This window comes from Monodelphis domestica, chromosome 1, assembly GCF_027887165.1.
Source record: "Monodelphis domestica isolate mMonDom1 chromosome 1, mMonDom1.pri, whole genome shotgun sequence".
Classification (NCBI taxonomy): Eukaryota; Metazoa; Chordata; class Mammalia; order Didelphimorphia; family Didelphidae; genus Monodelphis; species Monodelphis domestica.
In genome coordinates, this window is record NC_077227.1 from 279,856,266 (window position 1) to 280,097,576 (window position 241,311).

A 241,311-nucleotide genomic window follows, 5' to 3' on the forward strand; every position below is an offset into this window, starting at 1 on the left:
TCCTCCTCTGTAAAATGAGCTGGAGAAGGAAATGGCAGACCATTCCAGTATCTTTGCCAAGAAAACCCCAAATGTGATCAGGAAGAGTCAGACAAGGCTAATTGACAAAAAAATGAAAAAAAAATTATTCTATAACCTGAGGAGTGGGGAAGGGTAGACTGTGTTTCTGTAGTAAAAGTTGACATTTATATAGTTTTTCAAGACTTTTCTAGACATTATTTCATTGGACTCTCACAACAAGCCAGTGTTATCTACTACTATCCCCCTTTTACAGAAGGGGAAACTGAGAGTCATTGATTTGATTTGCCAGTGGTCACAGGGAAGTGTCAGAGGCAGGGTTTGAACCCAAGTCTTCTGACTCAAAGTTCTTTCCACTATACCATACAAATTCTCCATTGTATGTAAAAAACAATTTGTTTCTTGCGTGGAACAATATTGAATTCAATCTTTATTTCATTCAAAGTCAGAAAACCCAAGATGAAGTTGGATTGAGTGTAATTTCTAGCGATTTGTACATTAAAAATTTTCCATTGTTTTGTTATTGTTCTTTAATTTCAAATCAATAACATTCATTAAGTGCCTTTGTTGGATATACAAAATAAGGCAAAAGGACTTTACCTACCCTCTTTATCTACCTTTATCTACCCTCAGGGACTTTACAAACTAATTGGCCTGATACCCACTAACTATTCTTTTGTCATAATAGTAATAATAATAATGCCTTACATTTGTAGCACTCCTGAGAACTTTCACTTATCTCATCTGATCCCCTCAACAATCCGATATACAAAATCATCAGACTTTTTAAGGGCATACTTGTTCTATGTAGTCAGCATTTTGTTTTTCTTTTTGATACTTTTCAAACCTAAATTGAAGAAAAATTAGTGTTGTTTTTTTTTTTAATTCTTACCATCTGGCTTAGAGTCAATGCTGTGTGTTGGTTCTAAGGCAGAATAGTGGTAAGGGTTAAGCAATGGAGGTAAGTGACTTGCCCAGGGCCACACAGCTAAGAAGTGTCTAAAGTCACATTTGAAGTCAGGTCCTCCCATCTCTAGGTCTAAATCTCAATCCACTGAGCCACCTAGCTGCCCTCAATAAAGTTTTTTTTTTATTTAAATTAATTTATTTAGTAATTTAGAACATTATTCCTTGGTTACAAGAATCATATTCTTTCCCTACCTCCCCTCCCCCCACCCTTCCCATAGCTGATGTGCAGTTTCACTGGGTATTATATGTGTCCTTGTTCAAAAACTATTTCCATGTTGTTGGTGTTTGCATTAGGATGCTCATTTAGAGTCTACATCCTCAACCATATCCCCTCGACCCATGTATTCAAGTGGTGGTTTTTCTTCAGTGTTTTTATTCCCACAGTGTTTCCTCTGAATGTGGATAGTGTTCTTTCTCCTAGATCCCTCCAAGTTGTTCAGGGTCACTGCATTGCCACTAATAGAGAACTCCATTACATTCAATTGTACCACAGTGTATCAGTTTCTGTGTACAATGTTGTCCTGGTTCTCCTCCTTTTGCTCTTCATAAATTCCTGGAGGTTGTTCCAGTCCCCATGAAATTCCTCCAGTTTATTATTCCTTTGAGCAGAATAGTATTCCATCACCAACAGATACCACAATTTGTCCAGCCATTCCCCAATTGATGGGCATCCCCTCATTTTCCAATTTTTTGCCACCACAAAGAGCGCAGCTATGAATATTCTTGCACAAGTCTTTTTCCTTATTATCTCTTTGGGGTACAAACCCAGCAGTGCTATGGCTGGATCAAAGGGCAGACAGTCTTTTAGTGCCCTTTGGGCATAGTTACAAATTGCCTTCCAGAATGATTAGATCAGTTCACAACTCCACCAACAATTCATTAATGTCCCAACTTTGCCACATCCCCTCCAGCATTCATTACTTTCCTTTACTGTCATGTTAGCCAATCTGCTAGGTGTGAGATGGTATCTCATAGTTGTTTTGATTTGCATTTCTCTGATTATAAGAGATTTAGAACACTTTTTCATGTGCTTATTAATAGTTTTGATTTCTTTGGCTGAGAACAGCCTGTTCATGTCCCTTGCCCATTTATCAGTTGGAGAACGGCTTGATTTTTTTGTACAATTGGTTTAGCTCTTTATAAATTTGAGTAATTAGACCTTTGTCAGAGGTTTTTGTAATGAAGATTGTTTCCCAATTTGTTGCTTCCCTTCTGATTTTAGTTACATTGGTTTTGTTTATACAAAACCTTTTTAATTTGGTGTAGTCAAAATTATTGATTTTATATTTTGTGTTTTTTTTTTCTAGCTCTTGCTTGGTTTTAAAGTCTTTCCTTTCCCAAAGATCTGACATGTATACTATTCTGTGTTCACCTAATTTGCTTATAGTTTCCTTCTTATATTCAAGTCATTCACCACTTCTGAGTCTATTTTGATGTAGGGTGTGAGATGTTGATCCAAACCTAATCTCTCCCATACTGTCTTCCAATTTCCCCAGCAGTTTTTTATCAAATAGTGGGTTTTGGTCCCAAAAGCTGGGATCTTTGGGTTTATCATAGACTGTCTTGCTGAGATCATTTACCCCAAGTCTATTCCACTGGTCCTCTTTTCTGTCTCTTAGCCAGTACCAAATTGTTTTGATAACCACAGCTTTATAGTATAGATTGAGATCTGGAACTGCAAGGCCTCCATTCTTTGCATTTTTTTTTCATTACTTCCCTGGATATCCTTGATCTTTTGTTCTTCCAAATGAACTTTGTTATGGTTTTTTCTAATTCAGTAAAAAAAGATTTTTGTTATTTCAATGGGTATGGCACTAAATAAGTAAATTAATTTGGGTAGGATTGTCATTTTTATTATGTTATGTTATGTTATGACCCATGAGCAGTCGATGTTTTTCCAGTTGTAAAGATCTAGTTTTAATTGTGTGGAGAGTGTTTTGTAGTTGTGTTCATATAGTTCCTGTATTTGTCTTGGTAGATAGATTCCTAAGTATTTTCTATTGTTCTAGGGTGATTTTAAATGGAATTTCTCTTTCTAATTCTTACTGATGATATGTGTTGGAGATATATATAGAAATGCTGATGACTTATGTGGGTTTCTTTTGTAACCTGCAACTTTGCTAAAGTTGTTGATTTTTTCAACTAGCTTTTTGGTTGATTGTCTAGGATTCTTTAAGTAGAACATCATATCATCCACAAAGAGTGATAGCTTGGTCTCCTCATTGCATATTTTAAAAACTTCAATTTCTTTTTCTTCTCTAATTGCTACTGCTAGTGTTTCTAATACAATGTTAAATAATAGAGGTGAAAATTGGCATTCTTGTTTCATTCCTGATCTTATTGGGAAGGCTTCTAGTTTATCCCCATTGCAGATGATGTTTGCTGATGGTTTTAGATATATACTGTTTATTATTTTTAGGAAAGGCCCTTCTATTCCTATACTCTCTAGTGTTTTCAATAGGAATGGGTGTTGTATTTTGTCAAAGGCTTTTTCTGCATCTATTGAGATAATCATGTGATTTTTGTTGGTTTGCTTGTTAATATGGTCAGTGTAAAAAATGGAGACTTGAATCCAGAAGTTCTTGCTCCACTTCCCCAGAATGCTTTGTAATATCACTGAATTCTCACCTGGGCCGAGATTGAGATGGGGTATTTAACCTGATTGGAAAAGCTTTGGGGTCTCTTTTCTTTCCTGTTTCCTCTTGCAAGCAGACATGGCTCTTTTCATAATGTAGGTGAGGTTGTCTAGGCCAGAGGCATAGACACATGTTTTCTTACTTGTATTTTCTTTAAATTCTCAATCTTTAATAAAACTTATAAAAATAATACTCCTTGCAGAGAGAAACTAATTTCTACCTCTATCAGTCTCCCCCCAAAATTTTAATCTTAACACAGTTATGTGAATGGTTTTCCTAATATTGAACCATCCTTGCATTCCTGGTATGAATCCTACCTGGTCATAGTGAATAACCCTCGTGATCTCTTGCTGGAGTCTTTTGCTAGTATCCTATTTAAGAATTTTGCATCTCTATTCATTAAGGAGATTGGTCTATAGTTTTCTTTCTCTGTTTTTGACCTGCCTGGCTTTGGATACAGTACCATATTTGTGTCATAAAAGGAATTTGGTAGAACTCCTTCTTTGCTTATTCTGTCAAATAGTTTGTATAATATTAGGATTAGTTGTTCTTTGAATATTTGATAGAATTCATTTGTGAATCCATCTGGACCTGGGGATTTTTTCTTAGGGAGTACTTTGATGGCTTGTTCAATTTCTTTTTCTGATATGGGGTTGTTTAGGTAGTCTATTTCTTCCTCTGTTAGTCTAGGCAATTTATATTTTTGTAAATATTCATCCATATCACCTAGATTGCCATATTTATTGCCATTTAATTGGGTACAATAAGTTTTAATGATTGCCTTAATTTCCTCTTCATTAGAGGTGAGGTCTCCCTTTTCATCTTGGATAATGTCAATTTGATTTTCTTCTTTACTTTTTTTATTAGATTGACTTGTACTTTGTCTATTTTATTTGTTTTTATTTCAAAGTACCAGCTTCTATTCTTATTTATTAAATCAATAGTTCTTTGACTTTCAATTTTATTAATTTGTCCTTTGATTTTTAGGATCTCTAATTTAGTCTTCATCTGAGGGTTTTTAATTTGTTCACTTTCTAGTTTTTTAATTTGCATGCCCAATTCATTGACCTCTGCCCTCTCTAGTTTGTTAAGATATGAATTCAAGGATAAAAATTTTCCCCTAAGTACTGCTTTGATTGCATCCCATAGATTTTGAAAGAATGTCTCATCATTGTCATTTTCTTCAATGAAATTATTAATTGTTTCTATGATCTGTTCTTTAACTAACTGATTTTGGAGAATTGTATTGTTTATTTTCCAATTATTTTTTGATTTGCCTCTCCATGTACCCCTACTAATTATTATTTTCATTGCATTGTGATCTGAGAAGGTTGAATTTATTATTTCTGCTCTTTTGCACTTGTTTGCAATGTTTTTATGCCCTACTACATGGCCAATCTTTGTGAATGTACCATGTGCAGCTGAAAAGGTGTATTCCTTTTTGTCACTATTTATTTTTCTCCACATATCTACTAACTCTAATTTTTCTAAGATTTCATTCACTTCTTTTACCTCTTTCTTATTTATTTTTTGGTTTGATTTGTCTAGTTCTGATAGGGGAAGGTTCAGGTCCCCCACTAGTATAGTTTTTCTAACTATTGCATCCTTGAGTTCTTCTAGTTTCTCCTTTAGAAATTTGGATGCTATGCCATTTGGTGCATACATGTTGAGTACTGATATTTCCTCATTGTCGATACTGCCTTTTATCAGGATGTAATTACCTTCCCTATCTCTTTTAACTAGATCTATTTTTACTTTGGCTCTGTCAGATATCATGATTGCAATTTCTGCCTTCTTTTTATCAGTAGATGTCCAATAGATTTGGCTCCATCCTCTTACTTTTACCCTATTGGTGTCTACCTTCCTCATGTGTGTTTCTTATAGACAGCATATGGTAGGGTTTTGGTTTCTAATCCACTCTGCTATTCACTTGCATTTTATGGGTAAGTTCATTCCATTCACATTCAGAGTTATGATTACCAGCTGTGTATTCCTCAGCACTTTAATTTCCACTCCTCGTCCTGCCCTTTCTTCTTTCACAATTTCCTTCTACACCAATGTTTTGTTTTTAATCAGTCCCCCTAATTCCCACCCTTATTTTACTTCCCTTTCTAACCCCCCTCCCTTCTTATTTGCCTCTTATTTTCTTAACAGTCTTTTTATAAAACCCCCTACTCTCTCCCTCCCTTGTACTGTTTCCTTCCCCACCAGTCCATTTGTTACCCTTCTACTTTCCTATGGGAACAAATCAATTGTCTGCCCCTATGATTCTGATTGTTCTTCCCTATTTGAGTCAATTTCAATGCCTGTAAGAGTTGAGTATTTCCTATCTCCAACCTCTTTACCCTTCCAGTGTATTGATGTTCTCCCCCCTCCCATCATTAGCTTCTTTGTGACATATAAATTTATCCCCTTTTGTTTCTTTCCCCATTTCTTTAGTATTCTTTAGTATTAACCTCTTTTTTAAAAACTCTAGTTGTGTACATATATATACACACATATATATGTATTTATGCATACATATATCTATATACATGTTTATGTCTTGGCATGTCATCCTATACAGTTTGTCAGTGTTCCCTCTAAGTGTAATTCTTCTAGCTGCCCAGATGATAATAACAATTTTTAAGAGTTACCAATGACCTCTTTTCTTATAGAGCTACATATCATTTTAACTTATTGGATCTCTTAAAAAAAAGTTGTGTTTTTTTTTTTCTTTTTACCCCCTTTCTTAATTACCTTTTGATGATTCTTTTGAATTCTGTCCTTGGGCATCAAATTTTCTGTTCACGTCTGGTCTTTTCTTTACAAATTCTTGGAATTCTTCTATTTTTGTTAAATGACCATACTTTCACCTGTAAAAATATAGTCAGTTTTGCTGGGTAATTGATTATTGGTTGTAAACTTAGTTCCCTTGCTTTCTGGAATATCATATTCCATGCCTTTTGGTCCTTCAGTGTAGATGCAGCTAGATCCTGTTTTATCCTCATTGTGGTTCCATGGTATCTGAATGACTTCTTACCAGGTTGTAATATTTTTTCCTTGGTCTGATAGTTCTTGAATTTGACTATAACATTCCTGGGTGTTGTCAGTTGGGGATTAAGTACAGTGGTGATCTGTGGATTCTTTTAATCTCCACTTTTCCCTCTTGTTCTAGAATAACGTGGCAGTTTTCTTGGATAATTTCCTGTTGTATGATGTCCAGGCTTTTTCTTTTGTCATTGTCTTCCGGTAGACCAATGATTCTTAAGTTGTCTCTCCTGGAAAGATTTTCTAAATCTTCTGTTTTGTGAGTGATTGTGTGAGTATTTTCCTCAATTTTTTCATTCTTTTGATTTTGTTTTATAGTTTCCTGCTGCCTTGTGAAGTTGCTTGCTTCTAGTTGTTGTATTCAGGATTTTAAAGACTGAATTTTATCCCTGGATTTTTGGTCATCCTTCTCCTTTTGATCTTTCATCTTCTTTGTCTCATTTTTAAGCTGAGTAATTTTGGCTTTCAAGACATTGTTTTCTATTTCCACATGACTTATCTTACTTTTTAAGTTTTTTTCCCAGTTGTCTTTTGTCTCTCTTAATTGTGTTTTGAATTGTATTTTGAGTTCTTCCAAAGTGTGTATCCAGTTCACTGGGGTTTCTGTTTTTTTGCTTGGTGTTCTCTCCTCCTTCTCTGTTCTGTTTGCTCTTTGTTCATTGCCTGTATAGAAGCTGTCAATTGTAATTTCTTTTTTCTTTTTCTGTTGTTTGCTCATATTTACTCCTTCTTTACTCCCTACAGTTGCCTGTGCTTTTGCTCTTCTCATTTTTTTTTTGTGGTTTTGGGCTTTTCTGTCAGCCTTCCCCCTTGGAGCTTAGTCAGCAAATCTCTCAGTGCAGTCTGGGGGAGGGGTGTTTGAGCTTGAGCTTCCCTGCCCTCTGAAGACTTTGATGTGATTAAGTCCACCTGAGTTGGGCTGGATGTGCCCTGAAGCCAAAACCTCCTGGAAGGGGTGGGGGGCGGCAATATGGTGGGTCTCCACTGCTTCAACTAGGCTGCCTGCTCTGAGCTCCTTCTCTACCTGCTTCCTCACCACCTGTGTTCAACACTCTTAGCCTGGCACAGCTTTGCTCACAAGGTATTCCCTCCAGACCAATACTCTTGTCTGATCAGAGGTTCCAGCTGCCGCTGGAGGCTTAGCGCTCTAGGTGGGGGAGGTGTCCTGGGACCTTCCTTCTTCCTTTTCCTTAAACTCGAGTATTCTCAAATTCCGACTTTTGAGGGTGTACCTTTTAAGTTGAGTCCAGCAGTAAGATTCCTTGGCTCTGTCTTATTGTTAGGTTTGATTTTCAGTCCCCTAAGAGCATTTAGTTTGTAATCGTTGAGGAAGGGTTTTCAGAGGTCTGAACTTTCACTGTCTCTACACTGCCATCTTGACTCTGCTTCCCTCAATAAAGTTTGTTTGGTTTTTTAAACCCTTACCTTCTGACTTGGAGTCAATACACAGTATTGTGTATTCCAGGACTCCAAGGCAGAAGAGTGGTAAGGCTAGGCAATGGGGGTCAAGTGACTTGCCCAGGGTCACACAGCTGGGAAGTGTCTGAGGAAGTGTCTGAGACCTCCCATCTCTAGACCTGACTCTCAATCCACTGAGCCACCCAGCTGCCCTCCCTCAATAAGGTTTTAAAATGTGAAAGTGACAATTGCTTGAAAGGCTGCGATAAAATAGGTAGTCAATGTTATTAAGCCCTACTATATGCCAAGCATTGTTCTAGGTGCTAGGGATAAAGATTTTAAAAACAAACAACTAAACAATCTATACTCTCAAGGAATTTACACATTTTTGAACACTGATAGTGGAGCTGATCCAGCCGTATGGGAAAACATTTAGTATTATGGTCCCCCCAGTCACTCAACTTGGACCTAGCAATAATGCCAAAGCATATCCAACCTCCCCTCTCTCCCCAAATAGGTAAAAACATGGGGAGAGGTCCCACATGTATAAATATACTTAAAATAACATGTTTTATGGTAGCATAGAACTAGAAATAAAGTAGGTCCCCCAAATTGGGTAATGTCTAAACAAATTGTGGTATTTAAATGCAATGGAATATTATTGCACCATAAGAAAAGGTGACTATGGAACTCCTTTTTAAGACTGAGACCTGAAAAGTTCTACAGGAGTCCAACTCTGTCTGAAAAGGGCACTGGGGAAGAAGGAACAGTTAGAGACAGGAGGCCCTGCATTCAAATCTGACCTCAGACACTGCCTAGCTGTCACTTAACCCCAGTTGCCTAACCCAAACTGCTCTTCTGCCTTGGAACCAATACTTAGTCATGATTTTAAAATGGAAAATAAAAGTTTAAAAAAGGGAGAGGGGACCAGATTAAATGATTAAAGAAATCTAAAGGAAGATAAAAAGCAAAGACATTTATTAAGTCTAGGACTGCACAAAAAAGAGAGCCAAAAATCTGGTACCTTTTAGAGAAGGAACCTACTTGGGAAGCCAGCATGTACTCAGATAAGTAAATCAGAAGCCTACTAAGTGCTTTAACCAGAAGCACAGGAAACCAGCAGTGCCCTCTTTCTTGAAACTGGGTATTCTGCTGAAGAAGATCCTAAGAGGTTGGATAACTGAAGCACTCTGACTTAAGATGCTCTGAATGGGCCTGGTATCTGCCAGCACTTTGCGCACTGACATACCAGCAGAGGTGAAAACCAGAGGAAAGAGTCCAGGTAATCAAGATGAGGGCAAAATAGTACTTGACATCCTATTTAGGAATATAGAAAGAGTTAGTCTGGCTCAGGCACAAATTCCCAGAATAGGAACAGAGGAGTAAACTGGAGACACTGAACATGATGAAGAAAATATTCTGGACTGAGAGATGCCCAAGAAGTAAACCCAAATGTGGCAAAATTGGGACATTAATGTATTGCTGGTGGTGGTGTGAATTGATGCAACCATTTGGATGGCAATTTGGAACTATGCCCAAAGGACTTTAAAAGACTGTCTGCCTTTTGATTCAGCCATACCACTACTGGGTTTGTACCCCAAAGAGATCATAAAGAAAAATACTTGTACAAAAATATTTATAGCTGCACTCTTTGTGATGGCAAAAAATTGGATGAAGAAATTATGGCATCTGTTGGTGATGGAATATTATTGTGCCCAAAGGAATAATGAACTGGAGGAATTCCATGTGAATTGGAATGACCTCCAGGAAGTGATACAGAGTGAGAGGAACAGGACCAGGAGGACACTGTACACAGAGACTGATAAATTGTGGCACAATCGAATGAAACAGGCACCAGTAATGCAATGTTAGCTACTAGCAGCAATGCAATGTACCAGGACAACACTGAGGGACCTATGAGAAAGAACACTATCCACATCCAGAGTAAGAACTGTGGGAGTAGAAACAGTAGAAAAACAAATGCTTTATCACATGGTTTGATGGGGATATGATTAGGGATGTAAACTTTAAATGATTGCTCTATTGCAAATATTAATAGTATGGAAATAGGTCTTGATCAATGACACATGTAAAACCCAGTGGAATTGCTCCTTGGCTGGGGGATGGGGGAAGGAGGGGAAGGAAAGAACATGAATCATGTAACCATGGGAAAATAGTCTAAATTAATTAATTAAATAAAAGTTTTCATATTTAAAAAAAAACACACACAATGCTCTCATCCTGAGGGAAAAAAAAAAGAAGTGAACCCAAAAGGATAGGGTAAATTCTACAATAACAACTAGAGGCTCAGGGGAAGAAAAATAATGATCCAGTCACAAAGAATATATAGAAGGAGTTTAGATGAAATGAAACAAGAGATTAAAAAATGAAATGAGTCCTGAAGGAAAAAATTGGAAAAATAGTATAGAAGGGAATTGGAAAACCTTACCCAAGTATCAGACTCCCAGAAAATTAGGATAAAGTAAGGAGAACTCAATGATCTCAGAAGACAATAAAATGTTAGGAGATAGTTAAAAGATTGTAAAAATGTAGAAGAAAATGTAAAGGATTTACTATTAAAAACAACTAAACTGCTAGAAATTGAGAAGATGCCTAACAACTAGAGAATGTCTAAACAAATTGTGGTATATGATTATGGTTAAATATTACTGCTCCATATGAAATGAAGGGCAAGCTAATTTTTAAAAACTTGGAAAGAACTTTATGGAATAATGAACAGCAAAATCCATAAAACCAAGAGAACATCATACACAGCTACAGATTTAATATTTGAAGAATAAATTGTGAATGTTCCCTCCAGAGAATGAACTTAAAAATCAAAACAATAAAGACAATCTGTCTATGAATCTGTCTAGTTATCTGTTGTGTGACCTTGGACAAGTCACTTTACTCCCATTGAGTAGCTAGCCCTTGCCTCTCTTCTGCCTTGGAACTAATACACAGCATTGATTCAAATGTGGAAGGTAGAGGTTTAAAAAAAATAACCTACCTTTCAAAACTATGAAAAAAATGGATTTTGATTAGAATAGAAGAATTTTTTTTTTAAACCCTTACCTTCTGTCTTGGAGTCAATACTGTGTATTGGCTCCAAGGCAGAAGAGTGGTAAGGGCTAGGCAATGGGGGTCAAGTGACTTGCCCAGGGTCACACAGCTAGGAAGTGGCTGAGGCCGGATTTGAACCTAGGACCTCCCGTCTCTAGGCCTGGTTCTCAATCCACTGAGCTACCCAGCTGCCCCCTAGAATAGAAGAATTTAAAGCATTTTTTTTGTTGCTTTTTAAAATCTTCACCTTCCATCTTAGAATCAGTACTGCATTTTGGTTCCAAGGCAGAAGAACAGCAAAGGCTAGGCAATGGGGTTTTAGTGCACAGGGTCTCACAAGCTAAGAAGTATCTGAGGACAATTTGAACCTAGGACCTCCAGTCTCCAGATCTGGCTCTCAATCCAGTGAGCCACCTAGCTTCTCTCAGTTTTAAGCATTCTTAATGAAAAGACTAGTACTAAGAAAAAAATTTTGATGTGGATACACAGGAATCAAAAGAAAACAAGAAAAGTAAACGATCCATTGAAAGATCTAAACTAAGATGAAGTACTTCCTTCTAAAAGGAGGGAAAAGACCACTGCCCCATTCATGAGTCAAAGAAGGATTTAAATAAGACAAGTATATGGCTTGGAGAGGTTCTGTTCTATTTTGATGATCTTGGAAGAGGAAAGAAAAGGGAAGGAAAAAGTAATTTCCTAGAGAAGAAATAAGTAAGAAGAGGGAGCAATCACTTCTTATGATTGCAATAGAGGGGGAGAACATTAAAATGTGGTGGAAGGGGCTAGAGAGTGGACATCACCCTGAATTGCTGAGCAAGAGCTGGCTACCCAATAGACTTAATTTTTTTCTTTTCTTTTTTTTTTAAACCCTTACCTTCCATCTTGTCAGAAGAGTGGTAAGGGCTAGGCAATGGGGGTCAAGTGACTTGCCCAGGGTCACACAGCTGGGAAATATCTGAGGCCAGATTTGAACCCAGGATCTCCCGCCTCTAGGCTGACTCTCAATCCACTGAGCCACCCAGCTACCCCCCCAATAGACTTAATTTTTTAAATTTGATTTAATTTGATTTTTCAGTTCCTTATCTATGGCTCCAAGAAGCTGCAGCATGCGCTGGAGACAGACATCAGTAAAACCATCTTGGCAGAGGGACTAAACCAGGTTAAGGGTAACCAACAGGCCCCTAGTCCATTCATGAGTTAGGAGCTCGCCTACCCATTGATTGTGAAGATTTTCTCCAGGTGGAATGGTTGGATGAGAACAGTTTATTACAACAGCCATGAAGTCAGCTTGAAGCAGGTGCTGTCCTTAGAGCACTTAAAGCTTGATCAGATATCGAAGATGTCAGATCATCCTCTGCATCTGGGCCATCGCCAGTCATCTTGAATTCTGTCCTGCCACTGGACTTTAATGACTTTGGAAGAGAGATTGAGGTTGATGACTCTGAAACTGGATCACTTAAATCCAGGATATCACCCCATGATATCATTAGCTCTCTATGAAAATGAAGGCCAAGGCAGCCAGGTGGCTCAATGAATTGAGAGCCAGGCCTAGAGATGAGAGATCCTGGGTTCAAACCTGGCTTCAGACACTTTCTAGAGGTGTGACCCTGAGCAAGTCACTTAACCTCCATTTGCTAAGCCCTTGCCACTTTTCTGCATTGGGCATTGATTCTAAGACAGAAGGTAAAGGAGAAAGAAAAAGAAAGAGCAAAAAGAAAAAGAAAAAAGAAAAAAGAAAGAAAGAAAAGAAAAGAGAAAGGAAAGAAGGAAGGACAAAACAATTTTCAGTTCCAAATTCTTTCTCTCTTTCCAACCCCCAAATTAATCAACTTTAAGGGGAAAGACAGTTTTTATACTCTTGCTGTCATCTTCCTTTTCTAAATACTTGGTTTTGGACCTCAGCATTTTTCCTTGGACTTCCCATAAAGGGAGAAAAGGATTTCTTTTCTCTACACCCTTTCTCCTGCAGACAAAATAGGAAAACTATAGACATATGGCAGCAAGAACATGTATGTTCTTGTATGGGTATCCATGAGATTGGACCTCAAATTTCTGGTTATCTTTTATGCTTTGGATTTCTTTCCCTGAGCATGGGTGATCAAGGAGCAACCCTGGTGACTACCTCAATAGATCAGAAGCTCCTAGTTCTGGGTGCTGACTATTCTCTGAAACAACTTCATGATGGAGAAGATGACCAACTCCCAGGAGACTTAGCTCAAACACAGAATATGGACCTTGAGCTAACTGCCCAGACATTTCTCATGGTGCAATAGTATCCCACAATGTGTTTAGCCATTTCTTAATTGATGGGCCTATAAACAATATAACTTGAGTCCCTGATGGAGATGACTAAATACCCCACATACAGGTGCACTAACAATCCTCAGGATTTCCAATAGTAAAAATAAATTGCGTTAGTCTTTGAACTATTGTTCTAGTTTTGTCTTTAATTTTCCTTCTGTTTTTTAATCACATCCTAAAGAGAAAAAATTTTCCAAACTGTGGGTCAAGTTCACAAAGCAAATGCTACACATTATTGGATATTTTTTAGGTCAGCTCCTACATAAATATATTCACTTTTAAAAATATTATTTATTAACAATTTACTTATTAACAATAATATTGTTAAAAACAAAATTTTAATATTTTTTTTTATTTTGAGTTTTAAGTTCTCTCCCTCCTTTCCATGTTCCCACTCCTCATCCCTCCCTGAGATGGTAAGCAATCTAATACAGATTTTACATGTATAATTAAGTACATTCACTTTTAAAAGAGGAAAACAAAAAAAATCAACCAAAGGTAAAACTCTTTCAAGGTAGACAGAGGGGAATGTGAGGAAGAAAGAGGCAGCAGGCCATAGACATAGTTGCCAACAGCCTGAGATGGTTCATTGAACCTCACTTCCTGCCTGCACCCTCACCCCCAACCCCTTCAGCCTGGACCAGGGAAGGAAGCCTGTGGGGAAATCAGTGGGCAGTTTTCTGGCAGATAGTCTGCCCTTCAGCAATGTCCATGTTATCTATCCTTATGAATATGAAAACCTGCAGAGGTTTCCCAATGGTCAGATCCCTATCAGTGCTTGCCTCAAGTGTCTTAGGCCTCTCATTGTCCCTGAAGATAAAGAAGTTTCCTAGGGCCAGATTAGGGAGCCCCCAAAATGAGGCAGCAACCCTCTGCTTGGTCCCAGATCCAAGAGATTTAAAGATTTGGGGAGACCTGTTTCTCTCATGATTTTTTCTTCACCTTTTTGAGTCTCAATGGTATATAGAAAAGTCTACTGGAATCAGGGGCCATGGGTTGTAGCATGAAGATTGGATTTAGCTATCTCCTGATTGTAACAATGAAGATACTTAGTCTAACAAAATCAGGGATATATCGGGAACTTTACATCACTCCACCCTACTTTGTCTAACAAAAATAGGAATGTCTATAACCATATTTAAGGATTAAGTATTTAGGAGGATGGCCTTTGATAGAGAAAAATGACAAATTAGAAACAGCTGACAGATCCCTGGGCTGTCCTAAGTCAAGCTTAAGCTATCATTGGTACAGATGAGACGCAGGAAAGTGATGTAAAATTGTCTATATATTTCACGTCACTTCTTCTCATCACTCTCTTTCCCCAGAGATGTGGCTCTGGCTGGCAGCGTGCTAAGCGTTCCGACATCTTGGCGTGGTGGCAGCTATTTGTCTGGGTTTTGGTGGTGAGTTTGCCCTTGAGCTAATTCAGGTTCAGGCATCTTAGCTGAACCCTCTTGGAGTTCAGGCTGACTCTTTCCTTCTTTACTCTCCAAACTTTATCTTCCTAGAAGCCTCTAATCTTACCTCCTGTTACAGGCCAGGTGAGAGAAATCCTACACATTTTCCCTCTCCTTTCTCCTTAATTTCTTTCCTCTATATTAATTAAAATCACCATAAATTTCTAGCTGTCTTGGGTTTTTTATTTGGGATATCCCATAGCGACCAATAATTAATATAGTTTAGGTCACAATGCTAAAATTATCCTTTACAGTTTTTGGCTGACCATGTCAGTTGTGATGAAATACCCTCAGTCTTCTTAACTTTCCTAAACTTTTTCTCTACTGTGACTATCCCCAAGTTCAGCTTTTAATAGCTTATTTTGATCAGCTGTAGAGGTAAGTAAATTTAGATTTTTCCCCTTCTCTCCTTAAATTAGATAGAATACAGCTGTTTTTCTTTAAAAAAAAAAAAGCTGCAGGACTGGGAAAGCTGTTTAGCTACTAATTCCCTTTCCCTCAGGGAACAACTGCTCAGATTACTCTTAATTAGGAGTGAGGGAGACCTAGAGAGAGTTTTGGCCTTGTCCTGCTCCCCATGTGTTTTGTGAAGCCTGCTAGGAAAATAATTACAAAACATATATAAAAATGAATACTACATTCTTCAACATTTATATGGCGGTTGAAGAATTAGGGACATTGAGGAATACAGCATACCTCCAATTCTTTATATTATTAGGTAATGTCATTTTTGTACTCCTCAGTACTGTGTTTAGAAATGCTAACATGAAAAAATTATTTGAAGCTAAAGTACGAGAAATTATGCAAGAATCTAGAGCTAAAATTTAGAAAATTATGCAAAAATCTGAAGATAAAACACTGGAAAACATAAAGAACATACAATACAAAACACAGGAAAATATAAAAAATTTGAGGCTAAAATGCAGGAGAACATGCAAGCCCAATTGGACAATTTAAAATGTCTTTTACAGGATCAATTGGCAAATATCTACCCCACCAAAAACAGGTCTGAACCTGACAGACAGGTTCAGTGTTTCTGAACCTCTAAATGAGGACATTTCCTTCCCCAAAATAGAGATGGAAAACACCTTCCCTATAGCTCAGCTAACAGACTGGTTTCCTCATGGTCTGCAAATCTTGGCTGAACTTAATCCCCAAGACCCTTCTCCTGAAATCCCAGTTTCTCATGATCCGTCTCCTACACAAAACCCAGTTCCAGACCAAAGGAAATCTTGTCCTTCTAAAGAAACTTGTCTTAGTCAAACTGACCCACAGGTACCAAATTCAATTAGAGGCCTGTTTCCTCTAAGAGAAGTATCTGAAATAGGATGGAACGGGGATGTGGTGACTTTAAGGCACAATATACTGTTTACTCCCCAAGAAGTAAATGAATTTATATGAAATATTCCCACATATGAACAAGATCCCTTTCTAGTAACAAAAAAGATGACACATTTTTTCAGTATAATCCATCTTACAAGGATGTAGAAAACTCGCTACAGGTTTTTTTAACTGATTGTGAGAAAAATAAAATAATTGCTCATGTCAACAAAACTGGGGGAGGGGGAGACAATGCAGCACACTGGCCATCTTAGGATCCCAAATGAGACTATAACAACTCTGAGGATTATTTACAACTATACTGTTGTAGAGAGGCCATCTTAACAGCAATGAGAGAGTGTGCAGACAGTACAGATAAACAGACAGAATTTGAAAGAATTAAGCAAAATGAGGAAGAGACACCCTCCAGATTCATGGAAAGAATAATTGAGTTTGGGGGTAGATACCTGGATTTTGACCTATCTAAAGAAAATTGCATAAGACAAGTTAGAAGGCACTTTGTCAATAACTCTTGCAAAGTGATTAGGAATTATTTTAGAACACATTGCCCAAGATGGCTGGAGATGGACTTTGAAGAATTTTGGAAAACAGCTCTATATGTTTCAAAGGGAAAAAAAGAAAAGGAGGAAGAAAATAATGATCTCATGGAGGAAGTAAAGAAAGAACTGAGATGTTTAAAAGATACGATGGCTAAACTGGAAAGTGGGCATGATACTCACCCAATGGCACTTGCCCCTCTCCAGGAATCTTAATTATTGATCCATTACCTGTCAATTCTGTGAGAAGAAGGGCCACAGAATGGTAGAGTGTAGAACTTTACTCAAGGCACTCAGAAGGAATCTGTAGTTTAATAACAACTACAGAAGTGATAATTATAGGAATAACTATAATAATGGTAATGGAAACCACAGCTTTAGGAATGATAACTATAGGAATAGATATTGGGGAAATGATAACTCAAACTAAATGACTCCACAACAATATAACATAAGTGGTGCTCATCCAAAAAATACTGAGGGTGCTAATGCCCTTTAGGAGGGTGCCCAAGGAACTTCCCAAATATTATGAAGGTGTCTGGGGGGGCTGGGGAACAGGAATCAGAGGATACAACCTTTGATATTTTGGACCCTGATGTCCTACTACCCATTGTCCCTATCCACTGCTCCCCTATACTAATGAACCCCATGTTACTTTAAAGGTGGGTAACACTTATTATGATTGTCTTTTAGACACTGGAGCTTCCAGGTCTGTATTAAAGAGTACACCTGATTTACATTGTTATTCTGTTGGCTCAGATAATGTAATTGGAGTGTCAGGAATACCCCAAAGGGTTAAAAAACTTCCCCCTAAAATGGTGTCTGTAGGACCCCTGGAGGTATAACATTCCTTCCTTTTGATACCTGACTCCCCTTTAAATTTGCTGGGGAGGGACCTTCTATGCAAACTCAGAGCCACAATAACTTGCTCCCCAGATGGTTTCTTATCATTGGAAATACCTGAGGAATCTTTAAATTTACTCCCTGTAATTCTCTCAGAGAATCAGGAGGAAAAAGAGCATCTCACCTTTGTAATACCTGCAGATATACTGGAATCTCTTTGGGCCACATCTTCTTCTGATGTTGGCATACATCAGCTATTCCTGTGCAGATTAAAACTAAATCTAGCCCACCTCCTTCCATTCCTCAGTATCCCCTCTCAAAAGAGGCAATAGAGGGTATTACCCCAGTAATAAACGCATTAATTGACAAGGGAATAATAATCCCTTGTAAATCTGAGTACAACATGCCCATCCTGCCCATTAAAAACAAAAAGGGGGCCTGATGGCAAGCACTTCTATAGATTCGTACAGGATCTGAGGGCTGTGAACAATCACGTTATAAAGAGGCACTCCGTAGTTTCCAACATAAATACTATTATTTCCTCTATTCATAGCACAGCTACATACTTTATATGAGTGGACTTGTGCTTAGCCTTATTTTCCATTCCCATACATGAGAACTCCAAGCATATCTTTGCTTTTACCTGGAAGGGCTCCAAAGATACATGGAGTCATCTGCCCCAGGGTTACATGGAAAGCCCGAGTTTATTTGCACATATTTTGAGCCAAGACACAGATAATATAACATTTAAAAATTGCAAATTAATCAAATACATAGATGATCTACTCTTGGCTTCAACAGATGCAGAAGCATGTCAAGAAGATAGTAAACACCTTCTTTGGGAATTGCACAAAAGAGGGCATAAGATCTTGAAGGATAAGGTTCAGTGGTGCCTCCCTAAAGTAGAATATTTGGGATTCATCCTGACTGCGGGTGCTCATTATATTTCTCCAAAACGAATTGAAAATATTCAAAATTTAAGCACTCCAACCACTAAGAAATGAGAGCAATTTTAGGAGCAACAGGGTTTTATAGACAATGGATTCCTTGCTATGGGGAAATTACTAAACTCCTTATATCACTAACAAGGGATTTGGTTCCTGAACCCTTCAAATTAGAGCCAGAACACTTGTCAGTTCTGTCAGATCTAAAACAGGCTATCCTGTCTGCCCCTGCTCTAGGCATCCCAGATTATAACAAGCCATTTAATTTGTATGTACATGAGCGAAGAGGGGTAGTTTCAGGTGTTTTAACTCAGACTTTGGGACCTTCTCAGCACCCAAATGCTTATTATTCTGCCCAACTGGACCCAGTAGCATCAGGAGCACCACCATGTCTTAGAGGAGTAGCTGATACAGCCTTACTAGTAACAAAAACTGTTGATCTACTATTAGGATGCCCATTAACAATTATGTGCCCACATGAGGTAGAAGCATTGTTGCTAAGGCATAGAACACAGGCATTCTCGGATCAGCGAATTACAAGGTATGAAATAACCTTGTTAAATAGCAAAAACATTACATTGAAATGCTGTACAACCCTTAACCCTACCACTTTGCTTCCAGATTTACCAACTTCAGGAGAACCATTACACAGTTGTGAGACACTAGTATCCATGGCAGAAAAACCTCGAGATAATCTCTTGGACTCTCCCTTAGACAATCCAGATCTGGTCTTGTTTACTGATGGTTCCTCTTTTATGAGAGATGGCATATGCTACACTGGAGCTACTGTAGTCACAGAATTTGCCACTGAGTGGTCAGCTTCACAGACCTTTAATATTATCGCTTAAGGAGCAGAACTCATAGTTCTGAAGCATGCCTGTATAATTGCCAAGGATAAAGAGGGAACAATTTATAAAGAGTCTAGATATACTTTTGGCATTTGTCACTCAGTTGGGATGCTATGGCTCCAGAGAGGATTTCTAACCTAGCTGGGAAATCTATAGCTAATGCAGAAATTATTAATGAAGTTCTTTCTTCTCTCCAGCTGCCTGAAGCCCTAGCTGTAGTTCATTGCTCTGCCCATACAGGTGGCACTGACTCTGTCTCTAGGGGAAATGACTGAGCAGATGCTGCTGCAAAGCTAGCAGCCATAGAAGGGCCTGAATTAATTTTAACATTAACAACCATTGATGGCTTAAATTTATCACTTTCCTATAATGAAAAGCAAGTGGAGAAATGGAAGCAAAAATTCAAAGCAAAACAGATTAATGAAGTATGGGTGTCATTTGAAGGAAAACCCCTGCTCCCTAGAAATTTCTATCACCAAATTTGCCAATCTATTCACAGAAATGGTCACTTTGGCACCCAGGGCATCATGGACTCTGTTAAGAGAGTATGGATAATCCCTGGTATAACTACTATAACCTCTAAAGTGTGTTCAGTCTGCTCTACCTGCCAAGCATATAACCAATATGCATTTCGTGGCAAAGCCTTTGGTGGGCATCCTCTGGCTTACACACCTTTTGAGCATCTACAGATAGATTTCACAACAATGCCAAAGGCCGGACATTATAAATTTTGTCTAGTCATAGTAGATCAAGTGACCAGATGGCCGGAAGCATTTCCTGCGACCCAAGCCACAGAGGCTTTTGTTGCTAAGGTGCTTTTAAAAGAAATTATTCCTCGCTTTGGCCTGCCAGCACATATTGATTCAGATAGAGGAAGTCATTTTACTGATTCTATCCTAAATCAGATATATTCTTGCTTGGGGATAACTCCCAAATTCCATGTTCCATATCATCCCCAGAGCTCAGGTCAAGTTGAGAGGATGAACAAAGAACTTAAAACTATGATTGGAAAATTATGCACTGAGACACATTTAAAATGGCCTGAAATTCTCCCTCTGGCCCTATTTTATCTTAGAAGCAGGCCTAGAGGAGACCTACACATTTGAGATGCTTTTTGGACATCTGCCTATACAGGCTAAACCTTTATCCCCTGCATATACATCACTATTAGGGGGAGATATTACTATTGCTTCTGACATACAGGAATTACAGCACAAACTGCATGAACTTCATGAATCCGGAGCTGCAGTACAAGCTAGACCACTAGACTTTTCTTTTCATGACCTGAACCCAGGAGATAAAGTGTATATTAAGAATTTCCAGCATACTGGAGTAAATCAGCCTTCCTGGGAAGGGCCATTCCAAATATTGTTAACTGCTCCAACATTGGATTGGATCTCCAACAAAGATTGGAGAGAAGGACTCTTGGATTCATTGTTCACACGTAAAGAAAGCATCTTCTGTTTGTGACCACGAAAATATGGTTTTCAAGATTTAAATTGCAAAAACTGTAAAGATAAATTTTAGCATCTTGATTTTATATAAAAAATAAGTGGTCACCATGGGAAAAATTCCCAAATATGCAATACCCAAGTCAGCTGGGTTTTATGGAGATTTTAATTAATACAATTGAAGGCATTAAGGAAAGGGAAAGAGACAGAGTAAGAGGAAATAGTAGGAAAAGGCTAGAGCCTAGGCCAATGGCCTAGGCCTTTCTCTTTAAGAGAGAAACTAAGTCAGTCTTTAATCACTCACCACAAGATCTTTCCAAGCAAAACTAGTGTTCAGAGACCCAGCAGCCTCTTCTAATTCCTGACCTCCAATTCAGCTACCAAAGCTGAATTAAATTGAACTACCTTGAACTGGTTCAGACAGCTCCTTTTAAAGAGAAATTTCTCTTGTGTCACCTCCCCTAAATTTTTATGTCTACCAATAATAGTAGATGCTTTTCCTAGGACAGCCCATTCTTAGTTTTTAGTTCTTATCTTCTCTGGGTAGATTATATAGTCTGAGTACTTCTCACCTCTTTGCTAAGCTTGCCCCTTGCAAGTTGCCTGATCTTTTAGTGATTAATTTGACCTTCATAGGTACTTAGCACCCTTTTGTATTAGATCTAAAAATAGACCTAGCTTAAGGGCTTTTGGCCTCACTATAAGTGTGAGTTAAGTACCTTCATTGTTCACTAAGGAGTTTTACAACTTTATCTTCCCCTAAAGTATGCCTAAGTATGGGTGGAGTAATTTTAAAGTTCCCAATACATTCCTGATCAAGTACCTCCATTGTTTAAATGGGGAATAACCTTAACCAAATGTTCTAAGATAGAGTCTGAGAAATTTTAAGATTCACATGTTGAGACTGATTGACTGCATCCTATCACATGCATTGGAGATAATAATCCATAGACAAGTGGATACTGTTGGCAGGAACACATTGAATTCCTTACCCCCCCTTATTTTTATTATTGCTTTCCTTTTATTTAGATGAGAATATTTTATTTCCCCCCTTATTTTTCTCATTTCTTGTACTAAAGGTACATACAATTAATGTTATTTTTCTGCAGTAATATAAGTTTATATATATATATATATATATATATATATATATATATATATATATATATATACTTGCTATAATATCAATGCATACCCATAAAGCTTTAAACTGTGGGAACCTGCCATTAATTGATAAAATGTTATGGGACTGTGATTAATGTTTGTGTCTGATTCTAGAAAAAGGGATAAAAACAAGGAGCACAGATAACCTGAATAGTGCCAAAAAGAGCACACAGGAAAAACTAGTGTGAGACTTGAGGTTGCGATGCTTGACATATGTTAAGTTGTAGGACTTCTTTGTATCTATACTCTTTGTGAAGTACTCAGACAAGTACCAAAGTTTGATTATCATCCTGGCTCCCTATATCCCTGAGAATGACAAAAATCAGACCAGGGAATGACATTTCCCTATCAAAATAAAATTCTTGGGTTTTTTTCTTTCTTTTATTATGGCAGCTTCCTGTAGTCTTGGCTGCAAATGGGTAAGTGAAATATTACTGCATTCTGTCCTACAGACTTGTGGAATAGAAACTACTTTAAACTGGACCTATACAAGGGCTGGTTAGAAATTTATTAAACCCAAATAAGGGCCCATTTTGAATTTTTTTCTTTCCATTTTTTTCTTTTCCTTAGGTTTTTGGTTGTTTTTCTCTTCTTTTGATATTTGACTCATACACTGCCATAACTGAACCATGCATCCTGAGCTGAACTGGATGTTTTTTAACACCCACTTTGGGGGGGGATTGTATTTTAATAAAAATCCAAGATTTTAATTTTTTGTTCGAGAAAAGATCTTCAAGGAAGAAGCTTGCTAATTCCTAAATCCAGAGAATGAACTTTTGCAGAAAGATGCCAGAAAACCTATACTACATCAAGAAGATCAAGAATGAACTTTGGATGTGGTTGATTGAACTGAAGTTTGATTGAACATTTATTGTAAATGTACACTTTTATGCCAAAGGGGACAGCCCCTAATTTGGCTTTTTGTCAGTGCGCCTAGCAAAACATTGGTTTTGCTTTCTCTCTTTTCTTTTTCTCCCTAACTATTGTAATTTCCTCTTAGAAATTGAATATTGTATACATCTGTAGTTAGAAGTGCTTTAGGACTAAAAGATGATTATGTTAAATGATCAATGGGGAGATTAGTCTCCCAATGATCATCAGGAGGGATTATAAACTTTAAATTACTCCACCCTAATTAGACCCTACTTTAGGGGAAGATAAAGTTGTAATCTCCTGATTGAACAATGCAGGTACTTAGTTCTCACCTTATAGTAAAGCTAGAACTGTTAAGCTAAGTCTATTTTTAGATCTAATACAAAAAGATTTTAAGTACCTAAAAAGATTAAATTAATCACAAGAAGGTCAAGTAACTAACAAAACGTGAACTTAACAAAGAAGTGTGAAGTAGCTCAAAAGATATAATCTAACCAGAGAAGATGAGAGCTAAAGAGGGGACAGTCCTGGAGAAAATCTAACCACAGAAGGTGAGAACTAAAGAATGGGCAGTCCAGGAGAAAAGCATCAGCTGTGATTGGCAGATGTGAAAATTTAGAGGAGGAGACACAAGGGTGAAAGGTCTATAAAAGAGGATGAAACGTTGAGATTCAGAGATTTGGACATATGGTTGAGTTCAGGTGAGGAACTCAGCCTGGAGGAGCTCCCTCAGGCACCTTCACTGAGACAGTCTCGTGGTGACTTGGGTAAGACTGACTTCCTTTCCCTTGGGCTCAGGGAGGCTACTTTGGCCAACTCCTGCCTTGTGTGAATCTTGAAATTTCTCAGATTTGTGAATGTTAAAAGATTCTCAGACTCTACCTTAGAACATTTGGTTAAGACCATTCCCCATTTTAAACAATGAAGCTACTTAGATCTAAAATGTGAGAACTCTACTTAGATCAGAAATGGGAAGACCTCTACTCCACCCATACTTAAGACTGCTTTAGGGAAGAAAACTCCTTGCAGAACAATGAAAAGTACTTAAACTCATACTTAAGCCATGCTTATTTTTAGAATTATTACAAAAGGGTGCTAAGTACCTATAAAGGTTAGGCAACTTGTGAACTTAAAAGGAGCAAAGAGGAAAAAACTTACACAGAGATTCTAACATACTCAGGTGTGGATTACTAAAAGAATTAATCTACTCAGGTGTGAATTCAGAATGGGCTGTCCTTTGGAAAATGTCTACTATGATTAGTAGATGGAAAAACTTAGGGGAGGTAACATAGGAGAAAACCCACTATATAATGTTAGATTTAAAATGGTTGAGGTCTTAAACTGTAGTGTTTAAAATAATGGAAGATATAAATTGTGATAGATATAAGAGAGGGTGAGTAAATTTGACCGCAGAAAATATGTTTCACTACAGTGTCTTGGTTTTTAAATCAAATATAAGGTAGTTGCCAGGGAAATATTCCCAATTATTCAAATACCCAAGTCAACTGGGTTTATAGAGATTTTAATTAATACAAATGTGGAATTAAAGAAAAGAGAGAAAGAGAGAAAAAGGAATTAAGTATGAAGGGCCTTAAGCCAACATGGCTTAGACCTGAGTCTTAAGAGAGAGAGATCAGTCAGTCAGTCTTTTAACACTCACCACAAGGTCTGCCTAAGCAAGGATTCTAGTGACACCAGGCCAGCTCCATCTCAGCTGACTTCACCAGCGAGAGTTCCAGCCAGAGTCCTCCTTAAAGAGCCTTCCAGCCAGAGACTGTTCTAAAGGGCCTCTCTCCAGAGCCTCCAGAGGGACAGAGTCCCTCAGAGGAGCTCCAGCGAGACCTCCTTAGAGATTGTCCTCCAAGAGCTTCCCTTCTCCAGAGCCTCTTTCAAGAGATTCTTCCCAAGTAATCCTCATCAGAGATCCTCCAAAAGGATCTTTTCCTCAAGAGATTTTGCTTCTTATATAGGAGGTATTTCTCCTATGTCACCTCCCCTAAGACCTTACATCAACCAGTCACTGTAGACGTTTTCCAAAGGACTGCCCATCTGAATTCTTGCTAAGTCGATAAATCTCCTCAGTAAGTCTGAACCAGTGAAAACACAGCTGAGTCAACTAATCTCATTAAGAGAAAATTTGCCCGACCCTTTTAGGTACCTAGCCTCTCATTGTATCAATTCTAAAAAACAGGCATGGCTCAAAGAACTCCTTGCCTTATTATAAGCATGGGTCCAAGTACTTTCTTTGTTTATCAAGGAGTTTTCTCCCCTAAAGCAGTCTTAAGTATGGGTGGAGTAGAGGTCCTCCCATAGCAAGGAGTTTTCTCATCAAAATGGGGAATGTCCCCAGTCCAATGGGAAAATTTTTAACATTCACAAGTCTGAGAAATTTCAAGGTTTACAATAAGAAAAAGGATAGACTGTTGAGAAAAGCTCTTGAGATATACAGGCTCTTGAGAGACAATCTCTAAGGAGGTCTTTCAAGGGAGGCTGACTCTGGCTGGAACTCCCTCTGGGGAGACTCTGTTCCCCTGAATCCTCGCTTGAACAGATCTTATGGTGAGTGATTAGGACTGACTGATCTTTTTTTTAGGGCTTAGGCCTGGGTTGGCCAGGGCTGCCTGGGCCAGCCTATTCTTTTCTCATTTTCTCATTTCTCATTATCCCTTTCTCTCTTTCTCTCTCTCTTTAATTCCTCATTGTATTATTAATTAAAATCTCTATAAAACCCAGTTGACTTGGGTATTTGAATAATTGGGAATATTTCCCTGGTGACCACCTTATATTTGATTTAAAACAAGACACTGTAGTGAAAACATATTTTCTGCGGTCACAATTTACTCACCCACTCTTATATCTATCACAATTTATATCTTCAACTATTTTAAACTCACTACAGTTTATGACCTCAACCATTTTAACTATTACAGTTTATGGCAACCACTCTTTTAAATGCCACACTTGCTCAGCCAGAGCAGTTTAAATTAACTTTCCTCTCTCTCTCTCTCTCTCTCTCTCTCTCTCTCTCTCTCTCTCTCTCTCTCTCTCTCTCTCTCTCTCTCTCTCTCTCTCTCTCTTCTCTCTCTCTCTCTCTCTCTCTCTCTCTCTCTCTCTCTCTCTCTCTCTCTCTCTCTCTCTCTCTCTCTCTCTCTCTCTCTCTCTCTCTCTCTCTCTCTCTCTCTCTCTCTCTTCCTTAATTCCTTCTCTCTATATTAATTAAAATCACCATAACTACCAGCTGCCTTGGGTGTTTTATTATTTGGGATTTTACCTGGTGGCCAAATTAATTTAGATTTAAGTCACAACTATAAAATTATCCTTACGGTACCCAGCCTAGGGTCAGACGCTTACTAGCAATGTGACCTGGGCAAGTCATAGGCCAGTTGTGAAGGCTTTTTATTTTTTTAATTTTAAGTTGTAAATATTTTTCCTTGTTTCCATGATTCATTTTATTTCCCTCACCTCTTCCCTTCCCCTCCCAGAGCTGACAAAGCAATTCCACTGGACTGTACAATTATTATCACTAGATACTGATTTCCATATTATTCATTTTTGCTATAGAGCAAACTTTTTAAAGCTAGACCCCAAAATGTGAAGGCTTTTGAAAGATAAACAGAAGGCAGCTAGGATGGTTTAGTGGATAGATAGCCAAACCTGGAAGTCTTGAATTCAAATCTGACCTCAGACACTTCCCAACTGTATGACCCTGGGCAAGTCACTTAAAACCAATTATTTAGCACTCTCTCTGCCTTGGAAATGATACTTAGAATCAATACAAATACTAAACTATAATCACCAATGCAGAAAGTTAAAAAAATGAGATTTCTAGTTTTATTGGAAAGGTACTAGATTTTATTGATTAGGAGAATGATATAATCAGAATTCTGCTTTAGGAAGACCATTATGGCAGGTGAATGGAGAATGGATTGGAGCAAGGAAGGATCTGAGAAAAAGAAACTCATTGTAATAGTCCAGACAGATAGAAGGTGATGGGCCAGCTACATACACCAGGCTGTGTGAGTGTAAAGAAGGGGACAGAGAGATTTTGCCGAGGTAGAAATGAGAACACTTGGCAACAAATTGGATATGTGAGATGAGTGCAAGTGAGAAAATGAGGAAGACACTGAAGTTGTGAGCCTGGATGTCTGGGAGAACGAAGATGCACTTGACAGTATTAGGGGAGTTAGAAAGAGGAAAGGTTTGGAGGTAAAGTTAATGAGTTCTATAGAAACATGTTGAGTTTGAGATGGCTATGGGACATCCAGTTCAAGGCATCTCATAGACCGTTTATGATGTGAAATGCCACAAACTTCTCAGGAGAAAGGTTAGGGTCAGATAAATATATTTAAGAATTATCTGTATAGAAATAATAATTGAACCCACAAGCACTGATGGCATCACCAAGCAAGATAGTATAGAGAGAGAAGAGAAGAAAACCCAAGAAAGACCATAGGGGATATCCTCTTTTTAGGGGAAAGGGTTGGGGAAGATCTAGCAAAGAAGATTGAGAAGGAGCCATCATACACTTAACTGGAGAATCAAGTGAGAATAGTTTCATGAAAACTAGAGAGGAGAGATATCCAGGAAAGAAGTCATCAGTAAAATCAAAGGCTGCAGAGAGGACAAGAAAGATGAAAAGGAAGAAGAGATCATTAGATTTGGAAATTAAGAAATTATTGATAACTTTTAGAAAGAATAGTTTCAGTTTAATAGTGAGGTTGGCATTCTGGAGGGCAATTTGGAACTATGCCCAAAGGGCAACAAAAGAATGTCTACCCTTTGATCCAGCCATAGCACTGCTGGGTCTGTACCCCAAAGAGATAATAAGGAAAAAGACTTGTACAAGAATATTCATAGCCATGCTCTTTGTGGTGGCCAAAAACTGGAAAACAAGGGGATGTCCATCAATTGGGGAATGGCTGAACAAATTGTGGTATATGTTGGTGATGGAATACTATTGTGCTAAAAGGAATAATAAAGTGGAGGAGTTCCATGGAGACTGGAACAACCTCCAGGAAGTGATGCAGAGCGAGAGGAGCAGAACCAGGAGAACATTGTACACAGAGACTAATACACTGTGGTATAATCGAACGTAATGGACGTCTCCATTAGTGGTGTAATGTCCCTGAACAATTTGCAGGGATCCAGGAGAAAAAAACACCATTCATAAGCAAAGGATAAACTATGGGAGTGGAAACACCGAGGAAAAGCAACTGCCTGAATACAGCGGTTGAGGGGACATGACAGAGGAGAGACTCTAAATGAACACTCTAATGCAAATACTATCAACAAAGCAATGGGTTCAAATCAAGAAAACATCTAATGCCCAGTGGACTTACGCGTCGGCTATGGGGGGTGGGGGGGGAGGAAAAGAAAATGATCTATGTCTTTAACGAATAATGCTTGGAAATGATAAAATAAAATATATTTTTTAAAAAATAGTGAGGTTGGAAGCCAGAGGGTTTAAAGGAGGGTGAGGAAAAGGGGAGCCATAATTTACAAATAGCTTTCTCATGGAGTTTGGACATGAAAAAGAGGAAAGAAATAGAATGATAATTTGAGGGGAGGGTAGAATTGAATGAGAGTTTTAAGGATGGGCAATAATATACGAGAGTACTTATAGTCAATAGGGAGAGATCGAAGATTAGAGAGAATGGCAATAATAGAAGAGTCAATGAATTTGATGGAGACAGCCTAGAACTCTGAACCCCAGAGTGTTGCAAATAGCAGTGTCCCCCAGGCCACCAGATTTGCTTCCAGCCCAGCCCTTGTCCTATCATTGAGGGAATAAATCATAATGGAAAGGCGGGCCTCTTCTCAATCACCATCACCAACTATGACCAACAAAAAGATAGGACAGTATCCCTGAGAATGGCAGTATCACACCCTGGACACCCCAGTCCTGCTTTCAGCAAAGCCCTCACAACTATCATCTGGTAAAGCAACTCTTGTGGACAGAGGGCCAGACATCCCCACCAAATTCTAAACAACTGCCACTCACAAAGGAGTGGAGCAGCAAGGCTCCCTGAGAGAGAGAAAGGAGGTAGCATATGCCAAATAGGTCAAATCAACACCACTACTACTTGGACCTCACCAAGCAAGATAATACAGGGTCCAGTAGAGAAGAGGACCCAGGACAGACCATTAGGGGGATATCCTCTTTGTTTTAGTGGGTGTAGGAGGGAGAAAGATTTAGCAAAGAAGAATGAGGAGTTGTCCTACACGCTACAGGAGAACCAGGTGAGAGCAGTTTCATGAAAACCAGAGAGAAGAGATATCCAGAAGAAGAGAGTGACCAACAATATCAAAAGTCATATCCCTCTGAATAATGGAGATAGCTCAGAACCCTAAACTCTCAAGAGCCTTGGGAATAGCCATGCATCTACCCCAGTATCTGTAGTCATTATCCTGAGAAGTGACTTCAGTTGAGATTCAGCCTAGCAACTCTTCTGTTATAATATAATAAATATTATAGCTACTGACAGTACCCCAGAAAAGAAAGTTCTTGTTGCTGTTGATGGAGCCATCATTTACTCCAACCATTTTGGAAAGCAATTTGGATCTATCTTCCAACAGTCACTAAAGAAATTGAAACAAGCTACTTGATCATCATTCCGCAAGCATTTAAGTTCCTACTATGTGCCAGGCACTGTATTGGGTACTGGAGAGAGAAATGCAATGAATGAAACAATTCCTACTGGGTGGGAGCTTACAAAGGGGATACATTGAGGAATTGAGAAAAATTTGAACAAATGATGAACTATGATTTAAGGGACTATAATGAGGGAAGGGTCTAATTCAAAGACATCTGGGAAGACTTGTATGAAATGGTGTTGAACAAAGTAAGTTCAAGCAGTAAAACTATTTTTGTGATTAACTGTAATCTTATGAAAGAATACAACTTGGAAAGATTTAAGAACTCTGATTGATGCAATGAACTAAATTTCCAAAAGAACAATGAATCATGCTTTCCACACAAGAATGTCACATGAAACTTCAGACACAGCTGAGTCTGGACAGTTACATGATCTTTCTGGATCTCAGTTTGCTCATGCAATGGAAATTGCAATAAATACAGCTAATGTGTGGGTCTGTTTTGTTTTGTAATGATTAAAATTTATGGAATATGGGGAGACTGAGGCAGGTAGAAATTAGTTTCTCTCTGCAAGGAGTATTATATTTTTTAGAGGTTTATTAAAGGTTAAAGATTAAGAATATACAAGTAAGAAACATGTGCCTAGGCCAGAAGCCTAGACAAAATAACCTCACATCATGGAAGAGACGCCTCTGCTCCAAAACGGAAGTCCAAAAGACCCCTGAGCCTTCAAAAGCCTTTGCTTAAATATCTTCTCGATCTCGGCCCAGGTGAGATTACAAGGCATTCTGGGGAAGTGGAGCAAAGGCTCGTGGGGATTGTAGTCCTGTATTCGAGTCTATTTTTTACATACCCCCCTTTGATCATTTGCAAAAAAATTAATTTTTTTCCAAAGGATCATGAAAACATAATCAATTTAAAGATTACAATAATTGAGGATAAGAGAAAGAAAAGAATAAAACCAATAATTACTGGATGCGTTGACAGAAAGCCAGTTAGGGGGAAGTCCCCTTTGGCATGAAAGTATGCATGCAAATAAATGTTCATTAACCACACCCAAAGTTCATTTTGTGCAGTTCGTGGTCTGGAGGCTTCTTCATGATGGCTTCTCCAACAGTTCAGTTTCTGGATTCAGGGAAGTAGCATCTTCTTTACCTAAAATTCTTCTCAAAAGGAATTTAAACTTTGCAATTTAAATAATGATATTTTTTTTACATTCCCCCTGTTAAGAGGGTGATTTAAAAACTGGGATCACTTAGGGATGCATGGCTGAGGTATATGAATCAATTGGCAAGAGATATTAAAAAGGTATCAGAAAAATCAAAAAGAAAAGAAAAAATTCTGGATGAAAATATAGACTATCAAAGTCTTATGTGTAAAAATTCCAAGTAGAAGAAAAATAAATCTATAACAGGTCCTTCAATCAGGGCCCACTCAAAATGATCTAAGTAATGATGCATTTACCCAGTCAGTGCCAGGACTACAGAAAGGTACCACACTATGAGAGGCAGAAAAGAAAGGGACCAGATTATAGAAGCCAAGTAGGAGCCAAGGTTTTGGGGATACTCATCTGTGAGTATCTTCAGAGTGAGTGTGGATACAAGGAAAGCCTATGTCTTAACACATGTTAAACATAGTAACCTCGAGTCTTCACACTAGGTTCAAGACCTTTGTATTGGCCTAGAAGTGCATCAATCCATCCTAGATTGGCCTTTCTTTGGCCCTGTGAAATGGCTCTTGTGTGTATCTCTTGTCCTGGAATCAGACAGAATCATTAAGCAAAGTCCCATAATTTATTTAAATAATTAGTGGCATCATTTTTATAGTCACAAGCTTTTTAGGGCATGCATTAGCAAATGTATCTTAAACTTAAAAATCAAAAGGTTAAAGAAAATCTTAATACTGGTGACATGTGCTTCAAATATAAAAAGGAGAGAAAAAATAATAAAAAAACCTGAAAAAGTATATTGCACATGCAAGAAAAATATAATAATAAAAGAGCTTTAAAAAATTCAAAAATATAGCTTATAATCATTGACACTCTGTGTCAGTTAAGAAAATATAAAATACAAGGCTTTCTCACCAAAAAATGAGATCCATTTCCTCTTTGTATCTGGCCATGATCACTGTGAGTAGAAGGCAAATGAATTGAACAAGGTTAACAATTTTTTTCATCTTTAAAAATACAGTAGTACAAATATGTAGATATCAAAATCCCCAAAATTCTCAATAGCCCAATTAATTACAATAGCAAACAAACACACTTTCATATTTCACATAAGTTGCTGTATGACATTTTTAAAACCTATGAATTGATGGACATTTGTCACAATTTTTACAAACATAGCAATCTTTCAACCTTGGTAATAAACATATATTTTTTAAACAAAGTAAAACTCATCTAGGGTTAAGAACATAATCAAGAAATCTACATATCATTCTGGTGCAAGTAAAGTAGTGAGCTGAAGAGTACAAATAAAGGGGTGCTCCTTTTGGAGGCTTTTTAAGGGTACAAATGCCCTGAAATTAACTGCCCAACTTCCATTCACATGTGGGAAGGTTGGGATTTATAAAATACATTTCACTTCAGCTACTAGAATGGGCCTTACCTCGTGGTAGGGGCAGGCAAAATAACCAGATTGTTAAAAAAAAAAATTCCAACAATCATATTTAAAAAACCCTTAAAATCAAATCATTTGAGGTATTTAGCACATTAAATTTTCCAAGGTTGTTAATACAATTATAACCAGTTCTGAAGTCCATCCATCCTCTGTGCCAATTTTACAAAGGCAAAATAGAAAAAGCTGTTTTTTCATATATGGGCTTATTCACAATAATATTTGTTCAACACAGTTATAGGGGAAAACAACAGAATTTTAAAACTCAGTACATTCAAAATAAATTCAATCAACCTTCAGTTCACAGAATAATATTGAATCCAGTAATATATGAACTTAAAATCACAAAGTTAAACCATAACAAAACAATGCAATAGAATACAGAGATGTTTATAAACCATTGGAGTCTGAAATGCCTTAGAATGTAGCCTTTAGTCTCTTCAAAGTTCCTTGGGGTTTTTTGTTTGTTTGTTTGTTTGTTTTTAATTATCCATTTAAATGTCTATTGTCCGAAGGTAGAGTAGTAAAGGCTAGGCTAAGGGGTTCAAGGGATCCGTCCAGGGCCCCACAGCTGGGAAGCATCGGAGGCCAGATTTTAGCTAGAGACCTCCCGTCTCTGGGCCTGGCTTCCAGTTCGCTGGGCCACCCATTTTCCTCCCCAAAGTTAAAGTTGAATCTTTGGGCTGAGTCTGCTCCCAGACAGGCAGGCAAAATCAATGAAATTGCCAGAAGAGTCAAAAATCCTTTTAAACAGCCCATTGCTATTAAGTTTCTGTTTGAAAAGATCTGTTTCTTCTCTCTAGTCTTTTCTCTCTTTCCCCTCTCTGATACCCCTGCGGCCAATATCCCCAGCCACGTGGAGGCTTAGCCTAAGGGAAAATTGCCCTTTCTCCTTTCCCTCTCGTCTCTCCCCTCCGCCCACGTGGCCAATACTGTTACCAGCTGGTCGCAATGAGTCCTGAGTGATCTGCTCCAAGGATCTGGGTGATGAGCCGGCTGGGGTCACGCTCGAGGGTCTGGGGCGCAGAAATAGGCAGGCAGCAGCCGGTGAGAGGCCAGGAGCAGGAGCGGCTGCGGGGGTGGGCAAGGCCGGGACCAGGTACCAGGTGAGGATGATCAGGGCTGCAGGCTGCAGGCAGGAAGCGGTGGGGCCGACCCAGGTGGGGTGGGCAGCAGGTCCCGAGCCTGTAGCAGCTTTGCAAGGGTAGAAAACCTTGGCCAGAGAGATATGGCTCAAAAAAAAATTTTTTTTTCTAGGTACTAGATATTAAAACTGAATTTAAGATCAGAAAAGAAATCAGAAGATTGAAAGTTCTTTTTTTCCATTAGGTCGCCAACTGTAATGATTAAAATTTATGGAATATGGGGAGACTGAGGCAGGTAGAAATTAGTTTCTCTCTGCAAGGAGTATTATATTTTTTAGAGGTTTATTAAAGGTTAAAGATTAAGAATATACAAGTAAGAAACATGTGCCTAGGCCAGAGGCCTAGACAAAATAACCTCACATCACAACAAGAGACGCCTCTGCTCCAAAACGGAAGTCCAAAAGACCCCTGAGCCTTCAAAAGCCTTTGCTTAAATATCTTCTCGATCTCGGCCCAGGTGAGATTACAAGGCATTCTGGGGAAGTGGAGCAAAGGCTCGTGGGGATTGTAGTCCTGTATTCGAGTCTATTTTTTACAGTTTGGCTCTAATTATTTGTTACAAGGTACAGTAAAAGACTACTAAGAGTTATGTAAGGGAGGATAGAAAAAGAGATGCAAAAAAAAAGAGCATCTGTAAAACAATTATAAAATAGAGAGAACAGAAGGAAATTCAGAGACACTCAGAAGGAGGAGCACAGCTAGGATGGTACATTTTGGTTATGTAGGAGAGGATAGCAGTAGTGATGCAAAAAAAAAAGAAAAGAGCAGCTGGAAAATAATTGTAAAACAGAGAGAACAGAAAGAAACTCAGATATACTTAGAAGCAGAAGCACAGCTAGGGGGTGGTACATTTAGATAGAGTGTAGGACATGGCATTAGAAAGGCCTAAGTTCAAATTCCACTTCAGACACTTATTAGCTGTGTGATCCCGATTAAAACACTTACTTGCTCCTACCCTCAGTTTCCTCATCTGTAAAATGTAGAGAATGATAGCATCTATTATTAGGATTCTTGTGAGAATGAATAAAATAATATATGTAAAACACTTGGCAAATCCTCAAAGAACTATATAAATCCAGCTATTATTGTTTTTATTATCATTAGGAGCAAGACAATATTACAATTATTGTGTTAGATTTATTATATATTTAAACAATCTATATGTAATAGAAATTCATATTCATATACATATATAGGATTCTATTTTCTAGTTTGTTAAATTTTTTTTGTATGTGGGAATGCTCAGGTTTATTGAGATCTGTCAGTCCACAATAAAAAGAAAGTCATAAAAGAAAAAAATCTGTGTTAGTAGAGAACTATTTCATTTGAGCTGAATATTAGCACAATTATGGAAATAGAATTTTTCCTGAACATTTTGGAAATGTATAACAAATAATGAAATCAACATAAGGCATAGTTTTTTAAAAAAAGAATCTGACCTCAGACACATCCTAGCCATGTGACCTTGAGCAAGTCACTTAACCCACATTGCCTATCCCTTACCACTCTCCTGTCTTGTAATCAATACACGGTATTGATTCTAAAATGGAAGGTAAGGCTTTTAAAAAAACAAAATAAAACTTTAAAAGTTTTTTTTTAAGAAAGAAAAGAGATTCTAAGTAGCAAATTCATTATGAATAGGGATTATAGAATTACAGAAACCAAGCATTGTGGCAAACATTGTTTTGTTGGCCCTATGACAATAGAGTACACAAAGTAGGCCAGTTTATTTGGAATATAGAGATGAGGTTGAGAAGGACGGTAGTAGATCAAGGGGAAGCAACTTGAGAACATCCTTCTCCTTTGCCTTAGTTTTGACTGACCTTTATTGTAAGCTGCTCTGGGGGCTGGAATCTGGTCAAGGGTCCTCAGGGCATCTAGCATGAGTAAATCTGCACAAATGCTTTTTAGGTGATGACGAAAGCGATCATGATTGTCTTACTTGTGTGGTAATACTAGCATGAGAATGTCTCAATCCTGGGTTGAAAAACATCTTCCTTTTGATATATTCTTTTCACTTAAAAAAAACAAAAGGAAGTCTACAAAAGCCATAGGGCACCTTGAGTTATGAATGTCACATTTAAGAACTATTTTGTCAAGTTATTTCTGGGTTTCCTCTTGAGACACCCTGATCACATAACCTAGTGCTAGATGACTGGGATGTTTTAGGCTCCCTTTCACCTATTACCTATTATGATACTACACAAATGCAAAGTGTTTTTCTTCTGCGACTTTCCTGTCCCTCAGCCAAACATGTTCCACTGACTCATGATCAAGAGATGTTGGGATTCAATACAGAAAGCTGTAAGAAACCACTGAAGATTTTAGTATGGGATATAATTTCTTTTTTTTTTCTTTTTTAATAATATTTTATTTGATCATTTCCAAGCATTATTCATTAAAGACAATGATAATTTTCTTTTCCTCCCCCCCACCCCCCATAGCCGACGCGTGATTCCACTGGGTGTCACATGTGTTCTTGGTTCAAACCCATTTCCATGTTGTCAATATTTGCATTAGAATTTCCTTTAGAGTCTCTCCTCTGTCATGTCCCCTCAACCGCTGTATTCAGGCAGTTGCTTTTCCTCGGTGTTTCCACTCCCATAGTTTATCCTTTGCTTATGAATAGTGTTTTTTCTCCTGGATCCCTGCAAATTGTTCAGGGACATTACACCACCAATAATGGAGAAGTCCATTACCTTCGATTATACCACAGAGTATTAGTCTCTGTGTACAATGTTCTCCTGGTTCTGCTCCTCTCGCTCTGCATCACTTCCTGGAGGTCATTCCAGTCTCCATGGAACTCCTCCACTTTATTATTCCTTTTAGCACAATAGTATTCCATCACCAACATGTACCACAATTTGTTCAGCCATTCCCCAATTGATGGACATCCCCTTGTTTTCCAGTTTTTGGCCACCACAAAGAGCATGGCTATGAATATTCTTGTACAAGTCTTTTTCCTTATTATCTCTTTGGGGTACAGACCCAGCAGTGCTATGGCTGGATCAAAGGGTAGACATTCTTTTGTTGCCCTTTGGGCATAGTTCCAAATTGCCCTCCAGAATGGTTGGATCAGTTCACAACCCCTCCAGCAATGAATTAATGTCCCTACTTTTCCACATCCCCTCCAGCATTCATTACTTTCCTTTGCTATCATGTTAGCCAATCTGGTAGGTGTGAGGTGATACCTCAGAGTTGTTTTGATTTGCATCTCTCTGATTATAAGAGATTTAGAACACTTCTTCATGTGCTTATTAATAGTTTTGATTTCTTTATCTGAGAATTGCCTATCCATGTCCCTTGCCCATTTATCAATTGGAGAATGGCTTGATTTTTTGTACAATTGATTTAGCTCTTTATAAATTTGAGTAATTAAACCTTTGTCAGAGGTTTCTATGAAGATTTTTTCCCAATTTGTTGTTTCCCTTCTGATTTTAGTTACATTGGTTTTGTTTGTACAAAAGCTTTTTAGTTTGATGTAGTCAAAATTATTTATTTTACATTTTGTGATTCTTTCTATGTCTTGCTTGGTTTTAAAGCCTTTTCCCTCCCAAAGGTCTGACATGTATACTATTCTGTGTTTACCCAATTTACTTATGGTTTCCTTCTTTATGTTTAAGTCATTCACCCATTTTGAATTTATCTTGGTGTAGGGTGTGAGGTGTTGATCTATTCCTAATCTCTCCCATACTGTCTTCCAATTTTCCCAGGAGTTTTTATCGAATAGTGGATTTTTGTCCCAAGACCTGGGATCTTTGGGTTTATCGTATACTGTCTTGCTGAGGTCACTTTCCCCCAGTCTATTCCACTGATCTCCCTTTCTGTTTCTTAGCCAGTACCAAATTGTTTTGATGACTGCTGCTTTGTAATATAGTTTAAGGTCTGGGACTGCAAGGCCCCCATCATATGTGGTTTTTTTTTTTCATTATTTCCCTGGATATCCTTGATCTTTTGTTATTCCAAATGAATTTTGTTATGGTTTTTTCTAATTCAGTAAAAAAAGATTTTTGTTATTTCAATGGGTATGGCAGTAAATAGATAAATAAGTTTGGGTAGGATGGTCATTTTTATTATATTGGCTCGTCCTATCCATGAGCAGTTAATGTTTTTCCAATTGCTCAAGTCTAGTTTTAGTTGTGTGGAGAGTGTTTTGTAGTTGTGTTCATATAGTTCCTGTGTTTGTCTCGGGAGATAGATTGCTAAGTATTTTATTTTGTCTAAGGTGATTTTGAATGGGATTTCTCTTTCTAGTTTTTGCTACTGAGCTGTGATGGAGATATATAGAAAAGCTGATGATTTATGTGTTTTTTTTTGTATCCTGCAACTTTGCTAAAGTTGTTGATTATTTCAATTAGCTTTTTGGTTGAATCTCTAGGATTCTTTAAGTAGACCATCATGTCATCTGCAAAGAGTGATAACTTGGTCTCCTCCTTGCCTATTTTGATGCCTTCAATTTCTTTTTCTTCTCTAATTGCTACTGCTAGTGTTTCTAGTACAATGTCAAATAGTAGAGGTGGTAATGGGCATCCTTGTTTCACTCCTGATCTTATTGGGAATGCATCTAGTTTATCCCCATTGCAGATGATATTAGCTGATGGTTTTAGATATATACTGTTTATTATTTTAAGGAATGACCCTTCTATTCCTATGCTTTCTAGTGTTTTTAATAGGAATGGGTGTTGTATTTTATCAAAGGCTTTTTCTGCATCTATTGAAATAATCATGTGATTCTTGTTGGTTTGTTTGTTGATGTGGTCAATTATGTGGATGGTTTTCCTAATATTGAACCAGCCCTGCATCCCTGGTATAAATCCTACTTGATCATGGTGGATGACCCTTGTGATCACTTGCTGGAGTCTTTTTGCTAATATCCTATTTAAGATTTTTGCATCTATATTCATTAGGGAGATTGGTCTATAGTTTTCTTTCTCTGTTTTTGACCTGCCTAGTTTTGGAATAAGTACCATGTTTGTGTCATAAAAGGAGTTTGGTAGAACTCCCTCTTTGCTTATTATGTCAAATAGTTTGTACAGTATTGGGATTAACTGTTCTCTGAATGTTTGATAGAATTCACTGGTGAATCCATCAGGCCCTGGGGATTTTTTCTTAGGAAGTTCTTTGATGGCTTGTTGGATTTCATTTTCTGATATGGGATTATTTAAGAATTCTATTTCCTCTTCTGTTAGTCTAGGCAGTTTGTATTTTTGTATATATTCATCCATATCACCTAAATTGGTGTATTCATTGCCATATAATTGGACAAAGTAATTTCTAATGATTGCTTTAATTTCCTCTTCATCGGAGGTGCTGTCCCACTTTTCATCTTTGATGCTGTGAAATTGCTTTTCTTCCTTCCTTTTTTTAATTAGATTGACCAGTACTTTGTCTATTTTGTTTGTTTTTTCAAAGTACCAGCTTCTTGTCTTATTTATTAAATCAATAGTTCTATCACTTTTGATTTTATTAATTTCTCCCTTAATTTTTAGAATTTCTAGTTTGGTTTTCTGCTGGGGGTTTTTAATTTGATCGCTTTCGAGTTTTTTTATTTGCATTTCCAATTGATTTATCTCTGCTCTCCCTAGTTTGTTGATATATGCACTCAGGGATATGAATTTACCTCTGATTACCGCTTTGGCTGCATCCCAAAAGGTTTGAAAGGATGTCTCGCCATTGTCATTTTCCTCGATAAAATTATTAATTGTTTCTATGATTTCTTCTCTAACTAAATGATTTTGGAGTATCATATTGTTTAATTTCCAATTAGTTTTTGATTTGGTTTTCCATGTACCTTTACTGATCACTATTTTTATTGCCTTGTGATCTGAGAAGGCTGCATTTATCATTTCTGCTTTTTTGCATTTGTGGGCTATGTTTCTGTGACCTAATGTATGGTCAATTTTGGTGAATGTGCCATGTGGTGCTGAGAAGAAGGTGTATTCCTTTTTATCCCTATTTATTTTTCTCCATATGTCTATTAATTCTAATTTTTCTAAGATTTCATTCACTTCTTTCACCTCTTTCTTATTTATTTTTTGGTTTGATTTATCTAAATTTGATAATGGTTGGTTTAATTCTCCCACTTATATAATTTTATTGTCTATTTCTTCCTTCAATTCTCCTAGTTTCTCCATTAGAAATTTGGGTGCTATATTATTTGGTGCATACATGTTGATTAGTGATATTTCCTCATTATCTAAAGTCCCTTTTAACAAAATATAATTACCTTCCCTATCCCTTTTGATCAGGTCTATTTTTGCTTTGGCTTTATCAGATATCATGATTACCACTCCTGACTTCTTTCTGTCAGTTGAGGCCCAGAAGGTCTTACTCCATCCTTTAATTCTGACCTTGTGGGTGTCAACCCGCCTCATGTGTGTTTCTTGAAGACAACATATGGTAGGGTTTTGGATTCTAATCCATTCTGCTATTCGTCTACGTTTTATGGGTGAGTTCATCCCATTCACGTTCAAAGTTATGACTGTCATTTGTGGACTCCCTGGCATTTTGATATCCTTCCCTGGTTCTAACCTTTTCTTCTTTGGCTCTACCTTTTAGTCCAGTGATTTACTTTAAATTGGTCCCCCTTGTCCCCTCCCTTGATATGTTTCCCTTTTTAGTCCCTCCCTTTTTGTTCCCTCCTCTTCCCCCCTCTCTTTCCCTCCCCTTTTGTTTTCCCTCTCCCCCTCCCCCCCCCTTGGTTTTCCCTTTTCCCTACCCTTGTTGGGTAAGATAGAATTCAAGATCCCAATGGATCTGGATGTTTTTCCCTCTCAGAGTTGATTTCCCTGAGAGTAAGGTTTAGGTAAAAACTCTCTTCCTCTCCTTCTTATAGGAGTTTTCTTCCGCTCCCCTTCCCATGTGAATCTTTGTGTGAGAATGATTATTCTATTTGGTCTTTCTTTTCCCCCTATTTACACATTACATTTTCCCCACATGTTAGTATACAAAGATTGATATAAATGTAGTCCTTATAGAAGAGAGTTTGAGTAAAAGAAGAAGATAACATTTTTCTCCTTTTCCCTTTACTTCATATTTACCTTTTCAGGTATTCCATGCTCTTTGATTTTTGATATCGAACTTTCCACAGAGCTCTGGTCTTTTCATTGCAAAAAGTTGGAAATCTTCTATTTTGTTGAATGCCCATACTTTCCCTTGGAAGTATATAGTCAGTTTTGCTGGATAGCTGATTCTTGGTTGAAGACCCAGCTCTCTTGCCTTTCTGAAGATCATGTTCCATGCCTTACGATCATTTAGAGTAGAACTTGCAAGGTCTTGTGTGACCCTGATTGGCATTCCTTTATATCTAAATTGTCTTTTTCTGGCTTCTTGTAGGATTTTTTCTTTTGTTTGAGAGTTTTGGAATTTGGCAATTACATTCCTGGGAGTTGTCTTTTAGGGGTTTAATGTAGAAGGTGTTCTGTGAGCTCTGTCAGTGGCTGTATTGCCCCCCTTGTTCTAGAATCTCTGGGCAATTTTCTTTGATTATCTCTTGTATTATGATGTCGAGTTTGCTGTTTATTTCTGGCTTTTCTGGAAGTCCAATTATTCTTAAATTATCTCTTCTCCCTCTATTTTCCAAATCTGTCACTTTGTCAGTGAGATATTTTATTTTCTCTTCTAATTTCTTGCTCTTTTGGCTTTGCTTTATTAGTTCTTGCTTTAAAGCCTGGTTTTCTTTTATAGTTTGGTCAAACTGGTTTTGTAGATGCATGAATATCTTTTGCGTTATTTCCCACTTTTCCTCCCAGAAGGCTTCCATCTTTTTGATCATTTCAGATTCAAATTCTTCATGGGTTTGTGGAGAGTTTCCATTTCCTTTGGAAGGTTTCGGAGCATTTGCTTGTGTTTCCTCTTCTATCTTCTCTGTGTTTTGTATTTTTGCTCCATAAAATGTGCCCAAAGTCGCCCCCTTCTTCTTGTTTTTTTTTTTTTTTAATTTTGGGACTTTTGTGCTTCTGTGGAGTTTGCCATCTCTGTCTGAGTGGGGGTGGGGGGGGAGTAGCTTTTCTTATCTCTGTCTGACGTTCAGAGGTTTTAGCCCTAGGCAGATTGTCCATTCTATGCAGTTGTTGTTCTGTCTTCCCGGGAAGCCAGGAATTGCTGGTGTCTCCCTGTTACTGCCCTCCTCTCCTCGGCACCCTCCTGATGCTTCTCCATTGCCTTACTTCCACGCTCTAAGCCTAGCTTGGCCCTTGTTCCTGTGCCTTAGCGGGCCAGAGCCTGCACTCTGTGGGGGGAGGGGCCATGGCTTCCTGGAGCTCTGAGGGCTCCTAATGAGATTAGCTTTCCCTGGGTTGAATTTAGTATGCCTTGAGGCAGGGACTTTTTTTGTGAGACTCCAATGGAAGGATCCAGCCAGGGGGTTACAAGCTCCCCCCCCACCCTGTTTCCCTGCTGTCTGGGTGCCCCTTCGACTGGGTTAGGTTGTTTTCAGGATGTGGCCTTCAGAATAGCTGGCTCCTGAGGCCCTTTTGCCAGCCCTGAGGGTTGCTGTTGTTTCAGAAGACCCTGCTCTCTGAGGGGGAGGGGCCGCGGCTTCCCTGAGCTCCAAGGGCTCTTCCCAGGGGTGGGATATCATTTAAATGAAGGTGATGTCCTCATTTTTCCAACCCCTTACAAGTATCTGAGCTCTTCTGGGGAGTAGTAGAGCTGTTGTAGTAGGGAGTAGCTAGGTGGATTAGTGGATAGAGTCAAGAAGACTCACCTAGAGTTCAAATTTTGCCTCAGACACTTACTAGCTATGTGGTCCTAGGCAAATCACTTAAACCTGTTTACCTCACTTTCCTCATCTCAAAAAAGATCTGGAGAAGGAAACAGCAAACCACTCCATTATCTTTGCCAAGAAAACCCCAAATAAGGTCATGAAGAGTCAGACTGAACAACAAGGACTAAATGCTTTTTAAGGTTCCTTTCAGGTTTAAATTCCAAGATCTTCTAACAACAGGGAAATGGGTTCGAGTCAAGAACACATGTGATAACCAGTGGAATCGTGCATCAGCTATGGGAGAGGGAAAGGTGGTGGGAGGGGGGGTGGGGAGGAAAAGAAAATGATCTTTGTTTCCAGTGAATAATGTTTGGAAATGACCAAATAAAATAATGTTTAAAATTAAAAAATAAAATAAAATAAAATAAAATGAGGATTAAATAAAAAAATTCCAAGATCTTTTAGTTATTCATTCATTGATTCAATTAGCATTTTTAAGTGCCTCTTATATGTCAGGCACTATACTACATGCTTTGGATTCAAAGACAAAAGGAAAACAGCCTCTACCCTTTAAAAGTTTACATTCTGTTAGGGGAAATAATATTCACCACCCAGAGGAGCAAAGACAAAGTAAACTTCTGTGTGTGTGTGTGTGTGTGTGTGTGTGTGTGTGTGTGTGTGTGTGTATGTATCTATACTAACAACTGCAAGATCCAATAGGAGACCACCTTTGAAGGAACATGGGCATTCTCTAAGACAGAGTTGAGAAGGAAGTAAATCCAGGTACAGAGGTGAAAGGGGAAGTACTATAAAATAGGAGTTATTATTTTTATTCCTTCATTTCTTTTGATTCACACACACAATGTTCTTAGGAGAACAAACACTATTTTTTAAAAATTTATCTTCTGTCTTAGGAAATTATAGATTTATACTTACAAAGTATAGATTCTAAGGCAGAAGAGTGGTAAGAGCTAGGCAAATGGGGTTAAGTGACTTGCCCAGGGTAACATAGCTAGGAAGCATCCAAAGCCAGATTTGAACCCAGGTTTACTTGACTTCAGGCCTGGCACTGTGCTATTTAGCTGCTCCAAGCATCATTATTTTAACTATGGTAGAAGAGATTTCTGTTCAGAAATTATTTGGAGCACCAAGAGGGGGAAGGGAAGGGAAGGGAGGGAGAAAGGGAGGGAGAAAGGGAGGGAGGGAGGGAGGGAGGGAAATAAGTCTGTTCATGTAATTTATTGAAAACATGTGTGGACATTTGTTATAACATGAATTAAAGAAACAACAAACAAACAGAAACAAAGGAAGAAATGAAGAATGTAAGGAAGAAAGAGAAAGAAAAGGAAGAAAGGAAAGAAAGAGAGAAATAAAAAGAAAGAATGAATGAAAGAGAAAGAAAGGGAGGGAGGGAGGGAGAGAGGAAGGAAGGAAGGAAGGAAGGAAGGAAGGAAGGAAGGAAGGAAGGAAGGAAGGAAGGAAGGAAGGAAGGAAGGAAGGAAGGAAGGAAGGAAGGAAGGAAGGAAGGAAGGAAGGAAGGAAGGAAGGAAGGAAGGAAGGAAGGAAGGAAGAAAAAGAAATTATTTCGACTACCTAATCCCTAAGGTCCCTTCCACCTCTAAGATCCTGGAAAGAAGAATTAATTCATAGTAGCAATATTTTCATTCTATTGTATATCCCCTTGTATGTGTGTCCATCCTCCATAAGCTCCTCGAGGAGAAGGATTCAATTTTTGTTTGTATTTGTATTCCCAATGATTAGCACAGAGCCTGGAATATAACAACGCCTTAATACAAGTTTTATCTATCTGGTGGTGCAGTGGATAGAGCACTAGACCTATAGTCAAGAAGAAATAAGTTCAAATCTTACATCAGACACTTACTAGCAGTTTGATTCTGGGCAAACAACCTCTGCTTCGCTCAGTTCCATCTGTAAAATGGGGATAATAAAAGCACCTACCTCCACAGGGTTGTTGAGATAAATATGAGAACAGCTGAGATAATAGTGCTTAGCACAGTCCTTGACAGATAGTATTATATAAATAAACATTAACAATCTATTGCTGAAGTTTAAAAAAAGTTACCTTTTCCATACAGGTCATGGAGAGAGAGAGAAGAAAAAAAAAAGAGCCGTCATTTCCTAGGGATGTCAAACAACATGATGGGATGATTGAGCTACAAAGATGTTTCTCCAGTTTCTCCGCATTCCCTTCCCTAGAGGTTTGGACACTCCCATTCCCATTGCCAAAGTTAGGAACTAAACTACATTTCCCAGCAGGCTGTGCTCCCACAGCTCACAAATTTAAATCCGATTCTGAGTCCGGCTCAGATACAGTCAGCTGGGAGTAGCAAAGAGAGCTGAAGTCCTGCAGCAACTTGAGAGAAGAGGGAGTTACCGCGGCGGCAGCTAGGTGGAAAGATGATAGGCATCATGGTGGGGCTCACCTCCTTCGTGTCCTTCTTATACATGGCAGGTCCCTACATCAGGTCTGTGTTTATCCATTAACTCATTAAAAAACTTGACTTTGTCTCGAATCAGGGACTTCTGCTGAGAGGCAAAAGGGATGGAGACAGACTGGTGGGGGAATGAGTGGGGGCAAGAACAGGAAGGCAGGGATTCTGGATACTCCGCTCAAAGATGAGAAAGGAGGTCAAGCCAGATTGCCTAGTGCATCATGCAAGGGGCAGATGGGTGATTTTGAATTCTTTGGGGACTTGTTAGAAGCAGGAATGACTTTCGCAGAGCACCTGCTGTTGGAATCTAACTGTATGGATTATCCCTAATGCAGGCATGCTTCCTTGTCTTCTCTTGGGCATCCCTAACCCAAATAGCACTGTTGAATGACATGGATCATTATTGCTGAGGGATTCATTAACGAATACTCAGGAACACTCTGGGACAGAAATAAATGGACTCTTTTTTTCTTTTGAAATTCCCATGGTTCAACAGATCCAGTTTCTCCTTCTGTTTTGTGGTTTCTCTGTTGTGGTTAGAGTTTTGTAAATGTTAGGGGCTGCTTGTTCTGAAGAGAAAAACTGGGGGTGGTCAATAATTGAAAAGTTTAAAGAGAAGGCTCAACCACATTCCAATTTGAGGTCAAAGCATCCCTTTAAGGACCTTGTTACTTCATTTGAAGGGTGAATAGGCAGCAGTGAGCAATAGGGAGGAGCTCTGGGCTCAAGTCAGTCAACAAGCAAATGCTGGAATTATATTCCCCTGTAGTAGAATAATAGCAATGTACCTTAGATGGCTGGCTTCCTAGACTAACAGAGAAGTAGGGAGGTAACCAGAGCTGATATTCCTGTAGAGGATGGCCAAAGACTGACCCCGATTGCTCAGAACTTGTCCAGTGGTCCTGGGCACAATAGTTTACTCGGTTAAGGTTTGTTGTGTATTATATTCGGTGTCATATTTGTTATTTACAAGTTGTCAATAAGATATAGTACCTACTTTTTTTTTTAAAAGCTCACATTCCATGTTAAAATCAATACTGTGTATTGGTTCCAAGGCAGAAGAGCAGTAAGAGCTAGGCAATGGGGGTTAAGTGACTTGCCCAGGGTCATATAGCTAAGAAGTGTCTGAGGTCCGATTTGAACCCAGGTCTCTCCTTCTCTATAGCTGGCTCTCAATCCACTGAGCCATCTCACTGTCCCCCAAGACCTACTTCTAAAGAACCATTAAAACAAACACATAAATATTTCAGGGATGTTACAGAGGAATTCCTGTTCAAATGTCCTTTAGGGACTTTTCTACTCTGCTACCTCATGGACTTGTATATGAGCTTTTCATGGTCTCTGCTTCTAGTGAGGAAACTTCCATCTGATTTGGCCTAGATTTTTTTAAAAATACATTTTGTTTTTTAATATCAACTAGTATGAGCATTCAAATACAAAAACAATAATGAAGGGGAAAAGCACAAGCAAAACAAATCAAATAAAATCAGCTTAGCTCTTTGCCCAGTTGATCTTCTCTTGCTCATAGGCAAACGCCACCTTCCAGCAGGGAATTCCAACGGATTGCCTTGTTGAGACTAAATCAATTGACCTCAAGAATTAAGGTTAAGGAGCATGCTTTCCATGTCTTGCTAGGTGCATAGAAGAAAAATGGAAGAAGTCTACAGAGATGTCTGGTTGCAGTGAGCCATTTCTTATGCAAGTTACATAGGGATTGGGAAAGAAAGTTGGTTTTAATAACTTTTCTTCTTTTGTCAATAGGAAGTTCTTTGCTGGTGGCGTTTGTACATCAACTGTGCAGCTTCCTGGAAAGGTAGTTGTGGTCACTGGAGCCAATACGGGCATTGGGAAGGAGACTGCCAAAGACCTTGCTCGTAGAGGCAAGTCCTATTCTCCTAGGCTTTATTTTTTTTTCTTGTTACTGTCCCACACTTCTTCCTACTCAACCTGGCTTTGCTGTTACCTATTCCCATTTAACAGTCCTAGAAATGGAAACATGTGACTAGGAGTTTAAGAATATGTTTAATACGTTTTCTCATTTGTAAGATAAAGGGTTGGATTAGGTTAGGGATTCTCAACATTTTTTTGTTCCATAAGCCACATTTACCCAAGTCCCAAAATGTGCTGTGAATCCCCAGGGGGTAATTTAATATACTATTCATAATATTCTTTATAATTATTTACTATTTATGGCATCATTAAAGAATTTTTAGCTCAAATTCCATAGACCAAAAGTATCAAACCCAGGACATAAGTCACACTGTGGCCAGCATAGTGAATGAGACTATAATTGGGAAATGTAAATAAGAGATATTTAATGAAATAAATTAAAATATAATAGAACATAGATAATGTTAAATAATAATAGATAATGTAGTTTTCTAAGTCAATTTGAGGCTTTCAGTGATGTTTATATATTATTTAGTGGTTCTAATTTCTATTTAAGTCTGACATCTCTGCCTTAGATGTTGGTCGAAAACCCTTCCTAGCTGTGTGACCCTGGGTAAGTCACTCAATCCCAATTGCCTAGCCTTTATCACTATTCTGCCTTGGAACCAATGCAGAGTATTGATTCTAAGACAGAAGGTCAGAGTTTTAAAAAAAGAAAAGAAAACCTTTGAATGTTTGGAGAACATCTAAATGGGAACCACTGGTCCAGGTGATCTTTAAAGTCTCTTCTAGGAATAGAATTTCATTGATCTATTGTAATAATATAGATCTGGGGGCATCTAGGTGGCTCAGTGGATTGAGAGCCAGGTCTAGAGATAGGAGGTCCTAAGTTCAAATCAGGTCTCAGATATTTCCTAGCTGTGTGACCCTGGACAAATCACTTAACCGTCATTGCCTAAGCCCTTATTGCTCTTCTGTCTTAGAGCTAATATATACAATATTGATTTGTGAGGGAAAGAGACAGAGAGAGACAGAGAAAGAGAGAGAGAGAGATAGAGACAGAGAGAGACAGAGAGAGAGAGAACACAAGGGAGGAAAGGAGAGAAAAAAGAAAGAAGAAGGAAATAGAAAGGAAGAAAGAAAGAAAAAGAGGAAGGAAGGAAGGAAGGAAGGAAGAATTTAGATCTGGGAGGTTTAAATTAAGTGGGACCACTGATTGTTTTGTGACTTTCTATAAATCTTCACAATGTGACAGGAATGATTACTAATAAATCTACAAAGTTTTACTATCTTTTATCAGAAAAGTTGCAAGCATCCATTAAATCTGTGTGTTTCTCCTCTCCATTCTCATCAACCCAACATACAATGGAGTAAACACAGCCTGGCACCATGTTTATGTTAACAGTTCTGAGTGAAAAGATTACTGAAAAACTCTAAGATGGTAAAATCATCCCCATTATGCTGAAGTAGCCTACTTATCCCCTATGGGAGTACTCATCTTTGACCGCCTCCTTGTGAGCCACCTTCTAAAAGCATTTGTCTCCAGAGATGGAATTAACTGGTTCCTTTGTCTTTTCTCTGCCTAGGAGCCAGAGTATATATTGCCTGTAGGAATATACTAAAGGGAGAGTCGGCAGCCAGCGAGATCCGGGCTGCCACAAAGAACCAGCAGGTGTTCGTTCGTAAGCTGGACCTGTCTGACACCAAGTCCATCCGGGCCTTTGCTGAGGGCTTCCTGGCAGGTGACAAGGGAGCAGGGGAGTTAGGGCAGAAAGAATACAGCTTGTAAGAGTGGCTCCTCCACCCAGAACTCTTCCCTTTTCCATCCTAGACCCCACCCAACTGGTTCTGCTACTAGAACCTGCAGGACAGAGATACAGAGGAAGGGCAGGTCCACAAACTAAGGTGGGGCCCCTTATTTTCCTGTAGTTTCAGCTTAGAAACTGTGGGAATATGGGAAGTGCTAGGTTGCTCCTTGCCTGGGCTTGAACCATAACATCAAGGTGTGGTTCCAGCCTTGCAGAGTCCTCACATTGTCTTCCATTGTTTGACCGGCAGTGAGCCAATGGCGTTTTGTGGTGGTTGGCACACTCTAGGGTGGATCAGAGGGCACTACACTTTGGGATCGGGGAAGATGGATAACCAGCTTCAGAAAGGTCTATGAGCAAGATTTAAGGGAGGAACATAATCCTAGAGGAAGGGTCATTTTGTGGCAGTTATTGATGGGGAAAGTTATACTCAGTCAATGAGCACTTTTTCCTTCTTTCTTATTGTGTGATGCTGTGCTCCCATTAGATGGCAGGCTGCTTGGGGGGTGTCTTTCTTTTTTATTAATTGCATTCCTAGCACTAGCTGGTGCTTAATGTTGATTGGGCTGGATTGAATGGATCCTCTGAGTAACTGACATTGTGCAGTCACAAATAAACGCCCAGGGCAGATGCCCAGTTAGAACCGTGGCAGACTGATATCGGTTTCATCTTACTCATGGCTCATTCCACTTTTATTGTGCTTTGTCAGAGGAAAAGCAACTCCACATACTAATTAACAATGCAGGAGTGATGATGTGTCCCAACTCCAAGACAGCGGATGGTTTTGAGACCCACCTTGGAGTCAACCACCTAGGTAAGTGGTTTTCTTCTGGGGAATTCTAACTCATTCATGCCTTTCCCTTTCTCCAACTCACATCCAGAGAAATGAAGCCATTTATTTATTTAACCTCCCTTTGGCCCAGGCATACCTAGAGCTTGGAGGCAGCTGTGCCTGGTACTCCTAAACTGCACTCTGGACATACTAGGGCTTCCAAGATATTACCTTCTCCTGTACAGAAGATGCCAAGGGCTCAGAACCATGACATCCAGACACAGTATCTGGCAGGACTCTTGTTACTATCTGCAAATGCTAGGATTGGGCTATAGAAGGTTTGATCTCTGATGTGTACTCAGTTGAACACACAAGCTGGGAGCATTGCCAACTCTTCCACCCTCTGACAGATCAAAATTCATCCTACGGGAAAACCTGAACCCAGACAAATCACACCCATCTACATGTCAACACACCCACAAATGCTCGTACTTTCCACACATTGATATCATTCTCTAAATCATCCTCCATCCCTTTCATTTTCAAACTAGTATTCTGCTCACACTTGTGGTTCTCATTCAATAACTGTTCCATACTTAATACAAATGCTTGGGGGCACCTACCCAATGTGTCCATTCCACTATTAACTACCAGAGTTAGGAAAACACTGGGATTATTTGGGTAGCCCCAGTTTTAATATCTGGGAACCCTGAGCCCTTTATCAGCTCTTGGCTTAACCTTCTCTGTCCTCTAAATGGGAACACCCCTAACCCAGCTCTATGAATTCCTGATGGCTCTGTGGCAGGGAAAAGACCATAGGAATATGGTAGATGAAATCAAGGTCACAGTAAACTAGACAAGCTACTAGTAAGCAGATCAGTTAATGTAAGTTAGTGCCTATTTCTTGACCTTTCTCTAAGATGGGGTTTTTTCCCATATGAACTAGAACTTTTAGGAGTTATTGGAGCAAATAACATCAATCACAACTAGGTGGCTAGAGCTGGAGTCAAGAAGACTCTTCTTGAGTTCATATCACTAGTTGTGTGTTTCTGGCTGAGTCATTTAACCCTACTAGCCTCACTCAGTTTCTTCATCTGTCAAATGAACTGGAGAAGAAAATGGCAAACACTCCAGGATCTTTGCAAAAAAACCCCAACTAGGTATATGTTTGGGGCTTTTGATCTTATAAGATTATCCACTTACAAACATAAATAATATGGAAATTTAAAACAAAATGTAACCTTTAAAAAAAAAAAGAAGGAAAACCCCAAAAGGGGTCACCAAGAGTTAGACATGACTCAACAACAACAACAACAACAACAGCAACAGTGACAATAAGGGGTTTAGGTAGGATCTATTGAGTAAGGTCAGGTCCAAGGAGATGGAGGAGACTTGATAACACTGGCAGCACTCACAGGCTGAAAATCCAGGTGGGAAGAGAGGTCAAGGTTAATGAGCAGTGTGGGAGTTTTTGTAGAGTTTTGGATTTAGAGGGAGGGCCCTTTGGTTTAAATACAGGTCCTGCCACTTTTGTGGCCTTAGGCTAGTCCCCTAAACCCTCTGGGCTGGTTTCCTCCCCTGTAAAATGAGAAGGTTGAACTGATTGACCTCACAGATCACTTCCAATTCTCAATCTAGGGACCAGTCATCCAACAAGGCTTAATCTGCCTTCTGCCCTCTTTTCTCCTTCTTATCTATGGCTTGGGCCACATATATGGAATCATAGTTGGAAAAAGAGAAGCAAAAGCTGTTGGTGTTCTCTATTCTTTATCAGGCAGGAGTCGAAGTGCTGGAATTATCAAGAGATTATTACAGAGAGGGACAAGATAAATTAAAAAAAAAAAACAACTGCCTGGCCTTATCCTTGACTTTGGGGCAGCTGCTAGGATTGCAGTCAAGAACACTCCTCTTCCTGTGTTCAAATCTGGCCTTAGACACTTACTCTGGGAAAGTCAGTTAACTATGTTTGCCTCAGTTTCCCCATCTAAAAAAAAGAGCCAGAGAAGGAAACAGCAAACCATTTCAGTATCTTTGCCAAGAAAACCCCAAATGAGGTCATGAAGAGTCAGACATGGCTGAAACAACTGAACAGCAACCCATATCCTTTGAAAAAGGAAAAGATAGTAAAAATATTTAAAAGATTATAGTAAAAATTCCCTCATGTACACATTCTCTGAACTCATCCTTTAACAACAGGGCAGAGTAGAATGATATTTGAATAGCATTTTAAGGTTCTTACAATAGTCCTGTGAGATAGGTATTGAGAGTTATATATCCCCATTTTATAGATGAGGAAGCTTAGCCTTGGGTTACAGGGACTTCAACCAATAAATCAATACACAAACATTTACTAAGTATTTATTATTTGCCAGATAGGAGCCATTAATAGGGACTTGAGTAACAAGATAAAAGTGAAACATTTCCTGCCAGCAAGGGGGCTTATATTCTGTTGGAGAAAACAATATACATTTATATAATTATATACAAAATAGATATAAAGGCATCAGTAGCTGGGGTTGGGGTGAGAATCAATAATGTCTTCCTTTAGAATGGAAAGAGACTGGAGATTCTAAGAGGTGGAGGTGAGGAGGGAGGGCAAGACAGGCATAGAGGACATCCAGAGCAAAGGCACACATCCATAGGAGTTTTTACTTTATCCTAGAAGTAACAGGGAGCCATTGAAATTCAGTAAGTAAGGGAGTAATGTGGCCAGATTTTCTTGTTTAAGGAAAATCCCTTTGGCAACAGTGTGGAGGATGGGTAAGAGTGAGGAGAGACTTGACTCAGTGGTATGCTGGTAAATGTTTAACAAGCAGCTCTCCAGGAAAACAAAAACAAAACACAGGCACAAAATAAGTGTATCCATTTAAGTTTAATCTGCATTATTAACATTTTCCTCCTTCCTATCTAAAATCTAGATGATCATTCAAAACAACAAATCAAGCTATGATGTGTGGCATTGGCTAATCTGAAGTTTAAGTGCTCACAGAGAAAATTTAATCACTGATTCAAGTGGGCTCCAGCCCACTCTTAGACTTGAGTCAGGGATATTGTACAACTAATAAATGTCAGAGTCAGAATTCAAACCTGGTTCTGTCCCAGCACAATGTCCAGCAGAGCCAGTCAGTTCAGACCCTCATTTCCCATTCTTGGATAGTTGCTGTTATCGTCAAAGCTTTCTCCATCCTTCCAACCTTCTCTTCTCCTCACAGGCCACTTCCTTCTGACTCACCTGCTCTTGGAGAGGCTAAAAGAGTCAGCCCCATCCCGGGTGGTGAACGTATCTTCTGTGGGTCACCATTTGGGCCGCATTTTCTTCCAGGACCTGCAAGGGGAAAAGTACTATAACCGAAGCTATGCGTATTGCAACAGCAAGCTAGCCAATGTGCTTTTTACCCGGGAACTGGCTTATCGGCTGAAAGGTAAGCCTGCTGCTCGCCGGGGGCCTGATGGGTTCAAGTGTGAGAAAAGAACTATGGGAGTGACCAGGATTCTCTGCAACAGGCAGTCTTTGTGCCGATGAAGCCAAAGGTCTGCAGGCTGCCCTCCCCTCCCAGAACTACCCCCTTGGGTCACCCTGACTGTCCCCCACCCCAGAAAGGAAGGAAAAATGGCAAAAACCATTTCTTTGAGTTTGGGTTGAAGAGTGGGCATAGGTAGTTATTGCTATTACTACTACTACTTCTATTTCTACTACAACTACTACTACTTCTGTTGCTGCTACTACTACTATTACTTCTATTGCTACTACTACTTCTATTGCTACTACTACTTCTATTGCTATTACTACTACTATTACTACTACTACCATACTACTACAACTACTACTACTACTGCTACAACTACTATTACTTCTGTTGCTGCTACTACTACTGTTACTTCTATTGCTACTACTACTTCTATTGCTACTACTACTACTATTGCTATTACTACTACTACCATACTACTACAACTACTACTACTACTGCTACAACTACTATTACTTCTGTTGCTGCTACTACTACTGTTACTTCTATTGCTACTAATACTTCTATTGCTACTACTACTACTATTACTACTACTACCATACTACTACAACTACTACTACTACTGCTGCAACTACTATTACTTTTGTTGCTGCTACTACTATTACTTCTATTGCTACTACTACTACTATCACTACTACTACTATCACTACTACAACTACTTCTACTGCTACAACTACTACTACTACTTCAATTGCTGCTACTACTACTACTACTATAACTATTACTTCTATTGCTACTACTACTACTATTGCTATTACTACTACTATTACTACTACTACCATACTACTACAACAACTACTACTACTGCTACAACTACTATTACTTCTGTTGCTGCTACTACTACTGTTACTTCTATTGCTACTACTACTTCTATTGCTACTACTACTACTATTGCTATTACTACTACTACCATACTACTACAACTACTACTACTACTGCTACAACTACTATTACTTCTGTTGCTGCTACTACTACTGTTACTTCTATTGCTACTAATACTTCTATTGCTACTACTACTACTATTACTACTACTACAACTACTACTACTACTGCTGCAACTACTATTACTTTTGTTGCTGCTACTACTATTACTTCTATTGCTACTACTACTACTATCACTACTACTACTATCACTACTACAACTACTTCTACTGCTACAACTACTACTACTACTTCAATTGCTGCTACTACTACTACTACTATAACTATTACTTCTATTGCTGCTGCTGCTACTACTACTACTTCTATTGTTGCTACTACTACTACTATAACTACTGCTGCAACTACTACTACTACTTCTGTTGCTGCTTCTACTACTACCACTACTTCTATTGCTGCTGTTGCTACTACAACTACCACTAGTACTTCTATTGCTGCTGCTGCTGCTGCTACTACTACTACTGCAATAGCTGCTGCTATTACTACTACTTCTATTGCTACTACTACTGTAATTACTACCACTACAACTACTACTTCTACTACTGTCACTATGACTACTGCTGCTTCAACTACTACCACTACTAGTACTACTGCTGCTAATGATGCTGCTATTGCAACTACTACTATAACTACTTTTGCAACAACTATTACTACTACTACTACTACTACTACTACTACTGGCACTGCTACTACTACTACTACTACTACTGCTGCTGCTGCTGCTACTACTACCATTGTTACTACTATTACTGTTATTGCTATTGTCGCTGATTTAAAAAATTAACTCTTAAGTCACTGTTAGCCACTCTTAATAATTTAGTTTAATAGAGATATAGTAAAAGAGAGAATTGTAGGAAGGAAGTAGAAAGTATTGCCTAGCTAGATACCCTATAATTTCTGTCTGAAGAAGTCTAGCTCACAACCCAGCAAGGGCTCTCAAGTCCCGATCTCCACGTGGAGTCATGGTAGTCTCTTAAGCCAGGATTTCCTCTGGTGTCTTCAGCAAGGGTTCCACCAATGCAGCCTCCTCCAGGAAAGGCAGGCCTCTCTGAAGCCAATCTCTCCAGAAGCCAGGAAAGGAAGGCCAGTTACTCATCCAGCAAGCTGATGCAGGATCCAGGGAGAGTCTCCTCCTTCAGTTTGGCTCACCAATGCAGTCTCCAAAGACAAACTCCAAAGGAGAAGTTCAAAGAAGACCCTTGGACAGGAAGTTCAGGACTTTTTATAGTCCTTTTCCCACATTACTGCCTGTCCTTTCCCTACTTTATGGGAACCAATTGCAGTCTTTCAAGTTGCCTAGCACTGCCCAGGGGGTGCTCAGTGGCCTCTGGAGTTGTCCCCCACTCTAACAAGTGATTTGTGAACTCTCCTACTTAGTGACTGGTAAGGTACTAAGTAGGGGTACTTAAATTTTTGATTGATTAACTTAAAAATAGGCAAGGGGAGAGTTAATCCTATCTTCATACTATTACGACTCTTACTCTTACTTCTATTATTATTACTACTATTACTGCTACTACTATTGCCAGTACTAACACTACTCCTTCTATTACTACTATAATTACTACAAATAACCTGACATTTTGTACAGCAAAAAAGCTTGAATATTTGGAAAATACTTTATATATGTTATCTCACTGGACCCTCAAAACGGTTTTGTGTTGGGGCACTGCTGGTACAGTATTTCTATTTTCCATATGAGGACATGGGACTGAGATGTTGGGTGAATTCCTAGAGTCCTGGGGGTAGCTAGGCAGTGACCTCAGGACACCAATAGAAGACAGTTTTCGCTCTCAGAGAGGTTAAACTCTAATAGGGTAATGGGGTCAGGAGAGCTTTAATCCTGGGGGGGGGGTCCCTAAGGAAAAATATACTGGAGAACCAAAATCAAGTCCTGCCTTGGCTACTTAAAAACTCTGTGATCCTCCACAAGCCAATTAAACCCTGTGGGTTTTTGTTTCCTTATTTGTAAAGTGAAGGGTCCAGATAATAGTAATGTCCAACTATAAAATTCTAAGATTCTTTGAAGCTTGAGAAAATGTAGACTCTGACTTTCTGTGGGTCTCAGGGAAGGGGACAAGTGTTTATTAAGCTAGGAGTTTTACAAATATATCATTTGATGCTTACAATAACCCTGGAAAGTGAGTGTTATTATTATCTGCATTGGGAAAACTTAAGACAGAGGTTAAGTGATCTATGCAAGATCACACAACTAGTAAATTTCTGAAGCTGAATTTGAACTGAAGTTTACCTGACTCCACCTATAATTTGGTCTGGTGGAAGAGAGATTATTCCTCAATTTATAGTTGATTTTCTGTATGCTTCAGGCTCTTATGTGTTGAATCCTCCTCCAGTGTAATCTCTGTTCTTTGTACCTTAGGGACTGGTGTCACCACATACGCAGTACACCCGGGGTTGGTCCAGTCAGAATTGGTACGCCACTCATTCCTCATGTGTCTGCTGTGGCGTCTGCTTACCCCCATTATGAAGACAACCTCTCAAGGGGCTCAGACCAGCCTGCATTGTGCCTTGGCTGAGGGCATTGAGTCTCAGAGTGGCAGATATTTCAGGTGGGTACATGAAGGAAATGAAGGCTATAGACCAGTGATGATGAGCTTATGGCACAGGTGCCAAAGATGGCACACAGAGCGCTCTCTGTGGGCATGTGCCAACCTGCTCTCCTCATCAGTTCATTACTAGAAAGACAGAGGGACTTGGGTGGAGCTGCTCCCCTTTCCCTCTCCACTATGCCTTTCCACTCCTCTGCCAACAGTCCAAAGGGAGCACACAGGGGGTGAGGTGGGTATCTCACAGGTGGCAGAACTAGAGGGGAGCAGAGCACTTGGGCCACTCCATTCTACCTCTCTATACTCGCTGAGAACATTCCTCATTTCACCTCCCCCTCCCCCCAGCAGCCTAAAGGGAATAATTTTTCTGGCCCTGTGTGGGGTAAGGGGGGGCACAGCACTTGGTCTCAGGGATGGGGCCCAGCACTCCATCTCTAAAAGGTTCACCATCACTGCCGTAGAGACTTTGAGGGGAGGAGTGATGACTGACTCTTTGGCCCCCTGGGAAGAATCTTGGATTTAGTGTCAGAGGCCCTGGGTTCAGGTCTTAGCCACGTTCTGTTTGAGTGACCTGAGACAAGTCTTTTCTAGGTCTCATTTTTCTCATTAGTAAAATGAAGGGAGACTAGGTAACCTTAAAGGCTCCTTCTAGTACTAAATCCATGAAAAGGAAGGGAGGTATTGAGCCTATAGCTAAGGATATAGGTTGGGATTGGGACAACCACTACACGGTTAGTCCAGAAAAATTGGAGAATAATATAGAAATATATTTTGCATGATAATACATGTAGAACCTGGATTAAATTGCTTGTCAGCTCCAGGAAGGGGGAGGGAAGGAGAAAAGGAGACAATATGGATCATATAATTTCAGAAAACTTATGTGGAAATTTGTTATTAAGTAAGTAAATAAAATTTTAAAAATTGGAGGAAATTTTAAAAATGTGAACAGTTCCCAGAAAGAAGTTCTTTTATGTATACTCAGCCTTGTGGCTTGCCTGTGTGTGCCACTTAGCTAGGCGACACAGTGGATAGAGTGTCAGGCCTGGAGTCAAGAAGAACCGAGTTCAAATTTGCCTTCAGATGCTTACTAGTTGTGTGATTCTGGGCAAGCAGCTTAACCCTGTGTGCCTCAATTTCTTCATCTGTCAAATGAGTTGGAGAAGGAAATGGCAAACCACTCCAGCATCTTTGCCAAGAGACTCCGGACAAGTTGCTTAACCTTTTTTTGCCTCAGTTTCCTCATCTGTCAAAAGAGCTGGAAAAGGACATGGAAAATACTACTGGATCTTTGCCAAGAGACTCTGGGCAAGTCACTTAACCCTGTTTGTATAAAAAAAAGCTGAGCTTCCTTAATCAAGCCTCAGTCAATATTGTGACATATTGGAAAAAAAACTTTACCACTTTCATTCAGAAACTATCTTACCAAAAAAACAAAATAAAACCATGTCTGCCTCAGTTTCCTCATCTGTCAAAAGATCTGGAGAAGGAAATGGCAAACTACTCTAGCATGTTGCCAAGAGACCCTGGGCAAGTCACTTAATCCTGTGTGCCTCAATTTCTTCATCTGTTAAAAGAGCTAGAGAAGGAAATGGCTAGGATCTTTGCCATGAAAACCCCAAATGGGGTTATGAAAAATCAGACACAACTGAAATGACACAACAATAACAAAAAAATCTAGGAAGTAGAGACTTTTTAAAAAAGATGGTCTATAGCTACTTTTTGCCTCTAATGGCTCTTTTGTCCCTCAATTCTTGTCATAAATGGTGAGGAGCCAAATCTAGATAGTATGGATATGAGGAAGGGTTTGCTGTTGTTGATGTTCAGTCATTTCAGTAATGTCCAACTCTTTGTGACCCCATTTGAGGTTTTCTTGGCAGAGATCCTGGAGTGGTTTGTCGTTTTCTTTTCCAGCTCATTTGATAGATGAAGAAACTGAGGCAAACAGGATTAAGTGACTTGCTAGAGGCCACATAGCTAATAAGCGTGCGAGGCCAGATGTGAACTCAGAAAATTGAGTCTTCCTGACTCCCGGCCAGGCAGTATATCCACTGCACTACCTCATTGTCCCATAAGTAAAGGCAAGTATGTAGAAATTGAAAATTCTATAAATTCAAAGTTATACTAGAATTCCAATAACTTTCTCCTTCTTTAGGATGGGTAGGCTTGCTCACTTAACTAATAATGATTTTTTTAATGTGATATAAGGGCCAGTTTGTACTGCTAAAAGCATATGATGTAAAGTAATTCCAGATCTGCTTCATCCTTCCCTTTCCTTCTTGTGATCCTCTGTTAGTTTCTTTCCTGATTTGTTTAATCCCATCTAATACAAAGCACTGTTCAGTCACAGCAGCCTAAATCCAGGGTTAAAACCTTTTAAATGCTGGTTCTCCAAGTCCATAATCAGTGTTCTTTCTGTTCTTATTAATTAGCCTTGCTAAGAAAAGCACTGTCTGGGCTAACTAGGTGGCTCAGAGGAAAGAGAAACATTTTTTAAAATTAAAAAATAAAAATAAAAGAAAGAAAGAGCCAGGCCTGCAGATGAGAGATCCTGTGTTCAAATGTGGCCTCAGACACTTCCTAGCTGTGTGATCCTAACCAAGTCACTTAACCCCCCACTATCCAGCCCTTACCACTTAGATACAATACAAAGTATTAATTCTAAGATGGAAGGTAAAGGTTTAAGAAGGGGGGAAAAAGGCACCATCTATTAGGGAAGTAGAAAATAGAAATCTCACAGGACATTTGTCTGGGTTGGGTACACATACTTGACCTCCACATTTCTTTCTCATCCTCTAAAAATCTTCCTCTCTCATCCAGTGATTGCCGGAAAGCATGGGTGTCACCAAAGGGTCGTAACAACAAGACAGCCAGGCGCCTATGGGATGTCAGCTGTGAACTCCTGGGCATTTAATGGGAATCCCTGGTGGCAGAAGAGAAGCTGACTACACTCTTCATCTGGACTAACTGAGCCTAAACACCCAGGAACGATTCCCCAAAGGAGATGACACATCAGCAATGGAGGGATCCACCCCTGCTTGGGACCCATTTCACCTCCATAATCTGCCTGAGGACCTTCGTCCCTTTTGCCCCCTTGCTAGCTTGGCCCATTTGGATAGATAGCCACGTTTCCATAGCCTTCCTTCCAAAGTGTGATATTTATTGGGAAAAGATGGGGAGGATGTGAAAAATGGGGGATAATGGGAGGTTTGTAGCAGGGTATGGAAGAGTTGAGGGGAGAGAGGGAATATTGCTCTGTGAGGCAAAGGAGAAAACACAAACAAAAAGCATTCTTGGGTTAGGCCTAAAGGTCAGGCCAGATGTGACAAATGATGCACACTGAAGGGAAGACTACAGTGGTTTTCCCCGTCGTCATACCTAGTTCCAGCTTCATTTTAGAAGCAGTCTTTACTTTGGCTCAGACAAACTGAAAGGGGCCTAGAGTTGAACCTTTCAAACTAGCAGGAGACCATGGTAGATCCTTCCTTGCTTTAAAAAACCAATTCTCATTGTGGATGTTGGGGCATAGCTGGAAAATCTCCCTCAGGTCTGGACTCTCCTTTGGCTGCTTCCTTTGAGCCATCTTGAACTGCTACTCTAAAGATAGCCTTTCCAGAAACCTCTCTAGCGATGGGGAAGGTTTCCTTTTATAAAAATATTTTGATTGTTTGGGGTTTGTTTTTTCCCTACCCAAGTTTTGAAGATAATAAAGGACAAGGAGGTTCTACCTCTCTGCTTTTTTCTGTTTCTGTTTCTCACAATAAGATCATGGAGGGAAGCTGTTATGGCAAATTCAGGCTTTCTGACTTCAATTAAAATAGCCTCATAGATAACCTACACTCTTTCTTTGTATTTTTCCCATTAAATCAGTGATTTAGTTATCTATCTATATTTATTAATTAATAAAATAAGTAATAAAAATCTAAAAATTAAGTTAATACAATTACAATTGTATTATATAAATAAAAATAAACTAAATTTTATAAAATTATAAATTAATAAGGATTAATTTATCCATCTAGAGAGCCACAAAGCAGACATAGCACTTGCTCTGCTATTTGTAGTCTTGGGAGTTGACTGTGGACACTGGGAAGTGACTCTCATGGGGTTAATTAGCATGTTTCAGAGTCAAGATTTGAACCCCCTCCTTTTTCTCCTCCTCCTTCTCCTCTTCTTCTTCTTTTAATGAAACTTACTTTCTGTCTTAGAATCCTTACTAAGTATTGGTTCCAAGGCAGGAAAGTGGTAAGAATTAGGCAATGGAGGATTTGCCCTGGGTCACACAGCTGGGAAGAGTCTGAGTCCCAGATTTGACCCCAGGACCTCCTGTCTCCAAATCTGGTGCTCTATTCCCTGGAACACTTAACTGCATACCCCACAAACCTGTTCTTAGCACCACTGAGATCTAGCTCTCAGGAGATCTAGCAGATGTCTAGATCTATACTTGATATTCATTTTGCATAGTCTTGGGACATTTCATTGGGAACATTAAGATAGAGGGCTCCTCTGTAAATGAGGATCTCTAAAGTTCCTTCAAGTCCTAATAATGGATGATTCAGCATCTGATCCATGTTGGCCATGGCCTAAATCTCATAGTTGTTGCCCTCTGCCACAGATTTAGACCAGAGACTTCTGGTAGATAGGCACAGATGTTGGTAGGACAGTCAGACTCAGATGCTTCCCTGATCTAGGTTATCTAAACTTCTATGATGACTTGAGCTCAAGCTTGACCAGATCATGTCTTAGCTTCATGTTTCTATAGACAAGGCATGGCCTTGCAGCCTAAAAGGAGTTCTTCCTAGGCGGATCAGATGTGAGAACATAGAGACCACAAACTTCCAAATGACTGCCCTTCTAGGCCTTCATAATAAGCCAAATGGCACTAGTGTCTAATCTTTCAGCCAAATAAGAGAAGGAAACCAAATTGTCTTTTCTCTAGTCTGGACATCTTTTAGTACCATGACCTCTTTCATGAAAGTGATTTAGTTCCTCTGCATTGTGAGGTTTTAAGGACTTTTGGTGCTAAAAGAGAAGATGAAGGACATTTTCAATAAGAAGGTGGGGAGTGATTTATCAGGATGATATGACTTTGCTCAGATATGACTTGCTCAGAGGGCAGCTAAGTGGCTTGGTGCATAGAAAGATCTGGATTCAAATCTGACCTCTGACACTTCCTAACTATGTGATCCTGGATGAATTACTTAAACCCCATTGCCTAGTCCTTTACTACTCTTCTGCTTTGTGTATGATTGAAAAATCTGTTACCCTAAAAAAAGAACTACATATCCCAAGAGCCCACTGACTTCCTGTCATTACATACTTCCTGTAGACAGAGGATAAAGGGTGTGTGCTTTGGAGGCTTCCTCCTCTCTCTGATGTGGAATCAGCATTGATGGTGGTGAGTAGGGATGGCTAAAAATGGCTAACCAGCCATGGGCACATGGTCTTATTTTGTGTCTTCTTTATTCCTTGATTTCTAATGATCATTAATAAATCCCTTAAATATAACATTTTCATTATTGAGATTTAATTTTAACTTTTATATTTGGAACCAACACACAGAATTGATTATAAGATGGATGGTAAGGATTAAAAAAAAAGAAAAACTACAAGATATTCAGATGAAGGGACCTCTGAGCTAGGATGGGTATGCTTGGGACACAGGTGTGTAGGGATAAGGGAAGACAGGAAAAAGGGAGAAGGGCCAAGCTGGTGAGAAGAGCTCATGACCAAAGCATGGGCAGACCTGGATGGAAGATATCAAGAGTGCTATAATCTAAAGGTTTGAGATTAGGGTAGAACCTGGGAATAAAGTCTAAAAGTAGAGAGAGCACAGAGAAAACATAAAGAGTATCCTCAGGAATGGTTCCAAAGAGATACTATTTGATGGCCTCTAAGTTTCCTTGATTCTCTGAAGTTATATCATGAGGCAGGTGGTTTTTCAGGGAAATAAAAATTTCCAGAAGCCAATATCATATGTGACTGGAATCCAAACAGAAAAGGACTTTAGATCAAAAGGCAACTAACTACTGGCAAATGTTTGTCCTAGGGCTCCTGAAGATGAATGCCAAATCTACCAGTGATAGGATAGGATGCTCAATTCTATATCAACATCTAGCTCCACCCTCTAGAAAACTAACATGGTCAGTAATTGCAATTTCTATATTGCAGTGGCTCCCATACTGCCCATCTGCTCCCCTGTTTTCTTCTGGAAAAGACTCAACTTGGAATTAAATTATATTGTTCCTGCAGATTTGTGGCAAGGCTTGATTAAGGCACAGCCTATTCTGTCAGAATGATGCTTGGGTGGGAGAGTAGAGGTTGTCTTCTTCCCACAAGATAGAGTGCCAGCCTTCAGCTCAAGGTAGTATTTCCAGAAGAGACTTGCCCAAAGTACTTTGAAGATTTTAAAGCTCTGAGTCATAGCCCAATCTGTTGATCTTTCTTCTCCAAATGCTTGTATGACCACAGATTTAAATTTAAATTCTTAGTCAGTCTTTGAGTGCCACAGGCAGGACTCTTAACATCATCACCATTCCTGGGAGCTAACAAGAAAAGTACCCAGATGGCAAGAGAACAACAATCACATGTCTTCCTTAAACATGGCTCCTATGCTCCACATCTTTTCCTTCTCTATCTGTTCTATACCACCATGTCTGCCCTCATGGGAGATGCCATTATGTCTAGCTATTCAAAATTAAAGATAAATATCCTTTTTTCGTAAGTTCAACTGAGACAAAAATGGGAATTTTCCTACTGGAAAACTGAAGGGAAAACAAAACTGAAGGGGAAAAAATGGAGAACCACAAAAGGGAAAGGAAGAAACATTTAGTATCTACTATGTGCCAGACACTGTACTAAATACTTTATAAATGTTATCTCATTTGATCTTCACGACAATCCTGGGTGAGAGATGTTGTTATGATTGTACTTATTCAAAAAGGATTTTTTTACAGTTGAGGAAACAGAGTTAGAGAGAGGTTAAATGATTTGGCCAGAGTCACACAGTAAGTGGCAAAGACAACATTTGAACTTAAGGCCCAGTGCTCTATCCACTGTGCCACTTAGCAAATAGATATTCAAAGTACACATTCCTTAACAAGGTTAACATTTTACTAAGGACTTACTAAGTCCAAAGTTCTGTGGGAGGTATTGTCTAACCATAGCTGGTATTGGCTGGCACATAGCTGTAAACCTTAAAATTCCTTAGACTTATAAATGTTGGAAATTTCACCATTGGGAAATTTCATACTTGGAAAATTTCTTACTGATAGTCTATTGGAATGTGAACCCCATTGGCATGGGAGGTTCCTCCTCCTCCCTTCTTAAGATTACTTTAGGACAGAAACCTTTTGCTGAACAATGGAAAGGACTTTGACCTATGCTTAAGCATAGAACAGGAATTTCTTTGAGTCATGATTGATTTTAGAATTGATACAATGGAGATACTTGGAATCAATCTCTACCCTACTCAGTCCTAACAGGATTGAGGAAGGGCTGCAGCATAGATCAAAATTTAATTATTCCAATCTCTACCCTACTCAGGTTAACAGGATTTAGGAAGGGCTGTAGCAAAGGATCAAAGATTTAATTATTTGAAAATATGACCTTCAACAGACATGTGCAAAGCCAGAGACCTCTGGGCGGTCCTGGGTTAAGCTAGAGCCTCCATTGGCACAGGGAAATTGATGGACAGGTGATTGATAGATGTGAGGACTGAGGGGAGGGAACTTGGATGGTTTCCTGAAGGATAGGGGGGTCTGAAGACTGGAGGTGTGGTTGAGGAGTTTGTCGGAGTGGTTGCGGTGTGCTCTGAGAAGCTTGCGCTGAAGGAAGCTGAAGGTGGGGGCCCGGAGACTGTTTCTCCATTTTTGGTCATGTGAGTAATAGGGACTGATCTCCTTTCATTGCCCCAGCTATCTAAGGGCTTGGGCCTTTTGGCCCAGCCTAAACAGAAGGGGTATTTAAGCCCTATTCCCTTCTCTCCCCTTTCTCTCTCCCTCTATCTCTCTATCTCTAATTCCTTTCTTTCCTCCTGTTTGTAATTAAAACTCCATAAAAGGTTGACGGCTGACTTGAGTTTTCATTAAGGAATTACATAGCTGAATTCCTTGGCGACCTTAAATTAATATATATCAGACTTTTAAAAGTGATTTCCTTGACACATAGCTTAGTCGGCTTAGTGGGAACACATCCTGTTTGTAAACCCTTTGGTGGGGGAGATTTCTATGGCATAAGATTTTTGGGATTGTCTACCTTTTAATGAAGCTCAGACCACATAATCTATTAGCAGAGATATAGCATCAATAAGCATTTATAGAGTGGGCCAATTGTTTATTCTTGTTCAGGAGAGAGAAGATTTGCATATTTAGGGTGTCCAAACTCAGGTCTCTATGGTTTTAAGGTATTAGGGAGAACTTTGACAACTTTCTCCCCTTATATACTTATTAAATATGTATTCCCCAGATCTGTTTTCAGGCAATTCCAGACTCATTAAGTTAATGGCCTAATCTCTAAGCAGTTTGATGATTTTTACCTGTTCATTAAGGAGTTTAGACTCCAAGGAGCCATGGAGATGTGGATCTTCATGCCCTTTTGCCTTATTGTATGGGGCTAACAGCTCCTGGCTAACACTCACAAAAACATCATCCAGAGCCTGCAGGCTATCTTGTCCAGCCTTCTACCTCTGATTCTAGGACATTTTCCAGAATGGGATGTCTTCCTCTTTTGACTGGGTACTGAATAATTTTCTCTATGTATGTTCCTTCTTTTTAGACTGCTCTTGGAAGAACTTTGAGAAATGTTTCAGGGCTGTATCATGATGGGGAAAATAATAAGCCATGAAGAAACAGATGTAGCTAGCATACAACTTCACATTCATTGTTTTATTGGTAGAAAACTCACAGTCTGGATGGAAATTCTGGGACACAAAGTATCAAAGTTACAAAGACATAAATATAATACCAGTCCCTGATCTCAAAGAGCTTACACTTGTAGTAAGGAATTTAGGATATTGATTAAGTATTAATTCTTTTAAATTCCCTAATAACCTGATTTGGTTCTTCCTAAAAATTTGGGACCCTTTTTTTTTATTGCTTTGAGATCTGCCTGAGTGAATCTCCTGTGAGCCCTTACATGCCAAATATCCATATCAGATGACACCATAGGGATTTCCTTTAAAAGAAATGTTGCTAGGTTTGATTGAAGTGCCTCAGTTTCTAATTCTTTTTGTATTGTGCTTCCATGTTGTCTAATTTCTTGGTCAGGTATTTTAGTTGTTCCCTAATATCATTGCCAATAGACTTATTCCATCTCCTTGCAATACCCAGTAAAACTTCAACCATTGTGTATAGACAGGCCAAGACCAAAAACAGGAGAGGTATATATGAGGTAGCCTGCTATATTGTCAGGGACAACACAGACTGTAAGCACTGAAAGCCAATTCGATCATGGATTGTTTCAGGCATAGCTATGAACAGGAAACAGTGGAGATACATTATTTCCACGATGTACTTCCACATTGTGTCAGTAAGTTAGTCTAGCAAGTTTCAGAAAGCTAACTTGCTTACTGAGTTGTAGCTGACTGGGAGAAGGGTTTGGGGGCTCCTGAGTTTCTCCTACAGGAACTGCAGCCTGTAGCTGCTGGAGTTCTATGACTGCCTGGATCCCCTGCTGTGAACGAGAATTCCAAACTGGCAGTTGGGGACCAAAAATGGAGTTTGTAGTCTTAAAATTCCTGTTTGATTTGCCAAACTGAAGTATTGAGATTATCTGTGTGGTTGTGAAGGGGAGGTTGTGGTAAGATACTTTGTTGTTGTTCATAAAGGTATCTTTCAGTTCTCCCCTCAGAAGGAAAGCCAGGAGTGACTTCCCTTCACCAGGACAGTATGTACTTTACTTGGGGACTATAAATTCATAAAAATCTATTTATTTATAATTAAAAGATATAAGTATAAGGATTAAGGACAAGGAAAGCCTTAACTCCAGCAGGGAACTAACTTTTCACCCACCATCTACATTTGCCTCATGGCAAACTCTTCTTTGTCTTCCTGCTACTCTGATCCTGCCTAGCACTTACTAAAAAACCCCAAAACTCTATCTGACTATAATCTAACGAAAATCCTTATTCAATTAACTTAATTTGATAAAGATATATCCAAGTACATATAGATTCATTCAGCCAAGATGGCAGCTGCTAACTGACAGTATGGGAACCCTGGTATAGCTCAGAGCCCAGACAAACAGCCTTCAGCCTTTCTTTCTCCAAAACTTCTCCATCAAAACCAGATCTACCAGCTTCTTCTTAGAGATGATGTCTCTCAGTCAGGAAAGTAGAAAACCCCTTCAGATGGTTTTCAGAGTTCTCTCTTCCCTCTCACCAGCACAGAGCAAGGTTTTAGATGTCTGCCTCCACCAGCAGCCAGAGAGAAAGTCAGTCAGTCAGTGAGTGCACCTCACCAACTGTCAGAACCTTTCCTGTGTTCCTTCTAAATTCAGGTCTCACACCCAACACTCTGCCTTGCCTGCACCCTCAGAGATCTCATATCAAATATCTCATTTGAATCAATCCTTAATAAGGGGGCAGCTGGGTGGCTCAGTGGATTGAGAGCCAGTCCCAGAGACTGGAGGTCCAGGTTAAAATCTGGCCTCAGACATTTCCCAGCTGTGTGACCTTGGGCAAGTCACTTGACCCCCATTGCCTAGCCTTTACCACTCTTCTGCCTTGGAGCTAATACACAGTATTGACTCCAAGATGGAAGGTAAGGGTTTTAAAAAAAAGAAACTTAATCAATATCCTAAATTCTTTACTATACATTCTATGAGGGGAGAGAACATATACATAAACTGTACATAAGCATATAACCATAAATAAACATATATAAAGTATACATAGGGTGATGTAGTAGATATAGCATCAGTTCTAGAGTCAAGAAGACTCATCTTTTTTAGTTCAAATTTAGCTCCTGACACCTATGAGCTGTGTGACCCTGGGCAAGTTACTTTACCCTGTTTGCCTCAGTTTCCTCATCCTAGAGAAGGAAATGGCAAACCACTCCAGTATTTTGGCCAAGAAAACCCCAGATGGAGTCCTGAAGAGTTGGGTGTGACTGAAACAACTGAACAATGATAACAACAAACTTTGTGTAGCCTTTATAGAAGTCAAAGAATCATTTTCATGATTCAGGTCTCAAATAGAAATGGGAACCACACATCTGTCTATAAGGATTGTGAATTTCAAAACTACTCCACCCTATTCAGACCATTCTTTAGAAGATTGGATTTAGCTATATCCTGATCAATAACAATAGAGATATTTGGAATAACAGAATTAGGTCTTAGAAACTACATTCTCCACCCTACTCAGTGTAACAAGATTAGGAAGGGCTGCAGCAAACTCAAGATTTAATTATTTGAGAATATGGCCTTCAACAGACATGTGCAAAAAAAAGGACAGACCTCTGGGTGGTCCTAGGTCAAGCTAGAGCCACCATTGGCACATGTGAAACACAGAAAGTGAGGTAGAGAACAGCCTCTGGAGTTCTTGGGACTTCCTGGGAGGAGGTCTAGAGTGCAGTTCGAGGCTGGTGCTTGGAGTTGGAGGAGCCCCGAGGACTGCTTTCCTTCAGATTGGTCACTGAGTGATAAGGATTGATCCCTTTCCCTGCCTTGGCTATCCAAGGCATTAAAGCCTGCTTTGGCTCAGCCTGAGCCAGAGTGGGTCTGAGATAAACTTCTTTCTCTCCCTTTTCCTTCTCTCTCTCTCTCCCTCTAATACTTTCTTCCTCCTGTTGTAATTAAAACACCATAAAAAATTTGGCAGCTGACTTGAGTGTTTCATTTAGGAATTACATAAGTGAATTCCTTGGCGACCTTAAATTAATATATATCAGTCTTTTAAAGTGATTTCAATATCACAGGATTCCTACAGGTGGCATATTGACTTACTTTTAAAATGTAATCTTTTTTTTTTTTGCATTTTACTTATTTTGTTAAACATTTTTAAATTACATTTTAATCTGGTTCTGACTATACTCAGAAGTATTTGCCACATCAACCCTGGTGGAAGATTTCTTTTTAAAAATAATTTTCTAATTAATTAATTTAGAAGATTTTCCCAGGGTTACATGATTCACGTCTTTCCCTCCCCTACCCCTCCCAGAGCAGATGAACAATTACACTGGATTTCACATATATAATTGTTCAAAACCTATTTCCATATTATATTTGTAATAGAGTGATCTTTTAAGGTCAACATCCCTAATCATATCCCCATTGAACCATGTGATCAATCATGTTTTACTTCTGTGTTTCTACTCCCACAGTTCTTCTTCTGAATGTGGATAAGTGTTCTTTCTCATAAGCCCCTCAGAATTGTCCTGGGTCATTGCATTGCTGCCAGTAGAGAAGTCCATTACATTTGATTGTACCACAGTGTATCAGTCTCTGTGTACAATGTTCTGGTTCTCCTCCTTTCCCTCTGAGTCAATTCCTGGAGGTCTTTCCAGTTCACATGGAATTCCTCCAGTTCATTATTCCTTTTAGCACAATAGTAGTCCATCCTGGTGCAAGATTTCTGTATCACCTCCTCTTCATTTTAAGGGTACCACTGAAGGCTTAACTGCTTAATTGGGGGTATTTTTCTCTAATTTTATTGGCTTGAATCTCCATCCTGGTGACACCAGACATTTTCTCCAGCAATCTCCCATTTCTATAATATTTTCCCTCTTCATTTCTACTCCTAGGTTCCTTGGCTTTCTTCAAATCTGATCTAAAATGTCACTTTCTACAATAAGCCTTTTTCAACCCTTCTTAATTCTAGTGCTTTTCCTCTAATTTATTTCCTATTTATCCAGATGTAGCCTGTTTGTACATATTTGCTTACTTGTTGTCTCCCTCCCCACTAGATTGTTAGCTCTTTGAAGGTGGAGATTGTCTTTTTCTTCTTTTTGCATCTCCAGAGCTTAACACAATGCTTTGCACATAGTCAGTGCTTAATAAATATTTATTGACTCACTAGTGTGTTCTCCATAGTTAATTGACAGTAATTAGTATTCTACTTTCATTTAACCAACTAGCATTAATTAGCCTTTATAAAGGAATATTTACTGAAATATTAAGTAATAGTAAGAACAGAAGTACTAACATATCCCCAGGGAATCTTGGGCATACCCTGGTTTATACTACCTTTTTCCCTGGGAGAGAGTGGACTCAAACCATTTGCCCATGAAATTCATCCTGAATGTGGTATGGCCAATGGATAAACCATCATAGCTACCTCCTTCCTAGTGGCTTTTGATCTACTATGTTGTGTCGAGGTGGTTCCAGGAACTTTGATTAACTGTTTATAAAATCCAGCATGTATTCCTAGCCCAGGAACTTCCAGCGACTTGTTCTCCTTACCTTTGAAACTCACTAGATCAAAGAATACTCTAATATTCATTCATCTAAGAGTAAGGAAGAATAGATCTAACAAGGAAAGAAGCAACAGCTTAGCCTTGATCTTATGGGCCATATGGTGGTGGACTCTAAGAGCTCAACAACTGAGGAATCTCTCCTTAATTGGGCATTTACAACATCCTTTTCTTCCTCATTCAAACACTCCTCCCAAAACAAAACAAAACAAAACAAAACAAAAACCCTTGCTCTGGTTGGTTAGTAATGGGGTTGGGTTTTTTGGCTTTGGTTTGGTTTTTAAATAAACTCTTGCCTTCTGCCTTAGAAGTATAGGTTTTAAAGCAGAAGAAAAAATAAAGGCTAGGCAATTGGGATTAAGTGATTTGTCCAGGGTCACACAACTAGGAAGTGACTGAGGCCAGATTTGAACCAATGTCTTTTTTAGTTCTGCCTCACAAACTAATCAAGACTCATCATTATGTGGAAAGAAAACGAGAAATACTATCTGCACATGCCCTAAGGGGATCTGGGTCAGATCCATAGAAAGTTGACTCATCAATCTGTTCTGCTCCCCTCTCTACCCAGTAAACTTGCCACCCATTTATGCCCTAAGTCCTTCACTTTGTCGAATCAGTCCTTTATTTAGAAAAGGAAGCAATAGTATCTTCACTCCATGTGCTAGCCACTAATTGTATTAAATGCACATTAGGTACAGGACATCTTTATTTCATTTCCAAAATCTCTAAAGTCTCTGAATAATAAATCTATATAATAATAATGAATCTCTAAAATAAAATCTCTAAAAGTTCAAAGAATTCAGGCAAGCCCAGAAGGCAGTATGGTAGAAAAGAAAAAGTACTAGTCCTGGAATCAGAGAATCCAACTTCAAATCCTGCCTCTGACACTATTAGGAGGCAGGTAGATCACCCCTTAGATAAAGAGCTGGGCTTGGGACTCAGGAAGATCTGAGTTCAAATTGGGCTTCAGATACTAGCTATATGACCCTGGGCAAGTCACTTAACTTCTGTTTGATTCCATTTCCTCCTCTGTAAAATGGAGATAATAATAGAGCTTACCTCCCAAGGCAGTTGTGAGGATCAGATGAGATAATATTCATAAAAAAGTACTTAGTGCAGTTCCTAGAACACAGAAGGCATTTCTTTTTTATTCCATTTCTTCCTTTGTAAAATGGAAATAATAATAGCATTTACCTCCTAAGGCAATTGTGAGGATCAGATGAGATAATACTCATAAAAAAGTATTTAGTGCAGTTCCTGGGACATAGTAGGTATTATATAAATGCTGATTCCCTCCCTCACTCCCCCTACTTGGGTTACCTTGAGCAGGTCACTAAAACATTATGGATCTCAGTTGGTCACCTATAAAATGAGGAGTTTAGAGGAGATAGCTTTTTTAGGTCTCATCCAGCTCTATGATCTTACTATGCCAATTACCCCCTCCTCCAAGATAAACACACTTTGAGATACTGTTAGACAAGCCTTCCTTGCCTAATGACCTGCATTGTTCAGGAAATTAGAAGCAAAGGCAGGGAGGGCTGGCAAACTCTAGATGGTCTGGGACCATCCATTCCATACCCCTAGTTGCCAGGGCCATATTGGCCTATCCAAGAAAATCACTGTTGAGGGAATCTTCCCTTACAAGGTTGGTGCCTGATTTTCAAATTGAAAAATCTCTGATATCTTTGGGAAGACATCAACAGGATCACCTCCCACCCCCACCACCCCCAACAAAAGAGGCCATCCCCAAGGCTGGGAAAGTCCTTGAAATCTTGCCTCTTAGACTTTGTGAACAGATATGTCTGGGGCTGCGAGTGGCCCAATGGATAGAATGCAGGGCTTGGAGTCAGGAGGACCCACATTCAAATTTGGTCTCAGACACTGTCCAGATGACTTGGGGCAAGCCACTTAACCCTGTTTGCCTCAATTCCTCATCTGTAAAATGAACTGGAGAAGGAAGTGGTAAACCATTAAAGTATCCTTTTTTTTTAACCATAACTTCTGTCTTGGAATCAAATCTAAGTATTGGTTCCAAAGCAGAATAGAAAGGGCTAGGCAATTAAGAGTAACTCACCCAGGGTAGCACAGCTAGGAAGTATCTGAGGCTAGATTTAAACACAGGACCTCCCATTCAGGCCTGGCTTTCTATCCACTGATTTACCTAATAGACAAGAAAACCCTAAATGGAGACATGAAAGAGTCAGACAGGACTAACTGACTCAATGGACGTGTCCACTACTTCTGTGTGGTGATCCAACTTCTGCCATATCTTGGGAAATGGAAAGGCCATTCTCAAGTATTCTAGTCTTTGACCTGTGCTCAAAAAAGGAAAAAGAACATGGCTGAGAACATGGCAGCTTGCCATGTATTTTCTCCTGCTTACCATCATTAACTATTTCTAGTCCTTTCTCTCCCTTTGTCCTTCTTTGTCCTTCCTCTCCCTTTTCTGCAAAGGTCTTTATTATACACCAGTCTGAAGGTCTAAGAGAAAGAAGGGAGGAAATTAAGCTTAATACATTTGTAGGATTACAGAAGAAATTGATCATATTGAAATGGTTATCCAACATTAATTTTTTAGAAAAACGAATTCAGTCTTCAGATTAAGAATATCTGGCTGAGTCAAAAGAAGTATATGATGACATATAATAAGTCATAAATATGATATATACATGTCTTTTATATACTTTATAGCTTGGACAGATGGAAGAGTCAAGGGAATTTTTTTTGAGAGGAGGGAGGTAGATAATAGTAATTTATTAAGTGCCTACTATGTGCTAGGCACTGTACTAAATGTTTTCCAAATATTTTACTTAATCCACACAATCCTGTGAGGCAGGCACTATTATCATTCTATTTTACAAGTGAGGAAAATGAGGCAGACAGAGGTTAAGTGACTTGTCCAGGATCACATAATAAGTATCTGAAGTCAAATTTGAACTTGGATCTCCCTGAATCTAGGCTCAGTTGATCTATCCACTATACTGTAGGGGAGACTTCAGCATGTTTAAAGGCAGTGGGGGTGAACCAGTAGATAAGAGAGACTGAAAATGAGAGCTGAGGGGATGATCCCTAAGCAAGTTTTTGGAAATATTGGAAAGCCATGGAATCAAGGTCACAGTGAAGAACTAGCCTTGTGCAAAAAGGGCAACCTCATTATCTGAGTGGAGCAATGGAAGCTAGAGGAATGAAGACATTGGAGAGGTTGGGAGATGTGGAGAATGGGAAAGGACGAAGCTCAAGTACTTGCTTCTAGCATTGTGCTAGAAGCTTTAAGGGATCTAGGAGAGGGAGAAGTACAATGCATAATTTTAACCCTCTGAGAAGTTTATAGTCTAGGTAAGAGATAGGAATAAGATACTTGAAACAATTGGAAAACAGGTAAGTGCTAAACTCTGTGGCACAGAGGTTAGAGAGATGTGGAGTCAAGAAGACTTGAATTTGAATCTTGTCTCAGATGCTTCCTAGCTGTATGATCCACATTAAGTCATTTGACATCTTTCTGGCTCAATTTCCTCATCTGCAAAATTAGCACAATAATAGTACCTACCTTCAGGGATTCTGAAGCTAAAATGAGATTTTATTTATTTACAAACCCTTACCTTCTCTCTTAAAATCAATACGAGAGAGAGAGAGAGAGAGAGAGAGAGAGAGAGAGAGAGAAAGAGAGAGAGAGAGAGAGAGAGAGAGAGAGAGAGAGAGAGAGAGAGAGAGAGAGAGAGAGAGAGAAGGGGCCAGGACTCTGGACAGATCCCTGGAATACATGCATTAATGGGGACATCATCAGTCTATCAAATGAAGTAGGTGGGTGACATTTGCACAGAGCTTCAAAGGGAATTTAGAGCTCCTAAGAGCATTCAAGCATGAAGGGACAGCCTGTATAAGGCATGAAGACAGAAAATAGAACATCCTGTACCAGGAATAGCAAGTAAATGAGCTTAGCTGGACCCTAGAGTAAGTGCAAAGAGTAACGTATCATAAATCCTGAATCACAGGCTGAAGGCAGATTGTGAATGGCTTTAAATGCTGAAGGAGTTTGCCCCTTGTACTAAGAGGCAATAGGGAAGAGAGGGTCAAGGTTGGACCTTTACTTTAGAAATGTGATTTTGGCAACTGCAAAGTAAATTGAAGATTTTTTATGTGATTGGAAAACCCTGCCTGAAGTGGCCTGGAGAGTCATAAGAAGTGATCACCTAGGTGGAGTGGAGCCTCTTGGGATGGAATTAAGGGCATAAGGAGGGGGCGTGGCATTGTTAAAGGGTATCTTCTTTCTCAGAGAATGAGCAAAGGAGGAGAGACTGGAGTTATTTGCAAGTTTAGAATTGGGGAAAAGTTTGCAATAGATGTAATTTTTCAGTTGTGTCTGACTCTTTGTGATCCCATTTTTTTTTCCTTAGGTGTTTTCTTAGGAAAGATACTGGAGTGGTTTGCTATTTCCTTCTCCAAGAAACTGAGGCAAATCAGACACACAGAGAATAAATGTTTGAGATCATATCTGAACTCAGGAAGATGAGTCTTTCTAACTCTAGGCCTGGTGCTCTATCCTCTGTACCACCTACCTTCCCAGTTGCAACATAAGAATCTCAAATTTTCCAGTGAATTGTGAGATAAGAGTTTTGCTGTAAGGAAGGAGAGATAGAGGGTGCTTGAGATGGTTTGGAATTGATCCTGTGAGGAGTGTGATAGACACCCAAACAAGATCTTAAGTTACCTCAAAGTTTCTCAGGTTTCTAAGCATCACAAGACAAAAGATGTCTGACCTAGATCCAGCTTTCATGACTCTATCTTTCTCTGCCCTGATGGATTTAAAAAAATTGATAGCTTTTGTTTTGACATGCCTTTATTTCCAAATATGTTTGACTCTTCTTCTTTTCTCTCTAGAATCATTCCTTGTAATGCATTTTAAAAAATTAAAATTTTTTTTTGAATTTTAATAACATTTCCATATGTTTTCTGAAGTTATATGATCCATATTGTCTCCCTTCCTTCTTTCCTCCCCCCTTCCCAGAGCTGGCAAGCAATTCAATATGGGTCATAATTGTATTATCATGCAAAACATTTCTACATTATTCGTTTTTGTAAGTGAATAGTTTTATACCACCATCCCAAATATACCCAAATAAACAGTGATAAATCATGTTTTCATCTGCATTCCTACTCCAACAGCTTTCTCAGGAGGTGGATAGCATTCTTCATCCTAAGTCCCTATGCTAATCTTCTCTATCATTCCAATTTTATTGGATATGCTGCTAAAGAGAGTATGATACATTTTTTTTTTAAGAGCAAAGGGAGAAACAATTGTGTCTTATTCTAGTCAGTCTTTTTCCTCTCCAAGGAAGACAGTATCTTTGGGACCAAGTTTAACTTCAATTTCATTTTGTATTATAATTTCATTTTGTTGTTCTCAGCATTCTTTCCAATTAAATTGCTGTGGTACTTGCATGTGGTGTTTCTCAACCCTTTTTTATCAGTATTTTCCATGATACTTCTCAAATTTTTTTTCATAGTGTTAGGGTCCGAGTGGAAGAACACCCCAAGGAGCATACAGAGACAATGCAATTCAGGCAAGGGGAAGTTTATTACTAGCAACGCTAGGGGAGCCCAATCAAGGGGTTCCAAAGAGGCAGAGTCAGAGTGGAGTTTATATTGGTTAAAGCAGTCATAGTTGAGTTACTTTATGGGGGACACCTGGAACATTCATTCAGTTAATGATGTTGGCTAGTGTAGCATAACAGGGGGGTGATGTTGGACAGACATGAAAGGTGGGCAGATCAGGTGGGCTCTTGGACAGACATGAAAGGTAGTGAAAGGTAGGTGACTACGTGACTACTGGCATACTTCAGGGGTCCTGTAATTCCTGGGACCTTGCCCAGAACATTCTGTTGAGGGACATTCTGTTGTCCCTTACAGAGTGAGGGTCAGTTGATTTTTACCACATAACAATAGGGTACCATGATATTTTGTTATTCATGGACTATTATTTGTTTAGTTATGCTCCAATCAAAGGGCATCTACTCCATTTTCCAGTTCTTTGCTACTACCAAAAAAAAATGCTGCAATGGCTATTTAGCAGCAGGATTTCTGGGTCAAAGGGTTTGGCATTTCATTTGCTTTCTTAGTATAATTTTAATTGCTGTCCAAAATAGTTAGATCAATTTCTAATGGATTAATTAGCATTCTTTATGAATTGTTTCTCAAGGTATTCCATAACTGTTGGGAATATATTGCTCACCACAATCTAGATGAGACACAACTCTCCCTGATAGCCTGTGTAATGAATGAAATTCTCTGGAAGCTATATTTTAAATTTTAAAATATTAATTTATTAATTAGCTGCTCAAGAAAATTTAACTAGCCAATGAACAGATGCCACAGAACTCAGACGGGCAGAAGGAGAGGGCCCAAGAGATAGAGCAGGATTTGAGTGCAAGCAGCCAGGCATCCAAACTGGTCCAGAGAGAGAGCAAAGGCTTAAGCTCGAGCAATTAAGCAGCTGGGCAAGAGAGAAGGGACAAAGAGCATGAAGTTAGACATTGAGATAGGAGAGCTAAGAGAGCCAAAAACATATTGATTTCCTCTCTTGCAATATATACCCTTCTGACATCATCACTCAGTTCTATCTGTTCATCCATCAATACTCCTCTTCCCTCCCCCCAGAAACCTTTGATTGGAGAACAGGAAATGAACCTGGACCTCAATCACAGAAGAAGTGGATCTTCAGGATACCAAGAGGCCCATCATGTAGTCCAAAAATGGAGGCTGGCTAGCACACTGATTTCATTACTTAATCAAGTTCTTATTGACAAACAGGGAGTCACTCTGCCTGTAAAAGATCTAGACAAAGGAAGGGAGGAGACTCAACCCAGTTTCATAGCCTTGGGGAGAGACTATCTGAGCTTTAAAATCAAATTGTTTTTTAGAAGGGCTAAAGGGAAAATTATTTTTTCAAGAAATATTCCAATTCAATATTAGTTTTCCATACATGTATGCCAATGGGCATTCCCAAGGATTTGGACTTCCATGAATGTATTGAATTAGATCTTCATGCTAAAGCAACTTGGCATAAAAAGCGGAAAAGGGTGATAGGAAACCTGTTCTGCTACAAACATTACAGTTTTTGGAAGCCTACAGCATACAACCTTCTGATATTGGCTTTGCATTCCCTTCATTCTCTATGGGCAGGATTCAATGGCACTGAAAGATGTTACCCAAAAATAGAATTGTAAATCTTTTTTAGTTTTTTTTTTTAAATAAAAACCATTACCTTCCATTTGAGAATCAATACTGTGCATTGGTTCCAAGGTAGAAGAGTGGTAAGGACTAGGCAATGGGGGTTAAGTGACTTGTCCAGGGTCACACAGCTAAGAAGTATCTAAGGACACATTTGAACCCAGGACTTCCCATCTCTAGGTCTGGCTTTCAATCCACTGAGTCATTTGGCTGCCTTTGACTGTAAATTTTTAAAAGAATAGATAAAGAATTTACAGAATTCTTTCTTTCCTACATGGAAGGCACAAAACATTGTTGCATGGCCTGTACCATTTTGACCTTTTGGGTCTTCTGATCCAAATGATCACAAATCCACATGGACAAAAAATGTCAGCATACATCTCTAAAAGCAATCTTCCTTTGAGGAAGAATGATAGGAGAGTGGCCTTGCTAAGATCCATTAAGTATGGAAGAGAGATGCATGATGAATCTAGAGGAACTAATCAAGTGCTTTAGAAAGGTGCTGCTTTGTGGATTTTGTTAGCATCATTAAGCAAATCTTTGCTGCTACACAACTGAGCATGTTCTGAAGGAAAGGCAGTCTGAGTAGCTAGTTGGTGGTTCATTGGCTTTGGGTTGCTATATTACATCTCCAGGGTTAATATTACCTATTATTCCATAAGTATGCTTCTCTTCATTACTCTAGTTTTTATAACAACACAATACAATGTGTGAATCTTAAAATTTCTCAGACTTGTGAATGTTAAAAATTCTCAGACTCTACCTTAGAACATTTGGTTAAGACCATTCCCCATTTTAAACAATGAAGGTACTTGATTAGGAATGTGAGAACTCTAACATTACTTAACCCATACTTAAAGTGAAGCTAAAACCCTTAAGATAAGTCTATTTTAGGGTGCTAAGTACCTATGAAGGTCAAATTAATCACTAAAAGGTCAGGCAACTTGCAAACTTGCAAGGGACAAGCTTAACAAAAGAGGTGTGAAGTTTTAGTTTACTCAGGTGTGAACTTACTCAGAAGTTTTAGTCTACCCAGAGAAGTTGAGAACTAAAGAAGATGTGAATTAAGAATGGTTAGTCCTGTGAAAATGTCTACTGTGATTGGTAGATGTGAGAACTTAGGGGAGGTGACATAGGAGAAAATTCTCTTTAAAAGGAGGTCAAAAAGGCCTCTGAGAGAGTGAGCTTGCCAAAGCTGAATTGGAGGGCTTGGTGGAGGAACTTAGTGGAGCTGAGAAGCTAAACTGGAGGGTCTCTCTGAACACTAGAATCTTGCTTGGGACAAATCTTGTGGTGAGTGGATTAAAGACTGACTGATCTCTCTCTTAAGGTTTAGGCCTAGGCTGGCCTAGCCTTTTCCCCATTATTTCCTCTTACTCTCTCTCTCTCCCTTTTCTTAATTCCTTAATTTACATTAATTAAAATCTTCATAAAACCCAGCTGACTTGGGTATTTCATATTTGGGAAATTTCCCCATGGCAACCACTTTATTTTTAATATAAAATCAAGACACAAAAAATTATCTTTACAGTTTTGGCAATTCAAAGTCTTGAAACCATATTTTCGGGGTCACAGTTTAAGGCAACCACTCTTTTATCTGTAACAAATGTTTAATTGATTCTGCAGTCATTTGCAACTTAAATCTGTTTTCTTTGTTCACCATCTTTGCAGTCTTGAAGTTTGTTACCAAAGAACTTCAGCTAATCTCTTAAGATCTGTAAGTATGCATCAGCCTCCATAAGCTCCTTATCAAAATTTGGGACACTGGAAACAAATCCAGAATCTACCACCACAGTAGGCAGCCTTCAGGAGGCTGGTGTCTGGTAGCTGAGGGTGGCAATGTGGACTCATAATGAAATTAGTATGGGAAGCACTATGATACAATGGAAAGAATATTGGCACAGAGGTCAGGAGACGAGGGTCCTTGATCTGATTGTATCAGTGACTCCTAGTGGATATTATTTCTTCACCTGCCCAACTTGAAGGAAGTGATGCCTAATTCTCCTTCTGGATCTACCATGCAGTAATAATTATTAAGAGCCCAATATATTTTCCTCCATTCACACATTTTCAGAGGGAAAGTGGGAAGCAGAAAGAACCAGAGGGCAGAAAGACATATCAGAGGCATGAGAGCTTAAAGGCCAACACTTTATTGTGATTTAATTTTTAAAAACATAACACATGAAAATGTACTTTCTCATTGATGATCCCAGCATCATGCTCAAAAATTTTTAGCCCTATAGTACACAGGGCCACCCACTGTCTGGTTTAATTAGTCTTAAGAAGAACAGTGTGAGTTTAAAACCCAGAATTGGGCTGTAAAATTTGTAACCCATTAGTGTAAAGTGCATATGGTTCAGTGCAAAGAGGGAAAAGTTTGAAGGGGACAGAAACATCTCTAGAGTGATATGCCACTGGTCCTATGGAAAGAGCTCATTGTTTGACAAAGTAGAGGAAAAGTCACTTAACTCTTTAAACATTCCCCAAAGAGGGTCCAATATTTCCTTGGGACCTCTAACTAGACAGAAGCAATTCATCTGAAAGACAACTAACACAGATGTTAGTTTACTTCTAAAAGGTGATTCAGAAGGAAACCACATAGACTCTTTATGTACTACATCCTGAGGGTGAAACATTCCCTGCACTCAGCTCTGCATCAAATGAGACGACCAGATTAAGTTCTGGTTGGCAAGAATCCTCTCTAGGAACTGGAGAAAGAAGGATGATCTTAATTGATGGGCCATTTTTAGACCCAAGTAAGTAAGTACCATGGGCTCTGTATAGTGGAGCCACATTCTTAGTTGGAATCTATTTTTTTTTTTTAGTCTTAGGGAAAACATTTAAAAAGAAAGAAAAAAAAAGCAGCTGCAGTTTTATATTGAGTGACTTCTCTCTATCTTAAAAAAAATTCCTTCTTCTTCTGACTTTTTCCTCATAGGTTCAAGAAGAAACAAGTTCTTTTGTCCTCTTGTCCTTGACTATTTTCTGTGTAAAAATATGGGGAAGAAACAGGCAAACTTACAAATGGCCTTTAAAAGAGATGCCAGGAAACAGGAGGTAAAAGGGAGACACCAGACCACATTGCTCTGCAACCCCCAACTTAAGGTACAAAACGGCATTCTCTGGCACCCAGAAGTGAAATGTTGCTCTATCTGGTCAAAGTAGATGATTAATCGTAGGCCATTGTTTTTCTTCTTCTATCCTAAGGGGGAGGGCAGTGTTCTCATAACTAATCATCTTTGCTGTCAAGATATTCTAATTACAGTTCCTAAGGACCTGTAAATTCCTTCTTCCCTCAGAATTGGTAATCTCTGATTGGTGAAAGGCAGTACTAACTTTCAGACTCAGCATGACATCTAGTCAAAAGGGTCTGTTTCCTGTCTAGTATGCAGGCCTAGAAGTGATATATATTTCCTGCCCACATCATAGACTGTCAGGCAGATGCGTGGCATGTCTGGATACTGACATTTATTGCTTCAATTCTCAGACCCAAGGATCATGAGAATTCTTCCTACTCCATCAACAACCAAAGCCTCATGTCAACAACTTGTGCTCATGAGAGAAGAGCAGCCTATTAAAAAAATCAATTTTATTTGGCCATAAACATGATCCTCAAAATAAAGTCTATGAATCTCACAGAAGGATTGGAGGGAAAAGAGTAAACTTTCTTGCAGAGCTTTGTAATTCTGTGTAAAATCATTCCAGCTGAGACAATACAAAAACATTTCTGCACCCAGGGGACTGTGTACAAACAGAACGTACTGGGTTAAGAACCAAAGCACACAAGGAAAGTTCCAAGATTGGCAAAAAAGGCAAAATTAAAGTGCTTCTTCTCAGTGGAAGAGAGTTGTTTGTTCGAAAAAGCGTGGCCTCCCCACGCGTGTACACACATACACACTCACACTCACACACGCGCGCACAAATACACACTCTTACAATGTGAGGTAGAAAGAAGTGGCCACCAGGACACACCCACTCACACCCACACCCACAGACACATGGCACTTGTGTGAAGAAGGTGAGCGGGCTTTCAACTCCGCTCATTTAAACCTGGGGACAGAGCCATGTAATAACCTTGCTCTGGAAGATGGATGAAGCATGTCTGCTGTTTTTCACTGCTGAGTTTCTTGGGGCTGTCCTGCTCAGTGGTCATTTCCTAGAACTGGAACCAAGGGGACACCTGGTGCGGGAGGTGAGAAGCCACTGGGCACAGATGTCCTGGACCACTTCATCTCCACTGCTCTGGGCTGCCTGCTGCACCTGCCGGACGAGGTCTGTGGCCCGGGACAGCTCCTGCTTCACAGCTATCAGGTAGGCAGAACGCAGCTTGCTGCACATCAGATAGGCTAGAACCTTGGAGTCATTTGAGCATGAGGAAGAAAAGGGAATCCATTAGTAAGAGTAGGGGCTCGGTGAAGAGTTTTATTTATTGTTTTTTAAAAATGAAAGAACCTGCAAACAGGAAGAGGTCCCAAACCTCTCTTTCCAAGGGCATTTACATGTCTAAAGCAGTGCCACAAAGCTGCCTTGGACTAGATTTGGGATGGTCCCATCCCTCCCCAATCACACTGTCCCCTTAGTCTGCACTCTTACCAGACTTACTGCTAAGAAGTCACTTCCTGGACCCTGAGGCCTGGCTGCTGGGGCACAATTATCTCCTCTCTATACTGTCTGACTTATGGGAAAAACCTACTTGGCCTATTTAGTCTACTTAAAAATAAATTAGATTTTCAAAAGGAATTTTTACTAAGAAACCAATGAAATAGAAAAGAATGAGTTACAAGTTTCTAATCCAAACTTAAAAGACAATCATGGACTAGTCTGGCTAACATAACTTAATAGTTCACCCAGTCTGGTTCTTTTTCTTTGTTTTTACCCATTTGGTTGGCAATGATCCAGCTCCCTAGTCATTCATCAATTAAGTTGACAGGACTGTCTTGCCAGCTCTAAGTTTAGCCCCTCTAATGGCCATACATTCTCAATGGGAGGAGCATCTTTACCCAGAGCCTTGCTGTGGCACAGTGCATTTTTTCATAATCAAAAGAAGACCCTTCTCTTTGTGAAAATGTCAAAAGCCCCAGTGTTCTCTTTTGTTCTGTCCATCAACGTCTTGTCTGAAGAATGCTTCTAATTTTCAGATGATTTGTACAACATGAATGACAGAGCAGTTTTGAACTTGAGAATTATCAAGCCCAACACCCCTGTCCATTTCCTTTGCAATGCTAATGACTCAATCCATCCCAGGGGATTGGTCTTCTAGAATCACATTAGTACATCTGATAATGCTGAAATACTTTAAAAATGTATTGAAAGCAATAGAAATAAAATTCCCAAGAGAAAGGGGGCATTTTTCTTCAAAGTCTGACTTCCTAATGCCTAGAGTCATTGCTATCTGAGTATATAGCATGTACTAATGATCACGCTACCCCATTTCATGAAGAATGCTATTCTAAGGGTTAATGGAAGAACAATGATTACGAACTATGAGTGTTGTCCACATTTACATTATAAATCTGTCATGGTGTATGCCCTTAATGGACCTATGAAAGTCTATGTAATACTATGCAATCCTACCTCCTCAACTTGGGGAAAATAAGGAAGAATACCACTTTTCTTTGTTTCATCTGGATGCTAATGGAATAAAATGAGGGACTATTAAGCATTCCTTGACAGGAAAATATTCTATACATTACTTATAATATCCACAGGTTGTGAGATCAGGAGGTAGTGCTTTGAACACTAGTTTTCTCACAAGGGACTCGCAGATAAACCAAGATAGTTGGCTGGGCTGCACTGGGCCAAGGCAGGATAAAACAAGGCTCCCTTCCTTAGCAGCCATGAAGGTTTCTGGAGTGTAATGGGCCTTGTGAGTAATGAGAGTTCTCTGTTACCTAGTCACATGGGCATCCACTCCAAGCTGACCAAGGCATTGAGAAAAAAATCCACTAATTTCTGACTTTTCCACACTCTTCCCCAGTGTCCTTAGGGGAGGAAACTTGCTTTAGGGAAAGAGGAGCAATCAGTAATCAGAATTTGTTGAGCAACAGAGGGAGGTAGGGGATTTTCTTTAGTAATCAAGGAAGTACTCTTGTACTCTTGTAAAGTATAAAGTTGAAAATAACTGAAGGAGATTTTCAATACAAAAATCAAGTTTAGGAACAGCCTGGAGAAGCTCCAGGTATATTTGTTTCAGGGATGAGGCAGAATAAAATAATCTCATATAGGGAAGTGGTCTCCCTCATCATTCCCTAGTACTAATGCCATCACTAACTAATAGAACTGAACAGGAGGGTGACGAGATACATACAGTAGAGATGGAAGAGTACCATGAGATCATCTGGAAAGGAGGACCTGAATTTAAATCCTGTCTCTTTTATGTACTACTTGGGTGACCTTGGGCAAGTCTCTGAGCCTCTGAATATCAGTTTCTTAAGGTATAAAAGACAGGGTTGGAATGGGTGGCTAAGATCCTTTCCAGGTCTAAGTTTAATGATCCTGTTATATGCTATGACCAGTGGTAAAGAAGACAACACTGGGCCTGAAGTGTTTCTAATTAGCTTAGGCCAGAAATGAGTAAATTCAGGTATAAAGATGAGTCCATCTACAGGGATTTGGGAAGTTAGGGAGTTTTTTCTCACCTTATTGTCATCACTGTGTATTGCCTGGATTAAGCCATCCAATTCCTGTGAAGAAGGGAAATACAGATATTATGAATGGGGGGAGGAAGAATAGTGTCTTTCCTTCTCAGGTAAGCAAATTGGGCAAGCCTTCTTATCTCTTCTTTCTTAACTCAGATTCAATTATGAGGAGTAGTAAACATGGTTGATAACATCAATTCTGAGAACTTGGGAAATAAAGGCAGATAGAATGGTTCTTAAGAAAACTGTTTTGTCTTAATGAATGGAGATAGGCAATGTTTGTTAATGAATTTTTTTAAAAAAGAAAGAAAAAAAGAACAGTCTTTAGGCAGATCTCCTGGTAGGCCATGACAATTTATAGATTAACAACCATGTCCCCAAAACTACTAAATACTAATTTAAGGCACAATGAAGGTACTATTTCTTCTCCAGAAAATGAAGTCCCAGTGGATGAGAAAGTACTAGAGCAGTTGGGTGGCTCAGTGGATAGAATGCCAGGCCTGGAGACAGTTCAAATCTATCCTCAGGCACTTCCTAGCTGTGTGACCCTGGGAAAGTCACTTAACCCCCAACTGCCTAGTCCTTACTGCTCTTCTGTCTTAGAACTGGTATGTAGTATCGATTCTAAGAGAGATGGTATGGGTTAAAAAAAAAAAGAGGGTACTGTCCTGATGCCTTGTCTTATGTAAGGTAAATTTGTCCCCAAAGACAAAATCTAAGCACTACTGAGACAGTTTAATTATGCTTCTCTGAACCAGAAAAGGCTGAGTCCATCCAGAAGTTTTGGGCTCTTGCTATAATGTATGACTAAGCTTTTAAAATAATTTAGCCCAGATCTATAATTTCATCAATGTAAGGAGCTCCCTAGTGTGAAAACTCTCTTCATTGATGCAGATTGGTAATTTGTTTGTATCCTAGATTTGCCTAGGACCATAGAGTAGGAAAGGGTCAGGAGCAGGTCTTGAGCTCAGAACTGACTACAATGTCTTATCTCTGAATTTCTCACAAAATAAATTCCTACTGGTTTTGAAAAGCAGACATTTATGGTTATAAAATCTATAACTTATAAGTAGCAACTTTCTTCATGAAGCAACTATTTCACTGAAGGGTCGCTGACCCCTCTGGGACCAAAAGGGAGACAGCAAAATTGGCTGCAAGAACATCTCCAGAGGTCATCCAAAGTAGGTACAAAGATTCTGAGGATTCCAGAGTGTAAAACCCAAACTACAACAGAAGATTGCCAATGTGTAAGACTGGCAGAATTTTATTTCCAACAGGAGACCAACTAATGGTATCCCAGTTCTATTTAGGTGCTACACAAACAGTTTTTCACATGGAAGGGTCCTATTATAGGAAGACCATAATTGTAAATGGATTAGGGAAATAAGGGCATCCTGAAGAGCATTAAGGGCATCCAAAGGAAGCAGAGAGTAAAGAATAAAACATTAAGACACTGTAGAGTGAAGAGAATGGAAAAGAACATTACCTGGGATGGAATGCTCCCAAATTTCTCTAGGCAACTAAGGAGGATAGTATCGCCATCACTCTTGGCTGCCACTCCAGATTCATTCACACACTTAAGTAGTTGGCGTATCTCACTGTATTTCTCTCTTTTCACTAGTTGCTGGGCGGCTTTACAATAAGTGGCAGGTGCATCTAGTTTGAAGTCCTAGGCCAGAAAAGGAGAGTGAAGGGGTTGGGAGGTCAGAGGACATGCAGAACAGGATGGGGAAAAGTTGATGCCAAGAAGTTTTGGAAACATCTGAGTCAGAACAAAGAGGCTCCCTACCTAGGATATGAAGAATCTTAACTACTACATATTGGATCTTAAGTTTTTTTCTAAACACTAGTTAAAATATGTGCACTCTGGGAGATAAGCAGGCACTTAGCATCTCCTTAAAAATCCGTATGCAGGGCAGCTGGGTAGCTCAATGGATTAAGAGCCAGGCTTAGAGACAGGAGGTTCAAATCCAGGTTAAAAATCTTGCCTCAGATACTTCCTAGCTATGTGACCCTGGTCAAATCACTTAACCCCATTTTCCTAGCCCTTACAACTCTTCTCCCTTGGGACCAATACATAGTACTGATTCTAAGAGAGTGAGGGTTTTAAAAAGAAAATCTATATACACTCCAAGCTTAGGGTCTCACCTTCCTCCCATATGGCCACTATTTAAGAGAATTCTCAAGCTAGGACCGCTTCATTTAGTCTAACAAGAATCACTATCTCTCCTCAGAGGATAGCATTTAGCTACTGTTCTCCCAGATAGATGACTCTCTGATATGAGGTGCTTATATAGTTTACTCCCCAAAAGGTATTTTTCTGCTTCTACCCAGAGAAGGCACTACAGACATAATTATGCTTCTCCTGTCATAGGAAGCTTTTGAAGAAAAGATGTTAACATAATTAGGTTAGATGACAGTATGATTGGGTGTATACTGAACTGGTTGAATGATTGGGCCTAAAGTGTAATCATTAATGGGTTGATGTCAAATTTGTGGGTGTCCTTTAGTAAGGTACCTCAAGGATCTGTTAAAAAAATTTATTGATATTTTGTTTTTATGCCTCCAGTTCATTTCTGTATCTCTCTCTTTCTTTTCTCCTACTCAGTTAAGTCATCCCTTATAACAAAGAATAAAAAATAAAAAATGCAATTCCACTAATAAGCCAACACTGAGTCTGACTGGTTATGTGTTAATATTCTACAATCAGAGATCTATTCTTGATCTATATTGGATGGATATATAACTGACATGCTTAATCAGATTTGGAGGTAACACAAAGCTGAGAAGGATATTTAACATGATGGGTAAGGACTGGGATCCAAGAAGATCTTTATAGGCTATATTGATTGGAAGAATGTAAGAAGATGAAATTTCAATATAGATAAATGAGGCTCAGTGGACGGAGCACTGGGCCTAGAGTCAGGAAGACCTGAGATAAAATCTAGCCTCAGATATTTCCTAGCTATGTGACCCTGGACAAGTCACTTAACCTCATTTGCCTCAGTTTCCTCATCTATAAAATGAACCGGGGAAAGAAATGATGAACCACTCTAGTATCTCTGCCAAGAAAACCCCAAATGGGGCCATGAAGAATTGAATACAGCTGAAAAACAACCAAACAACAACAAAACATAAAGCCCTAAGAGTAAGCTTAGAGAGTCAATCCCATAAGCATAGGGAGGAGGTATGCCTAGGCAACAGTCCCCATGAAAAAGATCTGAGATTTTTAGTGAGCTACAAAAATAAAAAAAAGTTATAGTGTTATAAGATAGCCTAAAAAGCTCATGTGATCTTAGGCTACATTAAGGAAGGAACACAATTTAGAAGGAAGAAGCCAATAGCTAGAGTTTTTGAACCTGTGCAAGCTACTTGCCATCTCTCTCTTATGTTCAGTTTGTTTATTTGGAAAATAGCAATAATAACAACACCAATTTAAGGGGACACTGTGGAATTAAACAAGATCACCTGTGTAAAGTGCTTTGCAAACCTGAATATGCCATATATATGTCAATCCTTTCTTCTTCCTCCTCTGTCTTCTATTATTACTATTGTTATTACAATGTTCAGACTATATTTGGAACACTTGATTCAGTCCCAGGCATTCAGCCATGTTTTTAGGATGGCCACTGACAAGGAAGAGCATAGCCAGAAAAGAGCAAATATAATGGGGATCATTGTCATTGCCTAGAGATCATGCCACAGGAGGTCTGGTTAGAGAAATTTGGGATTGTTTAGTGAGGACAGGGGATAGGTTTCTTCAAATATCTGAAGGAAGAAGCATTAGACTTACTCTGCAAAGAGGGTGGAACTAAGAATAATGAGTAGAAGTAGTACAGAGGTAGATTTAGGCTTAAGAAAAAATTTGCCCCCAGCGAGAGGTGGCCAGAATGAAATGGGGATGCTTTGTGTGGTAGTCAGAGAACAATTAGCCAACAAGCGTTGATTAAGTCCTTATAATGTGCCAGGAACTGTGCTAACTTTTATGGATACAAAGAAAGGCAAAAAAAGAGAAATCCTTAAAGAAAACTACAGACCAATCTCCCTAATGAACATAGATGCAAAAATCTTAAACAGGACACTAGCAAAAAGACTCCAGCAAGTGATCAGGAAGGTCATTCACTATGATCAAGTAGGATTTATACCAGGAATGCAAGGATGGTTCAATATTAGGAAAACCATCCACATAATTGACCATATCAACAAGCAATCCAACAAAAACCACATGATTATCTCAACAGATGCAGAAAAAGTCTATGATAAAATACAACACCCATTTCTATTAAAAACACTAGAAAGCATAGGAATAGAAGGGTCTTTCCTAAAAATAATAAACAGTATAAATCTAAAACTATCAGCAAACATCATCTGTAATGGGGATAAACCAGAAGCCTTCCCAATAAGATCAGGAGTGAAACAAGGATGCCTATTTTCACCTTTATTATTTAACATTGTACTAGAAACACTAGCAGTAGCAATTAGAGAGGAAAAAGAAATTGAAGGTATTAAAATTGACAACGAGGAGACCAAAGCTATCACTCTTTGCGGATGACATGATGGTCTACTTAAAGAGTCCTGGAGAATCAACCAAAAAGCTAGTGTAAATAATCAACAACTTTAGCCAAGTTGCAGGATACAAAATAAACCCACATAAGTCATCAGCATTTCTATATATCTCCAACACATCTCAGCAGCAAGAATTAGAAAGAGAAATTCCATTCAAAATCACTCTAGACAATATAAAATACTTAGGAATCTATCTGCCGAGACAAACACAGGAACTATATGAACACAACTACAAAACACTCTCCACACAATTAAAACTAGATCTAAACAATTGGAAAAACATTGATTGCTCATGGGCAGGAGGAGTTTACATAATAAAAATGACAATCCTACCCAAAATAATTTACTTATTTAGTGCCATAGCCATTGAACTACCAAAAAACTTTTTTTACTGAATTAGAAAAATACATAAAGTTCATTTGGAAGAACAAAAGATCAAAGATGTCCAGGGAAATAATGAAAAAAACAAACCACAAAGGAAGGTGGCCTTGCAATCCCAGATCTCAAACTATACTATAAAGCAGTGGTCATCAAAACAATATGGTACTAAGAGACAGAAAGGAGGATCAGTGGAATACACTTGGGGTAAATGACCTCAGCAAGACAGTCTATGACAAACCCAAAGACCCCAGCTTTTGGGACAAAAATGCACTATTTGATAAAAACTGCTGGGAAAATTGGAAGATATTGTGGGAGAGATTAGGTCTGGATCAACACCTTACACCCTACACCAAGATAAACTCAGAATGGGTGAATGACTTGAACATAAAGAAGGAAACTATAAGTAAATTAGGTAAACACAGAATAGTATACATGTCAGACCTTTGGGATGGGAAAGATTTTAAAACCAAGCAAGACTTAAAAAGAGTCACAAAATGTAAAATAAATAATTTTGACTACATCAAATTAAAAAGTTTTTGTACAAACAAAACCAATGTAACTAAAATCAGAAGGGAAGCAACAAATTGGGAAGCAATCTTCATAACAAAAACCTCTGACAAAGGTCTAATTACTCAAATTTACAAAGAGCTAAATCAATTGTACAAAAAATTAAGCCATTCTCCAATTGATAAATGGGCAAGGCACATGAATAGGCAATTTTCAGATAAAGAAATCAAAACTATTAATAAGCACATGAAAAAGTGTTCTAAATCTCTTATAATCAGAGAAATGCAAATCAAAACAACTCTGAGATACCATCTCACACCTAGCAGATTGGCTAACATGACAGCAAAGGAAAGTAACAAATGCTGGAGGGGATGTGGCAAAGTCAAGACATTAATGCATTGCTGGTGGAGTTGTGAATTGATCCAACTATTCTGGAGGGCAATTTGGAACTATGACCAAAGGGCGCTAAAAGACTGTCTGCCCTTTGATCCAGCTATAGCACTGCTGGGTTTGTACCCCAAAGAGATAATAAGGAAAAAGACCTGTACAAGAATATTCATAGCTGCACTCTTTGTGGTGGCCAAAAATTGGAAAATGAGGGGATGTCCTTCAATTGGGGAATGGCTAGACAAATTGTGGTATATGTTGGTGATGGAATACTATTGTGCTAAAAGTAATAATAAAGTGGAGGAATTCCATGGAGACTGGAACAACCTCCAGGAAGTGATGCAGAGCAAAAGGAGCAGAACCAGGAGAACATTGTACACAGAGACTGAGACACTGTGGTTTAATCGAACATAATGGACTTCTCCATTAGGGTCAATGCAATGTCCCTGAACAATCTGCAGGGATCTAGGAGAAAAAACACTACCCACAAGCGGAGGACAAATGATGGGAGTAAAAACAACGAGGAAAGGCAACTGCTTGACTACAGGGGTTGAGGGGATATGATTGAGGAGAGACTCTAAATGAACACCCCAATGCAAATACCAACAACATGGAAATGGGTTCAGATCAAGGACACATGTGATACCTAGAAGAATCACGCGCTGGCTATGGGAGAGGTGGGGGGGGGGGGAAGGGGGAGGAAGGGGAAAAAAAGATCTTTGTTTCCAATGAATAATGTTTGAAAATGACCTAATAAAATAATATTTAAAGGAAAAAAAAAGAGAAATCCTTGAACTCAGGGAACTTGTATCCCAGTGGGGGAAACAATATGTAAATATCTAGGGATAATTAAGTTATAAGCAGAGTAGATGGAAGGTAATCTAAAAGAGGAAGGCAAGGCTAGCTAAGAAAAGCCCTAGAAGATGGAGTTTGAGTTGAGTCTTGAGGGAAACCAGGGAAATCATGATGCAGAGAAGTGAGGAAGGAGAGCATTCCAGGGAAGGAGCACAGATATGGGAGATGGAATGTCCTGTTTAAGGAACCACAATTAGATCAGTCTAGCTAGCCTGTGGGATGAACGGAGCAGAGTAAGGTATAATAAGGCTATCAGACACTTTAAATGACAAATGGGTTTTTATTTGATTCTGGGGAAGAGCCATTGGGCCTTCTTGGGTAGGGAGTGATAAGGTCAGACCTACACTTTAGAAAAATCACGTTGGTAGATGAGTAGATGAGGACTGAGGGAAGGCTCAGTGACAACTTAGAAGCATATTGCAACAGTTCAGGAGAGATGAGGTGATGAATAATGGATCCTAAACTACTGTAATGGTTATGTTAGAGAACAGAAAGATGTTATGACAATAGAGAGGACAATATTTGGCAACAGACTGAATATGTGGAGTTAGAAGTCAAAGACGACATCGATGTGAGCCTGAGTAACTGGAAGGATGTTGGTGTCAAGGGTGATAGGGGCAGCTAGATAGCACAGTGGATAGAGTGCCAGGCTTAGAGACAGGAGAGGGGGTGGGAGAGAGATAGACAGAGACACAGAGAGGTAGAGGGGTTTTCCTTGACAAGAAGGTCAACTCTTCAACTAAGACTAAAGGAGGAAATGGTAGAGGAAGATATCTGAGAGATGTGAGATGAGGAAAAAGGGAGAAAAAAACTCTTGACGAATAGATTCAATTTTTTTCAGTGAAATATAAGGCAAGATTTTTGGCTAAGAGAGTGAGAAGGATGCTGTGGGATAAATGAGAAGGTATGGAAGGCATGTTCCCCTTCTCTGGTGTCTTCAAGTATAGACTGCTGAACATCTGCCAGACACTGTAGGATTCCTTATGAACAGGCAGTTTTCAGGCAAAGAAATCAAAGGTATCTATAATCATATAAAAAGGGTTCTAAATCACAACTGATTAGAGAAATGTACATTAAAACAATTCTGAAGTACTATCTCATACCTATCAGATTTGTCTACATGATAGAAAAGAAAAAAGATAAATATTGTGAGGGGATATAGGAAAATTGGGACACTAAAGCACTGTTGGTAGAGTTGTGAACTGAGCAATCACTTTGGAGAACAATTTGTAACTTTACCTAAAGAGTTATAAAACTGTGCATACCCTTTGATCCAGTAATACCACACTATTAGGTCTGAATCACAAAGAGACTTTAAAAAAAAGGACCTCTTTGTACAAAAATATTTATAGTAACTCTTTTTGTGATGATAAAGGATTGGAAATAGAGGGGATGTCTATCAATTGGAGAATGGTTGAATAAATTGTGGTATCTGATTGTAATGGAATACTATTGTGCCATAAGAAATGACAAGCAGCATGATTTGGGAAAAACTTGGAAAGGTTTATGTGAACTGATGCAAAGTGAAGTGAGTAGAACCAGAAGAACACTGTACACAGCAATACTCTACAGATGACCAACTGTGAATGATCCAAGACAATTCCAAAGGACTCAGGATGACAAATGCTGTCCACTTTCAGAGAAAGAAAGTATGGAGTCTTAATGCAGATGTAAGCATAATTTTTTCACTTTAATTTGTAGTGTGTGTGTGTGTGTGCACGCACACACATGTGCATGTTTTGTGTGCACATGCCTGTGTGTTTGGCCTATGTTATCCTTTACAATATGAATAACATGGAAATATGTTTTGTATGATTGCACATGTATAATCTATATCTAATTGCTTGCCTTCTCAATTGTAAAAAAAAATATTATTTAAATTGTAAAGTTTAAATTCCTTTTGAGAAGAATTTTAGGTAAAGAAGATGCTACCTCTCTGAATCCAGAAACCGAACTGTTGGAGAAGCCACCATGAAAAAGCCTCCAGACCAAAAGTTGCACAAAATTGAACTTTGGGTGTGGTTGATTGAATATTTATTTGTATGTATACTTTCATGCCAAAGGGGACTGCCCCCAATGGGTTTTTTGTCAATGCGTTCAGCAATTATTGGTTTTATTCTTTTTTTTTTCTCTCTTATCCTCACATTATTATAATCTTTTAAGTTGATTATGTTTTTATGATCCTTTTGGGGAAAATTAATTTTTCCAAAAATGATCACACGGGGAAATGTAAAAAATAGACTCGAATACAGGACTACAATCCCCACGAGCCTTTGCTCCACTTCCCCAGAATTCCTTGTAATCTCACCTGGGCCGAGATCGAGAAGGTATTTAAGCTGATTGAAAGGCTTTTGAAGGGCTCTTGGCTCTTTTTGGACTTCCGTTTTGGAGCAGGCGCGTCTCTTGCGTGATGTGAGGTTATTTTGTATAGGCCTCTGGCCTAGGCACATGTTTCTTACTTGTATATTCTTTAATCTTTAACCTTTAATAAACCTCTAAAAAATATAATACTCCTTGCAGAGAGAAACTAATTTCTACCTGCCTCAGATGCCTCAGTCTCCCCTAAATTTTAATCTTTACACAATGAGGGGAGAGGGAGAGAATTTGGAGCTCAAAATATAAAAACAAAAGTTAAAATTGTTTTTACATGTATTTGGAAAAAAATAAAATACAATAAATAAATGAATAAAAATGATTCTTGCTGGACTGGATTTAGGTACTGTGCTCCCTTGGTACAATCCCATTATAATCCAAGTCATACCTGTAGGACACGAAATGCTATCCCAAAGCCATCTTCCACATTCTTCCCTCCTAGCATTACCTAGAAGGGAAAAGAAATTAGTGACAAGTCTAGAAGTGCAAAATGTTCAAGCAAATCAGCATGCCACCATGGAAAATTGTTGAATTTGTAGTCAGAGGACCTGGATTCAGATCTCAGCTTTCTCACTATATGATCTTGAACAAGTCATTTCCTCTCCTCAGCCTCAGTCTCCTCATGTAGAAGATGATGGATGAAGAAGGGAAAAATTTAGGATCAAACAAGAGATAGAGAACATTACAAGATATAAAATGAATAATTTTGATTATATTAAATGGAAAGGTTCTTGTACAAACAAAACCAATGCAACCAAAATTAGAAAGGAAGCAACAAACTGGGAAAAGTTTTTATAACAAATTTCTCTGATAAAGGTCTAATTTCTCACATATGTGCAGAACTAAGTCAAATTTTTAAGAAATTAAATAATTCCCCCCAATTAACAAATAGGCAAGGGATATGAATAGTGTAAAGTAAGGGAAGAGAGATCCTGCATTTAGAAGAGAAACCAGTCTCATGGAGAGATCAGCTGAAGAGAGAGTGGAAGAGGGGCAAGGAGAAAGCTGAGGGTTCTGAGGAGGAATCAGAAAATGTAATGGAGGAGATGAGAAGAAGGAGGGAAAAGGGATGACAGAGAGTGAAAGGATTGTTTCTCTCCTGTGTTACTTATGGGGAGAGGTAAGCCAGATGCTGTCTCCTTGGAGGGGATGTGGCTCCTGTGAGAGATTGTCTTAAGAAATGGAGGGCAGGAGTCTAGCGTGGGATTGCTTCAATGAAGTGGCAAGGTGCCTCCCTCAGAGGAGCCTAAGGCTCCTGAGATCAAATCTGCCTTGGTGAGGTGAGGCAGATTTGTCCTTGTCCTAATCTCCTGTTATTATTATTATCTAGAGATAGGCTCAAACCCAAAGTCAAATGATTTACTGAGATCAAAGTAGGAAAGGAAATGGCAGAGGTATGAAGGAGAAAAATGGGAAATGGGTAAAAAGAAGCCCTAAAGATTTTCCGTCTTTTAGATTGGCCTTTCAGAGTCTGGAGGCCAAAGGTTTCTCAGTACTGGCCTCTCCTTTTGCCAACTGCTTTCTTGCCTCTACTCTTAAACTAGCTAAACCTTAAAAGTATGAGACAAGGGACAAGTAAGGGAGAGAGAGAGAGAACAGTCCCAGGGAAGGATCTGGATGGCTTTGGTTGAAAACCAAATCCACAATCCCTCTTGAGGATTTCGGATAGCTGTAGTTTAGAGTCTTAGTGGAGATATTTCAGGATCTTGGAAGGGAAAACAAGTCTCAAATGGATGGCCTCTGTCTCAGCTTTTAGGAGATCCACTTTCTCCTCCACCTCCCAGGCTGGAAGAAGACAGGTCCCATCAGTTGGCTCCCAGAGTTCTGATTCCTCCTCAGAACCCTCAGCTTTCTCCTTACCCCTCCTCCACTCTCTCTTCAGCTGATCTATCCATGAGACTGATTTCTCTTCTAAATGCAGGATCTCTCTTCCCTTACTTTACAATAGGCAGTTTTCAGACGAAGAAATCAAAACTATCAATAATTATAAGGAAAAAATGTTCTAAATTCCTCCTTATTAGAAAAATGCAAATCAAAACAACTCAGAGATACCAACTTATACTTAGCGGAGTGGCCGATATGACAATAAAAGAAAATAATAAATGTTGGAGGTTACATAACAAAATTGGGACACTAATTCATTGCTGATGGAGTTGTGAATTGATCCAGCCATTCTGAAAGGCAATTTGGAACTATGCCCAAAGGACAAAGAATGCATAGCCTTTGATCCAGCATTACCACTACTAGGTTTGTGTCTCAAAGAAATAAAAAAAAATTGGGGATGGACCTGTTTGTACAAAAATATTTACAGTTGTGCATTTTGTGGTGGCAAAGAATTGGAAAATGTTTCTCGATTGGGGAATGGCTGAACAAATTGTGGTATATGATGGTGATGGAATACTATTGTTCTACAAGGAATGATGAACCAGGTAATTTCTTTAAGAACTGGAAAGACCTACATGAATGATGCAGAGTGAAATGAGCAGAAGCAGGAGAACATTATACACAGTAACTGAAACATTGTGGGATAATCAAGTGTAACAGACTTTGCTTCAAATAGCAAAACAATGACCCAGGACAATTCTGAAGGACTTATGAGAAAGAATGCTATCCACAGCTAAAGAAAGAACTGTTGGGGTAGAAATGCAGAAGAAAACATGATTTATCACTTGTTTATATAGGTATAGGATTTAGGGGTTTGGTTTTAAAAGATTACTACAAAAATGAATAATATGAAAATTGGTTTGAGTGATAATACCTGTATAACCCAATGGAACTGCTTGTCAGTTTGAGGAGGGGGGAAGAAAGGGGGAGACAACATGAATCATATAACCATGGGAAAAATAAAAAAATTTTTAAAAATCTATAAAATGTTAAAGATGACAAAAAAAATGATGGGACTGGACTAGTTCCTCAATAAGGTCCCTTCCCTCTTTAAGTTTGTGATCATATGACATATGTGAATGGTTTATTCTCTCAGTCACAGACTGCAAAAACCAGCACGTACTTTACAAGCAACATCCATTTTCATGTGATTGTTTCCAAACAGGGTTGGCAGGGGCAAGGCTGTAATCTGGGAAGTCCCAGCACTCTCACACCGATGTAGAAACCTGGTAACTTCCAGCTGCAGGCCAACTGTATTCATGTGCCTGAAATTATGCAATGCAGAAGCAATAGTCAATCTCCACCTATTTTCTTAAGAGTAATTTAACTGGGGCTGAAGAGTGAAGCAGCGTCAATAGTGCAAGAGGAGAAAAGATTTTGTAGGATTTGGCTCTGGAGGTAAAAAAGAGATGTCTGTCTGTTTATTTTTTTTTTCAAAGGCTACAAGAGGACAAAAACAGACATCCCAGGACAGGACTCAAGGCAGGAATTATCTAATGACTGCAGGTTCCCTTTAGAACTGAAGAATTTTTTATCTTAATCCTCCCAATCCCCCTCTGCACTTTTTCTAGCCTTTGGGATAGAATTTACTATCCAAATCCTTCTACAGTGAGAACCACTGCGAGAGTTTCTCCCCAAATATCTGAAAAAAGGGGAGAAGCTGCTCAATATTGTTTTTCATGATCATTTCTCAGCCCTTTGGTTAAGATCAAGTGTAGTATTTTTCATGTCTTTCTTTAAGTATCAAGTACTAAAATCCAGTTAGTTCCCATCTTCCTGCTCTAGGTCAAAGCTTCCCTACATTCTGATACTACCTTGACACATCAGCTGCATTCATCTTTTTCCGGAAAAAAGTGAGTTTCTTCTTTCCTGTCCTCCGGGATGACTCCTGTAGGTAGATTTTGAGGTGATCCTTAGCCTTAAGCAGCCATGAAAGTTTTTCTCCCAGTTCTGCATAAGTCTTTGCCTTGTGACAAAAGAATCGAATGCAGGTCATGGCAGCACGGACTTGGTCCTAGGAAGAGGAGAGACAGGTAGATTCATAGAGATCAGGGATGTGGGAATGGTAGTGATGAGAATTCTTATCAAGCCCAGGTTCATGAAACCCTGTTAACAGTATTTAGATAGATATAAATAAAAAAAAACAAATTAATAGCTTTTCTAAGTTTTTTTTTTCCTTTATCAGCTGAATTGGATCAAATAATCCTAAAGGTAACTCAATTTTGTTTTCATTCGAGGGATGATGTACTTTAAAGTAGGGTTGGGGCATAGGAATTGTATATTTCATCGAAGTTTGTTTTTGATTATTTGGCCTAACACTTTGTAGCTAAATAATTCTATTCTTTTTGTCTTCTTCAGTATTGCGACCATTTAGATTTGTTTGTAATGGCAAGTTCCCAAGGACACAACCAATTAAATATTTTTTTTCTTTCTTAATTTCTTTTTTTTTAATCCTAAACATTAATTTCAAGGCAAAAAGAGCAGTAAGGACTAGGTAATTGGGGTTAAGTACACAGCTAGGAAGTATCTGAGGTCATATTTGAACTCAGGACTTCCCATCTCCAGGTCAAGCTCTCTATCCATTGGGCTACATAGCTGTCCCTCTTTCCTAGTTTCTTAAGTATGTCTATAATTTTTTTACTAACTATCCCATGTTTAGAAAAGAACTTTTTGGCTTTATAGTCAATAAACATTTGTCCACTAAAATGCCAGGCACTGTATTAAGAGCTGAGAATACAAATAAGAATAGGAAAGTCAGTCCTTTCTCTCAAGGAGTTTACAATTTAGTGGGGGAAGACAATATAAAGAAGAAAGTTGATGGATCTTATGATTTGACATAGGGTGATTCTGGTGAAAAAAGATTAGGATTATGAGAGGCTGAAGTGAATATACCAGAGATGAAGAATGGTCTAACACACAAAGGCAGGAATTGGACGGTCTTGCTCAGGGAACAGCCAGTAGACAAGCTTGGCTGGAACTCAGACTGTGTGAAAGGGAGGAATGGGAGCTAATGCTGGAGAGACAGGGTGGAGCTATACTAAAAGCCTGGAATGCCAGGCTAAGGAGCTGATAGTTTCTCCTGGAGGCACTGGGGAGTCAGTGAAGATTTCTTAGGAGAGGAGTGAAATGGTCAGACTTATGCTTTAGGAAATTTATTTAGAGTTCTGCCAAAGATGGATTGTAGAGTGTTGAGGCTAGACATAGGTAAACGAAATAGGAGAGAATTACAGTACTTCGGGTGAAATGTAATGAGGTCTTTTTTTTTTTAACAGGGTAGTCTTTTGAGTAGAAAAAAGAAAAAAAGGGCCCCTATGGAGATATTAACAAGATTTGGTAACTGTTTGAAAGTGGGAGGCTAAATGTGGGTTTTTAAATTAATAATTAATAACTAAATATTATATTTTATAAAGTTTTATTAATAATAACTAAAACAAAAGAACTGTCTGACTTCAGCCCAGTTGCAGGTCCAAGAGAGGAAGAGGGAGGAGTTACAGCCACTTAAATATAATCATGCAAAATGTGGGGACACAGGAAAAGGGAATTTTGAGAAAAATTAAGGGACTTCTGGGGGATGAAGTCCAAAGGCTCAAAAATCTCCATTTATATACAAGTAAAGTAAAGAATTAAGGTTAACTTGAGGGTAAGGACAGTCGGTGCCTTGGAGGGATGGTAGAGGATGGAAATCACAGAAGTTTGGATGAGAGATACAAGATGGCGAGTTTCATTTGGACATAATGAGTTTGAGATATGATTGAAGTACAGAAAGTCATTGGTAATACAGGCCTGGAAGTCAGGAAAGCTGTAGGGAACACATGGGATTGAATACAATTCTGGACCAGCTGAGCCAATAAAAAGTTAGAATGAGATGTTTATCTGGCCTAAGAAAAGTTAAGAGATAGGCAGGAGAAGTTGGTAGGAGGTCTGGTTAATGGAGGTCTGTCTGGAATCCACACATGTGGCGGTAGCAATAGGGACCACAGCAACAGCAGCAATAGCTTTGGGAACTCTCAGCTCAGAGTCAGGAAGGGGATTGGACAACCAGTTAGAAAGAGATTACAGGGGATCCTTTGCTGGCACTGGGTAGAGCTGGTACTGACTGACAACTCTATGGCCCATACACAGTTGTGGGTGGCAGATCCAGGGTAGAAAGGAAAAATCACAAGAGAGTGGGGGCCCCAGTTGCACTCTCAACACAGAGAGGAGCAAGAGGATGTGCAGCTGCAGGGAACCAGGGGTCTTTCCTGGGTAAAGACCAGAGCACAAACCAGGAAAGCAGTGACCATGATTCTTTCAGGATCATACCACCTTGGAAGTGCCCAAAACTTATAGATCCCCAGAACTAACCCTGAAAACAGCAGCAGGAAAAAGCCTAAAGCCTGGGACAATGCTTTCCCACCCCAGTTGAGCAGATTTCAACATTGACATAAAGTTCAAAGTCAAAAATGGGCTGGAAAAATGAATAAACAACATAAAAAAGAACCTGACCATAAATAAAAAGCTACTTGAATAGAAAGGAAAACAGGGGGCAGCTGGGTAGCTCAGTGGATTGAGAACCAGGCCTAGAGATGGGAGGTCCTAGGTTCAAATCTGGCCTCAGCCACTTCCTAGCTGTGTGACCCTGGGCAAGTCACTTGACCCCCCATTGCCTAGCCCAATACACAGTATTGACTCCAAGACAGAAGGTAAGGGTTTTTTTAAAAAAAAAAAAAGAAAGAAAGGAAAACTAAGACATAAACACAGAAGAAGCCAATAATTTGAAAACATCTACCCAAAAAAGCCTCAAAGGAACATCTAGGATGTATGTGTATGCATTGTATATATGTGTGTATGCATGTGTATATATGTATGTCTGTTTGTCTACATATGAATATGTATTTGTGAGTAATCTCTATGGAGATGATTACTGAATTCACGGTACCTGATGAAATCACCAAGGAAAGTAAAGAATAAGAAAAGAAGAGGGTCCTTACTTTATAAGACTAGTAAGATTTTTACCTATTACTGAACTGTTATGAAATTGGAAACTTTAAGGAAGCCACAGAGCAACCAAGCTCAACTCCAAAGTCACATAATGGCATACCCAGGAACCAAATTGAGGGACTCCAATTCCCAAGTGTAGACTTGGTTCACTCAAATTTGAAGTTTCAATAATATGTCTATAGCACTGGATGGGGCTACTGGTACCTTCATGAACTGCTGCAGTTCATAGAGAAGGTGGTAGTAGTTTTTCTTCTGTAAGTGCTGGCAGGCAGCAATCAAGTATTTTCCCCAGCTCTCCAAAGTTGAATCAATGTCTTCTAGCAAGTTTTCCAAAATGTGTAGCTTCCCACTTGTGTAGCTTGGTTGGAAGATCCCTTCAATAAAGACTTCTGGGGGACTCTCCTACAGAAGAAGAAAAGGCAGACATGGCAGTCACCTTTGGTCATGTGTATTCCTGGCAGCACCTTCAAGTCCACCCATCCATGGATGGTTCAAATTGGATGAACTGAGATGCTGCCTGCTGTCACTGGATCACCCACCTTCTTCTGCAGGTGCTCCAGGGCTTCTCTCATGCAATTGTGCCTCATGTAGAAGCTGATGATGGCCAGGTTGGTGCCATAGTGATGTAAATAGAAGAGGCACTCCTGGTAGTAGGTGTTGTGCATGGATTTCCCATCTGGAATGACTTCTAGAGAGAGGCTCTTAGTTCGAAGAATGGCTTCCAACTCCTTCAGAGTGGCAAAATAATCATCATCCTGCTATGAAAAGGAGGACAGTAGGAAAAGCGTTTTGTTCAATAAATAATATAGGCTCAACAATACTATGTGGTAGCCCCCAGCAGAGAAACAAAGTGTAGATAAGACTTGGACCTTGCCTATAGGAATTCATGGTTTAATAGGAGAATAAGACACATGCAGATATAACTGTAAAGTGCATGAGAGAGAACTGAAAGTCAAGTCCCACCACCCCACCCCACCCTTAATATATATTACAGTGTCTCCTTTGAACCAAGCATTTTGCTTACCACTGACAGGATAGGTTTTGCTGTGGACTCCAGGTACTCAATTACATCCTGGACCAACCTTGAGCCTTGGGTTAGCTGATTGAGGTCAAGAGGTGGCTTGAGACATCGACTGAACTTCTCACGTGCTGCCGTCAGGTTCCCAGCTTTGAGGCAGGCCATACCCCAGGCATGCCATGCACCAGTGGGATCTAGACCAGTTTTTGTGGAGACCTGGAGACAAAATTACTCACGTGAGGGGTATGGTAGCCAAGAAAGATAAAGCAACTCCGTTTTTTCTGCAGGTCCTCTATATCTTGCCCCTGACTGTATTGTAATCCTGACTGTCTTGTGACCCTACTTACTGCCCCAGCAACAAGGACAGTCCATCTATTAGGGTGAGGTTACAAGAGGTAGCTGATCTGAAGAAAAGTCTTTCCTGTCACTAGTCTAGCAACAGCCCTCTCCAATTCGAAGGTACCACATATCCAATTTACCTCCCAACTATTTGGTTCTTCTGGCGAGTCTATCTGTGCAATGGGGCTCTCTTGCAGGTGAACTCAATAAATCCTCATTGGTTGGTTCCTAAATTTATAAAATTGTGTTTGGGTTATGGTTTTGGAGTTTTGGTTCTAGTCTGCTGCAGTACCAACAATTTTACTCACAATGGGATGAATCTAAACTAAAAAAATATATTCCCTTACTACAACTTGGCTGTTAGCTCCACTCAGGATACTTCCTCATTCCCATAAAGAGCTGATAAGAATAAATTCTGAGACTAGCAAAAAGCAGTCCACTCAGAAATTAGATGCAGTATATGTTGCGCTTACCTCAACACCCAGCTGGTAGTATTCAGCTTCCAAAAGTTGGTTCCTTAGTCTTGTTACTGCAGCTGGCTGCAGGATCTGATCCAGAGATGGTACATGTCGATAGGCAGCAGCAACTAAAATATTCAGTACATCCACCTTGCTGATGTAGCTATTAGGAAGAAAGGGGCATGGAAATGAATCCACATAGAACTCCCCCTCCAGAGTAACTGTTGCTTGAGCTCCAGCTTTAATTCTTTACTGTGGTTGCTAGGAAGAAGAAGCAAAGCCTTTGTAGCTGTTAGTCTCAGGTTTTTTTCCTTTTTAGGTGAGATGTCAACTAGTATTTATTATTTATTTATTATTAACCTACTATGTGCCAGACACTGTTAGCGCTGGAGATACAAAGAAAGGGAAAAAACAGTGTCTGCCCCTGCAGAGCTCACAGTCTGAAGGAAGCCAACCCGTTTGTTTGCACACATATATACAGGGTAAGCTGGAGATCATCTTAGAGGGAAGGCACTAACATTAAGGAGCATTGGGAAAGGCTGTTTGTACATAGAAGGTGAGATTCCTGTGATCTCCCTTGGCCTATTTGCTTCAGTGATGTTCTCTCTTTAATCCCTGTCTGATACTTGGGTTCTGCTCCAGGTCAGTACCCAGATGACACCACCACTAATTTCCTAGTTGCTCTTCTCGGTCTCACTACCCCTTTACTCAGATTCTCACCTCCCTGCCTGGCCTAAGTAAAGCTCTTTCACAAGCCTCTAGGTTCTGCTGCCCTGATTGGCTGTAGGCATGTATTTGGGCCCACAATGATCTTTCACTTCAGGCCCATTTCTCACAGATAGGGATGGTTCAAACTTGAGAAGGAGGCAGAGCCCCAAAGTCTACCCTCTTCTGAATGGTATTGCTGGATGTGTCCTTTCAGGTCTGCCACTGGAGAACTTGACTCTAGATACTAGTTGAGTGAACCTATGATTCCTGGCAGCAGATCCTGTATTTAATACATGATCTTATTTGCTCACTCATTTCTCTGTAAGGGGCTTCTAAGCTACTGTGAGACTGGTCTTTATAAAAGTCTGGATATAAGGTGTGGCATGAGTACAAAGTATTTCACAATTACCAGTCTTTCACATATCTTTATTAAGTGAGACTATCAATTTATTCTAGAGGGACAGAGAACTATCTGTTCAAGAATTTTCAGTATTTTCACACCAGAATAGAACTTAAAAGATGATCTCGTCCAGCCCCCTTATGTAAAAGATGAGGAAACAGGCCTAAATAACTTTTCTAATATCACAAAGTGAGTTGAAGGTAGTAAGACAACAGTCAGCATCGTATTTGAAGCAAGAAATTCTTTTTTTTTTCCATTTTCAGTCTTGGATCATATTTCAGCTACCTATTGTCACTGTTAGATGGCTTTAGGTCTCTATGTATCTCCATTGCCCAATCCATAATCCATTGCTCTGGGGCAAGCAGGTGGAGCCATAAAATTAGTTTCTGGTTTACTTTTAGTTTCCAGATAGAGATTCTAACAATTGATGATATTCAGAAAGTAACTGGAAGTTTATAAAAATCCTTTTATATCTCTCTTGATCCTCATGATAACTATGTGAGGTAGGTGCTAATGGTATTATTACCCCCATTTTACAGATGAGTTATTGAGACACACGGTTAAGCGACTTGCCTGTGGCAAGTTAAGTATCAGAGGTAGAAGTTGTACTCAGGTTTATTCTTTCTACTATAACACATGGCCTTTATAACTTAAAGTCCAAAGCAGATTGTGGCAGAAGTAGGTCTAGAATCTGACACGAGATGACAGCACTCCACCAAAAGGGGACATAATTCATTGTTTATCCCACCTACTAACAAGATTAATGTTACTTACTTTTGGCAAGACTGAGTAAATTTTCCTTGGCACTTTTAGAAAGCATTAGATACTAGAACAGCTCTCTATATATCTGATCAAATCCACATCAAGGTTAGTATTTTCTTCCTATTCTAATCTCACTGATATAAATTTTATTCCTGGGTACTCAGTCTGGGAATGTAGATCCTGACATTAAAACAGAGAGAAGTGAAATCATGTAGGTTAGCAATTGAGCAGCTCATTAACATGAGTCTATTAGAGAGGCTGGACTTGCAGGAAGAGGTGGTTGGATAACTGGGAATGGAAGAGAGATTGAAGGAAACCCCCTGGCCCACGGGACACAGCTACCTGTCACACAGTGCTAAGTCTTGGCTCCGTCCAGCTTTGACAAACATCATCTTGGCACTGAAGAGCAGCTGCTTCATAATATCTGTGAGCAGCCCAGCATCTACCTCAGGGTTGGTCAGACCCCAGGACAGGCGGCAGCAATGATCAATCAACTGATGGCCACAGGCAATGCTGTCACGGTGCAAATTCAGGATGGCAATGCACAAGGAGGCACTGGGGGCCTAGTCAGGGAGGAGGAAGAAAGCAGAGCCCAACTAAAACATTTTCCAAGTACAGCCAAGAGAAAGGACTTATTTCCATTTTACAAATAGGCTAAATGACATAGAGAAGAAGGAACTTGGGGGAAAATTCTCTTATAAAGCAAAGGGTGGTGCTAAAATAAATCTAGGGGATCCAAGGCCCACTGTATAAAATTGTCTCTAATTGACCTTATTGTTTTTGGCACTAGTGGCTTTAGGGACAGCTGTTACCCCATACCTTGCTATTACCTGTTCATAGTAAAACTCGCTCCGCACCAGATTATTTTCTTCCTCATTCAGATCTAGAGTCCACTCCAGCTGATTTGCTTTGGGGACTCGTACCACAGCCAAGTATGGGGGACTCTCACTTGAAGGGCTGTCTGAGGCTGAGGACAGAAATGCCATTCATTCATTTATTCACTCATCAGCCAGGGTACCCCCAAGAGCAATGGTGGTGAGTCCTGACAGTGAGTAACAGTACAGACATCTGATTATGGTAATGGCCTCCTCCTTCCCTTTGGGATAACTCTGAAAGTACCAGCATCTCTTGTAAGACAGATTTACTGGGGAAAGATCTACAAAGCAGTATATACAATTTTGATGCTTGACAGAAAATAGTAAATAATAAGGAACTCAATCCTCTGCATCTGCTCAGAATGAAAGAAACAAACTGCTTAGTGCTGGGAATACAAAATGAGGCAAAAGACAGTGTCTGCCCTCACAGCTATTTAACTTTGGTCTGTGGGAGATGATCCCAAAAGACTAGAACTTAAAATTATACAACCCTAAATAGAATTTTGGTTCAGTTTCCAGCTCATTTGTTCTGTGGACTACACAACTAAGAATTGGCCTGCTATCCAGTGGAAGTCCACAGCAATTAAATGGCCTCGGAATGATCTGCTGAGTTGAGAACCAAATTCTGTGTGGTCTTTGGCTTTAAGAGCCTAGACAAATGCACACGGTCAGGGCTCTGAGTTTAAATAAATGACTGACAGCAGTTACTTGATAGATACTTGACAGAAAGGATTAGATGGGGTTGTCATTGCAATAAGCCCAAACATACAGTGAACTTGAGTTTCAAAATGAAGATAAGAATATCATTCAAGCTCACCTTCTGAATGTCCTAAACTCTCTTCTGGCAAACTAGAAACAGAAACAGAAAAATAAATAAATAAGTAAAAATATGCCCATCACATAGTTCAAGGGATCATAGGGTTACAGTTCTCAAGCTAGAAGGGATATGAGAGATCTAGTACAACTCTCTCATTTTACAGATGAGAAAACTGAGGCCTTGAGAAGCTAAGTGGCTTACTCAAGGTTACCTAGATAAGAAATATTAGAGGCAAGATTTGAACCTAAGCACTGACTCTAGACTCAGAGTTCTGTTGTACGCCTGCATTATCTCCCTGACAGTTGAGAATTATTCAATATCTGGATGGAGGAATCCTTAACTGTGGTCACTTCAAATCCTCCAGAGACTACCTATTATTGCCATAGAACTAAAGCCAGATGTGGTCCAGATACATGTGACTATGAAACTAGAATTCTGGAGATTTGCATGGGTTTTTGAGTCTGAAGCCAGGTGGAAGATTAATTAGGAAAGTGTAACTATCTTATCCGAGGGTCTACAAATTATGGCTTACTATTGTTATTGGTATGGGTAAGGTTACAATAATCTAAAAACCTGGCATCTGCACTAAGGCTTATCTAGTGATTTTTATATATTATCTAATTGGATTTTAAATGATAGATGGTATTTTATATGGTAGCTGGCCCTAGGATAGGAAACATTTAATTCAACTTAAGATTTTAATTAAGCCTCCATGAGCTAGTTATCTTTTTTCAGTCAAGTAGGATCCATGAAGCAGAGATGCTTCAGGTGGATAAGAAGAGAGTCAATTCCCTGAATGCAGGCATACTGGATACTGAACAGATTCTTGAAATAAATTCCGGGTATTGAGGAATCCATGACAGGAACCCTGAACACATATTTCATTTCACCATGCCTGGATAGGATTAGTCCTACCTATAGACAGTTTGTCCTGTTGAGTCCACAGACACCCTGCTCCAGAAGTCACTGCATACTTTTTGAAGAGGGTTGATTTCAGAATAGCAGGTTTTTGGGGCCCTGAAAGGCTCCAGGGAGGGAGCTGCCCTGACCCTTACTCACTGTTTGTTGTAGTGGCTGTAGCACTGGTCACACACCCGAGTTGGGTTCTCTCTGCTGCCCTCCACAACCATCTTCTTGGTAGAGCAAGAGCCACATACCAGCCTGCCACAGCGACGACAGTGATGACGCCGGTTAAACTAAAAAATAGAGAGAAGCAGAAAGGAAAGGAGAGATGGGTAGACTAATAAATGCTTCTATCAATGGGCTTCCCACCCTTCCCTCCCTTGTTTTCTTCAGTTATTTCTTATTATGTATTAAGAGGACATGGTGGTCTTGGTGTTAAAGCTAATATATGTAGTTTGATGCCTCTGCCTTACAAGAGCTTCTCTTTCAGCTGATGAGAAAAACTCCAAAGCTCAGGGCTGCTCATAAAATTGAGACCTAACTTCTGGAACGGACCACACAATGGGAAAAGAAGAGATACCCATATTTCTTTTTTCTTTTGACTAACAGTTTTCAATTAAACAATGATACAACATTTATTAAATCTTATGTGCCAGGCACTTTGTCAACCAGTTCAACAAACCTAATCAAATAACCTATATTTCTCAATAATAATACTTTATCATTTTGTGCATATATCACCTGGTTGCATCATTACAGCCAAAGGGTGACATAGATAGGGCAAGTTTTATTGTCCCCATTTTATACAGATGTGCTTGTTAGTGACAGGGTTGGGACTAGAGACCAGGTCTCTTGACTCTGAGTTGAAGCTGCCTCTAATTCAGTAACAAATAAGACAGGCAGCTGGCTTACCATGGTGAAATGTTCATTTCTGCATACCATACAGGTGTTTTCCATCTCATCTGGCACCCATTGCTGCCTATCTGGGGGTTTTTCAGGGGGTACAAATTCCAAGGGATCATTCTGTGAGAAGCTTCTCTTCTTTAAGCTTGGAGATCGTGCAATGGAGACTCCTAAAGATCAGAGGCAAAATGAGAGCCAGAATAACTTCTGAACCTGAATAGAGCTACTAAGAGTGAATCAGGCCATACCCATGTCAGTAGCCTAGAACTTCTACTTGGCTATCTGTTTTGAGATAGATATCAGTTATTATATGGTGGGAAATATCCAAGTCACTGCTTCTTGGTAACCAAGAAGCTTTTATGGCCCCATTTGGAGCAGTTTTCTGGGTATAGGAAAAAAAAAACTTTCTAAGACTCTCAGCATTCAGAGTAAAGTTTTCTGGGTGCTGTGAAGGAAAAAAAAAGTCTTTCTAAGATTCTTAAGATCAGCTTGGGGATGAAAAGCAGAAAATCTACTGAGCAGACTGTACCTTTGAATGCTGTAACACTGCTAATCTATAGCCTTCAAGTCCTTCTGTGGAAAGGCTCAGGCCACAAAAGGGGGCTCTGAGGTCAGAGGGGAGCAAAGCAAAGGTTCTTGTTACTGATTTCTACAATATATATGTACAATGAGAAAAATGTAGAACTCTGATTGGAGGGCTAAAAAACCAAGTTAGGCCTTAGATTTCCTCTGAATTCCCACTTCTACAATACTAATCTCTTGATAAAATTGAGAAATCATCCTAGGACAGGTTCCTATTGGAAGAATTAACTCCCTCAGAATGTTGAGACATAAAAAATAGCTCATAAGGGGCTTTCTCCTATCAGGAAGAATCACTCCTGTTATTTGGATGTCTAATCCAGATTAGGCAAATGGTTGAGATAAGAGACACTGTTTTTTGTTTTTTATTACCAAAAGTCTTTATTACAATGACAAGGCAGAAGTTTGAGAAGAGACCACTAGCTTAGTTTTATGGAATAGGAGTTTAAGATATTTTCTTGACCTTAATTTATCTGTTGTCTTTATAGAAAAAAAAAACCCCAACAAAGAAATGGTCGTTTTTGATTTACAGATGAGAAAACTGAAGTATAAGCAATAAACTGTACCAGGTTTAAAAGTAAGTCGGTGACAGATTCAAGATAAGAATTTAAGATTCTTGATTATAATAGCATTAGAATAAGTAATCTGCTCAAGGACACACTGTTAATAAGTGGTAGAACCACAGAAGTTCATGTGTACAAATTTCAAAATGCTTTCAGAGATCTCATCATTTGTTTCAGTTATTGACAACCATGAAATTGGTAGGGCATATATAATTATATTCACTTTTTACAGATGAAAAGAACAAGATCTGTAGGGCTTAAATGATTTACCCAAGGCCACATGATTATCAAGAATTGAGATCAGATAATAATAGCAGCACTTATTTATGTAACTTCTTAAGGTTTACAAAGTACTTTCTTTATGAAAATCCTGTGAGGTAGTTGAGTATTATCTTAATTTTTCAGATGATGAAATTGAAGCTAAGGGAGGTTATGGTTCCACAGCTAAGAAGTATAAGAACAGAGGCTAAAACTAAAGTGTTCTGATATATGTACATAAAGAGAGCATGGACAAATAGCAGTATGATGCTGTGACGAAAACATCTTGGGGCTCTCTGCAAGTGTGTGTGGCCTTTATTGACTCTATACATAAAGAGATATTTGTTGAGTAGTCGAAAAACAGTATCAAACTCAAATAGAAACCCTATGGTTGCATATGACTTAGAAAATCACAAATTAACATTATTTATGTTTTACTGTATTTTTGTTTATTTTGTTAAACATTTACTAATTACAACTGATAGCAGTGAATGCAACCTCTCTGTACTTCAGGATACTTTTTTGGGACTCCATTGGTTACAAAGAAGGATCAAATGTGGCCCTTCTCTTTAAGGTGCTGATATAGTTGGGAAGTTGTTGGATAAAGCATAAAACACTTAAAAAGATGACAATGTAAGGAGATTAAGCTTTAAGATCAAACTTGAAGAAAAGGTGGGAATCTTGAATGTGGAGGGGGAACGGCATTCCAGATGGGATAATTAAAGGATTAATTAAAAATCCAGAGGTTAGAACAGAGGATTTTACAGAGAATGGTAAGATATGAGTTTGGAAGGAAAAGAAAGGAGATCATAGCCTAATCTCTTATATTTACAGATAAAGGAATTAGGTGATTAAAGCCAGAATGTGGAAGGCTTTAAATTGATAATGAAGTTTAAGAGTTGGGCCCAAAGGCCATGGGAAATCTCTGAAGATTTTTAAGTAAGGGAATGACATTATAATAATGATGTTAATATCTGAAGAAATCCAGATCATCTCTTCTATGTAGGCCCCAAGAATATGACTGTCTCAGGAAACTCCTTCCCTTCTGGATTCCTGGTAACAGATAAGGAAGAGTTCAGCTTCCTTTGCAGAGATAAGTTATCTTTTTATCTTAGTTCAATAAATGAGGTACAGACCAAGATGAACTTAAGTCTCTATGGCTTATCCAATGCTTAGTCTTTCCATTGAACTTGAAGAAAACCTTGGTTTTCTGATTACATACCTGGTTAGCAAGAAATAGCCCTAAAGCATTCACTAAATCCACAACAAGGTCATAAATGACTATCTGGCATAAAAAGCTAACTCAAACCCAGAAAGAAGAGCTTGAAAGAATAATCTGAAGAATGTTAGATGTAGAGAATTTTTTAAAGAAAGAGATGAAAAAGGGAATATGGAGACAGTATAAGAAAACAAACCCAAAAGAACAGGGAACTTTCAGAAATTTTTCTTACCAGGAAAAGTAGCAGTGGAGAACTCAACTGATGTTGATCTAGGCAATGTTTCAGGTTCTGATACCTGATTAAGATTCTCTTGGAGATGAATTACAGAATCTAAAAGAGAAATAAAAAAAAAACAAAAAACAAAAAACCAGATAAATTATAGATGACATGCTGTTAAAAGCATGGATCCAAAAAATGTGTCCTAGTTCATTATAATGGGAAAAGTTAACCAAGACAAATTCAGCTTGGGTGATAAACATTTATTTCACCATTTTCCTTGGAATATAGAGAGTTAAAAGTCCCCCTAACCCAAGAGCATGAAGGTATGTATCACCTTCCATGGTAAAAACTTTTACTTTGGTAGCCCATTATAGAAAGAGCTAAACCTTTGATTAGAGGACAAAAATGAACATTGGGGTCTCCTAAATTATGTCTCAAGATACTCAAAGGAAGAGTCAAGATTTTGAAGAATTGCTACTCCTGGAGATTAAAATCAGATTGCTACGAGTTTTGGGTTCATTTTACGTTAGCATCCCTAGAGGCTGCTTATACTTTGGAAATGAACTGTGGTATAATGGAATGATTCTGGAAGCATCAGAACATATAGAATAACTATGCCTGTACCAACAGCAGACATGTTATTTCAGATAATTGCTACCCTGGCATCCCTGCTCTTTTAACCAGAGGCTCCCAAATCCAGGGTTTTTACTGCATAGTAGTTACCTTCCCATGACTGTCAGAAATTCAGGGAAACAAAGGAGATGGGAATTAAAAGTGCCGCACAGACTTATCAGTACTCCATCATCCCCACAGCAGAGAATGCTTTGTTGGTAGCCACTTACCTGATCGCTTTTCTTTCAATGAATATGGAAAGTCAAGTGCTTTCCCTGCATATTTGGAAAGCAGTGAGTCAATATCCTCCAAGGTGAAGCCAATTTCTTGCCCAGCCAAAAGGTGGTGTAGGGTTTGCACAGCCAGGGTGGCCCAGTCCACTTTCATGTTCATCAGCAGCTGCTCCAGCATGAGTAAGGGACTAGAAGATAAGTGGGTGTAGCTGGCCCGGTGTGGCTCAGGCAAAGTCAGCAGAACCTGTGTGGAAGTTTGAATATGGGAAGGTAGGTTCTACGTGCACTTTAGGGAGACACTGGAGGCCCATGGAGTCAACCAAAAGAACAACCAAATGGTTTCATCTGGGAGAAGAGAACCCAGATTCTGATCTAGACTCAGAGGCTCTCTAATCTTGCAGCAGAGTTTCTCCAGGCCTAGGAGGGAAGAATTCTGCTGAACTGGTTACCCAACCCCCTGTCTTGGCCATTCTCTTGATTGGAAGAGTTCAATCACATAAGACTATACATACTGCTTAGCTAGGGTTCTTGGAACTTTTAAAAAATCAAACCTAACCTTCTGTCTTGGAATTGACATATCAATTCCAAGACAGAAGAGTAGTAATTGGGGTTAAGTGACTTGCCTAGAATCATACAGAGAGGAAGTATCTCAGGCCAAATTTTGAACCCAAGTCCTCCCAATTCCAGACTTGGCGTTCTTTCCACTGTGCTGTCTAGCTGTACCTCTTGGAACTTTTACCCAATGGTCAACATAAACTTCCTATTGAGGTCATAAAGGAAGCCTTCAAAAAAATTATGCAGAAAAACTTTTTAGTACTACTGAAAGGCGAGTGATTATTGTACCTAAAGCTACAGAGACACACTGTGGAATAAAGGAGAGTCAGTCTTGGACTCAGGAAGACCTGGGTTCAAATCTTATATCTTGACACATACAGAGTGTTTGACTGTGAAAGTTATTTAATCATTAGTGTTCCAGGCAAATATCTTAAGAGTCCATTTTGCAAAGCAGGTGCCCATCTACATGAATATGAGTTTGCTCAACAAACTTTCTTCTACCAATGAAATCACAAATCTAGGCCAAAATATTATAGCTGAATCATATATTAATGGCATGGCCTAAAGCAGGGGTCCCAAAACTTTTTACACAGGGGGTCAATTCACTGTCCCTCAGACTGTTGGAGGGCCGGACTATAAAAAAACTATGAACAAATCTGTATTCCACTGTCTGGGATAGCCGAGGCTGCAGCGCTGACTGTGATGGGCCTCTCACATCTTGCACAGGCCCATCACCGCCACCACTATACTGGGCAGCAATATACACAGCGTGGAATCCCCTCCCCCAGATCACCGCTCACCATGCTGACATCTTCCATTGTGCAGCCACATAATACTTTGTGCAGCGCCTCGTCTTCGTTCAGTTACTCTCAGAACAAGGCGCCACACAAAGGATTATGTCACCGGAAGTAGTACTGTATGTGAGCAACGCCACTCTTTGTGGTGCGATCACAAATATGCTCCTCTCACTGACCACCAATGAAAGAGGTGTTCTTTCCAGAAGTGCAGTAGGGGTCATATAAATGGCCTCAGGGGGCCACATGTGGCCCATGGGCCTGGTCTAAAGGAATTCTCAAGATTTTTCTCAAAGGGCTCAAAATATGGTCTGTTTGAAAATTGTTCAATCTTTATATTATTCTAGTGATATATGGAATAGGCATTGGCATCATTTTAGCCATGGAAAAACCAAGGCATATGGAAGGTCATACAGAAAATAGTGGCTTCTCAGGATGGAAACAAAACAGTCTTTTAAGGCCTCTTCCTAAGGGGACATTAATCTGATGTGTAATACTCTAAGGTGTATTTTTGTTTGAGCCATCATATATTTCATAATTACAGCTTTTAGTATTCAGGGAAAACTGTTATACATATAAAATGTTATTTGTTGGGTTTTAGTGCATTGTGATATCTTCGTTTGCATCACAGAAACTACCTGCCAAAGTCTCAAACACCTTCACAATTAGATGCGACTCATTCAATCTCCCCAACATAAATTAAAAAAAAATCAAATAAATATTTTCATAATGTTAGGGCTCAAAATATTTGCACTGGCTCCACCCATGTGATCAACATCAATAATTCCTACTCCTAGGTATTACTTCTTCACATTACTAGGCTGAGAAAATAAATACTAATATATTTGCTATTTTCCCATATAGAGTATCATTAAGGCCAAAGGGTTAAAAAGAGGGGGGAGGAGTCAAGATGGTGGCCTAGAAGCAGTAGAAGTTCAGACCTCTGAACGCCCTTCCTTACTGATCACAAACTGAATGCTCCTAGGGGACTGAAAATCAAACCTAACAACAAGACAGAGCCAAGGAACCCTCCTGCTAGACTCAATTCAAAAGGTACCCCCCAACTCCCCAAGCTGGAATCCAAGAACACTCAGGTTTAAGGGGAAGGCAGAAGGAAGATTCCATGACCCCTCCCTCCCCACCTAGAGCACTAAGCCTCCAACCACAGCGGGAACCTCTGGGCGGGCAAAGGCGCTGGTATGGAGGGGGTACCTTGCGGGCAGGGCTGTGCAAGGCTCAGAGAGTCAAACACAGGTGGCGGGGAAGGAGCTGGAGAGGTAGCATAGAGCAGGCAGCCTGGTCAGAGCTGCTGAGACCCTCCATATTGCTCCAGCCTTCCAGGAGGTTTTGGCCTCAGAGCATACCCAGCCCAACCCAGCTGAACTTAATCCCATCAAAAGTCTTCAGAGGTCAGGGAAGCCCAAGCTCCAACACCTCTCCCCACATACTGCTAGACTTTAATCCAATCAAAAGCCTCCAGAGGACAGGGAAGCTCAAACTCCAACACCCATTCCCCACAGACTGCATGAAGAAATCTCCTGACAAAGCTCCAAGAGGGGAGACTGACAGAAAGCCCCAACACCAAAAAAAGGAGAGGAGGAAGAGCACAGACAAATACGGGGAGCAAAGAAGGTGTAAATATGAGCAAACAACAGAAAAACAAGAAATTACAATCGACAGCTTCTGTACAGGAAACAATCCAAGAGCAAACGGAACAGAGGAGGAGGCAAGCAATAAAATAGAAATCACAGCAAATTGGATATAGGCTTTGAAAGAACTCAAAATGCAATTCAAAACACAATTAAGAGAGGCTGAAGACAATTGGGAAAAGAATTTAAAAACTAAGATGTCATCTAGAAACAGAAAATAGTGTCTTGAAAGCCAAATTTAACCAGCTTGAAAATGAGGTAAAGGAGATGAAAGATGAGTCAAAGGAGATGAGAGATGAGGTAAAGAGAATGAAAGATGACCTCCAAAGAAAATCAGACCAGAAGGAGAAGGATGACCAAAAAGCCAGGGATGAAATCCAGTCTTTAAGACTTTCTTCTTCTTTTTTTTTTAGAAGAACCAGAATACAACAACTAAAATTAAGTGACCTCACAAGGCAGCAGGACACTATAAAACAAAACCAAAAGAATGAAAAAATTGAGGAAAATATGAAGCATCTCATTCACAAAACAGAAAATTTAGAAAATCGTTAGAGGAGAGACAATTTAAGAATCATTGGTCTACCAGAAGACCATGACAAAAGAAAAAGCCTGGACATAATACTACAGGAAATTATTCAAGAAAACTGCCCCAATATTTTAGAACAAGAGGGGAAAGTGGAGATTGAAAGAATCCATAGATCACCTTCTGTACTTAATCTCCAACTGACAACACCCAGGAATGTTATAGCCAAATTTAAGAACTATCAGACCAAAGAAAAGGTATTTCAAGGTGCCAAGAGGAAGTCATTCTGATACCATGGAACCACAGTGAGGATAACACAGGATCTGGCTGCATCCATACTGAAGGACCAAAAGGCATGGAATATGATATTCTGGAAAGCAAGGGAACTAGGTCTACAACCAAGAATCAACTACCCAGAAAAACTGACTATATTCTTATAGAGGTAAATATGGTCATTCAACAAAATAGAAGATTTCCAAGAATTTGTAAAGAAAAGACCAGATCTGGACAGAAAATTTGATGTCCAAGTACAGAACTCAAGAGAATGATCAAAAGGTAATTTAAAAAAGAGGGGGAAAAGAAAAACAAAACAAAAAAACCTACCTCTCCCCCTTTTTTAAAGAGACTCAATAAGTTAAAATGTTATGTATCCCTATAAGAAAAGAGGTCATTGGTAACTCTTAAAAACTGTTGTTATCATCTGGGCAGCTAGAAGAATTACACTTAGAGGGAATAGTGACAAACTGTATAGGATGAAATGATAAGACATAAATAGGTATATGTATGCATAAATGCATATAAATGTGTATATATATATACATATATATACATACATCTATATACAACTAGAGCTAAAAAAAGAGGTTAATACTAAAAGAAATGGGAAAAGAAACAAATGGGGGTAAATTTATATGTCACAAAGAAGCTCATGGTGGGAGGGGGTGAGAACATCAATACACTGGAAGGGTAAAGAGGTTGGAGATAGGAAATACTCAACTCTTATGTGCATTGAAATTGACCCAAAGAGGGAAGAATGATCCAATCCATTGGGGCAGAGAATAGATTTGTGCCTTATAGGGGAGTAGAAGGGTAACAAATGGACTGGTGGGGAGGGAAGCAGTACAAGGGAGGAAGAAGGTGGGGGGGTAGTTTTAGAAAGACTGCAGGGAAAATAAGGGGGGGAATAAGGAAGGGGGTTTAGAAAGGGAAGTAAAATAAGGGTTGGAACTAGGGGGACTGATTAAAAACAAACATTGGTGTAAAACGAAATAGTGAAAGAAGAAAAGGCAGGACCAGGAGTAGAAATCAAAATGCTAGGTAATACACAGCTAGTAATCATAACTCTGAATATGAATAGAATGAACTCACCCATAAAATGCAAGCGAATAGCAGAGTGGATTAGAATCCAAAACCCTACCATATGCTGTCTACAAGAAATACACATGAGGAAGGTAGATACACATAGGATGAAAGTAAGAGGATGAAGCCAAATTTATTGGGCATCAACTGATAAAAAGAAGGCTGGAGTCGCAATCATGATATCTGACAAAGCCAAAGTAAAAATAAATCTAGTTAAAAGAGATAGGGAAGGTAATTACATCCTGAAAAAAAGGCAGTATAGACAATGAGGAAATATCAGTACTCACCATGTATGCACCAAATGGCATAGCATCCAGATTTCTAAAGGAGAAAGTAGTGGAGCTCAAGGATGAAATAGATAGAAAAACTATACTATTGGGAGACCTTAACCCTTCCTCTCTCATAACTAGACAAATCAAACCAAAAAATAAATAAGAAAGAGGTAAGAGAAGTGAATGAAATCTTAGAAAAATTAGTTAGTAGGTATGTGGAGAAAAATAAATAGGGACAAAAAGGAATATACACCTTCTTTTCAGCAGCACATGGTACATTCACAAAGATTGACTATGTACTAGGGCATAAAAACATTGCAAACAAGTGCAAAAGAGCAGAAATAATAAACGCAACCTTCTCAGATCTACAAGAAAAACCACTATCCACATTCAGAGGAAACACTGTGGGAGTAGAAACACTGAAGAAAAACAACTGCTTGAATACATGGATCGAAGAGATATGGTTGATGATGTAAATTCTAAATGAATATTCTAGTGCAAACATCAACAACATGTAAATAAGTTCTGATTAAGGACACAAGTAATACCCAATGAAATTGCGCTTTGGCTGAGGGAAGAGTGGGCAGAGGGGAGGGAGGGAAATAATGTAATTATTGTAACCAAGGAATAATGTTCTAAATTGACTAAACTAATTCAAATGGGAAAAAAACAAAAACAAACAAACAAACAAAAAACAAAGGTTAAAAAGAAAGATAGGAAAAGAAGATTGATTATGTTAAATATCAGCCACACTCCTCCTGACTGAATGAATTTAGTGCTGACCAACAGGTCCAGCACAAAACAAATGTAGGTAACTGCCTACTCAGTAGAAGCTGAGAACCCAACTGACTTAAAATTAACCCCTCCCTATATTACCTCTTATCTGGCCTGAAATTCCTTTTCTATCATTTCTCTAAGCAAACACACAAAGATGGGTACAAAGCCTCCAGAAGACTACTCTTTAATTTGCATATACTGCCTAGGTCAGTGATGGCAAACCTTTGAGAGACCATGTGCTATGCCCTGCTCCTCCAACAAGTGCTAGGTGTACCCTGCACTCCACATAGGTGAGGGAGGAAGCACTGCCATTTGGGCGGCTGGGTGGAGGGGTGGGTGAAGTGAGGAATGTCTTCAGTTAGTATAGAGGAGGAAGGGAGTGGCCTGAGCACTCGGATCTGTAAAAAATAGACACAAATCCAGGACTTCGATCCCCAGAATGCCCTGTAATCTCACTGAATTCTCACATGGGCTGAGATCGAGAAGGTATTTAAACCTGGTTGTGAATAGGCTCGCACTCTTTTTGGACTTCTGTTTTGGAGCAGACATGGCTCTTTTCATAATGTAGGTGAGGTCTTGTCTAGGCTTCTCTGGCCTAGGCACATGTTTCTTATTCTGTATTTTCTTTAATCCTTAACCTTTAATCTCTAAAATATAATACTCCTTGCAGAGAGAAAGTAATTTCTACCTGCCTCAGTCTCCCCTAAATTTTAATCTTTACAGTTGGCGACCTAATGGGAGAAAAAACTCAATCTTCTGATTCTTTTCTGATCTTAAGTTCAGCTTTTAATAGCTAGTGCCTAGAAATATTTTTGATCCACGTTTCTCTGGCTGAGGTTTTTTTTACCCTTGTAAAGCTGCTGCTCGTTCCAGACATTAGATAGCTCACAGGCTTGCTCCGGACCTGTTGAGTTTGCCGCCCACCTGGTTCCTGGCGCTTCTCCCTGCTTTCGTGCGTTCCTGCCTGTAGCCCCAATCCAGACCTGTTGCGTTTGCCACCTATCTGGCCCCTGGCTGCTAAGTTCTGCCTGCCTGTTTCTCCTGCTGCTGCTCCTGATCTCTCTCTCACTCACTGGGTCCCTGTTTAACCCAGATCTCGACCACCTGGTGACCTTCCTGCCCAACAAACCCAGATCCTTGGAGCAGATCGCTCAGGACTTATTTCTACCAGCTAGTAACAAAATGGGGGTATTGGCTCCACATGGGCGGCCTGGGCTCCACAACTGGAGCAGGAGGAGGTATCAGAAGAGGGGAGAGAGAAAAAAAAAAGGGGAGAGAAGACTTTTTCAAGCAGGAACTTAAAAACATGGCTATTTTACAAGGATATCTTTTAATTGCATTGATCCTTTCATTGACTTCACCTGCGTGCCAGAAGAAAGATTCAGCCCAAAGATTCAACTTTGAAGGGGTACATGGGTGGCCCAGCGAACTGAGAGCCAGGCCTAAAGACATGCAGTCCTGGGTTAAAATCTGGCCTCAGATACTCCCCAGCTCCCCAGGCCCTGGACGGGTCCCTTAATCCCCATTGCCTAGCCCTTACTACTCTGCCTTTGGACAATAGACATTTAAATGGATAACTAATTAAAAAAAAACACACCTAAGGAACTTTAAAGACTAGAGGCTATATTCTAAGGCATTTCAAACTTCAATGGTTTATACAAATCTCTGTATTGCATTTTCCCAATTGTTTTGCTAAGATATCACTTTGTGATTTTAAATTCATATATTACTGCATTTAATATTATTCTGTTACACTGTTCATTTAATGTACTGAGTTTTAACTACTGTTAAATTCTGTTGTTTTCCCCCTATAACTGTGCTGAACAAATATTATTGTAATTAAGCCCATATTAAAAAAAAATAGCCTTTCTATTTTGACTTTGTAAATTGTCACATAGAGGATAGATGGACTTCAGGACTGGTTATAATTGGAATTTGGAATATAATTTGGAAATTTAATGTGCTAAATATCTCAAATGATTTTAAGGGTTTTTAAAATATGATTTTGGGATTTTTTTTTAATAATCTCTGGTTATTTTTGCCTGCCCCTACTATGAGGTAAGGCCCAGTAGCTGAAGTGAAATACATTTTATAACCCCCAACCTTCCCACATTTCTAAATATGTGAATGGAAGTTGGGGAAGTTAATCTCAGGGCATTTGTACTCCTAAAAAGCCTCCAAAAAAGGAGTATCCCTTTATTTATACTCTTCAGTTCACTATTTTACTTCCACCAGAATGATATATAGATTTCTTGATTATGTTCTAAACCCAAGATGAGTTTTACTTTGTTTAAAAATATGTTTATTACCAAGGTTGAAAGATTGCTATGTTTGTAAAAAAAATTGTGACAAATATCCATCAACTCATAGGCTTTTAAAAATGCCCTACAGCAACTTATGTGAAATGTGAAAGTGTGTTTGTTTGCTATTGTAATTAATTGGGCTATTGAGAATTTTGGGGATTTTGATAACTACATATTTGTACTACTGTATTTTTAAAATTACCTTGTTCAATTCATTTGCCTTCTACTCACAGTGATCATGGCCAGATATTAAGAGGAAATGGATCTCATTTTTGGTGAGAAAGCCCTGTATTCTATATTTTCTTTTGCTGACACAGAGTGTCAATGATTATAAGCTATATTTTTGAATTTTTAAAGCTCTTTTATTATACTTTTCTTGCATGTGCTTTTTCAGATTTTTTTATTTTTTCTCTCCTTTTTATATTTGAAGCATATGTCACCAACATTAAGGTTTTGACTTTTCAGTACTATAAGATTAAGATACATTTGCTAATGCATGCCCCAAAAGCTTGTGACTATAAAAAATGATGCCACTAATTATTTAAAAATTATGGGACTTTGCTTAATGATGCTGTCTGACTCCAGGACAAGATATACACACAAGAGCCATTTCAGAGCCAAAGAAAAGCCAATCCAGGATGGATTGATGCACTTCTAGGCCAATACAAAGGTTTTGAACCTAGTGTGAGACTTGGGGTTGCGACACTTGACTTATGTTAAGATGTAGGCCTTCCTTGTGTCCACACTCACTCTGAAAATATTCACAAATGAGTATCCCCAAAACCTTGGCTCCTATAATCTGGTCCCCTTTTCTGCCTCTCATAGTGTGGTACATTTCTGTAGTCCTGGCTACTGACTGGGTAAATGCATCATTGCTTAGATTATTTTGATTGGGCCCTGATTCAAGGACCTGTTATAGATTTATTTTTCTTTTACTTAGAATTTTTTCACATAAGACTTTGATAGTCTATATTTTCATCCAGGGTTTTTTCTTTTTTTCTTTGGATTTTTCTGATATCTTTTTAATATCACTTACCAATTGGTTCATATACATCATACCTCAGCCATGCATCCCTAAGTGATCCTGTATTTTTCAATCACCCACAACATGGGGAAATGTAAAAAATATTATTATTTTAAATTGCTAAGTTTAAATTCCTTTTGAGAAGAATTTTAGGTAAAGAAGATGCTACCTCTCTGAATCCAGAAACTGAACTGTTGGAGAAGCTACCATGAAGAAGCCTCCAGACCACAAGCTGCACAAGATCAAAATGAACTTGGGGTGTGGTTGATTGAACATTTATTTGTATGTATACTTTCATGCCAAAGGGGACTGCCCCCTAACTGGCTTTTTGTCAATGCGTTTAGCAATTATTGGTTTTATTCTTTTTTTTCTTTTTTCTCATCCTCAAATTATTGTAATCTTTAAATTGATTGTTTTCATGATCCTTTGGAAAAAAAATTATTTTTTTTTCAAATGATCACATGCTGAAATGTAAAAAATAGGCATGAATCCAGGACTTCAATCCCCAGAATGCCCTGTAATCTCACTGAATTCTCACGTGGGCCGAGATCGAGAAGGTATTTAAACCTGGTTGTGAATAGGCTCGCACTCTTTTTGGACTTCATTTTGGAGCAGACATGGCTCTTTTCATAATGTAGGTGAGGTCTTGTCTAGGCCTCTCTGGCCTAGGCACATGTTTCTTATTCTGTATTTTCTTTAATCCTTAACCATTAATAAACCTCTAAAATATAATACTCCTTGCAGAGAGAAACTAATTTCTACCTGCCTCAGTCTCCTCTAAATTTTAATCTTTACAGATCCCCGACAGCTCTACCGCCTGTGAGCTGCCCACCCTACCTCCTGTGAGCTCCCATTGGACTGCTGGGCAGAGGGGCAGGGGATGTGAAAAAATGTCACCAGGCATCGTGAAGAGGGGGAAGGGAGCAGCTCTGCCCAAGTCCCTCTTTCTTTCTAGTAAGGAATTCTGGTGAGGGGGGGGAGAAGAGTGGCTGCCATCTTTGGCACCCTTGTCATAGGTTCACCATCACAGACTGAAGTGAACCCCATATTTCTCAGTGGTAAAATTAGTTGTGACTAATTAGTGGTGACTAATTAGTTGAGGCTCTGGTAATCATAGCAATCTTGATTCCAAGGGAATTAAGTAGTTTTTTACTGAAGATGGTGAGGAAGTGGGACACTGGGAAGACCTAATGGCATAGTGAGGTCTCATCTAGGGAAGATAGGTCTAGATGGAGTGGCCCAGTAAGGACCACAAGTAGTAAAGGGAAGGTTTACAAAGAACATGCGTGTGTCAGGCCAGAGAGGACAAGCCCAGGGTAGGTATCTGGAAGGAGAGGGCATAATGCCTTAAATGACAGGATATCACAAAGATGATTTCTGAATTCTGGATAGGACTGGCCCTGCTGGGATCTATTTCCTTCACAGGGCTGTGGTTTTTCTTATATACATGAACAATACAATATTCTTCTTACCTTGGACCCCATGTATAAAGCCTGGATTTCAAAGTGTCGAGCAGCTGTCAGTTCCCTGTAGAAGTGAGTGGTGAGGTAGTTGGCTAAGAAGTGAGAGGTGGCCAGACTGGGATGCTGGTCAAGGGAATGCTCTGTGACATCAAGACGCATAGAGGGGTCAGAGATTCTTTGAAGCAGCTATAAGGAAGATGGATAAAAGAGGAAGATGAACCCTGGGGCCAAACACAACTATCTAGGTTAAATCTGCCGACAGGCCTTATATTTAGTAGAAACTTGAATCTAGTTGGCCAACTGTACCTTACACAGAAGGTTAGGTTGGGTAGTATCCTTTCAATATGTCTATGTGGCATGCTCTTTAATTATTACATGGAGATCTGGGATTGCTGATGCACTACTCTATTTCCACCCCCTTTTTTGGTCTGGACTTATGACCCACCCCTTCTTATCAATGGGGATATGGGGGAATTAGGGACTCCCAGGGTATAAATTCCTTTACTGAAGCAGATCAACAGCTTTTCTATAACTTATGATCATCTGGGAGTTGCTGGGGGCACTAAGAGGGAACTGATTTGTCGATGCTTTTTCAGCCAATACGTGTCAGAGGAAACACTTGATCCTGGGTCTCTTTAATGTGAAACCAGATCTGGCTCTCTCTCTTTTCCAACCAAATGGAAATGGATTTACCTGGAGGGCTTTTTCATGATCCCCGCTCTCTAGAAGGAAGAGAAGATGTTTTTGGTTCAAGCTGATTAAGTGTTCTCTTGGAATAGGATAGAGGCAGCCCCATTCTTCACATAGCTCATATTCCTAGTGGAGAAAGAGGAAATAAAACACATGCTTTTAATCCAATAAATCCTTATCACTAATCTAATTCCTGCCTGGTTTCCCCAGCACACATTTGGCTTGGTTCTGGGGCAAGACTTGGTGGATGACATTGAGACTGTTACTATAAGAATAAAGCTGCAGAAATCAGGACTGGACATGGATGAGCCCAGGATAGTGGCACTTGTCTATTGTACCAGGAGCTGGTGGATTGCTGGAGCTCAGGAGTTTAGAACTGCAGTTAGGATAAAGGTAGTTGGGTATCTGCATTAATTCTGGTACCAATATGATGAGGAGGAAGGGAACATCAGGCTGCTTAAGAAGGGGCAATCCAGCTTAGATTGGGGGGAAGGCGAAGAGCAGATTAAAGTTTCTATACCAAACAACATTAGAATCAGGCTCATGAGTGGCCACTGCACTTCCGGTCTGAGTAAGACAGGGAGACAGAGAATAAAAAAAAAAGAAAAAACCCTAAAGGAATGAAAAAATTATTAAAAAGAAAAATATCATAAGGAATTGGATGAGTATCACTGAAATACTATCCCATTCTTTTCAAATCTCACTTAATCCTCACATCTCTTGTAGTACAGAAGTGCTATCTCACAGAAGCAGAACCAGTGGCCACAAAGGCTGAGCCTTGGTCCCAGCCATATTGCCATATTGCCAAGACCAGAATGCATACTTCCTGATGCTTTCCCCAATAATCTCTCTAATCACAATAACAGGAGCACTCAGTGCAGTGTCATCAGCTAGTCCGATGATCCCCCCCACTCCCCCCCTCCCAGGATCCCAAAGATGAGAGCAAAGAGAGAGTTCTTTATTTGTTTTATTTATTCACCTAAGGAGCTATTCAGCTAAGGAGCACAGTAGATAAAAGTGCAGGGCCTGGAGTCAGAAAGACTTATATTCTTGAATTCAAATCCCTCAGATACTTACTGGCTGTGTGACCCTGGGAAAGTCACTTAACCCAATAGGGCCTCAGTTTTCTCATCTATAAAATTAACTGAAGAAGAAAATGGCAAACTACTCCAGTATCTTTGCCCAGAAAACCCCAAATGGTGTGACCAAGTTGGATGTAAATGGAAGGATTGAACAAAAAAGAACTCCTAGTGCAACCAGAGAATAGCCTCTGACTATTGCCTGCCTGGAAAAGAAGTCACTTGGCTATAGGCCATCATTTTTGAGGAAGGGTGGAATGGGAGAAAAATGCTAGATTAGGGTCTAAATACACCTCTAATACTAGTGTTAGCAAACCTTTTAGAACCTTTAGGAAACCACATGCCATGCCCCCTCAGACTCTGTGCAGTGCCCTGCCCACCCCAAGATGGCATGCCATGCCCTATTCCTACCACTTTACCACAGAAAGGGGAGGGAGAATGGGAGGTGAATGGCCTGAACACTCCTCTCATGGGAGGGAGTAAGCACAGAGGGGCAGGGAAATGTGGTGGAGAGGGGGAAGGGAACAGCTCCGTTGGAGTCCTCTGCCTTTCTAGTAACTAACTCTGCCAGGGTTGGCATATGTGCCCACAGAGAGGTCTCTGTGTGCCATCTTTGATATATGTGCCATAGGTTCACCATCACAGTCCCATACCCACTGTGTGAGCTCAGGAAAGCCATTTAGGGTCTATGTCTATTTCTTCATGGGCAAAATAATGATCACAGAACCTCTCCACAAGGCTGCTATGAGGACTAAATGAGATCATGCATTTTGTGACCTCTAAAATTCACAGGCTAGTGATTCTTATTGGCATCATGTTCTTATCAACAATCTTATTGTTGATAAATCTCCCTTGATTTACTATCCCAGAACTTCTCTGGTTCTTATCTCACCTCTCTTCCAATGACAAAATGACAAAAGGTCAAATAAGGGAGTGAAATGAATAGGTTAGTGGGTCCTGGGTTCTAAGTATTGCTTTTTTTTTTTTAAGTTGATTAATGGGTTCAGGCAAATGATCTGGGGAGTCTTTGCATTCATGCAAGAGTCTCCCAGTCTAAGGAAGCTGGAGACTGATATCACCTGAACATATTGAAGAGGGAAAGCTTTCTGAGGTGGGGATGAGGGAGGGGACAGTTTGGGAAAACTACACCTTTGCTTCCAGAATCAGGTCCATGACTACTGATGGATTCTCAGTACAACACTTCTTCAGTGTCTGCCAGCCAGACCACATTGGAGTGGGCTGCAAATCCAGAATCTAAGGGAAGAAAAGAAAACAAACACATCACTAATCCACATGGCAGGTTTCTGTTTCATAAGTAAGTCCCTTGACTTTTCTAGAAATGAGATATTTATAGATCCAGAAATACACTGTCTAATAAAAAGGAGGATTCAGACAGCAAAGAGGTTAAAAAGCTAAAAGATTTGAGAAGGCAAAGAGTACAGGCTTCTAGCATCTCAGGCTCCCTATTCTGGAAAAGGAAAAAGAAGGTATAAGCTTGAGCATAAAGAGAAGGGAAGAGAAAAAAGAGGGTGCTATTTAGTGGTTTTTAGAACTCCTAGAGGCCATGGTTCCATCTGAGATTATTAACTTTTTACAAGCCCCTTCATTTCAGAGTTGAATTTAAGGCTTTGCTGGAAAGAAGCTGGGGAGGAGGGAGAAAAGCCTTTGTGAGCTGACATCCTGAGTTTTCCAGGAAGAATTCTGGACTCTATTTTCATTGCAACCAAAGATTTTCCCAAAGAGCTCAGGAATTCCATGGATGGGATAAAATGCTATACTAAACATTTTTATGTGTTACATATATGTATTCTTTAAAAATTAGCTTCTAGATGCTTCTCAATCTTGAATTTATTATAAATCCAAGAGCCACATGTTCTTAAAAATGTTATTCAAACTGGGCCTTGAAATTTAGCTGTAGCTTTGACTAAAACAATAACAAGTATCTAATCTTCTCTGCATCTAACATATGTGGAACCTAGATGTTCTTTATTCTTGCCTAATGCACACTTATGCATGAAATTATAGTAACAAATGATCCTTATAAAAATAAAGCAACCTCAAGGCATGAAGAGCTGAATAAATAGCAAAGGTAAGTTCCCCCCTGCCCCATTTCTTTATTATCCTGATGTAAATAGTCAAGACAAAGATGGGATAAATAGTCTTTTTACTTTTTGACTGATGGTGTTTTACCTTCTGGTAAACTTGGAGCTCCTTCAGTCTTGTATTTAGCTCTGATATTAATCTTTCTGGGACAGATGGTTCCGAAATGCAGAAGGACAAAAGTTCTAGGCAAGGCTCTAGGGGCCACCTCTCCACAAACTTAAGGGCCATTTGGCTTCTTAGAGTTGCATCCTTTACAGAAAACAAATACTGCCAGCCATCCTTATCTGAGAAGAAAACAAGAAGCCAAGTGCTGAAGGAATTTTAACTCAGTGTCATGAAATAGCAGCTGGGTGATAAATTTAGCTCTATCACTTATAATAATGACAACTTTCTTCTCTACCCCCTTCCTCTAACCATCATTCAAGAACACACATTTATCTAATACTAAGTGAGGACAATATGGACCCCAAGCATAGGACTTACATACTGTAAGTACTGCAAGTATGCAAGCTCTCAAAGGTCTTCCATTCTTTACACAGAGGACTGTTTTAGGGATATCTGATCAATAGGAGTATTAGGAACATTCTCTGCCATCTCCAACTCAGTGACATCCCAAAGAGGATCACTGTAACTGAGATGCCTCAGAGAATCTGCTCCAACTCTGCTCTTTGCCATCACTATCACTACCATCACTAGCAAACTACATGCAAACACCTGCTTCCCAGTCCAACTTCACACATGTGACAAACCATAGGAATCAACTTTTCCTGAAGTGGGGGCAGAACCTATGAGCTCTAACTTCTCCATTTTCCTAAGAAGTGAATTTCCTTCCTTCCAACACAATTCTTTCTGTCTTTCACAGAGCCCTGTTTCCTTTCAAAAGAGAAGTACTGATCCTCCTTACCATTCACGGTGGCACAGCTGAGAACGACATCCTTTATGTTGCTCAGTTCCTCTATGTCTTGTCCATACAATTCCATGAGCTGAAGGGCCCGGGACCAATTTCTGGCTACTAATGCTTCCTCAAAGGCCTTTGTCAGCACATCCACAGCAACAGGAGAGTGTAAGCCCAGGAGAACAGTAGAGACACAAGTCTGGCCACACAAGCCCCCTGCCAAACTCTGTTCCTCCTCACTGGTACCCTGGAGAGGCCCCCAGGCAGCCATGAGGAAGGTTTCCAACATAGGGACTTGCTCCAGGAGGATCTCACATTCTCGGGCTATCTGTTCTGGGGTCAGAGGTGCCTCTCTCCGGCCACATAGTTCTTTCCATGATAGACTGGGCTTGGGGACTTGTGACCCCAGGGTAACCCCCAGGCAAGCCAGAGCTGTCAGCAGTTTTGAGTGGGACTTGAGGAAAGTTAAGGCTGAAGCTGTGAGGGCAGGGAGTGGTGAATCACTTGATAAGGAGGGAGAAGAGGGATCCAACATGGGTTTCTCGTTTGGTTCTGCTGGAGTAAGACTAGGAAGTGGAATGTCAGCCAGGTAATGGGAGGTATGCACCTGTGCCAATGTACCCAAACGGGTCAGAAGGGACCCAATCTGTTGGCTCTGCCGAGGAAGGCAAAGGGTAAGGGGCTGGCAGCAGCAGCTTATGATAATTTGTGGCACACTCAGGCTGAGGTCTTCTTGAGTCAGAAGGGATGCTAGCCTGTAGAAAAAGGAGTAAAAGAGAATCAAATATGAAAACTCATTTTGGTACAGGTAAGGGGAGGAAGGAAACTGAGAAATCATGAAGTATTAATGCAAGTAAAAGCTGAGTTAGTTTAGTAAAGAGATCTCAGGTCTAATTCCCTGTCTGATTCCAATTTCCATCCATCAAGAGTTTTCCTGATGGTGCAGAAATGGAAGGATCTGTATAAAGAAACAGATCAAAGTACTCACCTGTCAGGGGGAATCTGCCTTTCAAGGAGGAGATGAGACATCAGTTGGGAAGGGCTCTGTTGCAGAATGACAAAAGGGTTCCCCACTTTCACCTTCATTACATGATCTGTAATGGGAGGAGGAAAAAAGAGAAATGGATCAAGGGCAATTGTCTATCTCAGCAGGAGGACATAGGCTTCTTGGAGGCATCGAGGAATACGCATGGAAAGAAGCCAAAGATGTACTGGGAGCACCCTTAAATTCATCTCTTTGTTCTCTCTAGGCCAATTGCATTGGCAGCATTCCTTCTGACTTCAGTTTGTCTGATCCCTACCAGAACTCTATAGTTCCATTCAGACATACTTTTTCAGTGTGTAAGGAATGAGAATCTACAGGGAAGAGATGATATTTCTCACACTGAACCATTTGTAAAAGAGAGACAGACAAACCATTTTTCTGTTAACTAGCACTTTTGCCAAACACTCTTTATTCTGGGGCCTCAAAGTCACACATCTGTACTGAAAGTCTTTGAAGTCATATTTAGGGCACCTGGTTTGGGTTATCTCAGAACCCCTCCAACATATCAGAGTCCTTCCTTTTATATAATAACTCCTATTCTCAAAAGCAAGCACTTCCCTAAATCTGCTACTTACCAGGCTCAGAACTCAGGCTTCGAAGGAGCACAGAAGCCATGGTATTTGAATAGCTGAAGAAGGCACCTACATAGTCGGCTTGCTTGCTGTCTACTGGGATTTGGCTGCTTAAGTTCTTCATGAGAAGATGTGTCTGAATCTGCACAGGGTGGGCTCCTGTTTCAGGCAGTTTCTGAGATTTCTGTGCCACTAAAGAAGATAGTGGGTTGCCTTTAGGTTCTGCAGAGAATAAAAAGAAAGCAGTGAAGGACTGTTGTACTTTTTGATAAATTTTCATTACAACTCACAGATTAGGACTCAGTTCTAAATCTGGCTTCTGTTTGCAGACTGTTTGCAGCTATTTGCTTATAAGGCAGGAATAGACAAATAAATAATTCTCAATAGGGGGCAGCTGGGTAGCTCAGTGGATTGAGAACCAGGCCTAGAGACAGGAGGTCCTAGGTTCAAATCTGGCCTCAGCCACTTCCTAGCTGTGTGACCCTGGGCAAGTCACTTGACCCCCATTGCCTAGCCCTTACCACTCTTCTGCCTTGGAGCCAATACATAGTATTGACTCCAAGATGGAAGGTAAGGGTTTAAAAAAAAAATCTCAATATATCAATATACCAAATAATTTCTTAGTGTGAAGGATCTAAGATTTTATTCCTGACTTGAACTGAGGAAAAGCTTGTGTTTGAAGGAATCAGGTCAGACAATCCTAAACCTCTTTCCTGTCCCTTCCTCCACTTTATGGGGAATAATTACTGTCTATAACTTTGCTTAGGACTGCTCAGGGGGTGGTCAGTCATTTCTGAGTTGTCACCCACTTTAGGCATTACACAGGGTGTATGCACTTCTGGTGATTAAATTTAAAAGTAGGCAGGGGAGAGTTAATCCCGTCTTCACAGATCCAAGATCATGCTGCATGAGAGTGCCTTAATCCATGGCACAGAAGTGTTCAGGTGAAGGGTGCTGAAATTTAGTGACTACTATTTGGGTATAAGGCTGTATAACTAGAGGTGATAATGACATATTACCCTGAAGACCTTCATCACTCACCTTACAGATAGGAAAACATATACACAGGACTATGATATATATTACCTGGGGAAGTCTGATGGAACCATGCATAATTTGTATAATTCAATTCCTCAATTAATGATCAAACTCATCAATTCTGTCTCCAATGATTCTATTTGATTAATAAAAATGACCCCCTACTCCACAATTGAAACAAATACTTATTATTCTCTCAATTCATTTATGATAGTTAAAAAATATCTGGATCACTAATACTAGTGTGAAGTGTGGATCCAAACCACCCATAAAACCATCCAGTTTTTTCAGCAGTTTTTACTGAAAATTCTATTCCCCTTGAATCTAAGTTTATCAAACACTAATCTTTTATATTCATTGGATTCTACTACTGAGTTCTCTATTCTACTCTACTGATCATAATTCAATTCAATTAAACAATCATTTAGTAACCTCTCTAATCCTCGCTTCCAATAAGCTTATATTCTCTTAATGGGGATCTACTATGTACACATATTAGTAAAGATTTCAAAGAAAGCGTCATAGCTGAATGAAGCCTTGAAAGATTATAAAAAAGAATGAGAAATGGGAATGTTATAATCATTCCTCATTCCTGGAACACAAAGGCACAGAGTTGAGAGATAACATGGGAGTAATTTATTGGCAATATGGTTAGAATATAGAATATGTGAAGGTGCAATAATTCTATATCAGTGGGTTGAAGCCAGACTGTGAATAGCTTAAAATGCTGGGCAAATGGACCTTGTATTTTATCCCAGAGATAACAAGGAATCACAGATATTTTTGAGTAGGGGAATGACATGGTGAGATTTGTGCCCTAGGGAAGTTATTTTGGCTATTGAAGGATGGATTGGGGAAATGAGAGATTTGACACAAGGAGACCAATTAGGAAATGATTACAGGCAAGAGATGATATAGGCCTAACCAAGGAAAGTAACCATGTGGGTGGGAAAAAAGGAGACATTGTGGAATGAGGAAAAGAGGGAAGAATCCAGTATATACACCTGAGTGAACATAAGAATGATGGTGCCTTCAATAGAAAGAGGGATGTTTGGAGAAGGGGTGGGTGCTGAGCTCTGTTTTGGACATTCATGTCATTAGGTCTAGAAGGCAGTGGGTGATTTGGGCTGGAGATGAAAAGACATAATATATGGAAATAAGAATTTGGGAGTCAATCAAGTAATGAAGATAACTGAAACTATGTTAACCAAATTAAAGAGTGTAAAGGGTGATGAGGACCAAGGTCAGAGCCTTTCATAGAAATGGAAGCAGTAATTCCAGAAACACATAAGCCAAAGGATCTAACCCAAAATTGAATAAGAGCATATCTGACAGTCATTTAGTATGAAAACTTTCAATGAACCTGCTACCACCCAATGCACTTTTGGATAGATATAATTTTTCCTGACATGAAATCTAAAGTTCCCTCTCTGGATCTTCCTACTCCTATTCTTTGAGTCTAAGCAGGAAAAAGTAGCTGGTAGTACAATGGATAGAGCTCTGAGCCTGGAAATCAAGAAGACTTAAGTTCAAATCTGTCCTCTGGCACTTACTAGCTGTGTGACCCTGGAGAAGTTATTTAATCTCTGAGTCAGTTTCCTCATCTATAAAATGGGGATAATAATACACCTATCTTATAAGGCTATAGTGAGGATCAAAGGAGAGAAAATGTAGAAAGTGCTTGGTACATGGAGGATGCTCAATAATAACATGTTTCCTTCCTTCTTTCTTCTATATATCTTTCACATACCTGACAATGGCTACCATATTTTCCCTAAATCTTTTTCAGGCTAAATATTCCCAGGTCCTTCCACTCATCCTTATATGGAATGATCTTGAGGCCCTTTACCCTCTGAGTAGCCATTCTCTTAGAGATCTGTCACATTATCAGTATATTTTCTGAAATGTGGCATGTAGCATTGAACCTACATTCATAATGTGATCCAACTAGAGCAGAAGGCAGAAGGATGATTATTATATTCTGAGTTTTGGACCCTGTGCCTCTTGAAATGAATCCTAAATCTACATCTTTCTTGGATGACCTCTTATGACTTGACTTCTCCTAGTGAACTTGTAATTCACTAAAACCTCCAGGTTTTTTCCAAAAAGACTATATATGTTCTCATCTTATATTTATGAAATAAACCTGATTTTTTTTAAACCAGGTACAGGGGGCAGCTGGGTAGCTCAATGGATTAAGAGCCAGTCCTAGAGACGGGAGGTCCTAGGTTCAAATCTGGCCTCAGCCACTTCCTAGCTGTGTGACTCTGGGCAAATCACTTGACCCCCATTGCCTAGCCCTTACCACTCTTTTGCCTTGGAACCAACACACAGTATTGACTCCAAGATGGAAGGTAAGGGTTTAAAAAAAATAAAACCAAGTACAGAACTACATTGATCACTACTTAAATTTCACCATATTAGATTTAGCCCCATGCACCATTCTTTTTGAATCATGCTTTTTCATCCCACGTGTTAGCCATTTTTTGTAAAGTGAAGGCTGGGTGGGTAGGTACAATTTGGTTTAGATGGTCACTGAGGTCTCCCTCAAATGCTGATATTACCCTTCCTCTCTAATTCCCAGCTTTGTTTTTTCCCCCTATTTGAGCCCTTGTTTCTTTTTTTCCATTAGCAATCTTTAGGAGATTGCGAAAAACATGGCTGACCTGGCAGTTGCAGTGCCTGCAGGAGTGTCTGAAGAATCTGCTCTCGCTGTTGGCAGAGTGTGGCTTGGTTTGATGCACAGTCCTCTGTCAGGCTTGGGAGGCACATCTGAAGTAGCTCTGTAACACTGTACCGAGGGTGACTGCCAGTTTTCTCTTCTGTACTGTCTATGGAAAGCAAATGAGATTAAGGTTGAAGAGAGAACCTAATAGCAGACTCCTAATGCGTTAGTCAAGGAAAGAAAGGTGGGAAAATAACTTACCAGATTTAGCTTGCCCTGTTGGCACAAAAGGATAGTTGAGAAGTTTGCCAATTTGCTGAATAACAACTGGAAAGCCTCTAATGCCATCAGAGTTCAGGAGAACATAGTCAAGTTTTCGACCTGGGAAGAAATAACAGTGAGGGAATATGGTGAGGGTAGGTGCTTCTAGAAATTAAAATTTCAGTGCTCTATCTTTGTGATTTTCTCTCCTCTAGGAGATAGGAGGCTAAATATTTTTTCTTCTTTCTTTACTATGGGATGTGAACTGCTGGTCAACGTAATAACCTTACCATGTGGTCTGCAGTGACAGAATCGTGGCTTTGTATCTATAGCCTGGTATGACAGACTGCAGTAGACCTGGAAAATCTGAATTCCTTTGATTTATGGCCATTGGCTATTGTGGTGTTCTCCCAGCGGCAGTAATTCTGAAGGGTTTATTGGGCTAGGACTATCTTTGGACATTTCTTATCTTCCCAGGTGGAGAATAAGTCCTTATGGTGATATGTCTTATCTCTTTGGTACTCCCACCACCATACATGGTTAGGGACATAAGAGATGCTCAATAAATGACAAGGTTATCATTGCTAAAACTGCAGGAGCCAGGACTCAATTTTTCTTTACCCGTTACAAAATAAAATTCTGATGACCACGCAAGGTGGCTGGTGGGGAGGAAAGTACCTAAGAGTAATGAAATGAACACTTCTTAACAAAATGAAATGAAAATCAAATGGCATTTTAACCAAAAGGTCAGAAATGATTTGATGGATTAGAAGGGACAGTTTTGCTTTTAAGGAGCAGCTGTCCACTTCATGACTCAATTTTATTCCCCTCACTCTGCTCCTCTGAGAAGGATTAGATTTTTTTTTTCCACTACTTTTTTCACAGGGTTCTTCTAACATCTGGAGCATAATGATAAGATGGGACTGATTGGGTTGGGGCTTAGCTTAGTTTTCCTCTAACCTCAAGCTAATGTTTCATTAGCTCACCATGGAGCACCTTTCTCTCTTAGTTTTCTTTCCTTCCAACCTTCAAGATGAAGACCTTTTGGTTACAGAAACCTAATAAAACTTAAGGCAGTGCTTAACTACTATCTTTTACCCTGGGGAAAAAAAAATCACTTTTCATTAAACCTTCCCTAAATTAGAGAAGCTTCTACAAAGGTGAGTCAGAATTTTACTTGTTTAGCATCCCATAAATAAGTTTGCTTATTTAAACAGGTTTTTCAACGAGGCATGCTTGACCCTATATTTAGTTTGGACTAGAGATAAAGAAGAAATAAGAAGAGGGCTGAGTGACAACTCTTTCTCTTCTCACTTTCTTTTCTTAAAAAAAAAAACAACTGTAAAAAATTATTATTTAAAACAAAACAAAACATAACAAAAACCCTTTACCTTTTGAAGAATGGTAAGGGCTAGGCAATCCTGGGGTTAAGTGACTTGCCCAGAGATGCATAGCTAGGAAGTATCTGAGGCCAAATTTGAACCAAGGTCCTTCCAACTCCTGGCCTGGCACTCTATCCACTGTGCCACCTACATTCCCCACCCCTCTCACTTTCAGAAAATCCCATTTTTCTCCTTATGGGATAAAGGAGAGGAAATCCATCTCAATAGAAGCTAAAGGGACAAAGTACAAAGCATACTCACCTCGGCTCTCAAAGCTACTATGCAGACGTCGTTCAGCTGTTTCCAGAAGCTGCTTGCAAGTTTTCCATAGTTGGCACTGGGTGCAGGCTAGATCAAATGCAGCCATAGCTGGGGGACTGAGGTCTTCCAGAATGTCCCTCAAGGGAGCAGTGGGTTCCATATGCTTGCCGCTTATCCAGAAGTCCTCCTGAAGGATCGGGATGGGGTCTACAGAGATGCTAAGCAGTTTATCAGTTACATCAGAGATAGAGTAAAATACCATGCCTGGAAAAGGAGCAGTACAATAAAAACAGGAAATTGAAATGATCATTACCAACTAATCAAAAAAGCATTTTTATACACTATAGGTGAAGTACCATGCTAGGAATACAGACAAAAAAGGGATAGTTTTTTGTCTTTACTCTTTTAATTTTAATTTTTAAAAAAACCCTTACTTTCTATCTTAGAATTTATACTGTGTTTTGGCTCCAAGGTAGAAGAGCAGCAAGGGCTAGGCAATAGAAGTTAAGTGACTTGCCCAAGGTCACACAGCTAGGAAGTGTCTGAGGTCAAATTTGAACCCAGCACCTCCTATTTCTGGGTCTAGCTCTCAACCCACTGAGCTATTCCCAAGTCTTTGCCTTTACATTGTACTGGGGACAAACAATATGTACAGATTTAAGAATATATAGGTAATAAGTAAAAAGTAGGGTGTTTTTTTTTTTTGAGGGGAAAGGTACTAAGAATTGGGAAGGAAGGGGGGATATGGAAAGGACTCATGTAAGAGGCAGTGCTTGAGCTGAACCTGGAAGGGAACTGAGTTTTCTAAAAGGCAGAGGTGAGAAGAGAGAACATTCCAGGCATACAGATGTTCTCTTAGCATAATAAAACCAGTCATGCAAAGGCAGGGAAACAGTTGTTGAAATGTTGTGTGGGAGGAACAGCAAGTGGAAGTTTGATGGAACACAGAGTGTGTGAGGGAGAAAACTTGGGAATAAGTCTGGTAAGGCAGGTCAGAGACAGGTTGTGAATTCAAGGGAGTTTGTATTTTATCCCAAAGGAAAGAAGGAACTGCTTTATCAGGAAGGGAGTGACTTGGTCAGACCTGTGTATTAGGAATACTGCTTTGGTAGCTGTGTAGAAGGGACAGACTTGAGGAAGACAAACCAGTTAGAAGGCAATGGCAATCGTTCAGGTCAGAAGTGTCACACACTATGCAGCCCAAACTAATTAAAATGTAACTGGGAAATATTTAACAAAATAAAGTATATGCTAAAGTATAATAGGATATAGATAATGTTAATATATGGCTTTCTAAGTTAATATGTGAAGGTGAAGTGAGCACATCCAGGACAATACTCTACAGAAGAATGGCAATATTATATGATAAAAAATGGTGAATGATTCAGCTATCCTTAGCAATACAGTGATCCAAGATAATCCCCAAGGACTCATGATGAAAAGAGTCATCTGCCTTCAGAGAAAGAACTGAGGCAGTCTGACTTCAGGCAAAAGTATACTCTATTTTACTTTCTTTCTTCCTTGTTTTTTGTTCAAGTCATCTTACACAAAATAACTAATATGGAAAAATGTTTTACATTATTGTACATGTATAATCTATATCAGATTGCTTGCTGTCTCAGTAGGGAGAAGGGGAGAGATGGGGAGGGAGAATTTGGCTCAAAATACAAAATAAATAAATAGAAATCTCAATCACACACAAAAACAGAAAATCTGTTGTTGGATGATTGAGCAAATTCACATGTTATTTTGGGACAATGGTTAAATTGTGTAGTGCTTTTTATGAACTTGTTTGTGTTCATTAAAAAAAAGTTAATATGTGGTCCTTATGTATAGTTGGTGGCCCCATTACTATCTGAGTTTGACACCACTGGTCTAGGTGGGAGTTAATGAATGCCTGAATTAGGGTGGTGGGAGAGATGTGATGATTCCAATTGCAACTGTTGTTATTATTATTAACAAATAAAGATAAATCAAAATAATGGCAAATTCTTTGTAGGTTAGTAGATAAACACATTAATTCTCACCACAGATCTATTTCATCCATTAGCGTCAAGAGAAATTAAGATAGTATGCATGGTTATAATTAAGGGAAGCCAAGAGAAAACCTTAAAAGAGGTAAAAAAGAACTGTGTTTCTAGTTGGAAACAAAAAAGAAATGATTCAATCAAACAACAAACACAGGAGTTTACTATATGCCAGGAATTGTGCTAAGCTCTGGGGAATATAAAGAAAAGTAAAAAAGAAGCTAAAACAGTCCCAATCCTTGAAGACATTATACTAATGGGGGAGAGAGAATAAAAACAAATAGGTACATATGCAATACATAGAATAGGAGAGAGGTAACTATAGTTCAGGGCCATTTTTGTGGGCAATAGGGAAAGAATCCTTAGGAAGAGACTGAAGATACTTGAAGAAGTGAGGATAATATTGCAGGCAATCTGCTGGAGAAGGTGGGAGGAATGTGTGTATAATGTTCTGTGTATAGGGGCTGGCTGATGAAAGGAGTAGGGTAGCCCTCTTTGTCAAGTCAAATAAGGATGCTCTTGTAAGCTGGGACTTAACTCCATGGTACTTTTTACTTTACTGAACACTGGTAGTTGTGACAAGGTTAAAAAAATGTGTGAAGAGATGGGGGGGAGATTGAGTAGGGAGGGTTGAGTGTGTGTGTGTGGGAACAAAGGACAAACTTTTAAGAAATTAAAAGGTCCTTTAACACTGAAGTCAAGGTTCGAGTAGATAGCCGACTCCCAGTGTTTAGCATCAGCACTAGAAAATACTCTCTTCTCTAATAATGAAACAAAATAACTTTCTTTACAAAGCCTGAACAACTACACTGAGAAGGAAGCAAAATTCTCAGGCATATACAGAAACACTAGGGCTTATGCCAACAAAATAGAGGCAGCATGAAAGATTTCCCCTCTTTTTTTATTTTTTAAAACCCTTACCTTGTCTCAGAATCAATACTGTGAATTAGTTCCAAGGCAGAAGAGAGATAAGGGCTAGGCAATAGGGATTTAAGTGACTTGCCAAGAGTCACACTGCTAGGAAATATCTAAAGCCACATTTGAACCCAGGACCCTCATCTCTAGGCCTGGCTCTCAATCCACTGAGCCATCTAGCTGCCCCCAAGATTATCTCTCTTAACTCTAGACATAGTAGGTAACTTTAAGGGAGTGTTTAAAATGGTAGGAATCTGGAACATACTGTAGGGGAGGTGGAACAGATCTGGATTCCATATTTTGCTAAAGTTGTCCATGATATAGGGAAGATCAAGAACCCTGCATAGGTATCATGCAACACTGCCTATCTCCTCTAGTCAGAAAAAAACATGTTCTCACCTGCTGCAGCAGCACTGCCAATGGCCTGCAGAGTCGAGCGGCCACTGCCAGTCCGTCGGACAGTGGTACTACCCCCCTCTGAGATTGTGTTTTCAATCTTGTTCTCTACTTGGGCCAATTCTTGGATCACTTCTTGGTAGCGTTCCATAAACATGAGCTCACCATAGCTGGGAGAGGACTTCAGGTCAAACATGAACACCACCTGCCACAAGGGGATAATGGATGGATTATTTCTATGGCAGTGCCCAGGGGATTTATAAATTTCTACAGAATGTTTATCTTGTAAATATCATGCATGACAAGGTTTTGACAGATCAGGGTCATGAGGCAGCCCTGGATCTGAAAGCAGGTCAAAGGGTGTTGAAGCAGCTTAGAATTTTGGAGGACTCAGAAGAAACAGGCTTGAGTCTTGGCTCTGAGATTCACTACCTGTTTAACACTAACTTTGTGACTGTGGGTAAGTCATTTAACTTAAATGGGCTTCAGTTTCTTTATGAAAAATGGGGATAAAAACATTTGCACTAATTCTCTTGGATGGCGTTTCATAAGAAAAATGTTTTGTAAGCTATAAAAGTACTATACAAATGGGAACTATTATCTGCATACAATCAGCATACAAGGGGTAGGAAGAGTGGCTGAAAAATCTTCAAGGGGAAAGGGACAGATGGAAGAAAAATGGGACTTAAAGTGAGGGGTGGGAGGCTACATGGATTAGGATTGGTTATTACTAGAGAAAGGATGTAAAGACAAGTGGATGAAGGAGAGTAAGAACTGCTCCTGTCATCTGGGATTTTTCCCAGTGGTATTACTATTAGATGGCTAGTTGGCAATAGTTTATAGCCCTAAACAACCAGGTTGTTGCCTGAATTGAAGTAAGTAATTAAGAGGCAGCCCTGGAACTAGAATCCTGGACCTGTGATTGCTGGTCAGTATTCTCTTCCACTGTCCCTTGCTGCCTTGCTAGATACTATGGCCTTGGAATTGAGGGACAATGAAGAATATTACTAAGAAGAGCTTGATTATGTAGAAGGTAGGAGTTTGGAGCAATCTAGTGGTGGGAGCAACACCAACCTTCCAAATTTTCCAAAATGAAAGAGATCCCAAGTACTCTTTGTAATTTGGGGTAGATAAAGGCATAGAAATTAGATGAAGGGATAAAGACCCCAAGGGAAATGCAGCAGATACTTGGGACAAGGCCAGCAAATGGCACTTATTAGGTAAAGCTAGTAACAGCCCATAATAGTCACCCTGTATTCTGATCTCAGAATAGTTTTCTTACAAAAATAAGGCTGTGCTTCTTGATGTCATCAAGAAGCTACTATTACAATAAGTAATAAATTTAAGATAAGCTATATCCTGGAACTTGTGAAGGATCATCAGATGATATTGCAATGACAAAGACAAATAGGACAGTGGTTTGCATGGAGTCTATAAAACTGAGAATTTGAGAAGAAAAAATTCATTAGTGCTTCTTGTGCACTGTCCTAGGGAGAGAAGGAGGATGCCCTTATCAGAAGACAAGAATATTCTAATCTACTTGTCAATCCAGACTATCATAACTTGAAAACATACCTTCAGATTAACCAGTTCCTTTACTAGTAGCTAAGTGGCAAAAAGGAGAGAGCTCTGGGCCAGCAGGCAGGCAGACCAAAGTTTAAATCTAGCCTCAGACATTTTTTTAACTATGTGATCCTGGGCAAGTCATTTAAGCATTCTTAGCCTGTTTCCTCACTTGTAAAATGGGCATCACACTAACAAATATCTCCCAGGGTTGTTGAGAGGGGCAAATGAGATAATGTATGTAAAGTGCTTTGCATACCTTAAATGCACAATCTAAATGTTTATTTATTACTCTGACTCCATACTCGGCAATTGATCCTTTGACCATAATTTGATTTTTCAAATAGGCTCAGACAACTATGTGCTCCTTGGTTGACACAATAATAATATTATAATAGTATTGTCTTGCATTTATGTGTTTCTTTATAGTTCTCATAGTGTTTTAACCAGGGCCAGGATAATGGATTTGTGTCAACTTTTGGATCACCAGATCTAGTGCTGAGAAGAACCTTAGATATTCATTTAGTCCAGGGGTCAGAAAACTCTCCAAACAACAGCCTGTGAGCTAAATGATTTTCTACATTTTAAAATAACATTTTATTATATTTAAGTGATTTTTACTTTTTAAAATAAAGTTTTATTTTAAGAAATAGGAAAATTTAATGTAAAAACTTTTCTTAGTTCTTTTACAATAAGTGAGTGTTGTCCCCTGGGTAATAATTTGCTGACTCCTAATATAATCTATCCTTCATTTTACAAATGAGGAAACTGAGACTGAGAAAAATGAAGACTAGACCAAAGTGGTAGTGGTAATAAGTAGTAGAACCCAAATTCAAATCCATTTCCCCAATCCCAAATCCGGTGAATCTTCTATCATGTCATGTTGTCTTGTATGCCCTGAAAACCCGTCTTCATATATGGAGTTTGAAATCACAAAAAACCTCTCTGGTAATAGAAATATATCCCTTGTTGACTGTATTCCCAATGCATTGCGATCTATGTGGTTGTATACCTTACACATTCTGGTCAAGCTTTGGCTTTCCCATATATAGTATCATTCGATCCTCACAATGATCTATGAAGTAGGCAGAGCAAGAGTTGGGTCACCTCTGTAAAGAGGGGAAACTAAATGACTTTTCAAAGGTCACAAGAACTAAGGCACACACCTATATAGATATTCCGGTCCCTTGAAAATTACGGTCCTCTTTGCTTCAAAACAAAATAAGACAACATTGGTATTTTGGCAGTTGAGTTTTTTTGTAAGTTAAATCAAAGTTTGGGGGGGGGGGGGTGGGGAGAGTCTGATCACCCTTTGAAATTGGTTTAAGAAGGCTGCAAAGTTGAAGGACTGAAACTTAAACTATGGCATACTACCTTTCAAAAGATCAGCCACCTGTGGAGTACTGGCTTGAGACAGCCTTTTTGTCCTTCTGGAATGCCCAGAGATGCAGCCTTTCACCACTTAGGGGACACTGAGCTCCATCCTCTCACCTGATGAGCTTCCACAAAGTTCCCTCGGAGAATACAAGATGCAAGAAGTGACTCAGGCTGAGATAGCATCATGGGAATAAGTGGGTTTTGTGGTTGGGATTGTAGCTGGACCTCCAGCTCACTCCGTCCAGACATAGTACTCAGACTTCCCTCTATAAGAACATAGGATAAGGGGAAGATCAGGGAAGCACATCATTTGCATTGTAAAATATTCAAATCCCTTTCATCATAGTACCCCATGGAGAAGCCAGGAGGCAGAACCTGACCTCTCCTTGGGAGGAAGGACTATCTCTACATCCAGATGATTTTACCTAGTGACAGGTTCTGAGAAACCTCTGCTGATCTTGGCTAAAGGCAGGGAAGTGTAAATCTTGAAATCTCTCAGGTTTGTGAATGTTAAAAATTTCCCCATCAGGGAATTCTTAATTGGAACAAATTCCCTACTGAGAAACATTCTCCATTTTGATGTGAGAACTCGCCAGGATCAGAAACGGGAGGACCCCTACTCTACCCATACTTAAGACTGCTTTAGGGGAGAAAACTCCTTGCTAAACAATGAAAGTACTTGGACCCATGCTTATAATAAGGCAAGGAGTTCTTTGAGCCAGGCCTGTTTTTAGAATTGATACAATGGGATGCTAGGTACCTAAAAGGGTCGGGCAAGTTTTCTCTTGATGAGATTAGTTGACTCAGCTGTGTATTCTCTAGTTCAGACTTACTGAGGAGATTGGTCGACTTAGCAGGAATTTAGATGGTCAGTCCTTTGGAAAAGCATCTACAGTGATTGGTAGATGTAGGGACTTAGGGGAGGTGACATGGGAGAAAAACCCCTATATAAGAAAAAGCAGAATCTCTTGAGGATATATCCTTTTGGAGGAATTCCTTTTGGAGGATCTCTGATGAGGACTGCTTGGGAAGAATCTCTTGAGAGAGGCTCTGGAGAAGGGAAGCTCTTGGAGGACAATCTCTAAGGAGGTCTCGCTGGAGCTCCTCTAAGGGGACTCTGTCCCTCTGGAGGATCTGGAGAGAGGCATTTTGAAACAGTCTCTGGCTGGAAGGCTCTCTGGTGAAGTCAGCTGAGATGGAGCTGGCCTGGTGTCACTAGAATCCTTGTTTAGGCAGACCTTGTGGTGAGTGTTAAAAGACTGACTGACTGATTCTCTCTCTTAAGACTCAGGTCTAGGCCATATTGGCTTGAGGCCCTTCATAATTATTCCTTTCCTACTCTTTCTCTCATTCCTCATTATATTATTAATTAAAAATCTCTATAAAACCCAGTTGACTTGGGTATTTGAATAATTGGGAATATTTCCCTAGCAACCACCTTATATTTGATTTAAAAACCAAGACACTGTAGTGAAACATTTTCTGTGGTCAAATTTACTCACCCTCTCTTATATCTATCACAATTTATATCTTCCACCATTTTAACTCACTACAGTTTAAGACCTCAACCATTTTAAATCTCACAGAAGCCTCTGAAAGATTTCTTGTTGAGCCCATCCTCACCCTTCCTTCCCTCTCACTGCTGCCTGGGATACAGGCAGCTTTGTCTCTTAGCTCCTGAGCTAGTAATCACCCCACCCAGGCTGCAGTTGAAATTCTTGTGAATATTCTTGTGAAAGAATATTCATTCCCAGGGCAAAACTGGGGAACAGGACATATCCGATTAATACCTGAGGTGCTTGTGCTTAGTTCACTACTTGTACTTTCCAGCGACAGGTTGGAGGATCTGTCCCGACCATCTAAAGGCATTAGGAAAAAAGATAAATAAATCAACCATCAATTCTTTGAAACACAGAAAATGTCAAGTCCCCTTATTCACTAGGATTTGGGTAGTCTGAGTGGAATGTATATGTACAGCAGGCAACGAAGACTAACACTGGCCCTGGTAAGCTACAATACTTGTTCGAAGCCAGTTGATCCAAGTGACTCTCTCCTCAAGAGGAGTCTCATTCCTTCTCTCAGGCAATATCTGATATCAGACGGATGAGAGAAAATGAAAATCCATCCAGCAGAGACACAAACACATCAGGTTATGCAAGACAAGCCTCTATCACTTTCCATGGTGACCTGCTTCTTCCCATAGGTACAAGACTCTGAAAGAGAATGCTGTCCAGCTTGGTCAGTGCTGGTCCCTATCCTAGACACTGCCTTTCAGCTCCCCTCTGCTCACTGGAGAGCATGGTATGCTCATTCCTATCTGCCATCTTTATACCCAGAACTGAGGCAGTCTAGGTTCCTTATGGAGAACCCATGGAGCCCATCAGCTTCATGGTCCCATGTTCTCTTTGTCTAATCTGTAAGCCACACAGATTTCTCAGAAATTATTTTATTCCCTTCACCTCAATGGTCTCTCCTTTCTCATCCATTTATCCATACAGCTTTCAAGGCCTAGTTCAGAAACTACCTCTTTCAAGAAGCCTTCCTCTATGATGTTAGTCTCTGCTAATAATAATCTTTATCACTAAAAGTTGTTGTGAGGAAAAGATTATGTTTATGTAGGAAAAAGTTATTATGTGACTTTTTATATTTAGTTTATATTAGTTTTATTATATAAATTATATAAAATTAAATTACTTATTTTAAAATTTATTAATTTATACTTATAATTATATATAATAGCTATTTAATTTAAATTAAATGTAAGTGTTATGTAAATACAAGTTATTATTATTACTTTAACCCTTTGCACTCATAGTAGTAAACATTTATACAGCATTCCAAAATTTGCAAAATGCTTTATAAATATTATTTCTATTGATTCTCACAACAACTCTGGGAGGCAGGTGCTATTGTTATCCTCATTTTATAGATGAGGAAACTGAGGCAGAGGTTAAATGATTTACCCAGGTTGCATAATTAGTAAGTGTCTGAAGTTGGATTTGAACTCAGAACTTATTGACTCTTGTATCCTATTCACTGCACCAGTTAATTTAATACTTGTTTTTCAATTGTTTCTTGTCTAACTAGACTATAAGCTTCTTGATGGTAGAGACTACATACTGTCTCTCTCCCTCTTTTCTTAAAGTATCTGGCTTGATGCCAGGTACAAACAGTTGATTCACTACAGACACAAGAAGCAGCACACAATTTGATCAATATCTGGGGAAGGAACTTCTGAGCTCACCTGACTTATTCCTTCTTGCCCGGTGAGCCCGGCGTAGACTGGAGTGGCGTGTGGCCAGGGTATGGCATTTCTGGGAGGCTGTGAGCTGCTCCTCTGAAACGGTAACTAGCATAGGTCATACAAGGGGGGATCCAGGCTTTGTCCTGTCCTCTCCCTTGGGATAGCAGGTGGGGAAAGCCTGATTAAGAAGTGGAGCAATGTCCAAGTTTTACAATATAGGTTATCATGGCATAAAGCCTTCTGAATATCAACTGGACCAAAGTGATACAGGAATCTGAGACCCCTGCTTATGCTTCCCCTCTTTCTTCTCACCGTCCCAGTAATCCCTTCTCTTACCTGTGTTCTGGTTGCTGATTACCACCTTATATCTCCACTGTGCCTCAGAGAGGATTTTGGAGAACTGGTGTAGCCGACTCTGTAAGCCATCCTTGCTTCCTGAGAGGCACTGGCTTTCTACCAGTTTCAGGTTCTCAGAGGGCTCATAAGTGCTGATTTCCTCCAACTGCTCCTGGAGAAGCTTGAGAAAAGCCTCCATTGCTAGCTCATCAGCTAGAAACCCATTGCTACCACTAGTAAAGTGTTTCAGGTCCAGAAAGCCTTGTTCTGGGCTCCTGCCTCTTGCCTCTGCAATCAGACAGCTTGGGGAGGGGTGAGGAAGACCTCTGAGCACCTCAAGGGCAGCCCCTTCTGATTTCCTCTCAGGCTGGTGGATAATCTGGGGATTTTCAGAGGGAGACCATCCTAGATCTGGGGGACTTTTCCCATCGAGGTCATCATCATCAGCATAGTCCTCCGGCAGGGTAGGGTCTGAGTGAAGGTCACTAGAGGTGATGAGGAGCAAAGAGAAAATATTTTCCAGAAGTTCTAGCCGCAGAGAATTGGGAATACTGCGTAGGTAATGTTGACACTTGGCCAGGTAAATTGAGAAGAGATCCGAGGCACCTAAGGAGATGGGGAGTTTTAGAGAAGTAGCCAGAGAAAAAGAAAATAAGATCACTCACATGCATTCTCTCTCTCTCTCTCTCAAGTCAAAAACAAAAAAATAAAAGCAACTGCTAGCTTCATAAACATTTTCCCTTTGGGGGCACTGTTTTCTAAGCCAGGAAACTGGAGATTCTCAGAAGACTAGTACTAGGAGTAGTACACTATTTATTCCACAATACCATTGCAGTGCGCCATGGGAGGGTTTCAGAATCTCAGCAGAAAGTAGAGATACTGAACGTTACTGTTTTGGGGACAGACTCACTGTGTTAAAGGCAATGAGCTATTCTAGCCCCTTCACATGCTATCCTACCACTCTATTTTGCATGCTACTCTACACATGCTACATGCTACCCCTAACTCTTCTAGCCAACTCAGATCCAGATGTACCATTCAGGTGTCCATCTGGGCCATCTGCCTTCATGTACCCCTCATGTATGTAAACTTCCTCTCTCACTTTCTCTCCCTTCTCTTTTGCTCTGAAGATTATAATTCAATCAATATTACCATTGGTCTCTGGAAAGGTTATGTCATTCAATTTTCCTACTCAGTCCCCTTGTGACTTCTCAAACCAAAATTCCCTTCCCTGACAACCACTCCTAGGTATGTGTTATCTCCCCCTATTAGATAACCTCAAGGACAAGGACTGTTTCTTTCCAGTGCTTAGTGCAATTCCTGGAACCTACTAGTAAAGATTAAGTATCTAGCAGGTCCTTAGTAAATGTTTTATCTTTCATTCACAGGACACAAATAAATCTCCCATAGTAGTGGTTATTAAATGTTTTCAGCTAAGGCACTCAATCCTTAATTAAGAAGATCTTTTACTATCTTACTAACCCTCTCTCTTATAAATGCTTTATTTTTCATTTATTGGAATATAGGTAACATTTGTCTTCCATAATTATTAATTAGTCTTCCTCTATATTCTCCCCCAGAAAATAAACTCACAGGATATTTTAGGTTAGTCAACTAAGTGGAGGAGTGGATAGAATGCCAGTAAAAAAGTGGAGTAAAAAAGACTCATCTTCTTGAGGTCAAATCTGGCCTCAGACACTTCCTAGCTGTATGACCTTTGGCAAATCACCTAACCTTGCTTGCCTCAGTTTTCTCAGCTATAAAATGAACTGGAGAAGGAAATGGCAAATGACTCCTCTATCTCTGCCAAGAAAACCCCAAATGAAGTCACAAAGTATCAAGACATGATTGAAACGGTCATACAGCTATATATTTTGTCAACAACAACTGATCTTAGTTTTCTTGAGTACTAAGAGATCTACTCCCTAAAGTAAGACTTCTTATTCAAACACAATTTAGTGTGCTTGTGTTTAGTGGTGGTGGTATGATGTTAGATGTAATAATCTCTATGTACTTTATAGACATGATTATGCTGGAGACAACAGAGACTTCAAAGTATACTGATAAAAGGAAAGATAAGAAGAGGAAGTCTGACTCAATTAGATATATGACAAGTTATTTCTTTCATTTTCCTTGTGTTTTGGTTTTTCCCTTTACAACACTGAAGACAGTATTGATAACAATGAAATAATTCTTGTGAGTAATACAACCTCCAAGTTGAAAATTGTAGTGAAAATGAGTATTGGTACAAAGAATCTCTGTTGGATTTTTATTATTAAGTCCATGCAGAAGATGAGGCTGAAATACTGTACCTGGGGAAGAAGAGTTCTTTGTTGGCTCCTGGTTGGTGGCCAGGTTCTCAGAAAGTCCTTCCTTGCAGACCTGGCACTGAAATCGCTGGTGAGAATTCACACAGAGGGCATAAATGGCATACTTCATGGCACAGAACCCCTGGAAGAGGGTCAGGTTCTGACATTGATTCAGATGGTTCAGGACAGAGGCATCAGCTGAATATTAATTATAATGAAGAAGAAGAGAAAGAGGTTAACTCCTGAGGGTCAATTCATTCCTGTTCCCACTAAAGTGAAGAACTGGTGGGATTTTTTTTTTTAAACCCTTACCTTCTGTTGATACTAGGGATCAGTTCCAAGGTAGAAAAACAGTAAGGACTAGGCAATGAGGATTAAGTTTTCTGCCCAAGGTCACACAGTTAGGAATTATCTGAGGTCAGATTTGAACTCAGGTCCTCTAGGCCTTGATCAATTCACTGAGCCACCTAATTGCCCCAAGATGCTAAGATTTTGGGTCATTTAGATGCTTCCTCTTTCTATGCCATTTTTATTTCCTACTGGATCCTCTTCTTGGCTTTTTCCTTTATGCCAGGTGAGTTCAACCTTATGACTCTTTTCATTCCTTCTCTCATTTACCGCCTAACCATAGAATCACAAAACCTAAATACTGGAAGGGACCTCAGAAATTATGTGGTCCGTGTTCTGTCTACCTCCCAAACCTGTGTTCATACACAAGGCACTTTCTGACAATCCTTAGAAATCCTTTTTTACTTTTTAAGAAGTGTGGACTTCCCACCCTCACCCATGCCAGGGCCCCTGAAAATGAATTAAATGTTTGGGTTTTTTTTGTCCTACACCTCTGACATAGGCAAGGTACCATCACCCATCTTTACTTTTCTAAAGTACATGAATATATTCCTAATACATCAGTAGGGTTCAGAATGAAATTACTACACTGAAGAGTGTTTTATATTTCTATATAGAAGAATCAGAAAATCCTATCCCTTCCTCCCACTTTTTTTAAACCCTTACCTTCCTTCTTGGAGTCAATACTGTGTATTGGTTCCAAGGCAGAAGAGTGGTAAGGGCTAGGCAATGGGGGTTAAGTGACTTGCCCAGGGTCACACAGTTGGAAAGTGTCTGAGGCCAGATTTGAATCTAGGACCTCCTGTCTCTAGGCCTGGCTCTCAATCCACTGAGCTACCCAGCTGCCCCCTATAATTCAAATTTCTTTGATGGCGGGGTAGTGATGGGAAGTAGTTTTGTATCTTAATTTCCATAGATCACTATACTAATTTCCCAGTGCCCTTTTCTCAGTCTTTAGCCTCTATGACAATGTCAGGAATTCAAAATGAAGGATCTAATTTTGTTCAATTGGAAAAGAACAGTATAGGAAGTTTCAGGTTTCAGGTTGCTCAACTATAACCTAAACTGCTTCCCAAATGCCAGAGTCTCATATTTGGGATTCTGCTCCAGAGATTCCCAATTTCTCAGAGTTCCTAGGACAAATGAGGAAATTCCCACCTCCCTGGAGCGACTGACTCATAGTTGTTCTCTCAAGTTTAGACACATTCTAGGAGACTACTGCCAGGTTGATCACTTTGATAAGTCATGGCAATAAGCCTGGCTAGACCTCTAGTTTGGCAGAGGATGGACATGACCTGGATCACCTTTACTTCAACTTACAGTGATCCTGCTGTGGTTCCTTGATGAACATTTTCTGCAATAGCTCAAGAACATCTTCTTCCCGAAGAGCAGGAAGGTTTGTGAGGTGATAAAGGGAGTAGAGCACTGAATGGTTGTCTCCACTATACAAGTGATGCAGGATCTCTCTCTCTGGTATGGGAAGGCTGCAAGAAGAAAGTTGAGGAAGTGAGGGCTGGTTTCATAATACCATCATGGGAGAGCCTGACTTCCTTTCCTCCTTGGTCTTTCTGCTTCTCTCCTCAAGACCACAGGTCTCACCTCTCTTGTAGCAAAAAAGAGCCAGATCTAAGATGTGCCATAAATCAGTATCTACTACCACTGTGATTCCAGGAAGATCTTGAAGAATGGCTAGCTCCTTATCACTAAGCCTTCTAATTTCTGTGACCCTTCCCAGCACCGTTATCAGAAACTCCTTTGAAATGTAGCACTTCTGGCAAGTGCTAGGACAGTACCCAGAGATTATCATTCTCTTTTACCATCCCTCTAATTCTGGAAATCCTGATGGGGTGGGTAGGAGTTAGGAGGAAGCCCAGAACCACAGGTGAACTGAGGTTAGGGAAGACATGAACCAAGATGCTATAACCGATTATGTCCAAAGCCAAAACTAACAACCATATGTTTATGTTGAAGAAGTTTAGAAGAGTTGATTAGCAGTCTCATAAAAAAAAAAAGATTTACTAAAAACTCCCATTATAGGAAAGAGAAGTGGCTGAGAGATGGTATCACCTATTCTCACCTGCTATGCTGTAGACACCACTCTAGGACTTCTACATGTGCTGACAAACCATCACAGGCATCTCTGAGGAGCTTGTCACATTCTTGATTCTGTTTTCAAATAAGAAAAAGGAGAGATGTTGATTCAGACACTTTAGAGCTAGAGACTATGACTACCCACATTAAGCAAGCAAGAACTATAGTTCTAGATAACTCTCATCAAGGCTTCGGATTGGGAGACTTACCTGTGGCCTGTGGAGGGTCTGGAGCAGCAACTTGGCTGCCTCCAGGCTTTGACAATGAGTCCATCCCAGAAGCACAAGTAGTTGACTGAGAGGCCTGAATTCTTTATCCAGCAAGCAGCTCAGTCCTGAAAAGTCTTGTTCCTTCAATAGTGTTAGTGCTGTTGTCTACAAGTCAAGAAGAGGGTTTTGAGAGGTTGACAAAAAAATCAAAATAAACTTGGCTTGAACCACAAAGGTGAAAGCTTTTTAGTGGCAGTAGATCTGGATAATTTAAAAAGATGGAGAGTAGAATGAGTGAGGCCAATTTTTAGGTTCTACCAAAGGGAATTGCAGCCTTCAGGGACGTTCTACTTTTCCATGAATATAATGTCCTGAATTTCATTAACTCATCTGAAGAACAGGAAGAAATGAGACCAGCACTACTATACTCTACTAGGACCTTTGCTTTCTAGAGAAATCCCTAGACTTTGTAACATTCTGCTGACTTTGAGACATGTGCAATGTAATCACATATTATGCTGCCAGACCTCTGTATAAGTGGCCTATGTGTCAGGAATGTACTCCTCTTCATTCTTCAACCTCAGACAATCCCTAGCTTCCCTCAGAGCACCAATCTGATGCTCTCTTTTACATGAGGCTGTTTCTGATCCTCTCCCTGTCAACCCAGCCATTAATGCGATCTTCCTATTGAAAAGACTTTGTATTAAGATTATATATTTAGAGTGGAAAACTTGGGAGACAATCTAATCCAACTTTCTCATCTGAGATTAATAGATAGAGATAGGGTTTAGATTCAGATTTTTGGGACCTGAAATCAAGCATTCATTCCAGTATAGGACACATATCTCAAAGTTGTAATTATTTATTTGAATACAGAAGATTATAGATTCAGTGCTAGAAGATCATATGGTCTAATCCCTTCATCTGAAATATGAGGTTAAGTAACCTGCCCATGACCACATAAATAGTTAAAGGACTCAAATTCAGGCTTTGAAAATCTGATGCTCTCAAGGATGTAACTTCAATGGAATGGAAGCTTCTTGTCTATATGTTCTCAATACCTAGGCCAGTGCCTTGAATAAGACAGGCATTCAATAAATATTTGTTGGATGGGATTATTTATCACAATTGACCATACTTATAATGCCTAGCTCCTGTCAAGTGTATATGCAATGCAATAATAAATTTTTGCTGAATGAACCAAATTTAAAAATCAATAATGAAAGCTCTCTGGTAATCCTTGTTGAAGAAGAGACCTAATTGAACTGAAGGAGACGGACTAACAGAGGTTTGTATCTGAGGAGAAATCTGAGATAAACTGAAGAAAATCTGAAGAGGAACAAACTCTTGTTCCATATTCTACTTCTAGCTTGTGTGTGAGAAAGTTGAAAGAAAAGGAGCAAAGTCAAGGAGAATTAATGAGGATTAAATTATAAGGACTTCAAGATAGACTTAGGAGAAGGAAAAGGAGAAGGTTATTGCTAGGCAGAGTAAGAAAATATATGCTGGGAGCCATCAAAAACCATGTTGTTTGAAATGGTCACATGGGACTGCAAAGCAGCCCCAAGGAAGGATGGAAACACCCACTGAAACCCACCCTAAGTGATTTTCCTTATTAACTCCTCTTATTATTGGAATTGCTATGATTATTATTCTTACTTTGCCCCAGGAAAAATACATGAGAGCAACATGCTTGCAGGGTTAATACAGATGTCCCACTCTGTCCCCTCATGATATTACCAGGAGATCCCACTTACAAAATTAAACCTAAGGATTCTTATATACCCACTTAGATAGGACCCTCTTGTCTAGGCATGAAAATTTCTGGCAATGTCAGGTCAAGATGGCGGCTTAGAGAAATCGAAAGTTCAGACCTCTGGAAACCCTTCCTTACTGATCAAAACTAAATGCTCCTAGGGGACTGAAAATCAAACCTAACAACAAGACAGAGCAAAGGAACCCTCCTGCTAGACTGAACTTAAAAGGTACGCCTCCCCAAAAGTCTGAATTCAAGAACATTTGGGTTTAAGGGGAAGGAAGAAGGAAGGTCCCTGGACCCCTCCCCCACCTAGAGCACTGAGCCTCCAGCGGTAGCTAGAACCTCTGGGCAGATAACAGTGCTGGTCTGGAGGGAGTACCTACCGGGCAATGCTGTGCCAGGCTCAGAGCATCGAACACAGGTGGTGGGGAAGCAGTTGGAGAAGAAGCACAGAGTGGGTAGTGTAGTTGCAGCAGCAGAGACACTCCATATCCCACCCCCCCACCCCCCAAGGTTTTGGACTCAGTGCACATCCAGCTCTACAAGTTCAAACCAGCTGGACTTACTCTCATCAAAGCCTTGAGAGGGAAGGGAAGCTCAAGCTTCAACACCCCTCCCCCACTCACTGCACTGAGAGATTTGCTGACTAAACTCCAAGGGGGAAGGCTGACAGAAAAGCCCAAACCCACAGATCCAAAACATAATGAGAGGAGCAAGAGTGCAGGCAACAACAGAGGAAAAAGAAGGTGGCAAATATTAGCAAACAACAGAATAAGAAAAAAGAAATTACAATCGACAGCTTCTATACAGGTAATGAACAAAGAGCAAATGTAACAAAGAAGGATGAAGAAACACCAAGCAAAAACACAGAAACTCCAGTGAATTGGACACAGGCTTTGGAAGAACTCAAAATACAATTCAAGAGAGGCTGAAGACAACTGGGAAAAGAACTTAAAAAGCAAGATAAATCATCTGGAAACAGAGACACTTGAACTAAAATGAGAAAATAGTTTCTTGAAAGCCAAAATTAATCAGCTTGAAAATGAGACAAAGGAGATGAATGATCAGAAGGAGAAGGATAACCAAAAAGCCAGGGATGAAATCCAGTCTTTAAAAACCAGAATACAACAAATAGAAGCTAGCAACTTCACAAGGCAGCAGGAAACTATAAAACAAAATCAAAAGAATGAAAAAAATTGAGGAAAATATGAAGCACCACATTCACAAAACAGAAGATTTAGAGAATCATTCAAGGAGAGACAACTTAAGAATCATTGGAAGACCATGACAAAAGAAAAAGCCTTGATATCATCTTACAGGAAATTATCCAAGAAAACTGCCTCTATATACTATAACAAGAGAGGAAAAGTGGAGACTGAAAAAATCCACACATCTACTCCTGTACTTAATCCCCAACTGACAACACCCAGGAATATTATAGCCAAATGCAAGAACTATCAGAACAAGGAAAAAATATTAAAAGCTGATAAGAAGAAGTCATTCAGATACTAAGGAACTACAGTGAGGATAACACAGGAACTGGCTGCATCTATACCAAAGGACTGAAAGGCATGGAATATGAAGTTTTAAAAAAATTTAAAAGAAGGAAGGGATGGATGTACCCCAAAAGGGAGGTCTGGGATTTTGGTATGGAGAGAGGAAAAGAGAGAGAACCCCCCCTTCTCACAAAGAGGGGTTCAGGGGAGACAGCAGATATAACGGGTTGGCTCAGAGAGAAGAGAGGGGGTTTGAAGATTTCCCCCTTCTGCCTTCCCTCCTTACCTAAAACTGCTCTCCCAGATTCACTCTTGTCCCTTTGTCCCCCCTCCACTACTCGAGACCAAAAGGTCTCCCCTTAATTCGTTCACTCACACTCAGCTTGGGGAACAGATAACTTTTAATGTTAACTCAGCCAGGTAATATAAAAGGAAATAACGGGCAGGGAAGAATAGGAAAAGGAAAGTGGGAAAAGGGGGTCCCTGTCTCTATCTAAACCCTTTTCCTCCCTCCTCGAGTTTGGGGGGGAACTCAGGCCTTGGCAGCCTAAGCCCCCCTATAGAAAGTCAGGTGGATTCACCCCTGGGCAACAGGAGCTGAGGTAAAGTCTGCTCAGGTTTCTCTTCAGAAAGTTCCTTCAATAGAGATGCTCTGGGGGAAAGATTTCCATTCACCAGCAGGAAAAGTGAGTAACCCTCAGGAGAAAGTCTTTATCTACCTTCTCTCTTCCATGTCTCAAGATAGAGGGACCCTCACTGATCTCCCAGCCAGAGTTTTCTCTCCTCAGGATTCCCCTCTTGGGGCCCCCACCCCCATTGAGGTGATGAATTTCACATACTCTTCAGTCTGGCACTTTTTCTCTAGTGCTAGCCTCTATCACAATGATATCCCAGAAAGCAAGGGAACTAGGTCTACAACCAAGAATCAACTGCCCAGAACTGACTATATTCTTACAAGGGAAAGTATGGTCATTTAACAAAATAGAAGAATTCCAAGCATTTGTAAATAAAAGACCATACCTGAACAGAAAATTCGATGCCCAAACACAGAACTAAAGAGAATCATCAAATGGCAATTAAGAAAGGGGGGAAAACAAAACAATGTTTTTTTGTTTTTTTTAAGAGACCCAATGAGTTAAAATGATATGTATCCCTCTAAGAAAAGAGGTCATTGGTAACTCTTAAAAAAACTCTAAAAAATTGGGTATCTAGAAGAATTATACTTAGGGAACAGTAATAAACTATATAGGATGAAATGCCAAGATGTAAATGTGTCTATAGATATATGCATGCATATATCTATATACAACTAGAGCTAAAAAAAGAGGTTAATACTAAGAGAAATGGGAAAAGAAACAAAAGGGGATAATTTATATGTCACAAAGAAGTGCATGGCGGGAGGGGGTGAGAACATCAAGACACTGGAAGGGTAAAGAAGTTGGAGATAGGAAATACTCAACTCTTACGTGCATTGAAATTGACTCAAAGAGAGAAGAACAAATCAATCCATTGGGGGCAGAGAATTGATTTGCACCCTATAGGGAAGTAGAAGGGTAACAAATGGACTGATGGGGAGGGAAGCAATACAAGGGAGGGAGACGGCGGGAGGGTAGTTTGAAAAGACTGTAAAGAAAATAAGAGGGGAATAAGAAGGGGATGATAGAAAGGGAAATAAAATAAGGATAGGAATTAGGGGGACTGATTAAAAACAAAACATTCGTATAGAAGGAAATACTGAAAGAAGAAAAGGCAGGACTAGGAATAGAAATCAAAATGCTGGGAAATACACAGCTGGTAATTATAACTCTGAATGGAATGAACTTACCCATAAAATGCAAGCAAATAGCAGAGTAGATTAGAGACCAAAACCCTACCATATGCTGTCTACAAGAAACACACATGAGGAAGGTAGACATTCATAGGATAAAAGTAAGAGGATGAAGCCAAATCTACTGGACATCAACTGATAAAAAGAAGGTAGAAGTTGCAATCATGATATCTGACAAGGACAAAGAAAAAATAGATCTAGTCAAAAGAGATGGGGAAGGTAATTACATTCTGATAAAAGGCAGTGAGGATTCTGATAAAAGGCAGTAGACAATGAGGAAATACCAGTACTCATCATGTATGCACCAAATGGCATAGCACCCAGATTTCTAAAGGAGAAACTAGTGGAGCTCAAGGATGGAATAGACAGAAAAAATATAATAGTGGGAGACCTGAACCTTCCCCTATCAGAACTAGATAAATCAAACCAAAAAATGAATAAGAAAGAGGTAAGAGAAGTGAATGAAATCTTAGAAAAATTAGAGTTAGTAGACATGTGGAGAAAAATAAATAGGGACAAAAAAGAATACACCTTTTCAGGAGCACATGGTACATTCACAAAGATTGACTATGTACTAGGGCATAAAAACATGGCAAACAAATGCAGAAAAGCAGAAATAACAAATGTAACCTTCTGAGACCACAATGCAATGAAATTAATAATTAGTAAAGATATATGGAGAGGCAAATCAAAAATTAATTGGAAATTAAACAATACAATTCTACAAAATTGGTTAAAGAACAAATCATAGAAACATAATTTCATTGAAGAAAATGACAATGATGAGACATCCTTTCAAAATCTATGGGATGCAGATAAAGCAGTACTAGGGGGAAATTTATATCCTTGAGTTCATATATTAACAAATTAGGGAGGACAGAGGTCAATGAATTGGGCATGCAAATTAAAAAACTAGAGAGTGAACAAATTAAAAACCCTCAGATGAAGACTAAATTAGAGATCCTAAAAATCAAAGGACAAATTAATAAAATTGAAAGCAAAGAACTATTGATTTAATAAATAAGACTAGAAGCTGGTACTTTGAAAAATCAAATAACATAGACAAAGTACTGGTCAATCTATTTAAAGAAAGGAAAGAAGAAAACCAAATTGACAGTATCCAAGATGAAAAGGGAGACCTCACCTCTAATGAAGAGGAAATTAAGGCAATCATTAAAAATTATTATGCCCAATTATATGGCAATAAATATGGCAATCTAGGTGATATGGATGAATATTTACAAAAATATAAATTGCTGGGACTAACAGAGTAAGAAGTAGAATACCTAAACAACCCCACACCAGAAAAAGAAATTGAACAGCCATCAAAGAACTCCCTAAGAAAAAAATCCCCAGGATCAGATGCATTTGCAAATGAATTCTATCAAACACTCAAAGAACAACTAATCCCAATACTATACAAGCTACTTGGCAGAATAAGTAAAATTCTACCAAATTCCTTGTATGATACAAATATGGTACTGATTCCAAAGTCAGGCAGTTCAAAAACAGAGAAAGAAAACTACAGACCAATCTCCTTAATGAATATAGATGTGAAAATCTTAAACAGGATACTAGCAAACAGACTCCAGCAAGAGATCACGAGGGTTATTCACTATGACCAGGTAGGATTTATACCAGGAATGCAAGGATGGTTCAATATTAGGAAAACCATCCACATAACTGACCATATTAATAAGCAAACTGACAAAAACCACACGATTATCTCAATAGATGCAGAAAAAGCCTTTGACAAAATACAACACCAGTTCATATTGAAAACACTAGAAAGCATTGGACTAGAAGGGCCTTTCCTAAAATAATAAACAGTATAAATCTAAAACCATCAGCAAGCATCATCTGCAATGGGGATAAACTCAAAGCCTTCCCAATAAGATCAGGAATGTAACAAGGATACCCATTATCACCTTTATTATTTAACATTGTACTAGAAACACTAGCAGTAGCAATTAGAGAAGAAAAAGAAATTGAAGGTATTAAATAGGCAATGAGGAGACCAAGCTATCACTCTTTGCAGATGATATGATGGTCTACTTAATGAATCCTGGAGAATCAACTAAAAAGCTAGTCGAAATAATCAAAAACTTTAACAAAGTTCCAGGATACAAAATAAACCCACATAAATCATCAGCATTTCTATATATTTCCAACCTATTTCAGCAGCAAGAATTAGAAAGAGAAATTCCATTCAAAATCACTCTAGACAATATAAAATACTTAGGAATCTATCTGCCGAGACAAACACAGGAACTATATGAACACAACTACAAAACACTCTCCACACAATTAAAACTAGATCTAAACAATTGGAAAAACATTGATTGCTCATGGGCAGGAGGAGTTTACATAATAAAAATGACAATCCTACCCAAAATAATTTACTTATTTAGTGCCATATCCATTGAACTACCAAAAAACTTTTTTTATTGAATTAGAAAAATACATAAAGTTCATTTGGAAGAACAAAAGATCAAAGATGTCCAGGGAAATCATGAAAAAAAACAAACAAACCACAAAGGAAGGTGGCCTTGCAATCCCAGATCTCAAATTATACTATAAAGCAGTGGTCATCAAAACAATTTGGTACTAGCTAAGAGACAGAAAGGAGGATCAGTGGAATAGACTTGGAGTAAATGACCTCAGCAAGACAGTCTATGATAAGTTCAAAGATCCCAGCTTCTGGGACCAAAATCCAGTATTTGATAAAAACTGCTGGGAAAATTGGAAGACAGTATGGGGGAGATTGGGTTTGGATCAACATATCATACCCTATACCAGGATAAACTCAGAATGGGTGAATGACATGAATATAAAGAAGGAAACTATAAGTAAATTAAGTGAACACAGAATAGTATACATGTCAGAACTTTGGGAAAGGAAAGATTTAAAACCAAGTAAGAGTTAGAAAAAAAATCACAAAATGTAAAATAAATAATTTTTATTACATCAAATTAAAAAGTTTTTGTACAAACAAAATCAATGCAACCAAAATTAGAGGGGAAGCAACAAATTGGGAAACAATCTTCATAACAAAAACCTTTGACAAAGGTCTAATTACTCAAATTCATAAAGAGCTAAATCAATTGTACAAAAAATCAAGCCATTCTCCAATTGATAAATGGGCAAGGGACATGAATAGACAATTTTCAGTCAAAGAAATCAAAACTATTAATAGGCACATGAAAAAGTGCTCTACATCTCTCATAATCAGAGAGATGCAAATCAAAACAACTCAGGTATCACCTCACACCTAGCAGATTGGCTGACATGACAGCAATGGAAAGTAATGAATGCTGGAGGGGATGTGGCAAAGTTGGGACATTAATGCATTGCTGGTGGAGTTGTGAATTGATCCAGCCATTCTGAAGGGCAATTTAGAACTATGCCCAAAGGGCGCTAAAAGTCTGTCTTGCTTTTGAACCAGCCATTGCACTGTTGGGTTTGTAACCCAAAGAGATAATAAGGAAAAATACATGTACATGAAAATTCATAGTTGTGCTTTTTGTGGTGGCAAATAATTGGAAAATGAGGGGATGCCCTTCAATTGGGGAATGGCTGAACATATTGTGGTATATGTTGGTGATGGAATACTATTGTGCTTAAAGGAATAATGAACTGGTGTAATTCTATGTGAACTTGAATGACCTCCAGGAATTGATACAGAGTGAAAGGAGCAGAACCAGGAGAACATTGTTCACAGAGACCGATACACTGTGGTACAATTGAATGTAATGGACTTCTCTATTAGTGGCAATGCAGTGATCCTGAACAACCTCTAAGGATCTACGAGAAAGAACTGCTTGATTACATGGGTTGAGGGGATATGATTGGGGATATAGACTCTAAATGAACATCCTACTGCAAACATCAACAACATGGAAATAAGTTTTGATCAAGGACACTTGTAATACCCAGTGGAATTGAGTGTCAGTGACGGGAAGGATAAGGGAGGGAAGGAAGGGAAGGGATATGATTCTTGTAACCAAGGAATAATATTCTAAATTGACTAAATTAATTAATTAAAAAAACAAAAAACTTCTGGCAAATCTGTGCTCTGAATTCCCTAATCTATATTTGCATCATGTTGATCTACCCTCTGACCCTGCAACCTATCAACAATGTTTCGTTGACTATCTCCCTAGGCTTCCCATCTGTTGTTCGGTTCTATTGAAACATGTATATTGAGAATCAAACTGTGTGTCAAGTAGATGTGTGATCATGAGGGTATAAAATAAAGCCAGGCCTCAGTCAAAGCAGGGAGCAGTGTATCCTGTGAAATCTGTGCTGCAGGTTGAATGTGAAAGCTGTGTCCCATCCATCATTCTGCTGGCACCGTCCCACCTCTAAGACTCCATCCCCTTGTGGGAGGCTGGCCCACCCCACAGCAAATATAGACAGAATAAATTAGAGGGTAAAACAAGTTAGTAGAGTGGTTTGGTTGGTGGGATAAATTGGTAAAATAGGGATTTGGTGCAAGGGAATGGGGAAAGGTGTTTAGCTGTGGAATAGTTTTACTAGAGAAAGAAAAATTATTAAGAGGTGATAAGTAGCTGTAAAATCTTAAGGATGTCCTTAAGAGTGAGGTGTAAATACCCAAAAGTAAAACCCCACAAGGCTTAAAAATCATAACTGGTATGAAGAACAAGAGAGAATTCTGCACTGAATTGAGATATGTACCAGTGTTTTGCATGTTTGTCAGTCAAGTCCCTGATATACTCCAGGTATAGACTGGTTTTCCTCCTGGAAAAACAAGTGAAGGAATGTGATGAATTCTTCTCTATATTCTAGATCATTAGGGTCAATTAAGTTTTTCTAAAAGAAATGAAAAGAAGAGGGATCTGAGGTAGAGGAAGGGAGACTAGATCCTAGTCAGGAAGATGGTAGAATGCTAGACAGTATAGGAAATGAAGGAAAAAAATAGCTGTATACTTACAGCTAAATAACAGATTTAAGACTCTTCCTGAAGAGAAGGAAGCTCTGAGGAGAAAGCTGCTTGTCCTCCAAGGAATCACAGAAGAACCACTGAAGCTATCAGGGGATTAATCCTCCAGTAAGGGTCAGGGGAAGAAGTGAAGAGTGGCGGTGACTAGTAATTCCCTGCACAGGGGGATTGAGGCAGTTATTTGTTGACCTGATGATGATGATGATGATGATGATAATAATAATAATAGAAAAGTCTATTGTATTCAAGTGGCATATATGTAAGATTTATCTAAATGGATGTCTGCAATGCAATTCTGGTGATTCCCAAAGGCACAAATAATATTGTCAAAAGGACCTAAAAAGTATTACCAAAGATTGTGAGGTTTTGAGTAAGAAATTGAAGACAGATTGCTTTTTTCTCAGTGTCAACCAATGATAGCAAGGGGTACAAAAGGAAAACGAGATTTGGGAAGTAAACAGTTTGCTAACAGTAGCGTCTGAGAATGTGATCTGTATTTCTGAACCATGACTTAAATATGGTGATGTAACTAGTAACTCCTAGTTTGGGAATAGAGTAAATGTAACAAAGGCAGATTAGAGTGTTTTGCTAGGGATATGCAAATCAAAAGGCTTAAAACTAAAAATTGCCTAATGATAGGCAATTTCCAAACTAGATACAATGAAGAAAGAACAGCAGATGAGACATTCTTTTAGGAACCATAGGAAGCAAAATTCAAGAAAGAAGTAAGTAGTGAGACCTAATGGTCTTAAGTATCTATAAATATTCAAAGTTTAAACAAGAAGTGAGAAGGACAAATGGTCCTAACATAAGGAAGTAAATGTGATCTTGGGGGCATTACTGAGATTGACATGGTAAAATCTATGACTGCAATATGCTTTTAGATGGATGCACCTTATTTAATAGAAACAGCACAGATAAAGGAGAGGAAGAATTGGGGGAGAAAAGCACTATGTATTAATAAAAGCTCTACACACATGAGGAAATCCAGCAATGAATGTGTTTAAGAGTAGTAGAGAGAAAATGGGCAAAGGCTAATGAGTTCAGTAACCAGATCATAGACCTCACACAGAGAAATAATCTAGACATCCTTTAGAGTTCTTTCTTTGCCATTAATAACAATTTTATCCTTCAAAAGGTGGTAGAACTTTAATAAGAGGAATTTCTACATTGGATCTAACTCACTAACTGGAAGGAACTGGTTGCTGAGGTAGAAATAATAAAATCTTTGGAGGGAAGTAACCACTTTTCCTAAAGGTTGTGACTGAGTAAAAGAAAATTGGGTGTAGTTGTAATGTACCCTAGATTTTAGGAAGGCTTCAGGGAAAGGTGGGTAGGATTCCATTTTACAGGGAAAGTTAGCTCAGGAAGAATAAGCAACTCACAAGAATGACATTCTGAAGACCAAGGGAAATGATTCCAATGAGGAAGAAAAATGGGAATTGCTTGAAGACTACACTGAGGATACACAAAGAACTAACCAATCAACTTAACTTTTTAAAAGACACGAACAGAAGATGGAAGCAGAGGCAGGTGACACAAGATGAATAAAAGAAAGACGGAGTACTATAAAAATGGTGTCAGCAATGCTAAAGCTCAGAATAAACTGAGGTGATAAAGGGAGCTATGGACACCAAAAAAGGGATTTCAAAAAGGGATAGGACTGCTGTGCCACAGAGTATAGAGCAGCTCAACCCTTTGTTTGCTTCTGTCTCCTCAGTGGAGGAGAATGGCCTGTAAACTGGAAATGACAGGACAATGTAAGAGGGAGTTAAGATCAAGGTAAGTAAGATGAGGGTACCCCCCACTCCCCTAGCCTTTGATGGATTCAAGTCACCTGGCTCTGATAAATTTTAACCTTGGATACTAAGAGATGGTTAATTAAATGTGAGAGGCAAGCAAGCCACTGTTGGTAATAGCTAAAGAGATGTGGAGATATAATTCAGATGTGGACAAAAAAGGAAAATAATAAAGTACAGGTCAGGGGCAGTTAGGTGGCTCAGTGGACAGAGAGCCAAGCCTAGACATGTGAGGTCCTGGGTTCAAATAGGGTCCCAGACACTTCTTAGCTAGGTGACCCTGGGCAAGTCACTTGACCCCACCATTGCCTAGCCTTTAATTGATTTTTTTGCCTTAAAATGGATACTTAGTATGAATTCTAAGACAGAAGGAAGAGATTTTTAAAAAAGTACAGGTCACTAAATCTGAATTCTGGGGAAAAATCTAAAATGGATCATTTTTTAAAAAGTCAGTGTAGGGAGCAGCTGGGTGGCTCAGTGGATGGAGATCCAAGCCTAGAGACGAGAGGTCCGGGGTTCAAATCTGGCCTCAGACACTTTCCAGCTGTGTGACCCTGGGAAAGTCACTTGACCCCCATTGCCTAGCCCTTACCACTCTTCTGCCTTGGAGCCAATACATAGTATTGACTCCCAGACAGAAGGTAAGGGTCTTAGAAAAAAAAAATGAACAAATAAAAAAAATACAGTCAGTATATAGACAGAAAAAGAAGTGGCGATTACCAAGAGAAAGTATGACTTCATCAAGTCATGCTAGACTTAATCTTAATGTTTTCCACAGGATTACTAAACTTGTAGGAGAGGAATGCCTAAACATGATTTTCCTAGATGTTCATAAAACATTTGCTAGCAATATACTATTTTTGTGGAGAAGATAGAGGAATGTGGACCTACCTGGTCGAATGGACAAATTTAGAACAGTTATTACATTAATGGTTCAATTTCTCTATGGCAGGACATCTTCAGGGCTGATGTGCTCTAGGGATTTTTCCTTAGGCCTGTATTGTTTCACATTTTTTTTTATCAATACCTTGGATAAAGGCAGAGGGCATGCTCATACAATTTAATGACACAAAGCTAGGAAATACTGTAGTAAACATGCTGGATGACAGAATCAGCATCCTAAAAAAAGGCATGTTTTTCAGGACTGGTGCAGGGCCATATCTCAGTTTTGGTACACTCAAAGGGCAGACTGTTTTCAGGCACTATTTAATGCAGCTTCTACGGATCAGCAGCTCTTGAGCCAGAGCATTAGACTGAGTCCAGTTATATGAAATTTGATAAGGTTGGGAGACTTATTACCAGGGTTCAAAAAATCAACTTTAGAAGTATATGTTGGTGGAGGCATATGAGTTTTTGATAAGAGGTCTGGGGGTTTTAGTAGACAGGAAACTCAATCTACACTAATCAGCAGTATGGGTTGGGATGGTACTAAGAAAAGCTAGGGAAGAATTAAGAGAGGCATTTGTTTCCAGGATTAAGGAGATGAAAGTCCCTCTGGACTCTGTCCTTCTCAGTTACCATCTGGACGGCTGAGTTCATCCTGGAATGTTAGGCCAGAGGGTATCCAGAGAAAACCAAAGGTGTTGAATTCATGGCACATGGACTACTGCTAAATGAGATGGGCATGTTTTACCTGGACCAGAAAAAATTCTGGGGACACAGAATAGCTGTCTTCTATCTGAGGGCTATCATGGAGAAGAGAGATTAGACTTGTTCTATCTGGCACTAGAGGGCAGAAGCAAGCAGTAGGTGGGAAGCTGCAAAGATACAAATTCAGGATTTCTGTCATGGCAAACTTTCACACATCTAGATGTGCTAAAAGTAGAACTGCTGAATTGTGTAAGAAAATTGTGAGGAATTGAAGGGATTAGGACAGCTAGTGGTTAATTGTGGGAACTGAGTGAACCACACTGACTTTATCTTGTGACTCTGAGCTTGCTCAGTTCTCTTTCTATTCAATTATGAGAGTCCAAATTCTGTCTTGTGAGAAAAGTTTATTCAATTATGGGAATCTGGAAAAAACATTATTGCATTGTTTAAACTTCACCCTGAATGGCTAAGAAAACGGGCCATCTGTACCTGCTATTTAGAGACCCTTAAGCAAGGACCTGGGTTATGTTGACCTGAAATATAGTCAGATCTAAAGTTGATTTAGGGAGTTTTCTCCTTATTGTATATCTCAAGCAACCTCTATGTCTTATCTGAAAACTGGCCCCATACCAATCCGTCAGTTAGTTATTGTTTCCATGTTCCTTTGATTACTTACAGGTATTTGGGGAAGAGTATTGAATTCAGAGAATTGTACTTGCTCACTCTCCCCCTTTCAAGTTGGAAAGTCCCTAATCTTTCATTCAGTTACAAATCAGATTATCTAATGTTTTATTGTTTCCTTTGAATAAATTGGCCTTATTTGATTAATTGTTTTTAAACTATAAATCTGTATTCCCCTGTATCTAGGAGTCCAGCCCTACACTGAAAAAGGTTGGTCCCAATTTGTTTTGCAATTGGCATGCACCGTTTAATAAAATGATATGCTCAGATGAAACCTTTGTTTCCTCAGCCATTTCATCTTTTACTGGTTACAATGGAAGGTTGTAGTGGTTATTATTGAGTTTTCTCAGTTGTGTCCAACTCCTGGTGTCACCCTCAACCTCTGTCCATGGGCTTTTCTTGGCAAAGAGACTGGAGTGCTTTGACATTTGCTTCTCCAGAGGCAAAGAGAGGTTAAGTGATTTGCCCAATGTCACACAGCTAGGGAGTTTCTGGGGCTGGATCTGACCACAAGTCTTCCTGACTCCAACTCCAAGACTCCATACACTGTGCTACTTAGCTGCCCTAAGTTGGGAGGCAGTGAGAGTTTTTCCTTCATTGGAAATCTTAGGCAGAGTTTGAATATCAGATATAATACAATGGGGAATCTCTTTGGGGCATAGGTTGGACTAAATTCTGTGATTATCTATGATTTATATAGTAAACCAACTTGTCCATACCAGGATCTGCTCCAGGAAGTGTTTGTTGCTACTCAAGCAGTAAAAATAGGCCATCTTCCAGGACTGGGTTGTATTAGGATTGGAGAACAGAGTCAGCATTGCTTTCTCAGGATCTGGAGGATCAGATGGAACTAGAAATCAATAAAATGGCAGGAGTTATGAGGAAAAACTGGATTTCAATTCCTATGGTCAACTCATTTTTTAAACAACTGATGCAAGAGTTTGTAACTTCATAACTTTCAACAGCTTTCACAATTTGTCTGCCTCCTTCTACCACTACCTTAATTTATGAAATGTTGCTTGGGCAAAATAATGCCAATTACTTCCTAATTGCTATTGCTGCCCAGTTTTTCTCATCAGATTACATAGTCTACATGGAAGGTGTGGACCCAAAAGAAGTGAGCATATTCAAATTACCAAAGGAAAAGTCCTAGATCCCTAAATATAGACAGAGTGGAGAAGAGAAAGGAAAACTTACCCTTTCCAAAGGTTTTAGAGCCCAACAGCTTTTCCTTCACCTGTTCTGCATAGATATTGCCATAAAAGGCAATCAGGCTCTGGCTAGTTTTCCTTATCAGGCAGCCCAAGAGTCGCTCCTCCTGCAGGGGACCACCCTCAGTTTTACAAGCTCTGAGCAGCTCCTCGCACAGAAGATGCCAATCAACCCCAAGTGGTTCCACAGGAGAGCGTAGTATACGCAGAGTCCCATAGATGGCATCAGATATCCCAGAGGGGAAAGGGCGGGACCCCTTCAGAGACTTCAGTGCTCTCTGGATAAAGTCAATCAATAGTTTCTGCAAAGGCCAGTCACAGGCTCCTATACCATTGTCTTCTCCAAGCAAGAGATCCAGCAGGGCCTGTGCCTGTAGGGGTGCCTGCCACAGGAGGTCCCACAGGGTAGAAACAGCTTTTGTGCTGAGCTGGGGTGCCCAATTCTCTCCCTTTGTAATGTCAGTCAAAGGTCCTACATCATCTTGTGGTATGACCTCATACAGCTCCTGTGGGAAGAGTAGTTGTTCAGAAATGCCTAAAAAGCTACCATTTTTTGTACTTATTCTATTTCCTTCATCACCAATATAGAATCTGTCACCAAAACCTGTTCCTTCTTTCAGAATGACTCCTGGTTTTAATCTTTTCTTCCTCATTCACACAGAGCTTTATCATTTCATTAGATTACTCTAACAACCTCGTCAGTGCCCTTTCTGCTTCAAGTTTCTCCCCATCTAAATACTCTGCATTGTTCAAGATAAGGACTGACCCTGTGATTTCATGCATGTAAGATCCCCTTCCTTTTCTGAACAATAGCACTTATAATTAGGTTTAACATGTAATTATTCCAGTTATAGTGTATACCCAACCAGACTCAGCTTCTTGGGGTAATTATCAAGTTTTCTTTTTTTCTTACACCCTGCATAATTTAGTATAGTACAAAGTGCACAGTATGTATTCAGTAATAGTTTTAATAGACTTTTATAGCTTATGGGTCTGTAGTCCCTTTTTCATATAATGTGACAATGTTTTCCCTTCTCTTCTAATTACAACTCTTATTATTTTATAAGCAGTACAGAAAGCAGGTAAAGTAAGTATATGCTTTGGAAGGAAGCCTAGTATATTTTGAGAGAGGTGTCTCACTCTTCAATGGAACTTAAGGTCCTTAGGGGCAGAGAATGTTTCCTTCTTGTTTTTGAATTCTCAGGGCCTAGAAAGATGCCATGCATGCAATAGGTGATTAATAAATGTTTACTGAATTAAATAAAACCTAGACTGGCATGAGATGGGAAAGAACAAATATTATATAGCTGCCATTTTGAGAGTCAGCTGCTCCTAGAAGTGCATTTGTAAAGGGAGCAACTTTAATAACTTAGAATGGGCTGGGGAAAGAATTCTGCAGTACAGGTTTTCTTCTCAGTTTTTTCTCCAGAAAGGCTCACCTTAAGGATATCTTCTGGAACACTGTTTTGTAGATCTTCTGATAGCAAAAGAAATTCTGTCCTTCTCCGCAGTGTAGATGGGGGAAATTTCTGAAATAAAATGTAGGAACACAGAGGCTGAAGTCAAAGTTGAAGGCAAACAAATTATAGACAAATATCTCAACTAAATTAGCCTATATATTGGTGGTTGTCCTGATATAAAGTACCCTTAGCTAATGTGATAAAACCAGCAAGATCAGAACTTTCTTGCATCAATTACAACAATATAAGAAAAAAAGAAAAAGAAAAGATATAGGACCAAAGATGATAGGACTGTGAACTTACCTAGAAGAAGACAGCAACAACTTTTGCTTATTTGTTAATTATTTCTCTAAACTCTACATACCATATGACCCAATGATGCCACTACCAGATTTAAACCCTAAAGGTATCAAAGACAAAAGGAAAGGATTCACATTGTACAAAAATACTGACACCATAACTTTTTGTTATACTATAACTGGAGCAAAAAACTGAAAAATAAAGTGATACCTATCACTTGCAGAATAACTAACCAGGGGTGAAGCTGGGTGGCTCAGTGGATTGAGAGCTAGGCCTAGAGATGGAAGGTCCTAGGTTCAAATCTGGTCTTAGACACTTCCCAGCTGTGTGACCCTGGGCAAGTCACTTAACCCCCATTGCCTAGCCCTTACCGATATATTGATTCTCAGATGGAAGGTAAGGGTTTAAAAAAAAAAACCTAACCAGGCCAACATCATGATAACTCAGCAGAGGTCCAGTAAAGTTAGACCATTCCCATACAACAAGGGTGAGACCCAATACAAGCTGTGAATTCTCCATCTGGACTTTTCTCCTATTGTTAAATAAACTCCCATTTCCCTCTTATCCTCTCAGTCCCAGTGATACTAAATTTTTTTTTTTAAACCCTTACCTTCTATCTTGGAGTCAATATTGTGTATTGGCTCCAAGGCAGAAGAGTGGTAAGGGCTAGGCAATGGGGGTCAAGTGACTTTCCCAGGGTCACACAGCTGGGAAGTGTCTGAGGCCAGATGATACTAAATTTCTAACTGCCTGAGAGAAAATTAAACCACTTCCTCCCAACTCTTTCTCAACTTCTTTTACCTCAACAACCTTAATCCCTCAATGACATACTCTAGCTTTGCTCACTCCTTCCATGGGCCTCTAGAATCCCCATTCCTTAATGAACTTCTCTTCATTTTAAACCTTTCTCTCAAATATTCCTTCCGTCTTCTGGCTCCCAGAGATTTGGCGCTATCCATGATACTGTATAAAAAGCATTTAGCTGAGTGCCTGGGACATAGTTGCCTCTCTAGAAATGCATTTTCCCTTCCTTTCCCTTATTTACTTTTCCTCTACCACTACTCAGCACCTCTTCTCTGAGATTCACTTTATCCAAATTTATCACACAATCCAGATTCAAGTGGTTGTTTTCTACTGGCTTCTAGCTCCCTACTTTCCCAAGGAGTTCATAGTTCCTGGCTCATAGCCTTCCTCATCACCCTAACTCCCACTTTTATACCAGATTTCAAAATATGTGTTGATATTCCCTCAAACACTTACTTCCCAGTTTAAGTTATTCACTTTCCATGACTTATTCTTCTCCATCTCAGCAACATGCAGAGATAGTTCTACTCTTGACCATACTATCACTTCAATGATCAGGAATTCTGAAGTTCTTTTATCTGCTTATAATTCTTTCATTCTTTCTTTCTCTGCCTTATTTGTCTTAAACCTATTCTTTATTCTTATCTCGACCTCTAGTTTCTTTGCCTTAGTACTTTCTCACAAGATTATTCCTGTTCTGGCTTTAATTCCTCTTTTCCCAGTCAACCACTTAGCTGGCCATCCTCTATTCTTTAATTGCTTGCTCCTTTATCATGTTGCAATGCATACCCTGGCAAACCCCAGCCCTGAAATTCTCCCACCATTGTCTTTCTTTGCTCCTACTTTTGTACTCTTGAATAGAAACAGAGAAATTCAGCAAATTGTACTAACTGGATGCACTACAAATTTATCTAATATAATTTATATTTATATAGTTATCTAATATTATCTGAGCCCTCACTACAAGATAATCTTTTTATTCCTCCCTGATTAATTCTCTATCCTATTCCCCAAAGGAGTTCCAAATCTTCTGAAACTTTCTCCACCACTCCCCTCTCCTGACTCTTAACAACTGAAGACTTCAATTTGAGAAAATAGAGACCATTACCTGGGAGCTAATTCTTCACTCCTTGACAACATCCCCCCTTTCTCTCTTTATTCCAATCTCTTCTTGTCCTTGTCAAGGATATACCCTTGATAGAAAGCAGAATTATTCTTTATGTTTCTATCCCCAGTGCCTACCGCTGTGTCTGGCATGTAAATGTTTAATAAATACATATTGGTTGACTGATCTCATCCCTTAACATCTTCTCCACCATACTGACCTATCATTCCTTCTCTTTCTCTTAATATTAATTTTCTGCTATTGATTTCCTGTTATTTTCAGACATACCTATCAAACACTTCATCCTTTCTTATCTCTGCTTTCTGGTTTCCTTGGATTCCTCTATGTCCCAACTAACATTTTGCTTTCTGTAGAAAGCTTTTTTAAACCTCTCTTAATTCTAGTGCCCTCCTTTTTATTTTATTATCCTACAGATGGCTTATTTGTACATATTTGTTTATCATCTCTCTTATTAGATTGGCAAGGACTATATTTCTTTTTTGTAATTTATTTATTTACTAATTACATGTAATAACAAATCTCCACATAAGTTTTCTGAAGGTATATGATCCAAATTGTCTCCTTTCCTCATTTCCCTCAGGGACTGTCTTTTGTCTCCTTTTGTACCACCACACTTAGCAGGGCCTGGTACTTAGTAGTGGCTTAATACTTATTTATAGACCTCCCTGACTCTTGTATCCTGTTTGGTCTTCCTTGCCTCAAAGTGTCTCCCCACTCCAAGCCATCCTTGAAACAACAGTCAAAACAGTTTTCTTTAAGTGCTGACCATGTCACTCCCTTGCTTAAATATCAGAGGCTTCCGGTTGCTTTCAGGATCAGATATAAATTCCTTTGTTTGGTACTTAAATCCTTTACAACGTGACTCCAACTACCCTGGCCTTCTTATATTCTTTACACATACACCTAGACATCTGGCTTTTGCACTGGCTTTCACGACTGGAATGGCATTCCCTCTTCTTTACTCCATCTTAGAGAGGCTCTACATTCCTTCAGGGCTCAAATGAAGTGATATATTTATATGACAGCTTTTCTGAATGGCCCTGGAAAGTGGAGATTTTCCCACAAAACCATCTTATATCTATCCAAGTGTGCATATGTGGTATCTCCCATTTAGATTGTTAGGCCACTCTGGGGCAAAAAAAAACGTTCCCACTTTTGTCACTGTATATGAAGATCCTAGTATGTACAGTACCTGGCATAGAGAGATGCTTAACAGATGTTTGTTAAATGATTGTTAATAAAAGGGCAGCCCAGTCTAACGCCCTCCTCTGTACTTTAAAAGTTGGGCAAATGAGACAAAAGCTTCCATCAGCTTCAAACCTTAAGATTTGCTCATCTTGAATGACCCTTTTCCTGCTGTAATGGTGTGCTGATCATGAGGAGAAGTTGGTACATGATCTATTCTTGAAAAGAGAGGAGTTAGCTTAAAGAAGTATGAGATACTCATTTTTTCTGTATAAATTCCACAATGAGTGATTTTATGTTAAGTTGTGAGATACAATATGAGCTGGCCTCAGAATCAGATGAGTTCAAGTTCCATTTCTGACACATACTGGCTTTGTAGCTCTGAGTAAGATCCTTAAACTTCTCAATACCTCAGGCAACTCTAAATCTACATATTACTTAGAAGAGGGTCATCTACATCTGTAGAAGTTCCTCACTAGTTACTGCTTCTACCAGCAAAATCAGAAATTCAATTGGGAAAAAAAGTTAAATCATATCTTCTCACTTCACAATTACATTTAGCACAGAGGAACAGTTCCTAAACCTTTAAGTTTCATAACATTTTTCAGTTAAAAAATTAACCTTCTAATTCCCTACCTTTCTTCAGAGAACCACAGCCCTATTTTTCCATGGACCAATAAAAACAAATCTGTGGTCTAAGGTGGGCCCAGGGGCCACTAAAAAAATAAAATGCTATAGAAAAAAATCCTGATGACATCTGTGATAGCTCCTTTTAATAAGAAAGAATATTAAAGGTAGCTAACCTAAAAAAAGGAAGCACCTGCCAGGATGAGGATGGCTTTACCTGCTTTCCATTCAAAATACAAAGGGATGAAAGGGAAAAGCTATTGATATATAATCCTCTCTCTCTCTCTCTCTCTCTCTGCTCTTTATTTTTTTTTAAACCCTTACCTTCTATCTTGGAGTCAATATTGTGTATTGGCTCCAAGGCAGAAGAGTGGTAAGGGCTAGGCAACGGGGGTCAAGTGACTTGCCCAGGGTCACACAGCTAGGAAGTGTATGAGGTCATATTTGAACCTAGGACCTCCTGTCTCTAGGCCTGGCTCTCAATCCACTGAGCCACCCAGCTGCCCCTCTCTCTGCTCTTAAATATATTATTTAAAACTTACTGATGAACATGACTAAAACTAAGTCTATTCCGTTAAAAACGATTTACATTTCAATTAATTTCAAAGCTCAACGTATTTAGTTACAGTCAGAAAGTGTATCAGAATTCTTTGTAGGTTTATTCTCATTAATGTCTCCTATTTGGATATAATTACTGCATAGCCTTTCGTCTAGTTTAAAGTTTTTTCCAATTTGCATTATTTTGTAAAGGCTTATTCAGATTCATTTGGCTTTAAAAGTCTGATCTTATTGAAAAATAAATTGACTATTTTCATATGCAAAGAATAGAAAAAGAGTGTATGACATTGTAAATCTGTGTTATGACCAACTTGCTTCATTTTTAAGTATATAATTAATTTGAAATATTTTCAAAACTATGTTGCTTATGTTTCAAAATGCTTCAATAACCTTTTATTACTGTTCTTTTTCCTTTCATTTTGGTAACTCCTTCATGTTCTCCTCTTTTGGTATCCCTGCCCCCTAACGAAAGAAAGAAAAAAACTAACAAATCTCCACACTGGCTATATGTGAAAATGAACATCTTACTCTGTACATGGGTTCTACGTCTCTCAGGAAGTGAGTAAAATGTCATCACCAATCATTTGAAATCTTGGTTTTTTGTCACTACATTGATCAGAGTTCTTGCTTTTAATGTCTTTTGAAGTTGTTATACACACACACACACACACACACACACACACACACACACACGCGCGCGCGCGCGCGCATGCGCGCGCCCCTAATAAGCCCTTCTATTTGTTGCACAAGAAAATATTCACCTTCGTTTACAAATGAGAAAAAACGAATCCATTTTTTTACACTAAAAAAAAAAAGTTTAACTCTTCTTTCTTCCTGCTGGATTTCACTGGCATAATATGGTATAAGGTAAAGCTGCCAATAAATTTTCTTAAGTTCATCCACAAAATAATGACTTTCCCCCAATTTTCATTTCTATAGGTTTATCAAAGACTCAACTTTTGGATATTTGTTATATTTTCAATTTTTTGCATAGTATCAGTTTTGAGGATAACTATTTTATAATATTTTAAAGCCCGGAAGCGCTTCATCAGCTTTTCTCTTTAACGTGCCTTTCAATATTCTTGGCTTTGTTTTTCCATGTGTACTATCATTTTTATCTTGTTCTATAAAGAAATGGTAATTTGGTTGGATTGTCATTTTTTGCTATATTAATTTAACCTAGCTTCTGAATATCAAATGTCCCTCTAATTATTTAGATCCTCCTTTATTTTGTTTTTTCTAGTTTTATGGTCTTTAAAAGGGATCTCATGTACTCTAGGTAGGTACAAGGATCTGTGAGAAATGAGTAAGTGACCCAGGGAGTGTATTCTTATTGAAAGGGACTGATTAGGGCTTTCAAACTGGGTTATCAGTCAAGTTGAACAATCATCTACAGATCCACAAATATATTTCATATTCATATTTCTCAACAGTTGAGAATTTGTTCATTCTTTCTAAAACACAAATGCTAAACATCTTGAGTGCAGGACTCACCCTGAAATTAATACCTAGAAAAAAAATTACTTCAAGATGAAAGAGAGAGCACAAATGAAACAAAGGAAAAGAGAGGAGTCACACAAATCTGAAAATGAAAAAGGAAACTTAACAGAAGTTAGTGGGTTTGAAAAAAGAAAACACAGTAAGCTGCCTAGAAGAAAGTAGGACTTTTTTTTTCCTGGTTTTAAAGTCCCTTGCTAAGGAAGGTCAGAGGTTAATGTTGCAGGTTCCATGTGGGTTTTAGGTAAGTTTAATAGGACTCGAAGCAGTTTTGAAGTTGCTTTAAAAAAGTAGAATTATTATTGCTTCTTGGCTTTTTTGCTAAGACCAAGTGTAAAATGTAGAATTACTATGGATTTAAGGGGCAAAACTATTTACTTTAACCCAACAGAAGTCAAAACAAAAGCCACTCTGGGCCTGTGCAGTGGAATGGGAGAAAAAGATAGGTCAGGAAAGGAGGAACTAGGGATAAGGAAATCCCATGGGGCAGGTAAAATCCTGATTCAGTTGAGCAACCCTTCATAAAGCAAGCAAATGAGAGGGGAAAGTTCACTTGACTTGAGAAATTTAATATTAAAGACATAAAGATCCTTAATTGGGAACAATATGCTTTTACCCTTTTTCCTTCCTCATTAGAAACTTTTTACAAAAAATTTAAACTTTTTTAACATTTTATTTTAAACTCCTACCTTAAGTATAAAACAAATTACAATCATTACTTGTGTAGGCACCCTACTTCTTGTTTTTCTTGCTTATTTTTGGTCATTATGTTGCTCATTAGTACCTTCTCTAGTCTGATGGCAGAAGTAAGGAGAAGAGGTAGATATATTTTGGCCCTCTTGGCTGCTTTTTGTAATCTCTGCTAAAAAGATTTGGTCTCTGATGACAATAAAACCAAAATAGAAAGTAACTTGGAGTAATGAAAAAATAGTCTGAGGAAACGAATTAGGAAAAAAAATGCAGATTAACAAAAATCTTTTAATGTATGTGGGACTTTAAATAAAACTAACAAATACTAATTAATTGCCAAGGAATGTATTTTTAGAAATGAGTGAGACTGTTTTAGCATGTAAGCTGTTTCTAAAGGGAAGAAAAAAACTTGTTTTCATAATTAAAGAAAAAAAACCTTATTGACACCTTTAGTATGCCAAATAGTCTTACACACACACACACACACACACACACACACACACACACACACACACACACACACACACACACACACGGGTTTTTGGGGGGAGGATAAATTTCATCTTAACTTGTGTTACAATTAAGTTCTTTTTTTAAACCTTTACCTTCTGCCTTAGAAATGATACTAAGTATAATTTCCAAAGCAGAAGAGGGTAAGGGTTAGGCAACTTAGGTTAAGAGACTTGCCCAGGGTCACACAGTTAGGAAGTATTCAAGACCACATTTGAAGCCAGGACCTCCCTGTCTCTAGGCATGGCACTCTATCTACTGAGCCATTTAGTTGCCCCACAATGAAGTTTTAAAAATAGTTCTGGATTTTAATTATTTACATATTACTTCACTAACACAGATAAGCAATAATTGAATATAGTTAATATTAAAACCTTTTTACTATCTTCTCTCTCATCTCCACAGTTGAGCTCTACAGTGGTTCACACACACTGACTGTAAGAAGCTATATTCAATAAAGCAGTATTATATAAACTTCACCAACAACAGAAAATATGAGAATTCTATTACTAACATCTCATTCTGAGTCTCCACTTCAGAAGCTCATCTGAGTGGTAAAGAAGATGCTTACCTTATCCCATTCTAGCCATTTTTCTAGCATCAGAAGCCAGATCCAGGCCAACCTTTGGGGACTGTCATGCTGCCCACATCTGAAAAGGCAAGAAGAAAAAAAGGGCTCAGGATTTCATAAAAAGTTTATTTTATATTCTTCTCTGTGACTTCAGACACAGGTTCCTCCATTTCTGTTGAGTCTAAAATAGCAAGAGCATTTCAACAAGTAACAAGCAGCCAAAAGGCTAGAAACTTTTACCTAGGGAAACTCTTACTCCCATTTCCACACCAACACTCACTCTATCCATTTTTTTTTTCAGTGAGACCTTGGAACCTAAACTTCTTTTAACTGGTCTTGGGAGTCAGATGATTTGCACTCAAATCCTAGCTCTGACATACTAGCCAAATACCATACAATTTTATAAATCTAAGTTATCTCAATTGTAAAACAGAAACGACATACTTTATACAATTGCTCAAGTGAATTCAACAAATATTTATTGACTACTCATTGTGTGGGGCAGTTAAGTGTACATCCTAGCTGAATGACCCTGGACAAGTTACTTAACCACAACTGTCTAGCCCTTATTACTCTTCTGCCTTAGAATTGATATCAGTTCTAAGATAGAAGGAAATGGTTTTTTTTAAGTACTTATTGTGCACAAAAGTACTTATATTGTACAAGACAGGCTAGATCAAACATTTAGGTAAGACACCATCTTGGCCTTCATACTCAGATCTCATAGAGTTTAGCAGAGTAAGACATGCACAGACAACAGTAATATGAGATATTATGATCTTAAGTGCATCAAAATAGTTCAAAGTGCAATGTGACAGGAAGAGAGATGGAGATCCAGTAATGTTTCATGGGGTTAGGCTTTTAAAGAATGGTTAGAAATTCAATAGATAAAGAATGCCAGGAAGGACATTCCAATCATACAGAAAAGGATGAACAGGAACAGAGATAGGCCTGAACTGGGTGTATTCTAGAGAGAAAGTTTGACCAAGGCCCAGAGCTTACAGAAGGTCAAAATGCTGGGATGTAGCTTAGCACCCACCTTATCCTCAAGTAGCAACTGTAGGAGTATGAACTGTAGTTGGTGGACAACTAAACATGCCACTAAAGATTGATGACAAGAGAAGATGCTTAAGTTAGTCAGTGGTATGAAGGATAGATTAATAAGAGGAAAGGGAAGAGGCTAAGTTAATGTAATAGTCCAGAGGAGGTGATGATGAAGTTCTAGAGGAGGAGACTCATGCAAAATATACTCTAGAGGTAAAACTGTTAGTATGTGGGAAATGATTCAAAATGAGAAGTGATGGAGTTGAAAATAGTCAAAGATAATAGCAAAGTTTCACTGGGTAGATGGTGCCAACCATTGGGTTGAGATGGCCACTCATGCAACATCAATGAATAGATAGCCATTAACTATAATGATCCCAGCAGGATGGGGGATCATCAGGCTTTATAATCTGCTTTGTTGCTTTAAGAAGATGTGGACTTTCCTATTGTGAAGATGAAATTTAACACTCCCCTGATTATAACAATGAAAATACTTAACTCTCGCCAATTGTGAAGATTTAAATTGTAATCCCTGCCTGTTTTTAGAATATCCTACTTAAAGTTGAGTATGAAGATCTGCCCATTTTAGATTTAATCATCAAAGGTGCAAACACCCCAATTCACACTTGAGTGGGGGAGGTCTGTGACCCATGTGTACGATAGTTGGTGATGAATTAGAATCGAATGACTGCCTTCTGGACAGTCCTAGAGCAGAGCGTCAACTGTGATTGGTAGACGTAAAATTAGGGGAAGACACAGGAAGTGACACAAAGGAAGTGTCTTTAAAAGGAGCTGTTACTTCCTGTGAAGAGTCAATTCTTTATTCCATGGAGTGCTCACTGGACCTGAGACCCTGTTTCCTGGTGACGCTGATAAAGAATCTGCTGACTGGACTGACACATGGTGAGTGAAAAGCTGACTCTTAATTGTATTGTCTGAAGAAACTAGCCTCAGGAGATACCTCTCCTCTTGAGAGAGGCTCCCTGAGTCCCAAGTCCTCAGCCGAGGCCCCTCTGGCTAAGGACTAATTTGCCCTTCCTGGGTTGAGCTTGGGGCTGGAGATAAATTACTTAAGTTATACTCTCTCTGATTTCTTGCTTCCCTTTCTACATTTTGTAAATAAATTATAAATAAAATTTCTTTGGAATTAATTAAATTCCTGGTGACCACACTCATAAAATATAAAGTCCAACCCTTTTAAAATTAACCCCTTTTATCCCTTACACTATCTATCCTATACAAAACTTTCATATATACATATATATATATATATAAGTAATGAATAAAAAGGGGTCTGGTCAGAGTTATAAGCATTTATTAATAAAATGAGAAAGAAGAGAGAGATAAGGAAAGATCATTTGGTTTACCAAGGCTCTATCCCCTCTGCAGTGTGGTACCTTATCATAAGATTAAGAGCAGAAGTGAAGAGTTCCTCTCCTTCCCACATTTGCATTTTAAATCCCATTCCCTCCATCCATGGCACCATTGCATATTGATGTTCAAGCGGAGGCCATGCTATTAGATGTGATGTTATTCTGTAATACCCACCTTTGGGGTGCTGTGGGATGGAAGCATTTTTTTTCTCTCTCTCCCCTACTCCCTCCCATCCAGTAAGAATGTGAACTCTGTGAGCAGGGACAACCTTGATTTTTTATTTGTATCCCTAGTGCTTAGCATAGTTTTTAGCACATAGCAAGCACTGAATTTTTTTAAAATTCCTTTAGTTATTATATAATTGAAAAAAAAAAGAAGTTAGTGAATTTTGGCAATTAGGAAGTCAATGGTGACCTTGGAACAGCAGTTTCATAAGTGTTCTGGAGGAAAAAACTCAAATGAAAAAGGCTGAGGACAGAACATGTGATGAAGAAGTGGGGGCATTCAGTGTAAACAACTTTTTTTCTAAGAAGTTTTGCTGTGAATGAAAATGATGCAATAGGACTAGATGGGGTAGAAGGGTCAAAGATTCTTTAGAATTAAGGAGACCAAAGTTTAATTGTTAACAGATAGGAAGGAACCAGTAGAGAGAGAACTGAAGACATATTAAAAAGAGGGAATGATTGTGGAACTGAAGTAGGTAGAAGGCAATGAGATCAAGGATGCAAGTAAGAAGATTAATAAAAATTTCTTCTTCTAAGATCAGAGGAAAGGAAGACTCTAAGTGATGATGCTGCCAAGTTGTTTTTCTTTTTAATCTTCACTTCTGTCTTAGAATATTATGTATTGGTTCCAAAGTAGAAGAGTGGTAAAGGCTAGCCAATGAGGGTTAAGTGACCTGCCCAGGGTCACACAGCTAGGAAGTGTCTGAGGCCAGATTTGAACCCAGGATCTCCCATTTTTAGGACTAGCCCTCAATCCACTAAGCCACCTCGCTGTCTCTGCTGACAAGTTTTGAGGAATGAAGGAGAGACAAGAGGGTGGTCTTTAATTTTCTCAGATAAGATTAAATCTTTTTCTCTTTTGTTGATGAGCATTTAGAGATAACTTTTCCTTTCAGAATGGCTTCAACTGCATCCCATAAATTGTCCCATGATATGTCATCTCATTAGGTTAAATATGTCTGCTGTGAGAGAGTAGCATATGATTCAGGCCTTGAAGAAAGGTGAAAATTTTCGTTAGTCATTGTGCAGAATATTGGATGTCAATAATAGAATATGAAAACATAAAGTGTTGAAAATTGTGTGAATGGGTTATTAGGCAGGTCCTTCAACATGTACCCCAAAGTCCTCAGGGGTAATGACAAAGGATGGTGCATAAAAGATGATGAACCATCAGCTTTAGCAAAATCTCTGAGAAGTTAGTAATGATGTAGAGATCTGAAAACGATAGCAATAAGACTGAGAATGGGCATGGTATAAATGAACTGCAGAGGCTTTTAAAGGAAAAAAAGGAGGGTAACTTAAAGAGAAAATACTCTGAAGCAGCAATGGGGAACAAAGAATGAACCACTCCTAGCCCAGTGATTTGGAAACAATGAGAAAAATTGGGCCCCATTGGAGAGAGTTTTAATGAACGTGGTATTTTTAGGTATAGTCAAGGTTGAATTAAAGGGAGAAAAGGAAAGAAATTTTAGTTTTAAAAGTCTGAAAAAGTACAAGAGTTTGTTGAGAACTTGGTGAACTAATCTGTGGTTGAAGAGTAAGAACAGAAGGTTAAGAAGACTAGTAGTGATAAGAGAGGAGAGATGAGAAAGTAGCTGGATATGTAGATAAAAAAAGAAACGGTTTTAGGATTATGAAGAGGAACATGTTTGCAAGTACTTTTGAAGGAATCAGTAGACAAAAAAATCAGGAAAGAACTAACGATTACTATAACTATCGCTGGGAGAAGGAATTAAATTTGGGAAATTTTGGTAAATAAGAGTTGTTTGTAGAACTTAAAGCACCTATTTAATACATGCTAATATTATCATTATGTTTTTATATGCGTACTGAAGTTGTTCAATTGTTTCAGTCCCGTCTAACTCACAGAAAACCCATTTGGGGTTTTCTTGGCAAAGATACTGGTGTAGTTTGCCATTCCTTTCTCTAGCTCATTTTCTAAATAAGAAACTGAGGCAAACAAGATTAAGTAATTTGCCCAAAGTCACACAGGTAGTGTGTGAGATCAGACTATAACTCAGGAAGTATCTTAAGTAGGTAAAGAACTAATGACCTTTTAATCTTCCCTTTTATATGTAAATCCCTCATGCCTAGGCAAATTTATTAAAGAAAGAAACTGTCTTTGTACTGGATTCCTAGCACTTTGCCAGCATTTTCAATATAGAGAATTGAAATTAATTTTTGCTTCCTTAAAATGTATACTTATTTTGAAGTATATTTTGTTCTTCAGCTTACTTTCCTTTCCTTCTTTTCTTCTTTGCATAAAAAGAAAAGGATATGAGCTTACTTTTTTTTTTTTTAGTAGATGGCAACCCACATCCAACAGTCACTGCCTGGAACAAAAAACTGTAAGTACTTATCCAAGACTTGAGGAGGAAAGGGATCTATTACGCTTCTCCTCTCTACTAAGCTGAGGCAGAATATAAAAAACAAAATAAAATACTGAACCATATATTTGGTTTCTTTATCAGTAGCTATTATTATCATCGGGTAAAATACTATGAATACAAAACGGAATTCCCTTTCATTCTTTTGCTTAAGCTATAATGAAATCTTCAACATAAACAAGAAGAAAGGATTTGCATTTTTAAAAGAATGAAAGAAAATTACTCTCAAGAGATATTTTAACTCTCACTTCTAGAAGAGACTAGTCATAAACAAGGGAAGGCTTGTCTCAGGAGTACTGCTGTAGACAGGTTTTGTGCCAAGTTTTATATGATAGTCATAAGCCACTTCTGACAAGTTAATAAGTATTTGATAAAAGATAGGGACTGGGAAAGGATCTGGATTTGTGATTTTTCATTGAAACAGGGCAACAGATTTCAAAACATTTTAGTCTCAGTACTTTTTTACACTCATAAAAATTACTGAGGAGAGAGCAGCTAGGCTTAATGGATTGAGAGCCAGGCGCAGAGATGGGAAATCCAAGGTTCAAATCTGACCTCAGTCATTTCCTAGCTGTGTAACCCTCAGCAAATCACTTCATCTCCATTGCCTACCCCTTACCATTCTTCTGCCTTAGAGACAATACATAGTATTGATTCTAAGATGAAAGGTAAGGATTTGAAAAATAATTACTGAGAACCCTCCACAAAAGCTTTTATGTAGTTTATGTCTATAATGTCTTAAAACATTATGAAAAGTTTTAACTTTCTAAACCCTGTTGCCAAAGTTTGTCTATTTTATTTTGAAAACATTTCTTGCATTTGTCCTCTTCTCTTCTCTTCTCTGACACTTCTACCACCCCACTGCAGGTGCTCATCATCACCTGTAAAAGTTCTTTGATTGGTCTCCCTTTTACAAGTCCCTCCCAACTCCAGTCCATCTTCCACTGTGCTATCAAACTAGTCTCCCTAAAGCACAGGTCTGACCATGTTACCTCTATTATAAAAACAACAACATCTCTAGGGGCAGCTAGGTGGCTTAGTAAATAAAGCCAAGTCTGGAGATGGGATAACCTGGGTTCAAATCTGGCTTCAGATACTTTCTAGCTGTGTGACCCTGGGCAAATCACTTAACTCCAATTGCCTAGCTTTTGCTATTCTTCTGCCCTGGAATGATGCTTAGTGTCAATTCTAAGACAAAAGGTATGGGTTAAAAAAAACTTCAAACTCCAGTGGTATCTTAACACCTCCAAGATCAAATATAAAATCTTCTTTGGTGACTGAAGTCCTTCATAATTTGGCCCCCTTCTACATTTCTAGTCTTCTTATACCTTACACCCTTTTCCTTCCCCTTCCCCTTCCATACTCTGTGACTCAGTGACACTGGCCTCCTTACTGTTTCTCATACAAGATTCCCAACTCAGGGCATTTTCAGTGGCTGACTGTCATGTTGAATAATCTGCCTCATCTCTGCCTCCTGCTCTCTCTGACTTCCTTCAAGCCCCAGGTAAAATCTACTTCTACATGAAGCCTTTTTTATCCCCCTGAATTCTAGTATCTTCCCTCTGTTGATTATTTCAAAATTATCCTGCATATAGTATATCTTGATTCTACATAATTGTCTGTGTGCTATCTCCACCATTTGATTGTAAACTCATTAAGAGCAGAGATTACCTTTAACCTTTAGATGTATCCCTAGAACTTAGCATAGTGTACCTGGCACATAGTAGACGCTTAATAAATGTCTAATGATTGACATGAAAAGATCTAGAAGACCCCAAAAGGTTTCTAGACTGTAATTTGAGAAACAATTAGTAGGAATTTCTTCTACCAATGCTGGTCAGCACCTTCTCTGTGACTTAAAAATTTAAGACTTAGAGACCTTGTTTAGACCACTGAAAAGTTGTCATATCAAATCAATAAGCATTTATTAAAGTCTTACTAACTGCCAGGTAACATGCTAAGTACTGTAGACACAAAAAAAGGCAAAAACTGTTTCTTTTTTCAAGGAGCACACAACATAATAGTGAAGATGACATCCAAATATGTACAAACAAGATCCATGCAGATAATCTCAGAAGGAAGGCACTAGTGTTAGCATTAAGGAAGATCAACAAAATTTTTCTTCCACTAAGAAAGTTGCTTTCACAAGGTAGGATTTGAGCTGAGAACTTAAAAGATGCCAAGAGGCAAAAATGGGAAGAAAAGAATTCTAGGTATGGGGTATAATTTGAAGCGAAATGCAAAAAATCTTGTATAAAGAATAGCAATCAGTTTCACAGATTGAATAGTACTGAGAAGGGAAAATAAGGTGTAAAAAAATTGGAAGACTAGGAAAAAGCTAGGTTATGAAGGTCTTTAAAAATCAAAAGAGGATTTTATCCTCTCACCTGGAGGTGATAGAAAGCCATTGGAATTTATGGTCTATGGTTTGATATGATCAGACCTACACTTGAAGAAGATCTTTTTGACAGATTAGTGAAAGAAGGACTGGAGTGAAGAAAGGAACCAGTAAGCTACTATCATGGTCTAGACATGAAGGCCTGAACTGATGTGGAAACAATATCAAGAGGAGTAAAAGAGATATTAAGAAGGTAGAGATGACAGCACTTGATCACTGATTGGATATGGGGAAGAGTTGGTGAGAGTGAGATGTTGAAGATGACTAGGAGAATGGTGGTTGCCTTGATAGCAATAATGAAAGTTAAGAAAAGGGGAGGGTTTTAAGAGAAAGACACTAAGTTCAGTTTTGGATATGTTTAATTTATAATGTCTATGCGACATACAGTTTTAGTTGTCCAAATTAAGTGATTTGTCTAGGGATACACAGCCAGTATATATGAGAGGAAGAACTGAATTCTGGTATTTCTGGCTTTGAGAACAATTCTCTACTGACTATTAAAGGAAATTTCTACTCTAGATACTGAACGTGGAAAAATGACTAAACAAAACCTGAAATATAGGGAAGTAATACAAATGTATAAGAATAAGAGCCATTTCCCAAATTTCACTCTACTAATTATCTTCACAGGAAGCTTAAGGGGTACCATTTATAAAGATTATACACTAATAAATTGTGAATGGGAAGTGTTAGTGATGGGGCACTGAAGATATTTACCTCATCAAGCCTGGACAAGCCACCAGAGCTGTCAGGATCTTTTCCACCTTCTTGGGGATATCCCCTTGTCCCTTGTGGAGCTGAGGGACACATGCTTGTGCCAGTTCCCATTCTCCATGTTTCAGGCACTCACAAAAAAATGCAAAGAGCTGTTCTACTGAGGCAGCTTCCTCTTTTCCAAATGGATGCATTTTCCCAGGAAAAGTGAGCTATACTAAACAAACTGCTCTCAATATTTCCATTCTTGGAGCACCTCCTAGAAAGGAAAAAACAAATAGGGAGAATCAGAAAAGTAACAGAAGGAGCTGGACTTAGATAAATCAGCAATTGCTAGTTCCATCAAAGAAAGGCAGCATTTTAAAAAAAGATCATGAATTCTCATTTACAAAGTTTAATCAGATACTTTCCCTCCTTAACCCTTGGAGGTATTTAACGGAACAAACAAGTACCTAATGTGTACAAGGAACTGTTACTTGACACAGAAATAATGCCCCAAAGGGTCTGATAGTCTACCAAAGGGTTTTCAAAATATATACAAATAAATTAGAACAGTATAATTGATGGGAGACAGGAGAACTAAGAGTAGTTGTGTGGTGGGACTGAGGGAAGGTTGCACAGAGAAAGCAGCCTTTGAGACTGGTCTTGCAGGAAGAGAAATATTCTGAAAAACAGAAAAAAGAAAGGCAGGGACGGGGACAGCACCTTCAAAGGTGTAGAGGCATGAGACATATCTCTTTGGGATCATCCATTGCCATTACAATTTACCCAAGGCTGATTCATAACTCCTCTCGTCTCCCCTTTCCTAAATGACTACCCTTTCCAGGCTTCAAATCTTCTACAGAAAACTGGTTCCCCTCCCACTCTGCTAGAGGGAAACGACTGAGACAAGAAGCTTTCGTGCATTGTACTATTTTGCCAAGACAGGAGAGTGGAGCCTGAACCTGTGGGTCTCGGAGGACTCAGGTAGGAGATGATCTGCAAGCCGGGGTTCGGGAATTCTCCTACTTCAGAAGGTCGAGGAGGGTGTCACGGACTCCCTTGGGGCGCTCTGCACTCACCTACTACCGGCACAGAAATCGATGCCCAACCCAGCGCCGCCATGTTTGGAGTTGAGTCAGGTGACAGTTCTCTCCCGGAAGGGAGAGGAGGACTCGGCGGCCTTCTCTTCCATTGGTGGAATGTCGGAAATATGCAAATGATGATCCATACTTGTTTGGGGCACTTGAAGCCATAGAACGGAACCTGGAAAACTCAACAGGAAGTTTGGGATCGTACTATTTAATAGACTTCCGGCCCAAAGACGGGAAACCTCTGTTTTCCTTAAAAAATAAACAGACCGCGGCACAGACTCTCAGAGACACTTTAAAGTTTAATCTGCACCATTAATCCTTAAATCTAAGTAGTCAACAAAATTACAAGTAAAACCGTGTTCAAAAGAACCAACGATCGGATGGGACCAACTCGCCCTCTGCCATACAGTCCTTTTTTCAGCCCAGCAGGAGGCATCAGCTTTGAGCAGCATTTTAACCATTGTACTCCCAATTTTGTTTCTTCCCTTGTTTCTCCTTTCCTGCTACACCTCCTATTCCCTCTACGACCCCCGGATTTTCTTTCTCTATCCTAAACACCTTGAATATATTTTCTTAGCCCTGGATTCGTGAGATTTTATAAAGTCAAACACAAAATAACTACAAAATGCATAACATATTTGGAAGTCAATCGCCAAAGTGCACTTTCTGCACACACTATCTATTCACTTATAAAATGCTCCTCAAAGAAAATAATAGGCAAATTAAAAAGAATAGTAAAATCTATATTTAGTCATTAGTCCTTCTGTACAGAAGGAGAGGTAGAGAAAGGAGAAAGTAAATCCTTTCTGTAATTTTCTCGATTTAGTCTTCCTCAGTTCCTAAAATGGACTATCAAATCTAATAAAATCATTGTAATTCTGTGTTACCCAAAGTAGAGGCTTAGCTCCAGGGCTAATCTTCCGCCCTCATTGCACAGTCTCTCTCTTTTTAGTCCCCTATTCCTTAGGTGCCAAATGTATTGCTACACCCCCTACCCCCCCCCCCCCCCCCACGCTGTTGTGGCTCTGCTCCTTAAGTTCCTGGACAGAGGTGAGGGATATTGCCTTCACTCTCAGTTTATCTCCAAACTGAAATTAAATCTCCTTTCTAGCTACCTTACTCAGAGCCTTCCCCCCAAAGTTCCAGTGTTTATTAGCATATTCTCCACCAGCATTTCTCCAAGTCCCAAGATATTCTTGCTACAACCTTCATTTGTTTCTCTTGACTCAGGTATCTCCCTTTTCTCAACCATTCTCCAAACTTTGTTTGGCATTTAAAACTCTTCATAGCCTTTCCAGTCTTACACAATTCTTCCCTCAATTTATTCTTTCTAACCATATTGGCCTACTTGCAATTCCTCACTCCCTGCCTTTGTAATAGCTATCCCCCATATCTGAAAATGGGGCAGCTAGATGGAACAAAGGATAGAGCACTGGGCTTGGATTTATCTTTCTAAATTCAAATCTGATCTCAGATTAACTCATTGTATGACCCTGGGTAAATTACTTTGACCCTGTTTGCCTTAGTTTCCTCATCTATGAAATGAGCTGGAGAAGGAAATGGCAAAGTATCTTTGAAAAGAAAACACCAGATGGAGTTACAGAGAATTGGACACCACTGAACAAATAAAGTGCATTATACCTAAACTCTGTTAGAATTACTGGTTTCTTTTAAGACTCAACTCAAGTGTCACCTTCTACACATGAAGTCTTTTGTGATCTCCCAGATATTAGTGCCCTTATTCCCCCCTACTTTTTTGCATTTATTTTTAATTTTTATATTTTTATATATATAGACATCTCTCCTTTTTGAATGTAAACTTCTGAAGGGCAGGAGTTGATTTGTTTTCATGTTTGTTATGATGGACAGCTTTTTTTTTCTTTTTTAGTTCCCATTCTCCATTAATTTAGTCCCAAATCTGGATTTTCATCCATTACTAGGATCAAAATACCTTCAACAGGAAGTACCCTCAAAAATTCACTTCTTAGCAAATCATTTAAATGCACTTCATCACATAATTATTATACACATACTTAAAAAAATGATGCTCTGCCCCTTTACCTTCCTTTTCTTTTCCTTCTTTTCTCCACTTGCATTTATACAGTGCCTTCTATGTGCTAAGTCCATTTTATCTTCACAACAACCTAAGAGATAGGGCACTATTACTATCTCCATTTTACAGTTAAGAAATCTGAGATAGAGATTAAATAACTTGCCTGAAGTCATGTGTCTAGTAAGTGTCTGAGGTCAGTTTTAAATTTAGGTTTTCTGATCTCAAGTCCAGGACTTTATCCATAATAATAACATGCAATATTTATATAGTATTTGTGCCAGGCTAGGAAATATCTGTAGCTAGATTTGAATTCATTGCCAACTGTTGTACCATCCCAGTCACATCCATCTATCCCTGCTTCATATAGATGTACAGCTTTTACAGCAGTGATTCTTTATTCTCTTTTTTTAACATTTTATCTTTATTTTAATAATAAATTTCCAGATAAGTTTCTTAAAGTTTTGATTCATATATCTCCTCTTCTTCCCTCCCCTCTCCCAGATCTGACAAGCAATTCAATGTTATATATATGTATTATTATGTAAAACATATTTCCATATTATTCATTTTTGTAAGTAAATAATCTTATAAAACGCAAGCTCCAAATCATATAGCCAAATAAATGATAAATCATATGTTTTCATCTACATCAAGGATTCTTAACTTGGGTTCCATAACTTATTTTTTTCTTAAATTGAAAATTATATTTCCTTATAATTAATTTTTTGTAGCCTTTTTTTTTTAAAAAGCATTTAAATACAGTATTCTGAGAACTGATCCACAACCTTCTCTAGATTGACTGACCAAGGGATCCAGGAAACAGAAAAAAATTAAGCACCTGTTTTACAATGAGATGAAAAAACTGAGGGCCTGAGTGGTTGGTTACCTTGGGGCTACAGTTCATCTTAATGAGCTAGATTTCTAATTTATGTCCTAAATAAAATTAGGACAACTAGGCATTTAGTCTGAGACTTGGAGGGATCCTCAGTTCTTTGATTTAACATTCATTTATATTTATGTTCACTCATCCTATTATTGGGTAATTTACATAAACTCCCAGACCCTTAATTTTCTCAGCTAGGAAATTGGAGACTCGGGCAGGGCATCTTGGTCAGATTTTTTAAGTCAATCCCACCTTCTTTCTTGCCCCTTCCCTGGAAGGGCAAATCCCTCTTATGCCCTAGGGCCAATGGGGCCTGTGGCCATCGCTGATTGGCTGGCTTTCTTCCCCTCCCCTTCCGCCTCTTCCCAGTTGAAATTGCTCCGGTGACCTGCACATTGTTGTGGTATCTGGTTTTAAGACCTTGAATGTTGTCACCTCAGGCTTAATTCCCAGCAAGTTTCACGTGCTGAATTAAAGGTAGCCTCCCTTTTTACAACTTCTGGGAAGATATTCACAGGAATGGGGGGGAGGGGCAAGGGTAAGGCAAGGGCAAGGGCAAGGGCAAGAGATGGCTTTGCGATCCCAGGTCTCCTAGCAATTGCGTGCCCACAAGCTGTTCTTCCTTCTTGGGGTCCAGGTGGAAGGGAGGCCAGATTTGAACCTAGTACCTCCCATCTCTAGGCCTGGCTCTCAATCCACTGAGCCACCCAGCTGCCTCCCCTTTGTGCTTTTTAACCTCTGCTTTTGGGAAAGTTTCAGTATTGAGATGGGTTTATTGCAAACTTTATTTTATTTTTTCTTTATCCAAGATATTTCATTTTCCCAATTACATAGCTATTCTAACTTTAAAATAGCAATCAATGTATTTTAAAGTGCTTAGGCAATACTAGAAATAAGACTACATCTTTAAAAAAACACATTAACCCTTCAGATTTGAGTGCACAGGGCAGGGCCCTTTGATACTTGAGTTTCACAAGATACTTAATGGCTATCCTCAGGGGAAGTGAAGAATAATTACTTAAAAAAACTCCCTGACTTTCAATCTCAGAATCAATACTGTGTATTGTTTCCCAGGCAGTAGAGGGCTGAGGATTTAGGGAATGTGGGTTAAGTGACTTGCCCTGGGTCATACAGCTAAGAAGTGTCTGAGGTCATATTTGAACCTAGGATCTCGCTGCCCCCAGAATAATTACTTTTGACATTTTGACATCACAATCTCATTAGCTAGGTACAGTTTGCTTCTTTGGTTTGTCTTTTGTTGTCAAACTGTCAAACAAAATGTGAGCATTATTGTCTGGTATATGTAGACACACACATACACATATACACATAGAAAAGGGAGTTTAGTTGTCTATTGTATTGTGAATTGGTCTCAAATAGCATCTTCCTGATTACTGCCATTTCCATTGCTAAAACTTACAAAACATCTGGGTTGAACAAGATTTGGTAATTCAGAATGTTTTATCTTATTGTGTGGATGAATTATTTGTTCTTAATTAGAATAAGTCACCACTCATCAATAATGATTTGTTTTATTTTTATTTTTTAATTTTTATGGTTTTAGGGGCAGCTAGGTGGTACAGTAGATAGAGCTTTGACCTGGAGTCAGGAGGACCTCTGTTCAAATGTAGTCTCAGTCACTGCCTACCTGCAAGTCACTTAACCCACATTGCCTAGTCCTTCCTCTGTCTTGTTTATAAGACAGAAAATAAGAGTTTAAAAAATGATTATTTTGGTAAACCCTCCTCAAGGCCAATTACATATACTTGCAAAAAACAAATCATAGAATCATGATAATGGGAACCACCTTGAGAGGTTACCTAGTTTTCTCCCTGTCCCTATTATCCTGTTATGTTTAGAAGGATCAAGTCTTCTAAAAAAATATTCAGTTATTTTAAATTCTACTTTGTTTTTACTGTATATGGAAAAGTTAGAATAAATTGCAGTGTTTTTCTTGATTAAATCTTGTGGTGTATTTTTGGTTATTTTATCTATTGTAAATTGCATAATTTCTTTGTCTTTGTTTTTGTGTTGTTAAGTTCATTCTTTTTTTCATTTGCTGGATTTGGTGTCATGGCCACCAAGAAGTTAACTCGAATAGGCTTATCCCAAGATCTTTGTGACCGACTGAGTAGACATCAGGTTGTTACTTGTCAGGTAAAATTTTTTTAATTTTTCAAATAAAAATTTATAAATATATATTTAATAATTATTCATCAATTAAATATGTAACAAGTAAAATTTTGGGTTCTGTTAAAAGATATATTAATTGATAATTGACTTTCAAAAATAATTGATCAGAGTATACTTAAAAAAAACAAAACCCCTTGCCTTCTGTCTTAGAATTGTAAAAATTAAAATTAATCTACAATAATTTCAAATAGTATATTTTCCAAGATTTATTAATGATCAATAGAAGCAACAAAATACTAAGGTAACAAAATAAAACCACGTGCCCGTGGCTAATCTACCTGTTCAAATAGCCCTCTCCACCACAGTTGCTGACAGAAAGCAAAGAGTGCTAGCCATGGAAGACCACCTTATTTATTCCCCTGTCTACATCAGCATGTAAGGACAGGAAGTCAGTGGGCTCCTGGGTAATGTAGTCAAAGGCACAAGATTTCCAATTACACAGAATTGGTACTAAATATCAGTCCAAGGCAGAAGGGCTAGGCATTTAGGGTAAGTGACTTGCCCAGGATCACACAGCTAGATTTGATTTTTGTCTTTAGGCATGGCTCTTTATTTACTGAGCCACTTAGCCCCATGCTAATTAAATACATATTTAATAAATATTATTATAAATAAATAAAATAAATATAAATAAATAAAAATTAAATAAATAAGACTTCTTTGGTATGTTTAACATAATTGACAACCTAAACAATTTGATTTGTACACAATTCTTTCTGTATTACTTTCTTTAAGGAAAACATTGTTTAAAAGAAAAATGCCTTAAATTCATGTCCAAGGCATATTTCTTCATATCTCTTGTTAGCTGCTCTACCTTTCCAATTCTCCATTTCTCCTGCAGTCACCTTTAACAGTTTAGTTATGTAGGTAGGAAAAGGAATAGAATCATTCACAACTCTTTCCTCTCTCTAACCTAAATCTTTCCTAACTCTAACATCCAATCAGTTGTAAACTTATGTTAATTCTAATATCTCTTGTGTTCATTTCTTTCTCACCATTTACCCTGCTATACCATTCTAATTCAAGCCATTATGACTGGTTTTCTGGATTGTAGTATAGACTCAACTGATCTCCCAGCCTTTAGTCTATCCTTTTATGTAGCTGGAAAAAAAACCTTTTGAGTGTGCAAGTCTGGCTATGTCAACTCCTCTGCTTAAAAACTTCCAGAGGTTCCTTATTGCCTCTATTCAGGATAAAATTCAAACTCCTGTTTGTCATTGGACAGCTAGGTGGTGCAGGGGCTGGTATAACTGGTATGCTGTGGAAAAGGCATGCATGCAAAGGACAGAAGCTTGATGGAGGGGTGGAAAAGGTGATTGGGGAAGGATTCATTGGTAAAATGGTACTTCCATTGGAATTTAAAGGAGAGGTACAATATTCCAGTGATAGAAGAAACATTTAACAAAGCACAGAGGTAGGAAAGGGAAATATGGGAGATGACTAGCACTTTATTTTATTTTTTGAAAATTTTTATTTAATTAATTAATTTAGAATATTTTCCCATTGTAATAGATGATATTGGAGGGTATATTTGATGGATACTAGATAACTAATAGATCAGATAGTTATCTTCCTTTTGCCTACCCTCCTCCCTCCATATCTCCCTTCCTCCCCTCTTCTTCCCTTCAGTTTCCCCTTCCCCTTTCGTCTTCAGCTTCCTTCTAAGTCACTCAGGGTGAGTGAGCTATGATGTTTCAGAGGAAATACTCTTTTTTCTTCTTTATCTCAAGTAAGGGTTTATTGGGGAAAACAGGACAAGATGGAGAATGGAGGTAAGAGGGTTGGGATTTCCCTATTATCTACAGGGAGCCTTAGATTAGAGGATATTGAGAGAAATGGCAATTCAGTCACTACCATGAAACAGAGCAAGTCAGAGAGAGATATATGGACTTATTGTCCTTTTTCTGCCTTCAAATCAGCCAGGCCACCTTCAGCTTGATTTTCCCAAGTCCCAGGGATAAACCCAGCTTCTTTCTTCAAAGTCACCACCATCAGCCAAAAGCCCTCAGTCAAGTCCCACAAAATCAGTGACTGTTGGCTTGGCTCCAAACTGCTTTTCCCAGTAACATTCCAAACAGAATCTTCATTTGACTGACAGTTGACCCATGTCCAGCTTCTGTCCTTTGCATGCATGCCTCTTCCACAGTACCTGGAGGCAGGAAGATTCATCTCCTTGATTTCAAATCTCACCTCAGACACTTAAAAACTCTGTAATCCTGGGCAAGTCACTTAACCCTGTTTGCCTCAGTTTCCTCATCTATTAAATGAATTGGAGAAGGAAAAGACAAACTATACCAGTATCTCTGCCCAAAAACCCCTTTAAAAATGGGGTCACAAAGAGTCAGACACCACTGAAACAACTGAGCTACAACAACAAAGCCTATCCAGCCTACCTACTCTATAGCACATTACTCTCCCTAAAGCTCTCTGCAATCCATATCTGATTGGGCTACTAGCCGTTTCAGAACTCAATGGTTCTGTCTCCTGCCTTCCCAAATCCCCACTCCATCTCTCCAAAATACCTGAAATACATTTGCTCTTCAGTTCTACCACTTGAACTACTCTTACTTCAACTCATTTGCCAATTAAACCGTGAAGCCTTTTCTGATTCTTTTGACTGAAAGTGTTTTTTCCTTCTCAGATTTTCCTAGAGCTCTTTATCTGGTTCTGTTCTACGTTCCTATCACATTCTACCTTTTACTCTATTTACTGTCTCTTTCACTATTGTATCCCTCCTAGTAGAAAGTTAGCTTGTTAAGGCAGAGTCTGTATTATTTTTTCATCTTGCATTAAGTAGAGTTTAATAAATATTTGTGCAGTTGAATTGACTTTGTTAAATCCTATTATGTATCATAATTCCAGTACAGTCTTACTCATTTATGGGAAATTGTTTATTTGGATAAGAAATATGTAAATTAGGATGTTGGAAATCTGTTGTTGTTTTTTTTTAAAGCAATTCTAAGGATGATGAGCATTTTTGTTCCATCTGAATGAATCTGGATTCAGAAATGTGTGTAAGAGAACTGGATTTGTGTGCATGTCAGTAACATTTACTTTAAGGAGTTGAAAAAATAATATGATTTTGCTTACCAAAAAAGATTTTCATTGTATGCCATACTTTTACAAATTTGTTTTATATAGTGAAGATATATCTTCAGGCTTTTAATTAAACATCCTTTTGTATTTATATTCACTTTTCCTATGTAAACCCCCACAGAAAGATGAAGGTTTAAAATATTTTTTAATTACAAATTAGAAAATCATTACCAAACACAAACATTTTTGTATGCAAAGAAAATTGGGAAAGTAAGGTTGTATATGAAATTGTGAATCTATTACATATATCTTGTTTTGAAAAAAAAATTAAATTTAAAGTGAAAATACAGGTACTACTTATCTGTATCTATTTTTGAACTTTTCTCCTATATATTTTTAGAATGTTTCATTGATCCCCTCATTTATTTTTGTTTTGCCTTACTAGTCTTTATTTTCTCTTTCTCCCCCATAAAATCCCTCCCTTACTCATGATAAAAAATGCTATTGACAGCCATAGAAGGAACTATCAAAGTATGAATGCAGATCTAACCATACTATTTCTTGCCTTATTTCCTTCGTGAGTTTTTTCTTAGATATTTGATATGACTTTTTCATAAAATAAAGAATATGAAAATTTATATAACATGACAACATGGGAATAACCTATTATTGGATTACTTACTGTCTGGGGAGAGAAGAGAAAGGTAGGAGGGAGGAAGAGAATCTGGATTTTAAAATGTCAGAAAGCAATTGGTAAAATTTCCTATATGTAATTAAAAAAAAGAATAGAAAGTGAATGGGGGAAAAAAATCTCTCCTTTGTAAATACATTAATTTTTGTTGTTTAGTTATTTCAGTTGTGACTGACTTTGTGTGACCCCATTTATTTTATTATTGTTATTATTTTTTTTGGGCAAACATACTACAGTGGTTTTCCATTTCTGCATCCAGCTCATTTGACAGATGAGAAAACTGAGGCAAACAGGGTTGAGTGACTTGCCCAGGATTGCATAGCTTTTAAGTGTCTGAGATATGATAAAAAGTCAGGGAGATAAGTCTTCCTAACCCCAGGTTTGGTACTATGCCATTGTGCCACCAAACTTTCCTAACAAAATAATATAAACATGCAAAAAACCCTTGTATTTTGTTGATTGTGTTTGAAAATGTATGCCTCATTCTAAACTCTCATGCTTTTTTCAGGAGGTATTTGGAGTTGTTAGAAGTAATTGCATTGATAAGTTATTAAGTCTTAATAAAAGTTGTCTTTATTTACAGGCTTATAGTTAAATAGTTCTGATTCTGCTCAATTCTCTGTATATCAGTTCATGCAAATCTTTCCATGTTTCTCTGAATCATTGCCTTTCATTATTTCTCATAGGACAATACTGTTTCTTTGTACTAGATACCATAATTTGTTAAAATCATTCTCCAGATGATAGGCACCTATTTTGTTTTAAGGTTTTTTGAAGCAACAAAGAGTTATAAATATCTTTGTTCCTATGTATTTCCCCTTATCTTTTATGTCTTTCGAATGCATATCTAGTAATCATATTGTTGGATCAAGGAGGGTGTGTTTTAATGACTTTCGGGGCATCATTACAAATTGTTTTTCAAATTGACCAATTCACAGCTCCTCCAGCCACACAGGTATGATCATTTTTTTTTGCTGTCTTTGTTCATCTAGTATGAGATGGAACCTCAGAATTATTTTGAAGTGTTTATATATATACATATATATGTATATTTTAAAACCCGTATCTTCTTAGAATTAGTATTTATTCTAAGGCAGAAGAGCAGTAAGGATTGGCAATGTGGGGTTAAGTGACTTGCTCAGAGTCATTGGGTGAGGAAATGTCTGAGGCCAGATTTTATGGTTTTTGATAGTTTGGATTTCTTCAGTTGTAAACTGCCTGTCCTTAAACCATTTATCTTTTGGGGAATGCTCTTATTCTTATATATTTGTAGCAGACCTTTATCAGAGAATCAGAGAAATTTGCTCCAAAAATTTTTCCTAGTTGTCTACTTTACTTTTAATACTAAGTACATTTTTTGTGTGCAAACCTTTTCCATTTTATGTAATTTACCATTTTATTTCCTTTTCTGATCAATAACTCTTTTCCCTCTTCAAAATGGTCAAAAAGTATCTATCTTGGTTCCTCCAAGTTGTTTACAATGTGACCTTTTTGTGTCATCAAAAAGTCAATAAAATAATAATAATAATAATAATAATAATAGAAAGCACCTACTTTGTGCCAGATGTAATGATAAGGGGATATAAATATTATGATATGGAAAGCCCCTGCCCTCAAGGACCTTATAAAGTAATGGAAAAAGACAACCGAGGGATGAGAGCTGAAAAATAGTGGTATGAGAGAAAGTACTCAGCCTAAGGGCTTAGTGGACTTGCCAGAGGAGTCCAAAATGAATGCAGCTTGGTGGGAAATTAGGGACATGTCTGAGATCATGTAAATAGTGTGGGATGCTGATTTCAGCTTGATTTTGCCTAAACTATTTTCCTAGTAGTTTTTGTCAACTAGGGAGGCCTTAAACCAGTAGTATGAAAGTTAATTTTTTCTCTCATTGGTTACTTGCCTTATCTGAATTGATAGATGCTTCTTTACACTCTCCCAGCTTTTAAGGAGCACAGATTAAACTGTTATCTAGTAATTGCCTCAGTGTATAAATATTTGTGCCTGAAGTCCAGAAGGCACAAGAGCTTGGCTTATTTAATAAGAATGAGTAAATGTTGCAGTTAAAGGAACAATGTGGCTATTTTCGACTAGGTCATAAGCCCCACAATGGATAAAATGTTTTTACATGTGGTCAAGCAGGGCTTTCTGCTTCTGATGTTCTTAGAGAGGATTGTACATCTTTAGACCCTGGGGTGCTGATAGTTTTAAGTGCCTGGTGCACTATGCCTTAGGGAGTTCATGATAACTCAATTAGATAATCAAAAGATAAGAATCTGTCATCTTATCTTAGTTAATCAAAGAGGATTTATTTATTAAGATAATACTATGGTGAAAGATAATTCTGGAATTATCCATTGTTATCAATATATAGAATTCACACACTCAAAGTAAGAGGGTTTCCATAAAATACACATCTTCTCTATAATTCATGTTGTTTTAAATTGTTTCTTTGCATATTTCTCTAGGATTTCTTATGCCTTTCCCCTTTGGAACTCATGAAAGTGACTGGCCAGAGTTACCAGGGTGTCTCTGAACTTCTCTATGTGGTTAGCAGAGCCTGTGCTCCTCAAATGCAAACTGTAAGCTTCCTTTACATTTTGGTGGTTCACTGGAAGTAGAATTAACATGATTTTTATAAACTGTTGTATGAAGTGATGATCCTTTTCATGAGCTACTGAGTTAATGAAGACAACTTGTAATCATGAGGGTTAGGTTCTCTCTATGTCATAGACGGATTTGTTATTTAATTAAAAAAAAAACCAAAACCAAAACCTCTTACCTTATGTCTAAGGATCCAAACTGTGTAATGGTTCCAAGGCAGAGAGGTAAAGGCTAAGCAATTGGGGATAAGTGTCCTGCCCAGGGTCACACAGCTGGGAAATATTTGAGACTAGATTTGAATCTAGGACCTTCTGTCTTAAGCCTGGCTCTCACCCAGCTGCCTCTCTGGCTTCTCTTCTGACAGGCCATAGTTAAAATCTTCCTAGTTGCCCCTTTGTTATTTTAATCATTGTTATGCTGCTCAGACTTTTTATTTACTATAAAAAATTTTCTTGCCCCAATTGTTGTATTTTCATAACTTTCAACACATGACAGTGATGTGAAAATGCTTTATAAACTAATTATCCTTTAAGGGGTGTCAGTAGTCTCCTGTTTACTTTGACAACTTAATACTTTAAGCTTTGTTTTCATGGTAAATTATGGATTCTCATGCAATTAATTTTTTTTAATGAACCAGCTACTCAAAATTGAGCACCATAAATAATATGGTGACCCAGATGGCATTTCTAGCCAACTTGTAATAGTACTCTACCAGAGATTAAAAAAAAATCTAACCATTTGTGAAATGCTCATTTCAACTCATTGGTGCTATCTCCAAATATAATCAGCAGATGGTGGCAGAGAATTTTTTTTCTCCTAGAAGTTGTAAATAACTTTTCATTCTTTTTTTCCCCCATTGCCTGGCAATCTAGGATTTTGCTATTTTTATTAGAATAAAATTTCTTGGGGGCAGCTGGGTACCTCAGTGGATTGAGAGCCAGGCCTAGAGATGGGAGGTCCTAGGTTCAAATCTGGCCTCAGATACTTCCCAACTGTGTGACCCTGGGCAAGTCACTTAACCCCCATTGCCTAGCCCTTCCCTTTCTTCTGCCTTGGAACCAATACACAGTATTGGTTCCAAGACAGAAGGTATGGATTTAAAAAAGAAAATTTCTTGTTTAATTCTAAAGTGTGTCATATCTTTGTAGGAACCTACATGAAGATATTGTGTATGATGTCATATTGATTATATGTAGCTTTTATTTTCCAAATAAATTAATGTTTAAAAATTCACTTCCCTTTTTGAGGAATATAATATAAATAATATATAATATACAAATAACAAAATATTAATATAAAGGATGTTCCAAAAGTCTCAGTGTAATTTTATGTTACAGTAATGAACAGAAAAACCTTTTTTTGACTTCTGAGATCCTATATTTTTCTATAACAGATCAAGTTGCTTTATATTTTTGAATTTTCTTTATCATTACTGCAGCTTTTTTTCCATAGCTAACAACAATGTTAGCTGTACATTATACATTAGTGTATAAGACAATGAATTTAAGAATGTAGGAAAATGAAGATGATTAATGAGAGGCAGCCAGGTTTATCTAGAGGAAGCAAGTAGTGGGCAGGGCTAACCCTTGACCTCTGTTCAACCTCCTGAACCTTCTCTCTTTCATGGAGCATTTTTCATAAATGTGGAGTCTAAATATTTTTAGAAATAAAACTACTTACTGGTATAGAGTTAGAAGGGTGGATCAATGGAATAGATTTGGGGTAAATGACAGTAGCAAGATAGTCTTCAATAAACCCAAAGATCCCAGATTTTGGAACAAGAACTCGGTATTTGACAAAAACTGCTGAGAGAATTGGAAAATAGTATGGGAGAAATTAGGTTTAGATCATCATCTTACACCCTATACCAAGATTAATTCAGAATGGGTAAGTGACTTAAACCTAAAGAGGGAAATTATAAACAAATTAGGTGAACGTAAAATAATATCCCTGTCAGATCTATGGCAAAGGAAGGAATTTAAGACCAAGCAGGGGATAGAGAATACTATAAAATGTAAAATGAATAATTTGATTATATTAAATTAAAATGTTTCTGTACAAACAAAACTAATGCAGCCAAAATTAGGAGGGAAGCAACAAATTGGGGGAAAAATTTATAACAGAAACCTCTGACAAAGGTCTAATTTCTCAAATTTATTAGAATCTAAGTCATTTGTACAAAACCCGAGCCATTCCCCAATTAACAAATGGTCAAGGGACATGAATAGGTAGTTTTCAGATAAAGAAATCAAAAGTATCAATAGGCACATAGAAATTAAACTACTGGGGAAGCCAGGTGGTTTAGTGGATAGAGGGCCAGGACTGGAGATCGTAGGTCTTGAATTCAAATATAACCTTAGATACTTCCTATTTGTGTGACCTGGCAAATCACTTTACTCTACTTGCCTGGCCCTTACCACTCTTTCCCCCTGTAATCCATACTTAGCATCAATTCTAAGACAAAGATAAGGGTTAAAGAAAAAGAAATAAAGCTTCCTTTTAAATATTGTCTTTATTGTATAAAGTTATGGGACCAGTTTTTTTTGAGGCAAATATGAATACTGAAATACTTATATTAAATAATGGATTTAAACTCTAAATATAACTAAGTAACAGTTTATTTTAGGATAAGGGAAGGGAATTGGGATGATCTTTCTAAAATCAAAAACTAAATTGTTAACCCACACTAACTAATACTTCTCTACCTACAAATCTACTTCTTTAGCTATTTAAACTAACCCCCCCTTAGTTAATATATAAAATTGGGAAGGACTTTAAGGTAGCAGGTAAAGGCTCAACGGAAAATCTCACTGACAGTTGTCCTCTGGAGTCTTCAGAAGCTCTGTTGGAAAACACTCTCAGTATCTACAGGATTCATAGGGATAGGCTGGATCACAAGGAAAAACTACAGGCTAGAGAGCATCTAGCTATCTAGGTCCACCCTAGAAAGACTAGACTCAGACTCCGCTCCTGGCTGCTTAACTGTTTCTCCCTGAGTAGAAACTGTGTCTTCTTTAGAGTTCCAGAAAGTTCCTACAAGATTTCTGCTCTAGCTTTGTAGCAAGGAGCTAATTCCTGTATCCTTATAACAGTTCTCCCCTTTGCACAAAGCCAAAATTATGTTAATTTTGGTTTTTGTGCACTAACAAACTTGTTTTCCTTAAACTAAAATTCTTTTTTTTTTTTAAATATATTTTATTTGATCATTTCCAAGCATTATTCGTTAAAGATCATTTTCTTTTCCTCCCCCCCACCCCCCATAGCCGACGCGTAAGTCCACTGGGCATTAGATGTTTTCTTGATTTGAACCCATTGCTTTGTTGATAGTATTTGCATTAGAGTGTTCATTTAGAGTCTATCCTCTGTCATGTCCCCTCAACCTCTGTATTCAGGCAGTTGCTTTTCCTCGGTGTTTCCACTCCCATAGTTTATCCTTTGCTTATGAATGGTGTTTTTTTCTCCTGGATCCCTGCAAGTTGTTCAGGGACATTACACCGCCACTAATGGAGAAGTCCATTACGTTCGATTATACCACAGTGTATTAGTCTCTGTGTACAATGTTCTCCTGGTTCTGCTCCTCTCGCTCTGCATCACTTCCTGGAGGTTGTTCCAGTCTCCATGGAACTTCTCCACTTTATTATTCCTTTTAGCACAATAGTACTCCATCACCAACATATACCACAGTTTGTTCAGCCATTCCCCAATTGATGGGCATCCCCTCGTTTTCCAGTTTTGGGCCACCACAAAGAGCGCAGCTATGAATATTTTTGTACAAGTCTTTTTGTCCATTATCTCTTTGGGGTACAGACCCAGCAGTGCTATGGCTGGGTCAAAGGGTAGATATTCTTTTGTCGCCCTTTGGGCATAGTTCCAAATTGCCCTCCAGAATGGTTGGATCAGTTCACAACTCCACCAACAATGAATTAATGTCCCTACTTTGCCACATCCCCTCCAGCATTCATTACTTTCCTTTGCTGTAATGTTAGCCAATCTGCTAGGTGTGAGGTGATACCTCAGAGTTGTTTTGATTTGCATCTCTCTGATTATAAGAGATGTAGAGCACTTCTTCATGTGCTTGTTAATAGTTTTGATTTCTTTATCTGAGAACTGCCTATCCATGTCCCTTGCCCATTTATCAATTGGAGAATGGCTTGATTTTTTGTACAATTGATTTAGCTCATTATAAATATGAGTGATTAAACCTTTGTCAGAGGTTTCTATGAAGATTTTTTCCCAATTTGTTGTTAAACTAAAATTCTTACCCAAAATAACAAACAACCTACACTCATCTATCTTATCCTATCTAATATTATCCTACTCTAGGAATTTAATCAAGGAAAGGATAAGGGAAAATAAACAACAAACAATTACAACATTCAAAATAATCTGTATAACAATATTAACAGATTTTCATGGAAACTCCTCAAAGTAACTGTAGTATGGATTGAAAGACAAACCTACTTTTAATTCCTTGAACCAAATTTTGAGTTAGAAATCATGAACAAAAGAAGTAAACAAACATTTTTTAAGCACTCATCTTGTGCTAAGCACTGGGTGAAGGTGCTGGGGATAGAAAGAAAGGTGAAAGTAGTCCCTGCCTTTAAGGAGCTCATGATCTAATGGGAGAACATGCAAACAACTTTATACAAACAAGACGTGTATAGGTGATCTCAGAAGAGATGCATTGATATTAAGGGGGACCAGGGAAGACTTCTTGAAGAAGGTGAAATTTTTTTTGAGACTTGAAAGAAACCAGGGAAACTATTGAGGTGGAGTTTGAGGAGGAGAGAACATTCCAGATGATGGGAAATGCAGAAAGTCATCTGCAGTGAAGATGAACCAAGATCCTAATGGGTTAAAATATTTTAATATTTAATATTGGCTGTTACCTTTTATTTGTATGATTAAATCAGTAACTCAGGGTTAGTGACTAGATGTGTTGGTCTTAGACTAAAAAATGATGTGACTTATTAAAATTGGAGATTCACAGAACAAGTCACAGTGACTTCTCTCTAGTAGATGTCTTGCTAATTGGGTAGCCAGAAATGGGAAGATAGAATAATATAACTGGGCAGCGGGGTGGTACAGTAGATAGAGAGCTAGGACTGGAGTTAGGAAGACTCATCTCCCTGAGTTCAAATCTTGACACACACTTAAAAAAACCAAAACCTACAAACCCTTACCTTCTGTCTTAGAATTAATATTGTCTATTGGTTACAAGGCAGAAGAGTATTAAGGGCAAGGCAATGGGGGTTAAATGACTTACCCAGAGTCACAAACAACTAGGAAGTGTCTAAAGTCAGATTTGAATTTAGGACCTCCCATCTCCAGGGCATGTCTTTTTAAAAAATCCTTGAACAAACTGTTACATTTCCCATAAATCAGAACATAGAAGGCAATCTATTAACAATTTCTTCCAAAGTGTTAATTTTTTGTACTTTTCATTCAGAACTATAAAAATTAGCACAAAACAAGAGTTTCCCAGTTTCAATAAAAATCAGAGGAAAAAATTTTGTCTCTCATATATAACCTCATGATATGAAGTTCAGACTTTGTCTCTCATAAAAACAGGGATGTGGAATAATTTGTTTTATGTATATTTGGTAGTACTACACACATATATTTTTGTCATTTTTATATGAGAGGAAAAGAAGGAAGATAAATTTAAGGGTTGGGGCTTTGAGAATTTTAAGATTCAAAATTGATAATATTATGTTTGAGCACAAAAATGAAAGTTTGGAATAAATGCTATAGACGTTGATTAACCAGTTGAATAAGAACTTTTTATATGGTTGATTACTTAAATATTTTTGTTATTTAGGCTTATGAAATGAAATTAGAGAAATCTGGTGGTCCTTCTTCAGCTTTCTTAGCTACAACTCTTATCAGCTTAGATGAAGCCTTACATGGTGGTGTGGCTTGTGGCTCACTGACAGAGGTAAGAGAAAGATTTCTCTCTCTTTCTTTTGAGTCAGTAATCAATACATAAACATTAATTAAGTGGATAGAGCTAAGATGGAAGTGGGTTAGTAAAATTGGTCATTTCACGAGAATCTGTTTTATTTCCTGGATTAAGTTGTGAGCACTTTGAGAGAAGGAACCATCTACCTATTCTTTTCTTTCTTTCTTTTCTTTCTTTCTTTTCTTTCTTTCTTTTCTTTTCTTTCTTTCTTTTCTTTCTTTCTTTCTTTCTTTCTTTCTTTCTTTCTTTCTTTCTTTCTTTCTTTCTTTCTTTCTTTCTTTCTTTCTTTCTTTCTTTCTTTCTTTCTTTCTTTCTTTCTTTCTTTCTTCCTTCCTTCCTTCCTTCCTTCCTTCCTTCCTTCCTTCCTTCCTTCCTTCCTTCCTTCCTTCCTTCCTTCCTTCCTTCCTTCCTTCCTTCCTTCCTTCCTTCCTTCCTTCCTTCCTTCCTTCCTTCCTTCCTTCCTTCCTTCCTTCCTTTCTTTCAACAGCTTTCCTTTTGCCTGGTTCTCTTAATCCCATATCCTTTCCATATCCTCTGGGTCTGTTTTTTTCTTAGTTGACCTCTGTTCTTTCATCTTTATTCCCTCTTTGGCTTGAATTCTTCCCTTCTAAAACATATGCTCAGGTTGTTCCCGTCCTCAGAAGAAAAGCTAGCTGAGGCAAGTAGGAAGACTATTTCATCATCTGATATCAAAAGGAAGGTGAAGAGGACATAAGCAAGAACATCTGAGTTGTTGAAGGAGTCAGGATGGAAACTTTACTCTGTTACTGACATAAAAATTTGTGAGCAGATGTTCCTAAAACTGTAGGTCTGCTATCTCCTACTAGACTACCTCACTATTTTATTGAGAAGACTGAGGTCGCCTTACACAAACTCTCCTCTTATTGGTACCTTTAGTCTTTACCCTCTTCTCCTCTTTGGATATGGTTTTGTCGATGGAAATGACATTAAAAAGCAGACATTACCATCTAATTGACTCTTGAATCTTAAGGATTATTGGATCTTTATAGCTGAATTGCAGCTGAAATTGCCATTTATTTATTCATTCATTCATTTATTTGTTTATCTATTTGTTCATTCATCTTATCTACTTTATCTATTTAGTCATTCATTCATTTAACCTATTTATTTATTTACTTATATTAAACATTTAAAAAAATTAATTTAAGTCCTTACTTTCTGTCTTAGTAACAACTCTAAGACAGAAAGGCAAGAGCTAGACAAATGAGGTTAAATGACTTGCCAAAGGTTACACAGCTGGGAAATGTCTGAAATTAGATTTGAACCCAGGTCCTCCCATCTTTAGGCCTGGTGTTCTATCCACTGAGCAACCTAGCTTCCCCTAACTAAAACCTTCTGTTTGGGAAACCCTTTTTTAGAATGGAAGCTCCTTGGGAGCATAAATTGTCTTCCCTTTTAAAACGTGCATCTTCAGTGTTTAGCACAGTGCTTTATACCAGAGGTGTCAGGCCTCGTAGTCTTCATGTGGCCAGATTAAAGTATAATTGGCAAATATATATACATATATAATATATATATACATACATGTAATATATATATAAAGTATGTGTATAATATAAACAAATTAGATTAAAGCACAATTGGGAAATAAAGTGATCCCATACCTATCGTGGGAGTTATGTTCCAGAGACCCCTGTGATAGGTGAAAATCCACAAAGTAGTACAATTATATTTATTTTATTATTTATATATATTTTAAGACTTTATAAACCCTTTCCACTCTCCTATAAACCTTTTCCACACTCTTATTTACCTACAGTCACTGAACCAATCAGCGCCCAGGATACAGAACACAGCACAGTAGTTGGTTGCCTTTCATTCCATCGGCCAATAGTGTGCCATGATAAGTGTAACTCCATGATTCAGAATTAGATCTTTCTTTTAAAAAGAAACTTAGTGATACAGTGAAGATGAGATAAGTGAACTGCAATATAGTGAGCGGCAACTGTATTCTCATTCTCCATCTCCTTTTATTTCATCCTTATATTCCTCAACCCTATCCCACTCATGTTGAAATAATTCCTCCTCCCACTGTTCACTTCCAGATTCTCACTTTACTGCCATCATTTCTTCTCTTACGAAATTCATTTTTTAAAGTTTTCATCCCACACAGATGATGCACTTTTCTACCTGCTGTCAAGTCATTTTTCTCTCTTTCTCAAGGTGTTCAGCTGCTGGATCACTATCTTTCTCTCTTTTCCAACTTCAGTACTTATTTTAGTAGACTTCAGCATTCAGGCTGATGCTTCCCTAAATACCTTAACCTCCTATTTCCTCAGTTTCAGTTCCATTACCAACTTTCTACCTCAGTGACACACGGATAGCCACAGTCTAGAGTGCACCATTCTCCATAAATTTTCCACTTCTTGGTTACAGGCTGTGATATTTTCTGATTAGCCTCTTGTTATTCCATCTTTTTCCATAAACAGCTTCTCCCAGACCTTCTCTTCCCCCTCATTGTGACTTTCAATCCCTATTCTTCTCAGTATTCTCTCAGGTCATTTACTCAGTTTAGTTTTTAAAGCCCTTTGCAGGGGGCAGTTAGGTGGCTCAGTGGATTGAGAGACAGGCCTAGACATTTCCTAGCTGCATGGCCCTGCGCAAGTCACTTAACCTCCATTGTCTAGCTCTTACTGCTCTTCTGTCTTGGATATTGATTCCAAGACAGAAGGGAAGAGTTAAAAAATAAAAATAAAGTAAAGCCCTTTGCAATCTGCCCCTGATCTATCTTTATAGCCTCGTTCTACATCACTCTCCTTCCTATACTTTCTTGGTCCAGCCAGATTGGCTTGTTTACAGTTCTTCACACATGGGATTCCATTTCTATCAATGCCCTTTTTGCTGGTCATCCCAAATGCCTACAAAGAAAACATTGTCTTCATCTCAGTCTCATAGTCACCTCTCTTTTTTTCAAGATGCAATAAAAACATCTACATTCTACATGAAGTCTTTTGTGCTTCCTCTTGACTGCTAGTGCCCCTTTCCCTCTGGCTTGTATTTAACCACCTTTTGTGAATTTTGTTTTTATTCTGTATATAATTTAATTTAGGATATACTTAATATTCATTCTACTTCGTAGATAAATGCTTCTTGGGAATAGAGGTTGTTTCTCTTCTTTTTCTTTTGTCTCTGTATCACCTTCACTTAGCAAAATTCTTGGCACATAGTAGGCACTTAATAAATGTTTGTTGATTGATTCCTGCCAAATGAATCTTCATAATGCACATCTCTGATTAGTCAGTCAGTTAATAAACATATCAAACCATCACTGAGAAACCTCAGCTGCTTCCTTTTTCTAGTAGGATAAAATATAAAAGCCTTTTACTAGACTATTTAACTTGTTTTTAGCTTTATTTCATGCTATCTTCCTTCTTTAATGTTTATCTCCTAAAGAGACTAACCATGATCTATTCTCTGAGACTGCTGACATTCTTTTACTACCCAGCATATGTTGACTCCTTCATGAAGCCTCTTTTTAGAAGTGATCCCTCCTTTCCAGAGGGATTCCAGGCATAGGGTGTGACAGGATTTGTAAAGTCAGGGAGATGGAAGGTGGGATGCCATGTGTGGGTAACAGCAAGTAGGTCAGTTGACTGGTACATGAGGATGAGTAATGTGTGATTTGCTTGGAAAGATAGTTGGAAGCCAGATTGTGAAGGTTTTAAATACCAAAGAGAGGCTTTGTATTTTACCCGAGTATAATAGGTTCCTTTTTTTCCCCTCAAAGACTCTATTATATACTTTTTTCCAATTGCATACAGAAACAATTTTTAACATTGGTTTCCTGATATTTTGTGATCTAGATTCTTTGTCTCCCTTGTTCTCCTTTCCCTTCCCCAAGTAGGCAAGCAAAATGATGTCGGGTATACATGTGTTAGCATGAAATACACATTTCCACATTTGTTTTAATGTGAAAGAAGATTCATATCACACATACCAGAAAATACTCACAAAACGTATAGAGTGAAAAATGGATTGATGCAATCTGGATTCAGACTCCCTCAGTTCCTTTTATGGCAGTGGATAACATTTTTCATCACGAGTTGCTTGGAGTTGTCTTGGATCCTTGCATTGCTGATAGCCATGAAGTCTTTCACAACTGATCATTGTGCAATATATCTACAAATTTTTTTAAGCTTTTACTTTCTGCCTTAGAATCAATACTAAGGCAGAAGAGTAGTAAGGGCCAGGTAATTGAGGTTAAGTGATTTGCCCAGGGTCACATACCTTGGAAATGTCTAAGACCAGATTTGAATCCAGCAACTCTTGTCTCTAAACCTGGTTCTTGATCAACTGAGCCACCAGTAATATTGATGTTGTGTACAATGTTCTCCTGGTTCTGCTCACTTCACTCTGCATGAATTTATAGAACTCTTTTCAAGTTTTTCTGAAATCTTCCTGTTTGTCATTTCTCATGGCACAAAAGAATTATATTACAACCATTTACTATAGCTGGCCTGAAAGGTTCTTGAGCAAGGGAATGCTCATTAGGGACATCAATTTTGTAGCTATGTGGAGGGTATATTGAGAGGAATGAATGGATGCAGACAGACCATGGCAGTAGTTTTGGGGAGTAGGTAGTAAGAGTCCATGGCAGTAGTTTAGGGGAGAGTTAATGGGGGGGGGTCTAAACTAGCATGGTGGTCCTTTGAGTGACTTTAATGAGGACTGTTGATAAATGAAATGAATAAAAAATCGTCTCCATCACTTTCTTGGAAAATTGGCAGCTTTTGTTTAAATAGTGTTATTCATTTTCCAGTATGTATTTATTTTTTATTATACTTTCATTAGTAAAAGGGATCTTTTTTCCATTTTTATCAGATTAGTGTCATTCCCTAGTATGCATTTACTTTTTATTATAATTTCATTGCTAGAATATGTTATTTTTTCCAATTTTTATTAGTTTGTTTCATTCTCCACCCTGAAGAATATTATTTATTTTATTATATTTATATTATAAATGTATTTATGTATTATTTAAATATTTATTATGTTTTATAAATTATATATTGAATTTTTTTACTGAAGAGATCCTTTTCCTATTAAATTTTTTAAAAAGAGATTAAGTACAATCTGTAAAGTATATTGACATAAATTCATTTTTCTCTCCTGGTTAGTTCTGTATTTCATAAGTACCAGTTGAGGAGTTTGTTCAGTCTTGTTTCTGGTGAAGATTTAAGATGCCAAAAAAGTAACACCTAGTTTTCACAGATTCCAAAGGAATCTTAGACTTGGAAATTAGTTAGGAAAAAAATAGTTTGCTGGGTTTGGAGATGATTGAGAGAGTGAGAATGACTCTAAAGACCTGCTGGTAGTGTTTTTATAGCATTTCTTGCCTGACAATTACTCTTCAAAAAAACACTTATGAGAATCAGACCTTAAAGACTTTTAAATTCCTTTATCAGTTTTGTCTTAAGTGAAATACATTTCTAAGGGCATTTATGTATTCAGGTATAGTTTTATTTAGGAATAATAAAATTAGATAAGTATTACTTGGGCCAAAGAAAAGGAAGCAGGTAGAAAAGCAAGGAAACTTAAAGTTTTGGGGACCACCAAAGAGGATGAACTCCGGGCTATTTACTATGAGCATCTTGTTCCATAGAATGCATAGAATTTGATGGATTATTTTCATCTCTGGGCTTAACAGTTGAAAAGTTTGGGAAACAATTCCCTTTTTCAGTTAGTTGGAGTTTGAGTAGTGTTTGTGAAAAATCTTTACTTTCTGTCCTTGTAACAACTCTAAGACAGAAGGCAAACAAGGTTAAGTGACTTGCCCAGGGTCACACAGCTAGGAAGTGTTTGAGATCAGATTTGAACCCAGGCTCTCCATATTCCAGGCCTGGTATTCCATCTACTGTGCTACCTAGCTGCTCCTCATAAAGTACATTTTAACAGTATGTGCTCAAGTTCACAGACCTGGGCAACTTTTGGAAGCTCATGCCAAAAAGAAGAGGATGTATTAATATAATTTAGGACAAAATCATCTCCATAATAGTTAACTTTGGAAGTAAGCCAAAATTTTTGCCATGGGTATTCATATCTCTTGTTAAGATATTTAAAGTGAGTCAACATTTTGTGTTGTTTAGTGTTTTGTTTTTTTTTTATAAAGGCAATTGTTGGCACAGTGGATAGAAAGCTAGACCTGGAGTTCAAATCTTGCTTCAGACCCTTATAAATGGTGTGACTCTGAGCTTTCTGCCTCAGTTTCCTCTTCTGTAGAATGGGATTAATAATAACACCTCCCAGGGTTGTTGTGAGGGTAAACTTAGATACTACAGATGATCCTAAAAAAATTTAGTGCAGTTTAAGCTATTAAAACTTTAATGTTACATTAAATAATTCAGTATAACATCAAACTAAATATTAGTTAATATTCATATGGTAATATAAATATTTAACTTAAAAACTTTAATAGCTTCTAACTGTACTAAAATTTGGGAATTTTGGGACATTCTGAATTTATAAAGTGCTTTACAAGCCTTAAAGTTCTCTATAAATGCTAGTTTTTATTGTTATTTCAGTAGAGTCCAAACTTTGTCCATACTTCAAAGATAATGACATGACTTCCTTTTAGTAAGATGGTTTTGCTTTGGTAGAGGCAATGAGGTGGGATGTCAGGCTCCTATTTTGACATTCATACTTTTCCCTGAAGTAGCAAATGTTCCCAGTGAAAATAGCCATTTCCCTGAAAGTGATATAATGTATGTTGTAATCAATCAATTTTATAGATAAAATCACTAAAAGTGGTTTACTCCGAGTTACTTATTGCTCCATAAATATCCCACTTCTTTTTTTTTTTTAATATCAGACAACTTAATGCCCTTCGTTAGTTTCTGCACTTTTAAGCACTTCTATCTTGGTTAAGTATGTTTTATAAAAGCATCTGGGTCTGATGAATAGTGAACTTGACATCTAGACTTTTTTGCCCTTGGGAGATCTTTTTTTAAATTTTATTTTTTATATTGACTAGGACAACATTTCTTTCTTTTATATCGGGATAAATAAGCCATCTATCAAATAGTAAATGCCCTTTGATTTATTTTTCTTGTAGCACACATGTTCTGGTTTTGTTAACCATGTAGCTTGTGGTGAGTTGTCATCATTTCCATGCCTTCCCTCTCCCATCCCCCTCCTTGCCCCATCCCAGCAACTATCAGTGTGACATGAGTGGGTGGAGACAGTCCAAGATATAACACTTTCCACATGTTGTTATTGTAAAGTAATTCAAGTGGGAGGCTTTTAAAAAGACAAGGTACAGCTTGGTTTTCTTCTCTGAGGGTTAGTTTTTTAAAAATTTTGTTTTGTTTTACTTTTTCCTGATTTTTAAACTTTAGAGGAGTTAGCATTATTTTAATGATGGTCTCCAGACCATCATTAGGTCTAGACCATCACTAGGTCTCCAGATGTGAGCATAATTTCTATTGAGGAATGAATGAATGTTACTTAAAAAAAGGAGAATAAAGTAAAATTATTTTAAAATAGTACATTTTTGTTAACATCTTTTACCCTGACATCACCTATATTTCCCATTGTATGTGCTCTCTCTCTCCTCCTCCCAGATTCCTTGTGACAACGAATATGAAACAGGGAAAAAAAAACTCAAGTGAATTCTGCCAAACTTAATTATGATATCAAAAAAAAGACTGTCATTTTATGTATTCCACTCTGATGGTCTCCCACTTCTGAAAAGGAGTTTGGGGAAGTGCCTTGGAAAGTAAACTTCGAAGGTGGGGGTACTTTGGATAATTTTGAATAAGGTTTAAGATTTCTGTTTGTCTTTCTTTTTTCAATTACAGCCAACCAGACCTCACATTTTCCTTAGCAGTGTTATTCTGGCACATTACCAAATCCACATCTGACTTTTGTTAGAAGTATTACATTTTAGTTTTTTCCTCCATCATAAGTGTGGAGGTTTTACCTATTGAGATTTAAAGGTTCAGCAGTTGGGGTTTCGCATGGTGCTCAAGTACAATACCTTATAACCATTCTATACTTGCAAAGGAAATGACTGCATTGGCTAGTTTTAGTTTAGTTTAGCTAGACTAGAGACAATTGTGTTTCTTATCTGGGGAATAGTCTTTTCTCCTCCAAGAGTTGGCTATTATTACTTTTTCTTCTCTGCTGATGTTTTAAGAGCTCTATATTACTGGTTGTTTCTTTTCTACTTTTTTTTTCCACTTAGTTTTACCTTTCTAGCCATGGCCATTCAAATTCGGTTTGACTGCCTAATCCTAATAGTATTTTACTGGTATGCATATTGTGTTTAGTTTTGAGTTGCCAGGAAGCAAATGACTTAAGAAAATTCTGGTCATGGCAAGCTCTTTCTGCTTAACCACGATTGGTGTTGAAACTAGAAACTGAATCAAAACTTGAAATTTTGTGGTTTGGATGTCAGAACACTATGGAAGAAAGATTCTGTACTGTGTGCTTTTTGCATGAGACAAATTAATTAAATAAATAATAAATTTAAATTCTAAGTATCTTTGCTTAGAGAGAGGAAAAAACATCCAAAAGGACAGAAATACAACTTAAAATTTTCAAGGTTCAAGAACAAAGATTAATTCCACAATCAAGATAAAACAGGATAAGCTCAGTTAACAGTTTTGATGAACTAAACAGGATGATAGTCACTTGACTTTGGGGCATTCTGGAGAATCAGTGTCTTAAAACCATTCATTTCCTCCTGAATCATTTCTTTTTTTTGGCCCTAGAAAGGTGAATTGAAGAGGTAATTCTAGTAACTGAAATAATCAGAGACTTCCTTTCTCTTAGTCTGATTATTTACCCTACTCTGGTCAAAGCATAGGGAAAGGGAATATTAGCTCTTACTCTTGGGGAGTCATCACTCTAATTTCATCTACAAGTGGACTAGAGTTCCTCCTTGGATTTGTTTTAGTTTTCCTTTGAAAAAGGTTAGATCTTGGCAAGGATATTAAAAAAATTTTGAACCATGAGAATCTTTCACTTAGCTGCATCTGAAGTATTATCCTAATATGTTTTTGTAATATGCAGACTAAAGGGGGAGCAAAGCAGGAGGCACCCCACTATGCTTCCATGGGACATAACTAAAGTCTAATTCTAAAAATGTAACCTTCTACAGATACTGAGATATTTACATCCATTAAATAAATCTAAAAAAGAAATCTCTTGCTTAAATTATTAGGTTTAGGAAAAAATAGAAGAGCATTCAAAAAGAATCTGGGTCTGAAAATGATCACATCACATATTTGATTTTTTAATATGAAAAAAACTCAGGACCCTTTAAACAGAATTTAGTGTTCATGTGTTCTTGGGGAAGCTCAGTCATTTGATTTTTAAAAGTAGACCATAATATCCATTCCTTCTTCCCAAAGCATATATTAAATCATTGCTTTAAGATAACAATTGTTTGATTCTTCTACTATAGTTTGTTAAAGCTGTTCTTTTAAAAGAAATGTTGGTATAGTGTGCCTTTCCACTAAGAATCCCAAAGCATTTTAAAAAATAGATATTAACTCATTAATTTTCAGAAGTTCTATGGGACACAGGGAGTGAATTTAAGGTAATTGAAAGGTGCTGGTATTAATGGTTATTAATATGATTTTATGATAATTAATAGTTTTAACTAATGGTTAAGATCCATTTTTTTTTGCCAACTTCCCTTACCGATATTGATTTAACATGCCAGAGAATTATCACCTTGGAGACCTTGGAGATTCAGATATGTTTATATGGCTCAGAATAAGATTTTCTCCAAATTTTGATTAATTTAGGAGACATTCAGGACTCTGCCAGAATCACAACACAAAGGACAACCCGTATCTCAGATTGAACCCATCCCAGTGCTTCCCTGCTCCTAATAAATAAAAAAAACAAAAGCTTTTATTTGGATTCCTTCCATCTCATCCAGTATTTTATTACCAAATTAGACCCATAGTGTTAAACTCACTTCTACTCCAGATGAGGGGATATGAATTCAAATCCATTTTGATCTATTGAAGGCAAAGGAGTATATTTCTTGGACCCTTTGTTAAGGGTAAATTTAGGGTTGAGACTGAATGTAAATTTAGTTAGTCACCAGGAATTTAATTTCCGAATCCCAATGAAACACCCAAGTCAGAATGGAATTGGGATAACACATCTCCTCTGCTTGGCATATAAAGCCTTTTCCTTTCCAGCTGTTATGATTACTATTTTCTATCATGTATTGGTCTATTCAGACTGACTTTCATGACATACCTCACATGCAACACTCCCCTCCTATCACCTTGTTTTGGCACGGGCCATTCCCCATACCTGCCTCACTTTCTATTTATATCAAACTGGCCTGTTTCTTCTTCCTCTTTCTCTTGCCTCTGCATTTTGCATGGGTGGCTGCCTCCATCTGTGGAATGCACTTCTTCATCGCCCCCTACTTAGAATAACTAGTTTTCTTTAAAGTACGGTGAGCTTCCACTTCCTTACTGTATCCCTCTAAACCCTAGTCCTTACTCCCTGAAATTACCTTGTATTTATTTTCTACTAATTATATGTGTGTGTGTGTGTGTGTGTGTGTGTGTGTGTGTGTGTGTGTGTATGTGGCTATGTATACATGTTGTATCTGCTGATAGATTATAAGTTTACTTGAGGGCATACTGTTTCATTTTGTCTTTCTATCCCCAATGTCTGGCACATGGTAGGAACTTAATACTTGTTGATTAATTGGGGAGAGCTAAGTAAATGTTTATTTAGTTGTATTTAATGAGTTCTGGCACAATATGACAAGATACCTACAAATACTCATATAAAGCCCTCAGTGCACTAGAAGGAACTGTGAAAAAGAAAACCAATGAGAAATGACTACTCCTCATTGAGTCCAAGACTTTCTAAGAAGACTGAGAAAGACCTATGGAGACTGTGAGCTGAGAATAGGTGGAGGCAAGACCAGCCTAATGTCCAAATAACTGAGAGTACACTTGGAAAGCAAAGCTCTTATGATCTTGTAGGAAGCCTGCTACCTTTACTGTGGACAACATCTGGCTTCCTGCAGTTAGGATCACACCAAGGATGAGGGAGCCAATTCCACATTTTGAACTGTATAAAGAAAAGGAGAAAGAGAAGGATTGGAGGCTACAATCTAAGTCAAGCCATCAGGAAACGGAGCCAAAAACATAAAGATTCCTGCAGAAGACAAGGCCTAATTTTAACCACTGTAGTGAGGATCAAGCATATTCTGCCTATCCCATCCAAGATTTTGGGAGGGATAAGAGTCTGACTTAAGTACAAAGCTCCAGTCCCAAAACTGAGATATGAATAAACCTAAGATGACACCAACTTTGACGAAATATTATAGATTGAGAGACATCCAAAAGATTAAACCAGTAAAAGAAAGTCATTCCAATTAGAACCTCAGAGAAGAGAATACATTGACTGTATGAAGACCTGGAATAAATGAAGAGGACAGAATGTAATTCTCAGTGCCTTGAGAACTAGAGAAGAAAGAATGGGAAGAAAAAGTAATACCTAAGAATAGATTCTACCCACTACCCAAAAAATGAACTCCCTGAAAATTCGAATGGACCAAACAAAAATTTGCGACTTCATAAGATGATTGGAAATCAAAAAATGAAAATAAAAAATAAAAAAATTGAAAAAACCATAACTATCATAAACAGTTGACTTGGAATACATATCAAGGAGAGCTAATCTCAAGAATCATTGGATTCACTCAAAATCATGACCAAACGTCTAGAATGCCATATTTCAACACACAGAGATTTATTAGTACTTGAGGGCAAAGTAAAAATAGAAATAATCCAGTAAACATCTCTGGAAAGATACCCCACAATGAAGATTCCCAGCAATGCCATAGCCCAAATGCAGTGCTTCTAGATCAAAGGGGGGAAAAATACAAGCATACAGAAGGAAAACATAATAAGGAATCACAGCTCAAATAACAAAGACTTGGACCTAATATGACAAAGGAGAGAAAATTGTGGAATTTTTTATTTCTAAAGGCAAAAGATAAAGGTTTACAACCAAAGATAGTTTACTCTGCCAAACTGAATATAATCCTATAGGGGTTAAAGTGGAATTTTAATGTAAGAGAACTTTTAAGTATTCCTAGTGAAAAGATCAAAACTGAGTAGAATTTTTGAAATGTAAAACTAGGAGTCAAGAACAAGCTAGAAAGGTAAATACATTTAGGACTTGGAAGAGGCTATATGATCATAAAGTATTTATATTCTAATGGAGGAGAAGAAACAAATGTTTCTTCAAAAGTATAAAATGTATTGAATAAATTTCCCATTATTTTTTGTCCCTGTATTTCTTTTACATTAAAAAATTATTTTATAATAAATATAAACATCTCTTGTTATATGCATTTAGCCTCTTCCAGGAATTTTTAGCAGAATAACTATTTAAATCTTTGAATGCAGAAAATTACAGAACTATCTTTGAAATATCAGACTTTATATCCTATAGGATAATTTTATTAGTAGAGCATTGTAAAGTTGGTTTTCTTTCATATTTTTCCTTTCTTATTAATGCAAATAACATTTCTTTCAGATCACAGGTCCTTCAGGTTGTGGCAAAACCCAGTTTTGTATGATGATGAGTGTTTTAGCTACATTGCCCACTGGCATGGGAGGATTAGAAGGGGCTGTTATATACATCGACACAGAGTCAGCATTTAGTGCAGAAAGGTAAGAGTTTTTATTACTCATCTTAATCTAGTATTTCCCCTTTTTTCATATAAGGCATATGAAACAGCTCATATTTTCCAATAATACATAGAAAGCTGAATGTATCGGTAGATATTGATTCCAGTAACTTTAACTCATTCATAAAATAGCAAGACCAAATTTTTTTTTCTGCTTTTTTTGGTGTGAGTGGGATTTTCATATGAGCTCAACTACCTCCCTTCCCCCCTCCCTCCTTATTCTTCTCTCCATTAATCTGGGCTTTGCACAAAGGCAAGCAGAATTAGGGAAACTGAGAGATTAAGGACACAGTGAAGAAGGAAATAGAAAAGAAAGAAGAAAAAAAAAAGTAAATCAGAAAGACAATGTTTTCCTTGCAATGGGAGATAGTTAATTTCTATATAAAAACCAAGTGTTATTAAATAGTGAATAAAGTATTGTGCTTTTACATTTATTAGGTAGATACATTGTGATTGATTTAAAAATAAGTGATTAATAAGTCATTTATCACATCTGGGCCAGCATGAGAGTCGTAATTACAGTGACAGTAAATAGACTGATTTATTCTGATTTCCCTTTGGTAGCAGGAGGTGTGTAAGAAATGATCTCAGAAAATGGGCCACACCTTAAACTTTGAGACCTAACCTGAGATTTTCTTTATTTGTCACTGCATTCTGAACCTTTGTGAAGTTTTCTTTACTGTCTTCTAGTCATATATCAGGTTTTCCCTCATGGAGCTTGTCTGTCTTTGTATAGTGTGTCTAAAACAGAACTCATGATTTTTTACCAAAACCTATACTTTTTTCTGCATTTCTCTATTTCTGAGAAGGGCTTGAGAATGGAGCTTCAGAGTCATATTCAATTCCTTCCTCATCCTCACCCCACATACTGAAATAGTTGCTATATATTGCTAACTTTGTCTCTCTTCTCTCTCATCTGTCCCCTTCTCTCTATATTCTTTTTTTTTTTTTAAACCCTTACCTTCCATCTTAGAACCAATACTATGTAAGGGCTAGGCAATGGTGGTTAAGTGACTTGCCCAGGGTCACACAGCTAGGAAGTGTACAATGTCAGATTTGAACCCAGGACCTGTCTCTGGTCTTGACTCTCAATCCACTGAGCCACCCAGCTGCCCTCTTTTCTCTATATTCTTGACTAGTCTTTTAATTTAGTCTCAAATCACATTTTTACTTGTCCTGTTACAATAGTCTATTAATACATTTTGCTGCCTCAGATCTCTTCACATTCTAATCCATACTCCACACAGCTACCAAAACACAGGTCATAAAGAGTTGGACATGACTGAATGAAAAACACACAATTGTCCAATAGGTTCTGGGAATTCTTTTTATTTTTTCTTGGGTTTGTATGGATTTTACCTTGTTTATTGTGTATTTTGGTGATTTACTTTTCTGCTGGTTTATCAATTTTGTCTTTTTGAAGGATCAGCTTTTAGTTTTATCATTCTCATGATCTTTCTGGTTTCTAGTTTATTACTTCTCTGATTTTCAATTGAGCTTCTCTCTTGAGGCTAATTTGGATTTATTTTGTGTTTTTCTAATTTAAAAAATGCATACTCAGCACATTCATGTTCTCTTTTCCTATTTTGTTAATGTATGTTCTTAGTGAATATTTCCCATGAGGATTCCTTTAGCTGTGTCTCAGATATCTTGCTATATTGCTTTGTCATTATAATTTTCTATTTTTTTCTTTGACAATGCATTATTTTTTTTCATGCCTTTTGTTTGTGCTCTCCGAATTGATTACTACTTTTATTGTTATGGCCTATTAAAGGGTATCTTTTTCAAAAAACATTTTTGCCTTTTCAACTTTTATTTGCAACATACTCAAATCTTGGGTTAATTTTCATCAAATACTGAGAAATACAAGTATTCTTTGAATGGTTTCAGTTGGAAGACTCCAGAAGCCTTTTAGCTCTATTTTCTCCAAGAATTAATTTGTAGCTTTTTAAAATTATCGAATATTTCTCTCATTTTGTTTGGTTAATCTGCTGATGTTTAAAGGTATTAGAATTGGGTTTTATTTTCTTTTGTTATGTTATTATTTTATTGCTTTTTTTTCTGAATTAGGATTTTTGTTGCTGTTTCCCTTCATCTTTTAAGATAAGTCTTTCCCTCCTACAGTTATTTTTGTTTAACCTATGTTAAGGCAACCCTATTCTTGTAGATTCTCTTCCTCTTCTCCACCATTTGCCTTCTGTATATTTCCTCTTTCTCTAGTTTTGGAATTCTTGATTCCTTTTACTTAGTTATGTAATTCTTGACCACTTCTCCCCTTTTGTTTTTCTTGCTATTAAGTAGCTAATTAAAATCCCTCCTCATCCTTTCTCCCTCAACTTTTTTTGTTTGAAATGCTTTTTTCTAAAAAGAATTTTTTTACTTTGTTCTCTTCATTGGTTCTCTTCTCTTTCTGTCTATCCTTAGTTTTTATTCTTTGGCTCAGAGTTTTAAAAACTTATTTATTTAGTCCTTTTTAATCTTTTTGCTCTTCTCATGGATTTAAAGCCGTAAGGTACTAATTTTGAGTTATCTCTTTTTTACTAACTGGTTAAAAAATCTAAATCTATATCTATTTCTGTGCCTATCCCTACCTCTCTCTCTCTCTCTCTCTCTCTCTCTCTATATATATATATATATATATATATATATATATATATATATATGTATGTATGTATGTATGTATGTAAAATCAAAACACTAAAATAGAAGTTCATATTTTCTTTTATGGTCTTTTCTGTTCTTTGTGTCTTGAGATTTCAGTGATAGTCATTGACTATTAATGATAAAAATTTATAAAAAATAAAAGATATTCTAATGGTGTGTGATTAGAAAAGTATGGTGATATATGGTGAGAGTAGAATATCACATATGGTCTATATTAGTGCTATACTGTTTAAAAAACCTATAGGGAGACCTCTAGCGTATTGGTTAGAATAAAAGTTGCAGAGGGTGAGAAGGTATGATTAGGTTGCTATTCTGTTTGGAAGGAGTACCTGCATGAATAAAATTAGACATCCACTGAATGGTATCATGAAGTTATAATTGGAAGAAATCTTAGAAGAGTCTAATTCTCCCATTTTAAAGATAAGAAAACTTAAACCCTGAGAAGTTAAATAGGAATAGTCAGGTGTAGGTCTGGGATGTGAACACAAGTCTTCTGACTTCAAATCCAGTGTTTTTTTTACTAAACCTTTCTAAGATTCTGAAGCAAAATTTTAAACTTCTGATATATTAGAAAAGAAATATCACAACTCCATTAAGTCAGTTATTTATAGCACTTCTCTAAATTTATTAATTTAGATTTTTTCTTCTGGCCAGAAATAGGTAATGTTCATGGTTCATCATAAATAGGTTTGTGAGAGTAAAGAGCAAATGCCCAGAATTGATTCCTTTAAAAGTAAAGGGAAGTGCACCAGTAATGTGGGGATGGGAGGTGGCTATTGCAGTTCTCTTTTGTCTAATGCTTATTACTTTAATAATTTTGGGAGGATATAGTGACTCAAAATCACTTAAAGATATAGTTTAACTAATTTGTTATTAGGTTAATCTCCAGAGAATTATCTAGTGAAATGGATTTATTGTTTGGATTAGAAATCTTTAAAAAGGAAAACATTGTATTCTGTTGGATAACCTTTTTTAAAAAAGAAATTTTTTTATGGGGGGTGGGGGGAGGAAAAGAAAATTATCTATGTCTTTAACGAATAATGCTTGGAAATGATCAAATAAAATATATGATTAAATAAAAATGATCAAAATGATCATGATCAAAAAAAATGATCAAATAAAAAATCCAAATTAAAAAAAAAGAAATTTTTGGAATTGGGTGATGATAAAAAAAGAGGCAACAACCTCCTTCAGAGTCAGGATACTTTGGGTTCAAGTTTTGCCTATGACAGATATTAGATATGTGACTCTTATTTTGTTCTTTAGTACTCCAGGGAAATCTCTTAAGAGAGTAAATTGCAGAGCATGCGTCTATTTGTATTGAGGGGATATGGGAGTGACAGAGGATGAGTTCATGTTTTCTTACCAGGACTTCCCTAAACTAGTGACATCTCATATGCACTATGAGAAAAGGACCAAAATGATGAATTAAGTTTTGTGTATCTGCTGAAATAATCTTAGAGAAAGTTGTCCAGTAGATGTCACCGTCTTCATATGTTATGTTTGTTATATTTAATTTCTTGTTCTAACAAAAAAAGAAGTCTGAAGAAGATTGTCATAATATATAACTATGATTATCACGAGGCTGATAAAATTTTGCATTTATATTTAGTTGACAGGTTTTTGGTTTTGGCAGGCTTTATTTTTTATAATAAAGACAGTTTGGAGAAATAAACATGGAAAACATTTTGGGGGGCATATTTATTTCTGAAAAACTTATGGGGTGTAGTAATTTAGCTCTTGGTAGCTATGAACAGTCCTAATATTAACCACCATTCCTTCCACAAGGGCCTAAGGGAAAAACAAAAACAAAAAAGAAAAAAATCAGTTTAAAATTTTTTCATTTTTCAAACTGTTATGTGAAATCCAGCTGAGGGCTGAAAGTTATTCTTACTCATCAGCTATTTCTTAACTATTATCAAAGAGTTGGGAGGCTTTATTGCTGTTCCTACTGACCTGGCATCCAAGGTCTACAAAAACATGTCTCCTATAGTCCTTTGTCCTATATATTTCCCACTCCCACTCCTACTTCCAAATCAGTTGATTTAAATAACAGAGTAATTAATCTTTCTTCTTTGACTATCACCGAAGCCCATCTTAACTTTCTTATTAGTGTCCACCTGCTTTAATCACATTTATCCTTCTTCTTCTTATGCTTTATATTTTTCCACTTAAGTGTTTCCCAGTGTTATTCATCTCTTTCATTATTTACCTCATTTCTATCTTGTATTTAATTTTCTTTACCTCTCCTAAACTCTTCTCTTGAATGTTTCCTGGATAGATGTTGTAAATAGGACTAGTTTATGTCTGCTAAGAATAAAATGAGAGCTGAGTTTCTTTGTCAACCTTCAGTGAAAGGAGGTTTTCTTGGCCGTAGCAATAATACTGGTAAATATGGCTCTATTTTACTGGACTACCATTTCAGGAGGATCCCTACTCATGTTGACTTCATTCCTAGCTCAGCTGACTCTTGGCTTTATTTCATCTCCTTGCCAATCACCTTTCTTCCCTTTAGAAACTGGACCAAAGGGCACAGTCTCCCTCTCCTAGACTTCCATTAGTTGGAATACTTCTTTTTCCTCTTTGACCTTTCCAGACTTTCTCCATACCACTGATAATAACTTTACCTTGGAGGATCATTTCATTAATTCCAAATTTATCACCAATTTTAAGACTTAAGTAACTGTTAACTTCCAACCACAGGACCCTTTACTTCCTTCTTTAATGAGTCCACTGTATGGTTTGGAAGAAGTCTTCTTCCACTCCAACTCTCAGATCTGTTTATCCATCCCTCAGTTCAGAAATCATTATCTTTTCCTTCAAACCCTCCTTCCAAACTGCCATACTACTGTGAAATGCACCACCATTCTCTTAGTCATCTAGGCTTGCAACCGCAACACACACTCATCGCATATATGCAAGTGTTATACCAAGTCTTTTTGTTTCTACCTTTATAATGTCTCAAATACAGCCCTTTTCTCTATTTATACAACGACCATCCTAGTATAGGTTCTCGTCATTTCATGCTTGGACTATTGGCATAGCTTTCTGATTGTTTTTCTTGTCTCAAAGGCTCTCCTCACTTCAGTTCATCTTCCACTCAACTGCTTCAATGATTTTCCTAAAGAGCAGCTATGATCATGTCAATTCCCCCTGCCTTCCAGTCCTCTGTTTACTCCGGGAATTTCCTATTGCCTCCAGGATTAAATATAAAATCTTTTGGTTTTTAAAACTCTTTAAAACTCAGAGCTTTCTTCTTTTTCCAGTATTCCTATATCTTACCTCTCCAGTATATTGACACTACCCTTCTTGCTGTTCTTCACACATGACACTCCTACTCTAGACTTGTATCTGACTGTCCCCCCTGCTTTGAATATTTCCCTTCCCCACTTGCCTGCCTGCTCCCCTGCCCTCTTTAAATATTTAGTTTTATTTATTATTTCTGTGATTTTTCTTTAATTTTTAATATCTATCTTTTGTGCTCATTTTCAATTTGTTTAATCATTGGCTTTCTAATTTTTAAAATACATATTCAGTTTATTAAACCTCTTTTTTTTCTACCTTGTTGATGTATATTTTTAGTAAAACAGTTTTACCCCCTGAAAACTGCTTTTGCTGTATTCCAGAAATCTTGGCATGCTATTTTTGTCATTATAATTTTCTTTCACATACTTATTATTTCTTGACCTATTAATTATTTAGAATTTTATTAAATCTTCATTTTGGTCTATATCTTTTGTTTTTGCTTCCTGATACCCTTTTTATCTTATGGTATCTAAAACATGTGTTTATTATTTCTGCGTTTTTAAAAATTTGTTTGCAATATCCTTGTGCTCTAATACAGTTTTTACATAAATTCTATATCAGGGGTTCCCAAACTTTTTTTTTTTAAACCCTTACCTTCCCTCTTAGAGTCAATACTGTGTATTGGCTCCAAGGCAGAAGAGTGGTAAGGGCTAGGCAATGGGGGTCAAGTGACTTGCCCAGGGTCACACAGCTAGAAAGTGGCTGAGGCCTGATTTGAACCTAGGACCTCCCATCTCTAGGCCTGGCTCTCAATCCACTGAGCTACCCAGCTGCCCCCTCCCAAACTTTTTACAGAGGGGGCCAGTTCACTGTCCCTCAGACCATTGGAGGACCGAACTATAAAAAAAAACAAACTATGGACAAATCTGTATACCCCTGTTTGGGAGAGCGGAGGCTGCAGCTCTGGCTGTGATGGGCCTATCATACCTTGTACAAGCCCATCACTGCCACCATGCAGTATAACAGTGCAGAATCCCCTCCCCGAGATCACCACTCAGCATGCTGACATCTTCCATTTTGCAGCCACATAATCCTTTGCGTGGTACCTTGTTCTCATTCAGTTACTCTCAGAACAAGGAGCCACACAAAGGATCATGTCACTAGAAGTAGTACTGTTAGTGAGCACTGACCATCAATGAAAGAGGTGCCCTTTCTGGAAGTGTGGTGGGGGCTGGATAAATGGCCTTGGGGAGCCGCATGTAGTCTGCGGGCTGTAGTTTGGGGACCCCTATTCTATGTGCTGCTAAGAAATATGTATTTTCTTTAGCAATTTCATTTAGAAGACTCCATAGATCTTTTTCGTTATAGTTTCTCCATGAATTTTTTTCCCCTTTCCCCTCCAGCCCCCCTTTTATGCATTTTTCTTTTAGACTTATTCAAAACTAAGGGAAGGATATTGAAATCTGTTACTATTTTATTTCTGACTGTATTTTTATAGTTTAATAAGTTTTTCTTTTATGAATTTTGATGCTAAGACATTTGAAACATATCAATTTAATACTGAAATTGACTTATCTGTGGTTCCTTTCAACATGATGTGGTTTCCCTATTTGTCCTTTTTTTTATGTTATGAATGTTTATTTATGCATTGGCTGACAGCATGATTTTTAGATTTATCTGATGTATATTGATTTTTTTTCTAAGCCTTCATTTTTATTCTGTATATGTCTTTTTTTTTTTAAGATATGTTTCTTGTAAACAGCAGATTGTGAGGCTTTGTTTTCTTATCCAGTCTATAATTTTTCTTGGATTATTTAATCCATTTGCATTTAAAATCATAAGATTTAGGTATATTTTTTTCCTTCATTTGTCTCTAATATTGTTCTCCCCACTCCTTGCCCATTAGGATTTTCTTTCCTCTTTCTGTATAAGAACAGTACTCTGTCTCTTTAGTTATTTTATCTTAATCTACTTTAAGGCAATCTTTTCTTTTTATCTGCTGTCTTGCCTTCACACTCAACTCATGCATATCTTCTCCCCCTCTCATTTATTACCTTTTACTTAGTTTTGGAGTTTTGCATAATTGATTAGTTCTTTTTTATTTCTTTTATCTTGTTGATTGATTTTCCCCCTCTTGGTTAAATACTTAAATAAAATCCATTTGTTTTTCTCCCTTTAAATTTTTTTTTTCATTTTTTTTGGCTTTTCTGTAATAAATAACTTCTTTTCTTTTTTTTCTCTCTTCATCATTTCTTTTCATCTTCTGTCTAATCTAGATTTTTAGACTTTGATTCTTGGCCTATATAATTAATTAGTCTTTCATTAAGCTCTCTTAACTTTATAAAAAGAATGCTTCCAAGATCTATTTTGAATTAATTCTTTTAAATCCATGATGGCAAACCTATGTCACGCCCATGTAAAAATTAAATGTCTAATAAAATATTATATTTTAAGAGATTTATTAATGATCATTAGAAATCAAGGAATAAAGAGGATACAAAATAAAAACCCTAAAAAACCCTATGCCCTGGGTGGTTAGCCATTTTTAGCCATCCCCACTCACCACCATTACTGCTGATTCTACATGAGAGAGGAGGAGCATGAAAGCCCACTCCCTTTATCTTCCGTCTATAAGAAGTATGTAATGACAGGAAGTCAGTGGGCTCTTGGGATATGTAGTTTTTTTTTAGGGTAATAGATTTTCAATTATACACACATGAGCACAGATAGGTGTAACCATTTTCAATGACAGGCATCCACATGAGGACTCATCACGCCTTGGGGCTAGGAGCTGCCCGGGGAGTCGTGGACCTGCAGCTGGGACCATGCCCCAGCATGGTGTAAAAAATGGAGACTTGAACCCAGGACTCCAGTCCCCAGAAGTCCTTGCTCACTTCCCAGAATGCTTTGTAATCGCACTAATTTCTCACCTGGGTGAGATCAGAAATTATTATTTAAAGGAGTTCCCTGCCTACTGAGGGCCCTTTTTCCTACTTCCACTTCCCAGCAGATGCATCTCTCATGATGAAGGTGAAATTGAAGGGGCCTCTCTGGGCCTAGACACGTGCTTTCTTACTCTGTATTTTCTTTAATCCTTAACCTTTAATAAACCTCATAAAATATAATATTCCTTGACAGAGAGAAACTAATTTTAACTGTTACAATGGTGGGGACATGGGGGGGGCACATGGAAATCCTATGGGGTCAAGGAGGAGGAGCTCCTGCAGAAGGAGGGTGCTGGGGCAGGCAGGATGGCAGGCATTAGCTGCTCTTGCAGCGCCTCTGGGTCAGCCGGCTGGGACTGAGTGGGGCTGTGCTGGGGTTGGGCCAGTGGAAGACTGGGTGGAGCTCCGGCCCACTTGCAATGGAGGAGTGCCTGGAAACAATTACAAGACACTTTTAGCACCCTGAAAAATATAGCAATGGCTTTACTCACAATTTTTTCCTCTATGTACTTTTGTGAGACCTTATTCTCAACGTTAAATAATATCAAAACCAACAAAAGAAATAGATCGACAGATTAAGTTAGTAGAGCTTGCTTGGGCTTGAAATGTACAAAGTACCAACCTTCAGTTGAAGACTTAGACAATGAAATTCAGCAACAAAAAAGTCACTAAAAGGCAGGTTAGTTAAAGAATTCCCCATCCCCCTCACTTATCTTAGTTCGCAGCACCTCACACAAGTTGAATAATATCATGATCAACAAAAGAAACTGACTGACAGATGAACAAAAAAGTCACTAAGCAGGTAAGTTAAAGAATTAGTTTTTGGTTTATTAAATACAGTTATGTGTTAGAATTATGCATTTTTATTTAAACTATAAATATTGCAAAATTATGGGTTTTTTTCTTGAAGTGACACATCACCTGAGTTATGCTCGGTTTTTTGGCGAATTTTGGCACACCAGGCTCAAAAGGTTGCCAATCACTGTTCTAAATAGTTTCTTATTATTGACTTGTAGATCTCATCCTCTATTCTTCATATTCTCTTGTATCTCACTCTTAGAAATATCGTTTCTTGTAGGTGACAAGAATGTATACTACTTCATGTTAGGAATTTTCCTGTGTCTTTTTAACCTCTTTCATAATGATCTTTTTATATTTTTCATGTTTGTCATGTGGTATCTTTCCTAGGTTTGTGCCCTCTTACTCCTGCTTTTATCTTTGTATCCTTTTTTATCTTTTGAAAATCTCTTAGTGGTTTCTCTATTGTTATTTTGTTCTTGGTTATTATGTTTATTTAACCTCCTTATATGTATTTATATTATCTGGGTGTTTGCATAGCAAATCATATGTCTAGATCTGTTTTTCTTTCTGGAATTCTTCATATACTACTTTTTTTAAATTGAAAGACTTTTTTTAATGGTTAGGCTCCAGTTTACTGACAACATCACCTTGGGTTGCATTTTGAGCCACTTTGCTTTTTGAAGCATATTGTTTCATTCCTTCTTGTAGTTTGTATAGTCTTTTTGTCAGATTCTATTTACTTTGTATTTGAAGAATTTTTACCTGGTTGCTTGCAGAATTTGTTGTTTGTCATTGGAATTTTTAAACCATTATATGTCTCAGAGTTTGTAGCATAAGATTTTTTTTCCCCCAGTGGCAATCTGCAGATTCTTTTCATTGGTACTTTGCGTTCTGTCTGGAGAAGTTTTGAATAGTTTTCTTGTATTATGATTTTCAGAGACTTTCTTTAAATTCATTTTCTTTTGTCTTACATTGTTTATTCTTAGACGATGTCTGGACTTTTTCAGCTTGCCTAGAGGCCATGTCCCCTTCAGTTATTAATATTTACTCTGTTGGTTTATTGACTGAAGGTCAAGGTTTTTAACTATGCTTTTTTCCCTCGAGATCTTTGGCAATTTCCTTTACTTTTTTTTTTAATCTTCTCTCTTGGAATAAATATTGTGTATTGGCTCCAAGGCAGAAGAGTGGTAAGGGCTAGGCAATGGGGGTCAAGTGACTTGCCCAGGGTCACACAGCTGGGAAGTGTAGGAGCCCAGACTTGAACCTAGGACCTCCCATCTTTAGGCCTGGCTCTTAATCCACTGAGCTCCCCAGCTGCCCCCAATTTCCATTACTATTATCTTCTCCTGTTGCTTGTATTTGGACCTCTTCCCCCTTGCATTTTCCATGAGGTCAGACCTGATGTACTGGAAAAAAATTATCGTTCACAATTTTTAGTCTCTACCCCAAGTCACTTCTGGTGGGATAGTATCCAGGAAGATTTTAGGTTTTAGGTATAGTGGAATGCTACTCAGATGTACTGATGTACCCTGTTTTAGTTTCATCTGATCCTCAATTTTCATATTGAGCTCTATTGCAATACAATGCTGTCATATAACTTTCCTTTCTTTTTATTTTTTTAAGCTCTGATAAGTTCATTTTATTTTTTTAAGTTTATTTAGTCAATTTAGAACATTATTCCTTGGTTACAAGAATCACATTATTTCCCTCCCTCGCCTCCCCCTCCCCTTCCCACAGCCAACATGCAATTTCATTGGGTATTACATGTGTCCTTGATCAGAACCTATTTCCATGTTGTTGGTGTTTGCACTAGGATGTTCATTTAGAGTCTACATCCCCAGCCATATCCCTTCGACCCATGTATTCAAGCAGTTATTTTTCTTCTGTGTTTCTTTTCCCATAGTTTTTCCTCTGAATGTACATAGTGTTTTTTCTCATAGATTCCTCCAAGTTGTTCAGGATCATTGCATTGCCACTAATGGAGAAGTCCATTACATTCGATTATACCACAATGTGTCAGTCTCTGTGTACAATGTTCTCCCGGTACTCCTCCTTTCGGTCTGCATCAATTCCTGGAGGTCATTCCAGTTCCCATGGAATTCCTCCATTTCATTATTCCTTTGAGCACAATAGTATTCCATCACCAACATATACCACAATTTGTTCAGCCATTCCCCAATCAAAGGGCATCCCCTCATTTTCCAATTTTTTGCCACCACAAAGAGAGCAGCTATGAATATTTTTGTACATGTATTTTTCCTTATTATCACTTTGGGGAACAAACCCAGCAGTGCTATGGCTGGATCAAAGGTCAGACAGTCTTTTAGTGCCCTTTGGACATAGTTCCAAATTGCCCTCTACAATGGTTGGATCAGTTCACAACTCCAACAGCAATGAATTACTGTCCTGACTTTGCCACATCCCCTCCCAGCATTCATTACTTTCCTTTGCTGACATGTTAGCCAGTCTGCTAGGTCTGAAGTGATATCTCAGAGTTGTTTTGATTTGCACCTCTCTGATTATAACACTTAGAACCCTTTTTCATGTTCTTTTTAATAGTTTTGATTTCTTTAACTGAAAATTGCCTATTCATGTCCCTTGCCCATTTATCAATTGGAGAATGGCTTGATTTTTTTGTACAATTGGTTTAGTTCTTTATGAATTTGAGTAATTAGACCTTTGTCAGAGGTTTTTGTTATGAATATTTTTTCCCAATTTGTTGTTTCCCTTCTAATTTTGGTTGCATTGGTTTTGTTTGTACAAAAACTTTTTAAATTTGATCAAAGCAAAGTTATTTATTTTATACTTTGTGATTTTTTTTCTAGCCCTTGCTTGGTTTTAATGTCTTTCCTTTCCAAAAGATCTGATGAGTATGCTATTCTGTGTTCACCTAATTTGCTTATAGTTTCCTTCTTTATAATCAAGTCATTCACCTATTCTGAGTTTATCTTGGTGTAGGGTCTGAGGTGTTGATACAAATCTAATCTCTTCTATATTGTCTTCCAATTTTCCCAGCAGTTTTTATCAAATACTGGGTTTTGATCCCAAAAGCTGGGATCTTTGAGCTTATCATAGACTATCTTGTTGAGGTCACTTACCCCAAGTCTGTTCCACTGATCCTCCTTTCTGTCTCTTAGCCATTACCAAATTGTTTGGATCACCACTGCTTTATAGTACAGTTTGAGATCTGGGACTGCAAGTCCTCCTTTCTTTGCATTTTTTTTTCATTACTTCCCTGGATATCCTTGACCTTTTGTTCTTCCAAATGAACTTTGTTATGGTTTTTTCTAATTCAGTGAAAAAGTTTTTTGGTAATTTAATTGGTATGGCACTAAATAAATAAATAAATTAGTTTTGGTTGGATGGTAATTTTTATTATGTTAGCTTGTCCTACCCATGAGCAGTTGATATTTTTCCAGTTGTTCAGATCTAGTTTTAATTGTGTGGAGAGTGTTTTGTAGTTGTATTCATATAGTTCCTGTATTTGTCTTGGTAGATAGATTCCCAAGTATTTTCTATTGTTCTAGGGTGATTTTAAATGGAATTTCTCTTTTTAATTCTTGCTGCTGAGATATGTTGGAGATATATAGAAATGCTGATGACTTATGTGGGTTCATCTCCTTTGTTTCATTTTCAAGCTGGTTGATTTTGGCTTTCAAGATACTATTTTCTTGTTTTATTTCAAGTACCTCTGTTTCCATATGATTTATCTTAGTTTTTAAGTTCTTTTTGCAGGTGTCTTCAGCCTCTCTTAATTGTGTTTTGAATTGTATTTTGATTTCTTCTGGAGCTTGTATTCAATTCACTGTGTTTTCTGTGTATTTGCTTGGTGTTCCCTCATTCTTCTTCGTTCCATTTGCCCTTTGTTCACTGCCTGTATAGATGCTGTGGATTGTAATTTTTTTTCTTTTTCTGTTGTTTGCTCATATTTACCCTTCTTTATTCCTTGCAGGTAGGGGAGTGGTCTCGGGACATTCATTCTTCCTTCCCCTTAAGCCAGAGTGTTCTTGAATTCAGGCTTTTGGGTGTGTACCTTTTAAATTGAGTCCAGCAGGAAGGTTCCTTGGCCCTGCCTTGTTGTTAGGTTTGATTTTTCAGTCCCCTAGGAGCATTAATTAAGGAAGGGTTTTCAGAGGTCTGAACGTTTGCTTTCTCTATGCTGCTATTTTGACTTTGCCTCCTTTTGTGTCTTTTAAAAAAAGTTAAAATTTTTTATAGATTAATCATCTGTACAATTTTTCAATAATTTTGACTTAAAATTTTTTTTATTTTAAAATATTTTTCTATGTTTACTTGATTAATTTTCTTTTCCTTCTTTTTTCCTAACCCCCTGACAGAGCAGAGAAGTAATTCCACTGAATTGTACAAATTTTAGTTTTCTGACATTTTGTGATTCATGTTCTTTTCCTTCTACTCCTCCCTCTTCTCCATGAGAGTAAATAATATTATATAGGTCATACATTTGTTATTATATAATACACATTTTTGCGTTCATTGTGCTTTGAAAGAAGACATATCGCTCATACTAGAGGATTCATGGAGGTAATAAAGTGAAGAGTGGCATGCTTCAATCTGCATTCAGACTTGATCAGTTCCTTTTATAGCAACGCATAGCCTTTTTCTTCATGAGTCCTTTGGAGTTGTCCTCTGTCCTTGTGTTGCTGATAATAAGTTAAGTCATTCAGTTAGTTGATCACATACATTATTACTGTTACTGTGTTTTACAGTTTTTTCCTGTTTATGCTCACTTCACTTTGCATCATTTCATATAAATCTTTCTAGGTTTTTTTGGTGATCATCTTGTCTGTCATTTCTTAAGGCATAATAGTATTCTATCATAGCCACATATAACAATTTGTTTAGCCATTTCTGAATTGATGGATAGCCCTTTAGTTTCCACTTAGTTATTTGCTATAACAAAAAGAGTTCCAAAAATATTTTTTTACAAGTAGTTCTTTTTCTATATCTTTGATCTTTTTGGGATATAGATTTCTGGGTGGAAAAAGATGCAGAGTTTTATGGCCCTTTGGGCATGGTTCCAAATTACTTTCCAGATTTGTTGTATCAGTTCACAGCTCCAACAGTGTATTAGTCTTACAATTTTTCCATGTCCTCTTTAACATTTATCCTTTTCTTTTTTTTGTCACATTAGCTAGCTTGATAGATGAGGTGGTACTTCAGAATTGTTTTAATGAGGGGGCAGCTGGGTGGCTCAGTGGATTGAGAGTCAGGCCTAGAGACTGGAGGTCCTAGGTTCAAAGCTGACCTCAGACACTTCCCAGCTGTGTGACCCTGGGCAAATCACTTGACCCCCATTGCCTAGCCCTTACCACTCTTCTGCCTTGGAGCCAATACACTGTATTGACTCCAAGATGGAAGGTAAGGGTTTTATTAAAAAAAAAAAAGAATTGTTTTAATGATATTTGTATAATTAATAGAGATTTGGAGCATTTTTTCATATGACTATACATAACTTTTATTTCATTTGAGAATTACCTTTTCATATCTTTTGACTACTTGTCAATTGGGCAATGCTTTGTATTCTCGTAAATTTGATTCAATTCTCTATATAGTTGAGAAATGAGGCCTTTGCCAAAGATACTTACTATAAGATTTTTTCTCCATTTTACTGTTTCCCTTCTAATCTTGGTTGCGTTGGTTTTGTTGTGTAAACCTTTTTTAACTTAATGTAGTCAAAATTATCAATTTTATATTTCATAATATTCTCTGTTTCATTTGGACATAAATTCTTCCCTTAGCCATAGATCTGACATAGATTCTTCTCCAATTTGTTTATATTTTCTCCCTTTGTTTCTAAAGAATGTATCCAATTTGACTTTTTACTTTGGTATATAGTGTGAGGTGTTGGTCTGTGCCTAGTTTCTGCCATGCTGTTTTCCAGTTTTCCCAGCAATTTTTGTCTAACAGTGAGTTCTTTCAAAAGCTTGGATTTTCAGGTTTATCACATACTAGGTTACTATAGTCATTTATTATTGCATATTGAGTGCCTAATCTGTTCCACTAGCCCACTACTTTATTTTTTCTTATTTTTTTCCAATCCTATGAAAAAATTTTTTAGATAGTTTGTTGGGTATAGCACTGAATAGATAATTAATTTAGGTAGGTTGTCATTTTTATTATGTTGGCTCAATTTGCCCATGAGCAATTAATGTTTTTCTAGTTGTGTAGATCTGATTTTGTGTGAAAAATATTTTATAGTTTTCATCATATATTTCTGGGTTTGTCTTGGCAAATGGATACAACTTTCCTTCCCAAACTGTTTTCTACCCTTTGGTTTTCCTCAGCAATAGATGGAGGGATTAATAGATTTGAACCCAGGTCCTCCTGTCTCTAGGCCTGGCCCTTTGTCCCCTGAATTCCTAGCTGCCCCAAAATGTTACCTTTATAGGTTTCTTGGTATCCTAAATTAATGAGAGAGCAGAATTGCTTCATCTCTTGCACATAATTCCTATTTTAGGAAATTGTGAGAGCTTTGAGGACTGGATAAAATGTCTAGCTTTTCAATTTTGTTTGTCATGTGACCTATAAATCTCTAGTTAATTTGTGATCATTTTTTCAAGAGCTTTTTAGTGATATAATGTTTATTATATCAAAGTCAGTAAAGAATATGTTAAATACTTATAGTTTTCAACATTCATAAAGTTTTTTATTCCCTAATCCTTGGTCAGTTTTGTACAGGTGCCTAGCATTACTAAGAAATATGTATACTTCTTTCAATTCAATGAAAAGCTTTTATATCTAGTTTTCCCAAAATTGAGGTGATTAATTTCTTTTAATTTTGGTTAGAGTTGTTTTAACTTTTAAAGGAGTATACTGAGATATTTTATTATTATATTCTTGTTATTTGTTTCTTTTGTTCTTACTGTTCCTCTTTAAACATATTTATTAAAAAGGATATACAAACCAGCAGAAATAACACTTGCTTCTAGTTCCATGTTCTGTGTTTTGGTTGGACATATTTCCATCTGATTCAGCTTGTTAACTTCCATAGCCTGATCCGACATTACCTAATCTGGTAGCAAAGTTAGTATTTAGTTTCCAAAATGCCTATTTCCTAAGAATCTTTTTTTTTTTTAATTGTGGCCAGCATCTGGCCCTAATATTTCATCAGTGTAGAGAACTCCTAATATATACCTTTACTCTAGTTGTTCATATCAGCAGCTGGTCTGTAACATTTTGTTTGAAAGATTTGGATGGGGGTCCTGAAAAGTTGTACCTGTGGTCATATATAGCATTTGTCAGAAGTGGGTCTTGAACCTCCAATCTTTCTGATTCCAACTCTAGCCCTCATTCTTCAATATCATGCTATGTCTTAAGAAACTGTTATGTAAATCTTGGTTTTCTTGAAATCATCTTGCTCATCATTTCTTATAGCAACAATAATATTTCATTGCAATCATATACCACAACGTGTTCAGCCTTTCCCTAATCGATGAACAACCCATTCGCTTCCAATTTTTTGCTACCACAAAAAAGAATTGCAATAAATATTTTTGTAAAAATAGGTTCTTTTCCCTTTAAAAAAAATCTCATTAGTATATAGACTAGCAGTGGTATTGCTGGACCAAAGAGTATGTACAATTTTAGAACCTTTTGGTCATAATCCTGTATAGCATTTTTCATCAGGAGTCCCTTGGATTTGTCTTGGATCTTTGCACTGCTGATAATAGTTACATCATTCACAATTGATCATTGTAGATTACTACTATTACTGTGTACAGTGTTCTTTTGGGTCTTCTCACTTCACTTTGTATCAGCTTTCCCAAGGATAAATGAGTTGAGATTAGAATATAAAGTCCTTTAAAAATCTATAGTTCTACAACTTGGAGGGATCTATAAGGAAGAACACTATCCACATCCAGAGGAAAAACTGAGGGAGCAGAAACACCGAAGAAAAACAACTGTTTGATTACATGGGTTGAGGAGGATATGATTGGGGATGTAGACTCTAAATGATCCTCCTAGTGCAAACATCAGCAGCATGGAAATAAATTCTGATCAAGGACACATGTAATACCCAGTGGAATTGGCTACGGGAAGGGGTGGAGGGAGGGAAAGAACATGATTCTTGTAACCAATGAATAATGTTCTAAATTGACTAAATAAAAATTTCCAAAAAAAAATACAATTAAAAAAATCTATAGTTCTAGAGGCAGGTTGGTGGCACAGTGGATAGAATTCCAGGTCTAGGGTGAAGAGACCCTGGATTCACAGTTGGCTTAGACACTGTCTAGCTATGTGACCCTGAGCTATTCATGTAACCCTGATTGCATATTTAAAAAACAAGCAAATAGCAAACAAACCCAAAATGAATCTATACTGTGGCTCTGATTACACTTTACATTTACCTCCTTTATTTGTTAATTGATGGAAAAAACCTGCCACCATTAAATGTATATTCATTTGTGGAACGAGGCTGGGTTTTCATCCAGAAAAATTGGGTTCAAATCCTGGCTTTACAATTCCTTTGAACATCACTTTTGGCAAGTCATTTCATTTACCTTGTCTTCAATCCTACATTTAAAAAAATGCTTGTGTGAAATGGGGAGTTTGGACTAGATAACTTCTACATTAATTTTCCACAGTAATTCTATTATCCACATGCATATTTATCTCTAATAATATATCTTTTGTTATAGTTTTACCCTTTGGTATTGAAGAATTGGCCAAGTCAGGATGTACAAAGAATTTAGCAACTGAATTTTTGTTCATTTAATTTTTATTTCCACAGATTAATCAGAATAGCAGAATTCCGTTTCCCCAGCTTTTTCAACACTGAAGAAAAATTACTTTCCATGAGCAGTAAAATTCATTTGTATAAGGAACTTACTTGTAATGAAGTACTAAAAAGGTAAGCAGTCAAATATAAATTAATTTCATCTCTCATATATGCCATCTTTTCTCCTCTGTCACTTTTAGTCTCCTGGTGCAGGTCTTCATCACATCCTACTGGACTATTGAAATATATACTACTTAATCTTCTTGTCCCAATTCTGCTCCCATTCCAGTCCATCCTTAAGAAGCTTCCAAAATAATCTTCATAAAATGCTAATCATCATCCTTTCACTCAATAAATTATTGACTCATGATCAACTAGAAAATCCTCTTTTTGGTTTTCAAAACCTTTTCTGACTTGTTCTCTCCTCCAACCTTTCAATTTTGTTAGACTTCACACTCCACCAGGTACTTAGATTCAATGACATTTACCTTTTAGCTGTTCTTTACACAAGACACTACATCTCTTAATTCCAGGCATATTCATTGTCTGCCATTCATGCCTGGATTGTTGTCCCTCCTTGTCTTCGTCTTCAAGTATCCTTGGCGTTCTTTAAATCCTAGCCAAAATCCCACCTTCTACGAGTAGCTTTCTTTTACTTATTCTCCAAGTTTTCCCTCCTTCCCAACTTATCTCTTTCTTTTGATGGCACCCCTAGCTTTCAATTACTTAGGCTGCAAAGTTTGGAATTTTATCTTCTTGATCCCTCCCATCCCCCCACCCCCTGTACTCATGCCTCTGCCTTGGCTACTTAGCTGGCATGCACTTCCTTTTTATTTGCACCCCAGAGATTCCTTCTCTTCCTTCAAGAGGCAGACTACTTATGGGCTTACACCCCAAATTTCAGCATATGTTTAAAGCTTTAATAGCCAACTTTCCACTCTTAATGATTTGGCAACTTCATTTAAGAACTCTATGGCCACATTCACTTATCTTTTTTTTAAGCCCTTATCTTCCATCTTAGAATTGATACTGAGTATTGATTCCAAGGCAGAAGACCAGTAAGGGATAGGCAATTGGAGTTAAGTAACTTTCCCAGGCTCACACAGCTAGGAAGTGTCTGAGATCAGATTTGAACCCAGGTCCTTCTGTTTCTAAGCCCTGACTCTGACTACTGTGCTACCTACCTGCCTCTTTTCCCTTCAGTCTTGCACCAACTTTCTATCAATCTTTTACTAACTTTTATCAGTTTACCCTATCCACCAACTCTTTATTTTTTCTACCCTCGAATTCTTCCTCTTACCATTCTTACTGAATAATAATAGCTAGTGCCTACTATGTGCCATGAAACACTTTACAAATATTATCTCATTTGAGCTTCACAACAACCCTAGGAGATAGATGCTATTGTTATTTCCATTTTACAGCTAAAGAAGTTGAGAAAAGTAAAGGATAAGTGGCTGTCAAGGGTCATGCGGCTAGTAAGTAACTCAGGTCTTTCTGTCTCCAGGCTCCCCTAATCTAGCCTTCCTTGTCACAATTTATTTAGCTGTTCTTCAAATGATAGGCAATTTTCCTACTTTGTCTCCAGTTCCAGCTTGGTGGCATAGTGGATCGATTTCTAGAAGGCAAAACAACCTTAGTTCCAATTTGTCCTCAGACACTTATTATTTGTATGACTTTGTGTGAAAAGCACTTAAGTACCCTGTGATTCAGTGTCTTCATTTGTAATAATGGAAACCCTCCCCCTTCCAAAGTTGGTTGTGAACATCAAGTGAGATATCATATGTAAAACATTTAGCAAACCTTAAAACACTATACAAATGCTTGCACAAATAGCACTTCCTGCTTACTTTGGTATATATGACACTTTTTTTTTCTTCTTCTGGGTACTGCTTTTCATTGAAATCATTTATCTTTATTCTACCTCAAACCCCATTTCCCCATCAAGGTCAACTTTTAGTGTGTATCACACCACCCAGCCCTTGCTTTTATTCTGATGTGTTTTTGTCCTAATTGTTCTATGTGGTCAGTCAACATACATTTATTTAATGTCTCTTCTGTGTCACCACTGTGCTAGGCAGTAAACATATTGTTCTCCATCGTTGCATTCCTACCTTCCCCTTTAAAACAAACAAACAAACAAACAACAACCCTCAGGAAGCCAGAATCCCTTCTCTTAAGGAGTTTATGATTTCCCCTTCAATTAGATCATAAGTTCTTTCAGAGCAGGAACTGTCTTTTACTTCTCTTGTATTGCTTACTTTGTTGAGTCCAGTGTTGGGCTTGTCCTTTGCTTTATTGGCTTTGAAATCTCATCAATGTGGCTCATTCCTCCAATGGGGTAATCCACCTGTGTGACCATCTCATCCTATGTGACTGTTATCCATGTTCTCTCATAAATTCTCCACTGTGGTCCATTTAGTATTGTTTAGACCCTGTCTAGATCTCTTTATAGGTGACTATTCATTAATTCTTTTTCTTTTTAAATAGATTTTAATTGATATCTTTTGTTTTTCCACTGTCTAGATGTATACTTCTTATGCTCCCTGAATCATTCCCTTGCATACAGAATTTAAAAGGAAAAAAAAAGAAAACAAAGGACAGGACCCCCCCCCCCCCAGCAGAACTGGTCAGCACACTAAAAAAAATGAAATCTGACATTATATGCAACATTCCATACCTGTAGGCCCTCTAACCACCTCAGGGACTTATGGGAGATTTTTTAAAGTCTCATTTGGGGCCAAGCTTCTTTGTACTTTTGCAACATTCCTTTTTTATTTTTATTTTTTGTATTTGTTGTTTGTTTCATTTTAATTATTATAATCTTGTATGTTGTTTTTCTGTCTCTGTTTACTTCATCTGTATCAGTTCAGATTAAATCTTTTCATGCTTCTCCTCAATCATTTTGTTTGTTATTTGCTATGGCACAGTAATATTCCATATACCACAATATATTTAGCCATTCCTCAAACAATGGGAAATCTCTTTTGTTTCCTGTTCCTTGCTACCATAAAAAGTGCTATTTTAAATATTTTAGTGGATATAAAGACATTTTTGTCAGTGATCTTCTTAGGGGAATATGCTTGGCAGTGGAATATGGTGTTGGATATGGACAAGGGTTTGTACATTTTAGATATTTTATTTGAATAATTCCAAATTGCTTTCCAGAATTGTTGGCCTAATTCTCAATTCTACTAACAATGAATTAGTGTTTCTGTTTCTTCCTAACCCCTCCAACACCACTAAGTCTAATCTTTATCATCTTTGCCAATTTATTGTGTGTGTGGTGTGAGGTTGTTTTTTTTTTTAACAGTTGTTTACTGAAATCTTTTTATATGAATGAGATTTCCTTCTGTATTCTATTCCCTCTCCCTTCTGGAGGCCTCAGAATAAAGAATATTTTCATGAGAAGAAAAAATAAAAAGAGGAAGAAGAGAAGTTAAAAAATCAAAATAATTCAATACTTTGCAAAAAATCTGACATTTATTTCATGTACTCTTCCATACCTGTAGAAAAGGGAATGAATAAAACTGCATTGAAACTTGAGGTTTTGGTTCAGTGAGGGACATAAAATAAGTAATTGCTGAGATACTGGGGGAAAATGTAAATTATGTTTTGTGTACCTACAATATAGGGAAGAATATAATGAATTTTTAAACTGAGTTTTTAACATTTTTAATGGCCTGCTGACATTATGTCTTCAATACAGTCAATGTTTTAAATTATTTATTCTTTTAAAGGATCGAGTCTTTGGAGGAAGAAATTATCTCTAACCGCGTTAAACTTTTGATAATTGATTCTGTTGCTTCTGTGGTCAGAAAAGAGTTTGACACCCAACTTCAAGGCAATATGAGAGAGAGAAGTAATTTTTTGGCAAGAGAAGCATCATTATTGAAGTATTTGGCTGAGGAATTTTCAATAATAGTAAGTTTTTCCTTTATTTTTTTTTATAAAGCTTTCTGACATCTAGTATCAAGTCATAAAATTAAAGGAGGAAAACAAAAACCAGATGGCAGCTGTTTTATTTTTAAATAGGCCATGCAGTCTGGTTGCCCTTAGCAAACAGCATCATACTGCTACTTGTTTTGTTTCAATTTCTGCTTTCAGATTCAGCCTGGGGCAAACTTCAGAGTTGTTTTAAAATGTTGTTCCAATCACTCTTCCCAGGCAGTTTGAACACACATTTCATATTTCTTTTCCTGCTTTTGTCACACTGTGTAACTGACCTGGATGAAATTGCCTAGACAGGATCCAGTCATTGCTCTTTTGTGGCAGCATTTTCAAGTTATTATTTGACTTAAGCTTGATATCTAGTAGAATTTGGGCTTTAGACTCTTAAGCTAGAACCAAAATTGCTGGTAAAGAGATCCTGAAGGACTTATGTTGGTACAGATCTCATTTGCTGAAATTGTGTTAATAGCTAGGGATTTTGTTTGGCAACATGAGAAATAGGACTTTTGTGCTTGGGAAGCTCTAAGGAATCAACTTGCATATGGTTAGACCCTTTTGAGGTCTGAACACGTAATTCTGGATGTGTTCTAATCTTTAGATGGTGCTTGAATCCAGCGTTGGGATTTTTTTACATTAAAAGTAGGAGTTTTCCATTTTTAAGAGTCTTAATAAAAATAATGTATTGAATAAGATCTCTTTCTAATCACATATTGACTTAAATCTTGATTTAAGAATGATTTCTAACATTTTATATTAATTCTAACATTAAGAATGATTTCTAACAAGAGAATTCATGTTAACTACCTGTGAGTTTTCAAATAGTATACCCTTCATTGCCCCCAGAAACCTTATTTATCCTGTCAATGTCACAATAAAATGGAAAAAAGAAATAAATATGGATTCTTTATGAAAATGAAGTATAGTTATGTACGGTTGTCAATATAGAACCAGGTATGTATTAAGCAGCTACTATGTGTTTTGTACTGTGCTGTATCCTGGGCATACTGTATAAACGCTGAAAAATATGAGCTTACATTTTAATGGATGAAACAGTAAGAGCATATAGAAATATATGCAGGATAAATATAAAAGATACATACAACATCAATATAAAGAGAATGAGTACAAATATATACAAAGTAGTTGATTACAAGCTACTTTGGGAGGAAGGATACTTAGCAGTTGGTGAAGGGGAAATTAGGAAAGGCTTCATGCAGAAAATGGGACCTGAGCTTCATCTTAAAGAAAGAGAAATTTTATGATGTGGAATTAAGGAGAGAGTGCATTCTAGGAATGGGGGATGGCCAATATCAAGATATGGAGACTGTAGATGGAGTGCTATGAGAAGAACCAAGAGAAGGCTGGTTTGTCTGGATTTCAGAATATGGAAGGTGGAATAATGTCTTTGGAGGTTGGAGCAAGTTTGTAAAAGACTTTATATAGTACTCAGGGCAACCCATAACAATACCAGGGAAGATAGGAGGGGAAAAAAACCACTTTGAACTGTTGAACTGAGATACTGCAGGCTTCCTGAAGCCTTTCCTCCCAATTACTACCCCCACTTGAAGAATTAGGATGATTTTTAAAATAACCCTTTTAATTTAATTGAGAAAACTCTTCTGTTTACATTACTATAATTCATTCCCATAATTTTTGTTTCCTTCAGCTCTTTATAAATGATGGATCTCCTTTTTTTCTACTAAAATTTTTAAAATAAAAAAAACTATTTATAAGATAGAAAGGGATTACAGTGGGTTGGTAGTTTCAGAGTTTTGACTTAACCTTAATTATGTAATTTTGAAAAAGATGCTATATAGTGATTAAAAACAAAACAAAACACCAAATCCTTATCTTGCATCTGAGAATTCATACTATGTATTGGTTCCAAGGCAGAAGAGTGGTAAGGGTTAGGTAGAGAGGGTTAAGTGACTTACCCAGGGTCACACAATAAGGAAGTGTCTGATGCCAGATTTGAACCTAGGCTTTCCCATTTTTAGGCATGGCTCTCAATCTACTCAGCTCTCTAGCTGCCTCCATGAATTTTTTTTAATAGGATTGGTACTTAAACGTGTCTTATTTTCCTAAGAACTTTCAAGATGTTACAACATCTTTCTGAAATGAGGGTAAATTCTAAATATACCTTATACTTCTATTTATTTAATATGAATATTGGACACATGAGCAAAATAGGGAAAAATAGGAGGAACTTAAAAATATTTGTTCACTTTTATTATCTCTTCCATTTGTTTTCTTTATGTTATAGGTCATCATGTATATTTGCCTTTTCTGCACCCTTGGATTGCAGATTTCTTAAGGACAAGACTCATATGTTTTATTTGTATTCCTCTAACCCTTGTACTAATTAAGCACTTAGACATTTGTTTACAAAAACTTTCCTGTGCCTATGCTCATATTTGTACAGTTTTATTTGTTATATAAAATCTATTAGAATTTGGGATTCAGTTCTGGCATTTCGTTTGTTCAATAATACCTTTGATGAATGTTCTTGGGACAAAAAATCCAAGTTTTCTAGGAAGCAACAATATCTTGCAAGTGATAAGGAAGCATGATTTGTTTACACTGGTAAAGAGAGTTGTATGCTTATGTAAATCTTGCTTTTTAAGAGTTATTGGTGCATTAAAAAGTATATTCAAAAGGCTCAGTCAATCAGCAAGGATCTATTATTAAACATCTGCGAAGTGCCAGGCACTCTGCTAGTTACTGGAGATAAAAAGACAAAAACAAAATAGTCTCTGTCCTCTAAGAGCTTATATTCTTCATTTTAGATGCTAAGGATAATACTGAGCCAAAAAATGACTATTAATCACTACATCAAAAACATGGTTTCAAGGGGAGAGAGCCTTTTGTGATTTCAACCCAAGACGGAACTAAGCTGTTCCATTTCTAATTAGATTTCTTTTATCATCTTGCTTTGTGACCTTAATGAAATTTCTTTTATCCCATTTTTCTACATATAAGAAAGTTGAGTGATAAGGTTTAATGTTCATTGTCACTGTCCCCTTTGGCAGGAGATTGTGATGTTTCTCTCTGAAACATTAAAAAAACAACAACAACCCCTGACAGTTTTTTTAAAAGAAAAAACATTCATGCATTTTTTCATTTTGGAATTATGTTAGTTTAAGAATAATAATATCTCATATTTTATAATGCTTGATAGTTTACAAAATACTTTCCTTATAAGAATTCTCAGAAGCACATAATGGAAGGATTAATCATTCCTATTTGTTGATGACAGATGAAGACTCAGAAAAGTTAAGAGATTATGCTCAAAATATAGTGAGAAAGTGATGGATATAGGACTTTAGAATTCAGGTCTTTCTATTTTTAGCCTATTATCTTTTCTATTACACTATTTTGTTAGCTCAGCCTAGGAACCTGCTTAAGGCAACCCACAGACATACTTATCAATGAAAATATAATATGTCTATGTATCAGAGGATGAAATATCTCGCATAAGTGAATTATTCTGGTAATTGAAGCTTCTTATACTTTTAAACACCAGCACTTTAAACATTTATGCTAGAAATCTCTCTAAAATGCATTTTTTTTTTTTGTGGGCAGGTAGGTGGCTCAGTAGATTGCACCAGACCTAGAAATAGTAGGGTCTGGGTTCCAATGAGGCCTCATATACTTCTTATCTGTGTGACCCTGTCACTCAACTCTAATTGCCTACCCCTTACTGCTCTTCTTCCTCGGAACTAACGTGGCAGTATTGATTCCAAGACACAAGGTGAGGTTTTACTTAAAAAACATAATGAAATGTATTATCTTCCCCTACCTTTTAAAATAGAACACACCTTACCCAATTTCATTTTCTCTTGTTGTATTGGTGTCATTATTAAATAATTATGTAATTATTATGTAACATTTCTAATTCTCTGCCATAATATAGTAGGTGATTCAGATAATATTAAGGGCATATATGGCCATTTTCCTACCCTTATTAAATGTCTCCAGGATTTTATAGGTGATAATTCTATTGTGTTTAGTATTTGTTACCTCAATGATAGCTATTACTTCTCAGCATTTTCAGCGTGTTTATGTCTATTCCTTACTTCTCTTCTTTTAATCTGTTGTAAATCAAGGGGAAATGAGGCAACCAGATTTGTTAAATCAGTAAGCTTAATTTTATAAAGAGCTCCCCTGGTTTTAGTTTTGAGACATTTCGTTTCCCGTCAGTCTTTCTAATGACATCAGTTTTCATTTGGATGATTGAGGCTACTGTAAATTTGACTCTTCAACAGGGATTTAAATGTAAAATGAATTAAGATACAAGTTGTGACATAGCTGTAGAATTAATCTGGCAGCTCTTGTAATTGATTCATACTAAGCAAAATGTTGCTTTTGCATTGTATGAAAAGTTGTAGCCTAATTCTTGCCGTATAATATTATTAAAAATATTGTGAGGATGCTAACCTCAGTTTTTTCATTTTCAAAGGTACTTTGTCCCTGCAGCATTTTTTTTTAAAGTGGAAGCTTGCAGTGTTGTTCAGAGGATGATATAGTTATAGCTAGAATATTTAGAGGTCTTTGGGTACAATTCCCCATTATATATAGGCAGACTAAGGGCAAAAGAGTGAAAGGATTAGTAGTGCAAGATCATGCCAGTTGTGAGTATATCACATAGGAAGAAATGGATAGAGAATTCTGCCTCTGTAACATATTGTTTTTTAAAATTCAAATAAGTCTAGATCTAAACTTAACCTGTTCTGAACTGGGACAAGTAAGTAGTACAGTGAATAAAGAGCCAGCTTGGAGATGGAAGGTCCTGGGTTCAAATGTGCCCTCAGACACTTCCTCGCTGGGAAAGCCACTTAGCCCCCATTGCCTACCACTCTTCTGCCTTGGAACTAATACTCAATATTGATTCTAAGACAGAAAGTAGGGGTTTAAAAAGAAAAAAAGAAAAGATTATATATAACTTAGTAGTTGTAGATCTGGTTTGATAGAAGGAAATGTTCTTTGGGACACTTCCTAGTTTTGTCTTTATATCTCTAGCACTGTGTCTGGCACTTAACAGATATTTAATAAACTTATTGGCTAAATGAAATCACAAGTCTAAACAAAAAAAAAAGAGGTTCTAAGTGACAGGGTTAGTATTCAAACGTAGGTCTTATGATTCAGTCAGTTCTCATTCTACATTATCATATATCACTTAAGTTCATTCTTGTCCATTTAATCTAATTTTTATTTTAAAGGGTTTTAAAAATTATTTACAACAAATACCAAAAACCTAAGAACATTTCTTACTACTTATGCAGTAGGACATAAAAGTATTGTTTATGAAATCCTGAATCTTTCTTCCATAGATTGCTATTTTAAAATATATAATAAAATCAACATGTTATCTTTGTTTTTTTTTTAACCTTTACTTTCTGACTTAGAACCTATAGTAAGTATTTGTTCCAAGGCTGAAGAGCAGTAAGGGCTAGGCAGTGTGTGTTAAGTGACTTGCCTAGAGTCATATAGCTATGAAGGGTTTAAGGCAAGATTTAAACCAATGACCTCTGATCTGCCAGGCTTGGCACTCTATCTACTGTGCTAGTTAACTGCCCCTTTGTCATTACTTTTACTATCTTAATTCTTTCACCCGAAAACAACAGTAGTAACAAATAAATATAGTCAAGTGAAACAAATTCACATTGTGGCCATATTTGAAAATACATATTTTTCTTTCTGCATCTTGAGTCTTTGGACTTTGCTGTCCAGTTATCCTCCCAAATCTCCTCAAACATTTTTTTGTTTATGTTTGCCAAATCTGATGGGTATGATATAAACCTTAGAATTGTTTTAATTAGCATTTCTCTTATCTTCTGTAGTGATTTAGACCATTTTTTTACATGATCGCTTATTCTTTGGTTGCCTTCTTTTGAGAATTGTCTGTTGTGTTGGTGAATGGCTCTTGTTTTTGTATATTTGAATTTGTTCCCTTGACATCTTGAATACTATGCCTTGATTAGAGAAAATTGATACAAAGATTTCCCCCCTTAATTAGTTTCCTATCTTTTTTTACACAGAGGAGGACAGTGGTAAAAGACAGAGAAGTTGATGAATAGGAAATATTTTTTAAAAGTGTTTGCTTCTCCTTTGTTTTTTGCTGTGCCACCTGGGTTAATGCACTGACCTCTACCTCCTGGGATATATGTATCTATACTGAGAATTCAGATTTTAGGCCCTTCCAGATTGTTGAGGATCAGAGTACTGGATCTTTGGGGTACTTAATGGTTACTCCTACTCTGGAGCTCCTTTGCTTGGAGTATTTAAGTCTGATGCTTACTGGGCACTACTGTTGCCAGTTTCTTCTAAGTTCTCCACTTTGAGATTTTGACTCTGAAGGGACTTTGTCATTAGAATCTTCCATTTATGGATGTAAAGTCTTAAAAGTCATGAGAATCTGCTACCCTTCTTGTTTTTTTTAGTCACTATAGGAGGCTTCCATCTTGTTTGTCTGTTCTAGTAATAATTATGTTAGAACATCTTTTCTATTGTCTGTGAGTTTCTGGCTGGCTTATTTTTTTTTTGTGGGTGGGGGGTGAATAAAGTAACTTTCTGTAGTTTCTCATTGAATTTATTGATCTTTGTTCAGTCTCACATAATTTATTTATTTATTTATTTATTTATTTATTTATTTTGGCTTGGAATTAGGCTATCTCCATTTAAGCAGTTATCTTAGTGAGAAATCTTCTTGTCCACTTATTTTAAAAATAATAATTTATTCTTAGTGATTAGGGCTTTTCTTGCTTCAGTGTTTCAAATTTATGGCACCCCTCTAATTTTTGGCTCAAGAAATATTTTTACAAAGCATACAAATACATGACTTCATTTTCTTAAAAACTCTTTAAACTGACTTTCTTTGTAATGATTACCTGTTGATGGTTTGTTTGCTAATATTATAATTAAATTCATCTTGGCTTTAGTTATAGGGGGTAAATGTGCTGAGGCATATGATTTAAATCTGAAGTGCTTCAGTCTCTCAAACGTTTTCACTGACTGGAATTTCTTTCTTTCTGAAGATGGGCCATTAATTTGGAAGCATGCCTGAACAGTTCCTTTCCCTTAGGGCACAAGAAAAATAGATTTCTATCAGTCTTAAGCCTATTTTTGTTCTGTCTTTTTTGGCAGTATGCCCCTAACAGATTCCTTTGATTTCAATCAAACTTCAGAACCAACCAGTCTACCTTATTGGTGCTATTGAAAAGTCACCAGAAAAATATGCAAAGTTGTTTATAAAGGTCAGATTATATAGATGGAGCCTAGGGAGTGATGTGAGACCTTTCCCCCTCCCCTAGTCTAGTTCTTTGGAATGGCTTGCTTTCCTCATCCTACATTTACTTTGGCAGATTTAAGGGTTTTTAGAAAGAACTTTTTCTTTTTCTGTATTTGTTTCTCCAGTGTTTAGCACAGTGTCTGCATATATACATCTATATCTCTCTCTCTCTCTCTCTCTAAATATAAAATAT

At 38.1% G+C, this 241,311-nt stretch overlaps 3 protein-coding genes across 6 annotated transcripts in view; 2 read left to right on the forward strand and 1 right to left on the reverse strand.

The window, feature by feature from the left end:
• Window positions 1-44,277: 44,277 nt before the first annotated feature.
• On the forward strand, window positions 44,278-59,617 carry LOC100028379 (retinol dehydrogenase 12). Its single transcript, XM_003339471.3, has 7 exons — window positions 44,278-44,423; window positions 46,152-46,270; window positions 47,867-48,022; window positions 48,798-48,902; window positions 52,073-52,282; window positions 55,707-55,896; window positions 58,711-59,617. Exons 1-7 carry the CDS (start codon window positions 44,356-44,358, stop codon window positions 58,802-58,804), a joined length of 942 nt encoding a protein of 313 aa, XP_003339519.2. The 5' UTR covers window positions 44,278-44,355; the 3' UTR covers window positions 58,805-59,617.
• A 19,046-nt stretch (window positions 59,618-78,663) lies between these two features.
• On the reverse strand, window positions 78,664-181,434 carry ZFYVE26 (zinc finger FYVE-type containing 26). 4 transcript variants are annotated; one of them, XM_007473086.3, is made up of 42 exons: window positions 181,350-181,434; window positions 180,292-180,547; window positions 172,148-172,226; window positions 164,259-164,348; window positions 162,806-163,325; window positions 162,328-162,440; window positions 147,493-147,657; window positions 147,270-147,358; window positions 146,513-146,676; window positions 144,848-145,042; window positions 142,536-143,141; window positions 142,200-142,292; window positions 140,746-140,814; window positions 139,070-139,221; window positions 136,019-136,220; window positions 132,678-132,941; window positions 131,035-131,154; window positions 130,775-130,939; window positions 127,074-127,292; window positions 126,442-126,547; window positions 125,463-126,208; window positions 124,646-124,842; window positions 123,605-123,709; window positions 121,380-121,502; window positions 120,696-120,872; window positions 109,965-110,211; window positions 109,135-109,233; window positions 106,293-106,453; window positions 105,537-105,673; window positions 104,478-104,509; window positions 103,616-103,752; window positions 103,128-103,348; window positions 100,931-101,078; window positions 100,125-100,334; window positions 99,640-99,858; window positions 99,305-99,502; window positions 95,935-96,134; window positions 95,244-95,385; window positions 92,625-92,684; window positions 84,654-84,836; window positions 83,168-83,212; window positions 78,664-80,882 (listed from the first exon to the last, which is right to left on the reverse strand). In XM_007473086.3, exons 2-42 carry the CDS (start codon window positions 180,480-180,482, stop codon window positions 80,679-80,681), a joined length of 7,593 nt encoding a protein of 2,530 aa, XP_007473148.3. In that variant the 5' UTR covers window positions 180,483-180,547; window positions 181,350-181,434; the 3' UTR covers window positions 78,664-80,678. The 4 variants fall into 4 exon arrangements, with proteins under 4 accessions (XP_007473148.3, XP_007473147.3, XP_001378438.2 ...); XM_007473085.3 differs by having other exon boundaries at window positions 99,640-99,855; window positions 162,328-162,458; XM_001378401.5 differs by having other exon boundaries at window positions 162,328-162,458.
• Window positions 181,435-184,552: 3,118 nt separating this feature from the next.
• The window catches only part of RAD51B (RAD51 paralog B), a 922,671-nt gene continuing 865,912 nt past the window's right edge, over window positions 184,553-241,311 (forward strand). Inside the window, exons 1-7 of the mRNA XM_007473087.3 lie at window positions 184,553-184,774; window positions 186,337-186,454; window positions 192,683-192,796; window positions 198,640-198,756; window positions 211,330-211,466; window positions 229,892-230,011; window positions 233,620-233,803. Coding sequence (XP_007473149.2) covers window positions 186,371-186,454; window positions 192,683-192,796; window positions 198,640-198,756; window positions 211,330-211,466; window positions 229,892-230,011; window positions 233,620-233,803 — 756 coding nt within the window. The 5' untranslated portion in view covers window positions 184,553-184,774; window positions 186,337-186,370. The remainder of the gene's footprint in view (window positions 184,775-186,336; window positions 186,455-192,682; window positions 192,797-198,639; window positions 198,757-211,329; window positions 211,467-229,891; window positions 230,012-233,619; window positions 233,804-241,311) is intronic.

Excerpts from the sequence above, each read along its gene's own strand:
- LOC100028379 (XM_003339471.3), top strand. The coding sequence starts at position 44,356 with ATGATAGGCATCATGGTGGGGCTCACCTCCTTCGTGTCCTTCTTATAC. Across the intron at positions 44,424-46,151 it reads ATGGCAGGTCCCTACATCAG|GAAGTTCTTTGCTGGTGGCG; the intron begins GTCTGTGTTTAT and ends TTTTGTCAATAG. Across the intron at positions 52,283-55,706 it reads ACTGGCTTATCGGCTGAAAG|GGACTGGTGTCACCACATAC; the intron begins GTAAGCCTGCTG and ends TTTGTACCTTAG.
- ZFYVE26 (XM_001378401.5), bottom strand. The coding sequence starts at position 180,482 with ATGCATCCATTTGGAAAAGAGGAAGCTGCCTCAGTAGAACAGCTCTTT. Across the intron at positions 106,454-109,134 it reads CTCCACTGCTACTTTTCCTG|GAGTCTCCATTGCACGATCT; the intron begins GTAAGAAAAATT and ends TCTGATCTTTAG. Across the intron at positions 104,510-105,536 it reads TACAGCCACTACAACAAACA|TTTGCCAGAAGAGAGTTTAG; the intron begins GTGAGTAAGGGT and ends TTCTGTTTCTAG.